At 41.8% G+C, this 246,089-nt stretch overlaps 2 protein-coding genes, 3 long non-coding RNA genes and 1 pseudogene across 16 annotated transcripts; 2 read left to right on the forward strand and 4 right to left on the reverse strand.

Annotated features, from left to right (window-relative positions):
• The first annotated feature begins 23,074 nt into the window (after nucleotides 1-23,074).
• Nucleotides 23,075-39,521, forward strand: LOC131401890 (uncharacterized). Its single transcript, XR_009218084.1, has 3 exons — nucleotides 23,075-23,358; nucleotides 38,778-38,923; nucleotides 39,436-39,521. It is a non-coding gene; the product is annotated as an uncharacterized LOC131401890 (long non-coding RNA).
• Nucleotides 39,522-46,530: 7,009 nt separating this feature from the next.
• Nucleotides 46,531-54,921, reverse strand: LOC131401843 (uncharacterized). Of its 3 annotated transcripts, none has more exons than XR_009218047.1 (3): nucleotides 54,818-54,921; nucleotides 54,149-54,317; nucleotides 46,531-46,627 (listed from the first exon to the last, which is right to left on the reverse strand). It is a non-coding gene; the product is annotated as an uncharacterized LOC131401843 (long non-coding RNA). The 3 variants fall into 3 exon arrangements; XR_009218046.1 differs by lacking the exon at nucleotides 46,531-46,627 and adding an exon at nucleotides 47,386-47,438; XR_009218048.1 differs by lacking the exon at nucleotides 46,531-46,627 and adding an exon at nucleotides 47,386-47,438 and having other exon boundaries at nucleotides 54,149-54,322.
• Nucleotides 54,922-58,078: 3,157 nt separating this feature from the next.
• Nucleotides 58,079-81,850, forward strand: LOC131401857 (tubby-related protein 4-like). Its single transcript, XM_058536953.1, is given in 13 exon segments — nucleotides 58,079-58,090; nucleotides 58,179-58,403; nucleotides 59,460-59,689; nucleotides 66,801-66,950; nucleotides 70,270-70,414; nucleotides 71,633-71,726; nucleotides 74,992-75,135; nucleotides 77,544-78,155; nucleotides 78,158-78,235; nucleotides 78,238-79,354; nucleotides 79,356-79,936; nucleotides 79,939-80,030; nucleotides 81,737-81,850. Coding segments are annotated over 13 exon segments (3,594 nt in total).
• A 14,381-nt stretch (nucleotides 81,851-96,231) lies between these two features.
• On the reverse strand, nucleotides 96,232-123,546 carry LOC131401891 (uncharacterized). The gene is made up of 3 exons (XR_009218085.1): nucleotides 123,485-123,546; nucleotides 97,056-97,143; nucleotides 96,232-96,282 (listed from the first exon to the last, which is right to left on the reverse strand). It is a non-coding gene; the product is annotated as an uncharacterized LOC131401891 (long non-coding RNA).
• Nucleotides 123,547-125,130: 1,584 nt separating this feature from the next.
• On the reverse strand, nucleotides 125,131-147,123 carry LOC131401892 (5'-3' exoribonuclease 2-like). Of its 10 annotated transcripts, none has more exons than XR_009218087.1 (6): nucleotides 146,998-147,123; nucleotides 138,262-138,336; nucleotides 138,042-138,175; nucleotides 133,540-133,608; nucleotides 131,961-132,033; nucleotides 125,131-125,261 (listed from the first exon to the last, which is right to left on the reverse strand). XR_009218087.1 is itself a non-coding variant. In XM_058536961.1 (5 exons), the coding sequence occupies exons 1-4, from the start codon at nucleotides 147,070-147,072 to the stop codon at nucleotides 133,542-133,544; spliced, it is 351 nt and encodes a 116-aa protein (XP_058392944.1). In that variant the 5' UTR covers nucleotides 147,073-147,123; the 3' UTR covers nucleotides 127,647-127,672; nucleotides 133,540-133,541. The 10 variants fall into 10 exon arrangements, 4 of the variants coding, with proteins under 4 accessions (XP_058392944.1, XP_058392946.1, XP_058392947.1 ...); XR_009218086.1 differs by lacking the exon at nucleotides 125,131-125,261 and adding an exon at nucleotides 127,629-127,672; XR_009218090.1 differs by lacking the exon at nucleotides 125,131-125,261 and adding exons at nucleotides 127,629-127,672; nucleotides 137,696-137,803 and having other exon boundaries at nucleotides 133,540-133,584; nucleotides 138,042-138,336.
• Nucleotides 147,124-153,688: 6,565 nt separating this feature from the next.
• Nucleotides 153,689-221,274, reverse strand: LOC131401893 (centrosomal protein kizuna-like; annotated as a pseudogene).
• Nucleotides 221,275-246,089: the final 24,815 nt, after the last annotated feature.

Below are 246,089 nucleotides of genomic sequence, written 5' to 3' on the forward strand. Positions count from 1 at the left end.
TGATGTGCATGGAGAAAAGCCAATTTACTTTGGAAAACTGTACTTTGACCAGATACTATAAGGCTGAAAACAAAAAGAACTGTCTAGAAATCTTGTGCTCTGGTTCATAAATTTGTTTCTCAGAAAGGTATGGGTTAGCAATTCTGAAACCAGTTTATGTATATACTAGGGTTGAACAACTGAAAAAATATACTGTAGATCATGAGAGCCAGTTTCTTGTTGTCAAAGAAAGACGTTACCAACAAGGAAAGAGAGAAGGCTGGAATGAACACTGGGTGTTGGATTGGCATTGGAGGTATGAGTTTGGACATGTGGTTTTTTGATGATTAGATGATGATGATGATTGATAGATAGATAGATAGATAGACAGACAGACAGGCATAGATGTGTGTGTATGCATGAGATGAGGTAATACATATATTTCCAAGCTAGATAGATAGATAGATAGATAGATAGATAGATAGATAGATAGACAGACAGGCATAGATGTGTGTGTATGCATGAGATGAGGTAATACATATATTTCCAAGCTCTGTCAGCAGAAAAGACCTAGAGGCAGGGACATTCCAGTAGCCATGAGTACACGTGGCTCCCAGATGTTGCTTTCTAAATGCCATTCTCTAAAAAAAAAAAAAAAAAAATGTGTCGAGGGTACCAGGGTTCCTTGGTGAAGTGATTGATACCAGGGTTAGGACAGAGAAAATACCAGATTGTCCGGGAATATCTGGTGGTGCTGTAAAGTCAGGAAATGCTCAAAAAGTGGCGGGTCCTGGTTGAAAGAACACAGGTGCCAACCCAAAGGATCTTCTACTGGACAAGAAAGAGCCAGAGAGAAGAAGCACCAAAAATCTGCCTAAAAATTCCCGTCAGGTCTTTGAATACTGGATCTAAGCTGTGCACATGCAGACGCTGAGAGGTTTAGCAGAGAATAGCTACTGAAAGCTGAAGATTGTGCAGAAATTTCAGAGGACACACGCGCTGGGAATTGGAGGTTGGTTTGTGGACTCATCGCAATGGAGTGACCTTGGGAAAAAACCCTGGGTATCAACTAAGACCCTAGAAATGCCACACCCCGATAAGTACCATACCCTAAGAATAAGGGATACACCTAAGGAGTAAGTATAAACCTGAAATAGACCTGGCCTTATAAAATTTAAAACCTAGTCTTCCTGGGCTTAAGATGGTCCATTAGTCCCGTAACTGCCTACCATGACAAGCTGGAGCATCCTCATGGCATGGTGAATGGCTTCCCCTAGAGAGGGAGCAATCTAAGAGATGAAGGAGGAAGCTTCAGTGTGTTTTATGACGTAGCCTCAGATGTGACACACTGTCATTTCTGCAGCATTGTTATTCGTCACGAGTCACTGCTGATTAGTCTTCCAGGGACCTGGTGGGACAGAGAGAGCCCAGCAGACCCGGGAGTTTGGCGGGTAGAGGCGCAAAGAGGCGAACTGTGGCTACGAAAGCGGAGAAAGCAGAGGCCAGGCGGAGAGAGCCGAAGGAAACCGCCTGAGCCGAGGAGCGGCGGGGAGAGGCGGAGAGAGCCGAGACCAGGCGGAGGGAGCTGAAGATGGACTGAAAGAGCCAAAGATGGGAGGGCGGGGAACGGGGAGCCGAGACTGGGTGGAGGGAGGCGACATTGGACGGAAAGAGCCGAGGCCTGACAGGGAGAGCCGAGTGAGCCGAAAAGCGGCGAGAATCGGCGAGAGAGCTGAGCCAAGCCCCTCCTGGGGAGGACTGGGGACCCTGGTGGCGGAGAGAGAGTCCTGCTGAGGCGGAAGTGAGGATGGCGGAGAACGAGGGCGACCTTCCAGGCTTCTGAGCTGCCCCGAGCGCCCTGCACGAAGGGCCGTGGACGCCGGGACAGCGGCGTGTCCTCCACCCACGACGAGGACGCGCGCGTCCCCGCGGCTGCATCCTCCAGATGTGATGGCTGCATGGAGTCTGGCGCCGGGGACTAACCCCGGGGGTGCAGCCTCTGATCCGCGCTGAGCCCACGGACCCAGCCTGTGGGGAAGCCGCTGGGGGCAGTGACCACGCCGGCTGACCAGGGGTCTGGTAAGAGGCCCCCATCCTAGACGGAGGCTGGAATGCGAACTGTGGGCCCCTCCTGACCATCTCCCCACTTCCAACACCAACGCCAGGCTCTCATTCAGGGCTCTTGATTGTGTGCAACAGAGGATTGTTAGAGTGATCGCTCACGGAGCCTCTGGGAGGATGGGGACAACGGGCTGGAGCCCCGCTGAGGCCGCTTCTATTAGCTGTTGTCCAAATCCATCGTCATCAGAGCGTAGGTCCCCCCTCCTAGGTCAGAGTCTGCGTGGGTGCGTCCGATCCACGGAACTGTGCCCTGGCTGCAGTGGGGAGGCTGCAAATGGCCATATCTGGCATTTTCTGCTTTTAAATCGGGAAGCTGGTGTTATCTCCCCCAGGATCATAAAGTGAGGGAAGCCCTCAAACACAGGATAGGGGTTCAGTGGCTGAGAAACCAAGAAGGATGACAGATGTCTAGTAGGAGGCCCTATACTTGAAGTTTTATAAGAGGAAACACTGGAGACCACATGTGTCAGCAACCTTTGGAATTTCAGCTCTAATTGTTTATGTTATTGTTGATGCACCTGGAAAGCATGTGTTGGACTTGGCAGTCTTCAGCGAGGTGGACACGACCCATCACCACCTCTGCCTTTTAGGGCCCTTGCTAAGGGCTCCACCACTGTTTACATTGAGAAGACCTGGTGCCTAAGCAGAGCGGAGCTGACTGGATGGCAGTGAATAGGAAGGGTGATGGGAGACATTGATGTTGGGCCACTGAAGCTGAGAGTTGGACCAGCAAATGGTGGTCCAGAGCAACCCAAATATCCATCATCTGATGAATGTATAAACACAGTGTGATCCGTATTTCTGTACGTTGTATGTACTTCAGCCAAAAACATATGAAGGACACGTGCTACACCATGGATGCACCTTTAAGACCTTCTGCTAAGTGAAAGCGTCTAGTCAAAGAAGACCACTTATTATATGATTCCTTTTACATGAAATGTCAAATATGGGCAAATCCGTACAGACAAGAAGTCAATTTGTGGTTATTTAAGGTTGGAGGCGGGAGTAGGAAGTGCAACGGTAATACTAAATTATTTCTATTTGGTTCTTTTTACAATTTTTTTCTCCTTATTGATATTCTCTCTGAATTGAGACATCATTCTCTTTATTTTCCTTGGTTCTTTGTCCCTACTTTCCATTAGCCCTTTGAGCATATATTAGAGAGTTATTTTGAAGTCCTTGTCTTATGATTCCAGTGCTTGGGCTTCCTCAGAAAAAATTTCTGTCAATTTCCACTCTATTTCATCTGAACCAGCTATACTTTCCTGTAGCTTCATATCGTTTGTAATTTTGTAGTGGTAACTGGACATTTTGCGTATTACAATGTGGTTGTTGTGAGAGTCAGATTCTCCTAGCTCTCCAGATTTTGCTGTTGTGGCTTTTTATGAGCTGCAGTCATCCTTTTGTTTAGTGACTTTTCAAACGATTTTTGCAAAGACTATGTTTTTTGATGTATGTGGTCACTGAAATCTGTTTTCAGTTATCTTAACAATCAGCAAGTGACCTGACAGAGACAGAGATTTCTTTAAATGCAAGGATCCAAAAGAACACATTTTGGGCCAGCCTCGTGGCTTAGGGGTTAAGTGCGCGTGCTCCGCTGCTGGCGGCGCGGGTTCGGATTCCGGGCACGCACCAATGCACAGCTTCTCTGGCCATGCTGAGGCCGTGTCCCACATACAACAACTAGAAGGATGTGCAACTATGACATACAACTATCTACTGGGGCTTTGGGGGAGAAATAAATAAATAAATAAATAAAAGAACACATTTTAAAAAAAGATAAAATTAAAATCTCCAGCCTTTACAGTAGGTACCCCTGCATTTCTTCCTTAGACTTCACCCCCTACCTGCATGGAGCCCACAAATCTGCCAGAGGTGCAATCCCAGGTCTTCTCAGTTCTCTGAGCACCCATCCAATCCTGGGCGTGTACATTACACTCCAGCTTCTCTGGTAGATGCAGTGGCCTTTCTAAGCTTTCATTCCCCAAAAAACTTTCTCCTCAGATGCCTCCTTTCCAGCTATTTATGTCTCTCTCCTGTCCTGGACATCATCCCTTGCGCAGGCATCTACCAGTAGCATAGACCTTTAAATGTTTCCTCAGACAATGACACCACCAGGAAAGTCCCTCCAGCCTGAGGGGGAGAAATACGTGTCACCTTCTGCGCTGGTCCCTCAGGGGCCCGAAAGACAGATCACTACCACCCCGTCACATAATCACCCTATTTTAAGAAGCAGGTTAGTATTTGTCTCCTGGCATGAGGGAGCCATGCAAGGAATCTTTCCTCCCATCCTCACGACCTCTGCTGTACCAGAGATGGCAGCGGGTAGGCATTAACCAAAAACACCACAGTGCTTTCTTACCCAAATTCAGCCATGTTTCCTTCATTAATCACTCTTCTGGATGCTGTAAGTTTTATATTATATTTCCGAGTTCTGAAACACATGATTCTGTCAGTATTGTCCAACTGAACGGTTGCTTCAGTGGAGAGACTTGGTCTATGTGTACGTTAATTTGCCGTTTTTGTTAACAGAACTCGGGAAATGCTTTGATATGTCACCTTTGTCCTTTTTCTCCTTCATGTTTCTTTTGTTTGGTGGTTGCTTCTCAAAAATTATTTCATTTTGTAAATTTTCTCTTCCATATGAATTTAAGAATCACCATCATGATTTCAAAAAACATTATGATTTTTAAGTTTATTACATTGAATCAAGTACTTTTGAGGAAAACAACTCCTCCTTTATTGTTGGTGAAAACAACTCCTCTGATATTGTTACCATTCATATCTGCCTGAGCCAGCTCCCAACCTCAACTTGAGGGTAGAGGATGTAGTCGGTTGAATAACATCTCCCAAAGATTCAAGTTCACCCGGAACCTCAGAATGTGACCTTATTTGGAAACAGGTCTTTGCAGATGTGATTAAAGATCCGCAGATGAACTCATCCTGGATTTAGGGTGGGCCCTCAATTCAATGACTGGTGTCCTTATAAGAGGAGAGGACCCAGAGACAAGGAGGGAAGAAGATCACATGAAAGACGTAGGCAGAGATTGGAGATCTGCTGCCACAAGACAGGGAAGCAGGTACCACCAGGAGCTGGAAGAGGTGAGGGAGGATTCTCTGCTGCTGATAAACTCTGAAGCAATTGTAGGGCTCCCCTTTGTTCTCATTCAAACCATCAAAACCTAATAGTACCTTGTCCTAAAAATTCTGATTATCACCTGGCTTACATCATTTAAATTTGGGTTTAGTCACATTGAATCTGAGGTCAAATAGTAAACTCAAAAGCTTCTCTAGTAAGCAGAGAATCAGATGAGAAATAAGGACTATAGATAGATACAATTCAAAGTCACTAATAGTTTCATAAAACACATGCAATTTGTTATAATATTAACGACATGATAAAAATCTCTAATTCTATCATTTATAATTACAACAAGTAGGCACATGGCTATTTAAATGTTCATTTTAATTAACTGAAATTATATAAAATTAAAATTTCAGTTCCTCAGTCACCTTTGCTTTATTTCAAGTACTCAGTAGCCACATGTGACAGTGCAGATATAAAACTCTTCTATCACTGCAGAAAGTTTGATTGGACAGAGATAAGCTACTGCACACTAGGTCAATCCTTTGGTATAAAATACATGCTAACACTGGAATAAAGAGAAGATTTTGTACATTTTTAGTACTCATGTACAGCTAATTGTAATTCTTATTTTCTTAATTTCCTTTCAGATCAAACTTCTTCCTTTTATTAATGTAATTCAGGATTTAGTCATTTACAACTGGGAATACTGTAGTAGTTGCATCAAATGGCAGTAATCATATTATAATCTACCTCAAGCACTAAAACAAGAATAGTCTTCTCTGAGGGAATTTAGACTGTAACTTCACTCTTCTCCAATGGCCCCATTCCTTTACATAAACTTGTCAGCATAGTATTTATTGCCTTCTAACATCATTTTTCCTGGGTATAAAAATTACTCTTGACTTATTGTCTAACCCTGTCAAAATATCTCACCATCATAAAAGTCACATTACCAGGACTTTAACATACATAAAATTTAAGATTATCAGCATTTTGAATGATCTCAAAAAAGAAAAATTCATTCTGGGGGCCAGCCCCGTGGGGTAGCAGTTAAGTGCTCACGCTCCGCTGCTGGCGGCCCGGGTTCGGATCCCGGGCGCACACCGACACACTGCTTATCAGGCCATGCTGTGGTGGCGTCCCACATAAAGTGGAGGAAGATCGGCATGGATGTTGCCTCAGGGCCAGCCTTCCTCAGCAAAAAGAGGAAGACTGGCATGGATGTTAGCTCAGGGCTGATCTTTCTCACCAAAAAAAAAAAAAATTGATTCTGATATTGAGCTTGATGTAGAAATCAACCATTTGTCTTATGATCAAACTTCTCTGTCTCCTACCTTTGAAGTGGTGCAGACTGTATCTCTCTGTATTTACCATATCCACCTGATGCTACAAATATTTAAGGCTAAGGTCTCTTTCTTGATTATAAGCTTCAGAGAAGAATCTCAAATTTTAGTATGTGATGGTATCTACCACACAGTACTTGCTCAATCATCTAAATTTAATAACTATCTGAGGACACAGAACTGTAGTTCTGAAAGCAGCAACAACAGAGATGTGAAATAGCTAACAGAAGGTTTTCATTAAGAAAAGAGCCCCCTACTATTTTTGTGCCTTATGCCTCAGCTCTGAGAGATACTGTAGACATTAGATCCCAAAAGCCAGTAGTGCGTAATTACCCAGAACTTTTCACGTCTGTGTATTTTAATCCCAAAGATAACTTAGATCTCACTTAATCTATCCACACCAAGGAAGCTTTTGAACGCAGTTTAACATTTACTTAAAGCTGACTTTTGACTAAGCAGTCACCTCATATCACAGGGACAGATAATATACTCTTAATTATGAAAAGCAATTTTCTCAGTCATTCATACATAAGAACTTGATTCTGGTACAAGAGATTCCTAGAGTACCTCCTTAAAATCTGTGGTTCTGACCAGTCCATTCACATGGACTGTATTACACTCCCAGGGGTATCCCTCAATACAGGTAGCATTTATTCAGCTATGCTTCCTTTTTTCTCCTTCCTCCACCTGGGACTAAACCACACAACAACTTCAGCAGAACACTGAATAAACCTCAGGGTAAAGAACTGCAAAGCTAGGATGTCCAACACATTCTCTTTATTAGGGAACTTGCACATCTTTGTTGGGGACTATGACCTCTGTAAAAAACCTTCCTCTCCATCATGCCTCTGGATACCATTTGTTCTTCCTTCTTTCCAAACTACATCATTGCTCATCATTATCAAGAGGACAAAACTTAAAGAGCTCTGTGAAAACCTGCCATACAGCCCACTACTTTAGTCCAATAATTTGCCCAATTCTATTTTCTTTCACCTCACTTGCATACCTACATGCCCCATGAATTTGAATATACTCACTTCCTTGACTGTGTATTTAAACCTGGCCATTCCATTATCATCTCTAGGTCATAATATCTTTCTCCAAGTTAATTTATAATTTTAAAACATGGCAAGATACTGAATGACTCCAGGTGAATAGCTTCATATATATGCATATGAATTTCATATGCATACAAATCTCCTGGGAATATTGTTAAAATGAAAATTTTGATTCCATAAATCTGGGACACACAGGGGAACTTTTAGATGACGGAATCGTTCTGACAGTACTGTGGCGGAGAATAAATGATTCTATGCATTTGTCAAAGCCCACAAAACCGTGTAGCACAGAGTATATGTAACACGTGCAAGTTTAAAAAAAATCAACCCATGTGACTGAGTATCCCAGGATGGAATGCAAACTGTGACAAATGACTCTAACATTATTATAAATTTATGATATCACCATACTGAAGGGGGTTGGGGGGCAGAAGCTAACTTGAGTAACTTTGGAAAACGGATGTTTTGACTAGAAACTGTAAGGCTAAATATAATAGGAACTGTACACTGTATGCAAACACTGTATTCTAGTTGGTAAATTTGTTTCTTCTGTGAGAATAGCCTAGAAATTCTGCAACTGCTTTACCCATATGCTGAGGGTGAAGAGTATGGATGGTAGGTAGAGGATGGTGGGAACCAGGTTTCTCTGTTGGAGATAGAAATTATAAAGGAGCAAGAAAGGAAGGTTAGGATGAATCCTGTAGTTCAGGATTATAGCTGGAGACATCAGTACAAACTCAAGTTTACCTTAATATGTATACAGATGGACAGATACAGAAAGAACTATAGATATGCCGATATACGTGGTTTACTATATATACATATGTTACTAGCTCTGTCTGCTTTGTCTGCTGAGAGGGCCTAGAAGTAGTGACACCTGAGTAGCAATGAGCATACCCAGCACCCCAATCTGCTTTCTAATACCCTTTTCTCCAATAAAAGGAACCAGAGCTCTTTGGAGAAATGAGTGACTCTAGGGCAAAAGAATGGGAATGTGTAAAAAGGACACAGAAGCCAACTCGACAGAAAGCTCACAATGGGCAAGGCTAGAACAATTTGAGCAACAAAATAAATTTATTGGATTATAGCCCAAAGTATAAAATACATGTACATAAGTCCATGCTTATATAAATGAATGAGTGACTAAACGGGGGAGAAACGACTTCTCTACAGAAGAATTCCATTATAATATATGTAGACACTCCCTCCCAGCAGGAGATGGAACTTAATTCCCACTCCCTCCACCCCCTTGAGAGTGAGCCAGACACAGTCACTTGCTTCCAAAGAATACAGCACGGAAAGGGAAAAACAAACAGTAACTTTACAGTGGAGAAACCTGGCAAATACTACCTTGGCCAAGTGATGGACGTTATCATCAACAGTAATGTCACGTGGATATTATGCTCCCCATACGATGTGACTGGAAGAACACTTCATCTCTGTGATATTCGTGCTAAAAACTGATAACCCTAGTTTATCCTAACAAAAATATCAGACTAATCCAAACTGGGGGACATTCTACAGGACACCTAGCCAGTACTTCTGATGACTGTTAAGGAAATCAAACAAAGGCTAAGAAACTCTCACAGAACAGAGGACACTGGAGAGAGCTGACAATTAAACATAACATGGTACCCTGGGTTGAATCCTGGAATAGAAAGAGAGCATTAATGGGAAAGTCAATGAAATCCAAGTGAAGTTTGAAATTTATTTTTTTTTTTGGTGAGAAAGATTAGCCCTGAGCTAACATCTGCTGCCAATCCTCCTCTTTTTGCTGAGGAAGACTGGCCCTGGGCTAACATCTGTGCCCATCTTCCTCCATTTTCTGTGGGACACTTGCCACAGCACGGCTTGATAAGTGGTGCATACGTCTGCGCCCAGGATCCGAACCTGCGAACCCTGGGCCGCGGAAGGACAGCACGTGAACTTAACCACTACACCACCAGGCTGGCCCCAATAGCTTTTTTTTTTTAATTTTTTTTAATGGTTATAAATCTGGTTTCTCCTTCTAGAGAATGGGACTCATAATACTGTGAACATCACAGGAGTTTTGTGAGGATGAACTGTGATAAATTCACATAATGCACCATGTACTGTGCACCATGCCTGGCTCAGTCAGAGTTGAGAGCTCAATGATTATTGGTTGCATTATTGTTTCTAGAGCAATGAAATGTACCCAGCCTCTTGATGGCAGGGCCTATGACACCGTTCTTTGGGAGTTCCCAGAAAATAAAAACGATGTATAACAACATCAGTAACAAAAAAAGCGGCAAGGTGCTGAATGAACCGCTTCATATATATGCGTATGAATTTAATATGAATACGAATTACTGGAGAATCTTGTTAAAATGAAGATTCTGATTCAGAAGGTCTGGGCTAGGGGCCAAGGTTTTACATTTTGAACAAGCTCCCAAGTGACGCCAATGCTGCTGGTCCAAGGACCAAAATTGGGGCTGCAACTTTTCTATTTCTGCATGTTTTTAAATTTTCCTTAAAAAATACAAAAAAGTTTTCTCCATCTATTCTTTATCTCTTCACCACAAAAAATACTCTTATTTTTAAACCCAACTATATCATATGTAACCCACCAGTCGTCAAGATCTTAAATAAGCAACTATTTCAACAGTACAGTCTTCCCCGCTTATACGCAGTTTTGCCTTCCACAGTTTCAGGTACCTGCAGTCAACTGTGGTCTGAAAATATTAAATAGAAAATTCCCAACTTCGTAAGTTTTAAATTTCGTGCTGTTCTGAGTAGCATGATGAAATCTCGCTCCACCCCACCTGGGACGTGAATCATCCCTTTGTCCAGCGTATCCACGCTGCATAAGCTACCTGCCCATTAGTCACTTAGTAGCTATCTCAGTTATCAGATTGACTATCGCAGTATCACAGTGCTTGTGTTCTAACAACCATGGACATCATCTGCTTATGACATCCAACCATCAACATCATCACGGCTCAATGATCCTCTTCATGTATTGTCAGAAGGTCAATATTAACCTAGCGCTACATCACAATGCCTAGATCATTCACCTCACTTCATCTCAACATGTAGGCATTGTATCATCTCACATCCTCACAAGAGGAAGGGCGAGTACAGTACAATAAGGTATCTTGAGAGAGAGAGAGCACATTCACAGAACTATTTTTACAGTATATGGTTATAACTGTTCTATTTTATTATTGTTGTTGTTAATCTCTTACTGTGCCTAATTTATAAATTAGACTGTATCACAGGTATGAATGCATAGGAAAGATAATAGTATACACAGGGCTCTGTATTATCCGCAGTTTCAGGCATCCACTTGGGGTCTTGTAACACATCCCCCGTGGATGAGGGGAGGCTACTGTATAAAAAAGGGGTAACTACACATTAATGTTTGCCCCCACATGATCTCATACCTATGTAGATAAAAGTAATGTCTTGCAAAGTCAAGTCATATACAATTCTCTTAGCCTTATCAGTTAAAAAAGCCTAAATACTTTACAGTAACCTAGATTAACCACAATCCTAGGAAATTGTGTGAAAATTTTAATTTGGTAAATTCTATTTGGAAACAGAGTATCCTATTACTAAGGCTCCTGCTTAACGATTTATTGAGTTTTCAAAGGATAAGAAGCGATCTTAGATTTAGTACCATATACAGGATATTTGAGAGAAAAAAGAGGAAAAGATGAAGAAAGCACATGCTGAACTGAGAAATAGGGAATAACAAAAAATGAGATCTAAGAGAGTCATACTTTCCTGCAATTAATGACATCACAGAAAATTTTAAAAACCAGTTTCCTTAACTCAATGATTTCTAGCCATTCTGGCTTTGTGATTTCACACTTTCCCATCCTCCTTAAAATGTTTCTTAAACAAACTTTGGAAATTTAAAAAATGACATTTTTTAAAAAACTCTGAGATAACTGCAAAATAAGCTCAGCAAACACCATTTTAACTGGTATTGACTTTAAAAATTGTTCAAATTTATTTAGTGAAAGAAACTAACTGATTTTGATGGCAAGAAATCTTTCTGGTATGTGTATACATAAACACAATGTTTCCAAACACAGTATACCATAGTAGAATTCAACAGGACACTAACAGATCCATGGTGCAAACTGCGCCCTGTGTTCAAATTAACTCTGAATCGGTTTTCCTTAAATGTCACAGGTCATTGAGGCTCCAGGGCTTCTCAAAGCCTCTAAAAAGCCTTTTAAACTCTGAATTTCTAAAAAGGAGGTTTTCATTGAGAACATTTCCAGTGATCATATTCCCTACTCACTGCCTACCCACAACACTTTACAAGCTGAGATCCAAAGATTCTTGAACCATAAAATGATAATTAAAATATTTTCTATAAGCCAAGGAAATTGCAGTGTTACAGTCAACAAAGCTCCATTGCCAGCTAGAGATTAATTCTAAATGGTTGAGACCATTACAGCACATCACTAACCACCTGCCTCACCCTGTAAGAATTTTTCAAGAGCATAATATACAGAGACTAATTAAAGTGATTCAAATAAATTCTCAAATTTACATGGACAAACATTTTATTAAAAATTTAATCTACAGGCAAGCAGAGAAATTCTTCTGAGTATTAAGCATGTATCAATCATCCAAAAATGAGCAAAATATGATAATATATTTCTGGTCTTTACCCATAAATCTAGTCCTGGAGTAAATCATCATTCAAGATAATTTTAAAATAAAAAATATCTACCCAGGATTTGAAAAATTTGGTTGCAAATAACAACACATCCACACAGTGAGGAACTGATGCTCTGAAATCTTCCAATGGTATCTTCAGAAAGCTTAACTTCAGTTACATAATAAACTTTGTGCTGAGTTGAAACTGATGTACAGGTGCATCCTGACCCAGATTTCTTAGTAAATAAGTTTCAAAACTGTCCGTTATAGCACAGCCCAAGAGACATTTTCCTATGTATTCTTCTTCCCTTCAGTCAATGGTTATAGAGAGCTTTCTACACGGAAAGAATCAAAAAACCATTTTTTTAGTAGAAAGCTAATTATACCAACCAAAAATGCTAAATGACTTCTTAAGTCTATTTCATTTCATAAACTTCATTTTCATAAAGGAAAAAAGAAACGCTAAAGCAAAAATACATTTAAAAATTCTAGCCAATAAAAATCAAATTTTACTTTAAAAACGATTTACAGTGTATATTAATTTTAAAAGGAGAGCATATTTCTCCTCTCATCACTCTATATTAACATTCATAGTTACTGAAACTTTTGTTGTTTGCAAGAAAATCCCTATGTCTGTAAAGTTCACCTCCTCACTCTTTTAACTAACCAGGCACAATCTCCCTTCTCTGTACTGCCTTGTTATAAAAGCTTTGGGGAGGGGGTCTCAGGGTTAGTAACAATGACAGTAGAGCAAAGAAAAAGGATAGCATAACAGCAGTAAGGAAGAAAATGAAAGCAAAACAGAAGCAGGTCTTCCTCCTCCTGATAAACAAACACCAAGGCAGTTGAAAGAATTAGATAACTCGACAATCATACTTCTCAGAAGCACATACCTTGTATGGTAGAAATGGTGACTCAGAATAATTACAGAATATGCTTTGCAATTATTTTAAATGAGTATGCATTATAAAAGACTCCTGTAAGTAAATCCGCTTTCACAGGGTTTAACTTTTTTCAACTATACCATCTAATTTGACTTACTACTCACCTTTGCTTTAGATACGGCAGTAAAATACATAAAAGATTACTGGAACAGGTAAGCGGTCAGAATATAACAGCACGCGATCTCTCCGCATACTCAACAAGAGGATTTACTCTCAAGAGGCTTACTTCCTATTTTCCAGGTAGCTTTGTTCCTGTGTCTCCTCTAGGTATTTCTACCTATCAACCATTTCATTGCTCACTAATGAATAAGACAATGCGGGACAACGTGACTCTCCTATTCATTTACTATAGTCAATATACCTGTAGAGATCTGAATCAAAACTGAGATTCAAAAGTCTTCTAATTTACCTCTGAGCTCTGGTGATTCATAGTTTTAGATGACAGAGTTTGACTAGAATCACCAGAAACTCTGTTATCTAAAATTTTATTACACATTGTAAAAGTGATAGGATGAAACTTCAAAATCATTTAGTTCAACTCTTAATTACTTTACAGTTGAGAAATCATTCAGAGAACTAGTTAGATGGTGTCAACTCAGGTTTTGTAACTCCAGACCAACACTTGTTCTGCTAAATCATGCTGCTTTCTGTAACTACTACTTCTTCTCTATGATGTTCTTGTTATCTAAACAGTGCACCTGTGAAAGCTGATAAACTCAAGTATTCCTAGAATGACCAGAAAATCCCAAGTCTCAGGTCAAATACATATACCACTGCTTCATTTTCTACCCCAACATTTTTTCTGAAACCCTCCTAACTGCCAAAACTTTCCTGTTTCTTGTCCATCACATTTCTCTATCACTATAATCAATGTTTTAATTATCTAGTACCCTATGTTACATAAAACATAATGCCAATCATAATAAGCAAATATTGAGTGCTCATTATATCAGGAACTACATTAAGACCTTTAGATGTAGCATCTCACTTAATCCTCAACTTCAAATAAGATAAATAATACCGTAATCCCCATTTCAAAACTGCAAAAATCAAAGCCTCAGAAGTTAATTTTTTCTTTCTCTCTCTCTCTCTCTCTTTTTTTTTTTTTTGCTGAGGAAGATTGGCCCTGAGCTAAGATGTGTTGCCAATCTTCCTCTTTTGGCTTGAGGAAGATTCACCCTGAGCTAACATCTGTGCCAGTCTTCCTCTATTTTGTACGTGGGTCGCCGCCACAGCATGGCCACCACCGAGTGATGTAGGTCGGTGCCCAGGAACTGAACCCGGGCCACTGAAGCAGAGCACACCAAACTTAACCACTAGGCCATGGGGCTGGCCCCAGAGGTTAAATAATTTGTCCTAATTCACAGAGCTAACCAGATGTAGAACCGGGATAAGTAACCAGGCAGTCTCACTCCAATGTCCATATTCCTGATCTCTACATACGATAAGTATATATAACTACATGGACTTTATTATTAATACGCAGATAACTCAAAATTTGGGGGCTACAGAAGAATTTAAAGAGTCTTTGTATTTGAAGAGGCTTCTTTCATATTAAAATAGCTTAATATGGCTTATTCCCATAAACTATATCTTCCTTAAAAAGACATGGCCCAAGTAAGAACTCTTAACTCACTCATATATAATTAAAACTCAAATTAAAGAAAATAGGAGGAAAAAAGAGTTGCAACAATACTTTAACAAATATCCAGATCAGCATTGTCCAAAAGAACTTTTTGTAGTGACAATAATGTTTTCTATCTACACCGTCCATCATGGTAGCCACTAGCCACATGGGACTATTCAGCATTTGAAATGTGTCTAGTGTGACTGAGTAACTGATTTTTGAATATTGTGTAATTTTAATTAATTTAAACAGCCACATGTGGCTAGTGGCTACTATATTGGACAGCACAGGTAGAAGATAAAATGCCAGAAAAAGATGAGGAAAGAAATTCTTATTGCCTTTATTTAGAGAGTGCACTAACAGTCAAATCAATTTAAATCTCTTTTCCTACTTGTTCTAGCTTCAGTTATTAACCCAAACAATATATACCTCCAAGGAGATTTAAGTAACCCAAACTTCTATGCTTAAATTCTTCTTTGTGTATCTCAAAGGAAAAAAATAATTAAAACCTGTATTATCAACAAAGCTCCTTATATTAGAAACTTTTTACTGTTTGGATACCTAAGAGGAAGAATTTGAACCTGAAAACTGCCATCTACTAAGAAAACTAAAAACAGTCACACAAGTTTTCCATTCTCTTCATAATAAATACTTGATAATAAAGTGCTTACCTTGATTCTCCACTACTGTTTCTAACACTTTCTTCATCACTGTGTCCATTCATTGTAAAGATCAAGAAGTTTTAAAATAAAATATAAATCTTCCCAGTTTAAAAGATGAATATAAATACTGACTCCTCCTTGAATACCAAAAATTCACAGACGAATTTTCTTCAACATTCACAGGTTTCCTGGGACCCTTTTTGATTCACCTAAAGAAAACATATTAAGAAAATAAGAAAACTTCCTGTAGAGAAAAAGATAAGCCTATTTAGAACTTATACAAATCTACCTAGGCCAATCAGAAATACCTAGGCTTCCATTAACTACATTCCTGACTACTTACTAGAATTTATAGCACACCAGTGCTTATTTTTGACAGAAGAAATCAGAATATCTGCTGAGTGATAAAACTTTTAGACTAACTGCAGCTGTGTAGCGATACATATATACACATTATGGATAACTAGCTAACTAAAGAAAAACGGTAATATAAAACATATACATACATTCCAAGAATAGAAAACAGAGTCTTATTAGATACTTTGTCAAACCAAGTAAGGGGGGAAAAGGTTACCTTTAATCAAACACTAATTCATATCACCAAGAACTTCATACACTTGAATGAGGCAAAGTTTTGAAAATGCTCACATAAGAACAGAAGAATAAAAGGGTATCATAGAATCTTCGCAAAAACTGTACAGGTCAAAATAAATGTGTGCTTTCACAGGTAAGCCGACAGTGGAATGATACAATTTAAATAATATTTATCCAGGTTGGACTTGCGGAGATTCCATTAAAAAAAAAAAAAAGGTAATGGAATATACACTATGATTTTTTAAGTAACGGGTTTGGGGCAGAAATCACGGACCAAGACACAGCATTCCCACCTTTCAAGATTTCAGCACAACACTGGAGAGTCACCTACAAGCCATCCACGAATAAACAAAGGAGATCTCTGGCAGGGGAGGGAGAGGAAGAAGCGGGGGAAGGAGACGTCAGATCCTTCCCCAGCCAGAAAGGACCGAGATAGCCGACTGAGAGCAGAGCTGTCCTCCGACCTCAGCAAAGAGAATTCAGTCCTACGATGATTTCCATTCCACAAAACAAGAGGAGGAAAACAGGCTGTTGCCAACTTAATCATAGCAAACTCTACATCTAGATCGAGATTTTAATTCTCCAGAGACTAAGGTCCAGTAGACTCTTTGCAAGAACTGGTTATCCAAAAAGTAACTCTTCCACGCAACATTTATTCCTCATGTTAAATATTAATTCCAACCCGTCAAAGAGCTTTACTATTAAACAAGTCTTAAAAATCTAGGGACTCTAACAAACCGCCTCTTTCCCGAAAGTCTCTCTGCGTTGAGAAAGTTCACTCCTCTTTTCGTTCTTTCCTTTCCACCTTCCTTTCGCTCCTCAAAACGGCTTTCTCTGGACATTCTAACTTCCTTTTCCCCCTCATCTGCCTTCCCCGAGTCAGTCCTCTTTCTGAGGCCCTGCTCACAGCCCTGAGTTCTGCAGCTCCAGGCGCACGCAGCTCTCTCCAGCCTTTCCCGCGTCTCAACAATGAAGTCAAACCTCCCCAACCCTCCTCCCCTGTGCCCGGTCCTCGAACAGCTGCTCTGCTCCTGCTGAGTTTCCGAAGCGGGGCTCGAAAGGAGGCTGGAAGCCTTCCTCCTCCCTCCTCCGTCCATCGCAGCTTCGCTCCAGTCAGTCTCCCGGCCGGACGCACACTCCCACCCCCGTCCCTCCCAGGGCCTCCCTCCCGGTCCCCGAGTCTCTCTTCCCGCCTCACACTTCCCGCCGCCCCGCTCCGCGCCCTCCCGGGCTCGCCTGGGCCGCCGCCCCTCCCCCTCGCCGCCGCCCCTCCCCCTCGCCGCCGCCCCCCACGTGCCGGGAGGCCGGGTCGCGGCGGGGGCGACGCGCCGGCCAAGCGCCCGCCGCTCGTGCTCCGCGGCTCTGCCCTCGCGGCCCCGCCGTGCCCACGCCGAGGAGGCCCGGGCTCCGCCGCCCGCCGGCGCTAGGACGCGCTCCGCGGAGCCCCCCGCGCGCCACTCACGCGCCCCCCGCGCGCCGAGCCCGGCCGCCGCCGCCGCCGCCGCCCTCGCAGAACCGCCCCGGCCTTCGCCCGGAGCCCCCGCCCCCGCCCTCCGCCCGGCCGGCTCCCGGCCTCCCCGCCACATCCTGACCCGCCCGCCGCCCCCTTTCTTACCGGCGGCCGTGCAGGCTTCGCGGGGGCGGAGGGAGCCCACTCAGGTCTCCGCCGCCGGGTGAGTCCTCGGGCTCCGGGCGTCTCGGGGTAAGCAGGAGTCCGTGAGGGGGAGGGGGGAAGGGAAGCCCCGGCCCGCGGCTCCCACGCGCGACCCCCTGAGAGCGGATCCAACGATCCATTCATGATGGAAGCACCAACGGCAAGGGCAGCCAGAACGAGAAGTAACGAGCCGAGCCGTCGTCGTCGTCGCCGCCGCAGCCACGCGCGCGCTCCCGCTCCCGCCGCTTATCGGCTCCCGGCAGCCGCCGGAACGCCGGGAGAGCAAGCGCAGCCGTCTCCGCCGCCGCCGAGGTCGCCGTCGCCTCCGCCTCCCGCGCGACCTAAGCTCCCTGCTCGCTCCTCTTCCCCACTGGGCGCGAGGAGGGCGGACTAGGGGGCGGGCGCGCGCACGCCGAACCGCTCCTGCCGGCGCGTGGGCAGTGGGAGGGGCTACGTTGTGGAGTCGTGGGGCGTAGGAAGAAAGCGATTGGTGCTGAGGTGGGGCGGATAGCGAGTGTGCGCACGCGCGCCGATGGGAGCCGTACGCCAGCCGCGCGGAGGCCGCCGCACTCTGGCCACAGCCGCGGGCCGGTGATGCTTGCTGTGGTGCCCTCCCTCACCCGCCGCGAGTTGAATTCCGGGAAGTGGCAGCTAGAGGCTCGCTGCGTGCGGGTGTGGACGCTGCTGTCGCTCGGGACAGTTGCGCAAGGACTTTGCGGGGGAGAGACCGAGAGGAACCGGGGAAGCAGAGGCATGGCGAGATGCTGAAGACTGTGTTGGGGCTCCGGGAGCCGCAGAAGCGCCGCGCTGGATAAGCCCAGGGGGCCGGGTCGTGCGTGGGGTCCGGTCGCCCGGCTTCCGCCCGCATCTCTTTCCGGCCCCCGGCCCCGTCGGAGCGCCTGTGGGGAGGGGTGGAGAGGGGCCCGCTGCGTCACACCAGGCAGCCTGGGACCCCAACTGTTGGGCAGCTGTGGTCACCTCCGGCCGCCTCCTACGCCTAGGCGACCTGCGACAGAGGCTGCCTCGGGGGCCCGATGGCCCGTGCGGGCGGGGCACCTGAGGAGACGGAGGGAAAACAGAGACGGAGTTGCTGACATCCTGTGACACTTCTTGATTCCTTTGTGGGTTCAGGAGAAAACTCTTACAACCTTTCTAGGTCCCTCCCTGGAGGACGGGAGGAGGGTGCGCTGCCGAATGGCGACAAAAAAGCTGCTCGAAGGACGTTGATAACTGGCTTAGCGTAGCGTGCTGCCACTTAGTGGACGGTTTCTTCCTGAACTGTGACTGCGGGCCTCAGTTACAACCCTGGAGATGTGGCGATGGAAACACTATCTTTTCAAGCCTGGGGATGTCCCGCTTCATTCTTTTTGAAAGCATTTTTTTAATCATTTCTTTTACACTTCATTTTTTTTTCCCCTCGTCCACAGATCAGTCTTGAATCGCTGGAGGTTAATGATACTTTTTGAAACTTTCTAACCCCATTCCTCAGTTATTTGATTTGGTGTAAAGGCCAACCTTCCAAGTCAAATGACTTTGAACGGGGTAGCTGCATTCCCAAAATAGTTCTTTTCGCGTGTGGGGATTTCAAGTTTTAGTCTACCAGCTGTTTAAACAGTTTGGGTCAAAGCCTTCAAAAAGATCTCAAAACATGACTCCAGGTATGTGTTCGTTTTATGGAAGAGTATATTCACCCTTGGGAAGGAGGAGGCGGCAAACAGGTACACTTGGTCTACTCCAAAAAAAGTCTGTCTGTGACCAATGAAGAGTGAAACAAAATGGAACACTACCACAGTTTGCAAAATGGTCTGTGCTCCACTTCTTTTTTTCTTTCCTTTTTTCCTAGTTATTAAATAGCTGTAACGCTGGGTTGTGAGGAATAACAAGATCATACAAATCTCCATCTCTGAAGGCCCTACAAGTAGGAACCAAGTGCTAATTTTTAATATTAAAAATATGATAAAAGTGCCTTAATGATAGGAACTTCCCGTGCCTCTGATTTCTTTCTTGGATTACTGGAGTGGTAAGTGAAAAATAAAAGCCCCTGGAAAACAGTAGCCACGCCAGATAAAGAATTTTGTGATCAGAAATATAATTCAGATAATAAAGTCCTCAATTATACTACACTTTATAATTGTCTTACAAAAAAGAATTACCGTTATGTTCTTAATCTATTTTGTATGTTTTCTGAAAGCCCACGTCAAACCTTTTTTAACTACTGACTTGCCATTTGGATGTGATATGCTACATATAAACTCTAGATCCTTTTTTTGCGGGAAAAAAATCTTGCCAAAATTGTAATAAAATATTGCATCTTGGAGATTTATATTTCTTGTTGAATCTTGGAGGTTTATGTTTCCTGTTGAATCTTGGAGATTTATATTTCTTGTAAAATCATTGTACACTTTAAGACTCCACAAAATTTTAGAATGACTGTTGACAATGTCGAGAAATACAAGTAAGTAGAAAATTGGAACAATCTTGCCAGTTCAGCTTTTAAAAAGTCACTTGATAAATAAGGCAAAAGTATTTGTTTGACCATTTGTTATCTGCATAGTTAAATTCTCAGTTTCACTTTGTTTGAATAAACTCGGTCTTTGTCTCTACCTATGGGTACTAAAAACAATAGACAAACAGTTGATAATCTCAACACATGACTAGCAAAAATCCCTGAAAAATAACATCAACCAGAAGTTTTTATTCCTATCTAATTTCCCATTTGGGACATTTCATATTCTTTGGAAACAATATTACTTTTACAAAATCTAGGACAGCTCTTTGTGAGTCCTTACTTCTGATATGCTCTTCTAGGGCTGGAAACCCATGAGTTTCCTTAGGTGGGGATAGATTGAGAACCACTTATCCAGAATTGTGAGATGTGTACCATAAAAACAATGATAACTCTTGCTTTCTGTTAATGTTTTGGATGCCAAGTTGGGGTTTTAATTTCATAATTATGTTCTTGTTAATTAGAGGATTTGCATATTAGAAGCTGCTAAAACAATCAGGACAGTATTAAAATACCCTAGAATCTCAACCTATGACGTCATCCCCCAGGTCCTTGCCAAACAGGAAGAGCTTTCCAAATATACTTAAATTTACAAAGTCCTCTATAAATAGAACACATGAAATCCTAAGTAACCTACACTGAAAATTTATTGTACATTTTCTGTTTTCTTAATCATAAAAATTCTAAGAGAGGAGCTGTGGTTCCCAGTGTTGGGCAGGGAGCAGGAGTCAGTCACCTAGGAAATTTTTTCCTAATTACACATGCCTGACATTCTCATTCCTCCCCTCTTCTGATATGCAGAATTTCTACGTTCTAGGTAGTGCTTGGAAAAATATCCTAGATTGTTCTGATATCTACCAATAGCTCATCCAGCTTGTTTATGGCCACTGTATTTGGAGATTTTTACTGATAAATGCTTGAATCATAATAAATTTTAAATGGAAAGTTCTTAAAGATCTTGCTAAGAGGCAACTATGTATAAAATCTAATAGGCATTGAAGTGGATACAAAGATTTTACTTCCTCTACTGACAAAATTAAGTGTGCACACAGTGTAAGAAAAAAGTTAAGTAGCTAACCTCAAAATATGAAATTGGGGGCCGGCCCCGTGGCTTGGCGGTTGGGTGCGTGCGCTCCGCTACTGGTGGCCCGGGTTCGGATCCCTGGCGGGCACCGACGCACAGCTTCTCCAGCCATGCTGAGGCCGCATCCCACATGCAGCGGCTAGAGGGATGTGCGGCTATGATGTACGGCTATCTGCTGGGGCTTTGGGGAAAAAAAACAAAAGGAGGAGGATTGGCAATAGATGTTAGCTCAGAGCTGGTCTTCCTCAGCAAAAAGAGGAGGATTAGCATGGATGTTAGCTCAGGGCTGGTCTTCCTCAAAAAAGAAAAAAAAGAAATTGGTGTGTTGATGCTATGTCACTCTTTCCTCTCCCCCAAGTCCTTTATTTACTGTCCATTTTACCTCATATCTGTTGTCTTCAGCCCTTCTTCTTAATCCTCACTACTTTGTTTACTTAGGCCCTATTTCCTCTATATCTTTCCCTCCAGCTCACCCTGTAGGCTCCTTTCAGACCTGAAATCTAATGAAATCACTCCCTTGCTCTAAATATGTATATTTAAATATACTACATATATTTGCATACATGCATAATATTTTAATTACTTAGTCTGTTCACAATCTGACCCCAGCATCACCTCCCATCATTCCTAGCAGACACTTGACACTCTAGCCACGTATTTCTTCAGGTCATTGGAAAGGTATCTTTCTCACTGTTAGTGGATATAGTCCATCTCTCCTATGAACAAACCTTGTAGGTTTGTTTAAGTCAGTCATCAAGAACTGACACAATTGTACTGACACCATGTGAGATACATCAGGCAGCTCTCTTACCTCCCTTTTTGGATATCAAATTGTGTATTCTGTAAGTGCAGCATGTCATTGTAATAAGCCATTTGTTTCCATACTACATTGTGAGCTCCTTGAATACAGACTCTCTGTGTTCCTTATTTATTATATTGACATTCATTCAATAAATTGCATACAGACACTCTGCTGGGGTGGGGGAGGGGAATTAGAGCAAAAACATACTTTCAAGAGTTCAAGTCTAGTGCAGAAAACAATCACACTGCAAAATCATAACTGAGAAAAATGGTATGAAGAAGCATATAGTGCTGTGAGGATTCACAATGGAGAACCGTAGTCAGAAAAGTCCTGGAAGGAAGTGACTTGGTCAGAGAACTGAAGAATTATATAGGCAAAAGGGACATGGAGAGCTCCTTTCCCAGTAAAAGACACAACATGAGCAAAAATTCTAGGGCCAGAAAGATGGTGTCAACTTAACATCCCAGTTTGCCAAGGATAGACTTTTTGCACTTTCAGAAGTGGTTTGGGGGGCCGGCCCGGTGGCACAGGCGGTGAATGAAGTGCACATGCTCCGCTGTGGCGGCCCGGGGTTCACCAGCTGGGATCCTGGGCGCGCACTGGCGCACCACTTGGCAAGCCATGCTGTGGCGGCATCTCATATAAAGTGGAGGAAGATGGGCACGGATATTAGCCCAGGGCCAGTCTTCCTCAGCAGAAAAAGAGAAGGATTAGCAGATGTTAGCACAGGGCTGATCTTCCTCACACACACACACACACACACAAAAAGAAGTGGTTTGGGTGATAAATTACATTGCCATCCTACCTATAAGGGACTGCAAGAAGCTCAGTGCTGCTGGAGCAGACAGAACTGAGGAAGATGAAGCTGCATAGGGGCCAGGCCATTCAGGGCCCAAAGGCCAGGAAAAGAAGCAGGTTCTTCCCTTGGAGCAATGGGAAACCTTTGAAGGATTTTGAACTGGATGGTAATGATGAGATTTGCAAATTGAAAAATTTACCTTAGCTGTAAATTCCAAAAAAGGATTAGAGGCAGGTCAAAGTAGATGCAATATTCTTAGATGAATTAGGCAGGTACAACAGGTAAAAGATTAGAAATAACTTGATGAACCAGGGTAGTGTTATGGAGGAGGAGAGAGTAGCTGTGGAAGGAAAAGCCCACAGGATTTGTTGATGCAATTGGATTCAAGGTTAGGAGGAGGAGGGAAGCTGTACATACAATGGAATGGAATGGAGCTGATTGATGACATCCATTTGAAAGGTAATATGTTTGGAGATGAGTAGGTGTGGAGATCATTGGTGTAGGACTTACTGAGTTTCTGATGCCTTTGAGTCATCCAAGAGGCTTTTGGATAGAAGTCTAGAGCTGAGAAGTAAGATCTAGACTGAAAACTAACTGTTAAGTATGTAGGGAGAAATTAAAGTCTTGAGTATACATGAAATAGACTTAGCAGACAACCTAGGAGTGTGCAATGAAGAATTTAAATTAATTTTTGGCTAGGTAGAGGAAGATGAGCTGGCTAAGGAGTTGCAGATATCAGATGGGTGTTGTGCAATGGAAGACAAAGGCATAAATAATTCAAGGAAGGAGTGGTGAGTAGTGTCCAATGCTGTTGAGAAGTCATGTGAAATAAGGCCTGAATAATATCCATTAGATTTAGTAACATAAGGGTCATTTACCTTAGCAAGAACTATTTTGTTGGAATAATAGGACCAGAAGCCAGATTGGAGTGGGATGTGATAAATGAAGAAATGGAATCAGTGAGTCTAAATTTCTCTCTCAGACAGTTGGACTTTGACTTGAGGGTGAATATGAATTTTTCTGTTTGTTTTTTTGGGGGGGCTTGTGGATTTTTGTTTGTTTAGGTGAAAGATTTAAGGTGTTTCAAAGACAATGGGAAATATCCCTTTGAAAGAGAGGTTGAATGTATTAGAGTTAGCTGTAAGAATTAACACATATACCTTTGTTTTTTTCCAATCGGGAACAGAACACTAGATATCACTGTTTATAGTTATGGGCTATACACACTTAATTGGTGTAATTTGAGAATTTCTGTGAGTCTTTTACTCCCCAGATACATGCCTCATGCTCTACTAATGTTTGAGAAGTCCTTGGTAGAAATCTATTTGAAAGCATATATTCCTGGGAAGAGTAATATGTTAAGAAGGTAGTTCTCAGCTGTGCCGAAGTTTAGAATTACCTAAGGAGCTTTAAAATAAAAATGCTCAAGGGGCCGGCCTGGTGGTGTAATGGTTAAGTTCGCGAGTCTGCCTTGGCGGCCTGGGGTACGCAGGTTCAGGTCCTGGCTGCGGACCTATGCACTGCTCATCAAGTCATGCTGTGGTGGCAAACCATGTACAAAAATAGGGGAAGATGGGCGCAGCTGTTAGCTCAGGGCTAATCTTCCTTAGCAAAAAGAGGAAGATTGGCAGCAGATGTTAGCTCAGAGCTAATCTTCTTCACCAAAAAAAAAGAAAAAGAAAAATGCTCAAGACTTACCTTAAGAGATTTCATTCCATTGTTCTAAGGTGGGGCCTTGGCATATGCGTTCTTTCAAAGCTCCCCTTTTAAAAAGATGATTCTAATGTGCCATTAGTATTGAAAAACTATGGACATCATTGTATTAACACTGCATTCACTCACGACGTTTGGTTTAGATGAAGTGTGGAGAGGCCAGAATATTTACTTAGAAAATAGTGGTTATTAACAGGGCAGTGGTGGGTGGAGATTTTGCACCTCAGGGGATATTTGGCAAGAATCTGGAAACATTTGTGGTTGTCACAATGAATCGGGTGGGGGCTGCTACTGACATATATTGGGCAGAGGCCAGGGATACTGCTAAAGATCCTACAATGCACTGGCCAGCCCCCCACAACAGAGAATTATCTGGCCCAAAATGACAATAATGCCATTGTTGAGAAACCCGGCTATAAAGGATGGCAAACTAGGTAGTATCTTTTAGTGAAATCTCAGTGGGTGGGGGTTGTGGTTTGGTAAGGGTGCTAATGAAGGAGGAGGATCTATTCTACATAACAACTTAGCCTAAAACTAAGCCTTGCTTGTAACCAGCAACAAAAGAGCCTCAAATAAAATACGTTTGCAGAACTAAGAAATGTGACTAGCACAATAGACTGATTATATTATTTTCCTTGGTTAAAAAAAGATTATAGTGCAACTGAAAGTATTATTGCTGGTGGGGGTGTAAATTGGTTACAGCCACTTTGGAAAATTCACAGGCAGTCTACATTGTAGCTAAACTTATGCCTATCCTATAACTCAGCAGTTTCACTCTTGAGTGTATATCCAAGAGAAATGAATGCAGGTGTCTCCTAAAAGCATTGTATAAGATTCTTCCTAGCAGTTTGATTCATTTTGGCCTCAAACTGGAACAAAGTGAAGTATATTCATACAACGGAATATTACCCAGCAATAAAAAAGAATAAATTGCTACAAACAATAATTTATGTTGAGTGAAATAGACACAAAAGAATTCATATTATATAATTCCATTTATATGAAATCAAGAACAAACAAAACTAATTTATAATGATAGAAGTCAGGATAGTAGTTACCTTTCTGGGCATGGGTATTGACTTGGAAGGGGCATAAGGAAGCCTTATAAAATGATGGGAATGTTCCATATCTTGATCTCGGTGGATATGAGTGTATATGTATGAGAAAGCTCATCAAGTCGAACATTTTAATTTTGTGAACTTTACTGTGCATATGCTATACCCCAATTTTTTAAAATTAAAAATTAGGAAAAAAACCCAGGAAACCTAATTTTGAATTACTCGAAGTCTTGCATCTCAAAAGTTTGGTTAAATACAGGGTCAGCTACGTAGTATGGTCTCAATAAATATAAACAACTCTAATGCATTGTTTAGTGAAAATAAATTTGGGATTTGGAGTCAGACCTAGTTTTGAACCACAGCTTCATTATTAGCTATATGATACTGAGCAAGTTACTCATATCAGGACTTTTTGTGACTATGGAAGAACAGGATAGCAGTGAGTTGAGAGAAGTACTGAAAAATCCTTTTCTTTCTCTTTTGGAGGGGGGGATTTTAGCTTTGATTTGTGATCCCCCACCACTGAGAAATATCCACAGACGTTTAGGGGTGGGCCTCAGTAGGTGTGTAAGTGTTAGGTGACTTAACGCCTCTGGCTTTAGCAAGGATGAAACCCGGAACCCTATCTGGACCAATCAGATTGTCCTAAGAATTTAAACTTGATTGAGAAAGTTTATCAGACAGCTGATCTGTTCTAAGAAACCTATAAATTTAGGCTAGGGCTGCCATGTTTGGTAGCAGCATGTGGAGATTTAGAGGTGTGTTTTAGAACAAGAATACTCTCAGATCACTTACCACGTCACTCCGTGTTCTAAGTGTTGTAACTCTGTGAGGTTGGTACTGTTATCCTTACTTTATAGGTAAGGAAACTGAGAAGCTTGACTAAATTAAGTAAGGGCTAAAGCTAAAATAAAACTCAGGCAGTGTGACTCCAGAGTCTGTGCTTTCATGGAGCAGTGCTGACATATCAGACACGGATCTGATAGCTGCCTTCGTTCCTGATAGTTTTACCGTTCCTGATCTCAGTCCTTTGAGAAGGTCGAGTCTGCTCCCTATCTTTGAATTATTTATCATAATTTATCCTTATAATACAATGTCATGTCTTTGCTTAAACTGGTTTAAGTGAATTTCAGCCAATTACAACTGGAAGAGTCCTGCTCCAGTTTGACTGTGAATGGGGTTGGAAATAACAAACCTCAGAGAAAGTGCAACTGGCTGAATCAAGGTGGGGTAGCAGGCAATAAAGACTTTCCTGCCCTAAAATGGGAACTTGTTTGTGTGTGTGTTATGCAATAGTAAATCATTTACACAGGCTTTCTCCAATAGTGTCTTAGAACTCCAACTATATAGTCACTGAGGTAGGGCTTTAGAGAACTTGGTAGGGAAATATAAAAAATGTCAAGTGTGGCAGTTACTGTACATGGAGTTTTGGAAACTACATTAGAAAAGAGAGGAATTCTAAACAAAGTTCTCAGATGAAAGTAGATTGGAGCAAATTTGACAATTATTGGAAGCCAATTTGCCTTTGGTCTGAGAATATATAACCAGATCAGGAAGTTACTGAAGAAGCCCATTGCATTGCAACATAATTTTGTTTTGCCACCTTGTGTCTAACACCAGAGTTTTTACATTGAATGCCAGAAAGTGAAATTTTAGTCATAAGAATGGGACTCACAAGGAGGAGCAAATGATATTAAGGAACTCTAATTCCTCAGCTCCCTCCAAAAAATTTTCCACTGCCCATCCCCTTCCATGCCTCACAAAAGTGTGACGATCCTTCACGTTGTCTGTCAATATCCACTAGGATTCAGCATCTTGTTACTCCACGTGTCCTGCAACACAAACGGCGGCCTATTGCTCTGAAGAAACAGTGTACTAAGAAAAACAAGGAAGAGGCTGCAGAATATGCTGAACTTTTGGCCAAGAGAGTGAAGGAGGCCAAAGAAAAACACCAGGAACAGATTGCCAAGAGACGGGGGCTGTCCTGAGAGCTTCTACCTCTAAGTCTGAGTCCAGTCAAAAATGAAATTTTCTAAGAGTAACAAATAAGATCAGATATCCAAAAAAAAAAAAAAAAAAGAAGAAGAAAGAAAATCTTCATTAGACAAACACCGTAGTAATAATTATCAGAGGGAAAATATATTGAAGGATGCTAAAATTAGTGGGTAAAAGTTTGAGGAGAAGCAGGATATTTGCATAGTCTCAGTATTTCCCCTAAGATATTTATTAATGACAAGGGAAGGGGAATAATTACATGGAGAAACTTGGCAGAGACCACCACGTCTCCTGACTTTATGCTCTGAGAAGGGCACAATGCCATTTCTGTGGTGTTCTTGCCAAAAATGCATAACCTTCATCTAAACATGAGAAAGCATCAGACAAACCCAAATCGAGGGATATGCGACAAAATAACTCCACCAGTATCTCTGCCAAAGTGTCAAGGTCACGAAAGAGAGAGAAAGACCAAGGAACTATCTCAGATTGAAGGAGACTAAGGAGACTTGACAACTAAATGCAATGTGGGATCCTGGATTAGATCCTGCATCAGAAAATGGACCTTAGTGGAAAAATGTTTAAAGTCTGTAGTTTAGTCACTAGTATTGTACCAATATTAATTTTGATAACTGTACTGTGGTATGTAAAATGTTAACATTAGAGGAAGCTGGATGAAAGGTATATGGAAACTACTATTTTTGCAACTTTTCTGTAATTCTGAAATTATTTCAAATTTGAAAAGTCAAGAGGGCATTTATAGCAGTTCCCTAAATAACTCTGCATAGGTGGTGGGAAAAGAAGATTTCGATGGCCTTGAAATATCTGGATAATATATCTTTCCAACTCAGTCCAATAACTCTTTACCTGGGCATATACAGTTTGAGAACTTTACCTCTTTTAAACGCATAGAAGATCATAGCCTTTTTCTATATGAAATACTCTATTTTTTCCTCATATGACATAGGCACTCAAAAAATATTTGTATAAAATGGAAATAATGATTGCTGTCCTGCTTTTCCCTGCTGAACTTACAGTGTGGTTATAAAGTGTAAAAAAGATAAAGGAAGTGGAAAGTATTTTCCAAGTTGTAAGCATTGTACCGGTGTAAGGTGTTATTTTGATTATTGATGGAAAATTGTCTAAGGTATTTTTGTAATTTATATATACATCGAATCAGTTTCTCCTCTTACTTTCTCTTTACTCTAATCATATTTCCACATGTTTACCAGGCTTAAAATTTCAAAATTGCCCTTGAAAATAAGGACTGAAGGAGAGGGGATGGGTGTCAGTTACCAAAACTCTGGCTAGTCATCTTAAAACATGCCCTTCACCTTTGTCCTTCACTTTTATTCTCTTCTATGCCATAAGAAATTATAGACAAAAAAAAGGAAAAAATTTAGAGCAGGGTAGGGCCCTAGAGTAATCTAACTCAGTTCTCTTAAACATACCTGATTATAAGAATCACATAGTGAGGTCATTTCGAATATGAATTCCTGGAACCCTGCAATCATAATCTATGGGAGGGAGCCTCAAATCTATATTTCAAAAATGAGTTTCGGCTGGTTATTATTGACAAGCAAATTTAAAAGCACTGTCATTGTATAGATAAAGAAATCGAGACAAAATGACCAAATTTATTTAAAAAATAGCATACACTATCTGGTAGATATTAATTTCTGGGATATAGTCTAGAACAGGAAACAATTTTGTAAACAACTCTAGTACGTACTTCACTAGGGGACCAAACAAAGCTGAATGCAACTAATCCTTCCTTGGGAGGAAGAGGATCAGGAAAGCCACCAGAGACTTTTGTAATACTGCACCTGCTGGGTAGACAGCAGAGGGTGAATATTCCAAGAAGAAAGGACAATATGCAGAGATACATACATGTGCATGGCATTCTCAGGGACTGGGAGTGGTCCAGTGGCCTGGACTGTGGTGTGCAGTGGTGTGGTGGTGAAGCTCAAAGAAGAAAGGCAGGCTGGGGTCAGAATTTGAAAGCCGGGAATACCTTGCTAAAAGGTTTGTTCTTACATATCACCAGAAGCACAGGCAACAAAAGCAAAAATAGATAAGTGAGACTGCATCAAACTGAAAAGTTTCTGTGCAGCAAAGGAAACCATCAACAGAATGAAGAGGCAACCTACAGAATGGGAGAAAATATTTGCAAACCAGTTATCCAATAAAGGGTTAATATCTAAAATATATAAGAAACTCATAAAACTCAATAGCCGAAAAACTAACAACCAATTAAAAAGTGGGCTAAAAACTTGAATAGACATTTCTTCAAAGAAGACATACAGGGGTCTGCCCGGTGGCGCAGCGGTTAAGTGTGCGTGCTCCGCTTCGGCGGCCCGAGGGTTTGCAGGTTTGGATCCTGGTAGCGCACCGACGCACAGCTTGTCAAGCCATGCTGTGGTGGTGTCCCATACAAAGTAGAGGAAGATGGACACAGATGTTATCCCAGGGCCAATCTTCCTCGGCAAAAAGAGGAGGATTGGCATCCGATGTTAGGGTGCCATCCGATCAGGGCTGATCTTCCTCACAAAAAAAAAAGACATACAAATGGCCAACAGCTATACGAAAAATGCTCAACATCACTAATTATCAGGGAGATGCAAATCAAAACCACAATGAGATATGACCTCACACCTGTTAGGATGTCCATTGTCAAAAAAACAGAAAATAACAAGTGTTGGTAAGGATGTTGAAAAATTGGAACACTTGTGCACTGTTGATGGTAATTAAAATGGTGCAGCCACTACGGAAAACAGTATGAGGTTCCTCAAAAAATTGAAAATAGAACTACCATATGATCCAGCCATCCTACTTTTGGATATTTATTTAAAAGAATTGAAAACAGAATCTCAAAGATATTTTGCGTTCCCATGTTCATTGCAGCATTATTTACAATAGGCAAGAGGTGGAAACAACTTAGATGTTCATTAACAGATGAATGAATAAAGAAAATGTGGTACATACATACAATGGAATATTATTCAGCCTTAAAAAAGAAGGGGATGCTATCATATGCTACAATATGGATGAACCTTGAGGACATTATGCTAAGTGAAATAAGTCAGTCACAGAAGGACAAATACTGCATGATTCCACTTATATAAGGTATCTAAAGTAGTCAAACTCATAGAAACAGAAAGTAAAATGGTGGTTGCCAAGGGCTGATGGGGGGTGGGCTGGAAGTGGGGAGTTGCTGTTCAATCCTGTATTTTCTATTTCCATTTAAATCATAACAATTAGCTAGTTTCTTGAAGTTGAATTCTCAGAATAATCTTTGACCTCTCCTTCAAGATTTTCCTTTTCTTCCTTTGTACCTGCCTTCTTTCTCTCCTTGTTTCCTTCCTTTCCATAGTTATTTGCCAGGCGCTGTATTAGTCATTGATAGTACTAGTGAAAAAGCAGATGCAGCCCCCATTCCTCATGGAGCTTATAATGTAGTGGGGAATACAGATAATAAACATAATAAATGAATAAAATAATTACAGTTTGTGAGAGGTGCCATAAAGAAAATGTATAGGGTAATATGATAGAAATTTGCTAACATAAAGGAGCTGGAGGAGCCTAATTCAGGTAGGCCTCCTGAAACTGAGTCTTGAAGGATGAGAAAGCCAATGTCAAATGCTGCCAAAACGTGAGCAATTATAAACATGAAAACTTTTTGTTCTGAAACAATCACTGTTAAGAGAAGGAAAAGATAAACCTACAGACTGAGAGAAAATATTTAGAAGTCTCATTTCTGACAAAAGACTTCATATTCATTGCATGTTCATTGCAGCATTATTTGCAGTGGCCAAGACATGGAAACAACCTAAGTGTCCACTGATGGATGAATGGATAAAGAAAATGTGGTGTATATATACACTGAAATATTATTCAGCCATAAAAAGGAATGAAATCTTGCCATTTATGACAACATGGACGGACCTTGAGGGCATTATGCTAAGTGAAATAAGTCAGACAGAGAAAGACAAATACTGTAGGATTTCACTTACACGTGGGATCTAAAACAAACAAACAAAAAAACAAGCTCATGCCTACAGAGAACAGATGGCTGGTTGCCAAAGTTGAGGGGTTGGGGGTGGGCAAAGTGAGTGAAGGAGATCAAAAGGTACAAATTTCCAGTTATAAAATCAATAAGTAGTGGGGATGTAATGTACAGCATAATAACTATAGTTAATACTGTACCGCATAGTTGAAAGTTGCTAAGAGAGTAAATCTTCAAAGTTCTCATCACAAGAAAAAATTTTGTAACTATGCATGGTGACAGATGTTAACTAGACTTATTGTGGTGATCATTTCCCAATATATACAAATAGCAAATCATTATTTTATACACCTGAAACTAATATAATGTTATATATCAATTATACCTCAATAAAATAAGACTTTTATTCAGAATATAAAGAATTCACAAAATTCAACAAGAAATAACTCAAAAAACATAAACATAAGTTTTGAACTGACACTTTACTCAAAAAGACATATTGATGGTAAATAAGCATATGAAAAGATGCCAATACTCATGATGGAAACACAAAGTAAAATCACAATGAAACACCACTATACGTCTATTAGAAGGTAAAAAAAAAAAATCCTGACACTACCAAGTGTTGACAAAGATGTGGAACAACTGGAATCCTCATGCTTTGCTGATAAGACTATAAAACAGTATGGCCACTTTGAAAAACTGTTTAATAGTTTTTTTAACAAACAAATTTAAACATATACAGTGCTTATATGTTTACTTATTCTTATATGGGAGTAGCAGTCTTACTCCCAAATATTTACCCAAGAGAACTAAAAACTTATGTGCACACAAAAATCTGTACACGCATGTTTATTTCAGCTTTATTTTTAATTGTTAAAACTTGGAAACAACTCAGATGTGAATAAATGAATAAACGGTTTGTGGTATATCTATACACTGGAATACTACTTAGCAACACAAGGGAGAAAGTAACCCTGATGGATTCATGCAACAACATGTGTGAATCTCAAAGGTATTTTGTTAAGTGAAAGAAGCTAGAACCCAAAGGCATCATATTGTATGACTCCATTTATATGACATTCTGGGAAAGGCTAAACTATTGAGATAGAAGACAAATCTGAGGTTGCCAGGAGTGGGGTGTGGGGAGGGGTTGATCACAAAGAGGCAGCAAGCAGAAATTTTTGGGGTGATGAAACTTTTTGGATCATGACTGTGATGGTATACACAGTTCTATGCATTTGTCAAAATCCATAGAAATATACATCACAAAGAGTGAATTATGTAAATTTAAAACATGTAAAGTGTTATTATTGATTTCTAGTTTAATTCCATTGTGGTCTGAAAGCAGGCATTGTATGATTTCTATTTTTTTAAATTTGTTAAGGTGTTTTATGTCTCAGGATGTGGTCTATCTTGGTGAATGCTCCATGCAAGCTTGAGAAGAAAGTGTAATCTGCTATCATTGGACGAAGTGCTCTGTAGATGTCAATTATATCTAGTTGATTGATGATGCTGTTGAGTTCAACTATGTCCTTACTGATTTTCTGCCTGCTAGATCTGTCCATTTCTGAGAGAGGGGTGTTGAAGTCGCCAACTGTTATAGTGGATTTGTCTATTTCTGCTTATAGTTCTATCAGTTTTTGCCTCACATAGTTTGACACTCTGTTGTTAGGCACATGCACGTTCAGAATTGTTATGTTTTCTTTGAGAATTGACCCCTTTATCATTATATAATGCTTTTATTTATCTCTGATAACTTTCCTTACTTTAAAGTCTGCTCTGTCTGAGATTACTATAGCTACTGTTGCTTTGTTTTGATTATTGTTAGCATGGTATATTTCTCTCTACCCATTTACTTTTAATCTATATGTGTCTTTGTATTGAAAGTGGGTTTCTGGTAGACAACATATAGTTAGGTCATGTTTTTTGATCCCTTCTGACGTTCTCTGTTTTTTAATTGGTACATTTAGATCATTGACATTTAAAGTGTTTTTTGATATAGCTGACATATATTTGCTATATTCATTACTGTTTTCTATTTGTTTCTCTTGTGTGTTGTTTTTTTTTGTTTGTGAGGAGGACTAGCCCTGAGCTAACATCCGATGCCAATCCTCCTTTTTTTTCTTGAGGAAGACTGGCCCTGGGCTAACACCCGTGCCCATCCTCTTCTACTTTATATGGGACGCCGCCACAGCATGGCTTAGCAAGCGGTGCGTTGGTGCGCGCCCGGGATCCGAACCTGCGAACCCCAAGCTGCCGCAGCAGAGCACGCACAATTAACCACTGCACCACTGGGCCGGCCCCTGTTTCTTTTGTTTTTTGTTCCTGTTTTTGTCTTCCACTCTTTTTCTGCCTTTTATGGTTTTAATTGAGCATTTTGTATGATGATTCCATTTTCTCTCCTTTCTTAGCATATCAGTTACAGTTTTTTAAAACTTTTTTAGTGGTTACCCTAGAGTGCAATATATATTTACAACTAATCCAAGTCCATTTTCAAATAACACTATACTACTTCCTGGGTAGCATAAGTATTTTATAATAACAAAATAATCCTAATTCCTTACTCCCATCCCTTGTATCATTGCTGTTATTCATTTCACTTATATGTAAGCACACATAAGCATACATATTCGTAAGCGTACGTAATCAAATACATTGTTATTTTAAACAAACTGTTATCTGTTAGATAGATTAAGAATAAGAAAAATAAGAGTTTTTGGTTTACTTTCAGTTATTCCTTCTTCAACTCTCATCCTTTCTTTATGTAGATCTGAATTTCTGACCTATATTATTTTCCTTCTCTCTAAAGAACCTCTTTTAACATTTCTTGCAGAGCAGGTCTATTGGCAACATAGTCCCTCAATTTTTGTTTGCCTGAGAAAGTCTTTATTTCTCCTTCACTTTTGAAGAATAATTTCATAGAGTATAGAATTCTAGGTTGGTGGGGTTTTTTCTCTGAACACTTTAAATATTTTACTCAACTTTCTACTTGCTTGCATGGTTTCTGAGAAGTTAGATGTAATTCTCATCTTTGTTCCTCTATAGGTAAGATGTTTTTATACTCTGGCTACTTTCAGGATTTTTTCTTTATTTTTGGTTATAATTTGAAGATATACCTAAGTGTAATTTTTGGGGGCATTTATCTTGCTCAGTAGTCTTTGAGATTCCTAGATCTGTGGTTTGGTGTCTGACATTAATTTGGGAAAATTCTTGATCATTATTTTTTCAAATATTTCTTCTGTTCCTTTCTCTCTTTTTTCTCCTTCTGGTAATCCCATTACACGTATGTTACATCTTTTGTAGTTGTCCCACAGTCCTTGGATAGTCTGTTTTTTTTTTTTTTTTCAGTCTTTGTTCTTTTTGCTCTACAGTTTTCAAGGATTCTATTGATATATCCTCTAGCTCAGAGATTCTTTCCTCAGCCATGTCTGGCCTACTAATAAGCTCCTCAAAGCCATTCTTCGTTTCTGTTACAGTGATTTTTATTGCTAGCATTTCTTTCTGAATCTTTCTTAGGGTTTCCATCTCTCTGCTTACATTACCCATCTGTTCTTGCATGCTGTTTACTTTATCCATTAGAGCTCTTAGCATATTAATCACAGTTGTTTTAAATTCCCAGTCTGATGATTCCAACATCCTTGCCATGTTTGATTTTGATACTTACTCTGTCTCTTCAAATTATGTTTTTTGTGTTTTGGTATATGCCTGGTAAATTTTCTTGATAGCTGTATATGATGCACTGGGTAAAAGGAACTGCTGTAAATAGGCCTTTAGTGATGTGGCAGTGAGGTGTTGGGGAGGGGAAGCATTCTATAGTCCTAAGATTAGGTCTCAGTTTTTCAGTGAGCCTATGCCTCTGCACTGTGAACTTCATGACTGTTTCTCAGTTTTTTTTTTTTGCCCCCTTAGGTGAGACAGGATGGCTAGAGTGGGCTGGAGTTGGGCATTTCCCCTCCCCTAGGTCAGTTAGGCTCTGATAATACTCCAGTAGGTTAAGCTCTTGTTAGGCAGTTTTCCCTGAGGGTGGGCCTTGTTAAGAACAACAGAGTGCTCTGGAGTATTTCAGAATGGTTCCTTTTCCCCTCCTCCTGCCAGGAGCACAAGGGGATTTTTCTCGGATACTTACTGTGGGAACCTAGTCAAACTCCTGGAGGTAATCTCACAATGTTCTGGGGGCCCCTCTATGACTGGATCACCCCAGAGTTCTTCACTTTCAGAGTTGTCCACACTGAGCCTTCACCAATCTGTCCATTACAGTTCAGGTTTTCCTACCCTGGCGCTGGTTCTGGAGGTGGTTTCTGCGCGAGTCTCTGCTCTGGTGAGCTGCGGCTCTCTGTGTTTGCCTGTCCATCTCTCCACTCTTGGGGGCAGCAGTTTACCCTGTGTCCTCCCCTGTCTTATGGATCCAAGAATAGTTGTTTGTTGATTTTTCAGTCTGTTCAGCTTTTTACTTGTTATCAGGATGGAGCGGTAACTTCCAAGCTCCTTACGAGCAGAACTGGAAACTGAAAGTGAAAACATATAAATTTTTTAAAAATCAAGCAAGATAAGGGTCAGGAAAAAATTTGTGGATTTTTAAAGTTGTGTGTGTCATCAGTGACTGAGCAGTTTTGATGAAGTGGAGCTCATTGAATCCAAATTGCTTTATGTTTAAGAGGAAGTGAGATGAGTAAATGGAAACATGTAGTGTAGACAACTCTTTCAAGATGTTTGGCTATAAAGTGGAAAGGGAAATAGCTGGATGAGAATGTGAGTCCATAAAAGTTTTAATTTTTTTATGTGAGACCGATTAGGACTAAAACTAACAAAAATGTACAAGACTTCTACTGAGAAAATTATAGAATTTAATAAAAGATATAAAATGGCCAAATAAGTAGATATATCATGTTCACTGACGGGATAACTTAATGTTATGAAAAATTTCTGTGTTCCCTGAATTAATTTATAAATCCAAACAATCTCAATAAAAATGCTAATAGAATTTTTGTGTGTGTAGATTTTGCCAAATGGATTCCAAAATTCATTAGGACAAGAAAATATATAAGAATGCCAAAATATGGGGCTGGCCCAGTGGCATAGTGGTTAAGTTCTTGCACTCTGCTTCAACGACCTGGGGTTCGAGGATTCGGATCCTGGGCGCGGACCTACACACTGCTCATTGAGCCATGCCGTGGCAGCATCCCATACACAAAATAGAGGAACGTTGGCACAGATGTTAGCTCAGGGACAATCTTCCTCAAGAAAAAAGAGGAAGATTGGCAATAGATGTTAGCTCAGGGCCAATCTTCCAAAAAAAAAAAAAAGAATGCCAAAACAATCTTTGAATGTATTAGGAATTGCCTTATCAATTTTCAAGACACATTATAAGGCTGTATTAATAGAAACAGTTTGGTACTGGTGCAGGAATAGATATTCGAAATTGAGATATGAGTGGGGTCCCTTTGAGGAAGAATGCTATAACCCTGCCAACATAGTATACTGTAAATCTTCCTCTTTGCCCTTCTGAAAGTGACCTGGGACCCTTTACCAAGGTATCTGTGCATGGGAAGAGGGAAACAGCCAGATTTTTTTGGAATGACTATGATAGAATCGGAGTTGATGCTAATTCCTGGGGATCCCAAATGCTTTTTGGTCAAATAGAGTGGAGATTGAGAGATTTTAGATGATAAATAGTTCTTTGGTCCGATTCCTTCTCACAGTGGGCCCAGTGGGTCCACACATACAACCCAATAGGAATTCTCTTTGTATCTAAATTTTACCTGAATTTATAGTTCTCAAGAACACATTTGCAAACTAGCAGACTCTTCACACTGGCTCCCTGCCTGTAGAACAATGGCTTATATAATAGGAAAGACCAACTGGAAACCACTGGAATTTCCCTGTTCAACCAAAATAATAAATCAAAAGCAATATTGCATCCCTGAGGAAGTCTGTGGAGAGTAATGCCACCATGCAAGTCTTGAGAGATGCAAGTGTGTTGACTTGGCCTGTATGCATGGTAGTGGGGTTTTGGAGAGTGGTAGCAGATTTTCCTACACTTAATCAGGTGGTGATCCTAAATGCTGCTGCTTTTACAGATGTAGTCTCCTTACTGGAGCAAAACAGCACAGTCTCTAAAAACTGGTATGCAACTATTGTTCTGGCAAATGCTTTATTCTCTCTACATCAACCAAGAAGTAATTTGCTTCCACATGATCGGGTCAACAAAACATTCACTGTTGCTTTCAGCTCTAGCCCTCTCTGTCATAATCGAGGCTAAATAATCCATGAAATCATGCTAATAGATTTGTTGGGCAGGAAGTAGCAAATACCCTGGAAGCTTTAGTAAGATATATAAGTGGGAGATAAACCCCATGAAGACTTGGTGGGTTTGTAGGGCTCTAGGGTTCTGGGGCATACTGAGATCCCTCCTTCAATGTGAAAGTTAAGTTGATGTATCTTCCACCTATTAACATTAAAAAAGATCCAATGCTTTGTGGGCCTCTTTGGGTTCTGGAGCCAATATGTGTCTCATTTGAGTGATTTACTTTGCATATTTACTGAGTTTCAAATGGGACTCAGAGCAAAAGGAGTCTCTGAAGCTGGTCCAGGGTACAGTAAAAGCTATTCTACCATTTAGGCCATATGAATCAGCAGGTCTTGGGCATTTAGGGCTGTTTTCGGGATCTTCTGGCAGCCCTCCACAAGAGAATGACAATGCATGCACCTAGGATTTTAAAGCAAAACCATGAAGATATCCATTTTCCTTTTGAGAAATGGCACCTTTCTTGCTACTTGGTGCTGGTTGGGACTAAATACCTAATTATGGGACAGTCTGAGATGACTGTTATGAACTGGGTATTATCTGATCCACAAAGCTCTAGAGTTGGGCGTGAACAGCAGCACTTCATCATAAAGTGACATGAAACAAGTGGGAAAAGGACTTCCAAGGGCATGGGCCAGGATCCCAGGAGGATTCCAGTCTAGGCGAAGGGTGAACAGGGAGCCCTAGAGGCGGCCTGATGGGGATGTCCTGTCGGCCCTTAGTCCATCTGCACCTGGTCTTCCTCTGTCCTTGTCTGTTCCACATGCAAACTTTTATCTTTTTACATTTTTTCCTCATTTAGTGTTGATGCGAATCCAGACACTGATTAGAAAACGGCAAGTTCCAATATCTGATCCAAGAAACCTCAACAAGAGAAGCAAAAAATATTCCTTCTTCCTGGAAAGCTGTAGAAAGACAGCCACTGTCCTGGGGAAGGACATGGTCCTGGTAAGTGCTATTTGAAAGACACCCACATTTCAGTGGTTACTGCTCTGCCTGGGAAAGTCCCTCCAACCTCTACATCCAGGGAGATCTGAGGGGCTGTCTCTGCTCCTGGCCCAGGTGAACCACACTGAAATGCACCTGTCCTCTGAGGAAGGGGGACTTGAGGGTTTCATTCAGTAGCCAGGGAGGAGGCTGGCCCTCCTCCCTTCTCCCACATACAATAAGCTGTGACCATACACAAGTTCTTAATTCAAGGAGGAAAGTGAGATTCTGTGTCTCATTTACATGAGCATAAGAAGTGAAAGAACCACACCACAACACCCAGGTTGTGACAGAAACAGGATATAACGTAAGAGTCAAATCTACCATTTACTATTAAAGAAATAATATCACTCCTCCCCAATGGGTTAACAGTGGCTGGCATGGAGATGTCAGGGAATTGGAGGGGGTGGTGCCCTCCCTCTGGGGCTTTAGGGGAAACCAGGGAAAGTCTTAGGATGTCCTCGTTCACTCAGGTTGGGAAGACCTGGCCCGGTGCACCCCGAGGGTCCCAGTGTCCCTGCTGGTCAGGAGGAGCTGCACTTGTGGTCTCCAGAGTGTGACGGCTCATCACGAAGGGCATGGTGGCTGAAGAGAAGAAACACTATTTTGGAGAACCTTCCTGAGATTCATGGCAAGAAGCAGGAGCGGGACTGAATTCAACTCTGTGTCCTCAAAGCTGGGGCCCTGGTTGCGTCCAGACCTCCCCAGAGGCTGTGGGGTGGACTGTGTCGGTGTGACTGTGTCTGGACAGGGTATGGAGATGGAGAGTGAGCAGTCAGGAGCCCGGGGGGCCCTTAGGATGGTCTTGTGTGAGGAGGAAGCTTAGGTAAGGGGATCCCAGGAAGTGACCTCACAGAGCCCAATAGAACTTGGAACCCTGGTAACTAGGCACCCACATCCTAAACACAGCCCCCAAGCGAGCTCACTTCTCTAGCACTTGTCTAGAAGGAGCAACATGTTTAGTTGCTGCTTCCCAATGACCAGGGGCCGGAGCCCCAGGAAAGCCCAGAAAGACAGATGCAGATGCTGGTGCCCCTCTCACGGCCGACGGCTCTGGTCGTTTACCCGGAGGGACGGAAAGGTAACACCAGGAGGCCCAGGGAAGGCCATTCCAAACCAGGCTACCACTGTGGTCCCATCTGGGCGGCCCTACATCCCCTCCCCATGTGTGCCTGGAAGGGCGGGTTCATGTGGGTAGACCACCGTGAGCAGGAGCAGTCGGTGAGGTGTTAGAAGCCTTGGGGGGTCGGTCAGGTTCAAAGCCCAGGTCAAGGCCGGCTGGGTGGGATGTGGAGTGCGGGGTGGTGCCCTTCTGCCTGAGGTTTATCCCAAGCCCCTGAGGTGTAGGTCTTTCCTCAGGGGTGGAATAATGTGCAGACACAGGTGTGTGCCTGATCTGGGAGAATTAGGTCCAGAGGGCAGAAGCAGCAGCAAGGACAGCTGGGTAGGGCTCTGATGCCTCTGGGACGGAGCCAGTCACTGTCTTTGCAGAGCTCCACGAAGAAGATCAGCGTGGAGCTGGCGGAAGGGGATATTCCATCCATCTCCCCGATGGAGGCGCCGGTGTCCCACAGGCCTGGACCAGCAGCTACCGGGAGACGGTCTGCAGTGACAGTGATAAAACCCTCAGAGCCACCAGAAGACCCAGCTTCAGTCCTGGGAGAACCATCATACCCACCATGTCCTGCAGCAGCGCAGGAGGCAGCTGAGGCCCCAGCATCCGTGCAGGGAGCGCCATCCCCTGCACAGTCTCCTGTAGCAGACCAGGAGGCAGAAGAGGCCCAAACCTCTGTGCAGGGAGGGCCATCCCCTGCACAGCCTCTTGCAGGAGACGAGGAGGCAGCTGAGATCCCTACCTCCGTGCTGGGACAGACATCTCCTGCACAGACTCCCGCAGGACTCCAAGAGGCAGCTGAGGCCTCAGCCTCCGTGCAGGGAGAGCCATCCCCTGCACAGGCTCCTGCAGGAGAACAGGAGGCAGCTGAGGCCCCAGCCTCTGTGCAGGGAGAGCCATCCCCTGCACAGGCTCCTGTAGGAGAACAGGAGGCAGCTGAGGCCCCAACCTCCGTGCAGGGAGAGCCATCCCTTGCACAGTCTCCTGCAGGAGAACAGGAGGCAGCTGAGGCCCCAACCTCCGTGCAGGGAGAGCCATCCCCTGCACTGTCTCTGGCAGGAGACAGGGAGGCAGCTGAGGCCCCAGCTTCTGTGCAGGGAGAGCCATCCCCTGCACAGGCTCCTGCAGGAGAACAGGAGGCAGCTGAGGGCCCAGCCTCTGTGCAGGGAGAGCCATCCCCTGCACTGTCTCTGGCAGGAGACCAGGAGGCAGCTGAGGGCCCAGCCTCTGTGCAGGGAGAGCCATCCCCTGCACAGCCTCCAGCAGGAGAACAGGAGGCAGCTGAGGGCCCAGCCTCTGTGCAGGGAGAGCCAAGCCCTGCACAGGCTCAGGGAGGAGAACCAGAGGCAGCAGAGTCCCCAGCCTCTGTGCAGGGAGAGCCATCCCTTGCACAGGCACCTGCAGGACACAGGGAGGCAGCTGAGGCCAATCTCTGCGGCCTGGGAGAGCTGGCTCGGGAACCTCCCTCATTAGCACCTCCAGTCCCACCTGTTCCACCTACTCCCTTACCACAAATATCCTTCCCCATCCTCCTAATTGTGTTTCTCTATTTCTTGGTTTCTTTCATTGATTTTTTTTTATTGTTTATATCTTGATTATTTAAAATAAATTTCACTTTCATCTTTTAACAGTTTAATGTTTTTCATTTTAAATTGTACACTTCATGAGCATTAAGTACATTCACAATGCTGTGCAGCCATCACCACTGTATGGGTTTAGAATATTTCATTCTCCAAAAGAACACCCTGTTCTAAAAGCACTCACTCCCACTTTCTCCCTCAGGCCCTGGCAACCCCTAATCTGTTTTCTGTCACTGTTTTGTTTTTTTTTTAATCTGTTCTGCATGTTTCTTATAAGTGAAATCATGCCGTAGGTGGCCATGTGTGTCTGCCCATTTCTTTTCGCACGGCCTGATAGGTTTTCCTTTTCTGTTTTTATTTGAAATAGAATTTCTCTAATTTGATAGGAAAATCCCAGATGGAGTCTAGATTTGATGTATCAAAGAAAGCCCTTCTGGTAAATATGTGCATAATCTTGGGGTACAGACTGCTGTTCTACGTGGGACACCAGAGCCAGAAGCCACACAGGAAACGCGTTGCTCTTCCTGCGGCCTAAACAAAAACAAGAAAGGGTAGAAAGCTGGAAAGACAAACCACAAACCGGAATGTATTCCTCATGACACAAGGCCAGGGAAAGGTTACGCAGCCTTGTGGTCCAAAAAAACACTCGAAAGTCAGAGTTTTAAAAAGAGATAAAGAGCAAACACATTCAACGCCAACGAGAGGTGATACACAGGGGCAGCGTGTGTCAGAGATGCGCGAGCTCCCCGAGGAGGAGACGCGCACATGGAGACACTGTGGAGAGGGCACTGGGCCCCATCAGACGGGCTGGGTTCCAGTGTGGTGACGACAAGACCTGGTGACAATGTGAGGAAGCAGAGGCCCCAGTAGACCCCTAGAGACAAGTGTGAAAGGACACTCCTCTCTGGAGACCAACCTGAAGGACCCATCGCAGTCCCCAGGGGCACGCCTGTGCTGGCGGTACTGATCCCGGGACTTCATCCCACAGAAATTCCTGCCCAACTTTTCAAAGATGTATTTTCCAGACTATTCATCACAGCACTGGTTGCAATAGCAAGCAATTGGAAGGAACACTACTGTCCATGGCGAGGCGATGGGATCCATCCGTCCCATCTGTAAGACCACTAATATGTGATATCAGCCGGGAGACATGCATCTAGGAACATGAATCTGTGTGTGAGAGAGAGACAGAGACAGACAGAGAAAGAGAGAGACAGAGCCAGAGAGATACGTACCAAATCATCCATGGGGTTCACCTCTGGGGATGGGAATTGTCACTCGCTTCTCTTCTCCTTTAGAGGCCTGCGTGATGTTTCAACTTGATAGAATGTGCCTCTATTCCTCTTATAATTCTAACAAGATTAAAATCACATGTTAATGTTATCCATTTATCACTCATCTTTGGACTGAAGTACATTATTTAGTTTTTCTTTTAAAGGTTTTTATTACAAAGACAATGTACGTTAATTACTGTAAAAGAATGAATTCTAAGGGTATTAAGAATTAAGTGGAAACTGAGGAGTGCCCTTAACAGGCAGTGTTCACCGTTTCAGTCCTTTGCCTTTGTATGCACGTGTGTGTGCACGTGTGTGCATGTGCCCATTCAGCTGTGTGCATCTGTATGCACATGGGTATGTCTATGTGCAAGTGTGTGTGGGTATGCACTTGCGGCTATCGTGTGGGAAGGACTGCAGGGAGTGTGCTCTTCTGGAACCTGATTTCCCCAGGGCTGGACCCTGGCCAGTCAATCCTCTTTCTCCTCTGCGTCGGCCTCAGAATTGCCTAAGAGCCTCTGCTGGGCAACACGGATCATTTCTGATTTCATCGTGCTGAAAGGAACACCTGCATCCATAAATCTCTACTTCTTTAGGACCGATCCCTAGAGGCGGAGATTCTGGCTCATAATGTAAACGTGATGTTAAGGTGTTGGTCACAGTCTCTGACACTCAAGGTCTCCTTCTACCCTGTGATCTTGTTTGGGAACAGGGAGTCCAGAGACCCTGAAGCAGAGACCTGAGGGAGGGAGGGAGAAGGAGGAGCAGCTAGGATGCAGGGGATGAAGGTACCTGGGGTGACCTGCCCAGCTGGAAGGCCTCGCTCCTGTTGCTTCTGTCCCTCCCACTCCCCTCACCCCTGGCCCCGCCCCGAACACACCTGACCCCGCTTTGGCCTTGCCCATGCCCCTCCTGCTCCCTAACTCACCTGAGCTGAGCAGCCTGGCCTGCCATCCAGGACAGATGATGATGAGGGTCTGGACACTCCTGCCTGCTCCCTCTCCCTCCAAGCAGAGAGCCCCATCCTCAGTCAGGAAAGTACATCTAGGTCAGTGCAGTGAGTCACAGGGACCTCCTTGAACATGCTCCCTCCAGGGGGAGTTCTCAGTTGCAACAGCAGGACCCACTTGAGCTTGTGTGAGCAGAAGTGACTTTGACAAGACAGAGTGGAGGTGTCATAGAAGGTGCCAGAAGGTCAGAGCACGGGGCTAGAGGCTTTGGAGAAGGTCATCGTGCCCAAAGCACACCTCAGTGTTTTCCAGGAGTGATGGCTGCCTCAGGCACTGTGCCAGCCCCAGCCCACATATCCAGCACATTCAGCCTCTGCGATGGAGGGGCCCTGCTCAGTGGGGATGAGGGAGAGAGCCCTGGTGACCTCGGAGAGGCACGGCCATTGGAGCCTTGGTTTCCTCCCCTGTGAAGTGGGGTGGCAGCCAACCTTTCATGGTGGTGTCAGACAAGTTCGCTGAGGCTGCACCTGGAGTGCCCTGCACCTTCTCAGAGCTCAACAGCTGCTAGCTCTAATGAAGAGGAATCAAGAGAGGAGAGATGGGGCTGGGTCCTGGATCCCCACCTGGCTGGCTGACTGCCATGGGACGAGATGGGCTGGAGAAAGGCATTCCAGAGGAACAGCGGAGTCGGAGCGAGTAGGGCATGCCTGGTGGGAGATCAGAGTGGGCAGAGGCGAAGGGCCCCAGGGGGCTCTGAGTGGGGTGACATCAGCAGGAACAGCTCATGGTGATGAGCACTTACCAGGGCCTCTGTTCTCCTCTTGAGCTATCTCCTTGAATCCTCCCCACAACTCCTTGGGGGAGGAGCAATTATTGTCTTCATTTCACTGATGAGGAAACTGAGGCTCAAAGAGACTTGCCCCCTCTGTGCCCTGCAGAGTGGCAGAGCCGGGATTTGAACCCAATGCCTCTTAGACCCCTTGGGCCTGCCTGAGAAGGGCTCCCCCATGCTGAGAGAGGGACCTCTTTTCCCTAAAGTTCTGAGAACTTTTGGTCCTGATGCCCAGAGAGACCTCACTCTGCGGGGGGATAGGCTGGTCCTTGGTACTGGGAGAGCCCACAGCGCCCACAGCTGGCCATTCCCCGGCCACCATACCCAGCCCCAGGCAGACGGAGTGGCCCTGTCCCTTTAGTTCAGTGATGGCTGGAGGCCAGAAGGGTGCAGGCCCCAGGGAGGCCAGGACCCCTGAGCCCGAGGAGGCCACAGTGCAGGACAGTGGTTTGGAATGATCCAAAGTCAGAGAAACAGGGGTCCTAGTCCCTGCTCAGCCTCTTTCTAGCTGGTGATGCAGGTGAGGCTCTCAGCCTCGGTTTCCCCATCTGTACAATGAGGAAATAACTTGGCCTCCTGATGGGCTGTTGGGAGACTTCCCTGAGGAATTGCTTGAGCATCTCTAGCCTGGTGCCCGGAGCGTGTTAAGAGCCCCCTGCCAGGCTGTCACAGTGGTCCTCCAGGGCGCAGGGTCTGGGAAGTCCCTCCTCAGGTTCCCTTCCTGCTGCCCTGCTCCCGGGAACATTCAGCATTGTTTGAGGAGGAGCTGAAGAAGATCCAGGACCACACTGTGCTGCAGGTGACGGAGGCTCAGCGCTGGGAGGACAGCTGGACATGCTCCATGCCACCGTCCATTGTTCTGGCCTGGATTATCGCTGTATCCTTCTAACTGGTTTCTCTGCCTCTATATTTGACCCGCAATCTATCCTCAATGCACCAACTGGAGTGACCCTTTAAAACCAGATGTCACACCCTGACATTGTGAAATCTCTCAAGGGGCTCTCCATTTCTCTCAGGGGGAAAGTTCAAGTCCTTATGATGGACCTCAAGCCCAATACAGTTGGTCCCACACTCTCTCTGACATCATCTTTGGCCAGTCATCCCCTGTACCATTTGCTCCAGTCCCTCTGCCCTCCATTATGCTCCTGGTACATGTCAGGCACTCTCCCACCTGTAGACTTGTACTCTATGTTCCTTCCACTTGGAATCCTCTTCCACATGATGATTTCATGCCTCATCTTCTTCACTATCTTTAATTCTGTGTTCAAATGTCATCTTGGTGAGGCTGTATTGACCATGTCATTTAAAATATAAACTATCCTCTTGTCCTGACACTCCCTATACAACTTGTTCCCCTTTCATTTTTCCCCTTAGCACTAACACCCTATAAAATAATATATAATGATAAGAATCAGTGTTCATTCAGGACATGGAAACCAACCAATAGATTGAGCAGGGACAGTTTATATAATGAACAATTAACCATAAACCTTTAAAGGGAACTATAGAGAATAGCCCAGAATTACAGTAGAGTAGTTAAGAAAGAAACAAATTTGGGAGAGGACCCCCTCGCCAAGGCTGCCTTCAGGTCTTGTTGGAGAAGGAATGATTGCAGCACAGGGATGGTGGAGAAGATTGTCATGTTTCCCAAGGCCAGTACCAGTCCCTGGTCAGGGCAGAGCTCAGCAGGTAGGGAACAGCAGGCTGAGACTGGCAAACAGGAAAGCCCTGCCCCCTCCCAGGGGCAGGTAGGCTGAGGCTGGGATGCCTACTGGATTCACTGGGATTCCACTTGCAGCGGTGCCACTCATTCTCCTTATTAAGCCATCCAAGGGGATCCACTGAATCCACTGTGGATCACCCACTGTGGGTGAGTCCATGTAGACACCCCTGAATTGTGCCACTGCTGGTTGTACTGCAGGAGAAAGAAAAAGAAAAGAATGGAAGCACCCTGGAATTAGGATGGAAGGCCCTTTGTCCTAAACCTTCTCTGACAAAAGCTTAACCCCTGCCAGGTGCAAAAGAGAAATGTCTACTGGGTGCAGCTCCATTATTGCAGAACAGACAATAGAGGCCAACACTCTGATGTTGTTACACAGGGGCAATCCATTGATAACTGGCACCATAATTCCCTTATTATTTTGTTTATGTATTCCATGCTTTTACTTCCAACTTGCCTCTATTGCTTTATTTGAAGTAAGATTTTGAAGACAGCATATGCTTGTATCAAGGTTTCTAAAAAAAGGTATTTTGACCCCCCAAAATGCCATTATTAGATCAAAACAACAGAAGAATTAAAAGTACAAAGTAGCTGTACTATCAGTATATGCCTTAAGTAAATAGTTTACTGTCAAATTCCTCTTATATAAGAAAGCACCATGCAGTTTCATTTTAATGATGTTAGCCTCAATAATCTAGTATAATAATAAACTCCTTTGTAATGAGTAACTATATAAAATGAAGTTACAATAATTTACAATTTACGTCTGTGACATGACCCAACTACTCTCTACAAGCACCACTGAAATCTTGATTGATGCTTGGCTACCTTGTTCTACTAGAACTAACGGGAATATTTCACTGCCAACAAATTCTGTTTACCTACTGTGTAGTTTATAAGGGTTGAATTCTTCTCTACTTGAAAATCACCATTTTCATCTCTCCATATGGACACCTGTTTATTGGCAGATAGCTTTGCAGCCAGTATAGTTTTTTTTCAGGAGAGTCTTATATAAGAAGCCATAAAATATGAGTATAAATAAGTTACACTTAGGCAATTTTTCTTTTTCTTTTTTTTTTTCCCTGCTTGGAAAGATTTGCCCTGAGCTAACATCTGTTGCCAATCTGCCTCTCTTCTTTCTCCCTTCCCAAAGCCCCACTACATAGTTCTATATTCTACGTGTAAATCCTTCTAGTTCTTCTACATGAGCCACTGCCACAGCATAGTCAATGAGAGACGAGTGGTGTGGTTCGCGCCTGGGAACTGAACCTGGGACTCCGAAGCGGAACGTGCCAAACTTTAACCGCTAGGCCATCAGGGGTTGCTCCAGGAAATTTTTCTAGAAAAATATTGGAATCAAGATGTATGATTTATTTCTAAAAATTTCATAACATACTTTAAAACATGAAATGCTCAACATGTTTAAAAGCACTTTACCGCTCAGTTTACCTTAACAAAGATATAGCAAACATTTTGAGAAATATGCTTTCAACAGGAAAGTCCAATTGTAGCTTTATGCTTTTGTAGACCACTCCCAATAACGTGGCTTAAAAAATATAACTGTAAGATTCTCTCAAGAAAATGTATTTCATTTCTATAAAAATCGTTCTTTACAGTGTCTCAATGTTTGTTTCCTACTAAGCTTCTCAATGTTCTTTAGGCTTAACAATATAGTAGAATCAAGCTCCTATAATCTAGCTTTTAATCCCACAATCCGGAAAGCTCTATCTCAAGGTCATCAACGACGTCTTAAATCACCGAATAATATTATTCCCATTTTATAAGTGCGAATACTAGGTTTTAAAGAAGTCAAGTTCATGCCCAATATTGTTTAGCTAGTAAGAGGGAGAGCCTAGATATGACTGACTCCTGCTGTCTGATTCTAAAATCCATAAGCATAACCTCTAGGTATACAGCCAAACATAACACTCTGTATTCTTGCAACAGAATAAATGCATTTGCTTTTTCTTTAATATCTGTAACACGGTTCTTAACTGTTCCAATACATTGGTTTCTCCCTTTCTGTAAATGAGAGTGTTCTTCAAAGTACCTTCCTTCTTCTCTGCTCTTCTCTATACATTCCCTCCACTCCCAGTTCTTGAATTCATTTAACAAGTATTTATTTTATTGAGCCCATACAATTCCAGACCCCATGGAAAAACAATGAAAAAAAACCAGTCCCTGGCCTTGAAGGATTTACAGACTACTAGGGGAGAAAGCCCTATAAGCAAGTCCAATACTATTTTCAAAAAAAAAAAACAAGTTTGAGTCTGCACAAACACAGAAGGCTATCTATGCCACACAGCATGGGTTTTCAAGCCTTTTCTGAGGAGGACTACAGTTTTTTAAGAAATAGCGTTTAAAATTTCCAAAAGAGCACGCAAGACCTAGAACTTCCCTGATCCACTGTCCCCTTCCCACTACAAGCCATGTTTTTTCTAAGACTCTTAAGAACATCGTTTGAAAACCACTACATTCTAACATCTTAATAGTTTTGCCTTTCATGCCTAGGTCTTTAATCTACCTGGAATGCATTTTTGTGTACGGAGTAAAGTAGGGTTCCAATTTGAATTTTTTCCATACTGATATCTAATAGTCCCAGGACCACTTAAAGAAACGCCCCTCCTTTGCTCTCTGCTCTGTAAGAGCACTTCTATTAAAAGAAATCAAGTTTCTGGATACACGTGGAACTGGATTTGGGTTCTCTACTGTTTTCCACTGGTCTAACACTGTGCTAATACCAAAGTGCTTTAGTTACTATAGCTTTATATATAATAAATCAGGATATCTCATAGATCAAGTCTTCTCACCTTGACCTGCTGCTTAAAAAATATCTTGGCTATTCTTAGTCCTTTGTATTTCCATATGTATTTTAGAAATCACACATAATTTTGAGCTCTGTAATTTCCTGGTAAACTGGTAAAATACCCACAAAACAAATCTAGATCAGTGTTTCTCGACCGGGGCAATTTTAACACCCCCACCTCCCACCCCAGGGACATTCAGCAACGTCTGGAAACATTTTTGGTTGTCACAAAGTGGGGGGTAGGTACTACTGGCCTCTAGTGGGTTGAGGCCTGGGAGATGCTGCTAAGCATCCCACAGTGCACAGGACAGCTGCCACAACAAAGAATTATCCCATTCAAATTTTAATAGTGCCACTTTTGAGAAACCCTGTCCCAAATAAATCAAGGGGCAAATTTGCATGGGCCCATTAAAGGCCAGGGAACGTCTACCAAAAACAATAATTTAGTTTTAGAAAAACTGAACTGCCATGTGCCAAATGAGATTTACCCCAATTCATTAAAAAAAAAATCATATTATTTGCATAGACCAAAAGGCTATCTTCCTCTTCTCTATAGCAGGGACATTTACAGGAAGCTTATTGGAGGGGTTAAGTCTTTAAAATACAAAGTTATAAAGAAACAAGACGTATCCAGAAGATATTTAAAAAAAAAAAAGAAACTCATAGAAATCAGTAAGAAACAACCCAATAGAAATATGGGCAATCTAAATAGGCAATTCACTAAAAGGAATATTCAAATGACCAATAAACATATAAAAAGATGCTCAACCTCATTAGTCACCAGAGAAATACCAATTCAAACTCACGAGAACACCATCCACGCACCAGAATGGCTAAAATTTTAGAAGACTGGACATAGCAAGTGTTAACAAGAATGCTGAACAACGTAATTCCCATATACTACTGGATGTAGGGAAGGGGTTGCATAAACTGGTTCAACCACTTTGGAAACTGTTGGCAGTCTCTACTATAGCTGAACATATCCATACACTATGACCAGCAATGCCATTCCTAGGTATATATCCAACAGAAAATACTTACCTATTTGCAAAAGAATGAACAAGAATGTTCATAAAAGCATTAAAAGCCTAATGTAGAAACCATCCAAATGTCTAATAACTGCAGAACAGATTAATAAACTGTGATATGTTCATAGAAGTAAATAATATACCACAACAAGAACTACTACTATATGCAACAACACAAATGAATCCCCAAAATACAATGTTAAGCAAAAGTACGCAGACTCAAGAGTACAGATATCACTCCATTTCTATAAAGAGGCAAAACTCATCAATGGTGACAGAAGGGAGGATAGCCAATACCTGTGGAGAGAAAGGATAGTGACTAGAAAAGAGCATAAGAAGGGGCTGTAGGGTGTTGGTAATGTCCTATTTTTATCTAGGTGGTAGATACACGAGTGTGTTTACTTTGTGAAAATTCATCAAGCTATACACTTAGGATTTGTATGCTTTTCTGTATTTAGCTTATATCTTACTAAAGAATTTGCTTAAAAATAGAAAGAATCCAACCCTGATTTATCGCATCTGATGCTTCAAGAGACTATTCTAAACAGCCCAAACTCACAATGATGCTAAAATGCAAGTTGTGTATATATTGACAACGGATTTTTTACCAAGGAACAAAGGCAATGCAGTGGATAAAGGATAGCCTTTTCAATAAATGGTGCTGAACAATGAGATATCCATAGGCAAAATAAATGAACTTGGATCCATACCTCACACCATATACCAAAAATAACTCGAAATGGATTTTAGACCTAACAGTAAAACCTAAAACTATATTTGATAGAAAAACACTTGTATTCAAAATATATAAAGAACTCTCAAAACTTAACAATAAGAAAAAAAAAACAGGCAAAAGTTTCAGAAAGATATTTTATCAGAGAAGATATACAGATGGCTCATAAGCACATGAAAAGACGCTCAACATCATAAGTCATCAGGGAAATGCAAATTAAAACCACAATGAGATACCACACTACATGCCTATTAGAATGGCAGACAAGACTGACCATACCAAGTGTAAGCAAAGATGTAGAGAAATGGGAACTCTCGGACACTGCTGGTGGGAATGTAAAGTGGTATAATGTATAAACACTTTGGGTAACAGTTTGGAAGTTTCTTAAAGAGTTAAACATAAGTGATCCACTCATTCTACTCTTATGTATTTGCCCATAAAAAGGAAAGCACATGTCCATAACAAAGACTTACATACAAATGTTCATAGCAGCTTACTTGTAATAGCCCCAAACTAGAAACAACTCACATATACATCAACACGTGACTGGATAAACAATTTGTAGTATATCCATAGAACAGAACCTTACTCAGCAACACAAAGGAACAAACTGTTGACACACACAACATGGATGAATTTCAAAAGAATTATGTTAAGTGACAGAAGCTAGACAAAATTGGTGTACAAATTGTCTGATTCCATTTATACAAACTCTAGAAAATGCAAACTAATCTATAGTGATAGAAAGCAAATCAGTGGTTGTTTGGGGAGAGAAAGTCACAGAAGGGTGGGAAGGAGGGATAACAAAGCTGCATGAGAAAACTTTTGAAGGTAGTGGATATGTTCACTATCTTGACGCTGACTGAGAGTTTCATGGAGGTACACCCTATGGTGGAGGCCATAACTTATCAAAGCGTACCATTTATTTTATTTTATATTTTTTCATTTATATATTTTTATTTGGAAATGTTTATATCAGTACCGTGAAACTAAATTTTAGAGACACGGGATGTCATTAGTTTGGATATCATTAGTTTATTATAAAAGAGAGACATGGAAATTATTTACATGATGAAAGATTTCAGTACTTCAGTGGAATGGGCAGCTTCACGTGATGCCATTTCAATAGTGATTCATTTCAGTCTACATACTTTCCAAGAATGTCACCATCTCTAAATAAGAAATAATCCTTGTCGTCTAGAGCTACTTTGGTGCCTCCGTACCCTTGGAGAAGCACTTTATCTCCCACTTTCACACTAACTGGTTGAATCTCTCCACTCTTTCCTTTAGAGCCAGATCCAACAGCTACTGCTGTTGCTTGCAATGCTTTTCCTTGAGATTTTTCTGGAAGCATAATGCCTCCTTTGGTTACAGTTTCGGTTGCACTCCTTTCAACCAAAACTCGGTCAAAGAGGGGAAGAGACTCTCTAAATGCCTGTGCTGCCATGACTCCGGCCGCCGCAGCCCACGCTCCAATCTAGCGCCGCCATTGCAGAGACCCGCACTCTCACCCTCGAGACACGTGAACTTGGGGCAAGGCACCCTGCGCGCAGGCGCGCTCGCCCCCGGCCCCGCCCCTCCCCGCGCGAGGGGGTGGCGAGGCAGCGGGTGCCGCGATTCGCCAGGAGGGCCCTGCGCAGGCCCTGACGCGAGGACCCCAAAGCGTACCATTTAAATAAATGCAGTTTGTTTTGTCAAGTATGTTTCAATAAAGCTTTTCTAAAAAAAATACAGGTTGTATATAAATATTATAAACCAGAGTTTCTGTAATTAGCTCAAAATCAACTCCATTCATTCACACAACAAATAGTTATCTAGCACCTACTATACGCCAAGCACTCTGCTAGGTTCCAGGGTTACAATGGTAAGCAAACTGACATGGCTCCTGACCTCATGGAGAACACAGTCTGCTAGGGGAAGCAGAGATCAATAAAAGATGCACACAGACACATGGATAATAAAAACTTCACAGACAAGTGCTGTGAAGGAGACAAACACAGTGAGATGACACAAAATAACAGGGAAACCAAATCTGATCTAACAGAAAGGTCAGCATGGCTCCCTCAAGGAAGTGAAATTTAAGCGATACCTAATGGAAGAGGAGGATAACAAGTTGAAGATGTAACTTTCCTCAGAAGAGACACTAACACAAGCAAAGGCTCTGAGGCAGAAGAAAGCATGACCCTTTGAAGGAATGGAAAGAAAGTCAAAAGGGCCAAAACAGTGTAGACAACACTATTGGTCACGTCTCCAGTAACTATTCCATCTCCTCTTCCTCACTCCTAACAGAATCACACTTGGGTTCCAGCAGCCACCCTCCTCCACACATAGTCATGTGCTTTAGAGGAAGACGACTCCATTCTTGATTTTAGGAAGTGGATACGTTGAGACTTAAGTCAGTCATGGCCACCTCTTTTCTCCCTGCCAGTGATTAGTTAAAGAACGGCATGAGTGAAAGCAGGAAAAGAAGTTATTGCATGCTCTAAACAAGAGATGGTAGTTTGGACCAGGGAGTTGTCAATGGAGATAGAGATTTGCACGGAGAAATAAGGTAGAGCAACGTGTACAGGATGTCTCCTAGGTTTCTGGCTTAGGCAAATAACGACCAATCTTTTCCATATAGTCAAAGCCAGAGAAATATTTTTTAAAAATTAAGAGTCTTATGTTATTCTTAATATATTTCACTTAAATAAATCTAATTAGAACTATTCAAGGATCATACCTAAAACATATCTCATCCTCATGCAGGATACTGGCTTCAGAAGTTCATGCAAACTTATCAAGAATGAATGAGGCTAACTAGATTTTGTCTTACAATACAAATCAATGTTTTCTAAAATTCTAACTTATAATTAACAATCCTGCCTACAAATAACATCAATTTCTGAATATCATTTATTTTGCCTTGCCTGCTTCAAAAAATGATTTAAGCTAGCAAAATGTCCAAATCAATTAAAAGCCAAGCCAAGAATAAAGTAGTCCAAGGATTTCTGACCACTCTTGTGTTATCTAAAAAATAATTCCAGAGAAATTAGATGGAGGTACCTAATGAATTATGCTCATCAAATTTATCAAATTAGGTCTCATAACAACAGTAATGAAGGTTCCTATTACACATACCAACAGACCCAGGAAAAAATATAACCTACCTTGACAAGTTGATGAAGTGCCATTTCTTTCAGAAGGTGGTGTACTTGGACTGTTGAAATGACGTGAAGCTCCTCGGTCCTCGCCATCGTTTGTCACACTCTTTGAGCGGCACGTACAACGACGTGACAACGGCACTTCAGCTTTTTCGCTTAAGCTTTCATCTGCTGGCTTCCCTCAAAGTGAAAGAACCTCTATTCATAATATTTCTAATTAAACAAACATTCATCATCCTCTGCAGCTAGAGTGAGCAACCACTCGAATTTGCCCAGGATTGGGAGGTCCCCCAGGCTGTAAGATTTTCAGGGCTAACCCTGGGAAAGTACCTGGCAAATCTGGACAAGTTGGTCACCCTATCTGTAGCATCAAATTAGGACAGGAGAGAAACACTTATGCTGTCAGAGACATTTATAGAGAAATTATCATCAATTTACATAACTTACAAAAAGATAATAGTCAAAGATTAATAATGTAATAAAGGCATAACCACTTGAGTATTCGTTTATATTGAGATTCATTAAAATATCAAGCAGGGAGGATTAAAAGAAAGACCAAAAGTATATTCCTAGTTACTGCTATTTCCTTAAATGAATCATTCTGGATAAAAAGTACTTTATTATATTTTTTTCAAGTCCCAATAATCAAGCTGAATATATCAACCAAATACTCACCACGAAGAAGAGCCTGTCGCCACGCTAAAGCAGCACAAAGTAAGACTAAGCTTTTCCCACTTCCTGTAGGGCTCTCCAACAAACAATGCTGCTTACTTTTCAATCCTCGGACAATCTATTGACACAAAAACAATAAAAAAAAATCAGTAAACAATTTACTTCATTAGGGTCTGTCTGCATCACAAGTACAAACACAACAAGCAGTTGTGTTTTCTCGTTGATGCAAGGCCCAGCATGAAGTAGCACGGCCCTTCCTCACCTCGGGGACAGGCTGTCCCACTGCTGCTTCGTGCTCCTCTACCAGGACCCCTTGGCTACTTTATCCCTGCTTGTGGGCCCACGTGACCTCTGGATCCTTTTCTGCCGTGAGGAATCATTCCAGTCCTTGTCCCTTGGCTGGCTGTTTATGCGGCTTGTTTCTCCTCTTGTCTGTGTGTCTCTTCTACAGACATGTGGTTCGGTTTGTTTCTGGGTAAAATGGCCTTGAGCAAATGAACTAAGGGGAGACCAGAGGGGAGAATTTGGGGTTGTTATTATCTGTGATGGGCAGATAGTTAAGTTTGGTAGTGGGTCATTACGCGTTCTCAGGTCGTTGTATCGCTATACTGACACTTAAGAGAGGCGGCACTGGGCCGGCCCCGTGGCTTAGCGGTTAAGTGCGCGCGCTCCGCTACTGGCGGCCCCGGTTCGGATCCAGGCGCGCACCAACTCACTGCTTCTCCGGCCATGCTGAGGCCGCGTCCCACATACAGCAACTAGAAGGCTGTGCAACTATGACATACAACTATCTACTCGGGCTTTGGGGAAGAAAACAAAAAGGAGGAGGATTGGCAATAGATGTTAGCTCAGAGCCAGTCTTCCTCAGCAAAAAGAGGAGGATTAGCATGGATGTTAGCTCAGGGCTGATCTCCCTCACACACACACACAAAAAAGAGTGGTGGCACCTTGTAGTAAGCTGAGCATAAGCTGTGGGGTTGAGAGGGAAACGGGTGAGAATTGCAGCTCTCCTGTTTATTGGCTGTAACCAACTTACTTAGCTTCTCTTAGCTCAGTTTCCTCATATGTTAAATAGGAATAGTGATGCCTACGTGGCAGAGTTAAGATTAAATGAGATAATATACGTGCTTATCAAGATAACTCAATGTGCTTTTGGAACGTAGTTAAGTTTTTAAGACATAATTGTTATTTTTGTTATGATGCTTAGTGATTGTACATGTAAATGTAACAGAGAGGATTTTTATCCAGTTTGAAACTCTAACTGGTTTAAGTTCCTTTGTACAAAGACGTAAGAGATATATAAAACTGTCATTATGATAAGTATGTAAGATCCTCCCCAAAATTGTAATCAACTGTTACATAGAGATAGTTACTATGAAAAACAGAACCAGAAGGAGGGAGGACACAGGAGGATAAAAATGTATATATATATGTGATTCGTACATCATAACCCTTGGCATGTCAGATAAATGGGCTCAAAAGTAATGGGAAATTGGGAGAAAGCAGTGTCTGAGATTTCTGCAGCCAGTTCCAACCAGTCAGATTGTGCTAAGTGAAAACTGTCCTTCATGACTTGAGCTCTAAGTTGTACATATTATCTTAGGAGGCTCAGGGGTGGCGGGTGGCGTGTATCTTTAAGATTAAGCGTGACTTTGGTATGAATAGAACTTTAGTCCTAACCTGCACGTAAGGGGGTTGATGATACCAAATACATTTGATGTGTATTTTTAATGTGCTGTCTGCCCTGTCTTCAGCAGAGATTCTGCCTTGCTCTAAATTAACAGGCCCCTCTCTGGGGTCTACCCTCCGCGTGGGATCCTCTTAGAAGGAGGCCCATCTTGGAAGTACGCCGGAAGCCCCCAGACTTGAGTTCTAGGCTCCGTGGTCCTCGTCCACGAGGCTGTGGCTGCCTGGTCTCACTGTGATGGAAATGGAAGATGAATTATCTTCAGCCCGGCATTGTGTTTTGAAGTTCAAACCAGGATTAGCCGACCCTGGAGGCGATTTTAAGCAAGCGTCTTCATGTGTTCCTTTTATCTTGATGTTTGTCACTAAAGTGTTGGGAAAACTCTGTTCCTATCTGTCATTCATCTAAAAGATCTGATAGCCCCACTTCTGATCATTGAAACCCCTCAAGACCTCATTAAATTAGAACTCCATCTGTCCAGATCGGAGTGAAGAAATTCCCTCGCTGCTTCTCCATCACTCCCTCCACCTCCCTCTTTCTTCCTTGGCTCATCTTACATAGATGGCACCCCTAAAGCTTTGGATTTTTTTCAGTACAACTAGTTTCTAACTTGCACATTTGGATTTCAGCCTGCCTTTTCAAAGCAAATGATGGCCACAGACCCCTCGAGCAGCTGCCACAAGGGCTGTGTTCCCCTCTCTCCCCTTTCCAGATAGCTTTCTACTTTCTTTCTGCCCCATCAGCTCGAGGATGGCTGAGAATAACAGTGACTTAATATCTATGGGTTATAACCGGTGATAGGTCCCAGAGCACTTGACTTCTTTCATCTCCTTTAGTCCTCACAGCTCCCATTTTGCTCATGAGAAAGCAGGAGACTTCCAAGGGTTACATCATAGTTCCCAGGTCACATAGCTCGTGACCCCAAATCCAGTGATGGTTTGACTCTAAAATGCTCCCTATCGGGACAAAAGGGAAGAGCCGTCTGGTCTGCCTCCTCACCACCTCCCCAAGCCATGGGAATACCTACCACCAGTTACTTGGGGTTCCAGATAGCAGAGCTTCAGTAAGGAATATGTGGTACAGTCCCCCAGGCTGATTGCATCTCCTGGGAGAAACGTCATAAGAGCTAAGTTAGGTTTTATGGCACCAAATTAAATGAGATAATACGTGTAAAAGAACTTTGTAAAACTTTTCCAGTGCTTTGTGCTGTGGCCTGGGGATCTAACTGCTTTTCAATGGAAATACTGAATTTTTGTAGTATGGTATTTAACATCCTCTCTTGTGCTTTTTTTTTTTTTTTTTTTTTTTTTTTTGTGAGGAGATCAGCCCTGAGCTAACATCCGCCAATCCTCCTCTTTTTTTTTTTTTGCTGAGGAAGACGGCCCTGGGCTAACATCTGTGCCCATCTTCCTCCACTTTATATGGGACGCCGCCACAGCATGGCTTACCAAGCAGTGCGTCGGTGCGCGCCCGGGTTCCGAACCAGCGAACCCCGGGCCGCCGCAGCGGAGCGCGCGCACTTAACCGCTTGTGCCACGGGGCCGGCCCCTCTTGTGCTTTTTAAAACCAATATCCTCATGAACTATCAGGTCACTTGAATTGGCTTGACACAAGCGTGCATGATCTTTGCTTACAAGAGCGACAGCTTAAGCGTAGTCTCCCTTCACTTCTTGGCAGCGCCCCATCATCTCCATCTGCTGGGGACACCGGGACTCGCGGCTGCTGATGGCATCAGGACCAGCCCTGTACGTGGTCCGTGTGGAGCACCGCGTGTCCGGCCTGCAGCTGCTGTGCCAGCAGGCCATTGTCAGCGCCCTGCGAGAGGACAAAGACGTCAGCAAGCTGACCCCGCCCCCCCGCCTCTGCTCCCACCTCCCCACTGCCTTCATCCCCACCATCAAGGTGAAGCCCTTCCACTCACCTTCTCCTCCTTCCTCACTCGTGCTGGCTGCCTGTTCCCGAAGGCTCGCCAAGAGGAGGGCCGAGACAAGGAACACAGGCGAGAGTCCCAGAGCAGGAGCACAGAAGTCACGTCTGCTCCTCTGCAAGATGAAGGTGTGCGGCTCCGCAAAGTCCCACCTCGGTCTCCCACGCGCGCAGTCTGTCCCTAGCATCACCCTTAGTGTCCACAAGAGAGTCACCTTGTGTGATAGGCATTAGCTTTCTCATGGCAGAGGCAGTATCCCGAGCGTGGCTGCCGTTGTCGTCCTGATGATCAGTCTGCCTTGTTCAGTCCTGACTCCCTGGCAGATGCTGCCGTTATCCCCTCTTGAGAAAGCAGGAAACGCGTTCTTAGAAGTGAGGGACTTGCTCTGTGGCTCGTTAGGGGAACGGTCAGGATGGGACCCTGTCAATCCCGGGGCCTGCTCTCCTCATCACTGTGCGGAGGGGCGACCCTCACCCAGCCCTCGCTGTCAGCGTCCTCTGTGCTGACTGGAGCTTGAGAACTGGTCTGTCGCTATGGTGGTATGTGGACTGGACCTGCCTGTGGCTGTTCCAGTGTGGGTTCCCCGTTCCCTCTGGCCCTCCGCACGTAGGTTGCTTCCTGTGTTCTCTTTTTTGTTTTCTGTCTCTGCTTCTAAGTATCAGATTGACTTCTTGGTTAATTTTTTCCTAAAACATCCGAGTTTTAGAATCTGTTGTGATACTTTCTTCAAGTTGCTTTACACTCTTGGTTCCACACCAGTGATTCTGGACCCTGGCTGCTCGTTAAAATCGCCTGGGGAGTTTTTAGAACATACACGTGCCCAGGCTCACCCCCACAAGATTCCAGTTCCATCGTCTGTGGTGGGATCCGGGCTGAGGTCTCTGAAAGCTGCCAGGAGGTTGTGACGTGCGCCCAGAGTTGGGAGTCATTGTTCCGCACCGCACAGTTAACCCTCCCCGAGCTGCCAGCCAGTGCTCCGCCAGGGTAATCAGTGATGTGCACGCTCTTTTCTCTCCACGTCCTGCCTCCAGCCCCCGATTCCGGACCCCGACAACATGCGCGACTTTGTCAGCTGCCCCTCGGCCGGCAACGAGCGTCTGCACCGCACCGTGAAGCGCACAGAGCGCGGCCCGGAGGTGGGCGGCCCGTGCCACACGCTCTGCCTGGAGCACCTGGGCGGGCTCGTGCGCGTCCTCAAGGGGCGGCGCGTCAGCCAGCTGCGGCCGGAGCTCGTCATCACGGACCCGCCGTCAGACAGCAACGCAGGGGGGCGCCTCGCCAGGGACTGCAGGCCCCTCTCGGGGGGTGCGGACTGGTATTCCTGACTGCCCACGCAAAGGTAACGCCTATCTGTGAACGTTTGGCTAGCGTGGAACATCCCTGAAGCTACTCCGCTTCCAAAATCCTGCTGAAGTTACCGATTCCCTAAGTGGACTTTCCGACGGGTTTTTAAGAGCGCTCCTGAGGCTCCGTGTGGCTGGGGCTGTGGGGGGAGGAGACATCGGCTGTCATCAAGGGGAGGCTGGCACGGGCCTTTTGGGAATGGCAGCCTCCTCTTTCAGTTATTTGTCAGGTATCCACTGAGGGCCCGAATGTGCTGTTGAGACCGTCAAAACAGTAGTGAGTTGCCGTCGCTGCCCCCCAGAGCGAGTGACAGGATTAAACGCTTCAGACCTTCAGCCTGCTCCTCAGCCTCCTGCTGGGATCCTGCTTCTGCTGTCGCTAAGCCACCCTTAGCTGCTTTTTAGCTGATGACCGAGGAGACTTTCTTGCTGGTCCGTAAAGATTTCGCATGACAGTCACTCCCTCCTTCTAAAGACTCTCCTATGCCAATCTTCATGACTCCGTTGCCGTATTCAGGGGGCTCACTGCGCACCTCTCTCTGGGACCCTAGAGTGTGAGCCTCCAGGGAAGGGACTTTGCTCTTTTTGTTTGTAGTCACAGTCGAGGCCTGTGGCCTCTGTCAGCAGTACCTGCTGGCTCAAACGTTCCCCCGCCTCCCTGTGAAATCTTGCCGGTCACCTAGAGCAGAGTGAGCAGCTCTCCCCTCTGTGCCCATCGCCCGTCAGTCAGTTGAGCTGCTGGTATCCCTCGGGGCACACAGTCCCTGAATCCTGAGGGCCCGGAGGGAGGGAACTGAGTCATCTTTGTACCCCCAGTGCCTGGCAAGCGCCTGACCGTGGGACGACGTGAGTTGAATTAGATTTGTTTTCATTAGTTCATACTTGTTCTCTCCACTTCCCATCTCCTGTTCCCTCTCCCGCCCGTTAGACTGGCCTCTGCCCCCATTCTGTCCCTGAAGCCGCTGCGCCGTGCAGCATCACCAGTTAGCCGAGTGTCACGTGCAGTGGGCTTTTTCAACCTTGGCCTCACTTGCCCAACTCAGTATTTTACAGTCGATCCACTTGCTGTCTGCTTTTCTTTATTGGAATGCTCCGCATCTGTAGCAACATTCTGCTGTCAGTGTTACCGTGTAAAATTGGAAGCAGTGAAACTATACTTTAAAAATTGGATATTAGTCAGTTATTTCGTCTTTTGAGTCATGTGATGACCTGGTACCAAGAGCAGGGAGAGCGAGAAGAATTGGAGGCTGGTAGGGAGGCAGGTGGAAAGGAGGGAAAGGGAAGATTCAGAAGGAAGGAAGGCAAAGTGAGAGAAGCCAGAGAACAGTGCACGTGAACTTAGAAGGAAGTTGCAGTTTCAGGGGAAGAGAGAAGACAGGAGCCATGGCGGTTAGAGATGACTGATGGGGGGACTTGGGAAAGGTCCTGAACCTGAGGGCGCATCGCCGGTTCTCAGCGGGGTCGTTGTCTCTAAGGTTCCTCCCGTGTATGCAGTTTTATAAAACCTATGCTCGGATTCCGTGTTGACGGGAAATTATGTGAAGAGCTTGCTTCTGTTCCCCCGCTCTGGTGCGTCAAGTTCCCACTGAAGAACAGGACAGAAGCAGCGGGGGCTGTGCTGTAGGGACAAGGCTGCAGCCTCCTAAGACCTTGCTTGCGTGGACCTGACCTGAGCGTCCCAGGGCCTGCTTCTCCGTAGTGGTCACATTTGTCAGCTCCTCCCAACACAGGCTGGCCCAGTTGCTAACAGGCCTGTGGGGAAGGAGGTGTTGTGTTTATATAATGAAGAGGTTGTAAAGCAAAGCAGATAGGTGGGACGTATTGAGTGCCTGCCTTGTACACGGTCCTCGGGTCTCCTGTGGTTGTGAAGCAGTGCCGGGGCATCTCTGCTTTCAGGGAGTTCATGATCCCTTTTGGGTGAAAGACAACTTAACACTTGAAAAGTTCAATAAAAAAGTCAAGATTTAAATACCTCGAAACGAAAATAGACGATGTGTCACAAGGCAGAACATGACTAATTGCCAACCGAGTGGTAGATGTAACCTGGTTCAGAGAGGAGAGGGTTCCTGACTTTGAGAAGCCAGGACTTGCTCATCGTGAGAAGCTGATGAACTCTCTCAGTCCTCCGTGTCGTCGTTTCTCAGATGTGGTCCATGGGCCACCTTCCCGCAGATCGCCTGGGATACTTACTTGAATCCAGGTTCCTAGGCCTGCCCCTTAGATTGGTTCAGCATGTTGGGGGCGACGCCTAGAAATCTGCAACTTAGTGGGGGCCCCATGGGATTGCTATGCTCTGAAGTTTTTGATCCCCTGTTGTAAATGTCCCCCAAGTAACTTAACAAATGTGTTTCTCAGAATTACCAGTGTGCGTTTTTATAATAGATAGCATGAATCCCAATAATTTTTTTTTTTTAGCAAAAGTTCACAAATTTTCCAAAGGAAATCTTTAGTCAGAGCTTGCTATGGACTGAATTATGTCCCCCCCAAAATTCACATGTTAAAACGCCAATCCGCAATGTGACTGTATTTGGAGATAGAGCTTTTGAGGAAGGTGGGGTCCCAATTGGATAGGATTGATGGCCTTATAAGAAAAGGAAGAGGAAGAGCTCTCTCTCGACACGCACGCGTACACTGAGCAAAGGCCACGTGAGCACACAGCAAGGTGTGCATCCACAAGCCGAGACCCCAGCCAGGCTGGCACTCTGACCTTGGGGCCTGTCAGCCTCTATTATCGCGTGAGCCAACTCCTTATGATCTCTCTCTCTTTTTCTGTATGTGTGTGTATATGTATTTGCCTCCTATTTGTTCTGTTTCTCTGGAGAACCCTGACTAACACAGATTTTAGTACTAAGAAGTGGGGAACTGCTGTAACAAATACCTATAATGTGGAAGCAGCTTTGGAACTGGGTCATGGGTCGAGGCCAGAAGGGTTTTGAGGTACATGTTAGAAATATGGATATTAGGGCCATGTCTGGTGAGGTCTCAGACAGAAATGAGGAACGTGTTATTGGAAACTGGAGGAAGGCGATCCTTGTTGTAAAGTGGCACAGAACTTGGCTGAACTGTGTTCTAGTGTTTTGTGGAAGATAAAACTTGCAAGCAAATGAAATGGGATATTTGAGAGATTTCTAAGTAGTTTTGGAGGATTGGCTTGGTTCCTCCTAACTGCTTATAGTAAAATGAGAGAGGAGAGAGACAGACTGAAGAAGGAATTGTTAAGCAAAAAGGAACCAGAACTTGGAGATTTGGAAAGTTCTCAGCCTGTCCATACTGGCCGAGACGAAGGAAGGCTGTTGACTTCCTGGATTTGACAGGACGGGATGATGGAGCTGGTCGGCTAGGAACATGCACTATTCTTCAAGAGGGAAAAATGACCCCAAAAGCGATTCAGAGGTCATCAGGGCCACTGCCTCAATTTTAGCAGGCGGGACAGCCTCCACCCGGAGCCTTGAGGACAAGACCCCAGCCCCATAGAGCCGTGGGGACCCTCACCTCGAGCTGTGGGGTGACACTGCCACCCCAGTGGGCCTGGAGGGCAGAGTATTGAACCAAAGAGGGTTATTCTCAAGCCTTAAGGTCTAGAAATTCGCCTTACTAGGCTTTGGACTTGCCTGGGGCCCTTCCTTCTCTCCTGTGTCTCCCTTTGGGATGAGAATGTCACCCTGTGCCTGGCCCGCCGCCGTCTTGTGTGTTTTGGAAGCATGTAACTTGTCTGGTTTCACAGGTTCATGGCTGGAAGGGAGTTTTGCCTCAGTGTGAGTCGTATCTCGGCTCTCACCCATTTCTGATTGAGGTGATATTTAGATGAGACTCTGGATTTTAGACATTAGTGTTAATGTTGGAGTGAGTTAAGACTTTTGGGAGTGTTGGGATGGAATGAATGTATTTTGCGTGGGAGAAGGATATGAATAAGGGGGCAACCAGGGGCGGAATGTAGGGACTGAATTGTGTCCACCCCACAAGTTCATATGGTGAAGCTCTAACCCCCATGTGACTGTATTTGGAGACAGGGCTTTTAGGGGGTGATTATGGTTAAATGAAGCTGTAAGGGTGGGATCCTAATCCAGTAGGATTGGTGGCTTTGTAAGAAGAGGAAGAGAGATCTCTCTGCACACACACACACACACACACACGCTGAGGAAAGCCCACGTGAGGACACAGTGAGAAGGTGGCTGTCTGCAGGCCAGGAGGACAGCCCTCACCAGAATCTGGCATGCTGGCACCCTGATCTCGGACTTCCAGCCTCCCAAACTGTGAGAAATAAATTTCTCTTGTTTAAGCCACCTGGTCTGTGGTATTTTGTTATGGTAGCCCAAGCAGACTAAGACAGAACTTTTATTTAAAAGCTTTGAAACTGTGCTTAAAGATTTTTTTAAAATTCTAAAAAGATACCTGATTTGGGTTGTGTGTTTTGAAAAGGCCTCAACCCAGATGAAATAAGCATATTCTTGCAAACTGACAAAACTGGGATGTGAAGCCCCAAACAGTACAGTTCAGCCTTCTGTTCTCAAAGAGGAATATCAACTTACATTTATCTACAACTTGTATGTTTCTTCCAGAATTTTCATGATAAATTAATGACACAGAATCTCTAGAAATAAGAGGTACAGATGTCCATCACCCCCAGGCTCCCTGGGTCTTACTCTGATGTGCTGCACTGAATTTCTAGTTGTTGACGACAAGGAGCAGAGTGGTGAGCCTCCAAGTGTGTAACTGTAACACTGAACAAGCAGGACTTGGGGCTTGTCTCAGAAAGCAACTCCCTTCTTCTCACGCCGCCCCCTTTAAGACCGTTCTATGGGGAAGTCCTTCTGCTCCTGGGCAAGTGGTTCTCAGCCCTGGCTGCTCATGGGAATCACCGGGGAGCCTTAAAAATCGACAGTGCCCGCGTCCACTCCCAGGATCCTGCTGCAGTTAGTCTGGGGTGCAGCCAGGCAGCAGGGAGAGACCTCATTTTTCTTTCAGGAAGTATTTATCGAGTCTCTGCGTTGTTCTGGTCTCTAGAGTTACAGCAGGAGGCGAGACAGGCAACTCTCCTTCCACTAGTTGGGGAGACAGACAATAAAATAAAAGTGGTTATGAATGCTTATGCTCCCCTAAATTCATATGTTGTAATCCTGATGCCCAGTGTGATGGAATTAGGAGGTGGGGCCTTTGGAGGTGATTAGGTTATGAGGACGGAGCCTTTATAATCATGAGATTATTGCCTTATAAAAGTGGCTCCAGAAAGTAGCCCCTTCTGCCATGTGAGGACACAGCAAGAAGTCAGCCGTCTGCAACCCCAAAGAGGGCCGTGACCAGAACCCCACCATGCGGGCACCCTGATCCCGGAATTCCAGCCTCCCCACTGTGAGACGTAAATTTCTATTGTTTATAAGCCATCCAGTCTGTGGCATTTTCGTATAGCAGCCCACACAGACTAAGACGTGAGTAAAGGAAAAAAGCAAAGGGTGTGACATCCAGCAATTACAAAACCCCGGCATCAGCAAGTCGATCAGGTGTTGAGTGGACAATACATTACTGAATTTCCTCAGGTCGGTGAACTGGCTCTGTGCTCGTGAACAGAGGGGAAGCGTTCTGTGGGCTTACATGCATTTTGGAATGGTGGCCAAGCTTCCTTTGATCTAGGGCTCCTAAGTTAAATAATGTAAAGCACTGCTTGGGCCGTGTGAATTAAGCCTTTTTATTTGCTGGAACTCAGATGCACACCACTCCAGCTTGCTGGATTCACGAGTCGTGCCTTCTGATTCAGGAAGTAGTTGACGAAGAGGCTGATGTAGTAACACCGATCGGGCGTCAGCTAGTCTCCTTCCAAGTAGCACGCCAAGTTGTTCTGCTCTGCCTCCAGGGCCCTCAGAGAGGCCCTCTTCACAGATGTCACCTCCACACAGATGTCACCTCCACGTGTTCAGAAACAGAGATTAGTTTGGATTACAAACTCATTCTTTCAGATGTAAACAGCACTTTTGAATGGTAAAATCGCTCATAGTCTATAAATTATTTCATTGTGATTGAATGATGCAGCTTTTTTATTGCCTGGCAAGGCTCTTGGAGCCTTGAGGGAACGAGGCTTTTGTCAGCAAAACAAAGTGATTTTGAAGAATGAGGTACTTCCAGTGAGGGCAGACCTGGGGTGGGGCAGAGCAGGGTTTGGGTGGTGAAGGGATGTGAGGGGATGTGAGGCCGTGTGAAGAAGGCAGCAAAGGAGAAGGGGTTTTGAGGAGGATGTTAAACATGGACTTCATCTACTCTGCAGTTTTGTGATGGCCCCGTTGCTGCGTCTGTCGTCTTCTGCCTTGGGGCCTCTAATCTTCTACATAATGGCCAATTGACAAGGTTGTTTTGAGTGGCTTCCACGCAGGCACCCTCAGGAGAACCCAAAGCTCCCACTGAAAGTCCTGCCACACAGGTCTTCTTCCAGCCGTTGCTCGAAGCAGGCAGGCACCTCTAGCAGGTGGGATAGCCACCCCCTCCCCCCCTACAAGCATCCTTCTGGTGGTTCCAGGAGACGGTTCTGACATGCCAGACATAAACTTCTCGGAGTCCCTGAAATGGACCCGACTCTGCCAGGTCTTGAGTCTAGAGCAGGCCCAGAACCAACAAGGGCCTTCCCCGGTCCCAGGGCAGAAGCAGGTTCTGGGGGAGTCAGTGAGTCAGCAAGCCCCTTGCCCGGCCTGGGTTCCCAGGCTGCCAGTGTGAACCCAGATGGAGCCTGGTGTGTGGTGAGGCACAATAGCGCGGCCGTTTTGTTGCCAGGTTTGGCACAGTAAACAGTGCCAGACTGTTGTACATTCCAGAGGCATTAAAATTCCACCCCCATTTGCTAACCGTAGAAGTAATGGACTACTTTTGCTTAGACAATATAATGGCATAAAAATGTAAAAGGAAGACAATGCTCTGCTCCTTTCTGTTTCAACCTTTAGACTTCAAACGGTGGCCTATAGGGTCAGGCTGTACTTAGTTCCTAGTAATGATCGTTGTGAGGGTCTAACTGATGTCACTTCCCTAAAATCTACTGCTTGGTATCTTACCCGATGAAATCTATGGAAACAGCTTGATTTCTACCATGATCGACAGCTGCAACTGCTCAGACTCCAGTGACATCGAACTGAGTGATGACTGGGCTGCCAAGAAATCTCCCAAAATCTCCCGAGCTAGCAAATCACCCAAACTCCCAAGGTAATCTTGGTCTGTAGGGGCGTGCTCCCTTTTTGAGCCTCTGGAGGTGTGTCTGTGTTGTGTCTGCAGCAGGATCCCATTAACCCACACCAGAGGAGCATAGCAAGAGGCAATCCAAGTCTGTCGTCTGGAAGATCTGCCTGTGATAATTATAGCTTTCCTTTACTCTTCCCTTCAGGACAGCAAAAGATCCCCAGGAAGAAGTTTGCTGAACCCTCAGAACTTCTAGGGGTCAGCACTGGTGGTGGGTGGCAGGGGCGGCCGTAGCTTTCTGGCTTACTTGTTTTTATTTCCGGTCTGAGAACAGTAAGACAGAGGTTTTACAGTGTATGTAATGTGTTGAAAGGAATGCCGAATTAAATGCCTTTGATGCTGTAATTGGAAAAAATAGTATTCTAATAATAAGTTTGGGGGGCCGGCCCAGTGGCATAGCGGTTAAGTTCATGTGCTCTGCTTTGGCAGCCCGGGGTTCACAGGTTTGGATCCCGGGCGCAGACCAATGTGCCGCTTGTCAAGCCATGCTGTGGTGGCGTCCCATATAAAGTAGAGGAAGATGGGCACAGATGTTAGCCCAGGGTATCTTCCTCATCAAAAAAATAAAGAAGAGGATTGGCATCAGATGTTAGCTCAGGGCTGATCTTCTTCACAAACACAAAAAATTTCTATCCTAAGGGTTTGTCCTAAAGAGTGGCAAAAAGCTAAAAGCAGATGGAAGGGCCTGCAGTGTCATAGATAAAAAACCCTGCCTTGCTCGTCCTGACCCTGCCACCGAGGGCTCTGTAACCTCAGAATGTAACGTTGATCCATGACCTGGAGACCAGTTTCCTTGTCTGTGAAGTTAAAGGGTGGAGCAGATCTTCACTAAGATACTTCTAGCTCTAAAACTCTTGATGCTGTGTGAAATGAAGGTCTAATGTACGTGCAGATACGTACCTGCCCAGATTGTAAACACATAATGCATCATGCAGTTGGTAAACCAGTGTATTCACCACCCAGTTGAAGATAAAGAATATTTCCATCATCCCAGAAAGTTCCCTTGTACTTTTTCCCATTCGACACCCACTCCCTAGAGTAATCACTGTTCTAACTTCTGTCAGCATAGATTAGTTTTGCTTCCTCTTGAGCTACATATAAATGGTGTCAAACCACATGTCCTATTTTCTTATTTGGCTTTTTTTAATCAACATAATGATTGTGAGACTCATTCATGTTGTTGCATGTATCAACAGTTTTTCTTTTTTGCTCTGTGGAATTCCATTGTAATGAATATACTACAATTTGTTTATTCCGTTTACCAATTGAATGTTTGGTAGTTTCCAGTTTGGGGCTATCATGAATAAAACCATTGTAGACATTCTTCTACAAGACTTTCTATGGACGTATGCACTCGTTTATCTCAGGTATATGCTTAGGAGTGCGTTGTAGGGCCACGGGGTAGACGTATGTTTAACTTTATTGGAAACTGCCAAACAGTGTTCCAAGGTGCCTGTTGTACCATTTTAAATTCCCACCAGCAGTATATGAGAGTTCTAGCTGCTTCCATCCTCACCTACAGAGTATTGTCATCTTTTAAAAATAATTTTATCCATTCTGGTAGGTGTATAGTGGTATCTCATGGTAGTTTAATCCTAATATCTTCAATGATTGGTGATGCTAAGCAGCTTTTTATGTTTATTGGCCATTTGGATATCTTCTTTTGTGAAGTGTCTGTTCAAGTCTTTTGCACCTTTTTTTTTTTGTGAGGAAGACCAGCCCTGAGCTAACATCCGATGCCAATCTTCCTCTTTTTGCTGAGGAAGATTGGGCCTGGGCTAACATCCATGCCCATCTTCCTCTACTTCATGTGGGACACCGCCACAGCATGGCTTGATAAGCAATGCGTCGGTCCACACCTGGGATCCAAACCTTTGAACCCCGGGCCACCAAAGCGGAGCATGTGAACTTAACCACTACACCACTGGGCCAGCCCCTTGCCCATTTTTTATTGAGTTGTTTTTCTCTTATTTAGAGTTGTAGGAGTTTTCATGTATTCTGGCTATGAGTCCTTTAGCAGATATATGGATTGCTGTATAGTCTAACGTGAATTTCTTCTTTTATGATTAGCACTTTTCGTGTGCTGTTTAGGAAATGCTTTTGTCCTGTTTTGTCTACCCTAAGATCATGAGACATTCTCCTGTTCTCTTCTACAAGCTTTATAGTTTTAGCCTTCACACTTAAATCTCGGATTAATTTTACACCTCAGATTAATTTTTGTGTATAGTCTGAGTTAGGGGTAAACATTCATTTTTTTCCCATATAGATATCCAGATATCCAGCAATCTGTTTGATTTATTTTTTTCATCTTTATTCTAGGCTTGTTAAAATTGCAAATAAAATTATGAACTTTTCTACACTTTTACAGTGTTTTGGCTTTTCCCATTGCGTAAAGAGAAGAGGACATTTAATACATAAGCAACCAAATCTTTCACCTGTAAATGTCCCTGGAAAGCTCCCGGATGTTGCGGTCTCTGGAGCTGGTCCTCTTTCCTTCCGTCTTTCTCAGTGTTGAGTGCCCCTACGCAGCAGCCAGGCCAGTTGTCCTCACTCAGAGCTTTAACCAGCTCGGTCCCCCTGTCCTCCCACACTTCGGGAGCCCTAGGTGTCTTATCAAGCTCTCAAGCAGTATCTGTGAGGCTTAATGCTTTTCTTTCATGGAATGTCATCAACCTTACCATATTCACTTTTATAACGCTCTCTTTGTGGTAGACTGCCGTTAAACACATGTGTCCCCATGTTATAAACAAAGGAACTGAGGACCAGAGATACAACATAGGATCAAAAGGCAGCAGAAAAACTTAGATCCACTGATTTGATGTCAATATTGCAGGGGGGAGATGCTAGGTAAGTCTGTTGAAATCCCAGCACTGTGTTAGGAACTATAAAGCCATTGTGGACTTAGGTGAGAAACACCTCTTCCACCCGCCACTTTCCTCAGGACGAATTTTGCAGACCCCTGGCAGAAGACATGTGGACGATTCCAAACTTACTATTAGTCAGTAGAAAGTTTTCAGTAGAAAGTTAATTCTCTGAGGTTCTTTACAAATGAATCGCTCGATTGAACCTCACTATATTGTTGAATATATATTATTCGATATGCAGTTCTGTCCTTCTTTCCTCGTGTTCATAAGGCAGAAGCAGGCGGGCGGGGCCTGGGTAAATTAAGGGACCTGGCCCCTGGGAGTGGCACATCCACGGTGACTGGTGGACAGTGAATGGAGTGCCAGGAGTGCAGGCGCCGTCCCCACTGGGGCGCCTGACCCTCGGGGCCTTGCCTCCGCAGGATCAACATTGAGGCTCAGAAGTCCCCCAAGCTGTCCCGGGCGGTGCAGGAGATCTCCAGGTCTCCACGGTTGCCGATGCGCAAGCCCTCCACTGGCTCGCCCAGCCTGACGCGAAGAGAGTTTCCCTTTGAAGACATCACTCAGGTAGTGTCGGCTTTCGGGTGGTCCCCTGATCCAATGCTCCTCTCCCCTCCTCAGTGTGTGCTTGATGGCCGCTGAACCCTCGGTCCCCTCTCTCCGTGCCTGTCACCGCAGTTGCAGACACGGGCGTAGAGAACCAGAGCCTGTCTGCCCTCCTCCATGCCCTGTCACCTCCACATCCTGAGGGACCTCCTTCCCACCTCGGGCATCCCCCTGTTGCCACAGGAATCTCCTCACAGGTAGCTCTGGTTGAGACACAGCCACACTTCTCACCTCTGCTCCCTCAAGCCGCTTCTGACCCTTCAGTGACTCCAGTGTCGGCAGGAGCCAATCCCTGGTCACAGCCCCACTGCCTGGCCTGGCCTGTCTTTCCCTCCTGTCCTCCTCGACGCCCCCTCCTCTCCAGGTGCCAGAGCCACACTGTTGACTCACCTCTTCCCGCCTTTGTGCCTTTGCCCTGCCTGGGTAACCCGCTCCATCTCCTCACCCTCCTTTCTGCGCACGTGCTTCCAGATAGAACTTCCCCTCTGTCGTGAAGGCTTCCTCCCCTGGCTCAGCTACAGTAATCCCAGAGCATCTTGTTTGTAACTCCCTCAGGACATTTCTCAGTCACTTCCTTGTATATAAATAATTACAGGCCTTCTCTCCTCCATTAGGTTCTAAGCTCCTTGAGGAGCTGTATTTTATTCATCTTTATTATTGCCCTTGCACACACACACACACTCATGCATGGTTTGGGCATAGTGATAACTTCTTAAATTTTTAAAAATTTGATTGAATAAGAAACAGATAATTGGGTAGTTTTGGGATATACTGGTATCAGTGCAGCTGATGTTTCCAGGAGAAATATCAAGGATGAAAATGGGTTCAGAGCCAGGTGCTCTCTCTGGTTCAGTGACTGGGAGGAAGGAGAGGTAAAGAAAAAAGAGCCCAAATCACTTTTGTGCCTTTTTAACCTACACACATGTGGACACACCGGGACACACCCGCCCCCACTCCCAACCTGAGAATGACAGCTCACTGAGCCACCACTTGCAAATGGGCGCCTGACATGCTGTAGGCAGCTACTGGTCTTAAAAACAGTGGAATGACAGAGAGCGAATATTTCTGGCAGTGCCCACGTGTGGCTTTTTAAGCAAAAAGTGTTAACATCCTTACTTCTTGAGTGATCAATAGAAAATATGGAAATAGATTGTGATTTTTTCCTTTTTTTTCTCACAGCACAACTATCTTGCTCAGGTCACGTCTAATATCTGGGGAACCAAATTTAAGATTGTGGGCTTGGCTGCTTTCCTGCCAACCAACCTCGGTGCAGGTAAAAACTGCGTCCTGTTCTCTGCCCACTGTCCCGGTTGGAACTCAGGCTGAATAAGCAATTTCAACCTTTGGTGGCCTAATGTAGAAAATGAGCTCTTATGACACCAAAAGATGAGCATGTATTTGACCTCCAAAGTTTGACTCTAGCCACTCTGATTTCACAAAAATTAGAATTATCACTTAAATTGTTTTTTTGCCAGTGGTGTTTTCGTTTTTTAGTACAAGCCCTGACTTACAAAAATGACAAAATAGCCGAAATCTCTATCAAAGCTCTTATAGGCTTCTGGTTACTTTGATTTGTGGCCTTTTACTGTGGACAGATTTTGGTACCAGTGTCTTTAGGTTCTTGAGTCAGAAGAAACTCCTGAAGAAAGTCAAGAAGAAAGTGTTCAAGACCTTAAGAAGAAGTTGGCTGACTGTACAGCCTTAGTGGTAAATATTTTTTGATTTCATTTCTAAGTACCAGATAAATATCCCCTCCATGAGAAGTTTGAGTCAAGAAGAAAGTGTTCAAGACCTTAAGAAGAAGTTGGCTGACTGTACAGTTCTTAGTGGTAAATCTTTTTGGATTTCATTTCTAAGTACCAGATAAATATCCTCTCCATGAGAAGTTTGAGACATCGAGGAAAATGGAACCCAGGGAGAACCAGGCTGGGCAGAACCCAGAATTTGCCTTCTCTTCTGTATCTGCTTGAATGACTGACGTGTCATATTTACTAGGGGACCGTGAAGGAGTAAAATGACAGAAGGTCCTTTTCAAAGCAGCTTCATCCTAAAGGCCACATCCCTGTGTGGGCTAAGGGCCTGTGTTGTCCCCCACCTTGCTACGTTGCCTGATCATCTAACACGCACACGTCTCTCTAGAAGGCCAGCTTAGCCAGTGGGGTTCACCGATGGCTGGTGGCCCCATCTTGAATGTGGTCTATGTAACCTACTAAAAATAGTTTTTGAAAAATTCTGGATCTGCCCATTAGAGTTGTTTCAGACACAGTTAGATCCTTTAAAACAAATAATTCTTGTAAAGCAGATGTTAAAAAGACCTGTTGCTGTGTATGCATCTTCAGAGACATTAAATGGTGCTGCATTTGGATTTTTCATTTTGAGGTTTCTCAGCTCAAAGGAAAAAAAGAATAAAAGTAAAACATAAAACTGACTTAGGAAATAACAATAGACAATCCATTCACGTAATGGAAAGAAATCTCTCATGTTTTCAACAGCCGGGAAACCCTCTCATGACCACAAAAGCCTGCCCTTCAGTAATTCAGCAGCACCCTCATGATATGTATGGTGATTCTAATAACCACTGTGTGAGAGGCATGGTTACCCCACACCTGTAATCTGAGAATTTAGCCATCTGCCTACAGCAAATGTTGAAAAAAGGAATGGACGTGCACCTATGCTCAACGGGTCTTCTCATTCTGCCCTTAGTTCTTGGATGTTGAGTAGATCCATAAAGAAGTCAAGGAGGACCTTAAGATGGGAGGGCCTGTATTAGGAATCTCAGTGCCCAAGACAAAAGCTTGGTGTGTGACCGCGGTGAAATCATTGTCCTAATCGCTGACCTTTTTAAAAAGAGCGTTTTCATTTGTCAACTAAAAGAATTTTCCAGGTGATTCTACTAGAGAGAAGAAATTAACTCTTGGATTCTAGAGGGTTTGTTACATATGGCGCCCTATTAAATAATCTTTGACACTCTGTTAGATTCAAAAAGTGAGTGCTGTTGGATATTTTATATTGAATAATTGGATAATTACATTGAATAATTTGTTTCCTTCAATTAGAATGATCAGGCTCATGAAATTTTTGTGTTTTTAATTTTTTGCATTTCTTAATTTTAAAAATGTGGAATAAATTCAAAATTCAAAAGATTTAAAAGAATATACAGTAAAAATCTTTCTTATCCTCACCCCCAACCACCTAGTTTTTTTCCCTGGAGGCAACTGATATTATTTTTTAAATCCCTCCTGAGATTTTTAATTTTACATCCTTTTGTCAATCTGAATGACAAAGAATAGCACTTTAATGCATTAATTCTTAAGCTATATGGAACCATCCAGAATTTTTTTTTTTTTTTTTTTTTTTTTTTGTGAGGAGATCAGCCCTGAGCTAACATCCGCCAATCCTCCTCGTTTTTAGCTGAGGAAGACGGCCCTGGGCTAACATCGGTGCCCATCTTCCTCCACTTTATATGGGACGCCGCCACAGCATGGCTTACCAAGCAGTGCGTCGGTGCACGCCCGGGATCCGAACCAGCGAACCCCGGGCCGCCGCAGCGGAGCGCGCGCACTTAACCGCTTGCGCCACCGGGCCGGCCCCTCCATCCAGAATTTTTGAGACAAAATTCAAACTCTCTTTTGTGGGCAAGAGAGAGGAAAACATGAATAAGACCTGTAACGACCCCTGGCGTGGAAAAGGCGTCTCAGCCCACTGAAGCCCAAGGAGCAGCCTTACGACGGTGCTTCAGAGCAGAAGGCCTGGAGCTGTGGGAGTGCTGGCCAGTCAGCCACCAGGCTGTGAGGTGACAGCCTCGCAGGTAGAACTTGGCTCATCTTAATAAAAAATAAGAATAGGAATAATTAAAGAACCTCTACATATCTCACAGCAAAGAGTATTAAACATAAGAGAAAGTTGACGGGACAGTTTCATCCTGATTTTAGCCTATTGTGAAACTTAAATTCAGATTCATTATTTTTTAACTTGTTTTGTCTTCTCTAAATATTTTAGTTGCAGTCTAGGCCTTCTCTTAAATGTCCCTGTTAATGAAATTAAATCTTAGCATTTAAAGAAACTGTGTGGAAGTTCTCCGCGATTCTCTATCCTGAGCATGAAACTGGAAGTCAGGAAGCCCAGAATCCAGTCCCGAATACAGCCCGAGTGTCATTGCTGCTCCCCGCGTAGCTGCCCTCCAGTAGCTGCTTGACTGCCCCCTGAGCTTGGCTCTCTGGTTATCACAACTGTTTCCACCAAGTTATCCTGGTGATTGCAAATGGGATTTTTAAAAAATACATTTGTCATAACCCAGCTCATTCTAAAAAGAATTTGTCTAAGATAGGTTTTTAATTCTGGGCTAGACTGAGAATTTGTTGTTCCCGAATCCAGTCCGTGGACGGGGTGGCCAGTCGTGCGCCAGGGGAGGTGGAGAGCTGCTCTCAGAGTCTCCGGCCTTGCCCACACAGGTCACCCCACGTCTCTTCCCGTGACTGTTGATGCCTTGGCTCTCCTCTGGCTTGTCTCTATTAACCGTGCTTTCCTCCTCCCACCAGTAATCTATAAAACCAGCCTCCTGCATCTCCAGCCGTGGCAGATGACCATCTATCTCCCAGAGGTCCGGAAGATTTCCATGGAGTATGTTAATTTACCTGTCTTCAACCCGAATGTTGTCAGTGAAGATGAGGATGATTTACCAGGTGTGTTTACACATCAACTGGTTTGTCACGAGCCCTCTGTTAGTGGGTCGCGACGGGGACAGAGTGGTAAGTAGTCAAGAATGCCAACATGTCAGTCCGTGCCTGCTGCCTCGGTTTGGAAAAGGTACAACTTCCTCAGTAAGGTTGGTGGGTGTGGTGGCGTGTCACTGGAGAAAGGTCACCTACTGTCACTGGTTTGGGGAGGAGGGGAGCTACCAGAGCAAGGATGATGAGGTGGCCGTGATGGCTCATGATCACAGAGCACTTCTACCATCTCACTTTATCCTCTTGGTAGTCCTCTTAGTCATATGCCCAGATAGGGAAGTTAACAGGACTCATCAGGACTCAGTCAAGTCAGGACTGAAACCCAGTCTCACTGACCCCAGGCTAGCCCTCATCCTTTCAATCCCTGCTCAGAGAATGGCATCTCCCTGTGGTGCCACAGAGCCCAGTTTCTCAAACCTGCCCCACCTCCGGGGCGGAACATCTCTCTCCTAATGTGCAGAGCGTGTCTCAGTGCATAGAGGCCAGGTCTGAGTTCAAGGTCAAAGCTGGTATAAGTTTTTAAAATCTCAACTTACAAACGTTCAGATCCACAGCATCTTAATTTAAGTCTTTTCTACCGGGGGGATGCTATTTTGATTATTAGAATGATTTCTAAGTAGTCCACCAATTATTTATATGTAACTATTCTCAAAAAAGTCCACCTGCAATTTTATAAATATAGAGGCTCCTCTACTTAGAACCAAGCAAGGTTCTGAAAGCCTCTGGCTTCTGAGTCAGAGGAACCGTACACGGCCACTGACTCCTCCTGTATCTGGTCGTTCTCAAACGAGGGGCTCTGGACCTCACCGTGGGATGGGGAGGGACACGCGTCCCAACTCGGGCTCTGAACTTGGGGGCGTTGTTGACCTTCCCTCAGCCAGATTTCTGTGTGTAAAATTATTCTACTGTACTTTCTGACAGTAGCCGTCTTTGGTTCTCTGATAGGTATACTTTCTCCTCATGGGTGGAGCAGATGTTCTGGACTAATGGGCGAGGTTTTGCAACTGCATAAACCTGCAGTTTGGTGAAACCTCACACATGAGCTTTATAGCAGCTCTCCTGCTACTTCAGAACCTTGGATTTAGAAGTGGCTTTCACACTTTCCCCTTAGCGCCCTCCGTTCTCCCGGAATGTGGCTAATCTAGCTCTCTCGTGCTCAGCTGTTGCTGCTGTTGTCGTCACTGCCTGTGGTTCCCAGAGAAAGGAGGAATGATTTGTCTCAGGGCTTACACATACTGCTGGTGACGCAACAGAGAGACTCTCCTTCGGCGGGGAAGACACCTGCCCTCAGTACTCCATACAGAGGAGAGAGCATCTGGAAGAGGGATCTGAACAGGAATCGTAGAAAACTTGAGATAGGACCTAGATTCTTGCAGCTAGGGGACAGTCACATCTCAGTGGAGTACCCCAGGGAAGGGGGATGAGTCTGTCACAGGCACGAAGGGTGGGCTTAGCTTTTGATGGACTACTGGCTTCTCTCTGTAGTTTTGGTGAAAGTTTAGCCAGCCTGTGCAATTGCCTGTTAATGCCTGTTTCCTGCGCACGTGCTCATAGTCACGTGGCACTTAGGCCCAGATGAGCTGGCCTCCAGTGCTCTGTGGGCTCTTTAGAAAGGGCAATACTGAACAGTGGCGCTGAGCCCCTGTGTGTGGTCTGCAGATGATTGCTCAAACGCACACTCCATTAAACTCCTCCTGTGTGCAAATAGGGTGGATTTACAGGGTTTTAATCAGTGTGGCTCTAACTTATATACTGTTTGAAATACTAAAAGGCAGTTAAGTTAGGAAATGATCCTTCCCCTCATATGCAGATCTGCCAAAGGATTCTTATCATTGGTTTCTCTACTGCATTTGACATGGTTCTATTTACAGAAAATTAATTTACGTACAAATTTCAGATACACATCTGCCCCACGACGCTTCCCACACTAACCAATCCAAAACCCTGGATAAACCTACTCAGAAGCCTAGGCATTGAGTCCTCAGTGGAGTTTCATACTGTACCACTGCCCTCCTCTTGCATAAGAATGGGCCGTTTTATGACCATCATGAGTAAAAAGTGTCCTTAAACATTTATTTGCCATGGTACCATTCAGACACGTGGCACCACACTCAGAAGGTTCAGAAGTATTCATTGAAATGCTCTGACAATGCCCTTAGCTCCAGAGCCCACCGATTGCCAGTGTCCTTCCAGAAACTTCAGAGAAGCTTTGTGTAACTTGAAGGAAGGGTCCAGCTTTCCCCACGCAAAGGCATCTGTCTGTAGGAATTACAGTTTATACGTAAAAGGCCTAGATGAGCTGCTTATTCTGACCCAGTTTCATGGCACTGTTTTGTAAGCAGTTGGTTTTTCTAATCGTCCAGTGACGGGAACATCTGGCGTGCCTGAGAACAACCCACCGTGTACCGTGAACATCCCCATTGCGCCCATCCACAGCTCAGCTCAAGCTATGTCCCCCACGCAGAGCATAGGACTGGTGCAGTCCCTGCTGGCCAATCAGAACGTGCAGCTGGACGTCCTGACCAATCAGACCACGGCCGTGGGGGCAGCTGAGCACGCAAGTGACAGTGCCAACCCATACGCAATCTCCAATCGCTACTCCAACCCCGGACAGGTGATCTTCGGAGGTGTGGAGATGCGCCGCATCATTCCGAACCCCCCTCAGCTGTCCCTGCCGCCGCCAGCACAGGGGGCCATCCAGCTGTCGGTGGTGGACCACGGAGACCAAGACCCCGAGCACCTGCAGAAGCCAGCCAAGGCCCTGCGGCCGGTGCCGCAGCTGGCCGCCGAGGGGGACGCCGTGGTGTTCAGTGCCCTCCAGGAGGTCCAGGTGGCGAAGATGAGCCCCCCACCGCCCTACCCAGGAACCATCCCCGCCGCCCCCACCACGGCAGCGCCGCCGCCCCCGCTGCCGCCCCCACAGCCCCCGGTGGACGTGTGCTTGAAGAAGGGCGACTTCTCGCTGTACCCCGCGGCGCGCACCATCAGCCGCCCCTGGGCTACGAGAGGATCACCACCTTCCACAGCAGCGGCAGCGTGGAGGAGGTGTGCCGGCCCGGACGCGGATGCTCTGCGCCCAGAACACCTACACCCTCCCCGGCCCAGGCAGCTCGGCCACCCTGAGGCTCACGGCCACCGAGAAGAAGGTCCCCCAGCCCTGCACCAGCGCGACCCTGCACCGCCTGACGGTGCCGCGCTACTCCATCCCACCGGGGGACCCGCCCCCGTATCCCGACCTCGCCGGGACGCTGGGCCCGGCCCGGGCCGCGGCGCAGAGGCCGGACAGCAGCCTCATCCACGCCACGCTGCGCAGGAACAACCGCGAGGCGGCGCTGCGGGCGGCGCAGCTGGCCGAGCCCCCGCGCGCCCCGCCGCAGCCGCCGGCCAAGCCCAAGGGCGCAGCGCCTTTCCCCGCGCGGCCGCCGCCCGCCCTCTACACCTGCAGCCAGTGCAGCGGGGGCGCGGCCGGGCGCGCCGAGCAGGGCGCGGGGGCGGGGGCGCATGCGGCCGGCACGTCCCCGCTGTCCCCGCAGTCCTCCTACAGCCTCCTGAGCCCGCCCGACGGCGCCCGCGAGCGCGCCCACTATGTCCACTCGGCCTTCCCCGAGGACGAGGCGCTGGGCCAGCACTGTCCAGTCGAGAAGCCCCTGCGGCACCCCGCGCTGCCCGAGGCTGCGGTGGCCGGGAAGCGGCCGCCCCCTCACCAGTGGGACCCCGTGCTGGGGGAGGACATCTGGGTTCCCCAGGACAGGACAGCACAGACTGCAGTGCCCAACCCCCTGAAACTGTCCCCTCTGATGGCAGGTCAGAGCCAGCACCTGGACGTGTCCCGAGTGCCCTTCGTCTCCCCCAAGTTGCCCGCCAGCCCGACTGCCACTTTCCAGACGGGCTATGGGATGGGAGTGCCCTACCCAGGAAGCTATAACACCCCCCCTTTGCCGGGAGTGCAGGCTCCCTGCTCCCCGAAAGACACCCTGTCCCAGACACAGTTTGCGCAACAGGAGCCCGCCATGGTCCTGCAGCTCGCCTACCCGCCCCCCCTCTCCTACTGCCCCCTGCCCCCCATGTATCCAGGAAGCAGCACGTGCTCGAGTTTACAGCCGCCACCTATCGCCTTGCACCCCTGGAGTTCCTACAGCGCGTGCCCGCCCGTGCAGAACCCCCAGGGCACGCTCCCCCAAGGCACGCTTGGTGGTGGAGAAGCCCCTCGTGTCCCCACCGCCCGCCGACCTCCAGAGCCACCTGGGCACAGAGGTGATGGTAGAGACCGCTGACAACTTCCAGAAAGTCCTCTCCCTGACGGAAAGTCCAGTCCCCCAGTGGCCGGAGACATTCGGGAAAAAGAGCCAGAAGCGCCTGGACAGCCGAGCCAAGGAGGGAAACGTTCAGGCCACCACAGAGGGCGAGATGAAGAAGGAGGCTCGGACTCGGAGCGACTTGAATTCCCTGATCTCCAGCCCCCGCCTGGGGAGGGAGAAGAAGAAAGAGAAGAGTCAGAAAGACCAGCTGAAGTGGAAGAAGTTGAACAAGAGGAACGGGTTCCAGGACAGCTGGGAGAGCGAGCCCGGGCTGTGCGTCAGCGGGGACTAGCTGGTGACCCGGAGCCAGGGCGGCCAGACGGGCTGGAAGGGCAAGCGCAGCCTGCGCGCGGCCGGCGAGCCGGAGGAGGCCAAGGGCCGCAGGGCCAGCGAGCGGGAGGACGGCCGGCCGCGCAGCCAGGGCTTCGTGCACGTCATGGCCAACAAGCAGCGGCTGTGGACGAGGCCACGCAGGGGCGCCAGCTGGACTTCGGGGGGCGGGTGACCCAGGAGTCGGCCAAGAACTTCCAGATGGAGCTGGACGGGCGGCAGGTGAGAGCCTGGCCCGGGGCCACGGCACGGCTGTCTCATCCTGACGGGCCTCTGGGGGCCTTTAAAGGGGGGGCGGGTATCAGTGCCTTGGCCTTGGGGGGGCGTTTCTCAAAAGGCCGCACGGGAAATGTGGAAAACAGCTGGTGTCTCTCGGGGCCAAGTGGAGTTGTGATTTTCAGTGTACCCCTTGCTGTCTTGTCTTTATTTCTCATCAGAGTAACACATGCACTGATTTTTTAAAGTCAAATGCTTCTACAAGACCCGAGAGGACCCCTAACAGGCCCCTGCGCGCTCCCAAACCTCAGCCTCCCCCAGAGGGCGTGCTTCCACCTCTGTTGGCTTTTTTCTGGTATTTGCCACCATATTTGTAAAGAGCAGGGTGTCTACTATTTGGTGATTTTTCAGTTTTCAGCATCGTGTATTGACTTCTTCCTGAGGAACGTGAGGGTTTGTTTTCTTCACCCCCACCCTCTGACTACACACACGTGAACTTTCCCTGCCCTCTTCCCAGTTGAATCAGTAGTCACTGGTCACCTCCTTATGCCAGTAAGTACCGTTCAGAGCTGAGCCATGTGATATGGTTTAATCACATTTCTTTTTTTATTGGAGAGTGGTTTTTGTCCCCCAGACATAATAATTACCCAGTTTTTGTTTGCTTGCTTATTTGCTAATTTCTCTGTGTATTTATTATTAAGTCATTCGCTGATTCCCTGGCCGAATGCAAATCCCCTCTTGGTGCAAACACATTGGGTAATTTGTCGGTTCTTCCTGCTCCAACCTGGACCGGTAGCCCCAGCCCTGCTGTGTAGCTACTGTTCTGGAACTACCCTCCTCCACCATCCTGGAATTCCCTTCACTTCTCCTATTTAAATCTCATTTTCATTAATTCACTCAACAAATGTTGACTGAGCAGCTGCTGTGTGCCTGGCAATCCTCTGAGCCAGGAGTGTGGCCCACAGGCCAGTCCGGCTGCTGCTGCTTTTTATAAATAAAGTTTTATTGGGACACAGCCACGCCCGTCCACTTAAGTATAGTTTACGGCTGCTTTCGCCCTACAGCAGCCGAGTTAAGTAGTTGTGACAAAGACCGTATGACCTACAAAGGCTAAAATATTATTGGCCCTTTACAGAGAGTTTGCCAGCCCTTACTCTAAGTGCTGAAATTAGATCGATGAGGAAAACAGAAAATCCCTATCCTGATGGAGTTTACAAAAATGGAAGAAAGACAATAAATAAGTGTACATAACATGTATAATAATACAGTGTCACGTGGTCCCCATGAGTACTGAAATGACAAGGGCAAGCAGGCTCGGGAAAGAGGCGGTGGCGTTCTGTCCCTCTCTGAGTAGTGACATGGACAGTTGCAGTTGATATTTCTCGTCAGCCCCTTTTAGCCTGTAGATTCTTCTTCCTACTTGTTCTTCCTTTTTCCGTTTCCTGGATGAGGAAGCCCCTTCATTTGACCTGTGGAGCTTTCCATGCCCTGAAGTCTGCTCATTGTCTCCCCACTGCGTTGTTTAACATGTTCCTCCGCTCCTTTATTTCCACCAAACTCGTAGTTAGATCGAGAAGCGTGATCAGAGTCACTTTTGTTGGCATCTCGCAGGCCGTGCTATCTGCGTCCAACAGGTGCTGCCCAGACCCGGCTGCCCTGTGTCCCGCCTTGTTTGTGCTTTAATGTCTTTGCTTCCCTCCCTCGCCCCCCAGGTGATGCAGTTTGGAAGGATCGACGGCAATGCGTACATCCTGGACTTCCAGTACCCCTTCGCTGTGCAGGCCTTCGCCGGCGCCCTGGCCACCGTGACTCAGCGCCTGAAATGAAGAGACTGCTGTGCGGAGGAGGAGAGGGAGAGGAGCCTTTCCAGAGGGGCCTGATGGAGATGCTCGAGGAGCCCGCCCGGGCCCCAGGGGCTGGGGACCAGAAGACAGGAGCAGAACTGGAAACGTCTGTCAGGCCCGGGGCAGGCACTGACCTTCAGTTGCCGTCGTTTGTTTGGGCTTTTATTCTCCTTTATTGTCTTTCTTTCTTCTTTCTTTTTAAACAAAAACAAAACACAGGAGAGTGGTATTTGGAAGCAAAGGGTGCGAGGCACCTGGTGTTCTTTCAGGAAACGTGGTTGCTGTGGGAATGTCCTCCTGGTGTGCCTGTGTGAGCTGCGGGCCGAGGGGCCCTTCAGCAGAAACATGGACTGCCTTCTGGCCTGCTATTCTTTTAGACTAAGGAGTATGCGTGCTTTTCATTCTCCACAATGTCTAGCTTTTATTACTCCTCCAACATCACCACTAGTGTAAAAACAAAAAACTTTTTTAAAAGACACAACCAAAAATCCTGAAGGTACAGCGTCTCTTGGGGGAACAACATTTAGTTCACACATATTCTGTTACTCCCCCAGAGGTGACTTGATTAATGAAGGTTGTTTTGGCAAATGCACTGTGTTTGACTAATAAAAGTAGGCTTTGTATGGGGGTGCTATTACCCGGTATAAATAGGCGTAGCTCATGAGGATGTAGGGGAAGGGACGGCAGGTGAGAAGGGAACTCCTGCACATGTACACACGGGCGGTTCACGCAGCGTGACTTGAAATCGTACAAGGGCTACGCTCCTCTTCGGAGGATGTTTACATTGAAGACTCCACTAGTTTTATAATATGTCACAATTCCTTAGGCTCAGTGACTCAGTATGATTGACTTCGGGAGAAGGTAGGAGACAGAAGTGGAGAGATCCCGGCGTGCGGTGGGGTAGCGATTTTCTCAGCTACCGCGGTGGCTAGTCACTGGATGCCCACCAGCTGAGAAGCAGCCTTTATTCCCCCACCCCTTTTATTGTTTAATCTGGAAAATGCAGCAGTGGACATTTTCTCTCCCGTGAGATGACACCGTTCTACCCTTTCTAAAAAGGCTGACGATACCAATTGAAAGCCCTCCTTTCCTCTTCTTGGCTACATTGAAATGCAATTGACTAGAAATGGTTTCCACTAGATTAGAAATGTAACAAAAAAATTTTAAGCATTTGCCAGGGTATTAAGAGAGAAAGTTATAGTCAGCTCTTTGACAAAAGTCTCACAATCTTCTATAGGGAAAAAAAAAAGTTGTTTAGTAACTGTACAGACTGTTTACTGAGGAAATAAACCACTGGGAGAACGTGGTTAAATTATGGGACTTTAGATAGTTGGTTGACTACTCTTTGTTAATTGCGCCAAAAAAAAAAGTCCACTGAGATGATCTTCTGCCACCTCCCCCTCCTCGGGGGACGCCTTGGGCGGCATTCAGCTCTGAGAACAAGCTCCAGTTCCTCTTTTTCAGTTATTCACATCTGTAATGTTGTTTAGGTAGGGCAGGAGCACAAGAACAGTCTACTAGCTTAGGGTCCTAAATTTGGATTTTGTTTGGAAACAGACAAGTGGAAGATACTGCAGAAAAGTATTTTCAAAATATTTTTTTTTTAATTCCCTGTTTGGGTTTAAAAGACACTGGCCCGTTCCTTTCCCAGAGCAAGATGGTATCGCTCACCGTTCTCTCCAGACTGCGAAGAAACAGATGAGGTTTTAAATACGGTGAAGACCATCTTCCAGCTAATACCAGAGTTTCCCATTTTATATTTTAAAATAATGAACCTGATTCTTTGGTGGGTAAATTCTGCCAGAAAGAATTTAGCAGTGTATTCAGAATTATATAATTATTTTATGAGTTTCTGTAGCTTGTTATGATGTTTCATTGCTTATTATTAGTTGTGCAATAATGGTTATAGCCTATTTCTAAAATAATTTAAATGCAATTCCCCTGTTTTATTGTCCAAAAGATAATTATTTATCTTGCTTTAATAGTGTTCTTAGGAATTATTTTGTTACTATGTACTGGTGAGTTATGCCCATTTTATTATTTATTTGGAAAAATAGTATGTTTGTAATGACTTATTTGGTAGCAGTATATTTTGCTGCAAGAAATAAAGAGGATATGGTAGAAGGTTTTTTTGCTGGACAATTTATAACTTTTTCTAATTGGGAAAAAAATCCTATTAATCCTTTAAAAGTAACTCTTTTTTTGCATTTTGTGGTATTGATCATATACAAAGGAGAAGACTTCTTTGAGATAACATAGCCTAAAATAATATTTCCCCTTCTCTTGGAAATTTTATTTTTAATTAAAAATAAAAGGTGATATGAAATGAGAGGAGACATTAGGAAGAGAGTAGCAGAGGAAGGAATTATTAGGAATAAGTTTCCGTTTTTAAAGTTCTGCCTGGTCTTTAAGATGTAAAGACCACGAAAGGGTACATTTTAGAACTTTTCTTCATCAGAGCAAATGTGGGGGAAATCCTTGGAATAAAAACTACAAATACATGTTTGAAGAGCAAGTGAGTATGTGTAGCAAATAATTAACTAAACTTACTAAATTCTTAGATCGCTCCCCAAAAGGCCTTTTCCCCCGGTAGAGACAGAGACCTCGGGCTGGGATGTTTTGCGTACATGCACGTCCGCCTGTGGATGAGCAACTGCCCAGCTCCCCTTGCTCCTGCCAAAGGAGCAGAGACTCTCGAAGGCCACGGCAGACGGCCCAGGTGTCTGCAGCAGCTGCTGTGTGGTGTGTTTTAAGTTCATGGTGATGCTTTTCCTTGTTTTAAAAATTGTTTTCATTCCGTCAGTCCCAATTTATTAAATACTACTAAAGTCAGTACTTTAAACAGCAGAATTGTACATCCTTCATGTTTGTTAATAGCAGTTTATGACTATTAAGATACCTCATTGGATCCCTAAATTTAAAAACATTAGCCCAGTCAATAGTCAACTACATAAAGAATCCATGCCTTTTTGAGGGAAGCGATAAATTAACAAACATAAAAACCAATTTTAAATTAGTTTTAACTCTAACATCATCAAACCAAAGGCACAGATGTGTGTACGGTGTACCCATTGAATGTATATCCCAAGAAAAATTGGCACCAAGGAGCAGGAAAACGTCAAAGCTCTCATGGCAGCATAAGTCAGGATTTTGTAGGTTAGTGTTTTTCATCCATGGCCACTGCTCCCTTGTTGAGTGTCCCACAAGGACACGCAGGAACGTGCACGTTCCTCTTGTTAGCATAGCAGAACGTCAGGAGACCCCAAGGTCTCTGTGCTGAAAGTTGGAGGGTGACCGTGGGCCTCCATTTGTCCATCTGTAAAATGAAAGGACGACCAGGACCGTGTTCTGAACTGCCCTCCACTCTAACAGCCCAAAGGCGCAAAACATGGCGCCTCATCCTTCCGCTGTACAAACTCGGAAGCTGTGTTCCCAAACATTGCCTTTTTGTAGAGATTTCTCCTGTATTAGTGAGCTATCTACTGAGTGTAAACCAGTGCATTTAAAATACTGTCTCCAGCAGGCTCACCTCTAGAAACAAATGCATTTGGAATTGCGATTGTTTTCAAAAATTACACAAAAACACCAATTCGAGCTGAGACAGAGGAGCCTCCCCATGAGTGTGCCCTGCTTGGTGGACGCCCTTGAGAACAGCCCTAAAAGAAGTCATCGCTTGCCCCAAAGACCAGAGAGTGGGTTGAAAAAAGAGCAAAGGAGTGTATGCCCCGGCTGGCTTGAATTCGAGTGTCCTCTGCAGTGTTGCGCTATCTTCAGGTTCAAAGGTCTCTTGAAAAGGAGCCCATTGTGTCCCTGTGTGGGCCGTCCATCACTTGGCCAAGTCAATGGTTGTGAACCAAGTTAGTTGAGACAAAATGTGTCAAAAATGTTGTTTAAGATCCTGGGATTTTGTAATAGCACAGAACTCAAAACTCTTCACCATTCTTTTATTTCCTTCTCCCCAGCTGATAAAACTCTGAGGGGTTGTGGCTTATTTTGTTTTCGTTTCTTTGGCTTAGTGCAATTTTCTTGTAACTTTACTTGTACCTATATTTTCTGTTTACAAGTTCTTTTAAAGGGGAGGGATAGGGTTCTAAGATCTCGTTGTTTACTGTAGATCAAAAAATTTCTTTTCATGTTGTAGAAAAGCATGGGTTATGCGTTTGATGAAAAAGGCACTGTATTATTTACCAAAGGGGTATTGTTTTCGCATTTGTTTATAAATGCATTATTTTGGTACTATAAATTTGGACATAATTTCTGAGTTTATTACTACTGGCATTTTCTTTTCCCTTTTTTTTTTTTAAACTGTAAGTGCGCGATGCAGGTGCACAGGTCCCAGACCAAACCAGACCACCAGCATGTTCTCGTCCAAACTTCAGGGATGGCGCACGCTGCTGTGGGCGCCTCAGTTCCTCCCCGTTGGTTTGTTTGTTTTCAATTCCAGCATCCTGCTTTGTTTTGCTTTCCAAGCAAGATCTGTTGAGATTCCGGGTTGCATTCTAACGAGCTCACCCTCGTTTGCCTCTCTTATGTATTTGGTGTATCAGATTGTGCAGGAGGTATTCTAGAAGGCATTAATGGTTTGCATTCAAAATGGTGTGGTTGTCCAAATTATTTTGTCTTTATTATTGAGATGGATTAATCTCCTTATGTTTTTTTTTCTTGATGATTTGAAGTTGTAAGAGTTGTCCAGCTATTGCTTAATAAAATTTTGCAAATCAAAAAAAATCAATTACTGGTGTGCAAAATTCAGATGTGGATCTTGAGTCCTGTGAGAAGAAATGACCTCGCTCTGTTGGCATGGCCCATCCTCCACTTGCCCCTCCCATCCCTGGGTTACTGCCAGCTCCGTGAGTTACTGCTGACGGTTACTGGACACCCTGAGATCCTTATCATCATTGCTCTTTTCCAGAGGTCAGAGGCTGTGCTGTTGTCTTGACAAGTTGGTTTGAGTTTGTGTTTGTTTTTTCGTGTTTTATTAAAGGGGGCCCATTCAGGATGCATCTATCACAGTACCTACAAGACCAGAGGTGCTAAATACATTGACACCTTCTTTGTTACTTTGTAGGAAAGTTAATAAAACCAGGTTTTGAGCAATTCCACTATAAGTGCTAATAGAACTGTTCATTGTTGTTATTACTAGCGAGTCTTAGGGCACCTCCTTGCCCTGCCCTAGAGTTCCCTCTGACCATGGGAGGGGGCAGGGACAGGGGTCATAGGAGGCTCATCTGTAAACACGGTAGTTCACATGCACATGTGCAGAACTGCCCTTTTGGTTTTTTCCGAGATAAAAATAAACATGTGATCACTCAGGCTTTAGAGACAGAAGAACCAAAAACCACTGTTGGCTCTAACAAATTCTAATTATGCATTGTTTTAAAATAATCATAGGACTATAAATCTGTGCTTTAAGTAGTAGTAGCCATACAAAGCTAACTGACCTGAATTTTGTATAAGAATCAAAATATGTCTTATTTTGTTATGAAAGTCTGTGAACTTCAAGTCAACATTCATTGTATCTTCATCACTTAAACCAGGTAGCAAGGAGACGTGGTCGAACAAAAATGCCTTCTCTCCCTCCCCCCAAAAATACAAGAGACCCCAACCGGAGCGGCCAGGCCGTACCTGGGTCTGTGCCGCGGAAGAGTGTGTAGGATTGCCGTCTCCACCAGCCCCACAGTCAGATTCGGGGCCTTTCGGTGTGAGCTGGTGTCTCCAGAAGTGAGTTAGTTAGTTAGTTAGTTAGTTATTATTTTGTGAGGAAGATCAGCCCTGAGCTAACATCTGTGCTAATCCTCCTCTTTTTGCTGAGGAAGACCAGCTCTGAGCTAACATCTATTGCCAATCCTCCTCCTTTTTTTCTTCCCCAAAGCCCCAGTAGATAGTTGTATGTCATAGTTGCACGTCCTTCCAGTTGCTGTATGTGGGACGCGGCCTCAGCATGGCCGGAGAAGCGGTGCGTCGGTGCGCGCCTGGGATCCGAACCTGGGCCGTCAGTAGCGGAGCACGCACCCAACCGCTAAGCCACGGGGCCGGCCCAGAAGTGATTTATTTTTAAAGCCCTGCTAAGAAAACTTAGCAAATCCCTTTCCTTCTACAAACTTATTTTGAAAAGGAAGCTTTCTATTTTTATTCTAGCGTTGAGTATTCTTTTCCTGGTGGTGGTAAGAGAATCTGGAATCCATTTAGCTCTCATACGTTAGCCCCAAAACTCATTGTAGAAGAGAAATGACTGCCCCATGGAGATTGCGTTACCATGCTCCAGGAATGCACAGCTGAACCTCCAAACCTCAGTATCAAGTGGATACCTTTTGCCTTTCCTTTCAGAAGAAAATTGAAGCACTGAGAGGTTGAAATGGTTTCTGGATTCCATAGCAGACGCCGATGCTGAAATAGAACCCAAGATTTCTGGGTCCCATTAATGAATAGACCTCGTTTATCCCCAGCCTCTCACTCTGCTGCTTGGTAATGATTTGCCTGCAGTGAGCTCTGAGCTACTTACACTTAGTCATCTCTCGAAAAAAGAGGCGTTACAGGAGGGCCCCCCGGGCGGGCAGCAGGTGAGCTCACCCGAGACAGCTGAGGGGGAGTGCTCCTTCTCGACTTGTCAGAAGACGGCACGTGTGGCTCACAGGCTACACTGCTCACCGGGCGCCACAAGGGAGCAGGTGTGGTGTGGACTCGTGTCTCTGCGCATCTCAGAAGCAGTTGCTCCGTGCGCCAAAGGATGTGAAGCCATCCATCTGAAGAACAGGCTCATTTCTTCAATCTGCTTCAAGTTCTTGTTAGAATGATAGCTCCAGATAACAGAAGGTGCACCAGCATGGCCCCCAGTGGGAAGCTGGGTGTCAGGTGTGCAAAATTGTCATACCTCATCCCTTCTGCTCTCCTTTTGCTCTCCACGTCACCTCTCTCTACAGGGAATGGGTTCCCCGTGCTTCAGATGACGTTAAAGCCACCTCTCTTGACGCTTCTCTCGAACGGGGATGGGAGCCTTCAATGCAGTTTCAAGACTTGATCCTTGAATCCTTGTATTGAGGCAAAGTAAACGTTCTTTGGGAAACTATGAAACTATATAACTATAGGAGTGAAATTATGAGTTTATCTTAAGGAGAAATTGGTCTGAGGGATTTATGACACTTCGGCCACCTCTCAGCACTGTCCAAATACCTTGCAAAGCATTTTCCTCTCTGCCGGTTGAAACGTCTGTCCTTTTCCCAAGTTGGTGTCATCAGAAATCCAGAGCTCCAGTTTGCCGTGGAGCGCTTGCCCTCTTCCAGACACTTTCTGAGCCCAGTGATGAGGCAGCATTTGCACTGCATCCACAGTCATGGCTCCCTCACGCCCTCCCCAAAGATGGCGAGCTTGGCGGATAGAGGCTGGCCACGTGGCAGCGTCTCAAACTGCTGATCCGGTTGCCTTCTCAGTCACAACAGCCGGTCTCCCATCGTCAGCTGCAGGGTCTGGAGAACCCGAGCTTACTCTTCCCACTCTTCAAAGTAGAAAAAATGGCCAGCCCTGACACCGTTCCCCGGGTGTGCAGGAGAAGTCTCTTTTCCGTTTGGCCTGCAGCTCATGCAAATAGTCTGTGGTTTCTCATGTCTCATGAACGAACTCCCCAGGTGTGGCCTTGTGGGCCTTCTCTGATCTACCTATCGAAATCCTGCACTTTCACGCAGTGCTGGGTGCAATCCCTGTTACTAAAGGGAGGAATCCTTGAATCCTTAAATTCCTGTTCTTCTGATGTCTGGTGTCATGGAAACCTGGGCTTTGCCAGTGTTACATTTTCTTTCTCTCCCTGGAAAAAGGCGAGCAGCCCAGACCCCACAGTACTTGAGAAGCAAACATGTAGTGGACTCCTGCTGTAAGGAGAAGGATCGTCCTCCAGTAATTCCCTTCTTTCTGTGCTTGAGCCCCACAGATCCTCTGCGGCCCGCTTCCTGCTGTCCTCAGTACCTGTGCTGACTGCAGGAGGCCCTTATGTCCTGGGGTTACGGTTTCTCACCAGGGCTCCAGTCTGACTCCTTTGTTTTAAATCCTGAGAAGAGACATTCCTCTGACAGGAAGAGGCTGTCTCGATTCATTCCGTTGGAATACCTGCCCCAGCCGAGGCTTCGTGTCCAGCAGTGGAAGGAAGTCTCTTCAGCACCAGTCAGTTCATCTGACGACCCTGGATCCCAGGCCAGTTGGGACGGGAAGTTGCTCTAAAAGGCGCAGAGCATTCCATCTACTGAACTCTCAGGATCTCTGTCCCTTCTTGGCCAGGTGGAGTTAGCCTCCCTCTCCAGCCTTTCTGTTCCCATTGGCTACACACCAGTGGGTCTCACCTTCACTTCCAGGGCCTCCCTCCCATGGGGTCAGCTGATCAACATTCTCTTTTCCAGCACCCACACTTCCTGGCAGGTGCTGAACTCCTGGGAGGCTGAGAGAGAGTGGGTGTGACAAACTTTTGAGGGGATCAGCCAGTTTCTCCACAAACAGCTCCCAGAAAGAGCGATGTCCCCAGGAAACCCTCAGACTAGACCATACCAGCCTCTGGAGAACGTCACGTTCCAAAGACCTACTCGGTTCCTGGCGTGTAACTCACTGGGTGGGTTCCGCCCACTGGGAGCCAGATGCCGTGAAGGTGGACCTCCTCCTCTGTTCCCGGTGAGATCCCTGTGGCAGCTCTGCCCTCCACGCAGATTCTGACAGCAGCACAGGGCGCTGGCTCTGCTAACCCAGCCTGTCTCGCTTCTTAATGTTGTGTTTTCATGATGTGCGTCTCTCGAGATTGTGCTTGAAGAACCTGATATCTCTTTCTGCAATAAAGAACTGGTACACTTGTATTCGAAAACATAAAATTTTCAAAAACCAGCCAGATATGAGTGCATCTGTACCAGAGACTCTTATATGGAGACTGGTGCCTTTTTCCCCCTCAGTACACCACAGCGACATAGCTAAAAATAATTTAATTCGCTAAGGTCTTGTCCCCTCTAAATGGCACCACACAAGAATGTATGGCTTGTGTGCAGTGTTCAAAATAAAGCAAAGGTGGAAATGACACCAACAACCCAGCCCCATAATAACAGCAAGTTCTGCAAACCCCAGTGGGAAGGTATGCCCTCGTGATGTCATAAATGCCTCTTCACAAACCCTCTGTGGGCAGGATTGGTCCCAGTTTAGAGAAGGGGAAATCTAACGTAGAAAATCTTCAGGGGTTTGCTCAAAGCCAGGAAGTGCTGGAACAAATCTCGGAGCAGCCCAACCACAGCTCCTCTTTGACAAGGGCTCCTGGAAGCTTCCTAAATGACAGAACAAACAGCGAGTCCCTGGTGAGTGGAAACCTGCCCTGCCCAGACCAGAGCCCAGGGCGAGGCCACAAGCTGTCCTGGACGTTGGCTTTCAGCCTCCTGTGAGGGACATGTGGCTGCAAAGACACGAGTTCATCTCATCCAGACCCCTGACCTGGACATCTCAGAAGTGAAAAGAAACTCAGTGAGTCAAGAATTAAGAGAAGAGAGGCCACTCTCCAGGGCAGCTGACTTTTTATCTGAGAGACTGAGCTGCCCACAAGAAAGACCTGCCTGGACAAGGGGGCCGGGGAGATGGTGCAGGGAGATCAGACAGAGTGGTTGAAAAGGGCTCTGGTCAAAGAGAAGAACTGGAGAGGACAGTATCCCCAGAATTTTCCACACCAGCCACCCTCCTCAGGGAAGGAAAGAGTGGGTCTTCAAGCCTCCCACATGCGCAAAGAGCTGCATGAGAAAGAAGAGACTGAGGCCTGACCCAAACTTGCCTGCACAGAGCTCTCCTTTAGGCTGCGTTATGCTGTGAAATGTTCCAGACTCCCTCCCCTCTTCTCACAGAAGCACTCAAGTGCTCTGCCAGGGGCCTGGGCTCCTAAATGCTTCAGCCTCCATCTGCCGTGTGCCTGGCCGTCCCCACGGGAGGCGCTTGTGCTGTGCATCTTTGGAGCTCCAAGGTCACAGGTAAGGGATGGGGGCAAATCAGCAGGATTTGGGCATTCATACCAGGCGTTTTTCTTGGAAGCAGTGTAGATTTTATAAAAAACCTCTGAAGTATGTGTCTCCTTGAGAAGCATAATGCTATACACACTTAATCTACCTATAAGCACCATTGGAAGACAGAGTTATAATTGAGACCAGACTGAATGGAAAACCATTGGGAGGCTGGGTGGGTCACAGGCATTCTCTTTCCACGAGTAATGACAAAACCAATAACTGTGTGGAGAGGACTCTAGATCCTCTCCACCTGGTTGGGCAAGTCACTGGCCAGGGGATCATGGAGAGGCAGCCTGGTGCAGTATGAAGAGTGCTACTCTGAAAGCCAGAAGGGCAGGGAGAGTATCCTGGATCTCTCACCAAAACTGTAACTGGTAGGCCACTCAACCCTGGGCTTCATTTTGCTCAACTAAAAAATGAGGAGGGGCCGGCCCGGTGGCGCGGGCGGTTAAGTGCGCGCGCTCCGCTGCGGCGGCCCGGGGTTCGCTGGTTCGGATCCCGGGCGTGCACCGACGCACTGCTTGGTAAGCCATGCTGTGGCGGCGTCCCATATAAAGTGGAGGAAGATAGGCACCGATGTTAGCCCAGGGCCGTCTTCCTCAGCAAAAAAAAAAAAAGAGGAGGATTGGCAGATGTTAGCTCAGGGCTGATCTCCTCACAAAAAAAAAAAAAAAAAAAAAAAAAAATGAGGAGATTGGCCTAAATCAGTATTTCCCAAGGCATATTCCATGCTTCCTCAGTAATTGTGCACACTGATTAGAGTAAAACAGGCTTCCTTTATGTAGAATTTTCCAGAAACTTCAATATGCTAATTTGTTGTGCATGGTGACCACCAAGGGGAAGAAACTCGGTAGAGTGTTACCCAAACTTTTTTGCCCTCAGAATCCTACTTTAAAGGAGCGTCTTGTAGGACCAGTGACCCAAGGCATAAATAGGCTTTGGGAAATAGGACTGGATGCTCTAATTCTGTGCTTCTCTGCATTTTATTGAAAACCTAAAGCAGGTTTCTTTCCTCCATCTTCTGCTAGAATAAAAGATCTACTTTGCTTCCGCTCAAACAGGCAAGAGACCTTTGCTGGAGTGTGAATTAGTTTGCCGAGCTGTGAAGTTGTTTTGCTCCTACAGTGTACTTTCTCACAAAGCCGAGCTGATTGAAGCAGAAATGAGCTCTTGTCCGTTACAACCTACCAAGATGCAAATATTTAGCTTGTTCCATTTGCAATTCTAACTCATGCAAATACTGTCTTTCCTAAGACAACTGAGATCGAGGATGCCAGACTCATTCTGACCTAGGTCATCTTCTGTTCCTAATTAATACTTTGAGACTTCTGCCTCCCACTTAATTGAGGGCCCTGGACATCATCTTTCACTCAGTTTAGAGAAGAGAACCACTTAGGTTCAACCAAGCATTCATCTGGGTCGAAGCCAGTGGATTAAACCGGGCGTCATGTTGAGGTTTGTGCTCTCCAGGGGCTGGGAGTTCATATCCAGAAATGGGGTCATACATAGAACTCCAGCTGGCTGGGTAGGTGATTTACAAAAGTGAGTGTCTCTTCTGAACTCTTGCAAAAGTCTTCCTGTTATTTCACTTGCCAAAAGTAAAGAGCCAAGGACTGAGAATATTCATCGGACCTGAAAGTCAGCAAATAATGTCCCCTGGGAGCCCCTACAGGCTGGCAGCCACCTCGGGACTGCCTAAAGGGAAGGGGAACAGCTGGTGTCCACCTGGGGACTGCCTAAAGGGAAGGGGGATGGGGCCTCACTGTGTGTTCCCGGGAGGTCCCCAAGCCCCTGGTGACGACCTCCCTGGGAGAGGCCGGGTGCTGAGGGCCCTGAAGGCGCCACTAGAAAGATGCTGAATTGTGCCCATTGGTTCTGGGGAGACAGCCTAGGGTTCAGGGTTGCCTCAAGATGATCTGGAGGGATTTTTTCTTTTACTTTTGTGGAAAAATAAAGACCAACCAAATGAGGATAAGCAAAGGCTGTTTATTCAGAGCTTGCTAAGGGAGTCAGCCACCGCCACTTGTGTTCGGCAGAGACTCAAGGCAGAGAGAAGAGTGGGAAGGCTTCATAGTGGAGAAGAGGGACGGCTTCAGGCGTGTGCTGATGGAGGCTGTGGGCACGGAGATGCGGGAGGCAGCTAACTAGAAGCAGGGCATCCGTGTGATCGCTTAGGGGTGCATGTTTTGCTTTCTCTGGTTGGTCCTAAGTTGGAAGCAGGGACAAAAACGAGGGAAGCTGTCAGTCATTAACCATGTCCTCGCCATTTGGGGGCAACTGTTACAGAGGTCATTATTTGGCTTCCTGGATTGTTGACAGAGATGGCAGTCTGGCTTCCTGGGATGGTTACTGTAGATTGTAGGTCAGAGTTTTCATATATGGTCTGGCCACTGTCCATTTGTATATGCAATCTCTCAGTTTAAATAAGCAAATTTCCAGTTTTCCTGAATTTTATCATCATAAGAATGAACCCCAATGAACAATAGATTAATTGACATTAATAAGAATATCTTACAATTGCATAATTATACTCTTAAATACACAAGAAGTTATAAATGCCCTCCAGACAACATGCATCTTGCCCCAGTGTCTAATTAGACCTTGCAAAAATAGGAAGGGTGTGCTGAACCGTGGGCCCATGCAGAAACAATTGTAAGGGAAAAACATTGTAGGAGCCGCTAGAAGTAACGTGAGAAAGATAGTTACGAAATACTCTGTAGATCATATTCTAGGTACAATAACATTTTATCACAAACCTCATTTTCATTTTATCGCCTTAGTTTGCCCCCAAGGAACACGGAAACAGTCCCTGCAGTGCTCGTGGTGAGTTCTCAAAAGCTTCAAATTTTCCAGGGCAGAGTTGGAACGATGCTTCTCTTCACTAATAGTGATTAATTCAGGGAAATCTTGCTCACCCTGTCACAGGGCTGTGCCGTTAGTTACCAGGTTGCTTGCTTTGGAAATGTTTAAATAAGAATTCTCCCACCTCTAAATAGTAATACCATCCTGAAGAGGAAAACGGATTCTGAGTCCCACCGTGGGGAGGGTGGGAAGGTGGTGTAGCAACTTTGAGAGAGCTTAGCAGCAAATGAATATTGAAGCCAGCATGTTCTCAGAAATTCACAGAGCATCTAATTCCCTACCGATCCAGTCGCCGTACCTGCAAGTCTCTCAGTAGAAGGCGTGGTAAGTAGGAAATGTAAATGTCTACTTTATCAGAGCTCTGACTTCTCGTTACTCTGGTACTCTCATTTCAGTAATTCAGCCTGCCCGTGTCCCGCTGCTGGATAAACATGATCCTCTCCACCTCTGCCCGTGCGTGTTCTCTGTTGTTTGACATTGTCCCCTTCGTGCTAACCTCTTTATAAGAAGAATTTTTGCAGCAAAGGTCGAATGCAGTGGCCTGCTGGTAAATGCTTAACAACCGGCTCTCCAAAAAAAAAAAAAAACAAAACCCTGAATGCGTAAATATACGTATAAGCATTATAAATTGTAACGATATAAAGGATGTGAAGCACACCATTACAAATAATAAAATATGCAATACTCTTCATTATGAGTCCAGAGAGCCAATTGATTCTCACAGAATGCCTTTGTTGATTGTTGCCAAATGCTTGTGTCCATAGCCAATCTATAGTTGCAACTGACAAACAAATGTAATTCCAACACGAATGTTGACTGATATTTTCATTTACATTTATGAGCGAGACAGTAGCGAAACAACCAAGATGTGTGTTCAGTGAAATGTCAGAACTTTACTTGTACATTAATGATATAAGTAATTTCATATATTTTTTTTTTCTTTGCTAAATTGGATAATGGTTTTCGAATACTGGAAGAAAATTTCCTCGATTTTTTATCCTATTCACGATATAATGGCTATGGACATGATACACTTTTCTATTTAAATTGCATTATTAACATCGTCTCCAGCACTTTCTTAAGTCTAGAGCCTAGACTCAAAACAATAAACAAAACCAAATCAACCCCTGATTTTTGGCTTTGACTGATTTCCATGGTGTAAATATTCCCAGCAGAGTCAGTTTCAAGCAATCAACATAATGCCACCGAATGAGGAGTTGGAAAGAGATGCGCAGTAAGTAGCAATTTAATGTTTAATAATGACTGTGTTTAACAATCAGCCCTCAAGATTCTTGAAAATTTAACCATCAGCTGTCATGAGGCAGTACCAGCCGACTCCAGGACGTCACAGGCTGTGTGTGCTGTTTTCAGAACGCAGAACAAGCCTGGCCTCAGAGTGGACGGCAGTGCAGGGATTGTTTCATCTACAGAGGCGAAGTGCTTCACCGTTACTTAGCTGGTGGGTTGAGGACACAGATTTTTTGTTGTTCTTCCATTAATTCAGCCAATATTTATGGAGCGCCTGCTACATACTAATCAGTAGGATGCCTGTTGAGACAGTAAACCCATGGTGAATAAAACAGACACAGCCCTGCCTCACGGCGCATATGTTCCCCACTAGCTCTCTGTCTACCAGACTCTGCTGAATCCCTTCCCTCCCAGGTCGGCTCATGCTCTCTGCTCAGCACCTCGTGTTCTGGAGCCCGGTGGAAGGGCTCACAGTTGTGCCAGACAGCCAGGAGCCAGCCTTGACCACTCCCTCGCCTTCCTTTTCCACAGCAATTCACCAATCCTGGCCATTTCCCTTCCTGCCGGAGCTGCCAAGCCCTCGCACTACTCTCCACCTCTGCTGCCACGACCCTGGCACAAGCCCTCATCATCTCTCGCCTTGACTTCTTCAGAAGCCTCCTAACTTCCTGCTCCGTCTTCCCTTAGTCCGCTCTCCACCCAGCAACCAGGAAATTTTTTTAAAAAATAAAAAATCCTGTTTTTCATTTTTTGTTTTTTTGGTGAGGAAGACTGGCCCTGAGCTAACATCTGCTGCCAATCTTCCTCTTTTTTCTTGAGGAAGATTGTTGCTGAGCTAACATTTGTGGTAATCTGCCTCTATTTTTTGTATATGGAATGCTGCCACGGCATGGCTTGATGAGTAGTGCGTGGGTCCACACCCGAGATCCGACCCCATGAACCCTGGGCCACTGAAGTGGAGCGCGCGAACTTAACCACTAAGCCACCGGGCCAGCCCCCAAAACCTGTTTTTGTGTCATTCTTCGGCTTAAAACCCTGTAAAGACAGTCCAGCATGGTGGTGCAAGGCCTCACCTCTGGATCCAGCCCACGTGGGTGTGTGGCTCACCAGCTGGGTGACCTGGGGCACGATTATATAGCAGCTCTGTATCTGTTTCCCCACCTGCAGAAGGAGGATGATATAATATCCACTGAACAGGGTAGCTTTGAGGATTAAATGAGTTAGCATATGTGAAGTGCTCAGAACAGTGCATCGTCCTTATCATCATCATCGTCGTTAGGATAAAGACCAAACCCCTGACCCCAATCTTCCAGTCTTGGCTGTCAACACTCGCCCTGCTGCTCTGTGTTCCAGAACCCAGTCCCTCTCTGCAAGGTCCTCACCACACTTGCCCTTGCCCGAGCTCATCTCGCCATTGCCATGACTGCCAGCTTTGCCTTTAACTCAACTCGTCCCTCAGAGCTCCTTCAAGACCATGTCTGCAGTGAAGCCTTCCCTCACCCCAGTCTAGATCAAGTCTTGTTATGTTCCTTCAGAGCATGTGTCCCATTGTACTCAATTAGGATGCGTATATAACAGTCATGCCCCGTCTACACTGTGGGCTCCATGAGCATTCCCAGTGCCATGTACAGTGCCTGTAACATGCTAGGTGCTCCATATATATAAAACCTTTGTAGTAAATAGGGCTTATCTAAGACCCATCTGAGAGAACACTTGTTGTAAGCCATGTCTCATTCAGCAAAATTCCAGTATGAATTAGAAGGTTTGGCTGTATGCATGGATTTGATTAATGGTGGTATTTGACATCAACTCTTCACCCTGTTACTCCCATTTCCCAAAACTTCCAAGGGCCCTGCTTAGCCTCTACCAAGTGCTCGGCATGGCAGGAAAAGAACAAGGATAATATCAAGACTTTGGGGCCTTGCCAAAGTATTTCACCCTATAGAGTTGCTAGCTGTGAGCAATCTCCACTTCCCAAGGCCATTCCTAGAGATTCCAGTGAGTAAGTAGTTGTCACAAACACTTATTGAGCACTCACTGGATACAAGACATCATAGCAGCTGTTTCCTACATGCGACTAAACTGGAGAGGGGGTCAGCTTTTCAAAGGAGAGCCTGAAAACCATGGAGGTTCACCTCACTAGGATCGAGCGATTCTTCCCTTGTGGGCACCTGACACAGTGGCTCCAACATATTTTATTATGTGTTTTAAGTCTTATCTATTAGGGAAACATACTAAAGTATTGGAGTGAAATGTCATATCTGGGATTTGCTTTAAACTATCCCAACAACAAAAATGGTAAGGAGAACAGATGAGACAAGAATGGCAAAATGTTGGTAACTAAAGCTGGGTGAGGGATGATGGATACATGGACAGAGAGTGGGTGAAGGGATTCATTAGACTAGATTCTATTTTGGATTGTGTGTGAAAATTTCCATAACAAAGTTTTTAAATAGCCTCAAAATAGCAAAATAGCTAAAATTGATAGAACTGTAGGAATTCATTGACAAATCCACCACTGTGGTGGGAACTTACAACATACTTCTTTCAATTACACGTGGATCTAACAATCAAAGCTTAATTTCATGGGCACAAAACTTAGCACCCAACAACTAGAGCATACAAAATCTTTAGAAACACACATGGATGGAACATTTATAGAACTTGATCATATACTAAGCCATAAAACAAGTATCAACAAAATTCAAAGAATCTGTACCATATAGACTATGTTCTTGGAACACAATGCAATTATGATATAAATCAATAATAAAAAGACAAATAAAACTGTCTAAATATTTGAAAGTTTGAAATGCATTCTAAGTAACCCATAGGTCCAAGAAGAACTGTCTGCTAATGAATCAAAACTTGTGAAATGCCGTGAAAACAGTACTTGGAGATATATTTATAGCTTTAGCTTTATTTTATTTATTTATTTTGTGTGTGTGTGTGTGTGTGTGTGTGTGTGTGTGTGAGGAAGATCAGCCCTGAGCTAACATCCATGCTAATCCTCCTCTTTTTGCTGAGGAAGACTGGCTCTGAGCTAACATCTATTGCCAATCCTCCTCCTTTTTTTTTTTCCCCCAAAGCCCCAGTAGATAGTTGTATGTCATAGTTGCACATCCTTCTAGTTGCTGTATGTGGGACGTGGCCTCAGCATGGCCAGAGAAGCGGTGTGTCGGTGCGTGCCCGGGATCCAAACCCGGGCCGCCAGTAGCAGAGCGCGCGCACTTAACCACTAAGCCACAGGGCCGGCACAATAGCTTTAGCTTTAAATGCTTATTTTTACCTGAAAATTAGTGAGCAAAGTACACATCTTCAGACATTGGAAAAATAACAGCAGAAAAACTTTTTAAAAAATGAAGGAAACAGATAAAGAAAAAGAACAGAATTTTATGAACATGAAAACCAAAAATACGTTCAAGAAGACTTATGATGTCAAAATTAATTCTTGGAAAAGGTTGATGAATTTGACAAAATATCTGGCATGATATATGAAGAAAAAATAGAAAGGACAAATCGATGGTATTAAGAATGAAAATGGGACGTAACTTCAGATAGAGTTTTTTTGTTGTTGTTGAGGAAGACTTGCCCTGAACTAGTATATGTTGTCAATCTTCCTCTACTTTGTATGTGAGCTGCCGTCACAGCATGGCCACTGATAGACAAGTGGTGTGGGTCTGTGCCCAGGAACTGAACCCGGGCTGCCGAAGCAGAGCGCACCGAACTTAACCACTAGGCCACTGGGGCTAGCCCCAGATAGAGGTTTTTAAAAGTTAAGAGAGCAAGAATACTATGAACAATTGTATGATGTTAGATTTGAAAACTTAGAAATATAATCATTAGTAGAAAATCTTCCTACAAAAAAAATACCCAGCCAAATGGCTGCCGTGGTAAGTGCCATCAACTCTCAAGTAACTTATCGCTCCACTCTTATACAAACAGTTCTAGAAATTTTTTTTAAAAACAAGAGGAAACACTTCTCCCCCACCCCCACCATGAGGCTAATACATTGATACCCAAACAAGACAAAGACCAAATCAAAAAGGAAAATTCCAGGCCACCTCACTTAAGAAATGCCTGGCACATTTGCATTTCATTTTTCTTTCTCCTTCCCTCTAGAAATTGGTATTTCAATAGACAAATATCATATTAGCCAACATTTAATCACTTAAGTGCAAATTTCCTTTTTTGAGTTAACTCAGAAAAACTTGGGCAGACCAGTCTAATGTTTAGAATTGCTCTCAAGGTCCCATTTATTTCACCTACTTAAAGAAATTATTCTTGGTTCGACATTTTTCACACTGTTCTTAGTTTCAAGCAAAAAGAGAAACAAGTTAAATTAACCTAAGTTTTTTTGTGTGTGTGTGTGTGTGTGTGTGTGTGAGGAAGATCAGCCCTGAGCTAACATCCAATGCCAATCCTCCTCTTTTTTGCTGAGGAAGATCAGCCCTGGGCTAACATCCGTGCCCATCTTCCTCTACTTTATATGGGACACCGCCACAGCATGGTTTGACAAGCGGTGAGTTGGTGCGTGCCTGGGATCCGAACCTGCGAACCCCGGGCCGCCGAAGCTGAGGGCGTGAACTTGACTGCTACGCCACCGGGCCAGCCCCTAAATTAACCTAAGGTTTTATGGAGACAGAAACAAGTTACCAATTTTGGTTGTCAATTATCCTCTTCGATCCTGCCTGGGCTGTCAGGATGGGCTAGGATCCCTTCCGGGAGGGGGAGTGGCTTGGAGGGGCCTGGGCTCAACCCAAGTTGAGTGCCTCTGAATTAAGTAAAAAGGGCATAGCTGCTTTCAAAGCCCAAATACCAACTCCCAGAACAGTTCCCTACGATTAGGAAGTGCCAGGCCCATAAGTCTCCATAAATATTTGTTAAATAAATGCAATACAAGGCAGATTTATTTCTTATTTATTCTCTCCTCTGGGGAAAATGGAGTCACAGGTAAAGTTTATATTTCTGTAAAATAATTAGATAATATACATTTCTAGGGAAAAATGCTGAGCTACATTATATAATAAGATATCTTGATAAACTCATAACTTAATAAAAGCCAAAAAAGAGAGGGAGAAGGGAAATTTAAACCTGCTAAATGATAATGCTTCTTATTATTTTCTAGGTATAATCTAGGAATCCATTTTCTATTACATCAGAAACAAAAGCCACAGGATAGTAAGCATTCTTGCTTAAAAGACCAGTGTCCAATAACATCAAATTAAACAGCTATACATTGACTACTCTAAATTAAATGAATGGTCAGTGTTGAGTTGCATAGGTAGAATTTTATATGAATGAAAAAGTATCAAGGAGGTAGGTAAGCCCCCAGTACAAATGCTATGGATGACATTTATGAACTGACTCTCCATCCATAATATCAAGATAAGTGGGTGGGAATGAGCAGCTAAGATAAAATGTATATCTGGAATTCAATTTTGATGTGTCAATGCCAGCAGAGAGATAACACAAAGTAATCAGTGAGCTAGAATATGTATGACTAGGAGAAAGGAAAAGAACATTTTCTCCTGAGTCTTGTTTCCTGTGATGAAATAATTGGCCCCTCATGAGTGAGTGTGCAGTACAGATTGGGTGTAGAGCTAATCATTGGAAACGAACTCGTTCTATTAGGTTGATGTCAATGAAAGTCATTACTGAGGGTCAAAATGATTGACTATGGGCAATTCTGTCTGGTTCAACATAATACATCCCTGAGCTATTGATCTGAATTTGATCCATGTGGCATTGTGCATGGCTTATCTGAAAGTGGCATTTAGCTATCTTCATGCCTAGAAGACCACTGAGCTGTGGGCGAGGAGGCAGCAGCAGAAAGCAGCCGAAGAACCAGACAACACAGAGCAGGATGTGACTTAATGACCACAAAGACCTAGTTAGTAATGGCTAGAAAGACCAAACACACTGGTTCAAAAGCCAAGATGTACAAGATAATTAGAAGAGAAAGAAGCGAAAAGAGATAAAGAGAGTAGGGAAAAAGATGATTGTTTTTTTAATGAACGGGAAGGAAGGGCAGATGGAGGCGTGCCATGGAGGATGGAGAGCAGCAGACCCACTACAGGGATGAGAAGAAATAGCTGAGGTGGACGCGAGAGGCCAACTCCAACAACACTGGGGGCCAGGGCAAGTGGTCGACATATCCCCTTAGGGTCTCATAGGTGCTTATATGTCTGTGGGGACATTGGGTGGATAGACAAGCTAAGCCTGTCCCTTCAGTGGCCTCTGGGGGCAGGATGTGTTTCACAATGCCCCATTGTAACAACTAGGGGCTAAAATGAGGCTGAGATGACCCAGACCTGGCAGAGGGCAGAGCTCTGGGTGGCCAGGCATAGCTTCCACTCCCACTTCGGGGAAAGCAAAGGGCAGAAGCAGAAGAACGCTGCCAACCCTACAGGAGAAAATGGACCTCTCTCCAGTCCTTGAAAATGATGAGAACAGGAACACATCTCTCAATACATCATCTACTCAATCATATTATGTATCACAAAGAAAAATATCAAGTCGTCTTTAGATTGAGTCTACCAAAGGCATAGATCCCTGCCTCCCCATGACAGCGGATGGGACTAGAGCCTGACAGGGAGTCTCCTAAGGGGATCAGAAACACGGTTCTCTCTCTATGGTGCAGCCCATGGGTGCTGCCCACCTGGGGTGTCCGAAGCCAAATCACCATCATCCCCAACAATCAGCACTGCACCTTCAGTCACCAGAGCCAGATAACTGAATCACCCGAGATATCTCCTCCTTTCCCACCCAGTGCCAGGCTTGTAAATTCCACCTTCTAAATGTTCTCCATACCACTATCCCTTGCGTTCCATCAAGACTTTTTGCCTGGACAACTCTAACAGCCTCCTAACTCACCTCATTGCCTCTGTTCTGCCCTCCTATGCCCCAGGAACCTTCCTTCTAAAACTCATTTAATCCAGCCACTCTCTGCCCAAAGTCCTTAAATGGCTCCCATTGCATTCAGGACAAAGCCCAAACTCCTTATCATGGTCCAGGTCCCCCATGGGTCCTCTGCCAACTTGACTACACTCATCCCTTGCCACGCTGAAGCAGACCCTGTGTCCACCCGTGCTGAATTATTACTGATTTCTCAACACACCACTCTCACATGAGCTGTGTTTGTACATACTGTTCTCCCACTTGGAATTTCTCCTCCCCTTATCCACTCAGGGAACTCTTCATTCCTGGTTTCTCAACACAGGCATCACCTCCTCTATGAAGTCTTTCTAGATTCACGTACCCTGGACTTACCTCCACTATAGACTCAATCACATCGCCTGGCTCCGTTTACACGAGTCTCCCCCACCAGACTGTGAATCCCTAGTGGGCTGGAACTGATTCTTACTCGATTTGGAATTTCTAGTACCTCATATTGTCTGGGACAAATGGGTATTTAATGTTTATTAAGATTAAAATGAAATTAAAGTGCTCAATTCTGCCCCAATGTTCAATTGAAAAATCAAGATCTATCTATTATCCAGTGTCATTGGCCCAGCCGCCTGTGGATTCTGATGAGTGGCGTGGGCATTTCAGTGTGAGAGATGGCATTTGTGATGATGGTTGATGAGAAATGACCAGCAAACCGTGAAGCCAGGAAGCTTCATGTATACTGTGTGACTCAGCTCTGAGCCCAGAATCTCACTTGACGAAAGTGGTGAAGTCAGAGTGTCTGGTCCTGCTGACCGACATCTCAGCTGCTGGTGCCCGTAAATCAATCTCTTTTGAGTCTCAGCTTAAAGGACAGGTTGGCTAGACAACACTTAAATTAAACTCCGGTGGAAGGACATTTTTATTGCTCTAGATCTTTCACAATTGTTACTTACGAACGACCAGTCAAAGCATAGATAGACAAAGGCTATTTTCTGTCATCTTTGCATGCTGTCAGTGACAGGTCATCTCAGGACTACACACTTCCCTCAGAACGCTGCCCTTTCCTGCAACAAGGCAACCACAGAGCTGCCCTGAGAGCTGAGCAGGTGATGGCAAGTCCCTCGCCACCCCCTTGCCCACCAGTGTCCCTCAGTGATTGCATCCACAAACCAGAGAGCTGGTCCTTCTATCGAACACGATTAGATAAAATTTCCCTGACACCTTTAAGTCATCACAAAGCACCACTGTTAATTTCATTAAAAGACACGTGGTGCCATTTTTGTGTCATTTGTGGCTGAAACCGTGCTAAAATTAAATGTGATGGAAAGTTTAGGAAAAACTGTGGCTTTGTGTGAGATTTCCAGAAGTGTCTGGTGATGGTGAAGAAGAAAGTGAAGGCTTACAGGGACTAGATATGCCTTGAGCCCTCTTTAGAAAAAGATGGAGTATTAGTAATATGTTAAAGACCCTGCACCAGGGGTCAGGAAGACGGGGTCTAGTCCCTGCTCTGCCACCAACTGTGCTGTATTGCATTAGCCACTTAATCCTGTTGGGCCTCAACTTCCTCATCCTGCACAGTGTTGATCTCATATTCTGTTCGATGGCTTGTAAGCCTTTTCTTCAAATGCTCTAGTGTGGATCCATGAAAGGGGACAATAGCTCTCCCCGTGGCCCCAGTGTTGTCCTGGATCAGCTAGCACCCTTCCCTCTGAGCCGAAGCTACTACTGGGGCTGAGAAAGGGGCCAGGATTTTATTCTCTTAAGTCTTATTTACTCTCTACCATCAAGCAGCAAACCTCATGGGTTCAGAGGTTCATTCTGTGAGCAGGGTGTGCTGAATATTCTCTTTGGTCCCCTTCCCAGATCCACGTGCCTCCCTTCTCCGTCTAGTTCTGTGTCTGAGAAGCCTGGCATCTATGAATTGCATCACACGGCCCCCTTGATCCCTGGGTTCCCTTCAGGTTTGGTCAATGGGAGGCATTGGCATGAGATTGGCAAGACAGAGGACATGAATACTGCTGTTCATGAATATATATGCATGAATATCACTATCTATTACAACTGTAGCTAGATTCTAGAAGTTTTGGCCTTACTTGTCCTTAGAGATAGGGTATATCTTCAATGCGTTGTGTGATGCTACATGAAATCAGGGAAATAGAGCTGTTTCTTAATGGAGCTACGATACCTCAATCTCCAAACACCATTGTTCTTTGATGGGGCGCCTCCGTAGAGGCTGTACCCTATGCTGGGTGAAAGTGAATTCTCTGAAGTCAGACACGTCTGGGATAAAATATCACTCCTGTTACTTGCTGTGGAATTATGAGCAGATACTCAATCCCTCTAAGCTTCAATTATATCAAAATGGCAATAAGAATAGTAGCCACCTGAGACGGTTAGTTTTGTGTGTCAACTTGACTGCCACGGGGTGCCCAGATTAAACATTATTTCTGGGTGTCTCTGTGAGGGTGTTTCTGGATGAGATTATTTAAATCGGTGGACTCAGTAAAGTAGATCACCCTCCCCAGTGTGGGTGGGCATCATTTCAACTGTTGAAGGCCCAAAGAGAACAAAAGTTGGAGGAAGAAGGAATTCGCCCCTTTTTTCTGCCTCACTGATTGAGCTGGCACATCTTATCTTCTCTGGACCTCAGTCTAGAACTTACACGGTTGGCCTTCCTGGTTCTTAACCTTCAGACTCAGAGTGGAACTATGCCACCATCTTTCTTGGGTCTCCAGTTTGCAGAAGGCAGATTGTGGGACTTCTCAGTCTCCTTAATCGTGTGAGCCAATTCCTCGTAATAAATCTCTTTATATATTTATATATCCTATTGGTTCCTATTAGTTCTGTTTCTCTGGTGAACCTGACTATTACACCACCTCATAAAACTGTTGAGATTACTGAGCAAAACACTACCATGAGGTGCTTATCACAGTGCCTGGCACACAGTATGTGCTCAATAAAATAGGTCTATTATTGTAATTATTGGTAATAAAACTACTGTTAATAATATATCCAGGGAGTATCTCAGTTAAGAACCAGAAAACTTATTGTGTGATTTCTTTGAGAGCAGAGACAGAAGTGCACATTTGGCTGTTTGTAATTCAGCAATAGTAAATTGCACCACCCATATTCATTGCCCTTCCCATCTCATCTTCTAGTTAGATTTCCTCATGACTTTCCTTTATTTTATCCCTCTTAGAGGATGAAAATGATCTGAAGAGTATTTTTGATTTGATGATTCCTTGCAAAATCCCTTATGTTCTCAGAAGGAGCAATGCCCTTTAAAATCTAATCAACAAATAAACAAGCCAGTGACCACAGGGAAGCCTGCACAGAATGGAAATGTGTGTCACTTGGAGGTCTCTTATGATTTCATATTTTAAAAAGACAGAGATGCAAAGGTTTATTTTTAAGGGGTATTTATTTATTTATTTATTGCTACCAACACCTTTTAAAGATGCATCAAAAATATAAAGATTTACAAACTATGTATTCAGTTCATTTTCATTTAGACAATGTATAAAGCTTGTTGGTCTCAAATATTTTTGAAAACCCCATTAACTTGATCTTGATTTTTAATTGAACATTGAGGTAGAAGTGGGGCACTTGAAATTTATTTTAATCTTTAGAAACATGAAATATCTGTTATGTCCCAGACAATATTAGATATGGAAAATTCAAAATTGAGTAAGAATCAGTTCCTGCCTTAGGAGTTTATAGTCTAGTGGGAAAGACACATGTGTAAACAGATCCCAAGGATGTGATTAATTCTGGAAGTCTACCCTATCAGTATACTAGGATATTTTCACCAGGTTTAACCAAATCAGAAAAGGAGCCCACTAAGTTTCTAAGAGTCTTCAAGGCAGCATTTATGGTTTTATTGATGGCAGGTTGATGGTATTAGGTTAACTTTTTAGTCTGGGTGAGACCTATTGTTTGAGTTCCCCATCCCAAACATGAGACTTGAGTGTTGTCCAGGTAGAAAGAAAGCATGGACATACCCTTACATGCCTCTGTGTTCCCTCAGCTTCCTGGAGTGGCCTCGAGCTCACTGTAATTATCTTAAAAGGTAGATATTAATAAAATGCTTATCCATTTGACTTTATGCCTACAGACTAATTTTCATTGGCGTTTGCGTAATCCCTTTTAGTATCTCTCATTCCTGGCTGGATGTCTGTTTGCAGGTAAAGTTCACAGAGTGTTAACGTTATTCAGTCAATCAACAGTTGTTTATTGAAGACCTGTTTGGGGGCCCAACGAGGAAGAGGCAGCCTTGTTGGTAGAACAAGTGGTTACCTGCTTTGTGTGACCTGAGAGGCATTAACAGGAAGGTCCCTCTGCCACAAAAAAGAGCCTCCTTTCCAACACATATTAAACTAGCAGCTGTTGCCCTAAATTCCACCACTAGAGACTCATTATTTTGATTTAGCAGGCATCCTCCTTTAAATGTCAATTCCAGGTTAAATCTGGTTGATAAACACACGGGGTTCATTAACTCTCCTCTCTACATGTTTGAAATTTTCCACGATAAACTTTTTTTTTTCATGTTTACACTCTTTTTGACCTAGCAATTTCATTTCTGATCCTAAGGGTATAATCTGAAATTCAGAGATTTGTGCATGAAGATATTCGTTGCAGCATTATTCATAGCAAAAGCATCAAAACAACTAAGTGGCCAAGAATAGGGGAATGATTAAGTCAATTATAGTCCATGCCTGAGCTAGAACACTGTGCAACATTAAAAGTGATATTTAAGAAGGGTTTGTGTAATGATGTGTCACTTATATTCATAAGTGAAAAAGCAGGACCCCAAATAGTTTATATGATACAGTTCCAGCTGTGTAAAATGTTAAGGATTGAGGAAAACAGAGTTCTAGGAGACAACAGAAAGCCCTGGGTGTGACATGTGGAAAGTAATATGTATGCTGTTTCTGTGCTCGACTGCAACGAAAGATGTACCAGGACCAGGCACAGAGTGAATAAGGACATTTATACACACACACTGCCCTAGAGTTATTTTGTTTTGTCTTATTTTTCTTCTTTTTTTTTTTTTCGTGAGGGAGACTGTCCCTGAGCTAACATCTGCTGCCAATCTTACTCTTTTTGCTTGAGGAAAACAGTCCCTGGGCTAACATCTGTGCCAACCTTCCTCTATTTTGTATGTGGGATACCGCCACGGTGTGGCTTGAGGAGCAGTGTGTCGGTCCACGCCTGGGATCTGAACCCGTGAACCCCAGGCCGCTGAAGCAGAGAGTGTGAACTTAACCATTGTGCAGCCAGGCTGCCCCTGCTCTGTCTTATCCCTAAATGGGAAGTGGAATAAGCCGCGTGGCAAGTGCGAGTGGGCCAGCCTGGTGACGGCTGCGTCAATTACAAGGAGACTGGATGGGGCGGGACTAATGAACTATCTGAATGGAAATGACCAATCCTGCAGAGAAATGGTTTCTGCTGTCACATTAGCAGTGAGCGGCTGGGTATTAATGTTGGCAGGGAGAGGGTCTCTGATAAACCAGTGAGTGTGGTTTGAGTTTGTGCCTTTCCAACTATGGTCTAAGATATGGAGAGAACCCAGCCAGTCACTAAAGAGACTTGGGCAGTAATTTAATGTAGTACACATATGACAAGAAAAATGTTTCAAAATGTTAGCAGTGATTCTCTCTCGGTGATGGATGTATGGATGATTTTCATTCTCTTGCCTAAGCTCTTGCGTGTTATATAAGTTTCTATAATGAGAAAACGTGGATATCAGTAATCTTGTGGGGAGGAAATATGTAAATGTCCTGGGGGAGTCAACCCATTAGTGAGCACTTACTATGGACCAGGCATTGTATTAAGTGCTCTACAGAATCCTCTCTACAAACTCATGAGGTAGCCAGCATTATCATTCTCATTTTACACATGAAAGGAGCCAAAATTTAGAGATATTAAGTATTCAGCATTAGCTCACATTTCTAACAAAGCGGTAGAGACAAATCTTTCTGATTAGAACCTGTGCTCTTAGCCACGACTGAACGAACATGCTCTCTTTCTCGTGGTTCTGTAAGAGCATCCCCATAAGATAGTGGTCCTTTCGATGGGTGAAAAAGTAGAAAGGGTAATTTGAGGGCGTTCAACCAACGTGTATTAAGTACCATAGGACACGGCCAAAATGAAGGTGGAGGGTTGAACACACATTACTTTTGCTGAAACCCCAGTAAAACCCCAGTAAAGGGAATTTTTTTAAGCACAATAAGGACAGAGAGAATGGGGAAAGAGAAAACAACAACCAATTTTCACAAATCATAAAGCAAATGAACAAATACGTGAAACTTAGACCCTTAGCCGGCAGCCAGAAAAACCAAAACCAGCCCAATCTGCACCATGGATTTCTCAAACTTTTCAGGAAGCAGCAGCAGCAGCATCCTCTTTGGAAGCGAGAGTGAAGATGCTGCAAAAATCAGGAGGCTGGACCACTACAGACCACCAGAAAGGCTACAGGTGAGAGACTGATGAGATCAAGGTTAGTCAGCACAGCAGCAACTGGAACTCTCACGCATTGCCGGGGGGAGTGTAAAATGGGACAACCTAGAATGGGACAACTTTGGAAAATAGTTTGGCCATAGTTATTAAAGCCAAATATACGCCTAATGTATAACCCAGCGATTCCTCTACTAAGTATAAACCCAAGTAAAATGAATGCATATGCCCCCCCAAAAAACATGTACAAGATTGTTCATATTCATAATAACCCAAAATTGGCAAGAGTAGAACACACAAACTGTACTATGTCCATACAGTGGCATGCTATATAGCAAAACACCCCAAAAACTACTGCTCCATGAAACAACATAAAAAATTTTACAGACATAATATTCAGCAAACAAAGCCAAACACAGAAAAATGCATACTGTATGATTCTATTTATGTAAGATTCAAAAACAGGCAAAATATATTTACTGCGATAGAAGCCAGAATAGTGGTTACCACTGAGAGGAGGGTGGCTGGGAAAGGACAAGACAGAGCCTTCTGGGGTGTAGGAAATGATCTATATTTTCATGTTGGTGGTGGTTACATGGATGAATATATATATATATATATATATAATTTGGATAATCTATACATTTAAAATTGTTCACTTTGTGTATGTTATACCTCAATCTTCAAAAAAAAAAAAAAACAAGAGGATTGATTAAAAGTTTGAGAAGCAGTTACATTTCCAAATCTTTTCCCACTTTGCAACCAGGCAATTTCCATTTCCTAACGCTGGCAGGAAACTAGAGGTTGATCCTGTAGAGACTATAAAATAGAGGGAATCTGGACTGGGACATACTGGCCACAATTTTGGGCAGGGAAGCTGTGCTGAAAACAGGGGTATAGAAGACCATCTCTGAAAATAACCCCAAAACAATTGCACTCCTCCCTGTACGGGCATGCTGCTGCTCCCATCAAGAGGTCGACTCATGTTGACTCCATCGAATCTGCACTGGGCCTATCTTCAACCTATAGGATGCAGATAGTGACATCCTGGGACTTCCAAGCACTGCCATTGAGAAGCCCTGTCAGCCTTCACTATCTCCTTCTGAGAACTTATTGCCATGCTCTGAGGAAGCCGAAGTAGCCACATGGAGAGGCCGACATGGAACAGAGTCAGGCCCTTTGCCCAACAGCCCAGCTGAGCTCCCAGCATCCAATCGCCAGCCATGTGAGTGAGCCATCATGGAACTGGATCCTCCAGCTGGGTGGGCCTCCCCAGCTGATGTCATATAGAACAAACACAAGCTGTCTTTCTAAGCCTAGCTCAAACCGCAACATTGTGAGTAAATATATGATTGTTATTTTAAGCCACTAAGTTTTGCAGCACAACAATAGATAGCCAAAACAAAGGGGAAGTGCCTATGAATACTAAATGCATAAGGACCCCTCCCATCCTTCTTCCTCCATTCTGCTTCCAGAATGCTGGCAGCCAGTCTTTCACCTTCTAGTAAGAAACGAAAGAGTCCTTCTTTACACAATTGGACTAGTTGTATCAGTTTTCTAATTGTGGCAAAACAAATCATCTCAGAACTTATTAGCTTAAAACATCAACATATCATGATTCTGTCTGTACGTTGGGCTGAGGTAGGCATTTCTTCCTCCGTATGTTCTTCCTTAGTGTTACTCACGTGGCTGCCTTCAGTTGAGAGCTGGGCTGGGGCTGGAACATTAAGATCCCCTTGCTCACATGTTTGGCAGTTGGTGCTGGCTGTTTACAGGGGGCACCTCAGTTCTTCTCACACAGCCTCTCATCCTCTAGGGCACACCGTCTCTCCAGCAGCAAAGCCCAGACTTCCTTATGCAAAGACTGGCTTTCAAGAGGCTGAAAACAGAAGGTGCAGCTCCTCTTAAGCCTGGACCAGAAGACGTACAGTGTAACTCCAAAACCAGTCTGGATTCAAGTTAAGGAGAAATGGATTGCACTCCTTGATGGCAGCAGTGGCGCAGTCACATAACAGCAGGGTGCCCTTTGGACACCAATCTAAGAGGAAAGAGCTAACGATATTGACATGGGAGTTCCTCAAGAAGTAGCTCAGCCATATGATGGACAACAGAGGCCCCTTCCTCTGGGGCCTGTTGTTCCAAGTGCAGGAAGAAAGGGCAAACCCCAATGTGCAAGCACTTTTCAAATCTCTGTTCACATCCTGTTGGCTGCTGTTGGCCAAAGCCAGCCACTTGGCCAAATTTAGAGTCAGCATGGAGGACTACATGTGAAAATGGGGGAATTCTTGCATCTGTTTGTGCAAATAATCTGTCACATGCAGAATTAGGCTGTGAGCACATGAAATGCTCAGAATTTCAGGGACTTCTCTTGGAGTTAAGCATTTCAACTTAATACTCAGACCATTTTCACTTTAGCCCAGCTGACAATTATAGGCATAAACCCTCTTTCATTTGTCATTCAAAAGAAACATTTTGAGTATAACATAAAGCAAATATTTTGTGTCTCACATGGAGAAGCTGACTGCCAGCCCACCTAGACAACCAGATCTAGATGATTAGTTGAATATTTTATTGCATTAGCTCTAATTTACTTATAAAAATAAATGGGAAAATGAAAAAGGAAGATGTTAATGTTAGGGATAATAAGGCCACATTTCATAAATGTAATAAAACCAAGACAAGGAGTAAATCACTAAGTGTGTATTTTGACTTGTCAAACTAGGGGATATTTGCCATATTTGTGCTGGATCGGAAAACGTTCTTCTAATACAAAAGAGAAGAAAATTTCACGACACCATGGAATTTTGTCAGCCATGTAGATGAGTGTTATTATGTTGGATGACCTTATCTCAAAGACCAAGAATATGGTACATCATTTTCCCAAGGTGGTAAAATGAGAAGTGATACCATGAGAGGGACTGGGTTATACATAGATACAGTGACTCTCTTCCACATCCTGGCCTTCAACTCTCTCACTAAGAAGTTCACCATATTAAAGGAGCCTCCACATAGTTGGATCCATTTTCTTGGTGTAGATGGAAGTTGACACCACTCTTCATTATGGGTTTTCCCCATTGGACACCATCACCCTTTCCAAGTTCGTTTTCTGAGGCACCTTAATAGGGTCCACCCTAGTAATGTACTATTTAAATTACTTGAATGAAAAGAGAACTAACGGACCCTGCATTATGCAAACTCCCCACCCAACACTCCAAGCCCTCTCTGCCACCCACAAGACTCCTTGAAGAACTGGACCTCAAGATGAGAAGCGACATATTTCCTTTTTTTGTTAGCTCTGAGAAGCTGCCAGACTGGATGAGAAGCCAGAACTTTTCACCTTGTGGGTAAGTAAGAAGTGGTTTAGCATCTTGCCACAGAAAATAGATAATGTTTCACTTGTGATCTTGGGTCTAGAAAAATGTTCTGCCTTTGGAAAAATTTTCAAGGAGACCTCGTTACATGTCCTGTTGCTTTATTTATTGAAAGTTATTATAGGGGCATCTATCTTACCTTCATTTTCACACCTCTGCTTGGGCAAGGAATGTGTGTTTTAAGTGGTAGTATGGAACTCACTGAAATGCTTTAGCACACTCAAAAGAGATGGTGAATTGTGTATTAAGGGGCTTAAAGTGAATTAAAATAAGAAAGTTTTAAGAAACAGAGTCTGAAGCCAATGTGACGTATAAGCAATTTGTCATTAAAAATGAATAAAACAAAATCTAAAAAGATGAGTGAGTTTACTGAAGTTGCATAGCGAATTAACAACCTTTTTCACAAGCCACACACCTCATCTCCAAAATAAACACATCAGGGCAGTTAAATGCCAGGCTCACAGTGAAAGAATTGTGTGTTTTATTCACAGTCAAAGTATCTACAGGTCGGTATTTTTCAACCAGCGGCTTATGACCCACTGGTGGGGGGGCGGGGTCATGAAACCAACTTAGTAGGTAACAACCAGCATTTTAAAAGAAATGAAAAGGACTATAATTATAAAGTATCAGATGCTGCATGTAGTGAATATTGATTTCTGAAACGGCTCACTTCCCTCTATCTCGCTGATGTAAAATGTATTTTTCACAGTGGGTCATGGCCAGAAGTCCCTCAAATCAGCATTGCTAGACACTTGAAAAAAGCCAGACGCAGAAAGGCAAATACTGTATGATCTCACTTATATGTGGAAGTTACAGTAGTAACTCATAGAAGAAGAAACTCATAGAAGCAGAGAGTAGAATGGTGGCTGCCAGGGGCTGGGAGGAGGGGAAGATGGGAGGTGGTGGTCAAAGATGTTAAAAAACAAAATTCAACTAAGTAAATTTAAAGATCAAATTGGCTTTATTTGATGATTCATGCATCAGGCAGAATCCCATCTAGCAAACAGAAAGGAGCTCCAAAGAGCTTTACAAAAGGAAAGGTTTTTGAAGGCAGAGAGGAGTGAGACAAGGAAGTCGTGAACAGAAAAAAAAGATTCTTTTGAGCAAGTTCACCTTCTTTTGAAGGACAAAAGGGGTCTATTAGGAGGATTATCTCACAGCGCTGACCAAGAAATTCCAGACTGATCAGTTAAGATTACTTTCCTGGGGGAGGTTGAAACTGCAATTAGATGAGGTATTAAGTCACATTTTGGTGACGTGGGCTTAGCTCAAGTGACTCCATCTTGGGCCTACTGTCTCCTTTTTAACCATTACCCCTTTTTGATCAGACTCTCATGTTAACTGAGAGATGTGATCAAAATTTAAGGCATTAGCACCACTCTCAGCTACTGCTCGCAGCTTTTGGGGATCCTTTGTGTGGTATCCATAGGTCATGACATTTTTTGTTTAATCACTGTGACATTCACAGGTCACATCTTCAGGTTCACAATCTCTAAGTCAGACATTCTCTTTGTTCCTTTTCTGATGTTCCACCCTTAGCGAGATCATTTGCTTGGTGGTTAGCAGCTGGGAACATGCATTTAAAGCTTGTGAGAGAACACAACACACCAGGAAGATTGTTATGATTATCATGAGCAGGATAATTCCCAATGTCTGGGGTGCATCTCAAAGCCAGGGTCCACAAGACCCAAACCAATCAAAATCAAACGAGTCAAAGACAGACCCAATCGAAGGAGTCACCGTTTTAAGCCAAACGTCTTGCTCAGTGATTTTATGTAACTGAGTTTCCACTTCCCCAGAAGTGTTAATCCAGGAGCAGCAGGTGGTGTTGGCCACAGCGCAGACACCTCCCTGCTCAGTTAAAAGATAATCAAGGGCTTTCCTATTATCAAGAATAACTTTGGGAGTGACGTCAGCATCATGGCGGAGTGAGCTTTCCCGTGAATTCTTCCCCCACAAGATACAATAAAAGCAACAGCCACAGACCAACAACGGAATCCCAGACAGTGAAAAGCTAGAGCAGAGGGATCCACACTGCCGCACATCTGAGAGCGGAACGTGCTGGGCCCCCGGAGGAAGTGGGGAGAGGTAAGGAGAACTCCGCTCCCTCCCCATCAGATCAGCGATCCGGTCCGCGCGGCTCCCAGAGAGGGGGGAGGGGCGGCCCTCGGCGGGAAACTGTAGCTCGTCGGGCGCTCTCAGCCAGTGGGAAACTCCCGCACAGAGGGCTCAGAGGAGCCACAGGGCTACCATCAACATCTGAGCACCCCAGAGAGCGGATAAAGAGGGGCAAATGAGAAGCCTCCCACGTCAGGGACCCAGAGGGCAAAAGAGAGAGCTCCCCCCTCCCCGCAACCCGGAGTCTGCAGCTCGACCAGATCTAGCGATCCGAGGCAGACCTGAACAAACTGGACTGGACCCGTGGATCGCAGTGGGGAAAAAAAACAAAACAAAACAAAACAAAACTGCGGATCGCAGCAGAAAAACTGGGGCAGAGCGCAGGGGGCTTAGACTACACAGCCCTTTACCACCAGACAGTGGCGGCAGGTGGAAATTGCAACCAGAGACTTCCAGGATGAGGAAAATCAAAACCAACACAGGAACCACAATGCAAAAATATATGAAATCACCAGACCAGAAACAAAATGACAAGCACCCAGAAATCAACCCCGAAGACACAGAAATCCATAAACTAAATGACAGAGATTTCAAAATAGCTATCATAAAAACACTCAACGAAATACGAGACAACACAGACAAACAATTAAATGAGATTAGGAGTTTCTTCACAAAAGAGATTGAAATCATAAAGAAAAACCTATCAGTGCTGATGGAGATGAAGAACACAATGGAGAAGATAAAGGAGAATCTGGAATCTTTAAAGAACAGAGCTGACAATATGGAGGAAAGAATTAGTACTTTAGAGGATAGGAATACAGATATACTCCAGATGGAAGAAGAGAGAGAACTAAGACTAAAAAGAAATGAAGAAAGACTCCGAGAAATATCGGACTCTATTAGAAAATGTAACATAAGAATTATAGGTATTCCTGAGGGAGAGGAGAGGGAAAGAGGAACAGAGAGCCTATTCAAGGAAATAATAGCTGAAAATTTCCCAAATCTGGGGAAGGAGCAGGAAATACCAGTAAGCGAAGCCAACAGGACGCCTATATATATTAACAGACAAAGGCCTTCACCACGACACCTAGTGGTAAGGCTAGCCAGGGTCAACGACAAAGAAACAATATTAAGGGCAGCTAGACAAAAACAAAGAATAACTTTGGCCAGAGAGTCTAAGGATTTTTACTGGGCAGGTTGTTGCTTTAGCAGCAGATTCTACAATCTTTCCAAGAGTTAAGAGGAGGTTTCTAATCAAAGCTTCATTTATATTTACCTCTAACCAAGAAAGTAGGGTTCTGCCAAAGGAAGAGAATCCTGAATCATGAACGCCTCCTAGTAACTCCTGTTTGAATCTGTGGCTCAGGACTGGAAAGGTGACAGCCTTGGAGGCTGGTGAAATTTAAGTGTGTGTAGACCATACAGATGGTTTTATTCTGGTGATTCTTGCCTGTGTCCCTTTCTTTGCATAGATCCTGGATGCAAAGTTCCCTAAGTTTGGGGTTGTTAACCAGAGACAGGGAAATGGACCAGGGGGTCTCTAGCATTATGGACAGATGTGTTTTTTGATGACAAATGAAGCAGTCTGAAAAGTGACCCCCCTTAGCAATGGCCTAGGAGATACAGATGATGGCATTATCTTTCTAGGCCCACATCAGCATAAAGAAAGAAAGAGAAGAGGAAAGGGTTTCACATTTAGTTAAAGTATGAAGTCTTGATCTGGCCTCTTGGGAGGAAGCAAGTCTTCCTTGATGTTGGCTACTTCTCTTCCTCGTCACTTTGCTTAGGACGTCTTCAGCATCTGTACAGGACCAGGTGTCAGGTGGAGGCTTTTTCATCTGTGAGAAGTGTACCCAAGCCTCAAGTCCCTGGAGTTTGACTGCCAGCTGGGTGGTGAGGAGGAGCTGGTATAGTCCCTTCCAAGGAGATCCAAGGGCAGTCTTTGTTCTGAGTGATTCCGACTCAGAGGGGTAGGAGAAAATTAGAAATGCTAGTTTGGAGATTCATAGCCAGATATTTTAGGAAACTGGAAGAATTCAGGATCCAGTCCAGTTTACAGATATATAGCAAAACCTCAAAGAGATAATGGGATTAGAATCTTATATAGACAAATATGCAAGCATAGTTTTTCTCTCTATGTTTGCTCTTCTTTTATCAAAGATAATCACAGTAAAACTAATTGCTTTGTATTAAACTTATCTTGATTATTTTCATAAGTGCAGGAAGAATAGTGATTGACCATATAAGCTCTTTTTAAGACTGCTTTGCTGGAACTTTGTAAGCAAGATATCAGGCTGATTTCTCCAAGGGGCTTTATTGGCTCCATAAAGCCAACTTTAGTTTCTTAAAAGTTTCTGGGCATCTCCAAATCTATGTACATCTCCCCAAAATATGGCATTCTAGTCAAAGCCTTAGTAATATAACCAATGTGTTCAATTGTGTTCTGTTACAAGGATAACAGATTCTTACTGAACTTATGCAAATAACTATATTGCCCTAAAAAGAATACTCATGAGTTTCTGAATTGTGGAGAGATCAAGTAGGGAGAAAAAGTAAATGATTCATCTTTATTTAAAAGGGTGTACTTTACCAAATTGCTGGTATTCATAGACACCTTAGGAGAAAATGTTTCCTTAAATCTGGAAAAATAAAATATCAAGGAACTGGTAATATTTCAAAGAAAAAGTTATTAAAATTTTAATTGTCCTCCTCAGTTTAGTCTGTCCCATGTGATTAATTTTTGTTCTGTGAGAATCCAGTTTTCCATTATTTCTGGAAATTCTTCTCCAGTTCAGTTTTATGATTTTAAAGTTATTAAAAACTTGAACTTGTCAAAAGCCCTTTCCATGAATCTCCTTGAAGATGAAGTACTTTTGTGGGAACACTTTTGCAAAACATAAGAGTAAAACAATAACTGTCTGTGAAAAGTCTTAAAGATGCTCATTGTTAAAGATCTGATGGGAGTTCATTATAATGGAATTGACAAGGAAATTTGGTTATTTCTGTAACATGCAACATTTTAAGATAATAACTGGAATTATGACTGATAACATTATACCAGGATGTACTAGACATTAGGAATTTCATATAATTTCTGAAACACTTATAACACACCTGTACCTATACGAATACACCATAAAGGAGGCTTTGTACTAATTCTTATTTGACAATGCTTCCCATATGATTTAACATATCAAATAAGCCTAATTAGTTTAACATCTCCCTTTTTATAAGGAGAGAAAACAAATCTTTTGAGATGTTCCAGCAACCCTCTGGAAAATCCCAAAGTTAATTTGAGGTCAAAAAGACTTCATTTTAGAATTGATTTTTGGGAAGTTTGTCAAAAAAATAAGAACGGTTTTTGAACACTTGGTCAAACAGGATCATAGGACACTGTGTAACAATACCTAGTTATCTACTTAACCATAGTGACAACTAAAGACTTCACATGCAAGTATAGAATGTTACCCAATTGTCAAAAACCTTAACTCTTTTAATAAAGAAGATTCAGCAGTAATCAAAGACCTGATAAAGACAGCACAGGAAATTATTTTGACAGGTCACAAATTCTTTGTTTTCTAAGCAGATTACTTAAGAGGTAAAGAAAAACCTTTCGAAATCTCTATTCAGGAGCAGACTAATAGTCTAAGAAAACCTTGTCCTTTTATCAGATGAAAGAAAATTATGTTCTAGTTTTACATAAGTACATTGCTGATTTTAAAACTTAATTTTATGTCTCTTATAATAAATTCATTTGATTTTAGCCAACTTTACACAATTTTACACAACTTTACACAAGATTCTCTCTCTCCCTTTCTCTCTTCCCAATTTTCTATTTAATTAGTCCTTATTCTCCTCCTTCCCATCCTGAAATAACCAGCCTCACTTTAGGACAAAATTACTTTCTTTTCCCTCAGAAAATGCATCTCCCTTCATAACTTCTCCTATCAAAAACAGATACCCTACTTTCCTAGCTTACAGACATGTTTCCCTTATTACTTCTAGTAGTTTAAATCACATATGTTAGAATTTTTTAACCCTAAAAAACCTTAGTTTTTTAGTGAAAATAAAGAAGTAAACAATTATGAACTGTCTTTTATAATAGCATTCTGTGGCTTGGTAAATTTATAAATACTTTTGATAATTTTTGGAAACATGCTTTCTTGTAGTAAATTTCTCAGTGTGGCACAACACATGTCTACTAATAGGCCCAAATATCTTTAATTCCTTTGTAAAGCAAAATGTGGATAAACCTATGTTCAGTAATTAATATTTCAGTATTTTATCTTATTTAGAAATGATCTGAATATTCAATGAATTTAACTTAACTCATCATTTAACGTAACTTAGCAAAACTGTAAAATTTCAGGTTACCAAAAAGATTTGGGGAAGCTATTTCAAAAGTTCACATAAAACTTTTTATCCTACTTAGATCTATTTAATTTACTTGTTCTTAACAACTATGTTTAGACTACCTCAAAAACCTTCATGAGAAGAGTCATAAGACAGAACAACCAAACTGAATTGGCAGTCCAAAACAAATGGGACAAGAAACAAAGGAAATGCAAAAGAATCAGAAAATAAGTGACAAAACAGCAACATTAAGCCCTCATATATCAATAATTACCCTAAATGTAAATGGATTGAACTCTCCAATCAAAAGATACAGAGTGGCATGATGGATTAAAAAGCAAGACCCAACAATATGCTGCCTTCAGGAAACACATCTTAGCACTAAAGACAAGCACAGGCTCAGAGTGAAAGGATGCAAGACAATACTCCAAGCTAATGGCAAACAAAAGAAAGCAGTTGTTGCCACACTCATATCAGACAAAGTAGACTTCAAGATAAAACAGGTTAAGAAAGACAAAGAAGGGAAATATATAATGATAAAAGGGACACTCCATCAAGAAGACATATCACTTATAAATATATATGCACCCAACATAGGAGCACCAATGTACATAAAGCAACTATTAACAAACCTAAAAGGAGACATCAACAACAACACAATAATAGTAGGGGATCTTAACACCCCACTTACATCAATGGATAGATCATCCAGACAAAAAGTCAATAAAGAAATAGTAGACTTAAATGACAAACTGGAGAGATGGACCTAGTAGACATATACAGAGCACTCCATCCAAAAACAGCTGACTACACATTCTTCTCAAGCGCGCATGGAACATTCTCTAGGATAGACCATATGTTGGGAAACAAAGCAAGCCTCAATAAATTTAAGAAGATTGAAATCATAACAAGCATCTTTTCAGACCATAAGGCTATGAAACTGGAAATGAACCATGAAAAAAAAACTGGGACAGTGACAAAAATGTGGAGATTAAACAACATGCTACTGAACAACCAATGGATCATTGATGAAATTAAAGGAGAAATCAAAAACTATCTGGAAACAAATGAAAATGATAACATGCCATATCAAACCATATGGGATGCAGCAAAAGCGGTCCTGAGAGGGAAACTCATAGCGATACAAGCCCACCTGAACAAACAGGAAAAAGCCCAAATAGGCAACCTTAAATTACACCTAACAGAACTAGAAAAAGAAGAACAAACAAAGCCCAAAGCCAGCAGAAGGAGAGAAATAATAAAAATCAGAGCAGAAATGAATGAAATTGAGACCAAAAAAACAGTAGAAAGGATTAATGAAACAAAGAGTTGGTTCTTTGAGAAGATAAACAAAATCGACAAACCCTTAGCCAGGCTTACTAAGAAAAAAAGAGAAAAGGCTCAAGTAAATAAAATTAGAAGTGAAAGAGGAGAAATTACAACGGATACCATGGAAATACAGAGGATTATAAGAGAATACTATGAGAAATTATATGCCAACAAATTGGACAATCTAGAAGAAATGGATAAATTCTTGGCCTTATACAACCTCCCAAAATTGAACCAAGAAGAAATGGAGGATCTGAATAGACCAATAACAAGTAAAGAGATTGAAATAGTAATCAAAAACCTCCCAAAAAATAAAAGTCCAGGACCAGATGGCTTCTCCAGTGAATTTTACCAAACATTCAAAGAAGATTTAATACCCATCCTTCTCAAACTATTCCAAAAAAAGAGGAAGATGGAGCGCTTCATAAATCATTCTACGAGGCCAAAATCACCCTGATACCAAAACCAGACAAAGACAATACAAAGAAAGAAAATTACAGGCCAATATCGCTGATGAACATTGATGCAAAAATCCTCAACAAAATATTGGCAAACCAAATACAACAATACATTAAAAAGATCATACACCATGATCAAGTGGGATTTATACCAGGGACGCAGGGATGGTTCAACATCCGCAAATCAATCAACGTGATACATCACATCAACAAAACAAAGAATAAAAACCACATGATCATCTCAATAGACGCAGAGAAGGCATTTGACAAGATACAACATCCATTTATGATAAAAACTCTCAATAAAATGGGAATAGAAGGAAAGTACCTCAACATAATAAAGGCCATATATGACAAACCCACAGCCAACATCATACTCAACAGGGAAAGACTGAAAGCCTTCCCTCTGAGAACAGGAACGAGGCAGGGCTGCCCACTCTCACCACTCCTGTTCAACATAGTACTGGAGGTTTTGGCTAGAGCAATTAGGCAAGAAAAAGGAATAAAAGGAATCCAAATAGGCAACGAAGAAGTGAAACTCTCACTATTTGCAGATGACATGATTGTATATATAGAAAACCCAAAAGAATCTGTTGGAAAACTATTAGAAACAATCAACAACTACAGCAAAGTTGCAGGGTACAAAATCAATCTACAAAAATCAGTTGCATTTCTATATGCTAATAATGAACTAACAGAAAGAGAGCTCAAAAAGATAATACCATTTACAATTGCATCAAAAAGAATAAAATACCTAGGAATAAATCTTACCAAGGAGGTGCAGGATCTATACAATGAGAACTACAAGACATTATTGAAAGAAATCCATGATGACATAAAGAAATGGAAAGATATCCCATGCATGTGGATTGGAAGAATAAACATAGTTAAAATGTCTATATTACCTAAAGTAATCTACAGATTCAATGCAATCCCAATCAGAATCCCAATGACATTCTTCACAGAAATAGAAAAAAGAATACTAAAATTTATATGGGGCAACAAAAGACCCCGAATAGCTAAAGAAATCCTAAAGAAAAAGAACAAAGCAGGAGGCATCACAATCCCTGACTTCAAAACATACTACAAAGCAATAGTAATCAAAACAGCATGGTACTGGTACAAAAACAGACACACAGATCAATGGAACAGAATTGAAAGCCCAGAAATAAAACCACACGTATACGGACAGCTAATTTTCGACAAAGGTGCTAAGAACATGCAATGGAGAAAGGAAAATCTCTTCAATAAATGGTGTTGGGAAAACTGGACAACCACACGCAAAAGAATGAAAGTGGACCACGTGCTATCGCCATTCACAAAAATTAACTCAAAATGGATCAAAGACCTGAAGGTGAGACCTGAAACTATAAAACTCATAGAAGAAAATATAGGCAACACACTATTTGACATTGGTTTTAAAGGAATCTTTTCGGATGACATGCCTACCCAGACTAGGGAAACTAAAGAAAAAATAAACAAGTGGGACTTTATCAGATTAAAGAGCTTTTATAAGACAAATGAAACCAGAATCAAGATGAACAGACAACCAACCAGCTGGGAGAGAATATTTGCAAAACATACATCTGACAAGGGGTTGATCTCCATAATATATAAAGAACTCACACAATTGAACAACAAAAAAACAAACAACCCGATCAAAAAAATGGGCAGAGGAAATGAACAGACACTTCTCCAAGGAAGATATACAGATGGCCAATAGGCACATGAAAAGATGCTCAACATCACTAATCATCAGGGAAATGCAAATCAAAACAACACTAAGATATCACCTCATGCCTATTAGAATGGCTATAATCACCAAGACAAAAAACAACAAATGTTGGAGAGGATGTGGAGAAACAGGAACCCTCGTACACAGCTGGTGGAAATGCAAATTGGTGCAGCCTCTTTGGAAAACGGTATGGAGATTCCTCAAAGAATTAAAAATAGAGATGCCCTATGATCCAGCCATCCCACTACTGGGAATCTATCCAACGCATCTGAAATCAACAATCCAAAGAGGCTTATGCACCCCTATGTTCATTGCAGCATTATTCACCATAGCCAAGAAGTGGAAGCAACTTAAGTGTCCCTCAACTGACGACTGGATTAAGAAAATGTGGTATATATATACAATGGAATACTACTCAGCCATAAAAAAAGACAAAATAGTCCCATTTGCAACAACATGGATGGGCCTGCAGCATATTATGTTAAGTGAAATAAGCCAGAAAGAGAAAGACAAATACTGTATGATCTCACTCATATGTGGAATATAAACCAACACATGGACAGAGAAAACTGGACTGTGGTTACCAGGGGCAGTGGGGGTGGGAGTTGGGGGGTGCGGGGTGGGCACGAGGGGTGAAGGGAGTCATATATATGGTGATGGACAAACAAAAATGTACAACCCAAAATTTCACAATGTTAGAAAGAATTAAAACATCAATAAAAAAATAAATAAATAAATAAAATTTCACCTTAGGAAAAAAAATAAAAAAAGGAATAATGTCTAAATTTTACCTTGCCAGGCATATTTCTTCCCATTTAAATCAATAGCAAAATCTTCAGGGTAGAAGTCAATTATGCTAGAATCCTGTATCAGGGAGAAAAGCAAAGATTCAAAACAAAAGTCACATATTTCTGTTACAAAGAATTTGATACAACTTTCATTCAAGTTATCAGGCCTGATAAGAAAATGAAGTTTCGTTCCTTTTAAAAAATGTTATTAAGATATCAGGTCACTAATCCCGGGCCTAGTAAAAACAAAATTAACAATTTTATTTTAAAAGATGAAAATAAAAAGGCCTTATTATAAAAGAATTTTAGAACTGACGACTGTGGGCCCAAGACAGTGAAGAGTTTATTAACTCTAATAATTCCTACTTCTCAGCTGGGTGTCACTCTTTCTAGCTAGGACACAAAACACACGCAGCGGTGACTGCAGGTAAACCAGCCTTCATGCTCTGGTACCCACCACACATGGCTGGAACCAATAAAAATAATGACTTACAGGTATGCTGAGAACAAAATGACTGTTAGAAGAATTTCTCCCAAACACATATCAATTTTATTTACTGGGTAGGGTACTGATGGCCAAGGAAAGCAGGAAAAAAAAAAGTAGTAAAAAATATACAGAAGAATCCAAATACTTTTACTTTGTTTCTGGACTTCACTATTTTAACTATAAAAAACAGTAAGTTATATTCAAAGAAAAGAGAAGCCTTCCTGAAATGAGTTTTGACTCTGCGCCTAGTGAATTAAAATCCTGAGGGTCAGAGCGGGCCCAGTGGCACAGCAGTCAAGTTCACACTTTCCACTTCAGCGGCCCAGGGTTCGCCGGTTTGAATCCTGGGCTCGGACCTACTCATCGCTCATCAAGCCATGCTGAGGTGGTGTCCCACATAGAAGAACCAGAAGGATTTACAACTAGGATATACAACTAGGTACTGGCAGCTTTGGGGAGAAAAATGTTGAGGGTCAGAGTAAAACACGAAATGAGAATATTTTACAATTGATACTTAGTGTATTAAATTACTTTCTACTTTCCAACAAACTTCACCTATTCCCAAGTCACATCAAATTTGCTTCACTCTCCAAGCACGAAACCAGGTATTATCAGTGCTACAATCCCCTATATGTCCGCCTAATCTCTCACCAATCTGACATCTCATTTATCAAAAGCTTTAAGTCAGATACAGATTACTCCAATGAGAATGCACTTCATGTAACATCACTACTCTATATGGAGGAAATGGTATCATTCAAATTCCTTTCAAATTCTTACCAGTTATTTTCCAGGCTTTTGTCCTTTGTTCAGTCATTTAGCGACTGCGTATTAGTTACTCTGTTATTTTTTATTCCAATTAAACAAAACAATAAACTTTAATAATTTTAAAGACCAAGTATTCTCAACCACACTATTTAATGCTGAAATTCTTTAGCATAACAAAAATTAGCTTCGTTTATATATTAACACCTAAGGAGCTTCAAAGGCTTTACAAACAAATCTTATTTAAAGTAATGAACTTCTTTACAGGAAGCTTGAAAATATGAGTCTGGGTTCAATTTCACAATATAGCTCAACAACACACACTATTATAGAAATAACTATTTTCTTAAAGTGATTAACTAGAGATTTAGAGGAAAATATTCATTTTGTACCCGGTAATAATATCGAAGAACCCAGCAGAGCCCTTCAACGTAAGACTGTACAACTTTACGACGGAATTTGTCATCAGCTGCATCAACATCAAATTTGTTCTTGTAGTACTGCTGCTTCCACCCAGCTTCCCAAAGCCTAAAAATCAGGCAAAGCCAGTTCATGTTGAATTAATACACTTTCAGTAACTAGCTACCAATTTATCATCCCAATCAATTTATACTTAATATCCAGGTAAAATGTAAATGAGTTAAACAGTAATATTAACATAGCTTCATTTAATTATTTCTAAAAAGTCCACTTTCACAGGATTTATTATCAACTTAAAGATAGTTAAACGTTAAAAACTCAAACACTGATTCTAGAAAGATCATTACAAAACTACAGTAAAAAAAAAGAGAATAATCATTTATTAAAGTAGATACACAACACTTGTTTGCTCAGATTTTCATACTGTTTTACATGTTTTTTTGATTGTAGAACAATTCTAAAACTACATTTTAAGAGGCAAATACTGAAGATATTTTATATAGTTCAAGTTCCTCAGTTTGTTAAAGTATATCTAAATTACACAAAGAAAGTCAACTAAATTACTTTTTTGAAAAAGAATAATCTAGAAGCCAGGCAGAAATTATGTATATACCTACTCTCCCTATCCTTGGGCCTTCTCCCTCATTCAGCAAAGCGTTGTTGGCATAAGTGAAGGACACGGACACACACACACACACACACGTTCTGGTAAAACTTAGAAGGAGGTCATCAATTCACTAAATTTTCATTAATCACTGAAAATACAATGTGAAAAACCACATTTTCACTCAAAGTATTTTTTATTTTTTTAAGTACTCCTTTCTCAATCTCTGAAAGATTTAAAGATGCCAAAGAATACTAAAAAAAAATCAAGAACGATCAAGAACATCAGGATGATTCTCCATTAAGGGCTCTTTTCTACCATGTGCCAGATCTTACTAATTAATTGCAGTCATGTTTCAGAATACACCATATCAATTTTTTTAATTTACTTTTTTTTTTGAGGACGATCAGCCCTGAGCTAACATCCAATGCCAATCCTCCCCCTTTTTGCTGTGGAAGATTGGCCCTAGGCTAACATCCATGCCCATCTTCCTTTACTTTATAGGGGATGCCGCCACAGCATGGGTTGACAAGCAGTTGAATCTGCGAACCCCAGGCCGCCGAAGCGGAGTGCATACACTTAACTGCTGTGCCACCGTGCCGGCCCCTACACCATACCAATTTTAACTTTGCCCCCACGCAAAAGATTTACAGAACATCAATTAGGAGAAATATCTTCTATCCATAATGTTGAATATCACTATTTTACAGAAACTATTAATGAAATAAATGCTAAGAACTCCAAGCATTTCTTGATAGAAGCAATTCTACTTTGATTATCTTCAGCACCAAAATTAAACAATAAAGTACTAAAAAAATCAAGTTAACTATTAAGCTGATATTGATCATGATGGCTACATGGTAAAACAAAAAAATATACTCCAAGAGTTGCAGAAGCAGAGGATAAAAACTCAGATCAGGTAAATGCTCAATCACAAGTCACCACAGATCTCTGAATCTGACATCAAAAGATGTTGGGAAAATACAGAACCAGACATCACACTTCTGAAGTTTCTAATCATAAATACAAACACATCATCCACATCCTATAAAAGAAGCATGAGCTGTGAACCACTACTGTTTAACTTTGAAATAAATCATTTTGCAAAATTCTAAATGAGTTACAATTATTGAGGTTGTTGGCCCTTTGCACTTGAGCCCAGGGTTCAAATTCAGATTTAATCACACAAGAAGCTGTTAATCTTATTATACAATGATCTCAAACTTCTGTATAAATTAAAGACTCCAATTTTCAGACTATAAATTTTAAGTATATAGCTAATGGGAAACTTCTCTGTCATGAAATATAGTTGTGCATATGCAAGTTCGTGGTTTTTAAAAATACATTTCTCTCTTAACCGAAAGCCTTTTGCATATTTCATTTTAAAGAAGAAACTTTTCAATTGAGATGATTAAAACAAACTATATCAAGTAACCAAATGTAACTGAACTTTCTGGGTTAAGCAGCTTGAAAATTTAATCTCATAACAGTAACATTCAGATCACATAGAGCTGAACACCTCATGTCTAGCCAATCTAGTGCCTCGTCTCAGAGGGAAAAGTGGCTTGGAGGACGAAAACCAGCATGCATACTAATCTAGATACTTAGGTTTAACAGCTATAGCTTACACATCTCACTGGAATTTACTGACTACCCTAACCCTCCACATTAATTACTGGTGGATAAAAAGATCACAGGCAAGCATCTGAAGGCACTGCTGCTCTAAGCTAAATAGCATTCATTAGACGGCATCTATTTCAGCAATTTGCTAACAAAATGCTACCAAAAAATAGCTTCACCTGACGTTATCCTCTGGTTCAGGTTCACTGTCACTGTCTTCTGCTTTTCGCTTAATTCCTCCTATCGGAGACGGGCCATCAGAAGTGAAACTCGTATTAGGAGATACTGAAGGACTCTGTAGACAATTATGACATTACAGAGGAAGGATTTAATTATTCATTTCACATAAGAAGTTACATCCAACTACTGTTACCACCATGCTTCACAGTAATACATTTTTTTAAAGCTATTAAATAGATATGGTAAATATATTTAGAAAGTATAAAGACTGATCTTGGCCTACTCCACCTCTCCAAAAAAGAATAATATAGTACCAAGCCTCCTACGCTTAAACTCAAAAGAATTTGAACATTAGGGTAAAAACTGCTTCAGAAGAAATAAGAAAAACTTAATTTCATAGATTTTTTTTTTTTTAATTATAGGACTTGAACATTTTTTTTCTTTGGTGGTTCCCTCGTGTTATGAATTTGTGATCACTTTCCACCAATTAACTAACAAAGCTGTAAGGGGAAAAATATATATATATGTATATAAATTAATACATAAAATACTCAATGCTGGCGAGAATAAAGTTAGATGTAAGTGGTTCAACCTAGTACAACCATTCTAGAAAGCAACAGTTTAATGAGACTCCGCCAGATATCTGTTAAACTATTTTATACATGTTGTTTTAAAATTCATTGTACAAATAAAATCTATTAGTCATCTTAGAAAAATGCAGCTTTTATTATTATTTCAAAGACTTGGATACCACTTTAAATTTACCATTATCTTCCCTTTGTACCTAACTCAATGAACATAGTAGCACCCTAAAGTATTTTAATATTTAACTAAAAAATTATGGGCAGCTTGGTGGCATAGTGGTTAAGTTCACACACTCCGCTTCAGCGGCCCGGGGTTCACAGGTTCAGATCCCGGGCGCACACCTACACATCACTCAGCAAGTCATGCTGTGGTGGCATCCTACATACAAAATAGAGGAGCATGGGCATGGATGTTAGCTTAGGGCCAAACTTCCTCAGCAAAAAGACAAAGATTGACAACAGACGTTAGCTCAGAGCCAATCGTTCTCACACACACACACACACACACACAAAAATTAAAATGTTCTGCAACTTTAATGTTAAATGACCAAAAACCTAAGTGGCAGAAAATGTTTTCATGGTAAAGTTTTTCTTCTGTTATTCACAGTATATTGGATATTTCAAGTAAATTATTTTTAAATCGAGAACTCAGGAGCCTATTTTAATGATACTGTAACTAAAACCTCAGCATGAAGGTAGTTCACACCAAAGGCCAAGAAAAGTTACAACAAAGCAAAACTATATTTCACATAGAGTTCACAACACTTTCCTTTAATAGATGTATAATATCAATTTTATTCATGATACTGTATGGCTAATACTATCAAAAAAAAGAAAAGAAAAGAAAAAAGAAAACAGGGGCCAGCCCTGTGGCCTAGTGGTTAAGTTTGGGGCCCTCTGCTTCAGCGGCCCGGGTTCAGTTCCCAGGCACAGACCTAAAACATTCGTTGGCAGCCACCTATATACAAAATAGAGGAAGACGGGCACAAATGTTAGCTTAGGGCAAATCTTCCTCAAGCAAAAAGAGGAAGATTGGCAACAGATGATAGCTTAGGGCCAATCTTCCTCACCAAAAAAAAAACAACAAAAAAAAACCAAACCACAAAGAATAAAAATAAATCCAGGAAGGCACTGTTGTACTTGGAAAATGAGATGGGTATTTTCAGTCAGACACATCTGAGTCTGAAATACCAACTCCAACCTTGACCAGCTGTATGGCCTTGGGCAATTTATTTAACCTCTGTCAGCCTCAACTTCAAACAGGGACGATACTGTTCTATCTCTTTACAGGTTATAGCAAGGAGTAAATGAAACAATATACGTAAACATCAAAGCTGCCTGCCTGGCGCATGGCGGTTAACCATTCAGGAAGTCATCCCTATTAGTTTTTAAACAACACTAATCCATTTGGATTAAATTAGGAGACTGATATTCCTGTCAATCATCTAAGTACAGAGAAGGTGTAAACAAAGCAATCTTTCCCAAATTCACAAACAAGATATAAATTATCTTTAGACAACAAAAATAATATACCTTCAAGGGAAAAAAAGAAGAAAAGAAGTTGTTTGCTCTTTAATGCTAAATATCTGCTGCTCTTTTCTGCTCTATCTCTACTAACAAAAGTATTCAGAAATATTCTTTCCTAAACATACCAGAGTCATACCAATTCATTCAAATTTCTTTTTAAAAAGCTGTTTTTGCAATCAAAGTTGATTAAACTGAGAATGGTCGCAAATATAATGAAACTACACTTCAGAATGCAAAATTTAAAAACATATTTATGAGGAAACAGAAGCTATCTAATAAAACACTAACCATGTTGACCATCAGTAGATACCAGTCAAGTACTGGAGCCCAGCACACCCAAACAGCTCAGAAAAAATAACACAGCAAAAATCCATAACTGTAAAGGCTTCCTTTAAATAAACTGGTAATTTGGCTTCATGATTTCCTTCAATTCAACACATTCTAGATGAAAACTCCTCTATGCAAAGATTCCAGTAGAAATAACTGTGTCAAGGAGAATTAAGACAGGATCAAATAAGCAACCTAATCACCAATCTCCCCATTCCTATTCCCATGGCAGACATTATTAATCAATATAGTCTAATCCTGTGGAGCCTGAATATTGGAATCTTTCTCAAAGCAATCATAGCTGGCAAAGTTTAAACCTACCTGCCTCCCTGAGATTAAGAAAAAAGCATTTTATCATCAACGTGGTGTTAGCAATACTAGTCACTCTCAGTTCATTCTGTGAGGACGGTAGTCACTATAATCTTAAATGATGGACATCAGCTTTTTCCATTCTACACAAGCATCTCATTGCAAAACCTTTCACTGACTCTCCATATCCCACTCTGTTAATGGTGTAAGGAATAAGACAAGAAAGGAAAAACAGAACAAAAACACAACAGAAACCCCAGCCGCTTCTCTCAGAAGATGCAAAATCTGTTTCCAAATTCCAAATCTAAGGTCCTAAAACTTCTAAGTGTGAATTTATGGGAATATAAATTCAACCAGTCTCATGATATGGCAAAAATTTCACATATAGGGTTGCCCTGTGATAAAGGATTTGAGCATCAATAGGATAACTATTAGAATAATGAAATTTAAATATCCCAACTTACGTAATACCCTTGGATATATCATAGCAAAAGTTTACATAGGATACTGTACCTTATATAACATCTTTCCTCCCTCTACAACACTCTCTCTTTCTCTCGTGCCTACTAGCCTGAAATAAGCAATAGCTTTGATTACCTTTTGTCTGTGTACATTAGTTCACGGTCTGTTCCCTTACCCCTGCTGCTCCCCTGCCGGGTGCTCTGAGCTCACGGCCTGCTGCCATTACAGGAAGCTACTGAACAGAGCATAGCCTTGCTGGCTGAGACGATTTGCTTCTGCAGTCTGGATTACAACATTCAAATAAGGAGGAATACCATGAGGCAAATCCATTCAGTTCCTGAGTTTATAAATAGGGAGCAACCGAGCCAGCCCTGATGGCCTAGTGGTTAAAGGTCGGCGCGCTCAGGGCTGGCCCCGTGGCTTAGCGGTTAAGTGCGTGCGCTCCGCTACTAGCGGCCCGGGTTCGGATCCCAGGCGTGCACTGACGCACCGCTTGTCTGGCCGTGCTGAGGCCGCGTCCCACATATAGCCACTAGAAGGATGTGCAACTATGACATACAACTATCTACCAGGGCTTTGGGGGAAAAAAAGAAGAGGAGGAGGATTGGCAATAGATGTTAGCTCAGGGCAAATCTTTCCCAGCAACAAAAAAAGAGCTCTAAAAAAAATGTGGATAATGAGAGCTACCTTAAAATATGTATTCAGATATATTCCACGTCTGAGTTGGAGAGTGAGAGTTTAGGCAGTGAGGAGTACCTGTATTTGACAAACTGAGGAATACTATTCTGCAAAATGCCCATAACTGATCCCTGGGAGGAAAGGGGAAATACGGCAGCAAAACCACCCTCTTCTCTTGCTCTAGCTATGAGACATTTGGAGGTCCTGTCATGCTTCTAGCACCATCACTACCCAGTACCTTTGGGGAAGCAGGAAGCACTGTGGCCCGACTGCATTAGAGAAACACTGCAGCCACTTAGCTATCCACATTTACATGTATGTTCTTTTCTTTCACATCATTTAGATATTTTCATATTAATAAGGATTTAACAGAGTTAAAAATATCTCAAGGCAAAAGAAATTGAGAAAAACTATAAAACAAAACAACTCCAGGCTAAGTGATAAAATTCACACACAACTGTAAGAGGCATCTGAAAGTCACCACTCTTCAATGCTACATAAAAATAAGTTACTTACAGAATTATTCTGCATCCTCATTTCATAGGCTGCTTGTCTCGGATTACTGGCTACTTGAGAACCTGGTGAATTTCTTGAACCCGAGGCATGAGGGGTTAATATTCCACCAGCAGTGAAAGCTGGTTGATCTCTCTAACATAAATGGAAATGAATGTAGAAATTAAAATTAAATCACAACACAGTTAGATGACAGGAAGAAATGAAGGCAATGGAAAAGAGTCCCTGCTGTAAGCTCTTTAAAGACGAAATGGATTTCTGTTAACATTACAGGGTTGTCCACAGTTTGATTTGATGGTAACTTACCCTGTAAACAATAGTCTGTAATATTTAATAACTCTGCTATAAAAGTACATACAATACACTTTTCTGATACATAGAAGCTATTCAAATCTCATTAGGTTATTCCCTTATGTTCACTTACAATTTCAAAACGCATTCAAGACACAATTTTAGGCAAATAAAGATAACTATTAAGGTAAAAAAATAAGCCAAGAGTTTGATTTATACTTAGGAAATACAACTTCTATTTACCCTTCACCTTGATGGAATTTAACTCTTTGTTTCCAATTAGTTAGAGCTATGATTATAGCTACAGTAGGTGACAGTCATGGCTGACTGATAAAAGATATTTTTTAAATAGACACTGACTGAAAGAAAATAATAATACATAAAGTAGACATCAAACATGCCCTTCCCTATCTAAGTGGTTTTGAATCCACCTGCAACAATAAATAACTCTACTTTTCTCCCTTATAGGTTCCTGAAATTGCTCGATTCTAATAAAACATAATAATAAAAGGTAGTCCCCAAACTCCATTTGTTTAAAACCCAGTAAGGAAGACAAGAAAAACAAAAACTTAAGAAGTTAAGTGAGTATAAAGTGTTATGCAATTAACTAAGCAAACAAATATCACAAGCGAGAAGCACTCGAGTTAAAAGGAAGGACTGCTCAACCCGGATTACAAGCAGAAGCAATAGGGAGGCCTCGTGGAAAATGTAAGATGGGAGGGAGCCGTGAAGTCAGAAACCCACTTAGAGGGACCAAACAAAGGCAATGCTCGGAGTCAGGAGGGACTTGCTATATTTAGAAGACAACTGGGGAAAAGCAGGGTGAGAACTTGACCAGATCATAGTATGCTCTGCACGCCAGACTAAGATAGAACTGGATTCTGCGGGAACTAAGGAGTCACTGGTAATTTCTGAGCAGAGAAACAACAAAGTTTCGAGTGTTGTGTTCTAGGAAGAGTAACCTGACAAGGATATAGACAGAGTGTAGTAACTTTCAAGAAGATACAAAGACCTAACTATTTTTATTACAAAAACAATACCCAATTACTGTAAAAAATTCAAATAGCTAAGTGCTACCCGGCCCCTCTGGCCCATCAAGTGTATCCCCTCAGACTCTAGAGCTTAGAAAGGACTTCTTTAAAACTGACACCAGCATTCTTTCTCCAGGTAAGAGGCAGCTGGGTAGACATTATGTCCCTAACAAACTACTGGATAAGGAATAAAAAGCTATCTTCCTCCCAAATTGTAAATGTATGTTATTGCCAATCTGATGAAATTAATTAAAACTCACCTTCATTCTCTTTCTCTTTTCTTTCTGTCGTCTTCTAAAACTGTCCTAAAAGTATAAAATCCACATATTCTGTCAAATAATTACACAAAAATGTAAGAGTTAAACATTACCAGGAATGATTTGGGAGACAAAGTTTTAAAGGAAGACCCCAGAAATGTAACTAATTAAACTAGGCAATGGACTATATGTTCAAAGTGCTGCTTATCAGAACTTTAGATAGACAGAGATCATTCTAAATTGAGTTTAGATACACTTTAATTATTCCTCTTAATTTTTTTCAGATAGTTTTTGATATCATTTCAGGAAAGAATGCAAGAGTCATAACAAAGACCCTCTGTTTTACCCTGGAGCAAGTAGCCCACCAATACGGAGAAGACACAAATAAGTAACTCCCCATTTACTTTGGGCCACTCAAAGGCCTCCTTTACCCCAGAAAGCACTCCTCCCATGCCCAAGTTTCTGTGAGCATCAAGGCACTGAGACGACAGCTACGGTGGCCAGGGCTGCTGCTGTGGACTGAAACAGGGGCCAGCAGGTGCTGTACTGACTGTCATTCTACCAGCAGCTGCACTTCCATCACTTCCAAGTCAGTACTGCCACCTGCAATATAACACCCTATTGAGATCTGAAATTTGTGCTTTGTGCCAGGAGAGGGGCTGAATGCTGGATACATGGTGACTGACGACCTTAAAACCTCCTAAGACAGCAAAACCACCAATTTCTTTAATCAAGCTTTTGCCCCATCTTTAAACTTATCTAGGTCACCAATGACCCACAGACTGTGAGATCCATTACTCAGTTTTCAGTCCGTATCTGACCGTGACTCTTCCTTCTTGATCCGTGCTCTTCACTTGGCTTCCAGGACACTACACTCACCTGGTTCTCCTCTTTCACTCTTGCTGAATGCCTTCACTCCTCAACTTCCCAACACCTTAATACTGGCGTTCCTCTTCACCCAGTACTTGGACCTCTCACTCTCATGGGAGTAATCATCCAGTCTCACGGCTTTAAACACCATCTACGTGCTGATGACTCCCCAGTCAGGACCTCTCCCCACTCAACATCTCCACTTGGGTGTACAAACTTAACATGCCCCAAATGGCATCCCCACCCCTAGCTTTGTACCTCCCAGTCTTCTTTATCACAGTAGCTCAGACCATTTTTCAATTGCTCAGACAAAATGCTTTGGAGTCATTCTTAATAGCTTTCCTTCTCTCACCCCTAGCATTTAATTCACCAGCCAAATCCACTAGTTTTACCTTCAAAACATGTTCAGAATCCAATTACCTCTTATCAATCTCCACTGCCACCATGTTGGCTCCCTTGGATTATCGCAAAAGAGTCTAATTGGGCTCACTGTTTCTATCTTTGCCTCCATACAGTTAGTCTCAACAGGGCAGCTAGAGTGATCCTTTTATAATATGTGTCAGATCTTGTCACTTTTATACTCAAAACCCTCCACTGATGCAGAGTGAAAGCTCAAGTTCTTATAATGACCTATACGGTCCTACCAGATCTGGCCCTCCACCATCTTTCTGACCTCCTCTCCTACCCCTACTACTTTCCCTTTGCTTCCTCTGTGCCTGCCACACTGGCTCCTTGCTGTTCCCTGAACATCCTGGGTAAGCTCCTGCCCTAGAGCCTTTGCACTGGCTATTCCTTCTGTCTGAAATGCTCTTCCGGCAAACACCTGCATGATTACTCCCTCATATCCTTCAAAGTCATCTGTCAGTGAGGCCTTCTCTAGTCATCTTTTCTAGAACTGCAATGTCCTCATGTCCACCTTCCCAGATATTTCCTCATCTGCTTTTTTCTTCACAGCACTTATCACTCTCTAACACATGACACACTTTACTTAGTTTTTGTGTTTATTGTCCATCTCCCGCGGAAGAATATCAGCTCCATGAGGTCAAGAATTTTTGTCTGCTTTTTTCTTTTGTTTTTTGTTGTATCAGTAACACTCAGAATACTATTTGGCACACGGTAAACACTTAATAAATATATGCTGAATAAATGAAGAAGATTTGCAAGACAAAAGGCAAACATCAAAGCTCATAAAATAAAAAGCATCATATTTCTGACCTAACTGCTCAATTTTAATAATAAATATTGATGTATTCCTCTTTTACCATGTATTCTGCTGGTCAGTTAAATACCTATTTCTAAGGGTGGTAGTTACACATAAGCAAAATAGGTACACCTGGTTGGACTTTACTGATCTTTAATTTTTGTGTGCTATGAACTTCTTTGGAAGTCTGTCAAAAGCCGGAGACACACTTCCTGGGAAAATACACACACCTAGATACTATTATATTGAATTTCTGAGGGTTCATAAATTTCCCCGATGTCCAACTATGCTGACAAACATCATATGATGTCAGGGATACCAAAAACGATTCAAAGCTTTAAAATGCCCTCTCTGTCAGGCCAGCTGGAACCTTTATTACTCAAATCTGAAGCACTCTGGTATCTATCAAATCCCATACATCCCACTCTAATGGCAAATATCACCAATACTTAATAGTACAGAGTAACCTAAAACCACATAAAAGGACTGTTCTAACGTGAGGCTTTTACACCAAGTACTACACCGTCTGTGTAGTTTTTTCTGAAGCATAAATGGCAGCAGGTCAGGTGGAGCCACCATAATTGTTGAAGGCTTAGTTAAAAATGGCTGTCCTGATAGACATTTGATATCCTAGACAAAGTCAGTTATGCTATTTAAATTTTACATGTGAAAAATTCTTGCCATCACAGAACATTACCAAGTACCAAAGGCTTTAAAAAGAACACTTACAGTCTACTCACACTGTTATATAAAATGGTACCCAAGGTTCTAAAAAAGAGATCACTAGCTATAGCATACAAAGCTGAAGAAAATATAAAATCTTGTCAGATGCAATGACATGTTTTAATCTGTTAGGAGATAATGAAGCAATGTAGCAACATTATTATGTTGCTATTTGCTCAAAATAGCCATATGACTTTTTATAAAATCAGTTTCTAAAAGGATTTCCTTCACTCTCTTTCTAAAAAGCTACTGTCTGCTCATTTTACCCACTGCTTGCCTCCCTTGCCACTCTTGCACAATCACCCTGCAACCTACTCTGCCTCCAGGCTACTGCCCCTCCACCCCACTAACTCTTCAGGACCTCTGAACCCCTGGCCATGGACTAGGGGCCTATCTCACTCTGACGCCTCCGGCAGCACCAGTGGCTTCTCATCTCTTCAGGGATTTCCTCCCACCTCTCTAGAACTGACTCCCCTTTCTCCTTAACATCTATGCTTCTTAAGGTTTCTGTTGGAGGCACTTGAACTCCATACAAAGCTCCAGGGATTTCAACTTCACACTCATGACGTGAAGTATTCTGCTAATGTTCTCAAATCTCCTTCCAAAAGACTTCTGCCCTGAGCTTTACACATATCCATCTAACTGCTTCACGGACTTTTCTCCTCTCAGGTGTCCTGTGACACCTCCAACTCTGTATCTCCAAAATGAACCTCAATTTCTACCTTGTCCTCACCCCAACCTGCTCTACCCCCACTTCTTGCTGTCTCATGAACGGCCCAACCACACTCCAAACTGTCCAAGCCAGACTGGATTTCTCACCTAAGCACTCACTCCATCATATGTCATCAATTTCCAAGTGCTTTATTATTTTCTTTCTTTCTTTTATGTTTAATTGCTTACTCAGAGCTGCAACCCTCTGCCTAGACTGATGCTATCTAACCCAGAGGCCCCTACACTCCACTACCAGAGTACAGAGTTTCTAGGTCTTCACCTGACTTCCACAGCATCAACATTTCCTATAAAACATGGCATCCACTAGTTCATTCCCAGCATTCTCCCAGTCTTGGAACCCTCATTTCACATCCCGTTGATCAGACACGTGTTTGGATTTTTATCTTAATCAGGATTATGAAGAGAGAAAAAAATTACAGTGCAATTCACACAGTGTGCAATACACAGTTCCACACAGCAAGCATCACAGCCTTTATAAAATAATCAAAGCACTGGCCACTCATGATTACACTGGCGTTTGATACACTATAATAATATAACAATGCATTCAAAGAGGTTAAAAGTACAATCACAGGATCATCACAGCATATTAGAGACAGGAGCAATTTAGCTACTGCAATAGAAACACTTTACCTCATCATCCTTTCTCTTTTTAAAAATGCTATCCTCAACTTCACCAACTGCTAACATGATCATCTGTACTCTTTGCAGATTGACATAACCACTTTCTGTAAGGTAACCCTGTAAGTGATAAAATACATGTAAAATAATCTTCTTATAAAAGCAAATACTTCTGTTTTGAAATCATTCAAGAATGAACTCACCCCAGTTTTGTGAACCACATTTTTGTATATGTTAACCAAACGGTCAATTGCACCTTCCGTGCCTCCAGGAAACAAACATTATGTATTAGGACCAGTACGCACTGTAAGCAAGAAGGCTACAACAGTAGTTTAAAAACCCACACAAACACACATACCGAATCTCTAACGACGGCAGGTGAGGAAGGAAGTCATTTCCCACAAAGAAGCACATGAAGACCCAGTCATCAGTGCTCCTCTCGACATCAAATGTGAGCGGTAGGCTGGCCATGGTGAGCTCTCTTTCCAAATACTACAACCAAAAAGGAATGCTGCCATTAAAGCTATGAAACGGCACTCTGTTTTAGAGGGCTGATTCTAGTGATTATTGCTCCATACCTCACGAAAAACATTAAGACGAAGGAAGATAAACTCTCCTTCTGCACAAGGAAGACTATCTGCAAGTTCATCGTGCTGCAACAAAAGGAGTAAAGATTAAACAAGTCTACTCTAAACCCTGTAATTTTTTTCCAGCCAAATGAACATTATAGCTTATTTTAAAGCAAGATCCATTTTAATATTACAAGTACTAAATAAAAAAAGAACTCACCAAACCACTTTAAAAATAAAAACTACCCATAATCCCAATCATACCTAGACCAGGGATCGGCAAATGTTTTTTGCAAAGGGCCAGATAGTAAATATATATATTTTACCCTGTGCGGGACACACAGGGTCTCAGTTGCATATTCTTTCATGTTTTATTTCGTTTTTACAATCTTTTAAAAATATAAAAACCAGGGCCGGCCCCCTGCATAGTGCTTAAGTTTGGCATGCTCCGCTTTAGCGGCCAGGGTTCGCAGGTTCGGATCCTAGGCGTAGACCTACACCACTAGTCAGCCGTGCTGTGGCGGCAACCCACATATAACATAGAGGAAGACTGGCACAGATGTTAGCTCACAGCTAATCTTCCTTTAAAAATAAAAAAAAGTAAAAACCATTCTTAGCTCATAGGCCAAATCTAGAGGGCTGGAGTTTGCCAATCTCTGACGGATAGCCAACCAGTATTTTGATGTGTATGCCTCTAGACCCTTCTCTGTGAGCATACAGCATATTTCTTACCTGCTCTTTTCACTCACTATGTCTTTTAAAGAGGTACCATATTCTTAAAACAGATAGAAACCTCTTTAGAGACTGGATATAATCAAGTGAACCCAAAATATGCAGAAACTAGGAGTAACTTAAAAGTATCAAGAAGTTTAAAGTATCAACAAGTTTAATATATTTGATTTGTAGTTCCTTTTAAGAATAACCATTTGAAACATTACTTGTACAAACAAATCATGTGCCATGGACATTATTACCTATGAGACTTAAGCCTCATATACTTACAAGCTATGTTAGAAAAAGTGGAGAGTAGAAAGGATGAGTACATGCATGCTTTTGAATGTGTCTTTAAAGAGTTTTCAAAGACACATTTCTATGAGAGGGAACAGAGAAAGTAAGTAAAAAATCTAATCAAAAATAGTCTTCTCTTTATTTTAAAAATGAAGCAACCTGAATATATTTAATGCTGTTCAATTATACACTTAAAAATAGTTAAAATGGTATATTTTGTATTATATATTACAACATAAATGTACCTTGAAAATATAATGCTAAGTGAAAGAAGCCAGCCAAAAAAAAACCATACACTATATGATTCTAGTCATAGGAAAGTCAGAATAGGGAAATCTATAGAGACAAAAAGTAGCTTAGTGGTTGCTTAGGGATGGGGTAAACAGGGTCAGGGGATAAGGGGATGGTAGCTGAAGGGTTCAGGCTTCTTTTTGAGGTGATGAAAATATTCTAAAATTTACTGTGGTGATGGTTACACACATCTGCGAATATATAAAAAAACCCACTGAATTATAAACTTTAAATGGGTGAATCGTATGGTATGGGATCATATCTCAATAAAGAGATATGAGATCATATCTCAAAAAAAAATTGAGATATGGAATAATACCTCAATAAAGCTGCCTAAAAAATGTAGTAGCCAGCTCCAAAAAAAAAGTCATAGTGAAGAAAGCAGAATGTAGGATCAGGGAGCAACATCGCTTTTGTTCATTATTAATCCTTCCTGCCCTTAAAGCCATGCCTGCATGTTGGCCAAAAAAAAAAAAAAAAAAAAAAACTAAATGAAGTAGACGAGTGACAGGAAAAAAGCAGGGTAGGAAACCTGGATTTCACCACATGAAAAGAGCACAATTCTACACTATGCAATGTCACCAAAAATTAGACATAAAAATATCCTCACTTATACCTGGACATACAAACTACTAAAAACTAACTCACCAAATAAATTTCTGAAACATCAAATGAGTCTGTGTAAGGCTTTGTTTGAAGAACTTAACTTGTATTAATTGATTTAACCCACACAACCACCCTATGTGGTACATATATAGCTGATCTTCATTATTTACAAGTTCCATATTTGTGAATTCACCTACTCACTAAAAGTTTTTTGGAATCCCAAATCAGTATTTGCAGCATTCTCATGGTCATTCGCAAACATGAGCAGAGCAGTGAAAAATTTCAGTCTATCAACACACACGTTCCAGTTGAGGTCAAACAAGGTGACACTCTGCCTTATTTCAGCTCTCATACAGAAATGACCAGAGGATAGAGATGGTAGGGAGCAGTGTGGTATAATGCAAGAAGCTCCAGTTCTTTAGAGTTTAGGAGAGTTTAAGTCATTTTCCCAAGATCAGAAAGCTAACGAATGGAGGACTGTATGAGCCAAGGACACAAAGTGAAGAAATTGATGGTTGAATGAATTAATAGTTAAAAGGCTAAAAAAAGAGATAAAACGAGATCATAAAAAATACTTAAACCAAAAGAAGAAGAAATGGAGAACGGAAACAAAAAACAGATGAGACAGAAAACAAACAGTAAGATGATAGATTTAAATCTAACCATATCAATAATCACATTCAACGTAAATGTTCTAAATGCCCCAATTACAAGGCAGAGATTGTGAAAACAGTGTGGCAGTTCCTCAAAAAGGTAAACATGGAATTACCATATGATGTAGCAATTCCACTCATAGGTATACACCCAAAGAAATGAAAGTAGGAATCACTCACAGGTATACACCCAAAGCATTGATGTGGCATACAGATACTTGTCCACCAATGATCACAGCAGCATTATTCACAATAGTCAAAAGGTAAAAATAACCCAAGTGTCCAAACAAAATGTGATAAACACATACAATGGGATATTAGTCAACCTTAAAGATGAATGAAACTCTGATATATGCTAAACATGGATGAAACTAGAAAACATGCTAAGTGAAATAAGCCAGACACAAAATGCCAAATACTATATGATTCCACTCATCTTAGGTACCTAGAATAGGCAATTCATAAGACAGAAGGTAGGGGAGAAGGGAGAACGGGGAATTATTGTGTAATGGGTATAGAGTTTCTGTTTAGGATGATGAAAAAGTTACAGAAATGAAGAGTCACAATGGTTTCACAATATTGTAAATGTACTTAATGTCACTGAATTCTAAACCTTATAATGGTTAAAATGGCAATTTTTATGTTGCGTATATTTTGCCACAATAAAAAAAAAAGGGCAGAGATCATCAAACTATAAAAAGGCAAGACCCAAGTGTATGTTGCCTACAAAAACAAACACTTTAAATATAAAGACACAAACAGGCTAAAAGTAAAAGGATGGAAATAGACCATGCTAGCACTAATCAAAAGATCTGGCTACATTAATATGGGACAAAGTAGACTTCAGAGCAAAGAATATTACCAGGGATAAAGAGGACCACTTTATAATGATAAAGGAGTCCATTCATCAAGAAGACATAACAATCCTAAGCATTTATGTACCTAATAAAAGAGCTTCAAAATGCAAGGAGCAAAAAACAATGGAACTAAAAGAAGAAACAGACAAATCCAAAAAATTATAATGGGAGATCTCCACACCCCTACCAATAATTGACAGAACAAGGAGATAGAAAATCAGTAAATGTTGTTCAAGTCTTTCATATCCTATCAACAAACGTGATAACATTTATAGAACACTCCACCCAATACCAGCAGCACATATATCTTTTTAAAGTCAAAATGAAACATTTACCAAGACCATATCCTGGGACATACAACAAATCAGATAAGCTTTTAAAAGATTCAAATTATGCAAAGCATGTTCTCTGACAGGGGAACTAAATTAGAAATCAATAACAGAAAAAAAGTCTGGAAAATCCCCCAAATATTTGAAAATTAAATAATACTCTTCTAAATAAGCAATGGGCCAAAGAAGAAGTCAAAGAGGATATCAGCAAATATTTGTTACTGAATGAAAATGAAAACACAACATGTCATTATTTGTGGCATAGAGTTGAAACAGTATCTAGAAGGCTGTTTATGGCACTCAACACCTTTATTAGATAAAATGCAATGTACCAAAGCAATGACCTAAGTTTCCACCTTAAGAAATAAGGACAAGAAACGCAAGCTAAACACAAAGTGAGCGTAAGAAACAAATAAGAGCAGAAGTTGATGAAAAAGAAAACAGAAAAACAACAGAGAAAAAATCAATGAAACCAAAAGCTAGTTCTTTGAGATCAGTCTAGCCAGACTATTAATGGAACAAAAGAGAAAAGACAAAATTAGTATCAGAAATAAGAGAGGTGACATCACCACATTTTCTATCTATAGTAAAAGGATAATAAGGAATACTATGAACAACTTTTGTCAACACATTTGACTACTCAGATGAAATGGACAAAACCTGTGAAAGTTAAAAATTACAACAGCTCATTCAAAAAGAAACAGATAATCTGAATGGCTCTATATCTACTAAAGAAATTGAATTTGTAGACAAAAAGCTTCCCCCAAAACTTCAGGCCCAGAAAGCTTCGCTGGTGAATTCTACCAAATATTTAAGCAAGAAATAACACCAATTCTAGACACACCCTTCCAGAAAACTGGGGAGGGTATATACCGCGCAGCTCAATCTGAGGCCAAGGTTACTCAAAAACTAAAACTAGACAAAGACATTTCAAGAACACTACAGACAAATATCCTTTTTGAACATAAATGTAAAAATGTAAATGAAGAAATCTCTAGCAAATTGAATCCAACAGTATATAAAAATAATATACCATGACCAAGTGGGATTTACCCAAGGAATGCAAGGCGAGTTTAACATTTCAAAATCAATGTAATTCATCCTATTAAAAAACTAAAAACAGAAACCATGGGATGAATTAAAACTATAAAACATCTCTAAGAGAACACAAGAGAGAATCTTAGTGACCTTGGCTTTGACAAAGATTGTTAAATACAATACAAAGAGCGGAAATACATAAAAATATATATAAAACAGACTTCATTAAAATTAAAAACTTCTGTTCTTTGCACTGGTAAGAAGTAAAAAGGTAAGCCACAGAGTAGGAGAAAATACCTGCAAAAGATATATCAACATGTAAGAAACTCTACAATTCAATAAGACAAACAACCCAACTTAAAAATGAGCAAAACATCTGAATAGACACCTTGCTCGAGAAGATACACAGCACGCAAATAAGCACCTGAAAAGATGGTCAACACCATCTGTCATCAGGCAAATGAAAATTAAAAGGACAACGAGATAACACTAGACTAGAACGGCTAAAACTAAAAAAGACTAACCAGACTAAGTGCTGGAGAGGGAGTGGAGCACCTAGAACCTGCACACATGCTGGCGGCAATGTAAAATCGTACAACCACTTTGGAAAACAGCTTGGCAAGTTTTTAACTAATCACACACCTACCACACAATTCAACCATTTCACTCCTGAGTATTTTCTCGAAAGAAATGAAAGCACATGTCCACACAAAGACTTGTACACCAATGTTCACAGAAGTGTTTTGTTTAATAGCCCAAAACTGGAAACAATCCAAATGTTCCTCAATCAGGTGAAGGAACAAACAAAATGTGATACATGCACAACACAGAATACTACTCAAAAATAACAAGAAATGAACTATTGATATATGGAAGAACATGGGCGAATTTCAAAATAATTATTCTGAATGAAAGTAACTGAGCCAGGTAAAACAAAGAGTACATATTATATAATTCCATGTATATAAAATTGTAGAAAATGAAAACTTATCTACAGAGTCAGAAATAAATCAGTGGTTGACTAACGACAGGCAGCACACAGTTGTAGGGAGGAATAACAAAGGGCCAGAAGGAATGTTTTAGAGGTGACGCTCATTATCTTGATTATGGTGATGGTTTCATGGATGTACACATATCTCAAAATGTATTAAACTGTACACTTTAAATATATGCAGTTTGTTGTAGGTCAATAATACCTCAATAAAGCTGCAAGAGGAGGAGGAGAGGAGGGGGAGAACAGAGAGACGAAAGAAAAAGAAATCACTCTAGGAGGACCAGGATCCAGAGTTCAGAGAGGGCAGTGAAAAAGGAGGTCAAGAAACAATCAAGGAGCATTCCCTAGAACTGAAGAACACAAGTCCTCAGCCTCAGAGTCAGCCAAGCACCAATCAAAATAAACTGAAATTTTAAAAAAATCTATAACTAAGTACATAATCATGAACACTTACACTACCAAGGATAAAGATCTTGAAAAAGTTCAGAAAGAAAAATAGATCAACTACAAAAGAACGAAAGCAGAACATAGAAATTAAGAGCATGGCCTTCCTGATTTTAACAATGGCTCTGCCATGTATTAGCCAAGTGACCCTGAGTACATTACTTAACCCCTCTGTGCTTCAGTTTTCTCATCTGTAATAGTAATAATAGTAAGTAGTAGTAGTCATGTGGTTGTTATGAGAATTTAATAAATTAATCTATAAAGTGCCTAGAACAGTGCCTGGTATGTGTTAAATACTACATAAGTATCGGTTAAATAAATAAATCACATTAACATTCAACTTCTCATCAAAGGGCCGGCCCGGTGGTGCAACCAGTTAAGTGCTAGCACTCCGCTGCGGCGGCCCGGGGTTCGCGGGTTTGGACCCTGGGCGGGCACCGACGCACCGCTTGGCAAGCCATGCTGTGGCAGCGTCCCATATAAAGTGGAGGAAGATAGGACCGATGTTAGCCCAGGGCCAGTCTTCCTTAGCAAAAAGGGGAGGATTGGCAGACGTTAGCTTAGGGCCGGTCTTCCTCACAAAAAAAAAAACTCATCAAAAATACTGGATGACATAAGTCAAAAGAACAGCACTTTCAAAGATTTGAGGGAAACTAATTTGCAAGCTCAAACTTGATGCCTAGCTAATGACCACTCATGTGTACAAGGGTAGAACAGATTCAGAAAACTCACACCCCGCACAGCATTTCTTAAGAATTCAATTGAGAATAAAAACCAAGGAAGGATTTAGGCCAAGAAAGATGATCAGAAAATAGTACCCTCAACTGAAGAAAGGAATTTTTAAAAATCTCAGGAAGCAGCTTTCCAGCAAGCCTTAAAGAACCAGGTGTGACAGCAACAGAAATAAAGACCTCAAGAAGGAGTCTCCAAGAAGAAAGAGGACTTGATAGAATACCAAATAAAAGAGCGACTTTGGATGTGGAACCGTATAAAGAGGAAAACAGAAAGATAACACCAAGAAAAAGACAAAAGTAGCACAAGAAAAGAAACAGTATCACAGCATAACTTGAATCTGGAAAGTGACAAGAATTTACAATACTATTTGATTTTTCAGCTTTTAAAACAATCCCATATATAGCCAAAGCCCTGACAATTTAATTTGGGATGCCAACAAAGCAAAAGGACAGCTGGCAAGCTTGGGGTGAAGAGTAAGAACAGCAGAGGTAGAAAAGCTAATACCTAACCTTAGAAAGTGAGAAGTCAAGGGATACTTTAAATAGAAGATGTAATAAAAAAGACATACTACTCAAAGTTATAAAGCTTACCAAGAGAAGAAATAAAGACAGTGATTTACTATTAGGAATGGGGAAGGGGATGCCGCATGAGTGACGAAATCCTCTTCTATCATAGCTAGAATTCAATAGATAGATCCAAAACCAATAAATCAGGCATAATCATGATATCTAGAGACAGAACCAAAACAGTTAAAAATGGTTATCTCTACAGAGTAGAAATGGGATGAGATGCAAGTCAAGTTTAATGGAAGTTTTAAAAACAAAGGAAACCAGCATTCAGTTTAACAGTTTCTCTTTGGGAAAAACACAAGGAATACTGAAACTGCCATCAAAACAAGGCTTTCAGTTCCTCCTGGATAGGAGCTAAGTAAAAATCAAGATCTCACCAACCTCAGCAAAAGAATGCAGTTCACTGTGACTGACGGGCACTTCCTTCAAAAACGAAGGGGCGAGGGGCATGAAGCGCCGCTGAACCTTCCCAATCCAGAAATTCCAAGCACAAAATCGAACTTGGACGGGATCACGGGAACGATAAAGAGAAAACTCAATAATGGCCAGAAGTCGACACATACATTAACAAACAAACAACAAAGTATTTAAGTGCATCCAGGAATTCTGAAAACTTCAACAAGCCTTCTGTCCAGCAGTGGGGGCACCTAGAGAAGGGGGCACTTATGAGACTTCTGTCTCGTCCTAGACGTTTCTAAGATGCTGCTTTCACCGTAGGATCTAAAACAGCAACAACAGTCCTTTCACACCAGGAGAAAACCTTTGGAGCACGGGCAGTAAACAACAAAAAGCTCGCCGCGGGGGGTGACTTTACAAGGTTGCAAGAGGCTGGGATCAACACGTGCGCCTCGCTACCCAGCTAACTCAGCGGAGCAGGCGTGCGCAGCCCAACGCCTTCGAGCCTGTTCTGAAACCCGAAACGCGCTGCGCCGAGAGGAAACACAGCCGTGGGCGGGGCCTTCCGGGCCGGAAAAAGCGGGCAGGGGAGGAGCCGCCCTCCAGCGAGTTCAGACCCCGCTCGGCCCTCGCCCCGCCGAGGCTGCTCTCCCAGGGCCCCGACAACGAGTGTCGGCGACCAACCGCGTGTCGGGCCGCGGCCGCCCGCGGGGCCCACAGAGCAGCGCGGGCCCCGGTGCGGCACCCCGGGGACAGGCAGCGGGTCCCGAGGGCCGCGGCCCAGACGCGCTGGGGCTCCGGGCTTGCCGCCAGGCGCCTCCTCACCTTCTCTTCCACGCAGCTGACAAGGATGGACGGGGACTTGCGGCTGAGCCAGCGAGAGAAAGCCGGGCCTCCCATAGCGGCGTCGCGGCCCCGGACGAACGTAACCAGAAGAGACAGGTGGGAGCGGCAGCCGGGGCACCGGGACTTCCTCCCACGTGCGCGCCCTCGACGGGAAGTGATGTCACGGCGCCGCCGCCGCAGGGGAAGCCGGGAAGGAGGCTCTGGGCCGGGCTGGTTGTCGGATTCGGGGTTCTACGGCTGACCGGGTGGTGGGGGCTGCGGCTGGCCTCGCTTGCCGCGTTAGCTTTCAGTGGTGCCAGCCCTGAAGCCCGAGGTCGACCTCATGTGAGTCGCGGGGAATCCCGGGCTGCGCCGGCGTCTTGCTTCCCCAGCCCTCGGGTTCCACTGGGGCGGGATCCCCGTGCTCCGCAGGCGCCCGGGGAGGGAGGTCTTCCTTGCCAGTTTGATCACCTCCTTTTTCTCACCCATCTCAATTCAGAGTAGAATCAAAGCATCTAAACACACTCATTATTTCTATGTCCTGGTTTCTCCCGGTTTTGTGCCACAGTACGTACTTGGACTATGAAAAGGAATATTTTTAGGTATTTTACACGAATGATGGCTGGTTTGCGTAACTCCCTTTAGTTATAAAATGGGATCTAGCCGGCATTTAGCATCTAATTCAACCTTCCAGCTACATTTATGAGTATAAAATAATTGCTGATATCACTCTCCAGCATTTATTTGAGCGCTTACCACGTACTAAAGCTTTGGCTAAGGGATTATCTCATTTAATTGTCACGTGAACCTTCTGAGAGTGTTACATATTATCATCTTCATGTAACAGATGAGAAAGCCGAGCTGTAAAGGGGTTAAGTTACTTGCTTATTCATACTGCTGTGTTTCAGTCCAAGTCAAGATCATTTAATGCTCTGTCCTTACTAACAGGATGCTTTTATCCTTTATTTTCTGATGGCTTCAAATCCTTTTGTTAAGCATATACAAAGAGATCTGGAAGAAGAGAGATTTATGTCCATTTGTTCAAGCCTGGAAGCGTTTCTCCATGGAATCCCCTCTTGGCTTGACAAATCACGCTCAGTCCTAAAGGCTCACCTCAAGAGGCCTTTATGAAAGTATTTCTCCATGCTACCTGGTGTGCAAATATTTACTGCCCCTTCCTCTGTGGTCTGATGCCACTTTAAACTTCTTTAAACTGTTTAAACTGCTGGTGTGGAAATTAAGAGAAATGGTTAGCCCATGTTTTACTTAAGGACAGCCAGAACTATTCCGGAGTATTATGTCTATTGTGAAGTCCCTCATTTCTTCTGGAAACAGGCCCTCCTCATCAAGTATTTGGTTCCCCTAGGAGGTGCTGTGTTCTTGTAAGACCACACACAAGGTAGGTGATTGAACAGCTGGGCAAATTGGGCCATTGAGAGTCCTTGCCCAGCATTTTTGAACTGAGAACCATAGGAAGGTGGTAAGGCAGTCCCTCCCAGATAGCTGAAAGCTGAAAGAGAATGGGACTTGCTGCCAGTCCGCAGTGAGAGAAGCAGATTTAAGTCCCTGGTTCCAGTGGTTTTTGAGTACAGCTAAATCCCTCTTCCTGCAGTTTGGTTGGTAAACCTATTCTTTAATTCTATGAGCCAGTAAATTCTCCTTTTGTCCCACGCTAGTTTGGGACAAAACAATGGAGGCCAGAAGGCAGTAGGATAGCACATATAAAGTGCTGAAGGAAAAAACTCTTAACTAAGAATTCTATATTCAGGAAAGGTACTGTTCAAAAATGAAGAAAAAATAAAGACTTTGCCAGATAAACAAAAATTGAGAGAATTCATTGCTAGTAGACCTGATTTACAAGAAATACTAAAGAAAGTTCTTCAGGCTGAAAACAAGTGACCCCAGTAAAGGTAATTATACATATTTTTTATCCTTTCTATTCTTAACTGATTTAAAAACCAATTGTATAAAATAATATCACACAACATATCATGGCTTCAAACGCACAATTTAATATAAGTGTAATATATTTCCTAGTAACAGCCCAAAAGGAGGTGGATGGAAGCAAAGTTGCAATGAGCTAAGGAAATGACTGCAGATGGTAAAATGATAATTATAACAATGCAATGTTGAGTTTGTAACATTAACAGATATAATACATATAACAACAATACCAAAAAAAAAAAAAGGGAAAATGGGAATCAAGCTACATAGCAGTAAAGGTTCTACATATTACCCAAATTCAGCTAGTACAAATCTAAAGCTGATGAGACGTATATAGTAAACCCTAGAGCAATTACTTAAAAAAATTCCAAAAAAAAAAACTAAAAAACAGATCACTAATGAAATTAAAATGCTACATTAGAAAATACATATAGAAAACAAAAACTAAAATGGCAGATGTAAATCCAACTCTATCAGTAACATTAAATGTGAATAGATTGAACAATCAAAAGGGAAAGATTGTTAGATTGGATTTAAAAAAAACATGATCCAACTATATGTTGTCTACAGGAGACACACGAGAGTCACAGAGACAAAAACACTGAAAGTAAATGGATGGGGAAGAATATCATGCAAACAGCAACCACAAGAAAGCTGGAGTGGCTGCACTAACATCAGACAACACAGACTTTAAAACAAGAATACTAGAGACAGTGACATTTTATAATGATGAAATGGCCAATAGTTCAAGACATAACAAAAACATATATGCATCTATTAATGGAGCATTGAAATACATGAAACTTTTAATAGAAATGAAAACAGACAATTCAACAATAGTTGGAGACTTCAATACCCCACTTTCAATAATGTATAGAACAATTAGACAGAAGATCAACACGGAAATAGACGACTTGAACAACACTACAAACCAACCAGATCTAACAGACTTCTACAGAGCACTCCATCCAACAACAGAATATACATTCTCAAGTACATAGGGAACATTCTCCAGAACAGATCAAATGTTGGGCTATAGAACAAACCCCAATAAATTTAAAAGCATAAAAATAATACAAAGTATGTTCTCCAACCATAATAAAATAAAATTAGAAATCAATAGTAGGAATAAATTTGGCAAATTCATAAATATGTGGGAATTAAACAACACATTCATGAATAACCAATGAGTCGAAGAAGAAATCTAAAGGGAAATCAGAAAACGCTGGTTCTTTGAAGAGATCAACACAATTGACAAACCTCTGTCCAGTCTGACCAAGAAAAAGAGAGAAGATTCAAATTACTTGAATCAAAAACAAAAGAGAGAAAACAACACTAAGATATCACCTCACGCCCGTTAGAATGGCTATAATCACCAAGCCAAAAAACAACCAACACTGGAGAGGATGTGGAGAAACAGGAACCCTCGTACACAGCTGGTGGGAATGCAAACTGGTGCAGCCTCTATGGAGAATGGTATGGAGATTCCTAAAAGAATTAAAAATAGAGATGCCCTATGATCCAGCTGTCCCACTACTGGGAATCTATCCAACAAACCTGAAATCAACAATCCCAAGGGCCTTATGCACCCCTATGTTCATTGCAGCATTATTCACCATAGCCAAGAAGTGGAAGCAACCTAAGTGTCCCTCGACTGATGACTGGATCAAGAAAAGGTGGTATATATATACAATGGAATACTAGTCAGTCATAAAAAAAGACAAAATCGTCCCGTTTGCAACAACATGGATGGGCCTGGAGGGTATTATGTTAAATGAAGTAAGCCAGAAAGAGAAAGACAAACACTGTGTGATCTCACTCATATGTGGAATATAAACCAACACATGGACAGAGAAAACTGTATTGTGGTTACCAGGGGCAATGGGGGTGGGGGGTGGGCACAAGGGGTGAAGGGAGACATATATATGGTGATGGACAAACAAAAACGTACAACCCAAAATTTCACAATGTTGAAAACTATTAAAACATCAATAAAATAAAAAGACAAAACTGGAGGGGGGAAAAAAAAAAGAGAGGACAAGATTACCAACCTTACAGAAACAAAAAGGATTGTAAACAAATACTATGAATAATAGTACACAAATTAGATAACTTAGATGAAATACACAAATTACTAGAAAAACACAAACTACAAAAATGACTCAAGATAATCTGAATAAACCTATAATAAGTGAAGAGATTGAATCAGTAATCCACAAACTATGCACAAAGAAAAGCCCAGGCCTAAATGGTTTCACCGCTGAAATCTACCAAACACTAAAGGAAGAATTAATACCAATTCTTCCAAAAAAAAAAGAAGAGGAAGAAACACTTTCCAACAAATTTTATGGGGCTAATATTACCCCGATACCAAAATCAGACAAAGATGTCACAAGAAAGCAAAACTACAGGGGCCAGCCTGGTGGCGTAGAGATTAAGTTTGCACGCTCCACTGTGGCGGCCCAGGGTTCACAGGTTTGGATCCCAGGTATGGACTGATGTACCGCTTGTCAAGCCATGCTATGGCGGTGTGCCATATAAAAAAAATTAAATAGAGGAAGATGGGCACGGATGTTACCCCAGGGCCAATCTTCCTCCGCAAGAAGAGGAAGATTGGCAACGGATGTTAGCTCAGGGCTAAGCTTCCTCACCAAAAAAAAAAAGAAAACAAAACTGCAGACTAATATCTCTTCCGAACATGGATGTAAAAGTCCTCAACAAAATACTAGCAAACTGAATCTAGCAATATATAAAAAGAATTATACACCATGACCAAGTGGGATTTATCCTAGGGATGCAAAGTTGGTTTAACATCCAAAAATAATTAATGTAATACATCATACAAATAGAATGAAAAACAAAAAATCACAAGACCATCTCAGCAGATGTAGGAAAAAGCATTTGACAAAATCTAACACGGTTTCATGATTTAAAAAAAAACTCAATAAACTAGGAACAGAAGGGAAGTTCCTCAATATAAAGGCCATCTACAAAAAATCTCCAGTTAACATCATACTTAATGGTGACATACTGAATGGTTTCCCTTTAAGATTAGGAACAAGACAAAGATTTCCACTCTTGCCATTTCTATTCTAAATTGTAGCGGAGGTTCTAACCAGGGCAATTAGGCAAGAAAAAGAAATAAAAGGCATCTATATCGGAAAGGAGGAGGTAAAACTATCTCTATTTGCATGAAGTGATCCTGTATATAGAAAATCCTAAGGAATCTACCAAAAAACTATTAGAAGTAATAAATGAGTTCAGCAAGGTTGCAGGATACAAGATCAATATACAAAACCCAATTTAATTTCTATACATTTGCATTGAAAAACCCAAAAGTAAAATTAAGAAAACAATTCCATTCAGAATAGTATCCAAAACCAGGAATAAATTAACCAAAGAAATGCAAAACTCATACTCTGAAGTTGATTCTAAATTCATACGGAATTCTAAGGCAACAAGCTACAGCTAACAAAACAATTCTGAAAAAGAAGAATAAATAGTGTAAGACTCATACTTCCCAATTTCAAAAGTTACTACAAAGCAACAGTTGTCAAGACAGTGTGGTACTAGTACAAGGACAAACATACAGATCAATGGAACAGAACTGAAAGACCAGAAATAAACCTATACACCTATGGTCAACTGATTTTTCACAAGGGTGCCAATGGTGCTGTGACAATTGAATAGCTATATGCAAAAGAATGAAGTTAGACCCTAACCTTATCCCATAAGCAAAAGTTTACTCAAAATGGATCATACACTTAAATTTAAGAGCTAAAACTGTAAAACACTTAGAAGAACACACAGGCATAAATCTTCATGACCTTGTATTTGGCAATGGACTCAGATCTGACACCAAAAGCAGAAGCAACTAAATAAATGAATAAATAAGTTAAACTTCATCATCAAAATTAAGGAACATGAGAAATGTAAAGTTCCTGCTTTAAAATTGCATCAGGGGCAAGCAACTAATTCAAATGGAATGCAGTCATCTAAAGGACATCTTTTTAATGAGAAATGCTATTACTAAAGGAGACTTGGGCTGTTTTAAATGATATTTAGCCCAAAGCAACAAGGGAGGTATTTCAGCAGGTGACTGCTTCCATTCCCATCTATAAATTCTTCCCCAGTGACTCAGTGCCCTTGCCTGATCAGTATTTTATGTTGATGACAAATCTCGCACACAACTCACTTATCATTGCTTGAAAAACTTACAAGAAGTGCTACTGTTTAACAAAACTGAAAAAATACATTTTGTCCTTTATGGAAAATAAGGAAGAAAGTATCAGGAAAGGAAAGAATAATTTAGCCCAAATACTTGGTAATAAACAGGAATACAAAAACAAATAACCAGAAATTGCTAGTATATGTATCAGCCACCTCAGAAAGAAGAAACAGGCCACTTTATTTCCTTTAAGGCCTGACATTTTTCTCTCTGCCCTTTTCCGACACCCTCCATTGTGTGGTCTCTAAGCAGCCCTACTGCGAGCAGCTGTAGACGCTAATTCGTGGTTCACTGAGGTGTCAATTGAGTCTTAAACCAAGGAAACAACAGCTGCAAAACAATACTTGGCTCTGGTGCAAATATTTTCAAAGGTAGACTAAAGTTTCAACTGTTATTTTAGATAAACAAAACCCCAAACCATAACCTTCCATCAAGTCACAAAACAAAAGAACACGCGGCCGGAGTTTAACTCATTGCGTAGCGACATTTCTCATCTTGTTGCCGCTATTTTGACAGGCTTTCACGACTTTACCTTGACAAACGACTTCCTTCACTAGATGAAAAACTAGCTTCCGAAGCGATTTTGTTAGTTGTCTTTGTCTTGAATGTACCGCTGCCAATATTCAAACCTGTGAGAAGCACAAACATGGAGAGTGTCAGCCACCACGCAGCAACGAGTGAAGAAGAGGGCTCACAATAACTTTGGTGAAACAAATGTCAACAGGGGAAGATGCTGCTCAAGCCACAGAAGGCAGGGAGCTTCTGAGGCAAGGAACATGTTGATAGAACTCTGAAAGGAAGTGGAGTGTTTTCCGGTGATACTTAGAAGCCACAAAAAATAAAAAATAAAATCATTCGAAGAGCTCTATTCCAAATGACCACGATGCACATGTGAGCACATGGGTCTCTACTACAGCACCATGCACTGGATAATTCACCTTGTTATAACACATGGGCAGCAAGGGATCATCAAAATAATGGGTGCTGGGAACCAGGTCTCAGAAATAACTGACACCGCTGGATGACAGTTACCCACCCCACCCACCCTTAAGCCCTCTGCCAAATCCTCTGTTTTTCCATCTCCCAGGAGAGACTGAATCTCCATTGAAAACCATCAAGGCCACTCTTTAACCAGCCTGAAAAAGTTGATGGGGAAGATGCACAATCCACCTCTTTCCTGGAGCCAGGGGAACCAGACTGTTCCCATGATGCTATCAGCGTGCAGGGCAATCCTTGACCTCTGCCCCCTGGGTGACTTCAGCCTTGGATGTTTCTGCTTCAAGTCTGATTCTTAACTGGCATTCACCTGAGATCACGGATAGAGAGTGCATGGGTGTCTCTGCAAAAGGCATTTGCTGAGTTTCTATCCTGTAACCTGCTTGCCTGCATGTAACCTCTGCAGCCAAGCCATTCTCTTAACAATGTGTCCGTGCTCAGCCTGAAGAGGGCTTCCATGTGCTTAACAGCATAAGGCCTTTTCAGACATGGAAAGGAAGGCGCAAGGTGGCAGTGGCTTTCCTTAGTGACAGGTCCAGAGGCAGAGACCTAACACATCTGATGCAGAAAGTAACTGAAACATGCACTGCTTCTTCAATAGTCAGATTTGGGGTGGCTCCTGAGTTCAGGGTGCCCATCCTCACCACTACCTGTAACAGCAGTAGAGGGGTACGCTAACCACGGGGTACGTGGCTTCCATTTCCCTCCACCCTGCCAGCCTGCCTCCTGCTTCTCTTTGGAGCTCAGAGAAGTCCCCAGGATCAGAGTGAGAGCGAGAGAGTGAGAGTGAGAGTGAAAAGTATTGTGTGACCACACGTAAACTAAACGCCAGAGGCCGTATCTGACCTCAGAGACGGCTGACACCACCAGAAGGACTTTTATGATCCCAACGCAGGAAAATGTGGAATCTTGCAAAGCACATAGTGTAAATTTGAGTGTGGAGTGAGGGAACTGAATCTAGGGGTGCTTGATTATACAACCTATAAAGTATCACTTCACTTATGAATAAATTAATAAACAAATACATTAATCATTAGTATATTAATAGTACCATTTTTTTTGTGTGTGTGTGAGGAAGATGAGCCCTGAGCTAACATCCATGCTAATCCTCCTCTTTTTGCTGAGGAAAACCAGCTCTGAGCTAACATCTATTGCCAATCCTCCTCCTTTTTTTTTTCCCCAAAGCCCCAGTAGATAGTTGTATGTCATAGTTGCGCATCCTTCTACAGCATACATAGTTGCTGTATGTGGGATGCGGCCTCAGCATGGCTGGAGAAGTTGTGCGTCGGTATGTGCCCGGGATGTGAACCAGGCCGTCAGTAGCGGAGCGCGCGCACTTAACTGCTAAGCCATGAGGCTGGCCCCCAACATTTTTGATATACATCCAAGGGACTACAACTTATGTCAAATTTACTCATCCTCTGAACTTGTCCAATTAACTATCCATACAAAATAAACTTACCAAACACAGATTTGTGGAGTCACCTTCCAACCACGTGTGTCTGCTAACTGGCTGTAAGGCTCCGAGGGAGGTGCTACTCTCTTGTCGCCTCCTTTTGTAAAATGAGGGGGTTGGATAAATACTTTCTAAATCTCTCTGGATTCTAATTCTGTGACTCAAATGTGAAGAAAGTGGTGAAAAGCAAACGGTTAAGGGCTCACGAGTGCTACATCTTTCCAAAGTGATGAAGCCCTCCATCGGGGCAGAGGCCCTGCTTCATACCTCAGCCAACTACAATGTCTCACATTCGTGGAGTTCACATAACACCCAGCACCACCGCGGCCAGCAGTCGCCGAGGGCTGCTCTCTAACAGGCCCTGTGCTGGGCATTTCGCCTGCAGTGGCTCACTGAATCCTCAAAACAACCAAAATAACAGAATTTTGCAGCAACCAATTCTAACACTAATATTATCTAGGAAATAGCTCTCTGAAGACAGACAGCTAAGTCTAATGCACCATATGTCCCTCGAAAAAATGCCTGTCTGATATAGACATCTTTGAGACAATTGGGAAATCTGGATATGGCCTGGGAATTATGTGATGTTAAGAGATCACTGTTCATTCTGATGGGTGAAATTATGGAATGGTGGTTTATGTAAGGATAAGGAAGTGACTAAGCTGTACTTCCTTCTGTATGAATCCATTTATTTTCACAAAGGGAGCTGAAGTGACATACTAAAAAAAGGTGTAATAAAATAAAAACCAATGAAAATAAGAAAAATGCAATAAAGTATACGAAAACAAAGAAAATTACAATTAAAACAAAAATCCTAGATTGAAGGAACTACACTTAAGCTTAAAATTTAGCTTTACTGGGATTTACAGTCTTTTCATTTAAAAAACCCAAAGTTTTCCAACATTCTGGTGAGGGAAAATAGCCCAGGATGATGTTCCCCATTGATGATTAAGAAACTGGAAGATGTGGGAAAAGAAAGAATTTGGGGTGTCTCCTGTGGTACTTAGCGACAAGTTACTATCATGACATGCCAGGTATAATCCAAGGGCCTGTAAGGACCATCGCCATGCCAGGGCTGGCACATATCCAGGAGGGAAGACTCTTCCAAATTCTTGTTTGTTAAGGACTGAAAAAGTACTGGCTGATTCTGATCCAGTGATAGCTTATTACAAAGCAAACTCCAGAAACTTTCAAAGAATGACCACCCTTCCCTGAGCACAGCACTAGCTGCTGCCTTGGGTCACCTAGACACTGGCTGTGAGTGCTGAATCTGCTCACTTACCTGACAGTTGTGATGCAGAAGCATCTGCCTTTTGGAACCTGTCTTCAGTTTGATTTGTATTATCCTGAAGGGTAGACCACTTCAGCAACTGGTAGGCTTTTGTTTCTACAGATTTAAAAAAAGGCACAGATAACTGGATATCCACATGCAAAAGAATGAAGTTGGACCCTTACCTTATACCATACACAAAATCAACTCAAAAAGGGTTAAAGACTTAAACATAAGACTGAAAACTATTAAATTCCCAGAAGAAAACATAGGAGAAAAGCTTCAGGACATTGGTTTTGGCAACGATTTCTTGGATATGACACCAAAAGCACAGTCAACAAAATTAAAAATAGACACACAGGACTATCTCAAACTTAACTTTTGCATGTCAAAGGAAACAATCAACAGAGTGAAAAGGCAACCTACACAATGGGAGAAAATAACTGAAATCATATATTTGAAAAGGGGTTAATATCCAGAATATATAAGGAACTTCTACCACTCGACAACAATAACAAAAATCAAATAACCCGATTAAAAATGGGCAAAGTGCTTGAATAGACATTTCTCCATAAACAAATGGTCAATAAGCACATGAAAAGATGCTCAAAATCACTAATCACCAGGGAAACGTAAATCAAAACCACAATGAGATATCACCTCACACCCATCAGGATGGCCACTATCAAAAGAACAGAAAATCAGCGTTGTGGAGGATGTGGACAAATCGGAACTCTTGTGCACTGCTGGTGGGTGTAGCTATTAGGGAAAACAGTATGGAGCTTCCTCAACAAATTAAAAATAGAATTACTATATGATCCAGCAATCCACTCTGGGTATATATCCAAAAGAACTAAAAACAGGATCTCAAAGAGTTATTGGCACACCCTTGTTCATCACAGCATTTTCCACAATGGCCAAGAGGTGGAAGCAACCCAAATGTCCATCAATAGTTGAATGGATAAAGAAAATGTGGCATATACATACAACGGAATATTATGCAGCCTTTAAAAAGAAGGAAATCCTGTCACATACTACAGTGTGGATGAACCCTGAGGACCTTATACTAAGCGAAATAAGCCAGTCACAAGAGGCCAAGTACTGTATGATTCCACTCATGAAGTAACAAAAGTGGTCAAAATCATAGAAACAGAAAGTGGAAAGGTGGTTATTAAGGGCTGGGAAGAAGGGGGAGGGAGTATTAGTGTTTAGTGGGTATAGCGTTTCAGTATTGCAAGATGAAAAAGTTCTAGAGATCTGTTGCACAACACTGTGAATATACTTAACACTACTGAGCTGCACACTTAAAAACAGTTAAGATGGTAAATTTAAAGTTATGTATTTTTTTACCACAATTAAAATAAAAAGTAGAATTTGTCCATGACAATTCAGGTTTCTGCCTGTTGTCCCAGCATAATAATTAATAGAGTTGTCTTTTGTTAATCAAAAGTTTCCTAATTTAGACAATAAATTATATGGTGATGCTACTTAAGAGACATATGAACAAATGCAATGCAATGGCACAGTTTGGCTACTCATCAAAAAACATCAACTGAAAAGATATCTGCTTGGCTCCTGACTGAACACTGATTGGATATATGATATTGCTAAATTGTTATTAACTGCTTTAGGTGTGAAAAAAATACACAGAAACACTGAATTTTCTACTACCTAGAAACAAGGTTCTTGAATTCCTCCTACGATGTTAACACTTTTCAAATGCATGCAAATTAGTTTTTTGAACTGTCCCTTTTTAGAAACTCTGAAAACAAACAAACAAAAAACAATTTAGTTGAACCCAGGTTTCAAGACTCGAAGTCAAGTTGTATGAATTTATTTGAGGTGGCCAAATTCTAGTCATTATTTTGAGTGGGTCTGTGGATAGGTTCAACTCACAGTAAAATGGTTCCTCTCCAGTCCAGGCCTTGCAGAAGCGGCTACAGGAATGAATCAGAGGACACATAACTGACTGCCTTGGTTGCTCAGCTGCTCCTCTGCAGCTCTCGCTGCCCTGGGTCTCAGGCTTGCACATTTGAGTGTGGGGTCTCTGGGCTGAGTGAGGGGCGGGAAGGTCAGGAAGGGGAGGCGGCAGCAGGATGAGCTGGGGAGACCCCCCCGCTGAGAAAATCTAACCAGGCTCATCATAGGGACAGAGAAGAGCATCTGCAGGGAGCAAAGCCAGGTGCCCCAGAGGGGTCAGCAGCAGCCTGGGCACCCACAGGACACCCTTACCCTGCAGGACTGTTAAGAGTGTCTGCTGTAAGTTAAAGTGGGGAAGACTGTTGGGAAAAACAATAAATAATGATCACGTAAAGAACCTGAGAGACACAACTTTCCCATTACCTCAAGGCTCAAGGATGCCTGGATGCAACAGAGGCTGGAGAAATAGAGTTTTAGCACAGACATAACAAAACAGCATCCATGTCCACATCTCCAACGTGGCCACAAACAAAAGGACTCCTGCTGTCAGCACCGGAGGCTGGCAATCACTGCTTTCCTGCTTTTGCTGGTTCAATTTAAGAACTTAACCATGAGCCCCTTATTACTGGATTAAAACTACCGTCACACTGACGAATACAAATGTAACTTATCTTGCCCTACTGAGAATCAATCAAGATAAAAATAAGTACTTAAAATGAGCATCATATTTTGAAATATTAAATGCTATATAGTTAAAATATGTACAGATCAGGGACTCAACTCTGAAAATAATAAATCCTAAGGCAACACTTTTTAACATTGCTGGATTGTGATATTAGTTGGGCAAACCTGAACTAGTATTTTGACAAATTTAATAAAGAAAACACCAGATGTCATGCATGCAGAAGGGGAAAGTACTGTTTTGCATAACTTCTGTATATGTGTTGGGTACTGGCCTAGGACAGAAAGTGTTTCTTGCTGTAGATTAGTCCCACTGTCCTAGGACAGCATCATAACACTCTCCTGTCAGTCCTACTACCTATATTACTTCAGATTTGTGGTAAGGTACTTTTGGGAGAGGAGAAGTATCAATAAAATCAAAGAATTCTAAAAAGGTAAGGAATCACTGTAAAAGAGGTAAAAATGTTCTGTTTTGTTTTTATTCTATAAAGATCAACCAAAAAGTTTTTCAGCTTTTAGGATACAAGTCCAGATCATAATGACCATATGCTATTTCTGCACTCAATTATACTGACTTGGTCAAGGAAAAGAGAGCAAAGATAAAAGTTAAAAAAAAAAAGAATAGGAAAAGAAAAAAAGAGTAGCTTCTTGGTAAACAAAGGCTCCTGGCAGCTGGAAGCTGGAGTTAGGCTTTCCTCTCATCTATTGTTGTGAGGTAAATCATCTGACTCCAGTGAGCTGGCTCTCCTGCTCCTCAGAAAACACGTGCCTTTTATTTTTAGGAGAAGATTTTCGTGAAAAATATAAAGCTAGTAGTTGTGAGTTAATTTCACATTTGGGAGGATTAAGTATTCTGTCCAAATATAGGACAGTACGGATATTATCACTGGTCTGAGTCTAGCAAAGGAGGAATGTGAAGTGAATTCACATTAGCAGCAAGGGACCATTTTACCACTCTGGAAAAGAAAGGCCATTTCCATGTTCCACACACTTTCCATTCTGGTTTCCTTCTCTTCCTTCCTCTTATTCTTTTTTTTTAATTGAAGTATAATCGACATACAGCATTATATTAGTTTCAGGTATGCAACATAATGATCCAATATTTGTACATATTGTGAAATGATCACCACAGTTAGTTAACATCAGTCACCATACATAGTTACAAAGTTTCTTTTCTTGTGGGTGAGGAATTGTAGGATCTACCCTTCCCTTGCTTCTTGAAGGACTTGGACTCTGTAACTGGCCTTTCCCTTCAAGGCTGCCCTGAGTCTGCTTTCAACCGTACACAGTTTTGGAGGGATGTAGCTTGTCTCTCCAGTCTCGTTCTCCCAGAGCCCACCCCGCTTCCCAGCCATAGCTCCTTACTGGTATTTGATCTTTAAACCTTCTGTAGCCCTTCTCTAAGCGGAAAGTCAGTGAAGCTCACCTGGACAATTTTTATCTGGGACATAGCCGCCCTGACCTAAGTAATAGAGGGTTGGCAAAATCAAGCTGAGGACTGCTGGGCACATGGCCTGCTCCCATCCCCGATGCATGCTTCCTCGTGTGGTTTAAGGGCAAAGTGAAGTTTAAAAGGTGAAAGGATTAAGTGTATTCACTTGGAGGAAGAAACACTAACTGAGGCAGGACCAAGACACCAAACCAGCCAGAGGGGTTGGAGCAGGCGGCAGGTGCTGCTGTCTAACAGGAGGTCTGTGTCGGGCAGCAGATGCTCAGAGCTGTGGTCATTCTCCCATGGCATGTATCACACCCTCAGTCACCCCTGTTTTAGTCAGAAGAGCTGCACAAAACATTTGAAGGACTGGGAAACAACCCAAAAAGGAAAAACAAAATTAAGGTTTGGTTAAAAAATAACAATGAGAGGATAAAGGCTACATAGCCTGCGTAGAAACAAGGGAAGAAGGGTTTAAGAACAGAAATCGCATAGATTGGACAAGGCAGGATTATAAATGCAGATGCTCTGGGGCCAAGCAGGTAGCACAGAGAAGTGAGTCTGGCCAGCTGGAGAGCACATGCCTGGCCAGGGGGACAGCTGTTCTCCGGCTACAGCCAACTGCTGCCAGGTGGGAAAGGGGGCCTAGTCTTGCCAGACTCCTGCCTTTCTTAAAAAAAAAAATACAACACTGCACAGGCCAAACAGAACACACTGGAAACCTCGAAACTAGACGGTGGTGAGCAATTTTTTCTGTGTTCCCTAAAAGTGGCACAAGAACACTCAGAGAAAAACTTCAGCCAAGGGATATAAGCTGGATGTTAGCAAAAGCTTTCCTAGTTGACAGAGCTGAGAGACCCGGAACACACTATCAAGGCAGGCTGCAACAGCTGTGTGGAGGTTTTTAAGTAGCTGTTTGTATCCAATAGACCAGGTTTCAGACTCTTTGGAGGCAAGAGTCTACGTCTTGCTAGGGGCACTCGAACAATTCAGACCTCCTCCTGGAAAAGCCTAGAGGTCTTGGCCAGGACGCCAACTTCATAAGTCAAGGAGGCAAAGCTACGGGCGTGAAGTTTCTGGTAACTCAGGCCCAGGCTTTCCTAGAAGGAAGAAGGATAGTGAAGAATCAAGCAGTTCAAAGCTGCACTGTATTGCCCTGCAGATTTATAGTTACGAAAAGAATGAATGAACAAAAGAGCAAAAGTAACAAGTCTAGGGTTCAAATCAGCCTGCTATAGACAAGTGGGGGCCAAGTTCCTCCAGTTCCAAGGAGAAAAGACTTGAGTCTTCTCAACTGCAAGTAAACCCTAGTCTGCAAATTCGAGGACTAGGTAGCCCCTTAAGGCTTTACTTTCCAGCCTGTGACTGAGAACTCCAGAGAAACATTTCCGCTCATTAGTCATGTCAAACTCTCAGAAAATTATTGAGAAGTGCGTATAATTAGATAAAACAAATATTTCTAAAGAATACAATCATTGTCAATTAGATTGTTCTGGTACACACAGAAACAAATATATATATATGCTCAAGCTTTCAGTTCTGGATCTCTCAGTCAAGCATCTATTATACACTCAAATCTGTGTCAAGATTTAATTTAAAAAGTAGAAAATATTGCAATTTAAAACATAAAATAAAGGAGTCCAGGGGGTTAAAATCCATCCTTGGCTATTAATTCCAGACTGATGACACAAAGAGATAAATATGTTTTTCCCTACTTTGTTACATAAGCCAGCCAAATCCAATCATCTATCTTCCCACAAAGTGGTGAAGAATCACTGAGATTTTTTTTTTTTTTTTTTGATATGCATTTCGTGTCTAGAAAACGGAAACAGCCAGAGAAGGAAAGCGAAAACATGCTGAATAAAGGGAGATAGGAGAGAGATGATGTTGAGGAGGGAAGAAAGAAAAAGCCTCAACTTCTTATCTTTTATTCTCTTTTATATGCAAATGTACACCTGCTAAAATACTTCTAAATCTAGAAAGAAAAAGAAAAAGAAAATATCTGATGAACAAGTGCTTTTAACAACTCATTACAAGAACCAGAGAGAGGCAGGGTTCACCAGCCTCTAGGGGTGTCTCCAGGCAGAGAATCTGCCTCTGGCTTGTGCAGAAATCCCTAATGAAAGAAAGAAAAGTTGGGCCCGGAAAAGGAGTAACAAAGGGAGATGCAAACAATACCATCACTACAAATAGAAAAACAACCTTGAACCAACAAAGAACTGGGCATCTTTGAGTAAGGAAGGGGAATTACTATTCCTATAGGAAGTATGTAGAAATTTAAAAATTAAATTTGAAAAGTATTTTCTGTCCACTGAGTTTCCCAGTGCTGTTACTTTTCACATATTTCTACACCCATGCAAATTTTTTTCCACACTGTTACTAGATGTGTTGCTGATGCAGCAAACATAGTCATTTTTGTAAAATAAAATAAAAATTGTGACATATATTTCTAAAATTAATTCTAAAGATAAATATTATCACTGAAAATCCAGAAGTCATTTGTCTAGTAATCTGCTCAAATGAAAACAAGAAAATATTAGGATATGGGTGCCTTCACAATTCTGAAAATACAGAAAACTCATCTATATTTGGGATTTTTTTAAAAGGCCATAAGTCAATGTGAACCTGAGATACATAGGTTGGATCCATGACCAGAATCACTTTTCATGTCCAGACTTTCTGCAATAAACTCCACTCCCCCAGTGTTGTGGGCCTGTAAATCTATTGCCAAGGTTTCTCTGTGCTCTCAGAGACTGCTGATGTACAGAGAAGAGAAACTCCTACTTCACATGAGTTGCCTGGAGCTGCTTCAGAAAATAAATATTTAGGGGCCAGCCCTATGGCATAGTGGTTAAGTTCGGCATGCTCCGCTTGGGCAGACTGGGTTCGCAGGCTCGGATCCTGGATACCAACCTATACAACTTGTCAGCCATGCTGTGGCGGCGACCCACATGCAAAATAGAGGAAGACTGGCACAGATGTTAGCCTAGGGCTAGCCTTCCTCAAGCAAAAACAAGAGGAAGATTGGCAACAGATGTTAGCTCAGGGTGAATCTTCCTCAGTTAAAAAAAAAAATTTACATCACATTCTTAATTTCTACGGAGTAATTCAACAATTACACTTGAAAATAAATGTCAGGCTTGTAACTGGACTTTAACGAATGTTCCAAAACTGAACTGAACAGTCCTGCTGGTATTACTTTATATGTAAATTTATAACCATAGTGCCTGCCACTTAACATTGTTCAGCCATGGGAGGGGAATTTTTAACTCTCCAAGTCATGCAATCTTGAACTTTTCAAAGATTGAGTAATCTCGATCAGGAAGCTATATTTTATTGGCATAATTAAATATTTTTAAAAACAATATTTTTAGCAATTTGCATTCAATGATTTATATAATGAGAAGAATCAGAAATAAAGACAATAATATTATCATTAGCATTATAGTAGGGTCAGGAATAATCAATGTATAAGATGAACTAGATGTTAGAAATGTAAAATATGAAGAAATCTCTCTTCACCCCCTACAGTGGGTTGAATGATGTCTCCCCTAAAATTCATGTCCACCCAGAACCTCAGAATGTGACCTTATTTGGAAATAGGTTCTTTGCAGATGTAATCAGTTAAGGATCTCAAGATGAAATCATCCTAGATTTGTGGTGGGCCCTAAATCCAATGACAGGTATCCTGACAGGAAGAGTGGACACAGAGACAGGAAAGAAGGTGATGTGAAGATGGAGGCAGAGGCTGACGTCAAGCTGTCACAAACTGAGAGCCACCAGAAGCTGGAACAGGCAAGGAAGTCTTCTCCCCTAGAGCCTTCAGGAGCACGGCACTGCTGGCCTTTGGTTTAGACTTCTAGCATCCAGAACTGGGAGAGAATACATTTCTGTTGTTTTAAGTTTGTGGTACTTTGTTACAACAGCCCTAGGAAAATAATACACTTCCTGATCCTCGATTTTATTAAAATATCTGAAGCCCAACCTCTTCTCTCCCCACTTGAGTCTCTTGTATAAAATGAAAGTGTTTCACAACATGACCTACAAAGGCTCTTTCAGCTTTGAGACCCCCTGCTCCATGGTTCTCAAACCTGGGGAGTCACCTGGGGGTGTTATAAAAGACTGATGCCTGAGCCCCACCCCTAGAGGTTCTGATGTAACTGGTCAAGGGTGTGGCTGGGGCATAGGTATCCACCCAGGATTCTACTGTCAACGACCAAGGAGAATTTCTCTAGGCATTTATGAATTAATTTCCTTGAATGCAGGAGCAACCAATCGAAAACACTCTTCAGAAAGGTGCCTTTCATTCTTTACTGACCATATTAAACAAACACCACCGCCCTGCAATGTCATGAGTGAAGACGCTTTGCTGTAGCAGCAAAGGGGAAGCCCCAGCAGCCTGACATCTACCACAGAGACAGGGCCACAGGGACTGCAATGGACAATCCAGCAGCATGAGATGGTTCCCCTGGTTTTGCACGAGTTGGGGCTCCCAGGCTTGGCAGGTAACACGTCTTGCCTGATTCTCGTGCATTTCTGGGACAGGACAGGTGAGACACATTCTTAGTAAAGTCTCCTTAGTGCAGTGTTACGCCACTGTACTCTGGCGTCCAACGTTGTCACCACAGTCTTCTCTCCCAGGGTAAATCCAGTCACCAATGACAACCTGGCTATTGTATGTTCCCAGCCTTTTCCAATTTGATGTAAAACTCAAGCAATAACGTTTTGAGAAGCACTGCCCAGAACCCCAAGTGGCTGACCTCCCTCACAGCTTCTAAATGGACATACCTTAGTATGACATTGAATATTTCAGCTTGCCAAAGAGTATCAGTGAGAAATGGCACTGTCAGGCAACCACTTTCAACACAGCTTGACCGAGAGAATTGGAGTCAAAAGAATGAGAGGCTGAATGGACATTCTTAGAGGCTTAATCCTCTTGAGATAAAAGCTGAGAGCTCTTTTCACACGGAGCTTAAGGAGATGAGTTTGCCAGGATGGGCACGTGGGGTGGGGAAAGTATTGGTAGAGTGACTGAGTGAAAGAGACAGCGTTCTGGCCTGAATCAGCAAGCATTTAAGGAAACTCCTTAATCTTTGGATTCCAACTCGTTTTTATTCATTCGTTTGACAAACTGAGTGCCCACTGTGTTGTGTGCCAGATACTGTGTCAGGTGATGGGTTTTTATGACATTTAGCATAACCTGTGTCACTTGCTAAAACTAAAACTCACTTCACTCTCAGAGGTAAATTCAGTATGAATACAAATAAAATTGCCAACGTGGGAAATTTCACTTGGGGGTATAAGTAGTTCAGATGAGATTTTCTCTCATAATCTAGATAAGCATCGCTTTAATCCTGGTCTAAGTGTTCCAGGGAAACACTGACCTGAATATTCTAGTACTGCACGTGTACTCAGGCTCGCCCTGCTTTATAAAGGGCATACACACCTCTTGGTAAAATCCATACTCGGAAATCCTTGCAAGTGCCCACCTCTCTAGGCCTAACACAAGAGAAAGGAAAGGTATAGCTTCGCTCATCATCACTCGCAAAGCATCCTTGTGGAGCTCATCTTTTGTGATGATATACACTGATGTTTAATTAATCCAGACACCTTGATGCAGTTGCCTCTCTTGTAAAACGAAAGCAGCAGGCTGGTGGAACAGAAGGAGTTCAGGGATTAAATCCTGAAGTTTGAGTTCGATTCAAGATCCAACACACTAGCTATATGGCCTTGAGCAGGACTCAACCTTCCTAAGTTTCTGTTGGACTGACTGTAGAATCAGTCCCTAATGTTTACCCCACAGGGCTGTTGTGAGGATCAGAGATGATGAAAACTTAGGGAGGGCAAGGACCCAGTCTTATTCCCAGGACTTAGCCAAAGTAAAGGTGTAATATACATGCAAATGATATACTATCTATTATAGGGAGAAAACCACACATTCATAGACATCAAAATTATTCTTTCATTTCTACCTTAATTCTTCAGTGTGATCAACCAGACTAATAAAAGGGGTAGATTGTGTTAACAACAACAGATCATACAGGCTGTGGGAATACTTATTCTGGTTGTGTGTGTGGGTCTGTGTACGGGAGGGTTTCTATGTAAATCTTAGCACAGATTGCAGGAGCTCAAGTTATGAAACCAACACTCTGCAAATGATTAACAAAGCAGATGCCTTCAGAGTGACAGCAAACTCTTTAAGGATGAGCCCCTCTGCCAAGGAGACCTATGTTTGGAAGTGATAAGCAAATAAGAAAGGGAAATAAAGAAATGAGAATATTGGCACATTTGATTTCTTTCATATGGAATGAGAATCACAGTCTCTTAGCATTAGAAGGAATGTCAGTTCCAGAAACAAGAATTCCTTCCACAGTGTCCCTCTAGAGAGTAGGTTCCTGCCATGGTTCAAGCACCCAGCACAGAATCTTATACCTGGAAGACACTCAGCTTGGTTTTGCCTCAAAGAAGAGCTAGAGAGTTCTTCCATTACTGAGCTGTGAATTCCTTCCCTGTACCACTCACACACAGAGCCCCCTGAGTTAGACTCTAAAATTATGCTTGATCAATGTTCTGTCTTGTATGTGGAGGCCTCGCAAATATTTAAAGATAGCTTTTGTACCCTTCTCAGGTTAAACTTCCCCAGGGCCCTCATCATTCTGAAAGTGGTCTAACTTCAGAGCTTCCCCTCCATTCTGCCCAAACTCCTGGTGCCTGCCTGGGTTCACTTCGGTGTCTTTCTGTACTACATCTCCTCTGAGACGGCTGTAAAGCAAATAGTCACGCAGAAGGACCCACACTAAAGAAGAGCACTTCTGGACTGTCCAAACTCACTACTGGAACATGCTGGTCGTCAATTCGTCAATTCAGGAAGCAGCTTTAACAAGTAACTTTCAATCATAACATCAACTGGGTTTAGTTACACTAAAGTAGCCAAAGCTTCATTATAAAGCAATCTCATCCACAAGGGAGATTCCCACAAAAAGGACTCATGGGAAAACGTTGACGATAATTTTAGGGTATTAAGAATACTGGTGCCCTGAGGAAATGAACAGACACTTCTCCAAGGAAGATATACAGATGGCCAATAGGCACATGAAAAGATGCTCAACATCACTAATCATCAGGGAAATGCAAATCAAAACAACACTAAGATACCACCTCACGCCCGTTAGAATGGCTATAATCACCAAGACAAAAAACAACAAATGTTGGAGAGGATGTGGAGAAACAGGAACCCTCATACACAGCTGGTGGGAATGCAAATTGGTGCAGCCTCTATGGAAAACGGTATGGAGATTCCTCAAAGAATTAAAAATAGAGATGCCCTATGATCCAACCATCCCACTACTGGGAATCTATCCAACGCACCTGAAATCAACAATCCAAAGAGGCTTATGCACCCCTATGTTCATTGCAGCATTATTCACCATAGCCAAGAAGTGGAAGCAACCTAAGTGTCCCTCGACTGACGATTGGATTAAGAAAATGTGGTATATATATACAATGGAATACTACTCAGCCATAAAAAAAGACAAAATCGTCCCATTTGCAACAACATGGATGGGCCTGGAGCGTATTATGTTAAGTGAAATAAGCCAGAAAGAGAAAGACAAACACTGTATGATCTCACTCATATGTGGAATATAAACCAACACATGGACAGAGAAAACTGGACTGTGGTTACCCGGGAAGTGGGGGTGGGGGGTGGGCACAAGGGGTGAAGGGAGTCATATATGGGGTGATGGACAAACAAAAATGTACAACCCAAAATTTCACAATGTTAGAAACCATTAAAATATCAATAAAAATCAAAAAAAAAAAAAAAAAAAAAGAATACTGGTGCCCTCATTAGACTCAAGGTTTTAAAAAACATTCTGTGTATATTTCCCAAAACATGTTCCACAGAATATTAATTCTGTTGGCTGTTCATAGGAAGGATTCCATTTTCAAATAGAAGATAATTATTTGAAACTTTAAGTTCACACCTTTAAATGGGTCATTTACTGAAAGTCTAAAAGTTTTCAACGTGCTCCCGTGCACTGTGCATGTTGCAGAGGGAGACAGCGATTATGCGGGATTTGGTCAGAGAATGTGTATTCCCTGAAGCATTTTCGGGGTGGAGCCTGCACAGAACACGCTTGGGGAAACGCTGCATCCGCCCATCCACACCGTGAGGCAGCACAGCAGGGGAGGACTGTCGCCTGGGAACCGTGTGCCCTGCAACACCCTCACCTGTGAGCCTGTAAGAGTTATGGCACATAGTCACTCACAGGCAGAGATGCTGGGCCTTGACCAGTGAGATCCCCAGGAGCCACTGCACCAGGTTGTTGTGATTCTTCTCTAAGGGTTTCTTCATGGGACTAATTAGAAGTTCCAAAAATATCATGCAACTCTCCTCAAGATTCCTTTTTGATAGGGTAAATATCCTTCTGGATTCAAATCATCAATTGAGTTCTTAAGTGGAAATTTCTTGCAGAAACTAATTTAGCGGTACCACTGGGAAGCACTGTCTAGGAGGAATTATGGCAGCACAGGGCTTGGGCGAGTCTTGGTTCCAAGTGGCTACCGCAATTCAGGAGGTGGTGTTCAGATGCCTTTCCAAGACTCGTCTCAGGATTATGCTTTCTGTGGCACTGCACCCCCAGCCCCCTGCTTCTTTTCCTCTTTGAGTTTGCTTTGTGAGATTCCTTTTAACTAGATGGCATTGGTTTGAAAAACTGGGGACTGTGGGGCCAGTGCAGAAGATCAATACTACTACTAACATTCACATGAATATTATTATTATAAATCGCAGCTTACATGTATTGAGTGTGTAGTACACGCCTGGCACTTGCACATACACGATCTCATGTAAACTTTAAGACCATCTTGCCAGGTGGTATGTCTGCTTTCCCAGTACAGAGGCTCAGAGAGGTGGAGAAATAGAGCAGGGAGTAAAATGCTGACACTGACGGCTGATGCCAAAGCCCAGGCTCAATTGCAACATCCCCTCAACCCTGAGAACAGCCTCTGGAATATTCCTTTTCTTTGGAATATTCTAGAAGGAATGCAGCCCATAAAACAGGAAAGTCTCAATAAAACTATTATAAAGGGGGAGGCAGAGTCTATCTTTTTTTTTTTTCTTTGTGAGGAAGCTCAGCCCTGAGCTAACATCCCATGCCAATCCTCCTCTTTTTTTTGCTGAGGAAGATTGGCCCTGAGCTAACTTCCATGCCCATCTTCCTCTACTTTATATGGGATGCTGCCACAGCATGGCTTGACAAGCAGTGCGTCGGTACACTCCCGGGATCTGAACCTGAGAACCCTGGGCTGCCACAGCGGAGCGCGCGTACTTAACCACTTGCGCCACTGGGCTGGCCCCAGACTCTATCTTAAATCAAACTATATACCTGCTTTACTCTACCAAGGCCAAATCTCCAATAATTATGCCAAAGACACAAAGATTTAATAAAGAGATAATGGTCAAGAACTTAGAGATTAATACAATGTTATATGTCAATTATATCTCAATTTAAAAAACTGGGGAAAAAAGAACTTAAAGAGCAAAGTAGTTTCAATCACAGACATGACAACAGCATTAAAGAGTCAAGGCACATGAGGCCCTCAAACATTAATTTCATGGGAAGTCCAGCGGGTGGGGAGCAAAGAAGAAAGAGAGTATGGTGGCGAGGACAGAATGGAAATGCTCAAAGTAAATGGCTTTGAAAGTTTATTTTTATATCTCCCAAGTTATTTTATATGTCTAAAACTTTGGCATGCAACAGGCACAAAGGATTTTTTTCTTTCTTTCTTTTTTTTTTTTTTTGGTGAGGAAGATTGGCCCTGAGCTAACATCTGTTGCCAATCTTCCTCTTTTTGTTTGAGGAAGATTGTCTCTGAGCTCACATCTTTCTCAATCTTCCTCTATTTTGTATGTAGGATGCCTCCATAGCATGGCTTGATGAGCAGGGTGTAGGTCCGCGCCCAGGATCTTAACCCATGAACCCCGGGCCGCCAAAGCAGAGCGTGCAAACTTAACCACTACGCCACCGGGCTGGCCCCACAAAGCATTTTTTTAAAACTGCCAACTATTAATTGACTGATGGTAGGTTGTTGGAATTAAAATTTCTTTAAAAATCTTAATGGTAAATAGCCCTTATTATTTCTAGGCACATCACACCTCTTTCTACAAGAAAAAAAGAAAGATTTGAAACTCCAGTACTTAACTATCTCTTCTCTTATAAAGAAAGTCTATGAGAAAATAACGTTTGCACTAATTTTGAGGACAGTCATCTGCTCACAGCAGGGAATGACTGGAAAGAATACTGAAAAGAGAAGCAAGAATGGGCAACGAGATCACTTCCTGGTTTCTCTCCAATAAGTCTTTATAATTTTAACTGAAATAAATTCAGAGGTCATTAGATACTTCTGCATTCAAAGATAAATGCAAGAGAAAAGTCTCCAAATGACTTCTTGATTATCTGCAATTTGGGATCATCTACACTTCTACTAACAAAAAAATAAAGAGGGAACGCTACCAGAGTTTTCTCAAAATGAAGAATAAAAATGCAATAAACATATCACTGGGAAAATGTTTAAAAGAAAAGAAAACCTCTGTATTTCGGAATGAAATATTATCTGATGCAGAATATATACAATAATTGCTCTACTATAAACTCTTTTTTCAAAACCAGAGTTCATCACAGAAACATGAGTTTAAAAAATTAATCATCAGGCTATGAATTGTATTGTCATAAAAGAAAGCTATTCTTTTCCGCTTATAAACAACAAAACGACCACATATGCAGATGCATGCCTCAGTACCGCAGTGCAGTGGTGTGGTTACTTGTATAAATATTTAAAGTCAGACCTTTGAATTTATAATGAAGTAGTGTACCACTTTACAAAATAAGATCCTAGTAAATTTAGACGTATGACAAATAGAACTCTGTTCAGAATACTCATTGCTGCTGTTGATATTCTAAAACTAAAAATGTAATGATATTCAGATTCCAGCTAAACAAGCGTAATACATGTGCAGAAATCTTAATAGGTCTTGATGAAACGTTACTGCTAAAATTTTTAAATTATCACATGGGCTTTGTAACTGAGGCACAAGCAAGCTTCTTGTCTGGCATTTTTTTTTTCCTGCTCTTATTTTAATGAGACACATTCAATTATCACAGGAAAGAAAAGAGTAAAATCAGAAACAGCTGTAGTTGGCCACACAATGACTGGTGTTCCCCATGGAGACTGACCTTGTCACACAGACGCAGGTGCTGAAAGGCTATGTGATGGGGTGCTCACACGTGGAACTGTGTAACATGATCATGAAGAATTCAATAGGCATGGTTATTTTCCACCTCAGTTTCTGCTAATGTAAGCACACACGTCATGCTCTTACAATTAATCGCCCCCTCCAGCACGTAGTAGTTGAATATACTTGCTCTTAGCAGAGTCCACACACCACTAACTAAGAATGTTCTGATTATAAAACAAGGTTGAATCCTGTGTTTGAAACTCTTAGGCAACCATAACTTTACCTGTGATTGGAATCTTTGCTGCCATGCTCTCTTCCTTGCTCTCGTCTCCGCAGCCACTTGAAACGTCTAAAAATCAAACACACGATAATAAAAGTGTATTTCAAGGTTATATTGACGGAATAGGCCTTTGCTTTTTTTTTTTCTTAACTGCCATTCCTTTTATTTTCACTGCTTCCCCACCTCCTTTCTTTGCTTAGTTTATTTCTTGTCTGAAATAGTACTGTTCCTAAAAAGAAACCTATTCTAAAACTAAGGTATCTCTATGTTGCTTTCATGCAAAATGATTTAGCCTGACATCTATCAAATTTGGGGCTTAAAACAAGCGAGCCTCAAATCCTGTGCATGTGTATCAACTTCTGAATATATCCTGAGCAACTCATAGCTCTCTTGGGAATACATTATAGCGGTTTATTGGCATGTCTTAACAATAACGTTAAAATAATCACAATTTTCAGGCCGGCCCCGGGGCTTAGCGGTTAAGTGCGCGCGCTCCGCTGCTGGCGGCCCGGGTTCGGATTCTGGGCGCGCACCGACGCACCGCTTCTCCGGCCATGCTGAGGCCGCGTCCCACATACAGCAACTAGAAGGCTGTGCAGCTATGACATACAACTATCTACTGGGGCTTTGGGGGGAAGAAAATAAATAAATAAAATCTTTAAAAAAAATAATAATCACAATTTCTGGATACTAAAAATTGGTTATTAAGTTTTGGGGGGCATAAACTCTGATTCTTGATCATCTGTTTAAACTTGTAAAAGGTTCTAATATAATTAAAAAGAATGTTTACCAATTATGAGTAAATTCTATTAAGTGATATCAAAAATTTCACAGTACTCTATGTGAAGTACTTGATGGACTCATTTTCATAGAATCATCTTCATCTTTGTGGGATGATAATAATTATCTACTGCCAAGTGCTGTTAGTTCTGTTAAGATTTCAATTTATAAAAACTTATTTTATTGGAAATTCAGCAGGACAGCAGATCTACAATTAGGTTTCCTATTCCTGTTAGACTAAATGAAAACATATATTTATTGGAAGGTGGTATAAAACAAATAACATATTATACATATTAAAATTAGAAGTGTTCTTGAGTCTGCTTTATTTTATAGGTACACCTTGAGAAAGGGTGTTTGCGTTGACTCTGAATGCGTTTTTGCTGTGGACAGACCCTTTAACAACAGTTACCTTGTTCCCTTGTAAGAACACTGTTGAGCCATAGAGTGGGTTTCGCTTCCTTTATTCCACTACTGTCATTCAGAATAGATGGCAAGCTGCAAGATGATTCAGAACGGCCGAACTATCGTCACACTCTTCTGTAGGGGCTTTTTTCAATAACGCTGCTGCCTACAGTGTTTAAAAGAAATAAAAATAAACTCTAGCCACATTCCCGTTGGTCTCAAAGACCCAGCCTTCAGACATAATTTTAGGTTAAGCTTTACTTTGGATTTAATTTGCTTCCTGACATTTAACTGAAATTAAAATGTCTTCAAGATAAAATAACATCTGATTATTTTGCAGCATAATTTAATTCTTTACAACAAGTTACACTTGTAATAATACATTTTTTTGTGGCCTGAATCTTATGTCATGCTGAAGTGTTCTACTTGTGAAGTACGTATGTGAAATGCGACCACTCTTGTGAACCTGGGCTGGTTTATCCAAGATCGACTCTCTCATTGCATGAATGCTGTTGGTTTGGATTGAGAAAGAGATCTGGAAAAATGTGACCTTGCAGTATCCCCATCCTTCCAGAAATGACCCCTGAACTTCCCCCAAATGAGAAGACTGTAGAAAAACTTGGTGGCTGAGAAGGAGACACTAAGCAAAAAGAGAATTGCCCTTATTTTAAAGCATAATTGTCAATCAAGGATAAACACACTCTGCACTTTGCTGCTAAGTCTGCTGGGGAGCTCAGGAAACTTACTAGCCACACTGCCTATCTGTTTTCAAAGGGCACCAAACTGTCTTACCCATATCGCCTCATGTGTCCTGGGCAGGGAGGTGGGCACAGATTTTATCACAGCCAACTTGAGAGGCAGAGAAAAAGTAAAAATTAACAGGACAGGTAAATACCCATGTCTCTTAATTTCTAGGTCAACACTCTTCCCCCAAGAAATAAAACTGTACTGGTAACAAGAGTTAAACAACCAATGATGACATTGTCCCACTGCCAGAGTGTGTTTCTCTCTCATTTCCTACTTGGAAGTGGTGATTTGCCCAGACAGCTGGGAGAGGAAATCTCGGTGGTGGTGCTGACCTTTCCCTGGTCTCTGGCAACAGTAGTAAATACAAGGAAATGTCCAACTCAACCTGTAGAATGGACACGAGACTCTACAAGTTAATATGAAGAGCAAAACTGGACAAAGCCTCATAGGTCATCTTTAGTTTGAGAGCGAAGGGGTAACAACATAATTCTCTAGTGAACAAGGGGGAAGATTAATCATCTCCCCTCATGAAGATGCCCTGACAGGAAGAATCACAGAGGCAGAATATGGAAGATCTTGCCTTGTAAGTTTGGCTTTGAACATACAAGGCCACTGCCATCGGCCTTGATATCCCTGCAAGGCTCCTGCCCTCTGCCCTCCCCTGGACCAGCTGGCCACCTGGATCCACGGCCTATCCTAGGGGCCGGAGCAGCTGATTTCAGGGGATTTAAGGAATTCTAGTCTCCTCGGCCGAAGGACTTGGTGTCAAGTTAGCCTTGTAGCCAGCACCTGTCTGTGGTCCAGTTCTAGTAACCAGGAGCTCTTCCTCTATTTACATAAAGTAGTCCCTGACTTTTACTCGAGTTGTGATAATTCTCTGTTGGGATGACCTGCATTGTATCCCTGTTTCTGCACACTGGGGTTCAGGTGTAGAGTCCTGCCCTTGAAGCTCAGGCCAGGGCTGGTTCCCATCACTGGCTGCCATAATGCCTCAATTCCAGCTGCCTACATGGACCACTGTACTGCATCTGCTTCCAGAATCTGTCCAGGAAGACAGGTGTGAAGAAGAGTGTCACCTCCTTGATCTGCCATCTCTCAGTTGTCAGTACGCAAGCTGGACCACTGTGGCCTGTCTCATTTCCAGATCTCCACCTCTCCTGCTCTAGTCTGTCTGTTTCCACAGAGAGAAAAGCTCCTATTTTGTGTGCCCAATCATCCTGGATCTATGAAAAGCATTTTAGAATATGAACAAAAAGAACTGACCCAAATTCTGAAGTGAAAGTTATAATTTTCTTTTCCTAAAATAATTCAAACATTCTGAGAGAGCCTCAAATATGCATTTCTTCGTCGTATTACCTTATGCAATAGCTGTAACTAATAATTTCTTGGCATGACTTCATAATAGCCACTGTTTTAACACCTATTTTAAGAATAAAATTGTTAAAGGACTTTCTACACTTTTTACTGTAGAATTTGCAGATAATGGAAACTGTTTTGGATTGTCAATGACTCAGATTACTTGTAACTGGGCCCTCAATGATGACACACAATTTATCTCACTGTTTTCTGCACCCCTTTCATATTAAGACCCTCTTTTGCTTTAGCTGGGTTCCAACTGGGTTTCAAAAGAACACAGAATAAAATGCTATAATAATCCTGCAAATGTCTTTCTAATAAGTCCTTGTATGCTTGATAAGAATACCACCACTGCTACTAGTTCTACACTCTGCCCTCTTTTTTTTTTTTTTTTACCATGGTGAGGTAAATAAAGTAGTGGGCATACTGCAGGTTTTCATTTATTTCATATATTTTATCCCATTTTATCCCATTGAGTATCTACTCAATACTCTTATCTCTAGGATTTCTCTTACTTTTTTGATAGAGATGTTTATAAAAGGACTCATCTTTTAAGATAATCCTAGAGATAATTTCTCAAAGATGAGTCTTTTATTTTATAAGGATTTTGATGGATGGTCAAATTACATGAGAATGGTTGGCTTCACTTTACTGGACCACAGAGCCAACAAAGAGAGCAGCAGATCTGCCCAATGGGTCATTCATAAGGGAACCCACAATATAAATCCCTAATAAGCAGGTAATAATGATAAGCAGGGACAGAAACAAAAGTCAATCTCAGACAAGGAATGGTTAGAGGTTTCTAGTCAAAAACAACTTCTGCAGAGTCAGGAAAAACATCTGTAATACATTCTCAGGATGTACTGTTTGCAGATGCTTTAGCCAGGCATATTTCTAAGGAAGCCCCCAATTTGAAGGAGCTTGCAGTCTGAAACTGACAACACTAACCCATACCTACAAAGAAACAAAAGCCCAGAGAAGAGGGAACAAGCTGCTTTACACAGCTCATGCTGGGACTGAATGGGCTCTGCAAATTGGAGCTCTCTATCTGAAAAATGCCACCAGACAACAGTTTTACCATGGGCCTCCTGATGGTGCTTATGAATAGACTATGCCTGGGTTTCAACTTATCTGTTAGCTAATAAAGGCTCTCTTTGATTTCATACATTTGGAGCCCAGGAGGGAGACTGGGGACTGTCTCAGTGTTCTCAGCAGTCTGAAGCCTAAGTCAATAGAACAAACTAGTTCCTCACTTTTCTGCCTTCCCAGGAGCCAGGAGAAAAGGCTTAGAAATTCAATGCCAAGGCACACACTATTTGTAGAATGACTGATGGTCATATTTCACATCTTAGAAAGACAAATCGTCCTATGATTTACACTTAGCAGGACACTTAGAATTACTGGCTCAATTCTACCAGAATTTTTCTCAAAGGTCCGTTACGGTTCCTGCTAGGTCTAGAACCCCAAGAGTCATCTAGGCTGCCTCTTAATTTATATCCAGAAACTTAACTGTGATATTCAAATGCATAAATAGACAGATGAAGATAATAACGGAAAAGACTTTGTGTCCAAAATATCATTAAGAAAAATGAAAGGCAAAAATCAAACTGCTCAAAATATTGCAACAAATTGTACGAATTTATATAAAAACAATTCTTACGAGTCAACAAGAAAAATCATTACTAACCTAATAGAAAAATGAGCAAAGGACATGAACTGGCAAATTATAAAAGAAGAAACACAAATGGCTCACAAACAGGTAGGGGAAAAGTTTGACCTCAATGGTAATATAAAGGTCAAATGAACAAAAAAATTGGATGTCATTTGCACTTCTCAATTTGGTGCTCAAAAAAAAAAAGTTGATAGCACCCAGTTTCATAAAGAGCTCAGATTATATATATATATATTTTCCTCCATTCCTTGTGACTTTGATGACCCCTCCAGAGTGAGATCTGGCAGTGCAGAGCAAAAGGCTGAAAGACACACATTCCCTTTGACCTAACAACTCTACATCTAGGAATTCATTCTAAGGAAATAGCATGGATATTTGTACAAACTGAATTGCTCAGATGTTCTTTGAAATTTTTTTACTACAGGAAAAATTAAAAACAACTTAAATGTTGAACAAGAGGCTGGTTAAAGGGACAGTGGAATATCCACGCAGGGGTTTTTGCACAGCTGTTGGAAATGATGTAGAAGAACATGTGATGGGTATGAAAGGAAGTTCACTTGTGACAAGTGGGAAAAAAAGAAGCTATGGACACAAACAGTACAACCCATGTTTGCCAATATATTAAATATTAAAAACCATACACCACAACGTCAACGGGCAATTTTATTTTCTCCTTTTTGTTTACCTTAATATTCCAAGTTTGGTTTTCTTTTTTTCCTGCTAGTTTTTTAAGAAAAACACATGCTAGCTCCAAAGGAATCTGATTTCTGCGATGCATGGTACAAATACAAACAGAAAGCGAATGTGAAAGCATTTAATAAAATTACATTTCCTTCTATATGTAAATCAGTGCTATTAATGCAGATACAGAAAAGCAAGAGAATTAAAAACCACGGATGTAGACAGTAGATGACAATTTCCCCTAATACACAGATTTAACTGACTTTTTCCTCAAGAACCTTCCCCTTCCACACCAGAAGTAATTTTTCAATGTTTAAAGAGAAATGCAAGCATCATCACCTAAGGTATGTCTAAGTTATAGGAAGGGGATTTTATCTGTGCAGCAATTAAAAGAAAGCGGAAAGTATTCATATGAGCCAGCAAATGAGTATTCAAGAGAGAAGATCAAGAGAACAGTCGATCCTTAGGGAGAGATGAAGGGATTTCTGTGACTAGTCATGTGTCTTTCTGGTATGTGTGGTGGGGGCACTCTATGAGTGCCACCAGTAAGCCACTCTGCTTTCCCTGGAGAAGTTCTCCTGGGTGGAAACAGACATCACTTAGGAGAGAAGGAGTATTAAGTCACTTTGTGTTTTAATGAAGCACCCAACTCATTTTTTTTCCCACATCAAGTAATTATAAATTTTTCTGATTTAAAAGCCTGCAGCTCAATTATGTAATTGCCTAATAGGGTATGCGGGTGCTGTGGATCTTATCTGGTCTCAAGGGGACATAATCCGAGTTGCAGCGGCTTTAATGATGTATTTACTCAAGAGACAGGATTGACTCTAGCTGACAGCAAGGGGACCCACAGGTAAACATCATTTACATGTGACTGTTTACTTAGCCATTTACCCAAGAGATCAAAGTAAATATTTCTGAGCTTCATTAGACTCTTAGCCAAGTAATTTTTAGTAGAACTTTCTTAAATTTTGAAAATCTCTTATTTTTAAGATTTTTATCTACAGAGAAATATGTAACTCATGCTATTTACTAAAGGTGTATATTGTTTCAATACAGGGAAACAACCAAAGATACTTGATTTTGCTAATAGTAAAAGCATGACATGTAAATCAAAACAGTCCTAGAACTCACAAAAGCATTTTGTTCTAAAGTTTGCAAGGCTTGCCCTGCCCACGTCATTTTGGTAACATTGTTCTTTACGGCTGTGCATTTCTTCAGTCACAACCTAACAGTTTCAGAAACTGCCTGCTTACTTCGATTTTTAAGGACAGATTTTGTGATTAATTTATTGGTAATTTTTATGATTGTCACTAAGATGAGATCAGGATGATTTAAAAGGGAACAAAAAACCTACGAGGGGAGGCAGAATAGCACTTGATTCATAAGTTATTAATTGGGCAGCCCCTTCTCATTAATAATGGAGTTATTGGGCCGGCCCCGTGGCTTGGCGGTTGGGTGCGCGCGCTCCGCTGCTGGCGGCCCGGGTTCAGATCCCGGGCGCGCACCGACGCACTGCTTCTCCGGCCACGCTGAGGCTGCATCCCACATACAGCAACTAGAAGGATGTGCAACTATAACACAACTATCTACTGGGGCTTTGGGGGAAAAAATAAATAAATAAAATTAAAAAAAAAAAAACAAAAACCAAGCAACACTGAGAGATCCTTTAAAAAAAGAATAATGGAGTTATTATTTGAAAAATTATGAGTGGATTGGTTGTCTGGAACTGGGAATACGTTTTCTAATATAAACAACACCTTTTTAAAAAAAGATGACTAGATAGGAAAGGGCAGTAGACCACTGCTTATTTCAGCCTTGACACGGCTGAGATGTGATCTACTTGAGTGAACAAGAATGGAATACAATGTTGTTACAAAATGGTACTAGATAAAATGGACAACAAAACCGGAAAACAAATCCTTCTTAAGATCTACATTTATTGGGCCAGCCCAGTGGCATAGTGGTTAAGTTTCCCTGCTCCGCTTCAGCGGCCCAGGGTTCACAAGTTGGGATCCCAGGCGTGGACAGATGCATGGCAGGTGCATCAAGCCATACTGTGGCAGGCATCCCACATATAAAGTAGAGGAAGATGGGCATGGATGTTAGCCCAGGGCCAATCTTCCTCAGTAAAAAGAGGAGGATTGGCAACAGATGTTAGCTCAGGGCTAACCTTCCTGACCTAAAAAAAAAAAACATCTCCATTTATCAATAGGTGTGGAACAGATCTAAAAAACACAGGTTCTGTTTTTCCTCAAGAACATGGTTCTTTCTCAAAGAACATTCACACAAGTGGTATCATACCTCAAACAAAACAAAACTATAGGTTATTTATTGAGTCACAGGAAGTGCAGTGAAATGAAAATATGTGTGGGAAGGATAGCACAAGATTACCTCTGAAAAGGGGCATGGGCTTGAGGAGAAGCGCACAGGGGCTGTATCTCCGTAATAATTTATTTCAGGAGAAAGAAATTGGGGAGGAAGGAGGTTAGAGGAGGGAGAGGAGGAGAAGGAGAAAAGGAGGGGAGAAGAAGAGGAGAGAAAGAGCAGAAGAAGGGAGGGAAGGTGCGTGAAAGGGGGAGAGAGAGAAGCCAAGAGGGAGGGGGAAAAGGAGGACGGGTAGGAAGATGAGGAGAAGGAAGATGAGGAGCAGGTCTGAAATAAATAGGGTGCAATGGTAACGACACATGTGAGTCTGGGCTGGTAGGCATGGGATTCCTGGGTTCATTTTATCACTCTATGTTTGTATGTTTGAAATGCTTAAAAAAAGTACTTCTACTCTCTTTTAATCAAAGGGGCAAAGAAAGGGGGGCTTGAGAAGGACTGAAGGTGCTCTGAGAGGCTTGAGGGGTGATGGCCGAGGCTCTGGACCGCACAGCCACACAGGTGTGTGACTTCAGTGCAGAGATGGCAAGCCGCGCCTCCGGGAGGGGCACATGCAGAATCCTCGAACTTTGCGCACGATAAAAATAAAAATGATCAAAGCCAGAAAACCCTATATTACATATAAGGATGAGAAAACACACATGAAACTAGACACGTTCACAAGACATTAAATTTAGGAAAGGAAAGGCCATCTCTCTGAATATATGGCTTTTCCAGGGAATGACAAAGACTACGATGGGAACGCTCTAAATCTGGGCTCCTGGGTTGGAGCCCATCCTGCTTTCCTTGGGAATCTGCTCCATCGGTTCCCTTGTCTCTTCAGCAGTTCACACTCCCCTCTGTGCCAGCTCCTGAGTCAGGCCCCTTGCTGTCTTGTCTGACCCACAGCAGGGCTCGCTCCTCTCCGTCTCAGTCCTAATCCAAGCAGACAGAACTCCCCAAGGCACAGCAGAAATCTTATTATAGCCCCACTCGAAAAGCTCTACTGGCTTTTCAAAATCTACTCAATTAAACACAAACTCCTTAGCCTAGGCTGGACCCTGCACAACAAGGCTCCACTCCCTTGGACCTTCTCGCCCACCAGCCCACACATCAGCCACAGAAGACGGCTCTGTTTCCCGGGTCTCGATGGAGTGGAGAAAGAAAACCAGGATGCTACAAGATGCTTCTAAGTTCCTTGGAAAATGCTGTGGTAGATATGCTTAATTAGGTTAGCTCCAAAACCTGAATCAACTTTATGTAAGGAGTTGAGATTCCTACATAAAACACTATGCAAAAGGCCTGAGAGCAGAAAGTTAAAACCAACCATAAAACCTCACTATTATTTAATCTTTTTTCAAATATGTTAACCATTGTTAAGAACATGACTATTTCCTTAAATGAATAATTTGTACATCTTGAAACTTATTAAAAAAAATAAAAATTACTAACCCCTGTCCTCTGGTCCACGTTTTTGACTAGGAAAACTTCAGACTTCTTAGCTACCTCTTCTGTGATAGAATTATCACGTTCTTTCAAGGTGGCCATGTGCTGACCCAACTGTGCCCTCAACAAGCCTGAGGCTGACGCTTGTTCAGATCTATAACACAGAAATAGGAGACACATTAGAAATTTGTAGTATTGGGTTACTTATGAGATTCCCATATTTTCAAAGGCCCCTTAATCAAGTTGGTAAAAGACAGTTCATCCAGAAAAGTCTAGAACCTAATATATTCTGGACTAAGGGAATTTCCAGAGTCTTGGTATTTCTTTTTTAATTTTATTTTGGTTATGATTTCATTGCTAGATGAGCATTCTCAACTTTGGCTGCATACTGGAACTACCTGGGGAGGTTTGCAAAATCCAGGTGCCTAATGCCACCCCTACAGAGTCTAGTAAAATTGGCCTGAGGTGTGGTCCAGCCATTGGGATTCTTTAAGGCTCACAGAGCGATTCTAATGCGCGGCCATGGTTTCAAATCACTGCACAGATAGTCAGCCTCCTCTTAAGTGTAGTTAAGAGAAACAAATCACATTTCCATCTCAACAACAGTTGATTCCTGTTATATACTTACTATGAAATTTATTAAAAATTAAGATATTATTAGGAAAGAGTTAAAAGGAAGCCTATATTGCTGCCTAGACTACGGTATTTAGATACTAAAAGGAACCAGGTTCCCTTAGGGAAATGCCCTGTTCTAGTTCTGGGGCAGGAAATGTACAAGATGAGCCTGGAAAACCTTGTCATACTAGAAAGCATGGAAGCTATCAAAGACTACTGAGTCATGTCAAAAGGCCTCAGAGGCCATCTTGAAAGGGTTCCTGCTGGCCAAAGATGGGACAATTTGAGCACCAAAAAGAACAATGAGTGCAATGGACTTAAACACAGCAAATATATAAAAATCTACAAGTTCATTTAAAAAATAAATAATAAAAAGTTTTAAAAATAATAAAAAGTCTTTGGATTCAGCCTCAAAAAGGAAGGAAATCCCGTCACATTCTACAACATGGATGAATCTTAAGGACACTATGCTAAGTAAAATAAGCTAGTCACAAAAAGACAAATACTTTATGATTCCACTTACATAAGACACCTAGAGCAGTCACATTCACAGAAACAGAAAGCAGAATGGTGATGCTAGGTGCTGGGAGAGGGAGAAATGGAGAGCTATTTAATGGATACAGAGTTTCAGTTTTGTAAGATGAAAAAGTTCTAGAGATCTGTTGCAGAACAATGTGAATGTACTTAACAGTACTGAGCTGTACACTCAAAAATGGTTAAGATGGTAAATTTTATGTTATGTGTGTTTCACCAAAATTAAAAATATAAACAAATAAACAAACCTTTGGAGGCTGCTAGGGCAACAACTTGATATTCTGAAAATTGGTAAGTAAAGGGATAGAATCAAGCATTTATCCTGCCTTTGTGGTCAAAAAATGCATTTTACAATTAACAAGTAGTTGATGGGAAAAGTTCTTCCAACTAATAAATGCAGAAGAAATTAACAAATTAGAAAAGTCACCATTTTGTAAGTCCAAATTAATGAATGCATCTAGGAAATGATCATAATTTTGTGGAAACTGCATAACAGTAAACTTTATACTGAAGCATCAGTCTATCAATGTTCAAAGCCACAGACCAGTCTTCCTAACAACATGACAACCAGATATCACATGCGGCCTGAGGGGGTGTAATAAGAAGTACAAGCACTGGGGCAGCCCGGTGGCGCAGCAGTTAAATGCGCGCACTCCGCTTTGGTGGCCTGGGGTTCGCAGGTTCGGATCCCGAGCATGCACCAACGCACCGCTTGTCAAGCCATGCTGTGGCGGCATCCCATATAAAGTAGAGGAAGATGGGCATGGATGTTAGCTCAAGGCCAATCTTCCTCAGCAAAAAAAAAAAAAAAGAGGAGGATTGGCATCAGATGTTAGCTCAGGGCTGATCTTCCTCACAAAAAAAAAAAAAGAAGTACAAGCACCACCTATGACGTTGTCTTGCCAAAATAACTGGGCTGGAGTATAATCATGTATCTGGATTGAACCAGCAGTTTACAGGTGATAGCATTTCGATCCTGATACAAACAAAGCAAATGTAAAATGACTTTTTTGAGATAATCAAGACAAACTCACAAGAAATAGGTATCAGATAAAGAAAAGAATCTTGTTAAATGGTAATGTATTATATCCTTATATGTTAGAGATATAAGTATTTGTATTTATAAGTAAAATATGTTGTCTCTTTTAAACTACTCAAAGAAAAAAGTGTGGATGAGGGAAAGATAAAACAAGACTAGCAAAATGTTGACAACTGGTGGATCTGGGTGAGGGGTACATGGGACTTCATTATGTTATTATAGTGGCTTTTGTGAATGTTTTAAAAATTTCAAAGTAAAAAGTTAAAAAACAGTGTAATAATGTCTGCAACTTACTTGGAAATGCATAAAAATAAGAGATTGTGACTGATGGATGGATGGAAATATGAAGAGACAGACATATGGGAGTGCAATCAAATGTCAATGGTAGATTCTGGGTGGTGGGTATATGGATGCTCATTACACAGTTCCTTTTACTTTTCTGTATGTTTGGAATTTTCATAAGAAAATATTTGGAAAAAAAGTAAGTCTAGGTACAACTCAGAACCTTCTTTAATAAATCTTAATTGTTATAATCTTTGCCTGACCTAACTCTAGTTTTTCCCAAGAGTTGAATAAAGTGGGATGGGTCATCGGAATCCTTGAACTTATTTAAAAACTTCCCAGAATGATTCTAAGGTTTCTGGCTGGTTTGGTAGAAAGCCCCTTCAGCAACTTGCCTTTCTTGGTTCTGTCTAGACCTCACCAATGTCATAATGCCACCCAATTCCTTTGTTCTGTTTCTATGTAAATGAAGCAACCTTTTTCTACATTTGGTTTCACAAGAGATTTCCCTACCGGGAAAATGCAATCACAGGCTACCAGCAAATTCTAGTCCATTCAGCCGTTACATTTCTCATAATGAGTAAATCAATTGTGCTTCTGGTCTGAAAAGATGCTTACTTAGGTTGAGTTAAACTTGGAAACAAGTTGAAGTAGGGTGAATTAAGTTAGTTAAAGTAGTTGGGATGGACTGAATTATCAGAGACCGTCTCGCTGGTGACTGATACACGTGACTTCTGCAGAGGCAAAGCCAAGGCAAGAGGCTACTAATGTCCCCACCAACTGTAACCATCCTTTGGGCTCTGGTATGAAAGAACTAGCTAAGGTTTCCTATAATTATTATACATACCTCACAAAAGGACAAAACCCATTAATTGACTTGCATGGGGTCAAATAGCAAATGAGCTATGGAAGGAGGTACAGCATCTAGAGTCTGTGACTTCTGAACAGTTAAGCCAACACTTACAGCACAAAACCAGGCTTTCGTGCAGATTGATTTCAGGACAAATTGGGTGAGGAGTACAACAGCCATGGCTCTCCTTGCATGGAGTCTTGCCCATGTTTCTACATAAACACACCAAATCAGAAAATTTGCAAAGTGGTACAAAGGATTTTTTTGTGTGTGTGTGAGGAAGACCAGCCCTGAGCTAACATCCAATGCCAATCCTCCTCTTTTTTGCTGAGGAAGACTGGCCCTGGGCTAACACCCGTGCCCATCTTCCTCTACTTTATATGGGACGCCGCCACAGCATGGCCTGACAAGCGGTGCGCTGGTGTGCGCCCGGGATCCTGGCCAGCGAACCCCGGGCTGCCACAGAGGAGCGCGAGCACTTAACCGCTTGTGCCACTGGGCCGGCCCAAGGTACAAAGGATTTAAAGGAGTTTTTTTTTTCTCTTTCGTCTACTTTACATTGAAAAATTTATAACATCAATGCCACAGAGAAAAAACAAAGTTCAATGTCAGCTAAATTATATACTCCTTTAATTAAAAAGATAATAAAAGAATAGACTTTAAACAGTCTATAATTAACTTCATACACTTGGAATGGCTTCCAATCAGAAAACTGCAATTTAAGTAAATGTACCAACATTTCCTAATTACAACTGATTTACAACAGATTGGTAACTTGACCAAAGTTTTAAATGCAGACAAAATAGTAAGTACCCTGAATTTTATTCTGAACATAATAGGCAGAATAAAATAAAGAGGTTTTTACATACTGTAATCCAAATAATATAAAGCTGACTCAATTTTTCAGCATGAGTTTGAGAGCACAATTGGGCAACTGTATCTGAAAGTAGCCACTAACAAGAGACAATTAATTAGTTGCACCTGGAAAAAAAATAAAATAATGAGTACTCTCAATATGGATTTCATATACGATAAAATTACTTAAGTAATCATTTTTATGTTAAAATATGTTTTCCAGAAGGCAATAATGAACAAATTTTTTATCAATTACCCCAAATGAAATGAATTATATTTTAATAATTCACGATTGTCTAAAATAACAACTTGGTCTTCCACCTAATAACAGTAAACTTTTCATATGAAGGTCTTTGAACACTTAATCCCTGATATAACAAAAATCAATAATGATGATAGGAACGGTTTTGTTCTTTTTCCTTTTAAGATGCTTCACTTTGTGAGCAGGAATTCAGAAGTCTTCTCACTATCTTTTAGAGTACGCTGTGGGGCAGGTATCCCATTTTGCAGATGAGATTATAGTAAAGAGATAGACCTCGACAGCCATGGTTGGGTCGGGGCACAAGCAGGGCTGCCGCCACACCAAACACAGTTCTCTTCAACAGGCTTTAAGGAGTTCATAACCCATTAGAGCCTTCCTACTCTGCCTGGCTTAGAATTCTAATGACATCAGTGTCATTAACAATTAAGGAACAAAAGTAGATCATTCTCTCCAAATCTGTGTTTCTGAAATAGTTTATCAAGTTGACCAGTTGACTGCTTTGGTCCAGGGGAGATCTCAAAGCAGATGGGAATATATCACTTAGGGGAGTGCCCAAAATAATTCCTGGGTGCTGAGGGGCACAGAGGGTGGCTAGAGCAAGAAGAGCAGCAAGGAGCCCGATGCCATGATTAAAACTTGTTAGAGGGGCTGGCCTGGTGACCTAGTGGTTGAGTTTGGCGTGCTCCACTTTGGCAGCCCTGCTTCACGGGTTCGGATCCCAGGTGTGAATCCACACCACTCACTCATCAGCCATGCTGTGGCAGTGACCCACATACAAAATAGAGGAGGATTAGCACAGATGTTAGCTCAGGGCTAAACTTCCTCAAGCAAAAAAAGAGGAAGACTGGCAACAGATGTTAGCTCAGGGCTAATCTTCTTCAGCAAAAATAAATAAATAAATAAAACTCGTTAGAAAGAATCTGTATTTAAAGACCTCACTGCTTATCTCTCAAAGGTCATATAAACACTTGGCACTTTTTCCAAGGCTAGACAGTGAACCAGTGACAATCAGTGTGCATTAAACAGCACCCCCAGTCACAACACACAATGCGGCATAAAAGGGCAATCCTAATCGTAACAGAACATAACACTGACATTAGTAACCATTCCTGACTTCTTTATCTGGCTTAAAAAAATGATTGTGGTAAAGAAGCAGTCTTGCAGCCTCCAGATATTAATTTTAAAATTTGTGTTGGTCATAAAGAAGGATCATTTCTTAGGGAAAGCTGATTTATACATAACTGTAGACCAACAGTCATGCAAAATGCAATCTTTCATAATGGAAATCAATGCTCTCTTATGCATGTTGAGAAACTATACAAAGGTCTAGTCTAGTAGATGTAGATATTTTATCTCATCACCCACAATCACAGTTTGGCAGCGTAGGTTAAGAGAGTCACACAATGAATCATTTAGTCTAACAAGTCAGTTTGCACAGAGACTTATAAATGCATATATGCTTTCTACGCCACATACCACAACTGTGGTTTATGCAAAATAGTATATCAACAGATACAAAAAGCAGTGAGAAAGAAACAGGGGCCTGGTTACAGAGCCTCACAACACATAATCACCAAATGACCTACAGAGTGCAGAAAGACTCCGCCCCAGACAGCTTCTTCCACCGCCTTGTAAAGGAGTATTTGAGACTGCTGTTTTTTATTTTGCATGATAAAACAACAGGAAAGAGGGGGAGCCGGCCCCCTGGGTTAGTGGTTAAGTGCGCGCGCTCCGCTACTGGCAGCCCAGGTTCGGATCCTGGCGCCCACTGACGTACCGCTTGAACGGCCATGCTGAGGCCTTGTCCCACATACAGCAACTAGAAGGATGTGCAACTATGACATACAACTATCTAATGGGGCTTTGGGGAAAAAAAGGAGGAGGATTGGCAATACATGTTAGCTCAGAGCTGGTCTTCCTCAGCAAAAAGAGGAGGATTGGCATGAATGTTAGCTCAGGGCTGATCTTCCTCACAAAAAAAAAAAAAAAAAAAAAAAAAAAAAACAGGAAAGAGGATTTTCTTGCATTGCCCTTTACTGCTTCAGGTTGAAAAGTTACTGACCCGGAAGGTCATTTCCAGCATTTTCCACAGTTTGGAGATCACTAGTACAGATGCAGAAGGTAATGTATACACATTCAGGACTTGTGAACCTCATCTTGTGCTCTGTTAAATGGAACATATGATTGGCCAAGTCTTCTTGTGACAAGGCCCTTTTAGAAACCATCATCTTGACTTCTCACGCCTTCATGGGATTTATGCTGAATTCTACTCTGAAGAAAATCATTAACATAAAACAGCCTATGTGGCACACTGAAGGTAGAGAAAACGATGTTAGATATAAGATAACCAGACCCAAAGCCCCTCTCACTCAGCGAAACAAGGTCCTTTCAGGTGGGCTTTCACAGACACTCATCTGCTGACCATGCTCGAGAAATAATTTGTTCTCTGCTAGTAAATAGTGGGGATATATTTTAATAAAAGGAAATATAGTCAGTCCCCAAAATAAAAATCAGAGTTAGGTCACTGGCAACAATTATGCAACATGAATTAGGCACCGACCAGGTGCCAACGCTGGACAAACCATTACACAAATTACACATATGTAATTCTATGACCTCAATAAGTCACTCAGATGCCACAAAGCTTCTGAGGCCATGAAAAGAAACCCACACTACCTAAAAGGTGGGTAGAGGGTAGAGAACAGATTTCTGATTGACTCAGGAAGGATGTACAAGAATCATGGTTCACATGTGCCAACTACCCTGCAAATAATTAACCCCCTCTCTCTCTCATCCTAGCTTTATGGCCTTTAAGGGATATCCTTGAAGTGGTGGCTCTCAAACCTGAGTGAGGGTAGTTCCCTCAAGGGCTCAATAAAACCCAGATGGCTGGGTCTTACCCCCAGATTCCTGATTCAGTGAGGCCTGGGTGGGGAAAACGTGTTCCCAGGTCTTGTTGATGCTGCTGGTCCAGAGACCATACTTGCAGATTGGGGGCCTGTATCTTCTAGATTGGGGGCCTGTATCACCAGCATGACCTTGGAAATTGAGGAATCCATCTGGGGTTTGGACTTGCCAATGACATCCCTCTAGGGGGGTGGCTAGACTAGATTATATCCTGCGTTGTTCACGAAGGTATGCTAATATACCAGATGAAGGCTACCTGTGCTCCCTCCCCCCAAGTAAGCCCTTAAAACGTTGTTATGAGTAGGGATTGAGTGGATATATCCAATTAACAATTAGAAACAAATACATTTACAAAGAAGTTAATGGTCAAGTCCATGAAACAGTTAAACTGACAACTACAAGTGTCTATCCCAGTGGTGACCGTGTGGACTAGTGTTTTGTTTTCATTTGGAAGCATCTGGGAACAAGAATGGCCATCCTTCCACAGCAGCAATTTCATCCCAATAATACCTGACTTGCTTTTCATGGCTGCCACCTCCAGGTAAGAGTCTCGGAGGCTGGTGAAGGACAGCTGTTCCACAGGCTTCAAGGTCTTCTTTCAGAATGTCACTGTGATTATAGAGCCTATAAAATAAAACAGGTGCTGCATGAGATGTTTATTTAAGCACAGATGGCCCAGCTTCTAGAATCTACGGAGGTTCTTCGTGGTTTATTGACATATCTGTAATATAATCTAGACACAAAAATGCAGCAACCAGACTATCTCTCGACAAAGATGTAAAATGGGGCATTTTGAAAACCTTGTTTGTGTGTATGTGGCAGTTTTAAATCCATCAGTGGAAGTAACTTTTAACCCTTTGAAGACTTTAATGACCTTCAAATCGACAGCTATGCAATCTCATTCCACATTCCACCTGACTGATAGGAATGCTAGATAATCTTAACAGCAGAAAAGGCTAATTTTCTATTGTCAATCATAACAAAGTTAGATCTCCACAACTCATGTGAAATTTACTTAAATCGTCACTGCTAAGAAATTGAAAACTGCTGGCTGGATACTGGTTATGTCCTCTATTTCTGAATGCAGAAAAATGACTATTATTTCTCCATTCAGATCCCACTGCAATACAATTTTCTTTATTTTTAGTAAGAAGAGGAAGGGAGGGAAAGAGGGATTTAGCCTTCATTATCTATTTCCAGTCTACTGGGGGACTGGTCTAGTCTAACAATTTGGCCACTGTTTTAGGTTAGGTCTGTCACGGTATCATAGTAGCTTCCAAAGAGACTGATTAGAAACTTCCTTTAAAAACATGTCTATTTGGGGGAAAGCATGATTCTAAAAAGCTATAGGAGAAGACATCAAAGACAAAACAGTATTTCTACTTTAAAGAAGCTGATGACATACGTAGTTGGGAATATTCAACATGTACTCCAAAAAGAAAATGAAGCAACTTGTAAAGCAATGTGTTAATTAGCAACATCTTACTAACTTGTAGTTAGTACAACAGTGGGTTAAGTTACTGGATCCACTTGATGGCCATGTGCCTAATATCAAAAGGATGAAAGAGATGTGCTCTGTTTGTCTATTAGAGGGTGAGTGACAAGTGTAGGCTCAGGCACCCTGACTCTGAAGCAGGCTTTTATCCTGGGCAGGAAATACAAATGTCGTGTCATGTCCGTCCCCCCCGCCCCATTCAAGCCCTATTCTGGACCCTAGGCCACCCTATGGGCGCTCCAGTTCCTTGCCGTGTCTCAAGCTCTTGTCTAAACTCTAAGCCTAAGATTCTTAGTCCTTCTGGGCCACATCCTGTGTTGGATCCTTCACCTCTGAGCTCTGCTGCCAAAAACCTTCCATTTTTTGATCGGGTTGTTTTGTTTTTTGTTGTTGAGTTGTATGAGTTCTTTATATATTTTGGAAATTAACCCCCTGTTGGATATATGATTTGCAAATATTTTCTCCTAGTTGGTGGGTTGTTTTTTCATTTTGTTCATGAATGGCCAACAGGCATATGACAAGATGTTCAACATCACTAATTATCAGGGAAATGCAAATCAAAACTACAATGCGATTTCACCTTACATCCACCAGAATGGCTATAATTAACAAGACAAGAAATAACAAATATTGGAGAGGATGTGGAGAAAAGGGAACCCTCATACATAACTGGTGCAAATGCAAACTGGTGCAGCCACTATGGAAAACAGTATGGAGATTTCTTATAAAATTAAAAATAGAAATACCATATGATCCATATATCCCACTACTGAGTGTTCATCCAAAAACATGAAAGCAACAATTCAAAGAGATTTATGCATCCCTATGTTCATCACAGCAATATTCACAACAGCCAAGACATGGAAGCAACCCAAGTGCCCATCAACGGATGAATGGATAAAGAAGACATGGTATATAGATACAGTGGAATACTACTCAGCCATAAAAAAAGACAAAATCATGCCATTTGTGACAAAATAGATGGACCTTGAGGGTATTATACCAGGCAAAATAAGCCAGACAGAGAAAGATAAACACCGTATGATTTCACTCATATGTGGAAGATAAACACGTGGATACGGAGAACAGATTACTGGTTACCAGAGGGGAAGGGAGTAGGCGGAGAGTGAAAGGAGTAAAGGGACACATATGTATGGTCACAGATAAAAACTAGACTATTGGTGGTGAACACAAAGCAATCTATACAGAAACTGATATATGATATTGTGTACCTGAAATTTATACAATGTTATATGCCAATATGACCTCAATAAAATAATTTAAAAAATAAATTAAAAAACAAACAAACAAAAATCCTTCCAGACTCCTGGCCTATATGACTTACAGTACCTATAATACTTCTTTTTCCTTTGGCAAAATCTGGTTCCTAATTCTTCCTGGAAGGCTTTATCTCGTCACCACTCAATTCACAAAATAACACCTGCCCTTAAGAAAAGGAAGACAGGCCCATCGGAGGTAAGCCAATTTCAGAGCAGCAAAGGAGAGCACATAATCACTGGGAAGGCAATCAGGAGTTGTGAGGCAGTAGAGAGACAGAGAGCTCCTTGGCATCACAAGGGCTTGACTATGGAGGAGGAACTTCAGCTGGGCAAGATTTAGACAGAAGGGGAGATGACCCTTTAAGCTAAGGGGCGGCACAGGCAAAGGTGAGAGGAAATGCCATGGTAGGAGGGGTGTCGGGACCAGCAAGGACACAAGTCTGGCCAGGTGGGGGTTGCTGTTTGTGGTGATAAGATAGTAATGGGAAATAAAATTCAATATGAAACTCGGGTGAGAAAATAGTAATAAATCTTGCGGATTTCTGAGCTATGGCTGGTTTCTTGAAAGCAGTGTTTTTGAGAGGGTTAGCCTGGCAGCCGTGCACAGATGCAGTTGGTGAGGGGACAGACACGAGACCCAGACCACAGCCAGGAGACTGAACTTGTGCTCTAGATGGCAGGGGAAGAGTGTGTAAGTGGGAGAGCAGTGGTGGGGGTGGCAGAGAGGGAGAACAGTCATTCACGGCTCAGCTGGGGGGAAGTCAAGCGCCTACAGCTGGTGGGGTGGGCTCGCGAAAAACTGGGGTGTGTGCCTCACTCAAAGGGCCAGTCACTCCCAGCTCCCGCAGTGGAATGTGTCTCAGTGACGTCGATCTTCCTAGTTTTCAAGAGAAGCTGGAAATTCACAATTGCTAGTTTTATTTTTACGTGACATCTCCCAAATTTAAAAATCTGGCAGCTAATTCAAAAGGAGGTTAAATACTATGCTGGACAAACAGAGCTGGTCTGCAGGCTTGGGGTCTCCAGCTTAGACTGCCTCTAGTCTCACCTCCCACCCCAGGTGGTAGACCCTGAGCAAGGACCAGGGCTTGATGTTTTTGCACCTCCTCTGAAATGCTGGTACAATGGCGGAAGTCAGCAGACGCTCACCAATGCTGGGGTACCACAGTGGGGTATAGGCAGGGTGTTCGGGTGGCAGCAGCCTCCCTCCAGGGAGGAGTATTTTATCTCTGCCATTCTTAGGAATGGTGATAAGAGAAAACAGTTTTAGTGGTTTTATTACTGTTTATAAATGCTCTACAGACAATGCACCCTTTGTTGCCTGTATCCCCCACCCCCCCACCATGGTATGCCAGTGCTAAATAATACCTGATTGTCCAGTCAGGACAGATGCCAGATAACCTTTGTTCTTTTCCAATTTGATCAATCCAAATATCAGGCTTACTTAGACTAGCTCTTCTCATACTTGTCTAGGAGCTTCTCTGACTACCTCATTCACAGGGATCTTTCTTATCCCTGAATTCCTTTAGCACAATACAGACCACATCCTACATTGTACTGTTCTCTAGTTATGTCATGTCTGTCTAGTCTTCTCAACAAGACCAAAAGCTTGTTGAGAACAACAATTGGACTTCTGAATTTTTATCTTACTTGAAGTTTCATGTTGCACTCAGCACAATACTGAAGACATACTTAACACCACGAGTTGAATGACAGGCCAAGATTTAAACCTAGATTAGAGAAATCCATGACATCTATTTTTACAGTATGTTTTTATACGGTTGCTGTTAGACCAGTCCAGGGCTTCCATGGCGTCCATGGCTTGGCAAGGAGCGATCAATAAGACGGCCACAAGTACTGTCTGCACAGAGCTTATGGTCTACTCTAGATTAATTCAGAACCTTCTCTGGCTAAAAGACAAGTTGGTCTGTGCTGAGGGTTTCTAGTAGTTATTTCTCCACGTGATACCTGACTTTAGCTTACAAAATATTCATCAGTCCTTTGCTGAAAAAACCTCTATTAAAGAATTCAAACACTATGGAGCTAAAGATTAAAGACTATGTGTTATAAAAAACACTATCCTAGAATTCAAGACCTCAATTTCTTTCATGTCTTCTATTTGCATTCCCATCAAAATAATTCCAGCTGGAGGGGCATCAGTCTGACCAGCCCATGCCCAGTCCTTCCTGGGGAATATGTAGACGGGCCTGGCACTAACACACTGGGCCTTACCATCAGTTTGTCTCTGTGAACTCCAGCAAGTGGACAAACGTGATGGATGACAAGTAATCTCTAGAAGCACAAAAGGCACTTTAAAGAGGTATATTTTATTTTACCCAACAGTGCAGGCAGATAATAAATAAATTTTTTTGGCCAAATTTAAAGTAATTGCTTTCTAGCTTCATTTTCATCTTTCAGTCATACAGAATTTAAGAGAGAATTTAAAAGAAAACAACTCCACTCCAGGCTAATGGGAACACTCAAAGGAAGGTACAATTTTTTTTGGAAGCAAGGAAGAGAGAAAAAGTGCCATGCTTTTCCTTTCAGTACTGCAAACTGAGAATTACTTTTTGGCAAAAATGACCCTGTATTAGGGCTGTAGCAAATAAACTTTTCCTTAACCCCACCAGGTAACTTCCACACATTCCCGTGGGTGTTCTATCAGAGTGGACATGTTTCAGTTGCAGCACTAAAGGCATGACTTTCAGGTTTTATTTTCTCTAGGGAACAACAGTCTCAAAATGGTGTGGTAATCACTGCCCATAACTAGTAATGAGTTTACTTCATAATTTACATAATATAATGTTACTTTTAAAAAGTTTTATACATTTACTGTATTTTTAATGAGACTGAAGAATAATAAAGCACCATAGTTGGTCACATCCAGAACAACGTTTTGGGGAAGGAAATTGTATTGCTAAATGAGCAACAACAAAAAGGCATCATCTGCAGAGGTGGTCTGTAGTTCTGAGTGTGGGGTTTAGGAACATCCCATATACAGAACAGTGGGCAAAGGGCAACACGACCGGCCTTTGCTTCCCATTCCAGTGCCTGCAGAACACTGGCCTGCACACTCAACTTCTTCCTTCTCATGGGTTTGACCCTACACTCCTTCCAAAACATAAGAAGGTTTTGATCTTTAAACTAAGAACACATGGCCTGGATAGAAAAGATTACTTTTAAAACCATCACTTTGGGGCTGGCCCGGTGGCATAGTAGTTAAGTTGGAGCGCTCTGCTTCGGCAGCCCAGGGTTCTCAGGTTCTGATCCCGGGTACGGACCTACACACCGCTCATCAAGCCATGCTGTGGTGGCATCCCACATACAACACAGACGAAGACTGGCACAGATGTTAGCTCAGGAACAATCTTCCTCACCAATAAATAAATAAATAAATAAATAAATAAAGTCTTAGTTGCATATTTTATCTCTATTAAAAAAATAAATAAATAAAACCATCACTTGATCATGTTCTGGTTCTGTTTTTCACATTTAATTCCCAAGGAAATTTGTTGATTACAATCAACAACATTTAAAATCCTCCTAAGACCCATGAGAATTGTTAAGTTTAAACAGAAGTAACAGAATGCATTCATGCACCCAACACTTAAAGACCACAACTGCTACAAAATATAACTAACGAGCCAAAGCGGGCTGTTGTCAGTCAAACCCTGATATGCTAATTCAATTTGTGTAGCTTACTGGTCATCCTGAAGCAATTTAGCACCTTCACCAATAAGAGAAAACCTCCAGTGACCTCCCACCCACAGGTACACAAATACATCAGAGAACCAGAGAGGTCTGTAGAAGCCCTACCTCCATAAAGATGCAAATTAAGATTTAAACAGTGTAACAATTGGCGAGAGCTAATCCTTTTACAGAGGTGTAAATGGCTATTGAGAACTGAATTCCGGCTGCTAGCTTTTGTTAAGTAGCATTACAGACAAGTTTCACCCAAGAGCAATGCCACCAATTCTGAAGACTATTGATAAAATAGTTTCATAAAGCCAGTGCAATTTGTTTACTCTGATATCAAGTTTCCTGACCATAAATCCAAACATGTAAATATAAACCACATCGAGAATTAGTGCCCTGGGAAAATAAACTGGGAGGAACTATCTCAAGCCTGACACCCGATGGCTGGAACAGCTGTACGTGCGGCCACAGTGAAGTCTGTATACGGGGTTTTGTTTGCCACACAAAACAGTTGTAGAAAGGACAAACACATACATAGTTAAAGAGTATTTTTCTTTTAACGGGCTGTCTTACAAAACCTATGTTTTGGTGGCTCCCTTGGTCCCCATTGTGCAGCCCCCTGGGTGGTCCCTTCCAGGGGGCCACTTGAAGGGAACACAATGCCAAAAATGAGGGAAGGAGGGGACAGCAACACAAAGGCCAACAGAGCGGGGCGGTCTGCAGCGGCAGGCTGCAGACTAGGGGTCAGCAAACAAGGCTCTCTGTTTAGCCCTGGAAACAAGGGCTCCTTCTCTATACCTGGAAACAGCGTGATTAAGCTGACAGCTTGAATTATGGGCTGCATTTTGTAGGGTATGGTCCGTCTGCGTTAAGGTCCTCTTTATTGTAGCAGAGGCCTCACAAGCAAAACCCTTGCCTTTTCCCCCTCTTTGGCTTCAAAACATCATTCTGTTCCATTTTAATTTTCAGAACTACTCCTTCTCCCATATCACCTTTCCTTTTTTTTTTTTTTAAGTTGCTTACTGAGGTGCTGGGAGGCCTGAGAGAATTTATAATAGGGTGTTTCCCTCTACCCTTAAACAGAGATAACCAGCCTGAACTCATAATGAGATTTTAGCAGCTCCGAGTCATTAGCGATGGCTGCATAAAGGATGGTTCCTTTATGAAATGGATGTGTTCTTTTTTTTTTTTTATTATTTATTTTTTACCCCAAAGCCCCAGTAGATAGTTGCATGTCATAGATGCACATCCCTCTAGTCGCTGTACGTGGGACACGGCCTCAGCATGGCCAGAGAAGCGGTGCGTCGGTGCGCAACCGGGATCCGAACCCAGGCCACCAGCAGCGGAGCGTGAGCACTTAACCGCCAAGCCACGGGGCCGGCCCTGAAATGGATGTGTTCTTAATTTGCTCTTTGATAGGTCTGTGGATCCCAAACAACACCTGAGTTGATAAAAATCCTCTTTGCTGGGAAGGTGAACACTGGAAACATTTACTCTTGCTCCCTGGATTTCCTTTAAATCAGCACAGATGTGTCGCCAGTGGGGTGTTGTCATTAGGGTGCTGGCTGCACCCTCCAATCTGAGGTGCACACAACGGATTTATGGAGCCAGTCACCTAAAGTGACCTAGCTTTAAATATCTGCTGCAAAAAAGAACATGGAGGGTAAATGTCTTATCGTACAACTTTATGCCTTTGATGGTGCTCAGGGCAAGCTACCCCAGGAAGCACCACTCTGGTATGCGGATTATTTCGAGCTGAAGACAATAAGGACTCAGAGAACTCAGGAAGAATATTTGAGTTTCCCCTCCCAAACTGCCTAAAGAATTTAAAACAAAAGATCTGTTTCAGGAAGGAGTTATTATCATGACTGCTATAAAGATAATGTAGGATAGAGGTTACAATAGAAAAGGCACCAACAAGCCCATCTTATCGGAAGCTCTGTCTCTCTGGCCACATGCTCTAGATGGCCCTGCGAGGAGTTACCAGACAATCATTTACAAGGGAAGTCTCCATTTGTAAAGGTATCTCCCTCTCTGTATTGGGAAGAGAGGGGATGACCTCATTTCTAGAGACTTATCAATGTAGAAGGTGAGGCCTTAAAACTGCATAATAAACCTTACTCTTGTTTATAGTGCTTTAGTGATAATCTCCTGTAACTAACACCCCCGCCCCCAACATCCTCCTTGTCTTTGGTTGGACATGGTATTTAAGACGAGAATCTCTGCTACTGTGTTGATAAACGCAGTGTCCCTGCTTTCTCCCATGTATACATGTTATTAAACTTGGTATTATTTTCTCCTGCTAACCTGTCTTGTTATTTGGCCAGCCATAAGAACCTTAAGGAAAAGGACAGAGGGAGATTCCCTCTCTTCCCCCGACACCTTTCAGAAATGTAATACAATCAGGCCTTGTATTTTGACTAAATTTAAAGAATACTATGAACATAATAAATTTTTTTATTAGACATTATCATAATTGGTTCTATAATTAAACTCTAGAGGGCGCTTTTTGTAAAAGGGCATCTGATATTTTCAGGGTAGAATCATCTTTGCTGGAGCTTAAGGACTAACAGAGGATCATAAAACAAAACACCAGACTTTTGCTGTTACACGTCTCTCCGTCTGTCTCCACATGTGTGTATGTGCCGGTGCGGGTGTACGTGCGTCTGTAAGAGAAGAGACAAGGAGGACCAGACTGGGCTGGCAAAGATTATGCTACGTGAGGGGATCCAGGGAGAAGGCAAATCAGAAGGCATGATGGGATGGTGGATGGGCTTACTGAGGGCTCAGGCAACGTTCAGACTCTGAAATAAGTTAGTATGTCACTTCTCTGGGATAAGTGAGTCTCCTTAGAAGCCAATTAACTCTGATGAATGGGAATGGGGTCTAGGGCAGTCACCCTCCACTGAGGGAGAGCTCAGACCTGTAGGGCAGGTCCCTCCCTGGGTTCTGACTCAGTGTTCGGGGCCCACCTCCATGATGACAATGAGATGGGAGTGGCAGCACCCTGGGAGGGCACCAGCAGGAAGGAGACTGAACACTTGGCTATTAATGATTGCCTCCTGCTATGTGAGTATGGTAGAAATCAAAGACAGAATTACTGACAAAATTGTGCTGGTTTTCTGCTGGCTCCTTCAGAGGGCCAATACTGTATTAAAATGAAGAAGCTGAATCAATTTATTATTCAAATGCTCATTCACCTAAGAAGCTGCTAAAAGGAAGCCAAAAGAAACAAGAAAGTGAATGATAACAAACCATCATTATGAATGAATAAAGGGGATTAACCGGGAGGAAAGGCAGGCGGGATGCAAGCTAGGAAATAATGCCCTCCTGGGTAGACCCTGGGAGCCAGGTGAAAAGGCTTCTCCTCAGTGTGGAAGTTCAGGGGATGTAAGACAAGCACATCCCCAATTCCAGGTAAGTACACCTTTCAAAACAGCAGAAACCAGTTTCAGCTGTGCCCATGATTACAGATGTAATAATGCTCCAAAACAACCATGTCCAGCATACATCCATGTAATATATAACATCTGATCAGCAAGCACCATCAATCCCAGACCCAGCACTGGAAATTCTTTTAGGGATTCAATTATCCTAGAAAGTAGTGCTTTTCAATGTTTAAGGTGGCAGAACACCTGGAATTCTTAGAACTTTCTGTAAAATATCATGAAGTACTGATATACGTCATTTCATCACACAAATTAGGAACATTTTTACTAGCGGACAATGAATATATGTATACAATATAAAAATCAAACCACTAACACAAATACCCATGATGAAAAACCAATCTATCAAACCTAACAGGATCAGCTGATTTCACATTTTTCATTATTATTCATTTGGTACTCATTCATTTTCTCTTCCAGTAGGCAAGCTATAGCAGGTAACCAAAGTTTTATTAAAATAATTTTGAGGAAGTTCTCAAAATTACAAAGATTTATTTTCCTAAAAATTGGAAAAGACCACTTGACTCAATAGCAGGAGAATTCTACTGGAATATATCTGAGAATCACTGCACTAAAGAAAACGAATCTAGCATTGTTTTAAGCAGCAGATTCAAACACACTTCCAGTCCACAAAAATGACAAGCAAATTAAAATGAATTTACACTGACAAAGGAAAATAGAAAAAAGTTAGACAACTAGTTGAAGGCCATTAAACACAAGGTGTTCAGAAGTGCTCCTCACATCTCTCTTGTAGGTTAAAGTAATACTGTAAGTCTCCTAACTGGGACTCAAAATAGTGAGATTCAGTACAAAAGCACAAGAAAACATATCAAGGTCTCACTTATTGCTTTTTGAGTTTTTCTTATCTGCTTGGCCTATCTGCACAGATTCCCTCACAAAAGCCATCACTGAATGGAAGCTTTCCCACTCAGTTATCAAGCTCAAATGTTCCTTATCAAATCCCACCTTAAAATAAGTTTCGTTTTTCTAGAAGCCTATCACCAATAGCTCAACAACTGCTCTTCAAAAGGTGAGAAATATAAGTTTAAGAGAATAAAAGGGAAGATGAGCCATAAGGAACTGATCAAGTCTCAGATCAAGGCGCTGGCTGGCTTGGTTCCTGGTGAGGGCCCACTTCCTAGCTTGCAGACGGCTGCCTTCTTGTTGTGTCCTCACAGGGCAGAGAGAGGAGGAGAGCTCTCTCAGGTCTCTTCTCATAAGGGCACTAATCCCATCACGAGGGCCTGACCCTCATAACCTCATCTAACCTTAATTACCCACTAAGGGCCCATCTCCAAATACCATCACATTGGGGGTTCAGGCTTCAACATATGAATTCTGCAGGGACACAACTCAGTCCATAAGAACACCGCTGCCACCATCTTGTTCCTGGCCTAAGGATGAGGTCAGCACTGAGGATGACAGAGCAGGGAAACGGAAAGGACCTGGGTCTTTGATGACAAAAGTGAAGGGCAGTATCAACCAATCCCAGGGCCTGCTTTACTCCCGGACTTCCAGAAATAAACAAAAATGTGTTTATTGTTTAAGGCAGTTCAAGACAGTGTTCCCGTTATTTGTAGCCTGGTATATCAAGATAATTAATAGGTAAATGTTCAACAAGGCCAGAAAGCCAAGTTTGAAAAAAGAACTCTGATGGATGGCTTTTCCATAATTCAAATTTACATTTCATTGAAAAGAATTTAAGGGAGGTATCTTAAAATGACGATCCTACCCCTGTCACTCTGCTCCCCTACCATGTCTCCTTTTTATAAATACCAGTAACAGCAGAATCTTTGCTCTTGGTGTGGCTGGGCCAGCACAAAGCAGGATCGAGGGGCTGTTCATGTGCTGGGTGTGGAGGGATAAGAAAAAGACCCCTGTAGCCCCTGAATGTGTTCCCCTGGCCTGCAGTGGTGCTATACTCTGCCACATGAGCCACTCCTTCAGCTGGAGTGACCAACAGTTCCCTAGACATGGGCCATGCTGGTCTGTCTTCAGGCCTGTGCTCCAGCCATTCCTCTCTTAAAATCTGGAATGGCTAATCTCCTTTCATCAGCCAAACTAATCACCATGGCTATTCTGGTTTTCTATTGCTTGTAATAGCTAACCTGAATTTAGTGGTGTAAAACAACAATCGACAACTTTTTGTTATGCTCATGGCTTCTGCGGGTCAGGAATTTGGACAGGGCACAGGGCAGGTGGCTTGTCTCTGCTCTGCAATGTCAGGGACCTCAGTCTGAATATCATGGGGTGATGTGGAACACAGGTGACTGGAATTATCTGGAGGCTTCTACACTCACATCTGGAGCCTGGGCTGGACTAAATTCAGGCTCAGCTGGGCCTGCTGACTGCAACACTGACACACGGCCTCTCCCTGAGGCTTGTTTGCTGTTAGCCCCACTTTCTTGGAAACCTGGCCATATTCCAGTCTCTCCTACCTTATTTGAATCTTAAACAACCAAGACTTGACCCCTAGAGTCTCCTCTCCAACTTTTGAAACCATAGGTAAACTTGTTCCACTCAGAATAAACTACTTTTAGATCTCAAATTTGTATTGAAAGAGGTCTCATTTTTCTGCAGCCCTCGTGGAATTTGGGCTGCTGGTTCCCTCCCTAGCAGAGATGCAGGCCTGCTATATTCTCTCATCAGCCTCCCTAGTCTCTCTTTCCCCCTGCCCTCCCTTTCTCCCTCTCCCCAATCGCCTCCTCCCTCCTCCTCCCTCTACATCTCTTATTTGGCTCCCGGAGTGCTGGGATAGGGCCTCTTAACACTCCATTGAGACATCTCCCCAAAAATGTTGTAACTCACTTAAACATCAAATGATAAGAGGGATTCTAGGAAAACAGTCGCAGCACAGCCTTTATTTTTAAAAATCTCCCTGAATTCCCTTATATAAATATAAAAAAAAGATAGAACAACTAGGAGAGCAAACCAAAAATTCACGCATAATATCTATGACAAAATTATGTGACAAAATATGAGTGAGTGGAACAAACTACTGATAGCAACTAAACCCCCATTATATCTGCAATTGTACAGAAGGAAGTGGAGGGACAGCAAAAGTATGAATGACGTTCCTGAGAATGCAAGAACCTCCACATCGTCAAGCGGTACTCACTGGCAGGCTGAGGTGAGAAGGGCAGCCCATCTGGAAGGGGGCTGCAGGTCCATTTCAAGGGTTAGAACAGAGGGACTGCGGTAGGTGCAGGAGCAATCCGGGCCCTACCACTCCAGAACCTTACCAGTCTAAGTGCCCTTTCAGCAGAGCTCTGCACTGAGGAGAAGCTGCTGGGAGTGAACTCGAAATTGAACTTAACTGGGACAATAACGGCAGAGGAAGAATCTTCCCATTTCAAGTGGAGGAGGGGAAAAGAGCCAAGGGATCTAAGAAAGTAAGAGGCCACATACAAACATTCTGGGAGAACAACAGAAGAGGGAGCTCTGGAGCCATAAAACTAGGAAAGCCAGCCTGGCCCACCTGCCCCTCCTGAGTGCAGGAGAACTCCTCTCACCAGACATAGGCCCAGAAAAGATTCCAGGTCTCTTTATCAGTAAAGCGCAGGTAACGACACCTCCACTGCATAGGGCTGCGGCAGCAGATGAGATAATGTATGTAAAGCAGCTGGCACAGCATCGGGTACACAGTAAGCACTCAAAGATGATCGAAATTATTACCATTATTATAAACATAAGCATATCAAGTTTATATAACAACCTTAAGCCTAACTCTAACAAAAGATTAAAGATTTCAGTTAGGCCACAGTGAAGTGTGGTAAAACACCACTGTCCCACTCCAGAGGACATTTCCCAAGTTGTCCACCCCGGACTCAGCGCCCTTCTCCGCAGAACAGTACTACCCAGTACATAATTGCTCAATTCTGCCTCTCGCCTTCCCTTTCCCCAGCTGCAGGCTGACCCTTTTCCAGCTGCTCACACATCCTTGCTTCAGAGAGCCTCTTACAGCTCCCTGGTCTACGATTTTCCTTTGTGATCAATTTTCCGCCCTGATTATCTTGTTTCTGGAAGGTATCTCAGCTTTTAGGAAAACTTCTGATCACACCCAATTGGATGATGATTTCCTGGTTGAACTCGCAGAGTTCTGGAGCCTCGCTGGTGACCTCATGTACTGATGCTAAGCACAAGCTCTACTTACGGTGCATCATACCCAACACTTCTCAGTGAAAAGGGCTAAATAAAACAAACTGTCCATTTTGTCAGGATTCTGATTCATTGATGCTAGAAATTAAATTTATCAAATTGCTAAGAGTCATAGTAGGAGAGACAGAAGCCAAGTTCATTTCTGACTTAAAAAAAAAAAGAGGTTGGCCATTCCCTTTATATGTCATGTATGTCCCTGCATCTTGACTTCCAGAACCACACTATCAGATTACCATTAACTATCAAATGCCAACATGTGCCAGCCACTGTACCAGGTGCTTTAGCTGAAAAAATCAATCTGATGAAGATAGTAAACTAGAACTTTGAAGTCAAATTTAATTAGTCAAAAGATGATACTGGTCAAAAGGAGATCCAAGACTATAATCACAAAAGGTCATGGCTCTGCCAGTCTTCCTGTGGTCTAGAGCAGGGAAAGAGAAAGAGAACATTCCAAACAAATCAGTAAGTTCCTGATTTGTTTCTTGTGATCATCTCTAGTTAAAGAAAGGGAATTAGGGACAGGGCTAGCCTGACAGGAGAAATAAAAGGGAACAGGTTCATATTCTGGATAATTTTTCATAAATGTGTACAAAACATAATATTATGAAATCACATATTCTCCATGTCAGCAGACGGTTATGAGTTTGGAAGGCTTTCTAGTAACCACACATAATAAAATAAGAAAGTACTGTGTATAATCTAAAAGGACAAATTGTTAAAAGACTTGGGAGGGCTCATCACAAGGAAAGAAAGATGAAATGGAAGGGGAGAAAACTGTTCCACCAATAGATTTAAAAGGTAAAAGACAAACTAAATTAGAAATGACTTTGTCAAAGCTATGCATTTCATAACGAAAACTGAAAGTGGCCAAACAATATCTGGTTTCCCCGGCCTTCAGAAAGGAAGCAGCAGCCAAGTGGAAGCGACTATGAGGGAGAAGGGAAGAAGAGACACCAGGTAGGCTTCAGGGTGCTGATACTATTTCTTGACTGGGTGGGGGTTACCAGCTGTGTTCACTCTGTGATAATTAATGGAGCAGTACACTCATGATTTGTTCACTAGTATGTAGGCTATACTTCAATAATAAAATTCATTTTAAAAAGAGCACATGACAAGGACTTCTGCTTCTTGTAAAGGCATCCTAGGTAATGCAGGCCAATCCTTGCACTAAGAACAAAAAAAAGTATAAAAAATATCTCTTTGATAGCTTAGAGAGATAAGGCAGTGATGAATTACAGGATCAAAACCTAGAAAAAAAGGAAATTCAGAGAGATAAGCCTAACATCTGGGGCAATTTTTCTTTGAAGGGCATGTGCCAATTCCAGAAAAGGCAGCTGAGAGTCTGAGAAGCTGAGTGGAGCTCCAGGCAATCCCACAGAGTGGGAGAATAAAAACTGAAGTCCAGGTCTACCAACGAAGGGGAACCCTAATAAATCACCCACACTTTGAACTGGAACTTCAAAGGGCTGCTTCCTGTGGATAATGGTGAAACTGAGTCTGGCCCTCAAAGGGACCAAGGCCTGGCTTCACACTGTCTCAATTCTTCAACCTGGATGAAAGGGACCCAGGATCACTTCTGCCCCAGGCGCCTGCCAGAAGCAAATGCAAATCCTCTTTAGAGGAGGAAAACTTCCTTGTCCTCAAATCACTCCCAAAATGCTCCTACACAATATCCATTCAAAAATTGCCAGAGATTTGAGAAAAACAAGACAAGAGTGATTAAAAAGCGAGAGAAAGAAAAGAAAACAGAAGCAGACCCATGGGGAAGAAATGGAGATCCAGTCTCTAAGGTACTTATACTGTCTGGAAAGAAAGTAAAAATATTAATTAACAATAGATTTTGAAAGGTCAGAAACTTATAGATGAAACAAAAATTAGTAAATATATAGGTGATTAGAATCATGTAATTATTAAGCTCGAGCTAACGGAAACATACAGAACCCTACCCAATGAAGAGTGAATATACATGTTTTCAAGCATTATGGGCATTTATAAACATTGGCCATTACTATGGCCAATCAACAAAGACCAAAGCACAGATGTTGTTCAGAACACATTTTCTGCCAACAATGTGATAAAATTGGAAATCTATAATGAAAAGAGAATCCTCTTTTCCCCTAATATGTTTAGAAACAACCAAAAATCATTTTACATAATACCTATGTCAAAGAAAAAGATATAATAATTATAAACATTTAGATAATTAAATTAAAATACTTAAAACTGAATGGGAGTGATAGCATTATTTGTCAAAACCAGTGGGGTGCAAGTCAAGCAGTACTTACATGGAAATTTAAAGCCTCAAAAGTATATGTTCTAAAATGGGAAAGATTGAAAATTAGGCATTCAACTCAGTTAGAAAAAACCACCTGGTAAAACCAAGCAAAGTAAAAAGGGAATAATAAAGATAATAACAGAAAGAAACGAGATTTTTAAAAAGCAACAGATGGGATGAAATCTGATTATTTGGAGAAATTAATAAAATAGACAAATCTCATGCAGGATTGATTGATGAAAAAAGTTGGGCAGACAAAATTATGAATGAAAAAGAAACATAATTATTGACACGGTAAAAATTCTAAAATATAGGGTCCAGCCCCGTGCCCTAGTGGTTAAGTTTGGCATGCTCTGCTTTGGCGGCCCAGGTTCAGTTCCCGGGCGTGGACCTACACCACTTGTCGGCAGCCATGCTGTGGTGGTGACCCACACCCAAGATACAGGAAGACTGGCAACAGATGTTAGCTCAGGGATGATCTTCCTCAGAAAAAAAAAAAAAAAGAAAAAAAGAAAAAAAATTGTAAAATATAAAAGCTGCCCACAAATTTGAAAACTTAGAAAAGTATTAAGAAACTAGAAAATTTTTCTAGTACACTCTACATTTTCAAAATTGACTCAAGATGAATGAAAACATCAATATACGTATAAGCATTTAAGAAACAGAAAAAGTAGACAAAAATTGAGAGAATTTTCATCAGTGCACCTGTCTTGCAAGAAATGTTAAAAGTTCCTCTGGTTTAACCTCTGCAGGTGTTCTCAGTATCCCCGACTCCTGCCTTTGCTCTAGGGCACCCACCTCTTCTGACTGAGGCCAGAAGCCTATGGTGAGAAGGGTGGGAAAGGCTGGGGAACCAGGTTCAGGTCGGTCAATGGAGACTTCTTTTAACATCTCCCGCACAGACACTGAGTGACAGTTAATGCCTACTTTGCTGACCATCTGGTCTGAGGACTGCTGCCCTCTTGGAAGCCTGGTTCTGGACTTGTAAAAATTTAAACCAAAATAAAGATAAGGAAAGTCTTAGATTTTTCAGATCAAAGTAGGTGAGCTAACAGGAGAGGCACAGGCAAGACTGGGGCATGAAGTGCCAGGCAGAACAGGAAGGGGATACACTGACAGCCCCACCTGCTGGCACCAGGTTATCTTTTCAAAAGTGTAATGCACAACCTTACTTTGGGAACAAAAGCGATCATTTGTGGGGCAGCAAGAAAAAGCTCAGGGGGCCACTTGTTGAGGGGCAGAGGTCAGGTCCAGGAAAAACAAGAGACAGTGGTGAAGAAAAAAAGCAAGTGAAGCAGACACCTGAAGGCATCATCACATCTGAAGGAACACTGAATCCATAAACATGCTTCCAGCTCCGCTTAGAGTGACTTGCGGGTAAATTCTACAAGAAACACAGTTTTATGCAAGAATTTCAGATGCAAGAACCTCCTTCCCATATTTAACTTTGAAGAGGGGCTAAATTAAAATCACTAGAGGAGATTCACTTCATGTGATCACATTTTTATGACCCTGAGAAACCAAGGCTTTCATTTATTTAGTGTAAAAGGCAGCATTACGTTTTGCTGTCAGCCATACTCCAGGGGGGAAGGAACAAAGCAACTCTGCGAGTGCTTTGCTCAGCTTGAAGAAAGGCACACAGCACTTCCTCAGCTTATTTGAGGCTGGAAGGCACAAAAATCAATACGGACAGAGCAAAAGGTCAAATTGCCACCGCTTAGTTTTCTTTTCTTTTCCTAATTAAATAATCTCATTTGCTTCTGGAGCTTCCTTATTCAACCTAATGAAATATTATCTCTGATATTCCAGTTTTTTAGGCAGTAGAGAGTTACTGGGAACCAGCCCAGGGTATCAGTTAAGAATACAGACTCTGGACCCAGACGGCCGAGCTCAAAGTACACTGAGCCACTTTGTGACTTTGAACATAACTTCTCTGTGTCTCAGTTTTCTCCTTTGTAAAAGGGTAATGATGATAGGAATAAATGGATTATTATAAACAAAGCTCTTCACAACAGTGCCTGGCACAGAGTGGGTGCTATTGAAGGGTATATCACCATTATGATTGTGATTTGCATGGTAGAGCACAGAAATTAAGAGCATGAATTCTGGCATCCGGCGGTCAGTTCGAATGCTAGCTGCACCTCTAAGGTTATTTAATCCTTCTAAACCTCACTTGAAATACTCCACTTGGCATCTGCAGCACAACTTCTTGGTTCTCTTGATTCTTCCCTGCAGCTTCGCCTCAAACTCCTTTGCTGTTTCCTTCTCATTTTCCTGACCTTGAATGTGGAGCCAGGCCTTGGGCTGCTTTCCTATTCACACTCATTGCCTAATGTTCTTCTCAGGGTCCACGGCTTTAAAGTGCATTTATACTCTGATGATTCAGTAAAGTTGCAGGATACAAAATCAACATACAAAAATCAGTTGCATTTCTATATAACAATCCAAAGAAAACAATCCCATTTACAATAGTACCAAAAAGAATAAAATACTTAGGAATAAATTTAACCAAGGAGGCAAAAGACTTGTACATTAAAAACTACAAAACACAGCTGAAAGAAATTAAAGAAGACACAGACAAATGGAAAGATATCTCATATTCATGGATTGAAAGATTTAATATTGTTAAAATGTTCACACTATCCAAAGTGAGCTACACATTCAATGCAATCCCTATCAAAATCGCAATGGCATTTTTCACAGAAATAGAAAAACCAATCCTAAAATTCATATGGAACCACAAAGGACTCTGAATAGCCAAAATAACATGGAGAAAATGAACAAAGCTGGAGAAGTCACATCTACTGATTGCAAAACATATTACAAAGCTACAATAATCAAAACAGTATGGTACTGGCATAAACACAGACACACAGACAAATGGAACAGAATAGAAACCCAGAAATAAATCCACATATATATAGTCAACTAATCTTTGACAAGGGCATCAAGGAGGCACAATGGGGAAAAGATAGTCTCTTCAACAAATGGTGCTGTTATTCACGTGCAAAAGAATAAAACTGGACCCTTATCTTACACTATACACAAAAATCAACTCAAAATAGACTTAAAAATCAACTTAAACATAAGACCTGAAACTGTAAAACTCCTAGAAGAAAACATAGGGGAAAAGCTGCCTGACATTGGTCTTAGCAATGACTTCTTAAATATGACAGCAAAAGCACAGGCAACAAAAGCAAAAATAGATAAGTGGGCCTACATCAAACTAGAAAATTTCTACACAGCAAAGGAAACAATCAACAGAGTGAAAAGGCAACCTACAGAATGGGAAAAATATCTGCAAACCATATATCTGATAAGAGGTTAACATCCAAAATACAAAAGGAACTCTAACAACTCAATTGCAAAAAACCAAATAACCTGATTAAAAAATGGAGAAAGGATTTGAATAGATATTTCTCAAAAGACGATATATAAATGGCCAACAGGTATATGAAAAGATGCTTAACATTACTTATTATCGGGGAAATGCAAATCAAAACCACAATGAGATATCACTTCATACTTCTTAGGATGGCCATTATTAAAAAAAAAAGAAAGAAAAGAAAAGAACAAGTATTGTTGAGGATGTGGAAAAACTGGAACCCTGTGCACTATTAGTGGGAGTGTAAAATGTTGCAGCCGCTATGGAAAACAGCATGGAAGTTCCTCAAAAAATTAAAAATAGAACTACCATATGATCCAGCAATCTCACTCTGGGTATTTATCCAAAAGAACTGAAATCAGGATCTCAGAGACATAGCCTCACTCCCATGTTCACTGCAGCATTATTCACAATAGCCAAGAGGGGGAAACAAACTAAATGTCATCGACAGATGAATGGATAAAGAAAATGTAGTATATAAATGCAATGGAATATTATTTAGCCATAAAAAGAAGGAAATCCTGTCAGATGCTACAACATGGATGAACATTGAGGACCTCATGCTACACGAAATAAGTCAGTCACAGAAGGACAAACACTGGTTGCTTCCACTTATATGAGATATCTGAAGTAGTCAAATTCATAGAAGTAGAAAGTAGAATGGCAGTTGCCAGGGGCTGGGGGAAGAGGGAAATGAGGATTTACTGTTCAATGAGTATGAAGTTTCAGTCATTCAAGATGAAAAAGTTCTAGGGATATGGTATACGACAGTGTGCTTACAGTTAACAATATTGTACTGTACATGTAAAAATGTTAACTTTTCAATAAATGGTGCTGGAACGGGATATCCACACGAACAAAAATGAATCTAGACACAGATCTTATACCCTTCACAAAAATTAACTCAAAATGGATCACAGACCTAAATGTAAAATATAAAACTATAAAACTCCTAGAAGATAACACAGCAGAAAGCCTAGATGACTTTGGGTATGGTGATAACTTTTTATTTGTTTATTTATTTTTTATTTTTTTGTGAGGAAGATCAACCCTGAGCTAACATCCACGCTAATCCTCCTCTTTTTGCTGAGGATGACCGGCTCTGAGCTAACATCCATTGCCAATCCTCCTCCTTTTTTTTTTTTTCCCCAAAGCCCCAGTAGATAGTTGTACGTTATAGTTGCACATCCTTCTAGTTGCTGTATGTGGGACGCGGCCTCAGCATGGCCAGAGAAGCAGTGCGTCAGTGCACGCCTGGGATCTGAACCCGGGCCGCCGGTAGCGGAGTGCACGCACTTAACCGCTAAGCCACGGGGCCGGCCCTGGTGATGACTTTTTAGATACAACACTAAAGACATGATCCACGAACAAAATAACTAATAAGCTAGACTTCATTAAAATTAAAAAACTTATGCTCTGCAAAAGATAACATCAAGAGAATGAGAAGACAAGCCACAGACTGGGAGAAAATATTTGCAAAAGACACACCTGATAAAGGACTTATATCCAAAATATACAAAGAGCTCTTTAAAACTCAACAATAAGAAAACAAATAACCCAAGTAAAAAATGGGAAAAGATCTGAACAGACACCTCACCAAAGAAGATATACAGATGGTAAATAAGCATATGAAAAGATACTCAACATCATATGTCATTAGGGAACTGCAAATTAAAACAAGAAGATATCATTACATACCTATTAGAGTGGCTAAAATCCAAAAAAACTGACAATAACAAATGCTAACAAGGATTATAGAAACAAGAACTCTCATTTATTGCTGATGGGAATGCAAAATGGTACAGCCACTTTGGGAGACAGTTTGGGAGCCTCTTATAAAACTAAACATAGTCTTACCAAACAATCCAGCAATTGCACTCTTCGGTATTTACCCAAATGAACTGAAAACTTACGTCCACACAAAAACCTGCACATGGATGTCTACAGCAGCTTTATTCACAATTGCCAACAATGTGGAAGTCACAAAGATGTCCTTCAGTAGCTGAATGGATAAACTGCAGTACATCAAGACAACATAATATTATTCAGCACTAAAAAGAAATGATCTATCAAGCCACAAAAAGACATGGAGGAACCTCAAAGGCATATTACTAAGTGAAAGAACCCAATCTGAAAAGGCTACATACCGTATGATTTCAAGAATATGACATTCTGGAAAAGCCAAAACTATAAACTGTAAAAGGATCAGTAGTTAGCAGGGGGTGGGGGTGGGGGTATGAATAGGTAGAGCACACAGGATTTTTAGGGTACTGAAAATACTCTTTATGATACTATAATGATGGATACATGTCATTATACATTGTTCAAACTCATAGAATGTACAATACCAAGGGTGAATTGTAATATAAATTGTGGACTTTGGGTGATTATGATGTGTCAATGCAGGTTCCTCAGTTGTAACAAATGTACCACTCTGGTGTGGGATATTGATAATGGGGGAGGCTATGTATGTGTAGGGGCAGGCGGTATATAGGAAATCTCTGTACCTAATTCTTAATTTTATTGTGAACCTAAAACTGTTCCAAAAAATAAAGTCTTAAAAAATGTTAAGAGGATAGATCTCATGTTATGTATTATTTTATTTTATTTTATTTATTTATTTTTCCCCCCCTAAGCCCCAGTAGATAGTTGTATGTCATAGTTGCACATCCTTCTAGTTGCTGTACGTGGGACGCGGCCTCAGCATGGCTGGAGAAGCAGTGCGTCGGTGCGCGCCCGGGATCTGAACCTGGGCCGCCAGCAGCGGAGCGCGCGCACTTAACTGCTAAGCCACGGGGCCGGCCCTGAATTTTTTTTTAAACACAAAAAATATATGTATATCCAGAATTTGACACTTCTCACTGCTGCCACCCTGGCCCAAGGCACCACCACCTACTGCCTAGATTACTGTAATATTCTCTAAACAGGTCTCCTTGCTCCCACCCTGTCCCCTACAGTTCATTTTCCATTAGCAGCCAGAGTGGTTCTTCACCTCCCTTGAAGCACAATCCAAAGTTCTTCCTACAGCCTACAAGACCCTTTGTGATGTGGCCCACTGATATTTCTCTCACTCCATCTCCTACCTTCCTCACTCACCTGTTGTGGTCCAGCTGCACTGGCTTCTTTGCTGTTCCTAGAAACACCACGTATGCTCCCACTAGAGGGCCTCTGTACTTGCTGTTCCTGCTGCATGGTATTCTCTTCCTCAAGATATATCCCACTCATCTCCAAGACACTGAAGGAGAGAAATGAAACATAAATTGATAAACAAACAAATATACCAGGGTGAAAATTAAGGTAACAAAGAATAAAGCAGGTTAAATAGACAGAGAAGGCATGGGTACAATTTAATGTGGCTTACTCTCACTCACTTTAGATCTCCTCTCAAATGTCAAATCACCACAGAGACTTTCCCTGAGTATCCTACACTAAATTGCATCTATGCATTCTCTATGCACTTAACCTGCTCATTCTTTGTCATAATATTTTCACACAGATTGTTTATTGGTTTGTGTTTTCTTCCTCCCCTCCACACGCATGATCATAAATACCATAAGAGCAAGAGTAGTGCCTGGGACAGAGTAGGCACTCAGTAAATATTTAATGTTAAATGAACAAAGTCCTATACTAGCTATCTATAGACTCGTAACAAACTACCCCAAAGCTTTGTAGCTTAAAACAACAACCATTTTGGGGCCGGCCCCGTGGTGTAGTGGTTAATCGTGCGCTCTCCACTGCTGGCAGCCTGGGTTTGGATCCCGGGCGCGCACCACGCACCACTTGTCAGGCCATGCTGTGGTGGCATCCCATATAAAGTAGAGGAAGATGGGCATGCATGTTAGCTCAGGGCCAGTCTTCCTCAGCAAAAAGAGGAGGATTGGCATGGATGTTAGCTCAGGGCTGATCTTCCTTACACACACACACACACACACACACACACAAAACAATAATAAAAAGAAAAAAACCACCACCATTTTATTATATCTAATGACTTTGTGGATCAGAAAATCAGTCAGGGCTTGGCTGAGTGGATTCTTCTGTTTTAGGTATTATTGAGAGAGGTTATTCAGTGATATCAGCTGGTGGATGCACTTGGTAGAGGGTCCAAGAAGGCTTCGCCTACATGTCTGGTACTTTGGAGGGGATAGCTCCAAGGATGGGCACAGCTGGGACCACAGTCTAGAGCACCTACACATAATTTCTTTACCACGGCAGTCTCAGAATAGTCAGACTTCTTACATGGTGGTTCAGGGTTCCAAGAACACATGTTCCAGCAAAAAGAGTGGCAACTGCACGGCCTTTTATAACTCAACTTTGGAAGTCATAGAGGATCAATTCTACCATGCTCTATTTGGTTAAAGCAGTCATAAGCCCATCCATATTCAAGGGAAGGGGAGAGAGATCCCATCTTTTAATAAGAGGAGTGTTGAAGAATTTGCAGCCATATTTCAGATTGCTACAACCCCATACTTCACAGTACAGAGCTTTGGGCCTACTAGGTATTCAGGAAATTTTGGTTGACTCAAAATGGAATTATAAAATGGGATTTTCAACTAAGGTACTATAACTAGAAGAGAGAACAGTTTGGTTCTTTAATACAGGGGTTTATAAAAAATAATTAATTTTAAATGGTCTACATAATTTCAAAACCAAAAAACTAAACATCAAACTCAAAACAGACCATCTATGAGGGGCTCACCAATACACTGGACATAGCTGAGGAAAGAATCAGTGAGCTTGAGGATATGTCAGTACAAATTTCCCAAACTGAAATGCAAAGAGAAGAAAGAATGAAAAAAAAATGGGACAGAACATCCAAGAATTGTAGGATAATTACAAAGGGTGTAACATACAAGTAATGGGAATACCAGAAGGAGGAGAAAGAGAGAAAGGAGCAGAAGGAATATTTGAAGTAATAATGGCTAAGAATTTTCCGAAGTTAACAACATATACCACCAAACTACAGATCCAGGAAGCTCAGAGAACACCAAGTAGGATAATTACCCAAAAAATCTACACCTAGGAATATCACAAAAATCCTTAAAGTGTATGCACCTAACAACAGAGCATTGAAATACACAGGCAAAAAGTGATAGAACTGCAAGGAGAAATAGATAAAGCCACTATTATAGTTGAATATTTAGTCACCTCTGTCGGTGACTAACATATCCAGCAGGTAAAAAGCAGCAAGGATATAGCTCAACTGAATAGCACCATTAAATTGGATCTAATCGACATTTATAAGATACTTCATCCAACAACAGCAAAATACACATGGTCACATGGAACGTTTGCTAAGACAAACCACATTCTGGGCCATAAAACACACCTCAACAAAGTTACAAGAACAGAAGGCATAGAAAGTATGTTCTCAGACCACAACAGAATTAAACTGAGATTAATAACAGAAATATAGCTAGGAAATCTCAAAATATTTGGAGATTAAACAACACACTCCTAAACACATGGGTAAAAGAGGAAGTCTCAAAAGAAATTTAAAAATATTTTGAACTGAACGAAAATGAAAATACAACTTATCAAAATTTGTGGGATGCAGTGAAAGCAGTGCTTCCAGGGAAATTTATAGCACTGAATGCACACATTAGAAAAGAAGAAAGCTCTAAAAGTCAATAATCTAAGCTCCCACCTTAGGAAACTAGAAAAGAGAAGAGCAAATTAAATTCAAAGTGAGCAGAAGAAAAGAAGTAATAAAATTTAGAACAGAAACCAATGAAATTGAAAATAGACAAACAATAAAGAAAATCAAAAGACAAAAAGCTGGTTCTTTGGGGAAAAACCCAACAAAACGGATAAACCTCTAGCCAGGTTTATTAGTCTGCTCAGGTTGCCATAACAAAATATCACAAATTGGGTGATTTAGACAACAAAAATTTATTTTTTGCAATTCTAGAGGCAGGGAAGTCCAAGATCAAGGTGTCAGCTGATTTGGTTCCTAGTGAGACTTGCAGATGGCCACCTCTCACTGTGTCCTCACATGGCAGAGAAAGAAAGCTCTGGTGTCTCTTCCTCTTCTTTTAAGAGATCAGCCCTATTGGATAACGGCTTCACCCTTATGATCTCATTTAATCTTTATCATCTCCTCACAGGCAATCTCATTTAAAGCTCAGGGTCCTCTTCCAAGTTCACTGGTTGTTGGCAGAATTCAGGTCCTCGTGGCTATAGGACTGAGGCCCTCAGCTCCCACAGGGCACATACCATCGTCTGCCACGTGGCCTTCGTCACAAGATGGCAAGTTTGCTTCTTCAGGTGAACAGGAGAGTATCTCAGCTGCTTTGAATCTGATTTCAGTAAGTGCCCAGTCCCTTTTAAAGGTTGATATGTTTAGGTCTGGCCCACCCCGAACAATTCCTTTTTGATTACCTCAAAGTCAACTGATTTGGGGACTTTCATTATGTTTGCAAAATTCTTCATCTCTGTCACGTAACATAGCCTAATCACAGAAAGGAAATCCTTCAAACTCACAGTCCTGCCCGCACGCAAAGTGAGGGGATTATACAGAGTGTACATCAGGGGGCAGGAACCTCAGGGGCCATCTCAGAATTCTGCCCACCAGTGTATACAGTTAATCCTGATGAAACTAATGATGTCAGATTAATTCTCCTAAATCAAGTTACTCACCATACCACTCTTCTCTTAAAATAACCTTCAATAGTTCTGGAAAACACAGAGAAGGAACTTTAAATTCTTTACCCTGATATTCAAGGTCTTTCTCAAACATGACCCAGGCAACATTTTAAACCTTTACTCCAAGAAGCCCTGCTCAGTGAGCCCTTAGTCACACGCTTTGCTCTGCCCTCCCACGCCCTTTGTGTTCTCTGTATCTGCATTCCTTCTTGCACTCTTCCTCCAGACCTCATTCACTCCTTTCCCTGCTCCTTCTTATTCAAGCCTTTACAGCCTTCAAGATGCTGCATCAACACCGGGATAAAACCTTTCCTGACGCTTTTGACTCACACTGAGGTTATCTTCATTTGAATTTGTCCTCAAGTACTGTGGTGGATTGCAAAAAGCAACCGTAATCTTCTCATTCCTGTGTGCAATCATTTGCAATGTGACTTTGCCACTCATCCCATCAAGAGGTGGATTATATTTTTTCACCTCTTGACTCTAGGCTGGGTCCTGTGACTTTCTTTAGCCAATGGGACATGAGCAAACCTGACACAAGCAGACACTTTAAAGCATTTGTGCACTGGGGCTTGCCCTCTTGCTGTGCTGGGAACCCTGCTACCACCACCAGGTGACTGAGGTTGGACTACTCTACTGGACGATGAGGGACACCTGGCCAAATAATTCTTGTAGCCCCAAATGACACTGGGCCAACCACCTGGCACCTGAAAAATAATAAATGTCTGGTGTTTTAGGTCATGGAGCTTTGTACCAATGTTTGCAGCAAACTACTCTTTAAGAATGAGATTCAAGGTCCTCCTTTTTAACAACATTGCTTTTACTCAGCTTCATTCTAATATGCTTCCTTGTAAGAAATGTTAATTATAGCTTGCAATGAAGGAACTGTGCAGGAAGCACAAGCTGGTCTTCAATTATCTGGAAATATCCATGGGGGTGGGTCATGAACCTTCTCAAAGATGCTTGGCTTTTAAACAGAGAAGCAATCCATATGTCCATCAACAGATGAATGGATAAACAAAATGTGGTATATCCATACACTGGAATATTATTTAGCCTAAAAAGGAATGAAGTTCTGATACCTGCTACAACATGGATGAATCTTGAAAATGTTATGTGAATTGAAATAGACCAAAAGGACAAATATATAAGGGGGACAAAAAAGTTTTGGAAATAGGTAGTGGTGATGGTTGTACAATATCATGAACATAATTAACGTCACTAAATTGTACACTTAAAAATGGAAAATTTTATGTTATATACATTTTAACACAGCATTTAAATATTAATAATATAATATGCAAAAAACTCTTGAATTATACACTTTAAATGGGTGGATTGTATGGTACGTGAATTATATCTCAATAAAGCTGTTAAAAAGTTTTTTTAAATAAAACAAACAAAAAACAAGAGACAACACCACCAAAAGTCACCCTTGATTTCACTTTTCTCCTCAGATGGAAACTACGCTGCATACCGCACATCTATTTCCCCTTCACTGCCAGGAAGCTTAAGACCAAGTTTTATGTTCAAGGTCAGCAACTCAGCTGGCACATAGATGTGCTCAAACATAGTATCTATCATCATTCTTATCAAATCAGAGGTTCCGGTTTCCTGTTCAGATCCTTCTATGTGTCTTCCTTTGTCCCATCTCTTGATCTTTGTTAACTAAAATTCATTCAAGTGACTTTTCTCCAGACCCCCAACGGACCCTAAAGTAAACTGAGATAATGAACATTTGAGATCATAGTATTAGCTCTGTAAATATGATACTACAGTCTCAGATGAATAATTAACCCTCAGAGAAAAGGAGAAGAGCTCATGATAAAGAGGAAATAAGAGAACGCAGCGCCTCAAAAGCGGTGAGGACGTCAGCAGATTAACCAGAATCATTTAAACCACCTTTAACATATTCCTGGGTAGTCCTTTTTTTTTTTTTAAATGTTTATTTATTTATTTATTTTTTTCCCCCAAAGCCCCAGTAGGTAGCTGCATGTCATAGATGCAAATCCTTCTAGTTGCTGTACGTGGGACACGGCCTCAGCATGGCCCGAGAAGCGGTGGGTCAGTGTGCGCCTGGGATCCGAACCTGGGCCGCCAGCAGCGGAGCGCGCGCACTTAACCGCTAAGCCACAGGGCCGGCCCCTGGGTAGTACTTTTACCACAGAAAATCAATGGGCTCACATTTGGTAACAGACAGAAAACAACCATTGCTGACTGACCTTTCATTCTGGGACCATTCCATTAGGACAAACTATTCAAAAATTCCCCAAATGCCCATATTTTCTAACAAATTTTGGAAAACTATATCCCAAAATTCTGAGGAACTTGGCTTTAAGATCATAGGAAAAAGTCAGTCATATAGCAGAAGGAGAGAGAGAACATTCTTAATTCTATACACATACCCAACTTTTTTCATCTCAGAAAAAGCCTGAGTCCTGGGTAAGTACGCTAGTCCCCCAGTTAATCCACCAAACTACTTACTTGTTCAATGAATTGCTATAAAAAGAAGCCTACAAATACGAAACCCAAAACAGATACATTCTATCTCTAGTAATAAAGTTTCTGATGATGTAGTATATAATACCTGATGAGAGAAGTATTCTTACTAGAAAAATCCACTGGGGGGCCAGCCCGGTGGCGCAAGCGGTTAAGTGCGTGTGCTCTGCTGCGGCGGCCCGGGGTTCGCTGCTTTGGATCCCAGGCGCGCACTGACGCACCACTTGTCAAGCCATGCTGTGGCGGCGTCCCATATAAAGTGGAGGAAGATGGCCATGGATGTTAGCCCAGGGCCAGTCTTCCTCAGCAAAAAGAGGAGGATTGGCAGATGTTAGCTCAGGGCCGATCTTCCTCACACACACACAAAAACATCCATTTGGCTTGCCACTCTAATAAATCAAGTTTCCCAATGACAGGAATCATGTTGGTTCTTCCATCCACAGTACAAGTACTTTGTACTTGGATGTGCTATTAATAAATATTTCTTGAACATCACTTTAAAGTCAATCAGACTATAAATTAAAATTTTCACCATAAGTAGATAATGAATGGTAAGAGGCAATACATTAAAGATGCAACGCTGCTCTAAAAGAGAACATATCCCCTCATATACAAGGATGCCCACTTGGCTTTTCACTGTTGCTGGGACTGTTGAAAAGAAAGAGTGACGGCATCACAGTGTAACAGAAAATTCTAGTGGTGCCATGTGGGTTGGGGAGGCAGGCTGTATGGAAGGTCTGCCCCAACGGCCTATGTGTCATTCCTATGCCCCTAGCCTTGATTTCCTCATTTTTAAAAGGCGAGATCTACCTTAGTTTGTTACGTAGGTTCCTTCCACTCCTAAAAGAGATTTGATGCTATTAGAGTTATTTTTCATTGCAGAATTGGTTTTCAACAGTTTCCATGTTTTCTACACAATTCCACCTAGTACCTCCAATCAATAATAAAAAATTATACATGAGCTTTCATGAGTTGGATATTATAATAAGTGCTCAAAATGTATAACACTGATGTTGTTCCTATTTAACATTAAAGATTCCAGTGTCCTCATATTTACATTCAGAAAAGGAAAGCTGGCTTAGATATACACTTAGAAGAACTTATTAACTCATATTTAATCGTATGACAAAAATGACACCATGGCAAGGGATATTAGGATTAAGCAAATTAATTAGATACAAAGTTCCTAGCCTCTAAAGCTGAATTCCTAGTAAGTTTAACCGTTTGTCACCTTCTGTGTTACCACAACTTCAAAATGATTTGTTTTCTTAAAAGGCTGGAGGGTAGGGGTGGGGGGAATGACTTATGAATTAACCAGGGATTGTTTGGATATAATTATAAACTGCAAATCACCATGATTTCAATGGTATTCAGACTTTTAAAGCTATTTTATAAAAAAAGAAAAGAAAGCAAATTAGACCTTTGCTAAGAGATTATTTATGAGTAAGGAACTTATACATTCATGACTGAGTGCTCGACAATACATTCCCAGTGGAATGATCTCTAAAAATGTCTATAATTATAATGTTTTTTTTTTTTTAATAATTTTATTTATTTATTTTCCTCCCCCCAAAGCCCCAGCAGACAGCTGTATGTCACAGCCGCACATCCCTCCAGCCGCCGCATATGGGACTCGGCCCCAGCATGGCCGGAGAAGCGGCACGTAGGCGCGCGCCCGGGATCCGAACCCGGGCCGCCAGCAGCGGAGCGCGCGCACCCAACCGCCAAGCCACAGGGCCAGCCCTAAAAATGTCTATAATTATTTATAGAATAGTAAAAAAAAATTCAATGGCTTACTCTCTTGTTGGTGAGTTAGTGGAGGATTCCTTTTTTGAATCAGGAGAGCTTAGAGTTTGCAAAATACAATTATGTTTTTCGGTGGATAGGGCACCTCTTTCTTGCTCAGAGTGGATTAATTTTAAGGCCTCTATTCCATCTTCTCCCTCCATCTTGTCACTCAGATTTGGCTGTGGTTCTGGACTCTCTAAAATCAGACCATCTTCACTTACGGCAACTGTGAGGTCACTGCTGCTGCTCAGACTTTCCTCTTCCTGCTGTTGCTGCATTTTCCTGAAGGGCTTCTGTGCCTCGGGGTCCCCGTGAGGAGGATGATCTGGAAGAGGGGATATGAAGAGACTACTGATCACTAAGTGCAGGGAGAAGCGAGGTAAGACGTTCCACCTCACGGAGTGGGATTATTCATCAGTTAAAACATGTAGAAACAATCCATGATTAATTACAGTATTTAAAAACTCATTAAAAATATTTTATTAAATATATTAAAAATATAACAATGAGTTTAAAAATCAGAGAATTCGCTTGTAAGAATATTTTCACATACATATTTAAGAATTCATTAGAACGGAATTTGTTGGCAAAGTCACCACTGTACTTTGTTTTTTGACAAAAGATAAAATTAGAGAGTACACTTTGTTCTTACATAAGACCACTACCACCCAGAAAAACTAAATACCAACAAAAATCAGCAAACAACCTCAGGCTCTCACCCCACCTGAGAATCCTTCCTGAGCAGAATGCTTCTCTTGAGAACACTTACTTTCAGATGCACAGTATTCTGAGACTGATATTGGAGCGACTGGTAGTCTGGCACTGTCTTCCTTGACTTCAATATGTTCCCGTGTCAGTATTTCTCCCTCTGATGCCCCTGATCTGCTGGAACTGTCACACTTTAAATCAGTGGTTCTGCTCCCTGGACGTAATCTTCCCCGTAACAGGGAATGGAGTTCAGCAGACTTTTTGCTTTCAGATAAATTACTCTTGCCGTGACGTGAGTTGCTTCCTATCTCCAAGCAATGAGTCTGTTCCTCCTCAGACAATGGGCTGGCTGTGACTGGCGTTTTCTCACCAATCTGAAGAGATGTCCTTCCATCTATTTTGTCAGACTTATTTAAGCACTGTGTGCCACTATTAGTGCAGACTACATAGCTGTCTGTCACATCACTGCTCTGGCTGTCTGTCGCTGTGAACGTGGGTCAGGAATTGTTCTGAAGTTCTTCGTGGGTTGGGGAGATTTCTGCTCTGTACTAACATCTCCAGCGCTTGGGATGGCTGACATTTGGCGGCCCATAAAGATTGTTGCTGGTTGATACAATCCTCTTGACACAGCTGTCCCCAAGTTAATCCCTGCCTGCATTGCAACCTGCAGCACCAAAAGAGACGTGAGTTAAATGTATTGTGTATGAACAATTAGGTTGTTTAGGTTGTTTTCAGAAATGAAATGAGGTAAAGGAAGCATGACCATTGAAATCAACAGCTACCATGTTTATAAAACTCATGGCTTCCTACAAAATGAATGAGCAAAAAACTGGTATAGTCCATACTCTTTAATTTTAAAAACAGTGTTGGTTCACAAAGCAAATATTGTCAAGGAACTATGGAATCTATATTTTTCAAAAAGAAATGCATACATTGCACAACTATGTGAATGTACTTAACGCCACTGAATTGTACACTTAAATGTGGTTAAAATGGTAAATTTTATGTTATGTATATTTTAGCACAAGCCAAAAAAAAAAGCTGTGAGTTCTAGCCACTTTCCTCAGAGATGCTCAGATTTGATGGAGCTAGGAAGGTACCTGATGGCAAAAAAAAAAAGGGAGAGGGAGAGAGAGAGATGCATACAAAGGACTACCAGAGGTTTCAAAACTCTATTTCTGGTATTATGTGTAATATAAAAAACCCTCCAATAATCACATTCAAGATTGCATTATAATATTCTGCATATGTGCAAACAGCCATAATTTCTAGTCAACCTCAAATAACAACAACAGTTTTTCCTGAACATCTTCAAATAATTTTAAATACATTTAAAGCAATTTAAATTTACTGGCATGTCTATCAGGAGAATGAACATTGTCTCTTCCTTGAAAAGAGAGAGGGGAGGGGAGAGGTGGAAAAAGAAACAGAAGCAATTGGTTCAGTGGCTTGATCAAGGACGCGCAGTGGGAAGCAGAACTGGAAGTAACAACCCTGAAGCCTTGAGGAATTTAAGTGCTTTTCTTCCAAAGAGACCAAAGCATCTCCACATATACAGTAGCATTTAGTTCACAGAGCCCTACAGAATAGATGGGGAGACGTATTTGCACCCCTTTTCTGCATATGGAAAAACTGAGGCCCAAATGTTCAGACAGAAAATGCCATAAACACAGCTGAAACAGAATCAGGTGTTGCTTCTCTTCAAATATACCATCTCTTCTATTCCAAAAAATAAAAGAAACAACTTTGATGTTAAAAACAAATGAACAGAGATGTCAGAGAAAATGGTAGAATAAGAACCTCTCAAAATTCTATGTTTCATAAAAGAAACAGTGACACCGGAAAACATCTTCGACACTGGAAAATAACTTAGAATTCCGGAGATTAACCACAGGCTTGCAGCAATCAGGGGAGCATTTACTCAAGAAAAACAACTGAATCTTGGTAGGAACAGTACACTTTATGGTGCTTTAACTTGTCCTATTCTCATTTCCCACTCTTCAGGTCTGCGGTAACTTTGAAAATCCACAGCCTGTAACCCAGCAGTCTAACAGCTACTGGAAGGAGTGGAAAAGAGATGGAATTCCTTCAACGCCCCATGCTCAGAGAACTGTCATTACGTGACTTATCTGGTGGTTTCCTGGAAGGCTACACTCACAAGACTGTCTTTATTTGACTTAACTTGGAGCTCACACAGTGCAAAAAGCCTTCTCCTTGGGGGTATTTGTCAAAAATAATCAGAGACAGGGGCCGGCCCAGTGGCGCAGGCAGTTAAGTGCACGCACTCTGCTGCGGCAGCCCGGGGTTCGCCGGTTCGGATCCCCAGCATGCACTGACGCACTGTTTGTCGAGCCATGCTGTGGCGGCGTCCCATATAAAGTGGAGGAAGATGAGCATGGATGTTAGCTCAGGGCCAGTCTTCCTCAGAAAAAAGAGGAGGATTGGCATCAGATGTTAGCTCAGGGCTGATCTCCCTCACAAAAAAAAAAAAAAAAAATCAGAGACAATTGTTTAACATCAAGGCTGTATATAAAAGCTGGGCAGTAGATAACAGTTGGGCAAACAACAGGCTAACCAAAAACCTTAAAAGGAAAAGCTGGTTAACAAGATGTCCATAGGGGGCTTTGAAAAGCTCCAACACACTCCTGGAAATCCAGATGGCCACCTGCACGCTCAGGCCTTGGGCATGCTCAGGAAAAGTCCTGAGAAGGGCCTAAGCTCTCACCTCAGGCTTGCCCGGAGGCTCTGCGCAAGCACTTAGCAAAGGTCAAGGTGGAATTGTAAACTGCCTGGATGAGGGCTGAAGGTGTGCCCGAAGACACACTCAAAGCCCCTTGGCAAAGACTGTGAAACTTACTGGTTTTAGGCATTTCAAAAAACTCTGTCTAATCATTAGCTGATCACTAATAAGTGAATAGAACCTTCAGTGACCACACATGACAAAAAAATACTTTACATAATTAGTCCAGAAAGTCAGTAAACAAACAGCAACAACAAACTCTGAGAGGAAGAGAATCAGATGTTCAGAGTTGTCATATTTTATTATTTTCAAATGTCCAAATTTTAACAAAAAATTATGAGACATGAAAAAAAACAAGACAATAAAGCCCATACACAGGAAAAAAAAAAAAAGCAGTCAAAAGAAACTATCCCTGAGGAAGCCCAGATGTTGGACTTACTAGAAAAAGGCTTTAAATTAGCTATTTTAAATACGTTCAAAGAACTAAGGGAAATCATGTCTAAAAAAATAAAGGAAAGTATGAGAACAATGTCCAAAAAGAGATTATCAATAAAGAGATAGAAATTATTAAAAAAAAAAAAAAAAAGAACCAAATAGAAATTCTGCAGTTGAAAAGTACAATCACCAGAATAAAAAATTCACTAGAAGGGTTCAGCAGCAGATATAAATAGGCAGAAGAAAGTATCAACAAACTTGAATATAAGTCAATTGAGATTATCAGACTGAGGAAAAGAAAGAAAAAAGAATGAAGGAAAATGAACAGAGAGAGATCTGTGGGACACCATCAAGCATACCAGCATAGGCACAATGAAAGTCCCAGAAGGAGAAGAGAAAGAAAAAGGTGCAGAAAGAAATTCTGAAGAAATAATGGCAAAAACTTCCCAAATTTGACGAAAAACATTAATCTACACTTTAAAGAAACTCAACAAAGTCCAAGTATGATAAACTCAGAGATCCTTACCTAGATACATCATAATCAAACTATTGAAAGCCAAAGAAAAAGAGAGAATCTTGAAAGTGAAAACAGAGGAGTGACTCCTCATATATAAGGGATCCTCAATAAGATTAGCAGTTGATGTCTCATCAGAAACCATGGAAGCCAGCAGGCAGTAGGATAACATACTCAAAGTGCTGAAAGAAAAAGACTGTCAATCAAGAATTCTATATCTACCAAAACTTTCCTTCAAAAATGAAGGAGAAATTGAGGTATCCCTTGCTAAACAAAAACAGAGAAAATTTGTCATTACCATACCCGCCCTACAAGAAATACTACAGGGAATCCCTCAGGCTGAAATGAAAGGACACTACACAGTAACTCACATTCACAGTAAGAAATAAATAGCACTAGTAAGGGTAACTACATTGGGAAATATAAAACAAAGCATAAATATATTTTTTGTTTGTAACTCTTTTTCTTCTCCTATATAATTTAAAAGACAAGTGCATCAAGCAGTAATTATAAATCTATGTTGATGAGTAGCATATAAGATATAAAGATATAGTTTGTATTACAATAACATCACAAGGGAGTGGGAAAAGAATGGAGCTATACAGGAGCAAAGATTTGTATGCTATTTAAATTAAATTGGTATTAATCCAAACTAGATTATTATAAGCTAAGATATTAATTATGACAGTAGGGTACCCACAGCAAAATAAATGACAGAGATTTAAAATGGTATACTAGAAAATATATATTTAGTGCAAAAGAAGGCAGCATGGAGGATTAAAGGAACAAAAAAAGATATATAGAAAACAAAGAGCAAAATGGCAAATGGAAATCCTACTTTTTCGATAATGACATTAAGTTTAAATGGAATAAATACTACCATTAAGGTAAGAGATTGGTAGAATGGATAAAAAACATGATCCAACTATATGCTGTCTAAAGAGACTCATTTTAGATTCAAAGACACAAAGAGGTTCCAAGCAAAGAGACAGAAAAGGGTATATGAACAAAGCCTCATGGAAAAAATATACTATGCAAACAGTAACCAAAAGAAAGCTAGAGCGGCTATATTAATATCAGACAAAATAGACTTTAAGACACAAAATTGTTACTTGAGACAAAGGACATTTTATAATGATAAAAGGATCAGTTTATGACAAATTTATAACAATGAGAAACAGATATCTATACCTATATCTATATATCTACACATATCTTAACAACAAAGCCCTAAAATACCTGCATCGAAAACTGAGAGAATTAAAAGGAGAAATAGACAATTCAACAATAGTAGTTGGAGACTTCAATACCCCACATTCAATAATGGATAGAACAACTGGATAGAAGATCAATAAGGAAACAGAGGTCTTGAACAACTATAAACCAATGAGACCCAATAGACATATACAGAAGACTCAACCCACCCAACAGCAGAGTACATATTCTTCTCAACTGCACATGGAACATTCTATATGTTAGGCCATAAATGAAGTCTCAATAAATTTAAAGGGATTGAAAGTATGAACTCTGCTGACAATAGAATGAAATTAGAAATCAATAAAGGAAGGAAATTTGGCAAATTCAAAAATATGTGGGAATTTAAAAACACACTCAAATAATTAATGGGTCAAAGAAAAAATCACAAGGGAAATTAGAAGATAGTTTGAGATGAATGAAAAGGAAAACACAACATACCAAAACCTATCAGAAGCAGTGCTTAGACTAGGGAAATTCATAGCTGTATGTGTCTATATCAAAAAAGAAGAAAGAACTCAAATCAGTAACCTAAACTTCCATGTTAAGAAATTAGAAAAAGAAGAGCAAATTAAATCCAAAGCAAGCAGAAGGAAGAAAATTATAAAGATTAGGGCAGAAATAAATGAATTAGAGAAGAGAAAAGCAATACAGAAAATCAACAAAACCAAAAGTTGATTCTTTGAAAAGATCAACAAATTGAGATACCTTTAGATAGACTGACCAAAAAAAAAAAAAAGAGAGAGAAGATTTAAATTACTAAGTAAATCAGAAATGAAAATGGGTACTATGTTACCTACCTTACAGATATAAAAAAGATTATAAAGGCATACTAAAAATAATTGTATGCCAACAAATTAGATAACCTAGATGAATTGGACAAACTCTTAGATGGACACACACTAACAAAACCTACTCAAGAAGAAATAGAAAATCTAAATAGGCTTATAACAAGTTAAGCAATTGAATTAGTAATCAAAAAACTTCCCCTAAAGAAAAGTCCAGGACCAAAGGCTTCACTGGTGAATTCTACCAGACATTTAAAGAATAATTAACACTAATCCTTCATCAACTCTTCCAAAAACAGGTGAGGAAGAAATACTTCTCAACTCATTCTATGAGGCCAGTCCCTAACACTGAAACTAGACAAAGATGTCACAAGAAAAGAAAATTACAGACCAATATTTCTTATGAATATAGATGTAAAAATTTTCAATAAAATACTAGCAAACCAAATTCAGCAACATATAAAAGGGATTATACACCATGATCAAGGAGGATTTATCCTAGCAATGCAAAGTCGGTTCAACATATGACAATCAAGTAATGTAATATACCATATTAATAGAATAAAAGACAATCCCTCTGAATAATTATCTCCATAGACACAGAAAAAGCATTTGACAAAATCCAACGTGTTCATGATAAGAAAAAAACACTCAACAAACTAGGAATAGAAGGGAACTCCCTCAACTTGATAAAATGCATCTAAGAAAAACCCACAGCTAACATCATAGTCAACAGTGAAAGATTGAAAGCTCTCTCCCTATGATTCAGATTAACACAAGAATGTCTGCTCTCATCACTTCTATTTAACACTGTACTGCAGATTCTAGCCAGGAAGTATGACAAGAAAAAGAAACGAAAGGCATCTAAACTGCAAAAGAAAAAGTAGTCACGTGCTGAATAATGATGTTTCAGTCAATGACGGACTGCACATACGACGGTAGTTCCAAAAGACTAGTATCATATAGCCTAGGTGTGTAGTAGGCTATACCATCCAGATTTGTGTAAGTACACTCTATGATGTTTGCACAACAGTGAAATTGCCTAACAATGCATTCCTCAAAACATATCCCCATCATTAAGTGATGTATCACTGTAAATCTATCTCTATTTGAAGATAATGTGATCTTATATAAAGGACTCCACAAGGAACAAACAGAGCTAATAAACAAGTTCTGCAAGGTTGTAGGATACAAGATCAATATATAAATAGAAATAATGTACTTCTATACATTAGCAATAAACAATCTGAAATTGACATCAGAAAACAATTCCATTTACAATAGCATCAAAAAGAATAAAATACAACAGAATAAATTTAACAAAGAAGTGCAAGACAAATACACTGAAAACTATAAAACATTGAAGAAAGAAATTAAAGAAGACCTAAACAAATGGAAACACATTCTGTGTACAAGCAATGTAAGACTTAATGTTGATAAGACAACAATACTCCTAAACTGATCTACAGATTCAAAGCAATCTCTATCAAAATCCCAGCTGGCATTTTTTCAGAAATTGACAAGCTGATACTAAAATTCATATGGAAATACAAGGGACCTAGAATAGCCAAAAAAATCTTCCACAGAAGTGCAAAGTTGGAGGACTCACACTTCCCAATTTCAAAACTTACTACAAAACTAGAGTAATTCTAGTCTGTACTGGTATAAGGACAGACATACAGATGAATGAAACAGAACTGAGAGTCCAGAAATAAATCCATGCATCTAAGTCAATTGATTTTTAAGACATCATCTTTTTAGAGCAATTTTAGGTTCAAGGCTAGAAGGGGCTGGAATTGGTTATTTCCTTTTCTCCACATAGAAGCCTAGGGCCTTCTGGAGTTGGGTATTTCCCTTTCCCTAGATCAGTTAGGCTCTGGTTAAATAGCTTCTCCTGAGGGCAGATACTGCTAAGAACAGAATGCTCTAGTGCATTTCAAAAATGGTTCCTTTTCCCCATTCCTCTACCTGAATTATGAGGGAATTTTTCTCCGATGTTCACTGTGAGGACCTGTAAACTCACAAAAGAGGGGAGTCTCCCTATGACTAGTCCCCCCGGAGTTTTTAATCTCTTGAACCTATTTACACTGAGCCTCCAGCAATTTGTCAGTTACAGTTGAGGTTTCTCTCCCTCAGCACTGGTTATTGTAGAGGTTTCAGCTCTGTTCTGGTAAGTTGTGATTTCTCTATGCACCTGGCGGTCCCTCCAATTTTAGGAGCAGTGGACTGCCCTATGATCTCACTTCTCTGACAGACTGAAGAAGAGTTGCTGATTTTTTGGTTTGTTTGTGTTTTTACTTGTTAGGATGGAGTGGTGACTTCTAAGTTTCTTACTTGTTGGACTGGCAAAGAGACTATATGGCAATTTTAACAGCTGCATATTATCCTGTTCTATAGATGCACCATAATTTATTTAACCAGTCTCATTTTGATGGACCTTGGTTTGTTTCCCACCATCTACCACTGCAAACCATGCTGCAACAATATCCTTGAGTGTATGTCTATCTGCAAACGTGACAATACTAGTGGGACAGTTTCCTAGAAATAAAATTGTTGGGTCAAGATTGCCTTAGAGGATATTGCAATTTCACCATCCAAAGAGGCCATTACGTCATTCCTAAGAGTTTTCCATTATACCATATGGTTTAATTAGCAAAATTATATTAATCAACATTCTGATTTATCAATATGAACAGTATTTGTGATACAATGTGTCTTCTATTCCTTTTGTAATTGAAAAGCTGATATAATAACAAAGACAAATTTTAAAACAGGCAAAAATCACCTATTACCAGTACCCTAATGTAACAACTACTTTCATTTTTCCTGTTCTCAAAATAAGTTATTTATAAAGATGGCTCCAAGTGATGTGCTACTGTGCTTGAGCTTCAGCTGGCTGCACGTGAGGACTCAGAGTAGGTACACAATAGCGGTCATTTAGTGAAGACCTGAGGCAAATCAGTGACCAGACTTGTGAGTTTGGAAGGCCTTTGATATTTCACTTTCAAGACCCATTTAGGGAGTGTTGATGAACCAATACCAGAGAAATTACTAACCCAGCTCAGGGAGTACACAGCAGTCCCTCCCTCTTTGTTGGTCTGTTAAAGGCCAAGACATAAAGCAAAGGTGTAGGCCTGTCTCAGAGATGAGAAAGCCACCTGGGAGGGCCAAAGGAAGTGCCTTGAGTTACTCCTTGCAACCAGTAGTTCTCAAACTCCTCTGACCCACTAAGAGAGGCAGAAGACTCCAGGCCCATTTCCACTGGACAAAGAAGGCCGAGAGCCAAGAAGCGGAGAGAAACAACAGGAGTCTAAATGGTAACCTGTGCAATCAACAAAAGTAGCACAAAACCATGATTTAACTTACAGTAAACGCTTCCGTAACCACAGGAACTGAAAACAATGACCAATTCAAAAAAGCACTGTTAACAGTGGGTACTTCCTAAAAACAGGAGAAGTTACAATTCTCTGTGATAGCAAGTAGTTATTAAGTGCCATTTTGCCAAGAATTCCAGACTTTTTAGAATATGGAACTCTGGGTCCTCAACAAACTCTAGTAATACACTAATTAATGAGAACATTATATTTTAGTGGCATGTAATAAATCAGGCGTTATAAAAAGATTACCCTTAATTATACATAAAAATCAGTCTGGTGCATTATTCCCCTATAAGGATCAAAGGAGGCAACTTGTATTTGAGGATCTGCTGAGACCCAATAGGAATAAATAGAAAATTATTTAGGAGACTCAATAGGGAAAAAAGTTCTACTTTTTTGGAGGGGGAGAGGGGTAATTTTTTATTTTGATATAACTTCAAACTTACAGAAAAGTTGCAAGAATCATACAAGAAACTTCCCTAATACTCTTTAGCTGGATTTAACAATTGTTTATGTTTTGCCCCATTTGTTTTATCATTCTCTCTCCCTCTACATACATGCATGTGAGTATGTTTATATATATGCATACTATTTTTTCCTGAACCATTTGAAGGTAAGTTACAGACATCTTCCCTCTCTCCCCCTAAACAGTTCAGTATGTATTTCCAAATGTCCACAGGGACATTCTCTTTCATGAGCAGAGTTCAATGATTAAAATCAGGAAATTTTACATTGATACAATCTTATTTTTCATTCCACAGTCCACATTCAGATTTTGTCAATTGGCCCAATAATCTCCTTTGTAGCCAACTTTTTTCCAGGTTCAGGATCCAATCTAGGGTCATGTCTCTTAAATTTCTTTTAATCTGGAACAGCTCCTCAGTCTGTCTTTGTCATTCTTGACCTTGACATCTTTTTAAGAATATAGGCTGGCTACTTTGTAGACTGTCTCTCAATATGTGTTTGACTGATGTTTCCTCATGGTTACATTCTGGTTATGCATTTTTGGCAGGAAGACCACAGAAGTGTGTTTCTAGTTTTCAAGTGACAGGAATAATACTTTCATAAAGTAAGTTTTTTTTTTCTTTTGTGAGGAAGATGGGCCCTGAGTTAACGTCTGCCAATCCTCCTCTTTTTGCTGAGGAAGACTGGCCCTGGGCTAACGTCCATGCCCATCCTCCTCCACTTTATATGGGACGCTGCCACAGCACGGCTTGAGAAGCTGTGCGTCGGTGCGCGCCCGGGGTCCGAACCAGCGAACCCCGGGCCACTGCAGCGGAGCGCGCGCACTTAACCGCTTGTGCCACCGGGCCAGCCCTGATAAACTAAGTTTATTGGGAGGGAAATTAACTTCCAATCTTTCTCCTATCAAACAAAATAGTTAGAAATATTCCCTTAAAAACTTGGCTTAAAAAAACAAAAAACAAGACTGACAACAATGTAATATCATTTTATACCCATTACATTAAATTTTTTAAAATTAAAACTATAACACTCAATCCTGGACTGGGTCCTGGAACAGCAAAGAGGCATTAATAGAAAAACTGGTGAAATCTGAATAAAGTCTGGAGTTTAGTCAATAGTGATGTACCTATGCTGGTTTCTTAGATTTGACAAGTGTGGCACTATAATGTAAGAGGTTAACAATGGTGGACACTGAGTAAGGGATTCAAGGGAAATCTTGATATTATCTTTGCAGCTTTTCTGCAAACCTAAAATTATTCTAGAATGAAAAGTTCACTTAAAAAATTATAACCCCCAGTATTGATGAAGGATAGGTAAAACAGAAGCTCTTGCATTCTTGGTAGCAGAATAAACAGGCAGAATCCTCTTGGAAAAGAGTCAGACATTAAGGGTCCTAAATATCCTTGTTGCCTTTGATTCTATAATTCTACATGGAAACATTGTTAAGGAAATAAACCTAACAGAAAAAAAAGCTACGTGGACAAACAAGTTCATTTGCAGCATTACTTATAATCATGAAAAGTTGGAAGCGACCTATATGACAACAAAATAGGCAAGATTAGGAAGTCATAAAAACGAGGCAAATGAAGACTATGTCACATCAAGGGAAATGCTTAAATATGGTAAATGAAAAAAAAATTATATATTCAGTATGCTTATACCTATGTAAAGATCAATCTAAACACAGGAAAAAGAAATTACCCAAAATCTGTTTGTACAGGATTATGCCAGGAAAATGAACATTGTCTTCTTGGCTTTTTTTTTTCCAATTTAACAAATTTAACTTAATTTAAACTGTTAAAAACAGTTTTATTGAGACATAATTCACAGATCATATAATTCATCTTTTTAAACTATATAGTTTAGCAGTTTTTTAGTTTATTCACAAAGCTGTGCCACTATCACCACAATCAATTTTAGAACATTTTCATCATTCCAGAAAGAAACTCCATACCCTTTAGCAATCACTCCCCATCCTCCCCAACCTCCAGCCCTAGCAACCACTTACCTTCTGTCTCTAAAGATTTGCCTCTTCTGGACATTTCATATCAATAAAATTATACAATAGGTGTAATAGGTGGTCTTTTTTGAGTGGCTTTTTTCTTTTTCTTTTTTTTTGGTGAGGAAGATCGGCCCTGAGCTAACATCTGTTGCCAATCTTCCTCTTTTTGCTGAGGAAGATTAGCCCTGAGTTAATATCTGTCCCCATCTTCCTCTGTTTTCTATATGGGATGCCACCATAGCATGGCTTGATGAGCAGTGCGTAGGTCTGTGCCTGGGATCCAAACCTGCGAACCCGGCGCCGCCAAAGCAGAGCGCGTGTACTTAAGCGCTACACCACTGGGCCAGCCCCTGACTGGCTTTTTTCACTCAGCATAACGTTTTCAAGGTTTATCCATGCTGTAGCAGTTATAAGTACTTCCGTTTAACGGCCAAATAATATTCCATTGCATGGATATACCACATTTTGTTTATCCATTTATCAGATGATGGACATTTGAGTTGTTTCCACTTTTTGGCTGTTATGAATACTGCTGCTTGGAAATTTGCACATAAGATTTTGTGTGCATATGTTTTTACCTCTCTTGAGTATATACCTAGGTGTGGAGTTGCTGGGTCACATGGTAACTATGTTGAACATTCTGAGAAACTGCCAAACTGTTTTCCAAAGTGGCTGTACCATTTTACATTCCCACCAGCAACAGTTTAAACTTTTATAACAAAAAATGTACAAGAAATCTGCAAAAATTAACTCCTGCTCACCATAAGGTAATGCTACATTTGAACGGGCTCAACATTCGCAAAGTAAAATATTGGCTCTAGCAAAATACAAGCTGGGCTTTTGCAGGTTGGCAGATTTCCCACTTGCCGAGAACAGGCACAAAGACAGGCGTCTCTTTTCTTTTTTAAAATAGTCTGTCAGTTTGTGTGCTTAGCAACAGGAAATAGGGTGGTCTTGAATCTTAAAATTCTGAACATAATTATGTGTCTTCTCAAAGCAGTTTCTGAACCAGGGAAGCTGAAGAGAGAATGTCGCGTTTCACATTATTGTTGACACTAGAATAACAGTAGGAATTGACAGGTTTTTGAGAGACAGATGTTATTGCCGAAAGAAGGACCGTGTATCAGAATTTAAGGATCTGACATAATGGTCAACTTTTTTACGCCTTCCTATTACTTTCTGTAGTTGAGTGCTTGAGGTAAATCTATAATCAAAGATTTTAGTTCAGTTCTTCCTTTTCCTGTCACAGTTACCCATCTGCAATTTCTTAAAAAATATTGAGAGTTGGGGAAAGTGATAGCAAAGCAAACAAACACAACTGAAAATACTTATTAAGGAACAGAAGGTAACTTCTTCAATCAGGCATTCCTCTTTGCTGGAGGAAAAGAGGGGACATATATAAGGAGATATCAGCAAGTTTAGAATTATTGTAATGATGTCTCGGTTAATAATTACTAACTGGAATTTTCAAAGCAAGAGGATCTTGACCACTACTGTACTTTGAAAAAATATTTGTTATACTTCGTTTTACAATATGCTGAGGAAATTTTAATTTTTTCTTTGTATATTTTTTCCCCAGACAAGGGAATTGGGAAGCATCAAGGTGAATGTAGAATGGAAACAGAGCTGTCAGACTAAATTTTCAGCTTTTCACACAGTATAATTATCACTTTTTAGTTTCCACATAAACAAGTCCTTAAATTACATTAAGATTTCAAAAATATCCCTTAATAAAAACTTACATATAACAATCCTGAAGGAATTATTTTACTTTACCATGTGTTATAAACTGAATTGTGCTGGCCCCAAATTCTTATGTTGAAGCTCCAATCCCCAATGTGACAGGGCCTTTAGGGAGGTAATTAAGGTTAAATGAGGTCATAAGGGTAGAGCCCTAATCTGATAGGACTGGTGTCCTTAGAAGAGGAAGAGACAGCAGAGATCACTCTCTCTCCACGCACAGGCACAGAGGAGAGGCCATATGAGGACACAGAGGAGGGTGGCCACATGCAACACAAGGAGAGAGGCCTCACCAGAAACCAACCCTGCTGGCACCGTGCTCTTGGACTTCCAGCCTCCAGAAGAGGGAGAAAATACATTTCTGTTGTTTAAGCCACCCAGTTTGTAGTCTTTTGTTATGGCAGCCTGACACAACTAAGACACCACACCAATGTGATTTGTAACTGTTCTTTCCTTTTTGCCACTGTGATAGATTATAGACACAACCAAATTTTCTCAACTGAGGCCACAAAGAGATGTCTCTGGCCATTAAATCCAATAGTCATTGGAACTATCTAAATTTTAAAATGAATCCACTAAATTTAGGCTTCAAAGGATGTATTCTAAGTTATTTTGTAGGATAAATCACTATAAAATCAATATTTTACGAGTTGTTACCACCAGGGGGCTTTACCTCCCATTTCTTTAATTCATAGCTAGCCTCTCTATCCCCATAGCTGGCCTCTCCACTATCCTAGATCAGCGACAAGAAGCCAGGACCAAAGTATGGCTGACCTAGTGGAGAACAAAGATGGTGATGATGGTGACAGTGGTAAGAGTGGTGGTGACAAGATCAGTGAACATTTGTCAAGCACTTACCAGATGTCAAGCAGATATCTATTACCTTTTTTAATCTTCAAAATAACCATTATTATTATCCCCACTCTTACAAGATTTAGCAAGGTTGAACAATTTGCTCTCTGTCACAGGATTCAAACCCAGACACAAGCACTCCAGTGCCCATTTCTTATGCTACAATTCTCAAAACTGAATCATTTAAACTCAAATTGTGTTACTGAACCATAGCTTTTTTGAAAAAATAAATAAAAATCCCTAATAATTAATCTGAAGTCTATGTCTAATTTCTTACTAAATACAACCAGTACAAAACCAGATCTACTAAAATAGACTCTAAATGGAACTTGTACCTGATAAATAAAACCAAGTCCCTGTAGGGTAAATGGGAAGAGTAGAAAAGCAGACAGAAGCTTCAGGAGAAATTCAGCATTCCTAAATTGTACCAGTAGGTGATTTTCAAAAAATGATGGAACATTTTTTGTTCAACATTTTCCCCAATACCTCTAGGCCAAAGCAACTGCCTTCACCAAAACAATACAAGTTAAGTCTTGGTTTCAAGTAAAGAACAGAAGCTTAACAAGTGTCTGCGAATATCAAGGCAACTGCTCATTCTTTTATAATACAATTTAATATGCCCTGTATCTGCTCGGAAATTCCCAAATAGGGTGACTCAGGATATAACTATGTCTCTTAGAGTTCCCTGTTCACTAAAGAATTACCACAGAGAGACAGAACACCAACTCCTTTTACTAATTCTGAGAGACCTGAGTAAAGATAAAAGCAACTCATACTCTACCACAATTAAAAAAGCAATCTCATCCACAGGCAGGCTCCTTTTTCCTAAAATGGATTAACCACCTGTCCATTCCTTCCTCATATATTTAATTTTTTTTCACTATATTAACATTATTAAATTAACTAGAGCTTCTATTCCTAGAGCATAGATTACCAAAAGTTGGATTGCTGGGATAAAGTATATATGGCTATTAACTGTGATGGTTATTGCTAGATTCCTTTCCAAAAAAAGTTCTAGGCACTAACATTTTTTTTCAGGCTATATGAAGCAGGCTGTCCTTTTCTACTAATACAGTATTTCATAGACTATAAGTACACAAAGTTTGGAAAGTCTTCTAAAGAACAAGAAATCAATATTTGTTCTCCTGTGGAGGCTTCTGTAATCCCTTTTACTATCAAAAGGAGAAAAGAAACTGTTACTCACAAAATTTATCTGCCTCATGCAAAATCGACTTATGTTTCCTTTTCCCATTCTTGTTCACTTTTCCTCTCTTCCCCATCACTCCACTGTAAGATGTGCACCTATATGTATGAACACAGCTTTCTCACTTGTAAGAGCCTTGACACCTAACACACTTGTCCCATAATTTCACCACAGAGAAGGCGAAAGGAACGATAGTTGGGTAGCCAAACATTTCCACAAAAGGTAAGACTTTATTGTTATTTTCTTTCTTGACTACGAGAGAAGCTAAATCCCTTAAAGAAAGGCTCCCTCTCATCATTTTCCTAAGTGAAATCTTTCTTCCAGTAACTGAAAAGTGAGTAGATATACTTATTAATTAAGGCTCTGAACCCGTCTGCTGAGATTTGCTCTTCTACCGACCAGTTGTGTGACCTGGGAACAAGTTACCTAACTTCTTTGGCCTCTGTTTCTTAATCTGTAAAATGGGTACAAAAATAGTTCTTACTTTGTAAGGTTGTTGCAATGAGAGTGTGTATATGTTTATGTTTGTGTGTATATTTATAAATATTTATATACACACATATATAAAGACCTTAGTACCTGAAACACAGTAAGACCAATGTAAGTGTTAGCTGTAAATCTGAGCCACATTCCCCACTACCCACCTGGAAGGCACCCCTAAAAGGAAGCAGGATGTGGAGAGTTCAAACTTCATTTGCCCTCTAACTCCATGTGAAATGGGAGGCATGCACACCTGGCTCAAAGAGAACAGCTGTCTCCTCTCCCTCTTTGAAGTCAGCGGGCCATTCTCACTCACCAGGTGTAGCAGGGGAAGGGGCCCTGGGCCCTGCCCCACGGGAGCTCATGGTCTAGCGAGCCTGGAGAGAAGAGCAGTTACTACCCTCTCCTGAAAACAGGCCTGCAGATCTAGTTTTAGGGCCAGGACTTGAAAAACTGTTTGTGTATTCAGTTTAATTTCTAATTGTTTTCTGAATAGAAACACACATGAATTAAAAGCTATTAAGACAAAAGAGGTCCAGCTGAACACAGAGAGACTACCTTTCGACTTGTCATCGCTCTGGGTCAAATGAAGTCACATCTTTGAGGATGGCAGAGCTGAGGGGTCACCATCCCCATGAAGGCACAATGGCTTGGTATTAGAAACCTGGGCAACCGCTCAGAGCCCCACATTAGGGAGATTCTTGTGCACTGTGTATAACTGAGCAGTGATTCAAGGGGACTGTTGGTGAAGGAAGCACTGTGGGCTAGCAAGGATAAGAAACTGAGGCTTATACAGACAACTTTAAGTAAGAACCCAACTCCTTCACCCCCTTCCCCTACTGTTCTTTCCTGTAGCGAGTATGACAGGGCCAGGCCCATATCCCTGGGGCCCTCACCACCCCAGTACATGCCCACAGTGTCCTCCTACAAGCACCCATGCCTCCTGGCCTGAGCACTTCCCTCGCTGCTGTGCAGCTGCCAGAAGTGGAGCCAGGCACAACAGTCAGTCAGTGACAGACGGGAGGGGAACGGTAAACGCCTCCCTTTCCCACCCCTGTGTGCAATAACTCTGAGGCATGTTCTACAGTCTTCCAAGGGGACTGAGCTCCAGCTGCTCACAGAGGTAACCTACTCAGTCACACTCTTTATCGGCCCTGTCACTTTCCTCTCTCCTCTATCTGGGATTTTTGGGACCACCTCCTACATAAACTACTTATACTCAAATCCTTGTCTCAGGATCTGCTTCCCAGCAACTCCAACCTAAGTCATTTCCTCTTTAAATATGGGCACTTCAGGATAGTCTTATGACTCCTTTCCCCTTGCCAGGATGTTTATTTTAACCAGGTGTCCCCTCCAGAACACGGGTCACTTCACCCCTTGGAGATAAGCCTGGGCTCTACAGTGGCTGCCTTGGTCTTATGAACACTACTCAGATCCTGGGAGCTGCAGGCTGCCCTCTCAGGATGGAACTCTTCCCACCGTGTAACACTGGGGTGTCTTCGTCTGGTGCCTCTCCTGCTGTGGGGCTTCTTCCACTCACAGCTCCACCACCTCTCCTGACATGGCTCAAATCCACAGCCAAAGCCACTGCACACTAGGCACACATCTGTCTTCTTGCTGGAAATTTTCTTCAGTGGAGCTTGAAGGTATTTCTTCTCTCCAAAAAAGCCAACTCAAATGGATGCTCCTTTTATTGGAAATGTGAGCAGTTTAGAGATGGGCACTCTGCTTTTCATGGCTCACCTGATTCAGCTGGAATATTACAGCACTAAGGGAGACCATTTCACTAGCTCCCAGAGTTAGATAAAAATGCAGAATCTAAATAAATAATTGAAATATTTCACATGATGTAGCTAGGATGTTTTTATCTGATCAGGAATTCCTCCCAACATTTGAAGAGCCTTTCACCCATGCTCACTTATAAGGCAGTGCAGCAAGATGGCTAACAGTATGGCTGCTGAGGCCAAATGGTCAGGGTTTGATTTTTGCCTCTGCCTAGCTGTACAGTCTTAGACAAGTTAACTTACCCCTCTGAGCCTCCCTAGAAAATGAGGATAACAACAGTATCTACCTCCAGGATTGCTGAGAAGATTAAATGAGTGGGCCCTCAATCCAGTGACTGGCATCCTTATAAGAAGAGATGAGGACACAGAGACATGGAGGGAAAAAGATCATGTGAAAGACGTAGGCAGAGATTGGAGATCTGCTGCCACAAGGCAGGGAAGCAGGAACCACCAGGAGCTGGAAGAGGTGAGGGAGGATTCTCTGCTGTTGGTAAACTGTGTGTCAATTGTAGGCCTCTCCCTCTGTTCTCACTCAAACCATAAAACCTAACAGTACCTTGTCTTAAAAATTCTGATTATCATGTGGCTTATCATACGGCTGTCCTGAAGATCATGGACCATGCCCGATGCCATCATTTAAATTTCTCAGGTCCACAGTTATCACCCCTGAACTCCTTCATTTCTCATTGTAACTCACTGAAATCACAGTCTCCATCTAAGAATCAGTAAGGAATAATTTTAAATGTATGGGAGAGAAAACCCAGCTAAATTTAACTTAAAATAATTTAACAATATAAGAAGAAGGAAAAAAGATTCGATGAGGGAAGAAATCAGCTCTTGGTAACGAGACTTGAGGAGCAGATTGTGTCCAGGCACAGAGATGCAGCATACAAATGAGGGGGCAGGTCTTGTCCTGACCGTCCCTGATGCCCACCCCTACTCTGCTCTCCTCCCAGGTGGCCTCAAACCCTGTCAGCGGCTCCTACACTGTGACCTCGCTCAGCTCCACTCCCCAGAACTCCAGGTCTGGCAGGTAAGAACCCCGTGTATACCCGGATCCTCTTCCTGTCCCATAAAGGGTCCTGTGCCTGGATCCTGTTGGACCAGAGAGGGCCATTTGACACCCCATTCCTAGGACATTGGGGATTTGGAATATGCAGATTAGCTCACACTGAGGAATTAGAACACCCTAGTCCTAGGGAGGAGTCAGCCCCACACCAAAGCTGTGGGCTCTGGGAGGGAGCCATCACTATGTTAAATCCAGAGGCCATTGTCAGGAGGCACAAGGCACAGCTGTGCACCTCCACTCCCTCTCTGCCCTTCTGTTTCTCAGTCACTCTTTGACCCTCTGAAATAGGCTTCCTTCCCCATGACTGCTAAGACTGCTCTATCAAAGCTCTTCAAGAAAGTCCAGAAAATTCCAGATCCTTCCAAAACCACCTCAGTCCTTTTCCTTCCTGACCCAGTGAAAGATCCCCCATCTCACTTCTGTAACTTGACCCTTTTTGGTTAATTTCAGGTGTCAACTTGACAGAGCTAAGGGATGCCCAGAAAGCTAGTTAAGCATTATTTCTGGATGTGTTCACACGGCTGTTTGTGGAAGAGATTAGCATTCAATTCCATAGACTATGTAAAGAGGCCCACCCTCACCAGTCTGCGACCTGATACTACCACAAATACGCAGGCAAAAGATAAGTTCATCAAATACCATAAGAAACTACAGTAACAATTCAGAGCAGAAGGAAATGACAAATCTCCAGAAACCAACCTTGAAGTCACAGAAATTTACAATCTAAATGACAGAGAATTCAAAATAACGGTCATAAAGAAACTCACCAAGTTACAAGAATGTTCAGACAGTTCGATGAACTCAGGAATAAAATTAATGAGGAAAAGGAAGACTTCATCAAAGAGACTGAAACTATTAAAAAAAAACAAGCAGAAATTCTGGATATAAAGAACATAATTAATGAGATAAAAAAGAATCTGGAATCCTTACAAAATAGAGCTGATATCATGGTTGAAAGAATAAGTGATTTAGAGGATAGAAATATAGAAATGCTTCCAGTGGACGAGGAGAAAGGACTCAGATTTTTAGAAAATGAAGGAATTCTTGCAGAAATATAGGACGCAATTATAAAAGCAACCTAAGAATTATACGTATTCCAGAGGGAGAAAAGAGGGAGAAAGGAGCAGAGAGCTTGTTCAAAGAAATAATAGCTGAGAACTTCCCAACCCTGGGCAAGAACCGGACTTACAAATACATGAAGCCAACAGAACACCTAATTACATCAATGCTTAAAGACCTTCTCCAAGGCGTATAATAGTAACATTGGCAAAAGACAATGACAAAGAAAAAATCTGAAGGGAAGTAAGACAGAAGAAAATAACCTACAAAGGAATCCCTATCAGGCTTTCAGCATATTTCTTGGCAGAAACTTTACAGGCAAGGAAAGAATGGAATGATATATTAAAAATACTGAAAGAAAAAAACTTTCAGCCAAGAATACTCTATCCAGTGAAATGATCCTTATGATACAATGGAGAAATAAACGTTTTCCCAGATAAACAAAGGCTGAGGGAATTCATCGCTACAAGATCTCCCATACAAGCAATGATCAAGAACGCCCTCACACCTGAAACAAAAAGAAGGAAAATGTCTACAAAGCTTTGATCAAAGAGATAAATAGACAAAATCAGAAAGCTACAGCTCTGTTTCACGACAGGCTAGCAAATACTTAATTATAACTTAAAAGAAGAAGGGAAGGAAGGCATCAAAAGTAACTATAAACACTTCAACTTAGTCACAAACGCACAACACAAAAATGAATAAGTTGTGACAACAATAACTCAGAAGGAGAAGAGGAAAGGGATGGAATCTGCTTAGGCTAATGGAGATAAGAGGCTATCAGAAGATGGACTGTCTCATCTATGAGATCTTCATACAAACCTCAGAGTAACCAGCAAACAAAAAATCAGAGCAGAGCCATAGATCATAAAAATAGAGAAAACTGCCACAGAAAACCCCCAAAATGAAATAGTAGTCAGAAACACAAAGGAAGAGGAACAATGGAAATATAGATTAGGTGGGATTAAGCCCCCATGTATCAATAATCACTCTAAATGTAAATCGACTGAATTCTCCAATCAACAGACACAGTCTGGTGGGGTGGATTAGAAAAGAAGACCCAATGATATGCTGCCGCCAGGAAACACATATCAGCTCTAAAAACAAACAGGCTCAGAATGAATGGATGGGAGACAATACTCCAAGAAAATGGCAAATAAAAGAAAGTAGGTGTTGCCATACTTAGATCAGACAAAGCAGACTTCAAGATAAAAAAGACTATGAGAGACAAAGAGGGGCAGTATATAATGATAAAGGGGACTTTCCACCAAGAGGACATATCCCATTCAACATAGTACTGGACGTTTTGTCCAGAGCAATTAGGCTGGAAAAAGAAATAAAAGGAATCCAAATTGGAAAGGAAGAAATGAAACTCTTGCTGTTTGCAGATGACATGATTGTAAATAGAAAAAACCATAAAGAATCCATCAGAAAACTATTAGAAATAATCAACTACTACAGCAAAGTTGCAGCGTACAAAATCAACTTACCACCATCAGTTGCATTTCTACTCTAATAATGAACTAACAGAAAGAGAACTCAAGAAAACAATCCCATTTACAATTGCAACAAAAAGAAAAAAGTCTCTAGGGATAAATTTAACCAAAAAGGTTAAAGACCTATACAATGAAAACTATAAGACATTATTGAAAGAAATCACTGATGACCTGAAGTAATGGGAAGATATTCCATGCACATGGATTGGAAGAATAAACACAGTTAAAAAGTCCATATTACCTAAAGTAATCTAGAGATTCAATGCAATGCCAATCAGAATTCCAAGGACATTCTTCACAGAAATAGAACACAGAATCCTAAAATATATATGGAATAACAAAAGACCTCGAACAGCCAAAGCAATCCTGAGAAGAAAGAACAAAGCTGGAGGCATCACAATCCTAACTTGAAAATATATTACATAGCTATAGTAATCAAAATGGCATGGTACTGGCACAAAAGCAGACTCATAGATCAATGGAGCAGAACTGAAAGCCCAGAAAGAAAACTACACATCTCTGGTCAGTTAATCTCTGACGAAGGAGCCAAGATCATACAATGGAGAAAGGCAAGTCTCTTCAATAAATGCTGTTGGGAAAACTGGACAGCCACATGCAAAAGAATGAAAGTAGATCGTTATCTTCCACCATACACAAAAATTAACTCGAAATGGATAAAAGACTTGAATCTAACACTTGAAACCATAAAACTCCTAGAAGAAAATATACACAGTACAGTCTTTGACATCGATCTTAGCAGCATCTTTTCCAATACCATGTCTACTCACGCAAGGGAAAGAAAAGAAAAAATATACAAATGGGACTACATGAGACTAAAAGGCTTCTGCAAGGCAAAGGAAACGATGAATAAAACGAAAAGACAGGGCCGGCCCCGAGCCTTAGTGGTTAAGTGTGCGCACTCTGCTACTGGCGGCCCAGGTTCGGATCCCAGACGCGCACAAACGCACCAATTTTCCCACCATGCTGCGGCCGCGTCCCACATACAGCAACTAGAAGGATGTGCAACTATGACATACAACTGTCAACTGGTACTTTGGGGGAAAAAAAAAAGGAGGAGGATTGGCAATAGATGTTAGCTCAGAGCCAGTCTTCCTCAGAAAAAAAGAGGAGGATTACCATGGATGTTAGCTCAGGGCTGATCTTCTTCACCAAAAAAAAAAAAAAAAGAAAAAGGAAAGACAACCCACCAACTGGGAGAAAATATTTGCAAATCATATATCTGACAAGGGGTTAATCTCCAAAATATATAAACAACTCATACAACCCAACAACAAAAAAACAGATAATCCAATCTAAAAATGGGCAGAGGATATGAACAGATACTTTTCCAAAGAAGATATACAGAAGGCCAACAGACAAATGAAAAGATGTAAAACATCACTAATTATTAGGGATATTCAAATCAAAACTACAATGAGAGATCACCTTATACCTGTCACAATAACTAAAATTCCCAAGACAAAAAGTACCAAATGTTGGAGAGGATAAGGAGAAAAGGGCACGCTCACACATTGCTGGTGGGAATGCAAACTGGCGCAGCCACCAGGGAAAACACTATGGAGATTTCTCAAAAAATTAAAAATAGAAATAGCATACCTTCCAGTTATCCCACTACTGGGTATTTATCCAAAGAAATTGAAATCAACAATTCAAAGAGATTTATGCACCCCTGTGTTCACTGCGGCATTATTCACAATAGCCAAAACATGGAAGCAATCCAAGCGCCCTGCTACGGATGAATGCTTAAAGAAGACGTAGTATGTATTATATACAATGGAATACTACTCAGCCAGAAAAAAAAGACAAGATCATCGTGTTTGCAACAACCTGGATGGACCTTGAGGGTAGGATGTTAAATGAAATAAGCCAGACAAAATCAAATATGCATGATTTCACTCATACGCAGAAGATAAACATACACAGGGATAAAGAGAACAGATTAGTGGTTACCAGAGGGGACGGGGGCTGGGCATTGAGTGAAAGAGTTAAAGGGGCACATATGCATGGTGATGGATAATAGTTAGACTACTGGTGGTGAGCATAATGCAGTCTATACAGAAATTCACAAATAATAATGAACACCCGAAATTACACAATGTTAACACCCTTTATAATTTCAATAAAATAATTAAAAAAGAAAAAAAATAATTCATTCTTTTTTATGGTTGAATAGTATTCCATCGTGGGGATATACCACACTTTGTGTATCTGTTCACCAGTAGATGGACATTTTGGTTGTTTTCCGTTTTTGTCTAGAATAAATAGGTTGTTATCAACATGTGTGTACAAGTCTGTGTATAGACATATGAGTTTATTTCCCTTGGATGGATTCCTAGGAGAGGAATGGCTGGATAGACATATGTAATTATTAAAGACGCATCCAAGCTATTTTTCACCAGCACTCGATGAGAGTTTCAGTGACTTGACATCTTCAACAACACTTGCTATAGTCAGTCTTTTTAATTTTAGCCATTCTCAAGTGTGGTAGAATCTCATGATGACTGTCACTTACATTTCCCCAATGACTCATGTTGTGAAGGAGAAGGCAAGCCACGCACAGACTGGGAGAAAACATCTGCAAAACATATCCCTAGAAAAGGACGTGTACTTATAATATATAAAGAGCGATTACAACCCAATGGTAAGAAGACAATCAACACGTCATGGCTTACCAGGAGACAGCAGATCAGGCCTGTGATGAGCACCAGGAGGCCTGCCAAGCAGATGAGGATGAGGGTCCAGAAGGGGAGGTCTGGGGAGACAAGTGGTGGGGTGAGCCACCTCCTGTCATCGCCCCAGGGCTCCTGCTGACCCCACTGTGCCTCAACCGTCCTTGACAAGGGTTGGCCAACTTTCCTCATCATCCAAGACCCTGTGCGCATGGTTCTCTTCAATGAGGCACAGCATCAAGATACTCGCCCCCTACCATGGGCTGGGGTTTCCTGCAGGTTTACCATGCTTCTCAGTCAAGGTGTCATCTCTGTTGGGAGAATATTCTGGAAGTGAATGAAATGGAGAATGCATGTGAGTGTGTTTCACTCTTTTTAATAAAACTTTTTAGACACAGAAAAATAAAGGGAACAGTCTCATAAACATCCATCATCTAGATTTAACAATGTACATTCCATCCAATTAAAACAATATTTCATCAATGTATAAATTATTAACACTTGCCACCCTTGATTCATCCCATGTTTTCAATGAAATATTAAAGTCAAGTATACATCATGATGTTTCACCTCATTTTACTTTCCATCTCTAAAAAGTGAGCACACTTTGCTACAAAATCCAAGGCCATTATCACAGAACAAAAGTGTAATAAATTAAACCAAATTAATACCTCTGGGCACAGAGGACTGAATTTGGGGTGGACTATCTTATGACGGCCGGGGGGGAGAATGGGTCATCACAGTTGGCAAGCCTATGTGATCTCTCTAAATTCGTAAATTCCCACTCAAAATTGTTCTTCCGTGCCTAGAAACACATCATCCCCTTCTCCTTTATCTATTTGCTTAATATTCATTTCCTAGGATTAACCTACAATGTAATTTCCTGCAGGAAGTCTTCTCTGGTTACCCCCTAAAAATATGAGTTTGTTCAGATCAAATAATTGATAAGTTTCAATTCTCTATTCTTGTTATTGCCAGCTACAACATAAACTCCAGGAGGGAGTGGGCATGGGGGGAGGGGTGCAGGTCACCCTACTTGTGCCTCTACCCAGACAACCTCTTAGAGGTGTGCTGTCTGATATGCAGCAGCAACAAGTCTCTTTTTGAATTAAAATTAATTTTAGTTAAATAAAATAAAAATTCTAACCTCAGTAACATTAAAAATCAGTAACAATAAAGACCAGTCACAATACCATCTTTCGAGCACTCAACAGCCACATGCAGCTATGCACTCACTGGACAGCAAAGATATAGAACATTCCACCACTGCAGAAAGTTCTAGTGCGTTGGTGCTCACCTAGAGCGGGACTTGGCAAACTATAGCCTGTGGATCAGAAACCACATCCACCCCCAAACCTGTAAGTCTGCTTCACACACAGCTGGAGGCCCTCATTGACCATCTGGCCCAGTGGCTCTCAGTGCAGAGATAAGGAAACAAAAGTCCGTAGAGGGGAGGTGACTAGCTTGAGGTCACAGAGCTGTCTAGGAGAAGGTGAGGGCCTCCCACACTACACTGGTGTCCTT

This window comes from Diceros bicornis (assembly GCF_020826845.1).
Source record: "Diceros bicornis minor isolate mBicDic1 chromosome 21 unlocalized genomic scaffold, mDicBic1.mat.cur SUPER_21_unloc_1, whole genome shotgun sequence".
In the NCBI taxonomy this organism is placed as follows: domain Eukaryota; kingdom Metazoa; phylum Chordata; class Mammalia; order Perissodactyla; family Rhinocerotidae; genus Diceros; species Diceros bicornis.

What these genes read in the sequence shown, in the direction of transcription:
- LOC131401892 (XM_058536961.1), bottom strand. Translation starts at nt 147,072, where the DNA reads ATGGGAGGCCCGGCTTTCTCTCGCTGGCTCAGCCGCAAGTCCCCGTCC. An exon ending in TCAGCTGCGTGGAAGAGAAG is followed by an intron (nt 138,337 to 146,997) that starts GTGAGGAGGCGC and finishes CTTTTGTTGCAG; the next exon opens with CACGATGAACTTGCAGATAG. An exon ending in GTCTTAATGTTTTTCGTGAG is followed by an intron (nt 138,176 to 138,261) that starts GTATGGAGCAAT and finishes TTTTGGTTGTAG; the next exon opens with TATTTGGAAAGAGAGCTCAC.